At 43.7% G+C, this 243,793-nt stretch overlaps 2 protein-coding genes and 2 long non-coding RNA genes across 7 annotated transcripts; all 4 read right to left on the bottom strand.

Moving 5' to 3' along the window:
- Positions 1-2,310: 2,310 nt before the first annotated feature.
- EXOG (exo/endonuclease G) lies at positions 2,311-21,338 on the bottom strand. Of its 3 annotated transcripts, XM_086866185.1 has the most exons (8): positions 21,164-21,338; positions 19,836-19,985; positions 18,519-18,658; positions 18,359-18,424; positions 17,345-17,371; positions 16,708-16,784; positions 13,574-13,688; positions 2,311-2,892 (listed from the first exon to the last, which is right to left on the bottom strand). In XM_086866185.1, exons 1-8 carry the CDS (start codon positions 21,309-21,311, stop codon positions 2,431-2,433), a joined length of 1,185 nt encoding a protein of 394 aa, XP_086722311.1. In that variant the 5' UTR covers positions 21,312-21,338; the 3' UTR covers positions 2,311-2,430. The 3 variants fall into 3 exon arrangements, with proteins under 3 accessions (XP_086722311.1, XP_086722303.1, XP_023777737.2); XM_086866177.1 differs by lacking the exons at positions 17,345-17,371; positions 18,359-18,424; XM_023921969.2 differs by lacking the exons at positions 17,345-17,371; positions 18,359-18,424; positions 21,164-21,338 and adding an exon at positions 20,570-20,864.
- An 8,814-nt stretch (positions 21,339-30,152) lies between these two features.
- On the bottom strand, positions 30,153-127,193 carry ACVR2B (activin A receptor type 2B). Its single transcript, XM_086866159.1, has 11 exons — positions 126,687-127,193; positions 50,985-51,192; positions 46,915-47,024; positions 45,222-45,373; positions 43,742-43,885; positions 42,510-42,653; positions 41,520-41,668; positions 37,842-37,956; positions 36,260-36,398; positions 33,780-33,910; positions 30,153-32,213 (listed from the first exon to the last, which is right to left on the bottom strand). The coding sequence occupies exons 1-11, from the start codon at positions 126,736-126,738 to the stop codon at positions 32,019-32,021; spliced, it is 1,539 nt and encodes a 512-aa protein (XP_086722285.1). The 5' UTR covers positions 126,739-127,193; the 3' UTR covers positions 30,153-32,018.
- Positions 127,194-141,298: 14,105 nt separating this feature from the next.
- On the bottom strand, positions 141,299-146,211 carry LOC147656017 (uncharacterized). Its single transcript, XR_015279872.1, has 2 exons — positions 145,938-146,211; positions 141,299-144,044 (listed from the first exon to the last, which is right to left on the bottom strand). It is a non-coding gene; the product is annotated as an uncharacterized LOC147656017 (long non-coding RNA).
- Positions 146,212-186,980: 40,769 nt separating this feature from the next.
- On the bottom strand, positions 186,981-197,473 carry LOC147656016 (uncharacterized). 2 transcript variants are annotated; one of them, XR_015280919.1, is made up of 5 exons: positions 197,358-197,473; positions 195,619-195,773; positions 194,263-194,457; positions 193,239-193,325; positions 186,981-187,120 (listed from the first exon to the last, which is right to left on the bottom strand). It is a non-coding gene; the product is annotated as an uncharacterized LOC147656016 (long non-coding RNA). The 2 variants fall into 2 exon arrangements; XR_015280896.1 differs by lacking the exon at positions 186,981-187,120 and having other exon boundaries at positions 193,111-193,325.
- Between the last annotated feature and the right edge of the window lie 46,320 nt (positions 197,474-243,793).

Raw genomic sequence — 243,793 nt, 5'->3', positions numbered from 1 at the left:
GCAGGTGAATGTTCTCTTTGGCACAGAGCAGCTCTGGAAGTGGTTTCACGGTTCAGCACCTGCTGCCGCCCTCTGAGGGGAGCTGAGGAACACCAACCACGCTCAAACGGGGCTGAAAATGATCCAGGGAGCTCAGGCCATGCTGTAAGCCACAAAGCATGGAAATTATGGTAATTGGGGCTCACAGGAATCCAAAGGGGCATGTAAGGCCTGAAGAGGTCCTCTGAGGGAGCAGCTGTCTCCACAGCAGGACTCTGCAGGAGTGCGCTTGGTGCTTCTGCTGCTGTCACAGTGGTGAGCTGTCAGCAGCAAGGGATGGCACCTGGAGCTCCTCATACTCACCTGGAGCTCCTCCACATACACCTGGAGCTCCTCACACACACTTGGAGATCCTCACAACCCCTGGAGCTCCTCATGCACACCTGGAACTCCCCACACACTCCTGGAGCTCCTGACACATACCTGGAGCTCCTCACACACACCTGGAGCTCCTCCACACACACCTGGAGCTCCTCACGCACACCTGGAACTCCTCCCACACTCCTGGAGCTGCTCACACACCCCTGGCACTGTCCCAAGGCAGGTTTTTGCTATGGATGGACACAAATGTCTGTTTCAGCCATCCCTGGGGGTGTCAGCACCGCAGGGGAGATCTGCAACCCCCCAGCTGAAAGGATGAAGAGGAAGGTGGAAGGCTGAATTAAAAACCATAAATAATTCAAAGAATGAGGAAAAAGAGAATGCAAAGGGCAATTGAGGAGGTTTCAAAGGGTGAGAGCATGGCAGTGCCCAAAGGCTGCTTGGACTCCAGTGAAACACTCACTGGACCACCAAGAGGCACATGAAGAATTTGGCATTTTGTTACTCCAGACAACCCCGCTCCACTCCCCTGACACCTTCCATATTCTGCAAAAGGAAATGTGGCTTCTTGATTTGCAATTTACTGCTTTTGTTACATCTGATAGGATTTTCAACCACAATTCTGGGCTAAAATCAAAATGAGCAAACATTTTGTCAGGATCTCACCCAATTTGTCTCTGATTCATGTGAGCAGTAGGTTTTTATGATGTCCTTAGCTAGTGACATTTCTCTGGATTTAAATGTCTGGATTTTGAGTACATGTTCTTGGCAAACACAGAAGTGTCACGGGAACCACGGCTTGCTTTATGAAGTGATCTGCTTTGGGGTACTGCAACTGAGCAGAGAAGGAAACTACAGAGCTCTTAGAAGCCCCAGCTGATGATTCACAGCATCCAAATAATGCTCCTGATTCATCCTTTATGAAAACATCCCCATTCAGCCAAGCACTACATGACCCTTCTTTCATATGAAAACTAACAAAGGTGTTTTTATAGCACAAACTCTAAATGTCTATCAAGTCTCACCAACAAAAAAATGCTAAATATTTCCAGATTTTACTCTTTCTTTCCAGATGGAAGATGTCAGAGGATACAAGTCACAATAAGTTGCACAAATAAAAGTACGAAACTAATGAAAAAAAATTCATTTAATCTTCCAAGTAGATGTAAAACTGATAAACATCAGTTGCTGCTAAAAAGAACTGGAAATGCATTTTCAGTCAATAAACAAGTTTTGTTGCAGAGTTTATAGTCCAAAGGCAGAAAAAAGCCAGTGAGTGACAACAACTAGTGTTCACCTCTGAAATCAAACAATATGCAAGAAAACATGTTTATCTGAACTTAGTGGTGAAAATTAAATATTAATCTTACTTTAATTTGTGAAAACTCAAACTACACTGATAGGCACTTGATTAAACTTTAGTTTTATTGGGGTTTTCTTACCAAAAATTGCAGAATTATACATGGTGGAATAAGTTTGTCACAAATGATAACAACTGTGAGCTCCTGACATGCTGAAGTATCCAAATCATACAAGATCAGGTGAGGTTTTGGTTAATACAACTAAGGGAGGACCATATTATGTCTTACACGTCTCTAATAAAAGAGTGTTAAATGAAATAATTCTTAATTTAATTTTCAAAATATTACAGAAAGTACAATTGCTTCTACAGCACTGCAGTGAGAGACATTTGGGGGTGGAATTCCACGTAAACATGTTCCACTTGTATTCCCAAGGTGTCTACTGTCTCTTTTTGTGCTATTCCTAGAAGGGATTCCACATAAACCCCAAGTCTGACATCCCAGGTGGAAAATAGCACAAAGCCTTTCCTGGAGGCCCAGTGATCTACTCAGGCCAGAAATTGATCACTTAGACATGGGAAGTGTAAGTAGTGCAGCCAACCACATGTTTGCATCATGTTGCACAAGAATGAGCATTATTCCAAACCAATTAGCTTCCAAATATTTCTTTATTGTTTTCACAACTCAAAAAAGGATGAGTCAATGTGCCCTTGTCTTCGTGTTTGCCTTCAGTTCCCCTTTCCAAAAACCCAAACAACTTCCTGAATACTCAGCCAGCTCTCCCCTCTCTAGCTGCTACTGGCTTTTCCTGCAGCAGTTCTTCCTCCTTCTTCTTGTAAAGCTTTAGGAGATACTCATCAGGCTCAATTCCTGCCTCCTGTAACTCTGCCATGGCTTTCTCCAGCCGGCGCAGCGTCCGGGCGCTCTGCACTTTGCGGGCAGTGATGTACAGCGTGAATTCCTTGAAGCCCATCAGTTTGCAGGTATCCACCTCACAGATATTTTTAACATCTTTGGTCTTGTCCACCTGGGGGAAGAAAACTAAACCTGACATTCTTTCCAGTTCTTCAACACTGACTTGGAAGTCAGTGAGCTGGTGGCTGAAGCCTATGGGATGGTTTGGCACCACGAAAGCTCCCAGGACCAGGGGCTCTGAGGACATTCTGCTCCGCCTGGCGAGGATCACCTTGTACAGGTGGGATGGTACAGCCACATCATCCTTTCCAATTACCTGCCAAAAGGAAAAGACTGTTACAGATACAAAATCATGGAATTGTTTTGGTTGGAAAAGACCTTTAAAATTATCAAGTGCAATCATTAATCCAGCACTGCCAAGTCCACCACTAAACCACCACCACATCTTCATGTTCCCTCTCTCTGGAGCCTCTCTCCTTTTTGTAACTACAGTAACTTAATATTATAACATACAATAAAAGTTCTGACATGACAATTCCAAATCGTGGAGGTTTTAAAATACATTTCAAATCAACTCAAAGTTACCATCTGTCACTTATTTTTTTCTCTATTACCCACATCCAGGTAGCATTTAAAAGCTACTTTACCTAAGTAAGCATTTTTTGAGGAAATCTAGATATACAGTACATTCAGTAACTCAGTATCTTCTTGGAAGAGAAGCCTATCCAAAGAAAATGCACCTAGTTCTTCCATAAATTCCCTACAATCCAACTTCAATGCTCATACATGTTGGGTTTCCTCCTGTGTCCCACAGACCAGGATCCAGGGATTTAAGGGGAGCCCCAAGAGTGGAGGATCAGGATTGTTGAAGTCTCACACTCACATGCACATAGCAGACACCTCATCCTGTGCCAGGGATAACTCCAGGGGAATACACCCATTGATGGCAAATGTAATCTTTCCAGGACTTAAAAAATTATGCTCATGCATGCATTAAATTAGGCTTTTCTGTTTCTTTGCTATTGCTGAACTGAATCTGTCATCTTAAGAGACTCTAACAGGCTCACACATGGAAAATCTGAGTTTTGCATAACACTTCTGTAAGTACCCTTCTCAAATCCATGCTTTTATTCTAATTGCAACAGAAGAAAAAGATGCAGATCCCTTACAAAAACTACAAAGGCATTTCATTCTTTATGTAAAATCCAGTAATTTGGTGCTGTTTCCAGGATTTGCAATACCTGCAAAAGCAAAGAATGATTGTTTTCATTTTTTTGACAGCTTTTGTTAGATAGACTTAAAATACCATTTCAGGGAAAGCAGGTATTTATCACATTAATTGTAAGTATTTTACAAACTAATCCAGTGCCAACACTGACAAAAACATAACTTGTCCACTCATATATTGAGTACAACTCAATCACATAATAAACACTTCCTATGTACACTTTTCTCTGAGTATTCAGCCCTTTTGCAAATGAAAATTCATTTTTAAAATTAAATTTTGCCTGTGGCTACCAAACCAAGTTCATGTTGGTCTATTCTAATAGTTAATTAAATTTCAGTTACAAATTCTTTCCGTGATTTGTGTCCTCTACCTCTGTTACCAGTTTTTTTAAATGACTGGTCCTAAAGTCTTACTGGTTAGACCAAAACCAAAGAAAGTACCTTCAGGAGAAAGGGAAAACTGATAATTTCTTTCCATTTTTTGTGCAATAAGGTAGCAGCAGTAGTAACATTACTCCTGTTTCTGGAAAACACATGCTCTTAGATTTATCTGCTGTGTTCCTTCCCTTGCCCTAAGCTAGGCTATTGAATAGTTTTGCTGTAGTTTAAAGTTTTTTCATTGCTTGGGGTTTTTTGGAAGGTGGGGTTTTTTGTGTTTTTTGGTAAGTTTGTTCTTGTTCTGTTTTTTTTGGTTGGTTGGGTTGGGTTTTGGTTTTTTGAGGGTGGGTTGGATTATTTGGTGGTTGTTTTCTTATAAAAATTGTCGTGCTTATGCCACCAACCTTCTCCCAAGTAATACTCTGCCTAGACATCAACCAGCCACTGAAACTGCTTAAGGAATAAATGCCTTATGCCAAGTCACCTTTCCCTTTCAATGATGACAGATGAGCTGATAGGGAAATGAGAGCTCCTGAGTGTCAAAGCACTTTGCATTTAGCATTCTATGTATGTGAAACCAGAGCTACAGCTCCCCAGGACCAACACCATAAATAATCAAAACTGACTGATACACAGGTAATGCTAAAATGCACTAAAACCAATGCAGCAGCACACTGTTGTATCTGGTGAGTTAACACTGAATTACAAAATGAATACTGCTGGGAGTTTTAACCTAGTTGAGATCAATAGCACTTGAGCTGGGGAGTACCTGCAAAATACTGGGGGTGAGATGGAGACAGCCAAGAAAATCCCTGAAGGGGAAATAAGGAGTTGATATTTCCATAGGGGTTCCACTGGGTTCACCCAAGGGCACCCAGTGATGACACAGCCAAAGGCAGGAGGCTGGGGCTCCCCTTCTCCCCAGGAGCAGTGAGCTTGCAGAGCCTGCACTGCAATCCCACCTTCTGCTCATTCCTACAGCAGGGAGGAAGAAGAGGCTGTAGCCTCCTGAGAGAAGGCAGTAGTGGGGCTAAACCCCAGTCCTCAGCATTCTCCTGGGCCAGCAACCTCCTGACCTGCAGCATTTCCATGCAGTATGGCCTTTTCCAGGCCTCTTTGCATACTTTTCCCACTACAAATCCATGGATCTGTACCAGGCCCTCCTTAGCTCAGCTCCCTCCTTCTCCACACCTCCCACACGCATCCACATCCCAGCATCCTCACTCTGGTGCATAAAAGACCAGAGGAAGGGCGAGCACACAGATGGAGCTGCACAAGGATCTCCAATTAGGGAGGTACATGGAATATGTAAAACAAACAGGTGAACGCGTGTGGAGCGAGCTGAGGGAACTGGGGATTGAGGCTGAGGGCTGAGTGGGTGGATAGAGAGGCTGGGGAATGAATAGAGCTGCACACAGAACAGTTAGGTATGAGATGGAAATGTTGAATGCCTCAAGTGGGTGTTAAGGGAAAACAGACCCGGTGCTTATGTAATATTATGCAAATATATATATTCTATGCAAAATAATGCATTTTTATGCATAGTATGGGCACCTAGGAAGAGAGAAGAGATGAAACAGAGAGGATTAGTTCAAAATGAAGGAAGGGCTGGCCTTTTGAGAAATGTAGATTTATATTCAACTCCATGTATGTAATGGTCATATGTAATTTATGCACCATTGCAGTTCCATGTGAACTCTCTTTTGAGAATTTCTCTAAAATTTAAGCAGTGCATAGGCTTCCTACCAATTTCTCTGAACAGCAGCAAACTACTACTGCAATGACTTCACTGAGTGCTAACATTGTTAAAGCAGATAAAACCCTCTTCAGCCTGCCAAACTGCCAGAGTCCACAGGTGTCCCTTCCTTACTCAAAACAGGGTATAAAAATCCTATGCCCAGCTAATTCTGTTGAGAAGAACACCAAAGGTCAGTGCCTGATTTCTCTGACAAGAGTAAATATGCATAACTAAGAGTAAATGTCTTTTTCTGCAGTTTAACACTTTATGTGCACCATGCACAGGATGTATCACCAGTAATTTCTGTAGTGTGACCCAATGATTTCTGTTAAAAAAGGAAATGCAGTTCTGGAGCACAGCCAAGTATTTCCACCATTGCTCCCAGTAATATTCCACACTTTTCTGTTTTATGGGAGTAAACAGAGAAGCTGCAGAGAAATGTTTCCATGGAGTTTCCCCCCACCAGCTCAACTGCCAGAGAAAAAAAGTGTGACCCTGCAAAAGTGAAGTTTGGAATAGAAGAAAGAGGCAGGAAAAACAAACTCCACAATTCCATTTCCTATTGCCACCTAGAGGATTTTCCTCCCAAACTTCAATCACTATCCAGATCTGCACCATCCCATTTATCTCACTGCTTTGCCTGGCAGAGAGCATATGCTCCTATTGTAACAGGATGGAAAATGGCTCAAGATTATCCACGCACAGATGTTGACTTTGATTTGTGCCTGTCTATCCACAGGCAGCAGATGATCTTTCAGAAATCAAGGTCTGAAACAGGCTCTGTCCCAGCTGGAGAAGAGCAGCAGTTTTTTAAGAGTATCTGTGATTCTAAAAGGAATTCTGTGCTCCAATACAAGCAAGAAAACATAGCAATGGCCTTTTGAAATCACTGCTGCCCCACATGCTTTCACACCATGTTGGTAACAGCCCACAAGGCAAATTTTTGTGCAATCTTTTGAAAATTCCCATTTTGTAATTGCTACAAAATTTTGCTTAATCTTCCGAATTTTCAACAGGCTCATAATGTGAAAAAAAAGGCACTCAAGCTAAAAGCTTTCTTTTTATAGCATTAAATATATTTCTTTCCCATCATCATTTGGGAAACCAATGTGAAATTTCAGATGCTTTGCTGTCTATATCAATTCAATGTAAGAATGTGAATTGTCCTAAATTTTTGCAGCTTATTCCTTTCATTTTTGTTTCTTTGACTGAACTAGTATCACCTAATAATGTACCATTATCATAATGTAATTTTCAGAGCAGTGTTTTTATTTTTCTATCATTACAGACATTCTACAAGTGTGTGTGAATTTGCTACTCTTCTCAAAGCCCAATTAAAACATGGACAGCTGTCATGAGGGCAGACCATTAAAATGTGTGCAATTGCTGACATTCAGAGATGTTTACCTATCACTAAAACAACAAACGTGTTGGTAAGCAGTTGTAAAAAACCTAAAAAACTCACAGGGAGAGATAAGGGCAGAACATTTCTTAAACCAGAGAGAATTCAGAGAGCTTTGATAAATTCAGTCTCACAGCCAAGTCACTGGATGAGGACTTGCCTTAAGCTTGGCTCTCTTCCCAATTTTGGCCAAATCCTGTTCTTGACTGCAGGTTTTAAAAACAGATGAAGCAAATTTGATAACACCTGTGGAGTCCTTAAGTATCAAAATAAATAATGAAGACATTTGCTAATGGCATCTAGATTAAGTTTAAGCATCTGGCATGAATTAATGCCACCTTCATGGTGGTAATCAGATAAATGCAAGGCAGTCCCTAAAAATGTTAGTTTGGAGTTTATGAGATAGAAAGCTCCATGAACAAGTGAAAAGGCATATAAGAAATATAATGGCAGAACAGCTGAGATTATATGAGAAGAAAACAGAGAGTTATTATTACTGGAAATTTTAAACACAAACCAATGTTATCAAATTTTCATTTTACACCGGACTTGTTACAGCTTCCCAGATTGTAAAAAAATTATCTTCCTCTGCAAGGGTACAGCTCATTTTTAAAAGAAAGGACTCATGAATCCAAAAGTGGTATTTTGCCACCTAGTGACTAGAAACTGAAAATCCACCATGCACAGATTCAGCAGAAGGGACTAACAAGCCCTTCTTCAGTGAGAGGCAACTCTGGATTGTCAATTATCTGTGTTTCTCTCAGAACCTGGCAAACAGAAATCACACTCAATCATGCCTTAACCACCAGCACACACTGAAGAGTCCTTTCATCAGACGGTACCACCATCAAATACTTTAAAATGTCAGGTCCAGCAATTCCCTTGACACTCCAGTAGCTGTTTCTTCACTCTGAATTTCTAACCTGAGTTTAGAACTGAGCCAGAAATGCAAACAGAACTATCTGAAAAGAAGCACACCCAACTCCCTGTGACAGAGTCCTTCCCCCTCCACCTGGCAGCAGCAAAATTAACACTTCCATCACATTGCTTGGAGGACAGAATTCAAGGAATCATTCCTGTTCCCCAAGCATGATACTGACCATGTCCATCAGATCTTCCACTGTAGATATAACGTCATTCCTGCTGATGTGATGACACATTTGGCAACCCAGAGCTTCATTATCATTTGATACTGAATTCTGCACAGAAACAGACTTTCTGGCAGTACAAAACATTCCATTTACTATCAGTGTCACTTTATTTACTTGATCATTGTGACAGCATTAACTGCCTTCACTCAAGTTCCTTCTGGGTTTGTTAGGCAGCACTGATTCTGCCCAGAGTGTTTTCCCCCAATATTTGAGAGAGCTCTATCAGATGGCACTGAGAAGAACTGAGGGGTGTGAAGGCAGACCTAACAACACACAAACCACAAAACACTACAGACAAAAATCATAGTATCAATCTGCACAGCCAAGCACTCCAAAATGCAAATGCATGTACTTCAGGAAAATTTAATTTGTTATGGTTGGTCTGATTGCTATTGCCAAATCATTTGGCAATCCTAAAAAGGGAAGGAAAAAAAAAAAAGAGATGGTAGAAAAAACAGCTACTCTTTTGAATACAGAGTTATGACATTAAAATACAGATGCCCTAACCCCTTTTTTTTTTTCTTTAATAAAGAGGGAATGTATATATATCACATCTGTAATAAATTGTATTTACATTATGACAGACTACTGCTTGCACAGAATCCACTTAGATTAACTTATAAATGAATCCACCACAGTCCTTAACACCCTATTTCCTATAACTCATATGAAGTTATCTGCTCATATGAAGCATAACCTTCAGAATGGGTACAGTGCTAAATAAAAGCAGATCTGATTAATCTCTCCTGCACCTTCGATGTTTCTTCTCCTCTCACCTTAACCCAGTGTCTATTCCATTCATTTGTACCTCACATCTAAATCCAGGGCTGACAAAGCTCTGATGGCTTCCACCAGTTGATCTAAGATTGAATCCTTTGCATAAAGTTTATGAGAATCTGTAAGGACCTACATGCAGTAGTTATCTCTGTAGCCTTGGAAACACTTGGAGCTGCCAACAAATAAGGGATAGTTCCCAGGTTTATTTCCTCCTTTAACAAGCATTCCTTCTCCTACAGTATCTTGGTAAGAGACAAACCTCTACTAGTTCTGAAAGTTAACTGGGTAAAACCATAAAGTACCATCTTATATTTGAGAGGTGCAATTTGTTTCCCAGTTATTTGCCACAGACAGAGATGACACCTGTGCCTTCTGGAACTGTTATTGTGCCTCTCTGGCCCAGCCTGGTGATTCAATTTAGAAAATTAAATAGCACACACGACTCCAGTATGAACCTCATGTTATCAGTAAAAAGTACATTAGAATGTCTTTTTCAAACAACAAACAAAACGCTATCTAAACTGTATTTTCATTTGCCAGCCACAGCCAATTCTTGAAATAGCATTCACTAGGATGGCCATGGGAACGGGGAGGCTGGAGCACTGAGCATGATGTAGTTAATTATTGCAAAATTTTTATTTCGAACTCCAAATCTGCTGACAGAGGAAAATCACTAAAGTGACAGTCACTGAAGAGCAGTAATGTATGAAACAAGACAATGTCATTTTGATTTGATCTGGACAAAGATGAAAAACCTGCATCTGCCTCTGCAATGACACAGAACAGATTTTTCCTGTTGGCATTCTATTCTACATATATTCTCAAAATACGTTTTTCAGATACCAAGCATGGTCATCAATCTACTCCTTGCAATAAAAATCTCCACTGGAGACAGATGAAATGACAGAACATATCTGAGGATACCACAAGTTCAGCCAATAGACAGAACAATGCTGGCAGCTAAGGAGCTCAAGGTTAATTCCCTTTCTGGAATTAAAGAGCAAATGGTACCAGAGTCCAAGCAGGAACTGGGAACAAAGCCATGCCTCTGTTTCTCCTCTACAGTGATCTAAAAATAACCTTTCTGGATGTCTGATGAGAAAAACACCATGATACGTATTTCACCACTCCTTTAGCCAAAAACAAGGAAACTAAGATTGAAAAGAGGATCTGAAACAAATCAATCCACACAAATTCACTGTTGCACTTCTGTGTTTTCTTTTTTTCCCTTTCACAGCTCTAGTCTGAGAGAACAAAAACATTAGAGAGCAGCTGATCCTTAAGAGTGGCATGGGCAGATTACAGGTTGAGAGTTTCAGCACTCTCATGTGTACTGCAGCACTTCTCCTTGAACAGCACAGTGGAAGGAAAGGACATCTTCTCACATCAGCTTCTCGTGCCCAAACAATGAGGACTAAAACCCCTTTCAGTCTGGTCATTTGTGTGAACTTAGCAGACTTCACTCTGCAAGACAGCTAAGAGATACCTTCCCTTCACAACCCTTGGTGTTCTTCCTTCAGGGGCAGAATCCCACACTACCAAAATCAATGGCAATGACTGCAATTATATCCAAGGTGTTTGTTTGAACTTCTCTCCAGTGCTTTGACATGCTGTGCTTTGTCCTCTAAGTGTATGTTTTGATAAAAGAAAAACAAACAAACCCAACACTCCCCTCTACTCTGAAGTCTCTCTCCTCAAAGCACAGCTGCAATGCAAAGCACAAAAACTTAAGGCATTAAGAAATTTCAAAATATAAGAACCCCATCGGTCTCTGCCTGTATTTATTTAGAGGACTCCAATTAACAATTTAATATTTTAAACAAATAAACAAACCCAAAACCCACTATTTTACTTTTCCCACCTGGAGACAGTATTATCTGTACTCAAATAAAAACCAATTTACATAATGAATCTCATTGTAGGAAGCTGAGCAAAAGGATTTATGGATGTGAACAAGTGGTGACACACGAACAGGAACACCATCACTTCATCATTTTCAGTCCTACACTGAACTTCAGTTCATAGTAAGACCAAAACTGGCAAAACATTCCCAAAAGACCTGTGTTGTCATCAAGCCCAAAGATGATAAAGACAAAAGACAAGAATTGAATGAGATGAGATTCACAATAGCATGGGTATTTTGTGCCAGTATTATTTCACCACTCTACCCAGGTATCAAGTTATTTTGAATAAAGCCAGTAAGATGCAGTATCTGCTCTGATTTTTACCTGTGGAATACTAAAATTTACATTTCAAAACCAAGACTGAGAACGACAGTCATTTCTCAGAAAATGCAATCTTCCTCTTCTAAGTAAACACTTTCTCTAGAGAAGAACGAGAAAAAGATGAGCAAGATTAAAGTGAATCCATTGATAGATGCAGTTGATAGATGATTTAACTTCTTCCTGGAAATGATTTCCACTTATAAAATGTTCAAGGCAGCTCAGGATTTTTAATTCTTTGCTATGCAAGATGAATAGATTTTTTAAGGATGAAAAATAAATGCAGTATCTTGACAGCTACAAGGAAGCAAATCCCAGCAAGCCGTGTGCAAGCCTGGAGAACTCTCTACCATTCTGAGTGACAGGAAGCCAAATGCTCAGTTGAAGATTGTTGAGAGGAAACATCTCCCTCCTGCTCCCAGCTATGTGCTTTTGGACAGATCTCATGCTGTCACTGAGAAGCACTGGACTACTCTGTGTGCTGCCTCAATCTTTCTACAGCAGTACAAAACACACCCAGTAAACCCAGGATGGCTTGTTTGCTATTGCACTGGGTAATCAAGCATTTTGTGGAAGGATCTGGCAGTCATCAGCACTGGCAGACAAAAGAAACTCTGGAATGTGGAAGGAGCAATGGTGAAGCAAGCACCTGTGGGTGGCATAGGATGACAGCCAACCTAAAGTTGGCTTTGCCACTAATCTATCATCTGGCATTGGTCATATCCCTAAAGCATGGCTTATTCATCCACTTGAAAAATGAGCACAGTCTGCACCTCCCTCACAAAGATGTGGTGAGAGCTGAAGTTTGGAACTGCTACCCAACATGAAGAAGGTAACTTATTACTACTGCCCTTTCATATGCCTAACTCCCCCAAAAAATAAGAAACCCAAATCCAAAGCTGTGATTTTGTGACAGTCAAGGTTTGACGTGTGTGGCTGGGGACATAAGGGACAGTTTCTCAAGAAGTAAAATGGTAAAAGCAAATGGGAAAAATCACATTCTATCATGACTGAGCTGCAAGTACAATCAAATGGAAATCACCTTTGTATTTACAAAGGAGAAATAATGCCTAACTCTCACTGCAAAACAAGCCAGTGTTGAAAGATGAACATCTCTCCCTTTTGGGTCTCTCACATCCCTCTGAAATAGGAGGTTGTTTTGGCAAGTTCATTCATTGCTCCTCAGAGAACTAGTTGGAAGATGAATTGCTCATAAGCTGAAGCTGCAGTTGATTCAACTACTTATTTTCAAGGAAAAGTGTTTTTTCAAGAGGTGCAAAATGCAGCATTTATTATTTGCATTATGCCAGCTTTCATCTGCAACTGCAAATAGAAATAAATCTCATTGCAGTGGGGGCAGAAGGCAACTCTCTTGAGTAACTTACTATTCTCAAACCTTACAGATGTCTAAACACAAGCCTACTACGAATAACTCTGGGAGAGCAACAATAAATTCACCTCTCAGCTTCTTAGCCTGTCCCATCTGTCTGTCAGTGATGGTTTCTACAGACTGTGCACGATAAATCTTCAGAGTATTTTAAGCAGGTAATAAAAACAGGGGGCTAAATGAAGGGGAGTATCAGCACCATTGACCAGTGATTACACTGCACTAGGGTGAAGTCTTGCAAGTGACTCTGACATGCTCAGAATCTCAGCTGCAAGGCCTCACCCAAGTGATGCCTGTGGTGTAGCAGCAAACAACTGCTTGTGAAACTTGGAGAGCACTGGCACTCCAATATCCTGAAGAGCTTGGAGAGACCCATACTACCTCTGCATTCCACTGTTTCTAAAGCACATGAAGAAATTGATTGAATAGATGTCTGTGCATTAACAAACCCCACTGACTCTGACTAGATGAACAGTTCTACTGCTGACTGTGGATATGAAATAGATCTCTATAAATAAACAAATTATTTTAAAATTATACTTCTTCATGTATGGGCAAGATGTAACATTTCTGCTAATCTTGTCCCAACAAGTATTGCACATTTTATATATTTTGCCTGTACTAAGATGCCCAACTTTTGTTTTATCAAATTATGATATCAACTTTAAATAAATAATTACTACTGCATTATTATCCCAGCAACATATATACATACCTGGTAAGTAACACTCTTCTTTCCATCACCATTTGTTTGAGGCAAGGTAAGAGGTCCAGAAACAACCCAAACATCTTCAAATCTCTCAGTCAATTCCCGACAGTACATTTCCATTCTGGAACATATTTGTCAGATAGAGAAAAGTCAGCTGGAAAGATTTATTCTTTGAGACACACTGCTATTGGAAGGGTGAACTACTGACAGGGAGCATTTTTCCACATTCATCTGAGTGATTCAAAGAAGTAAAGTCAAAGTCAAAGAAAGTAAAATGTAGGCCCAAGTCCTGCTTCCCATTTGTCCCCTGTAAATAAGGTTCATTTATTTACAGACATGTGTTACTGCACACATCTGAAAATGGTTTCTGCAGCTTTAGCACGTCTAAATAGCTGAGTTCTCTACTTACTCCCACACTTGACACTAGAAATATACTGTTGGTGGTCACTTGGGATTAGAAAAATAGAATTGTTCTAAACAGCAATTTGAAGCATTTTCACTTTGAAAAGTTTTATCATATTATTGGATTTGTGTGTTTCTCCCCAAAGAATCAAAGTCCTGAAACACAGTTCTTCCTGTAGTCCAAAGTACTGAGGAAAGTTTCTGTGTGCCATTTCCACTAACTCTGGTTTTTTTGTTTTTTTTTAATAGATAGAAAACTGTTCAAAAATAAAGCAGTAACTCCAGAAATGCTACCATATTTTTGCTGTTTAAACTGATTCAGTTTACAGCATATATTATTTCTCAAATAAGAAGGTTTCTGGACCACACCTATTTTACAGAAAACAAAAGATTAACAAGGCCAGGTTGGATGGGGCTTTGAGCAATGTGATCTAGGGGAAGGTGTCCCTGTCCATGGCAGGGGGGTTGGAACTAGGTGATATTTAAGGTCCCTTCCAATCCAAGTAATTCTATGATTACAGCATATCTTTGATTTAACACTCCAACTGTTACAGAAATCACATACAGTGAGTAAGCATTGGTCCTCTACAAAGGTAAGAGCTGCCCTTCACACAAATGGATGGAGTAGTGTCAAACAGATTATCTAAACAGCTAATCTGGCTGCCTTTGAAATGGGGAGGTTTCATCACCTTCTCTCTTTCTTGTCACAGCTCCCCTTTGGGCCACTTGAGCATTCTTTATTTGTCAACATCCCTAAATAAAACCAGTATTTTTCTTGGTGCTGGGTACTGAGCACCAAAATAATTTGTTGGGTACTGAGGTGTATTAACAGAAGGAGCCACACAAATGAGAATGAGCAAGAATAAGCCCTTTCTTCATGAAGATACACCAAAGCATTGACTACAAGTGAATTATTTTCCTAGCCACCAGCTTTGCTTCCAAGCAGCCCAGCTCCTCAGGCTGTCTCATGGCAGGGCAATACAAACACCACCTGGAAGAAATGGGAATAAATGCAGCTAGGGAGGAAACTGCTTTTGGTGGCAGGAGGGGCAGAGATTTGCAGTGAACATGAACTCACACTCAAAACAAGACAGAAAAGAGTTAAATAGCAGTTGGAAGAGAATGAAGAATACTAAGGTGGAGTTAGAGCACACCATGGTGCCAGTCCAGCAGTTTGCTATTAACAGCTTGCTGGATGATTATAGTCCTGCCCTTCCTTTTCCTACAGTTCCCCTTGTCTGTCACAGCTGACCACTCCTTAATCCACCTTCCATGCTGGTTCTAGAACTCATCTCATGAGTTGATCCAATTTTCTAATCTGGCTGGCAAATGAAACTGACTCACCAAAGTCAGGCTACTAGCAGAGCTGGAACTGGGAAACCAGCAAAAACACAAAGCAGGAGGGCAAACACCACTTTAGAAAACAACAGACACTTATACTGACTAAACTGCATTGTCTACCTGCACTTCAGATGACAAGTCAAGAAGCAAGGAATTAAAGCAAGAGAAAGGAAGAGAATATTGAATCTAGGAAAGGATTAACACATGAGAAATATGGTATCCCTAAAAATATTTATTATTAAAGAAATGATTGACAAAAAAAGTGGCATCACTGCCTTTTTCATGCCTTTAAAATCTGGGAACAGGGTGCTGGGGTTGGGAAAAAGTGGTAATAATTGCTTAAACTTCAGGGCTGATAGTGCCAGAGGAAATTTTCAAACACTTCCTATGATTTCCTGATTAGGCAGGGATCCTGCTTAAGGGAAACAGAGAGGATTTCCCTGCCTTCAATTGGTACAAATGCCTGGTTTTGGTATAAGGAAAATTTATGCTCAAACACTTGAGTTATTAAAATAAGAAAAAAACCCTCTTAAAATGTTATGGCATTTTATTTGTCTATAAAACCTTACTGAATGGCTCATCTGATTTTACACACATTCTTGTAAAACAGGAAAGCAGTGCGCAAATGAGTGATGATGCAGTTTTGATGGACATTTATTACAACACTGTATATAATTTTGCTGACCTTCCCTTGAGTGAACCTTGAGAAATCTATCATTTTCCCCTCCTGTTTCTGAGCCTTCACATTCTGTAAGTCCTATGCAAGAAGCACCAGATGAATGCTACTTTTACTATATTCTCTGCTCAAAGGAAGGGAAGAATAAAAATCTTACATGAAGCAAGTTTAAATTTAACAACCACTCCACCTCAAAGTCAATCCAGTCAGCACTTGCAAGTGACAGAGATCCTGCCTGACTGCTCTTTGGGAGCCAGGACCTGAAGGAACACCTCAGACCTGAAGTAGTGACAGCTCAGTAGGGAGCGCTCAGTTCTCCGATTCAAAGGGAACCAACATCCACACACAGACCTGGGAATACTCTCACACTGCAAGTGCTTCTTTGAGGAAGATCTAAACCCTCTCCTTGCTTCTGCCAGAACTTCCTTAAGGACAGTTAAGCCTGGTACTTTTACCCCACATCAGACAGAAGACATAATTTTGTCTGTTTTAAATAGAAGTCCTCAATGGTTTGACTGAATAAAGAACTAAAGTAGTTGTTATACTGCTCCTTCACTGAGATGACTTGAGCTGCCCTCCATTTCAGAGAAAGCTCCTATGACCTCTACAGATAAACTGCTCTTAAACACCTGGATGTGAAGAACCATTGAAAGTAAAGTATTTTTGATTTATGCTGCTGCCTGCTATTTTCCACTTAGTTTCCTTACAAGTAATTTCTCACCTGTTCCAAAATCCAGCATTATTTTCATAATTCTGAGGCACAATGTTAGACAGATAAAACGTTTCAGCCATAGCTCTCTGCATAGAGAAAGAAAATAATGACATTTCACTGAAACATTCATGAGCTGAAGACACATTTTAGCAGTTTGTGGATCAGAATCCCATTTCTAGTTTAGTTTAAACATCTGTTAACACAGAAAATTAAATAAAACCTAAATCAGAATACCTACAAAATTATTTTGGATTAAAAGGTGCACAGTTGAGGTGAAACCATGCAAAGTTATCTACTGTTTTTTTCCTGTCATAAACAGCACAAGAATGTCCAATTCTAGAGGCACAGAAATTACTATCACCCAGTGTCAGTTTGGTAATGTCTTTGAAAGCAACTACTCATTTTTCAGTTTGAATGGGAAGGGCACTTTCAAGCATGCTTTTCATTTATTTGACTGCTTAATGGCTAACTTTTTCTTTCCCTTACAAGAAAAAGTTTTATTAGATATACTCATCAATATTTTACACATACATAACGTACAGGCAGTGAAATGATTTATGAGACCATAATGGTCAAACATCCATATATCTGCTTAATTTCATCTTGTAGAAGTGCCATAAACATCTCAGAACAGAAGCTCCCATACCTCCAGAGGTGAAGGACCTGGTTGGTGCTAAAACATTAGACAATATGCAAGGGAAATACAGAGAGAAAAAACACCAAGACCTTAATCCAGATTTTTCACAGATCCTGTAGCTGCCAGTATTTTTTACATACTACTATTGCAAAGTGATGGGACTGACAGAACTCCTTAGGATAATGAGCAAACACTACCTCCACTAATTAGACTGTGAATTCAATTCTTATAATCCTATATTTGAAAGACTGTATCACCTCACTGCATTTCAAGCCAGGTCCCAGGAGCTCACCAGCAAAAAATCCCCAGATGTCGCAAATAAATAATAACAAAGGCACTTCCAATAGAAATAAAACTGATTCTTTCGTTTACCACATGCCACTGTGCTGTCACTCCACCCCACTGAATACTATCTGCCCAGAGAAATACAAATTCAAACTGCTTCTTAATTAACAAATTGCTGCATTAGGCACATTTCACAAGAGGATCCAATAAATTCAAAGCTGCTTTGTAAGTCAGCCAAGGCATTAAGGCATGCTTCTCTTACAGCTTGAATAAATGGCAGGTGAAGACATTTTATAGACTGAAAGAACCATGGCAAAAGGGTCTAATTTACCTCATACATGCTGCAAGAAAAGAAAAAGCTCTTTAAATCATCCAGGCAATCCCCTTGCCAATACAGAACAGTACTTAACAGCATCTTTGCTTAGCCCAATCTAGCCTTAAATATCTCAGCAGCTGTTGGCCACGATGACATCATTGTCCCTGTCTCCCTTTAACTGAGCTTTGAAGACTTTCTGGGGTTTCTTGGTGAAGGTTATCATCTTCATTTTACAGGTAGACAACGTGACATGCAAGAGGCTGAGAAGACTTGCTTAACACCACACTGCTCAAGACATCATCTCTGCCAAACAAGCTGATGTAGGTGTGATTTAATGAAGAAATGTACGTCATCAGAGCGTGCACCTGATTTAGATGCCTGAAGCAGACTGTGAGAGCATTCTACACTGCTCAGTCAGGAACAGACCTTGTAACTCCAAATCCAGCTCTGTGCATCAATAATGACATCATGTTCCACCTCAAAACAGACTGCAAAAGGAACATTGCACATTACTTCTAAGGCTCTTTTGACCCTTTCCAACCGAGAAACACAAATTAAAAAGATGGGAGAAAAAAGTCCTACTGTTGAAAATTTGTTATCTCCTGCTGGTGCCATGTGTCCTCGTGACCATCCACTGCCAAGGTAGTCTTCATTAACAGCACTGAACATCAGAGGGATGTTAGGGTCTGGTCTGAATTTACAATGCCTTCGATCTGCATCACCTGAAGAACAGCACACTAAATGGTCAGATTATCATGAAACCATCATAATCACAAGACAAAAATATCTAATTCTGTCATATCTTGCCAGATGACCCATGCTTAAGGATTCAGTACATTAATCTGAATTTTGTTTATCTCATTTACAGGTAACGCTTATTTCTTTCTGACATGTGTTTTAAATATTTAAGTTCTTATTTACCAATAAAATATATGGGATTTTGCATCCTGACTTTTCAGTCTTCCCCAAACAAGACATGTCTGCCTCAAATCTCAGTTTCAGTAGTTACAGACATAAATCAGAACTGAATGCCTCAAGATGATTAATTTCAGCTTGCAGGTTGGTTTGTAACTGATTATTTGGAAAACATTTTAACAATTCAGCTGTTATGGCCCACTTGAAAGTAACCCTGAAATTACTGTTTTCTTCTCAGAAAGAAGTGGGATCAATGATGCTACTTAGGGGATGGTCATAATGTTTTCAGGATCTTGCTTTTAATTTTGAATGGTAATTTTAAGACAGCGATTAAGACATATTTGAAGGGCTATTGCTTCCATAAAACACTTTACAATTACATGGTTACCTCCGTTACTTATAATCTGCCTTATAAAAACTGAACTAATGCTATAAATTTAATTTACAATGACTGCATACCACTCATATTTCATTCATCACTGACAGCAAAAAATCACTGTGCCTCTGTCTTGCATAAAGAACAGCAGAGTATGAGAACTGTATCAGAGTAAATAATGGCTGCAGTGAGGAGGTAATGTAATATCTAGCTCTGAATAATTGTTGATACCCTCTGCTCAGTTTTTACCTCAGAAATGGGTATTTTCCCACCATTTTGAGCAAATCTCCAAGATCTGTGTATTAAAAGTTCTGGCTACCACTGGCATTGACTCCACTGCCATAAACTGGACCTCAGAACTAACTCCACTAAGGAAGCAGAAGCCATTTTAATGCACTCAAACAACTCTGCAGATCCAAATCAAGTAAGGAAAAGATAATTTTCATTGTTTCATCTTCTTTACATTCATGTTATGAAAAGGCAAGTTGAGCTTCTCTCCCAGAGATCACTATAGGACTTTTCCCCCTGACTGCTCCAGGGTCCACCTTGTGTAAGCAGCAAAGCCTATTCAGAGCATCACAAATGTAAGGAAATAAACACCTACCTACCCAGCATCTTTTGTTTTGAAATGTGTTCAATCACCCATCTAGGCACCCGTTTTGCCTGGTCATAAGACAGTGCATGATTTGTGTAACATCTGGTCTCTGTTCCAGCCTCAGGAAATCCATATCTTTCCAGCAGAGCCTCTTCTATTGGTTCTAAGGAAAAAATAAACAGAAAACCACCCAAAGATGAAATGTGATCATAAACTGAAGAGAAAAAAAAACCAAAAAAAAAAACCCAAAAAACCAAACAAAACTCAGGGAGTGTAAATCTACGGAATTACTTAAGGTTACAGCCACAATTAAGACCTAAAAAATATTAAGATGGTTATCCAGTGAAACTCTCATCTGCCAAAATGGCTGAGGTTCTCATCATGTTTTAACATGAGGATCTCAGCTCTAGGAATAACTCATCTATCTACTCCAATGCCTACAGAAAGCAGAAGAAAAGCTATCAGGTATTTTCTTTCTACCAAAGAAAAGCTCTCAGATGTTTAGGGACAAATCAGGCAACAAGGAGTTACAGACACAGGAGATCAACACACATATTCCACCCTTTGGAGCTGAAAATCAAATTCCTCACAAACTGAGATTTACAAGCTGGGCACAAGCAAGTCTTTCCCTCACTGGGAACACTTATAGTCTGCTGAATGAATGAATGAATGAAAGCTGCACTGAATTTTCATTTTTTTCCCAAGCAATAACTTCTTCTCATTGAGGAATATTTACTCCCATCTTACTGTCTTGTTCATTCTCCAGCCATCTGTCCACCAGCAACTCGTGTTTATAGAGCCATTCTTCCTCCGCTTTCCAACAATTCGGTACTTTTAAAGCCTTCAGGCTGCGGAGAAAACCATTCACTCTCTCAAGCGCCCCAAACATCTCTGCCCACACCTGAATCCCACCAGACCCCAGACTTGATAAACGAGACTCGGCTCGTCCAGGGCAGCAACAGCTGAAATTTAGTTATGGTCTGACTCGAAATGTGTGTTTAAAACTAAATATACATTCTTCCCCTGCCACCAACACTCTGCCATGAGCAGGTGCAAAGGGAAGCGCTTTCAATTACAAGCTACAGCCCAGCATCCCCAAATAACCTCCGCCCCACCTCAGCTCGGCCCAGGTACTAGGGGACCCCCACGATCTCCCGGCAGTATTTGGGCATTCCGGGAATGGGAGAAGGAGGGAAAAGGCTTTTCTGAGGGGGAGGAGAGAGTTTAGGGACAGAAGAGGCTGTGGAGAGCGGGGCTGCTGGACACGGGGCCGCGCTGAGCCGGCCGCTCCCGCATCGCCGGGCCGCCGCTCGCAGCGTCCCCACTACCCGCGGCTCTTACCCTCTGCCCGGGCTCCCCCGGGGCTCGGCTCCGGCTGGCTCTGGCTGCGGAGGAGCCGCCACGTAGCCCAGCAGGATGCAGCGGCCCCGGCCGCGGCCCCGCAGATGAAGCCGCCGAGAAAGCGGCGGTGGCGGGGCAAGGCCGCCATAGCGGCGGGGAGGGAAGGGGAGGGAAGGGAAGGGGAGGGGAGGGAAGGGAAGGGGAAGGGAGGGAGCGGTCCCGGCCCCGGCCCCGGCCCCGCAGCGCCCCCGCTCGGCACAGCCCTGAGGGAGCTATGGCAGCATCGCCTCAGTGCCGGCACACCGCGTGAGGGGATGAGCCCGGCGGGGTTTTACTGATAGCTAAAAATAAAGTGAGCAAAATAAAGAGTGGAAAAATAAAGTGAGTTCCCTCACGGGGACTACAGGGACTGTAGTGGCTAAACTGCCCCTCTTATGCGGTGGGGTGGGTGGTGTGGTGATTGGCTCTGGCAGAAGAGGAATGGATGTAATGTGTGTTAAAATAAGTTTTATTAAGGTTTAAAGTTCTTTTTTACGTTGTTGTAGGTTGGTTTTAGATCCCTTCTTGTTCTCCCTTTAATCCTCTCTCCTCCTATTTGTATCGTTGCCACCCTGCTCGCCGTGTGGAGGGAGGGAGGGAGAGCGCCCCTCGCGCGGGGCAGCCGGGCATGGCGGGAGCCTCGCCGGGGCCTTGGCGTGGGAACACCTCAGCTTCAACCGAGTGCCAAAACTGTCCCCACCGGCGGACGGCAAAGAGTCGTCGCCTTGCAGACTTTGGGTGGGGCAAGGGATATTTAAGAAAAAGTTTGAATATGTATGATCGCTTACGAATATGTATTTGGCTGATGGCCCTGTTAAAATGTTTGCCCTCGTCTTTCTTACAAGTACCGCTTTAGGGACTGGGAGGTCATCAGAAGATCTCACCAGAACCGTATCTTCTCCAGGCCGAACACAAACATTGTGGTATGGGGTTGGCTTTAGTCCCTGTAGGGTGATGTTAGATGGGCTTCTTTTCAGGAAAACCACCAGCCCGATTTTTACTATTTTTCCCTCTCAAGTGCCTGCTTATGTCCATATTTGCTTCATATCCATCCATACTAAGCATTTTCAACCCAGCACCAGGCCAGAGGCAATTTTCTGAAAGAAAGGATCAGTTCAGCATAGGCAAACACCAGAATATAAGGATTTTGTGGCCCCACCATCACTTTACTGCAGGTGGATTTCCTGGAGAGGTCTGGCCATACTTCAGCGTGTGGATGAGGGCATCTTCACACCTCATGTGAGGATTACAGACCTGGGAGTGGTGCTATGAGTACGGGGAACTCAGGCTTTTGTTTTTTTGTTGGTTTTTTTTCATTTTCTTGGTCAAGTTCCCTTGCCTTTGGCTTCTGGCAGTTGCAGCTACGTGGCTGGACTGTCTTGATACAGCCTCACATGCACATATTGCCCTGTGTGAACAGCTCTTTGCTAGAAGTGATAAGCAGCGTTACCACAGTGGTACAAGGGGCAACACACTCAAAAGGGCAATTTAATATTAAGCAGTTTAATAATAATAATAATAATAGTAGGACAGAGGTTGCCCAGACATGTTGTGGCTGTCCCCTCTCTGGAGATGTTCAATGCCAGGCAGGATAGGGCTTGGAGCAACCTGGTTTAGTGGAAGGTGTCTCTTAGCAGGAGAGTTAGAACTGGATGGTCTTTAAAGTCTCTTCCAACCCTAACCATTCTACAATTCTGTGAGTTTGAGATAGCTCCCGCTTCTCTCTGGAACTGTTTGCAAGTGATAGGTAGTAGAGGCAGGCCTCAGCTATGCCTCTGCAGGGACTTTTTAGGGATTTTGAACGGCAGAAATGCCATTGAAACACCAAAAACATTCATCTACAAAGAAGGAAATCCTCCAGCTAGATGTCAAAGACAATAAAATAACAATGAGTTTTAATGTCACACCAACAAGGGAAACAGTTATTTGTAATTTAATGTTTATTTTCATATACAAAAAGATAAACTTGAAATAGTTCTTTCTAGGTTTTTTTCCTCCTATCTGTTGGGGTGTAGCTGCTTCACACAGGGCAAATACTACATTCATACTGGTTTATTCAGACACCCAGTGCAAAGCTGAAGCAGCAAAACTCCAACTTGGCAGATCTAATTTCAAACTTGAGACTCATTTCTAAAATACCACAGTAAAAAGGAACAAAGATCCACTGCAAATTCATGAACTATGATACAATGTTCTTTCCAAAATGTCTTCATTTCATAACTGCAATACAATGGATGTCTGCATTAGGCCATTTTATACATACATTTTATATATGTATACTTCTGCAGAATATATATATATATAAAATGTACATATATAAAAAATCAGCACACTTCAATCCAAAAGGGGTTACAGCAACGAGCTTAACTCTCTATACTTTTTTCTTTAACAGGATACTTTAGTATAACTTTTGTTAACTCAGTAGTACAAGCTATCTCTGTTCTACATTTTTATAGCTACAAGAGTGAAATATAACCTACAACATTTACATTTCACATATCTTGGTATACAAACAGTACTTAGTGAATTTGAGCCAAGGACCAAAAGACTCTTTAAAAATTATTTCACCATCTGATAGAGCTTCCTGTAATTTACACTTAGTTTATTCTGCAATCTTCTAAATCATTTAATCTCATAGTTCGAGTTTAAATCCATTCCAACTGGAAATCCTGGAGAAACAGGTTACTGCAAACTCTTATGTATACTCTATATATACAAGTTAAGTAACACAGCGTAATAAGACTTAGCTATTTATCCTAAAACTGATATACACATATTTCACTACGCTAGACAAGTCTTAGGATTTTTATTTTATTTCTTTAAATAAAGCACAAATTTAGAAGTAGCTGGTAAAACTTACAATAGGATGGTTTTAAAAATGACAAATGGTTAGGGTGAGATTTCTTCCTGCTGGTGCCAAAACATTTTCTTGTGAGTTTTTGTACTATGCTGTGTTGTTTAACTGTATGCATCTAATGTTACATGCAGAAAGCTCTTTCCACAAGAATTGACATCAAACTGTACTTAAGTCAACTTTACAGTACAAAATTTGTCAAACTTAAGGACAAATGTGAAAATATTAACAGGTGAAAGATCAGGCTTTCAACTCTATCATGAGGATCATGCAGATTCATAAGCAGATAGAACAGATTGACAATGGCATTGTGCGGGCTTATGGCATAGAATTGAGGCCAAAAATGTTACTTAGTTTGCAGTAACCACTTCTTTCAATCCTCATCCACTACGAGATTGATGTTTGCATCACAGTTGTTCCATTGGAAGGCCAGCAGTATTGCAAAATACCTCCTTCTGGGAGATTTTAGTACTTTGATTTACCAAAGATAATAATCATCAACCATCAATAGCCATAGAAACATTAGGCAGTCAAGAAAAAAATGGAGAAAGGGAAATATCTTTTTCTCTTCCTTTAATAGTAATAAATTAATTACTATCCATTCATTACCAGTAATTAAATGGATTACTAGTAATAACAAATTAATTAGTATTTAGACAGGAAAGCTACTATGCTGTCCAAGTAAAATACAGACTAATATTGTACCAACTGCATGGATACATTTTTTTAAAAAAACAGACATTTTGGAGGCGAACACATAAAATAAAATGGTAATTTAAAAAACAGTCCAACTTTTATTTTTCTCCCCAAAATATAGCCTGAACATAATTGTCTTTAAGAAGTTGCTGTAGTTGAAGGTCTGATTTTATGTGTTGGTGCTTGGGAGTAGGTATTTGGAAAATGAAAGGGGCAGACAGGTTCTAGCTCTTGCCAACATATTTTTTGTTATCTAAAAAGTTGCTAAGTCCACTTTCCAAAGCTATGAAATGCTCCAATCTCCTCCTCCTCTGTCATGCTTGGATTTTTGGTTTCAATTGTTTTTGGAGTTTATTTTGGTGTCTTAACAGAGGTGGCAATGCAGAGATGCCAGTGACTACTGAATTAGGATTTTAATTGACTACGATGGTTACTGGTTAAATTTCAGTTCCTCAAAACACTGGAAAAATGAATGAAGTATGGCCTTCATTGTCACAAAAACACAAGCTATGAAATTTTCCTAGAACATGTTTGAGTTTTGCAATACCAACCTTATTGGAATGTTATAAACTGAGTTTTCAAGGGTTTTTTAATAACTGGAAAGATTAAGAGGCTTCTGCTTCAAAATGGACCAAAAAATGCAGAAGAGGTGTTTTATTCACATCATCTGCCCCATTAAAATACTGAAATAAAAGGCTAATCAAGGAAGCACTTTGCAGAAAACACTTCTTCATTCTAGATATCCAGCACAATGCCATTATAGAGCTTCAAAAAAGCCCTTTTGGTTTCAATGTTGGAATACAAAATAAGTTTTGCTTTTTTCCTTCAGTCCTTGGGGATCACTTTCCATTTACATATATATATCATATATGTACATGTATGTATGTATATGATACATATATATAAACACCCATATAGAGCAAGGTTCCTGTTTGTGTATGTTAAAATATTGTAGTGTCAAGGAGAATCCAGATAGCAATACTGTTTAACATGAGGTTTGAGGTAATTGGTTCTTGAAATACCTGGATCACAGACTGCATCCAGAAATGACAGCTGGGCAATGAAAAGTGTTTTTTTTCAGACAGAAATTTTAAAAAAAATAGTAAAAGAGAAAGAAAGCTTACAGCAGTTGCTTTTACATGGAAAAATAAAGGCACAACAGAACAGCATTACATTTCAGAACAGCTAGATGGACATAACACAAGTATGATCTCTCTCTGTGGAAGTGTCCTGACAAAAGGCATTGCTGCTTATTCCATAGGCTACTACTTCAGTCAGGGAACTGAGCATCGCCCTAAAACGAGTCATGAAAAAGAAAGTCCCGTGTAAAGAAGGGACCAGGTGTGCTTAGAAAGTGTTCCAGGAACACACACACCCTCTCATGGTCACACAGGATTGAATGGAAACTCTCTCCCTTGTTTCCACAAGGCCAGGACTTCACCAGAACACGGCTGAGGAACTCGGTAATTGCAGGAGCCTGCTTGAATTAGTGAGCACTAATTGCAAAAGGCACACTGTCAAGCCAGCTCCAAGGCAGTGCCCTGAGTTGTTTGGTGTAAAGCTTTCTTCAGGACCTCTCACCCACTGACACTGTGCTATCGCAGCTGAGAGGACTCAAAAGACTGGAGTGAATTTTAAGTCCAATGGAAAATTAAGTAAACCTCCCCCCGTCCCCATTTTTTTTTCTTTAGTACTTTTAGAATACCTTGCATTGTTACACAGGTTTGGAAAGCTCTTTCTCTTAGTAGGACTTTGGACATGACAGTGCTCCTTTTCTTTAGTGCCTCCAACACAGACTATTAAATCTGATTTTGGGAACACAGAGCACATATCTGCGTGTTCTGGTTGAAGCCTGATTAGTTGTGTCACTTCAGAGAGAAGGAATTTCTAGGAATGGGTTTTATCAGGACTCCACTGGCAACAGCTCCTTACAGATCATATTGTCAGTGCAGCAGACACAGCTGCTATGAACGGATACGGCAGCGAGCGACACCAGCCCGGCTGTTTGGCCTCGGTAAACTCTTACCACCCTGACTTCACAACTCACTGCAGCACCACAGCATATGCCAAAAGACACACTGCCCACACATGGACACTCGCATGAACACATGAAAAAACTCCTCCCAGGTTAACTGAAGATGGCCACAGAAAAGCAATAAGCATCTTTTAGCAGAAGGGATGTGACATGCAAGATAACCTAAATATATACTCAGTGCCGTCCTCAAAGCATGTCCAAGTACATCCAAACTTGCTCCTCAAACTGTTTTCAGGCTACACTTGTTCTATCCTCTAGACTCTGATGTAGTGCACACTTAATTTAAACATTATATATATATTTCTTTATTTATTTGCTGTGCATATACAGACCTTTCTCCCTTTTCCCTGCAGAAACATATTAGACATTACAAAAATAATTTGTGGTATAAAAGAATTCTCACACAATGTAGAATTTTTGTTTGTATATGTAACTAAAATATATATATATTTTTCCAAAAGTAAAAAAGTCAAAATGTCCTTATTTTCCTCTATTATATAGTCTATTTTATTTACAATGTTACCAAACAATATCCTGTATGTAAAAGTGACAGAAGTTTGCGGGACACTTCCTGCTTAACAACTTCCCAAGCGGAGTGTGGCTTGAAGAGGACTGCAGCAACAGCACTGTCACACCTTATCACCCAGCACCTTCCTCTGCAGTACCAGTTCCTTCCTTGCTAAGTGAAACCAGACCTTTTCCCTGCAAAACAGGGCAAGCTCTGACAGTCTGCCTAGAAAGTCGTACAAGAGGAACAAAACTCGTGTTCCCCGGTTTTAGTGCTGCGATGTTACAGGGGATCAGGATTCCTAACGCCAGGCCTGACCCAACCTGCAAACATCTGCTTTCACTGAAACCACTGACTTCAAGTGGGAGCAGCAGGGAGTCAGGAGACCCAAGGAAAATGCAGGGGAGCTACTGGGGGGCACTCACAGAGCTTCTCTTCAAAACAAAGACCTGAGCACTTTCATGGGTGTAACTGTCTAGCACATAAAGATATTCTGCAGGAGAATTTCTGCTAAAGAACAAGGCAGAATAAAAAGTGGTTTACTTTTGTCTTAAACAGAGATTTCTTAATGACTGGGACCAGCTAAAATCCTTAACCACAAAGAATAGTCCTGGTACTACTTAACTGATGGTTAGGCTGCATGTATATTTCAATATAAGCCATATACAATTTCCAGCCTTGCTGTATTGTTTCAATTTCATCAGCTCTTCCATCTCAAAAAAACACCCCAGTTTTAGTTCCTGTGGTTCTTCCAGTTTAAAAATGTGAACTCAAATTTTCTGCACTTAGGAAACCAGCCCAGCCAGTGCAATGAATCCACAAAAGGGAGTTCAAACAGAAAGATGGGGAATCCTGGCTCCTAAAATCAAGGAGAACTTTCACTCAGGATATTCAGTGTTAATATTCACCTGAGAACTTCCATATGAGAAAGGGAGGTGACCAATAAAATTCTGCAGTCAAATTTTGAAGAACTGCTTCCTCTAAGTCTGAATGGGAAGTGAAATTTAGCACTTGAGAAGTAACATGAGGTGTTGTCACTGTCATATTCAAGGGAGTGTTAGGAGGAAAAGATCTGCAGTTGCATATGACAGCTACACCTATGGATGTGCCCAATTCCTGCCTTGGAAAAAGGCTCTGCAGTACCAAACAGAACCAAAATCATGTTCTCAATGAGAGTTCAAATGGATTAGAGGTGAGAAAACTACTTGCTTGACAGCTCAGCTGTTGAAAGACCGACAAATTAATCAGAGCTTGTCTTTGTTAATAAAATAAATAAATACAAGTTTAAAAAACAGCTTTACCCAAATTGGTACAAATTAAAAGTTCAGGATTTCTTTCTATGCTGCAATAGCAAGACACACGTACCTACATACATATAAAACTTGTTACCCAGCGCACACCCAATTTGGAAATTCTTTTTCAAATCAGCTTCTGAATCCTACTGACAAGATGATCTATAAGGAACCATTACACCAGGAAGATGTAGCACTTTACAATCAACGTTCGGTCAAGGTTTGTACGGTCGTGCAGTTCCCCGCAGTAAGATAAGCTACATGTGAGAATTTGTGTTTATGCTTTCTCAAAAGAGAAGATTTCAGACACTGTTTAATAGGCTATTAAAATAATATGGCACTTTCAATAAATACTTTAAAGCTTCTTAAAGAAATCAGGATAAAAAAGCAACTGCTGTAATGAGCCTGTTTTAGCTATAATACGTAATGCTGAAGGAAAAAATCCAGAAGAGCAAACAGATATTAACAGTTAAAAGACAGTACAGCTTTTTTTCTTTCTGCAGCAATAGGAACTGGCTCCCATTCCCAGGGAAAAGGGAGCAAGCCCACCTCGAAACAAGTATTCACTCAGTCTTAACTGCTCTACGCTCCACCCCAACCCTTACATCACTTCACTTCTAAAACATAGTCACATTTTCATATAAATCTCAGTGCAGAAATGTATTAAACATGAAAAATACTGATCCTGCAAACATTTACAACCACACTTAACATTAAGTGAGTGCCTAATGTCATGACACCAGAAGAGCTACCTACACCCTCAATGCTAAGCATAGGTATGTTGCAGCATCAGGCCCAAAGGTGCCAACGGCCACCGGGGACACCGGCTGGGTCAAAATGGTATCGTTCTGTCTGGTTTTGTCAAGGTTTTCTCAACAGAAGCACATCAAGAAACAGAAACTTTCAAACCTACACACGGAAACACAGTTACATGTGTGTACACACTAATATGCAATATACATTCAGTAACTTGAAAGAATAGGTTAAGACTTTATTCAGATAGACAAATTAAGGCAATTCTCTTAATGTCTCTTCAAGATAAAGGACCATGTCCTCTTTTGTGACCTCTAGGTTTTAAAGCTATACTTTTCAAGAAATATATTTCAATTATTTTTTTTTTAATATTTTCTCCAATTAGCGGTTTCATTTGCTTAATAAATTGTATCTGTGCAAGGGTGCACACTGAAAATTTGGCAGTGGAGAGAAGTCCAATTAATTTATATATAATATAGACTTTCTACATTTCCATTACAGGGTGATTAGTTTAGGACTGCATTTTGGCTCAACACAAAGGAAAATTTAGAAGATCTGGCCATCCAATGGACATAACTTTGTCAGTCTAGCAAGACACAGAATTCATGTTATATTCAAAGTAAAAAATAAAAATAAAATAAAAAAATTAAAAGAAAAGAAGAAGAAAAAAAAGATGTACTGTCCTTTCACTAAAACAGACCCAAAAAAGAAAAAAAAAAGAACCAACAAAAAACACAAAATGGAAACAGCCTTCACAAATAAGAGTGAATAATGCCCAGGTACCTTATATAGGCAGTTATTCTACAACTGTATACAGTTATTTACAATGGTGCTTTATTAAACAAAACAACAAAAAAATGGTAGCACTTCCTAAAAGATTTTGGAACTTTTTTTCTTTTTTTTCTTTTTTTAAAACTCCCTTGTCATAAAAGCCAACTTACATTAAAATATACTTACTACAAGACAACACAACTAACAAAATATATAATAAAACTCATACAAGTAGAAAATTCTGAGGTATTTCTGGTTTGAGGTGGTCTGTGGTCATGAAGTTTTTAATTTTTTTTTTCAGTTTAAACCTCGGAAGCCACGTAACGTGTGTGTGTATGTTTTGTGTTTGGTTGTTGTTTTTTTTTTTTTTAAGTTTTTTATTTTTTTAAACATTGCATGTTTTGCAAATTAAAAAAATATTTCAATGTTGAATCAGCAGCATTAGGAACATTCACTGACTAGAGCGAGTTTATGGCATAATAAGAGTAACGGTATTTTTGAATATGCACCACTTTAAGACAAAAGAGTTTCATCACAGAGTAAGGAGAAAGCAGCGTCAAAGAAACCAGTGGGAGAGCTGCTGTGGGAATCACTGATGCTGCTGAGCTGCCTCAGCTCCCTGCAGCCAGGCAGCTCCCAGGCTCCTCAGATGCCACAGGAGCCAGCTGCCACCATTCACTCCCCCAATCCCAAATTAATAAAGAAAAAAAAAAATTGATGTAACCAGTTTTCACCCTTTTCCTCTATCCACCATCTGCACCATTAGCTTGGGCTGAGAGATAATCAACTTAAGGCCAGTTTTTCTCAACTGACTCACACTTAAAACGAGATGCAAAAATTTTCTCATCTTTTAGTATTTTACCAAAGTGCTTCTGAAATCACACTTCCCCGACTGTCCCGATGACATTGCTTAAAAGCATCCTTCCTACTACTACCTGGAATAGAAAAATAAAAGTTATAGTCCTGCTTTGTTCTTTTACTACCCAAACCCAGACTCTGGAGGAAGAAACAAGTGCCTGTCTTCCAACCACTGCCTCTTTAACTCCGCTTTCTCCATACGCTGCAGCCGTAAATACTCTGCCCAGAAATGTCCTTCCCCTCCTCTAAAGGTTACCTGAGAAGTAGCTCCATAGCAAATGATGTTTCCCCAAATGCTGCCAAGTCCAACGTCACTCTCCCCACCCCTATTCTACGCTCCCCCCTTCAATTATACCATCAAGAATTAACATTCTCTGCCCAGTTACTTTTTTTTTTTTCCCATGTTACAATGACACCCGTTAGATCCGTAAAAGACACATCTGCTGTTTTTTTCTGAAGCTCACTTCCAAAAAAAAAATTCAAAAAAATAAAAAAGAAACTGAACCCAAAACCAAAATGGGGAAAAAATGCTTTTGAGGAAGGTGTATTCTTTACATAACAGTCTTAAGTTTCCTCCACAGTTTGCAGCATTGCGTTTTCGAAGGTGGTAGGTGGTTTTCCTTTATGTCATGTAAGCTTTATGTCACAGATGCTCCGCTCAGAAGACAGACTGATAAAGAGAAACCCAGGAAACTGAATAAAATAAAAACAACTGAAGTGAGTTTGTTGAGGTTCTGAGGTACCTGCACCTTTTCTGCATTCATTAGTCGGCACCTGAATGCTTGCTGAAATGTCCATTTTTTTTAATACAGTAGAGCAATGTGCTGGTAAAATTGATCCAATCCAAAAAAATAATAATAATAATAATAACAATAATAATAAAAAGTCAAGATAAAATAGCAGCTGCATTCATGGGTTTGTTGAAATTTTTGTGATTTTGTTTTTTTTGTACTTTTTTTTTTTTTTTTTTAACTCTTTTCCTTGTTGTTTTTTTGTTTGTTTTAAATCCGCTGAGTCTGGAAAGACAAAAGTGAACCAGGACCCAGGACTCAGATACTAGACTCTTTGGGTGGCAAGTCCACGTTGGTGACGGACGTCACGATGGAGACGAGGCAGTCCGAGGTAGTGCCGTTGACGGATTTGCGGATCTGCGCGATGCGCTCCTCGACGCAGCCCGCCGAGAGCCGCGCCTCCGCGTCGTGGTCCCAGCACTCTTCGATGGTCACGCAGAGCTGCGCCAGGCCCTGCAGACAGCAACGGGGAGAAAACATCTTCAGCAACGTCACCTGCTCTGGGGGACACCAACACCATCTGTGCTTTTGTATTTCCTGCATGTATATCCATAGCTCTGTAGACTATTGTTGTATAGTTACACAGATCCTAACTAGCTCCAGTATTTTTGCTGCCCTGATAGGCAGAAAGACAAAGCACATTCCAAAGGCTTCTATCCTAACTTGAGTTTTCCTCGAAACCAAGGACGAGCTACCCTCCCAAGACACTTTCTCATAAACAAAGTACAGTTAGTACCAATGGGGGGCTCCAGGAAAGGTTGAACCAAGAGGGGGAATTACCTCAACACCTGTGTCTCTAGCTGGGGATTCTTGTCAATTATGTTAATCTGCTAAACTTATAAAACTCTGTTTGCCACATGTGGGGTGGGCATTTTTCCATATCTGCCCCTAGAGACCTCCAATTAAAGACCAGTTTTCATATTACCTCCTATAGTAATATTGTCTTGAAAGTATACTGCTTTATTTCTATATCTTTAAGGCATCATGGGCACCACCGTGTCAGAGGGCGGAGAGGTCCATTCATTAAAGCCAATGCTCTAAAAAACCTTACAAGTATTTTTCCACAGTATGCCAATTACCATGAGATAAGCCTCAAAAATTACTTTAAATATGTGTTTTCATGGGGTTTTTTAAGCATCTGCTTTCTAAGGTTTGGTCGCATTCAGCCCCAAAAGAACTTTTTTTAATATCAAAATAAATCCCAAGACTCAGCAGCTGAAGCTTTACAAGACAACAAATATTAAGATTCCCATGATGAAACTGTGAGAGCTGGCAGCACTGTATCAGTTGCAATGAAACCATTTGCTTTGTTTGCAATCACTTCTCTTCCATCCCCCAAAAAACTGAATTCAACAGTGCTTGAAGAGCACAGCTCTTATTTGAACCCTCATTTGAAGTGGAACACTCATCTTTTTTTGCAATCCACAGCACTCCCTAACTTCTGGGAAATGAGTTAGTACACCTGAGTCTAGCCAAATCTGTAGCAGTTTGGGCAAAATGGAGGCATTTGACTTCTTATTGAAGTCCAGTGAGATGTCATCATCTCTCATCTTCCTGATCTAAGGAAAATCAGCTCTTTTATTAAAAACGTGAGCCTGAAATGCACTACCTCTGGGAAACCTACACTGCATTTTGCTTCATTGTCTGCTTACTTTCACATCTAATTAATTTTTCCTCCACAAACTGCTCCAAGTCTTGTGTGGTATCTGTCTAGTGAGGAGTGTGTCTCCCATGGTATGGATTGTTTTCTTTTTTCAATGAAAGGACTTTATTTTCCATTCTTTCACCATACTAAAGGAGCCCTGCTAAAGCACCACACGCTCCACATTCAGCACTAGCTGATTATTCAGCTTGTTTAACCTCTAAAAACAAGAGACAAAAGGAAAATGGAGCACAAAGGTGTTGAGCAACCTCTCATTCCCCAGAGCTGACTCTTTCTAACTCTGGGAATGCATAACCACATCCCTCATTCCCACCACACGGGAAAATATTTTCCACTGTTAAGCAGGAGGGACGTACGGGATGTTTTAGCCAGTGATCCTTGAACACGGGGCGCATCTTCTTGTGAACCACCACTTCTTGCAGGTCCTCAAGGGATGGGTGCTGACCTATTTCTTCTTCAAAAGGCAGCATGTATTCATCCACTGGACCTATGGTGCACACAGAGAATCAGGTTAGGGGAGAAATGGCCTTTGCAGAGCCACGGCATCCCCATGCATGAGTGAGCTGCAGCTCCAGAGCAACCTCAACCCACTGCAACAGAGCCTGACGTTCACGTCACTGCAGACAATGTGATTTACATTCCTCCTACACAATGGTCTTTGCTGTCCCTGCTGCTTGTCTGGCCGTGTATTTTCCACCTCGTTGAGTTACAAATCCGAACCCTCAGCCAGGCCTCCAGATCCCATCATTTCCTTGAGGAAGTTTGCCAGGTAAACCATGATTTATTTTAATACACAGAGCAAATCAACCTATCCTCCCCACATTTTAACACAACAATTCAACTCACAATAACCTAGAGAAAGATTTCAACATCAGCATAATTTCATTTTAGCACTGACTAGCAAGGTCAAGCATATAAAACACTTATAATTTCTTGCTTTGTGATCTGGTTTGTTCATAGGTTTGAGTCAGCCCTGACACACTGGAGCAGGAAGCACTTGTCCCAAGTACCAGCTCCTAAGTGTAAAATGATTTCTGAACGCTTTAGTTATACCAGTTATGGCTGTGAACTGCCCAGGGCCATGAGAATGAGACAACAGTTATGGGTATCAGTGCAGATGCTGGATGATAACAATAACTTCTGCTTATTGAAACATCATTTGGCTTTTGGCAACGCTTAGATGCTCTCTCAGAAAGAGCAGCCCAGCTTAACTGATGGGCTTCTCAGGGTGCTCCACGCCATCACTTATGGTTTCTCAGTAGCAACAAATGACCTCTTTCCAGAGCAGAGATACTTTAAGAGGGTCTTTCCAGACTAAAATAAAAGAGCTGACCACTTCATGACACCAACACAATGTTAAGGTACTCTAAATAATGAAATCACTAAAACAGCTTATTGTTATTCTTGTTTACTCAATGGCAGTCACTAAACCAAACTGTGACACTTGCTCCAGTGTATAGCACAGGGTCACTTACAACTTTCCTTTTCCTCCAAGAGGAACCCAGGCTGTGAAGAGCTGCACTGGTGATCTGCAAGCTACATGTGCTGTTTACACAACATCACTTCTGAGCTGGAAGTGCAAGTGAGGCTCAGTGTAACTCCCTGTCGTCTCAAAGGAAGCCTTCCCTCTGACTCAAAGGTGCTGTGTGTGGCACCTGGGGTATCTCAGGTATCCTGAACTGGCAGGAGATCACAAACATGACAGGAAAAATGAAAGTGAACTTTTGGGGTACCTCAACAGAGAAGGGCAATTCCTTCATGGGTGATCTGTGTACCACTGATTTACCCTACTGTGCTCCCAGCTCCCTGCTCCTCCAGCATTTTACCTCGTTAGACTGTACATTTCTGTATTTCTGAGGATGACACCTAATGTTACCACACACTTATGGGAGGCATTTTAATTATAACCATGCTCCTCAGTCCTACTGTAATGATAACAAAAACGTTTCAAGTCTAAGTGAGGTGCTGTTGTTTTATGAACTTGATATTCGGTTCAGAACACCCATATCTATACAAGAAGAAAAAAGTTTGAGGAAACAGCCTTGGAACTATGACAGTGATGTGACTTCTTCCCTGGCCTGCACATGGCAAGGGTCACTAAAGGACAGATGTGCTGACTGGACAAAAAAGATGCCTCACTTTGCAGCACTGTTTTAGGATAAAAAAAACGGAGAATAGAGACACCGTGAAGTTCATACGTTTAGATCCTTCAGGAGAAATTGAGATCCTCCAAAGCTGTAAATGAAACAACAAACCTAGCCCTAACCCTAGGGCTGAGAGAGGGCTTGATCAGCAAAAGTCAAAGATCAATAACTAATGACTTACAATATCAGGGAAATGGGCTTGCTGACCCAGGATCCTTCCAGCCCTGTGATCCTGCTGTTTCACTAAGGTGCTTTCCATTCAGGCTACCCCAGTGCCCTGCAGCAGCGAGGTGACAGCCAAGCTGGCTGTGGGGCTCTTCTCAGGAGCCCAAGACATGCCCTGGCCACAGGCAGGAATGCAGAGAGCAGCACAGAGCAGGCTCAGGAGTAAAGGACACCCATCCTGTAGGCATCACCTTCTCCCTCTGAATTCCCAGCAATTTGCAAGGTAACCAACGTGGATAAAAAACTTTAAGACTTGAGCACTTACAAAGGTTATTATACACAGAGACACCTTATATATAATATATAACACCTTATATTAAAAAATAAATGAAAAACAGGCAAGCTACTTTTAATAAAAATCTGCCATTGATCATTTTTTTTTTAAACAGAGGCAGATCCATTCTCTGGACCACTAAACCACACTGAAACAGAACCTTCCCCAGGGAAGAGAGGATGTGTATTCTTACCATCAACTGCTCTACATCTGGAGACTAGCTCCCACAACACCAGTCCCATTGCATACATGTCTATCCTCAGGAAGGCGTCTCGTTGGAAGTTGATGGCTCCCTCCAACACTTCGGGAGCCATGTACCTCCTTGTTCCCACCTACAGAATGAAAACACAGCTCAAGTTACATTGCATTTGGGCCCCTCAGCCTCTGCTGCTTGGAGGTGAGTGACAGCTGGTTTCATTAGCCTGGAGGCCACTGCTGCTAAAGGTGCACCTCGCTCGAAAAGCAAGCAAAGGGGAGCTGTTTCTTCTGACACCGATTCTCATTAAGATCACTTGAGTCCAGATAAGCTACACAAAGGAGGAAGCCAAAGTGCAAGGCTACATGTGTGATGCTCATTCAGTTCTCGCTGCAGGTCTGCATCCTGCTGCATGCTGCTCCAGCAGCACGCCCTGCATGAGAAAATGCTGTCTTTGGAGACATGCAGAACACCCTGAGGTCAAGTATGACTTGGTTATCCTAATTGTTGAAAGTTTAATCCTCTTTCACTCAAAAAAAAAAGACAACTCAACAAAAAATTACAAACCCAAACACCCCCCACACAAAAAAACCCAAAAAAAACAAAATAAAAAAAAACAAAAACCAAAGAAGAGAAAAAATTATATATTCTGAAGTGGTAGGAAAAGGTGTTGGTTTGACAGCCCTAGATTAAACAAGTCTCCTCCTTCCACAGAAGCAGTAAAGCATGAATCCCAGCTTGCCATGGTTTGGAAAAGACCTCTGCTTGTTTTGAGGGAGTTCAGTCCTCGTTACCATGCCTCCATTGTTATGTTTAGCATAGCTCATAACATAGGAGATTAGACAGCACAGAAAGGGAAAAAGCACCTTTTTTGGGAATTGAAACAATTTCAGTAATTTCCTTTAGGGAAATTCTCATCTCTTCTTGCTGTTAGCTGAGGCATTAGGGACAGAGTGAAGCCATGATACAGAAAGATGTGCAAAATACTGGAAAAGTCAAAAAAGGTGACAAAGATGAGGAAAGCTGAATAAGGCTAACTCAGAACAGTGTCTGTTCCTTCTGAGACAAAGGTAAAAAATAGAGATTAAATTGGAGATAAGAATTCAGAAAGTGCTGGAGGAACAAGGAGGGGATGATGGACTTGCTTTCCAGGCATGATAGCAGAATGAGAGGCTGCTTGCTGCAACACAAAGGCAAAAAATTAAGAAGCCATAAAATTGTAGTATATTGTTTACATACACAGTGCATAGCCAGCTGTGCCAAAGGTCACCCAAGCAGCTAGCCTGGCTGAATTCTTAAAATTAAATCAATAATTTTAGGATTATTAATGTTTGTATTGTGGTATCAGTATTAATATTTAGGAGCTTTAATATTTGTGTTACAGCCTAGAGAAGTGGTATGTGCAGCAGACTCCAAACTCCCCCATATAAAAAAAGCTCCTAGAATTTATTTCTGAGCACAAGTTTTTATACAAAAAATACGTATCTCAAAGAGAATTAAATTAATCTACACAAACCAGCCCCACTCTAGAGAACGTATGGCAAGGCCAACTTTTTAAAAAGTTGAAGGTAATGATTACCTGTCCATGAGTGTCCCCTGGAGGTTTTCCAGGTTCAAACCGTACGGCCAGTCCAAAATCAGCTAGTACAGCTGTCAAGTCGTTCTTGAGCAAGACATTTTTACTCTTGAAGTCCCTATGGACAAGCCAAGAAGTAAGGGAAGGGTTTATCATGGCATGTATCTAAATCACTCTGCAGCACACACATTGTCTGTAGGCTTAGCAGCTCCCAGTAAATCAGTTCTTCCCCACATTCTCAGCATGGTCAGTGCTGTAAGCCTGGCTGCTCCTCACTGCCCTTGTCCCTAAAACATGACCAAGCAGCCCTGAGCTGACCAGCACAGAGTCAGCCAAACTCTACAGTGAATCAATCTCAAAATAAAATCTCTGATCTGAAGGGGCTCTTTTAATTAGAACAAGCTGTATATGAGGCACCATTTCATGCTCCAAATGCTATCTCTGGACCCCCATCTTCTGGGCCCTTCTTACTCCCAAGAACAAAATCAACTAATCTTTATCCTAGTAAGGATGTTTACTCCTATCTACAAAATTAGATCTTTCTGGAAATCAGCAGATGCTGGAGATGCTGGTGAGACTCTCTCCAGCCTGACTACATGCTTCAACAGGCTTTTGCCATAGTCATCTATTAGCCTTCTGTTGTAATTGCTGGATTGATCTTCCCTGGAGAAATCAGAGGGTTGGAAAGCAAGCAGGGAAGGGAGTGAGGCCACACTCAGACACGCTGTCAGGGCTGGAGCAGGCAGCTGACAGGCAGGTGTAAGAATTTACAGTAGAGGTGGTGGGTCTGGGCTTGAAGGGGACATTTGTGTCAGTCCTGTTCTGCAGTGGCATCATTTCAGGGCAGCTCAGGTAAATCTGCAGGGGCTGGGAAGGGTGGGGGTTGGAGGAAGATCACACTGAGATGCCTAACCAGTCGAGCCGTGTTCCCTGGGCTTCCTGCATTTTCATCTGAAAAGGAATGTTTGGCAATCTAATTAAATTACCGACCTTAGACAGCAGATGGCAATTGTCCTGTATGCTCAGCATTATAACTTCCCTATCATCAATTCACTCGGTGACCCTGCTGATTGCAGGACACTGCAGGCCTGCACAAAATAATTAATGAGGGCAGATACGATTGTTCTGCACTAGAGAGACCTGTCAAAATTCTTTGTGAAGAGAGAAACTGCTGGACCATAGAGAAGGGGCTGCTCCCTGCAGTCTCAGATGCCAGAGCATCAGCTCAAAGCACTGCAAGCAAAATTCATCCTGTGCCACCCAGCCCCTGACTCTGAGCTTAAAATATCAGAAGAGAGGATTTATCCTTTCTAAGCTAAACACAGCATGATGGGCATTTCTGGCTTGAGGATTAAGATGGGGGAAGTGGATGTGAAGTTGGAGGGCACTGTGCAGCCAGTGAACCCCAGCAGAAACCAGCCTCCATCACCTCTAGGGGCTCAGTACAGCTTTGCAAAGCCTCCCAAACTTCAGTAGCCCTTCATTACACAGAAAAACTGCATTTCCCACTATCTGTCATCCTACAGACTGTCTGCTTCCATGCTATAGCAGCTTCCCCACAGGCTTAGGAAACAGCCATCATCTAATGCCGTGGATAAACGCCTTTGCTCGTTCAGCTTTAGGGGATTATGCCCTCAGGATGGTACAGATTGTGCACGAGATTTTTGCAGAGCAGTGGCTCGATGAGGACCACACAGAAATTATCAGGCAATCTGCCTGAATGATGTGGTTCCAAGGTGAAACAAGATGCAAACCAGCATTACTGTATGGACAAGTGCTGCTGTTGCTGACCTGCAGTGCCCTTTGGGGATGCAACTGTTAACTCCTACATCGTGATATATGATGCAGGGATTTCCCTTTGCAATTCTACTTTTTCCCCCCATTTCCATACATTTCCCTATTTTTCCATGCTTTCCTTCCTTCTTTTCACAAACCACCTTGAACTGGCAAATCTCAGCTGCAATGCATATGTATCCAGGTCAGGGAGAAGGATTTAATCCAAGCTGTGCCAAGTAGAATTCCCACAATATCAGATGCATTAGACCATTCTAAAACGGTCACTGACAAAGAAAAGTGGCATGAAAAGAAGAAAATATTTTTTTCATATAGCACTTCAAACTAGGGAATACAGAACAAGCAGACTATGAGTAATGGGTGAGTTAATTCAATTGAGACATTGGAGATTTTATTTGCAGCTTCCACGTGGGGGCACTTTTGCACCAACAAGTGATTCCATAACCTTAATCCTCCCTGTAGTGCCGGGGGCCAGAGAGGAGCTGGCTGAACCCCTGCCCAGCAGTGACTGGGGAGTTCCACCTGGCAACCCCAGCATCTCCATCCGTGTGCACTGTGGGAAGCCATTCAAAAACACCCCCACACCCCCCTCCCCAGATTTAAAATGCATTTAGTGTTTTCTTTCAAAAATAAAATTAAAAGGAGTGGGGTAATCCCAGGGAAATCCCTTGTGTCCTGAAATCCCTCCTCCACTAGGTATGCGCTAAATTCACACAAATGCTGCATTCTCCAGCTTTTATCACTTGCTAAATGGACAGGGACACTAATGAGCACGGTCTGCTGCTTTAAAGCCTTTCTATAGCCTTCCTCCATTCCCCACCCTCAGGAATTTTCATCTATAAACCACTGCCTTTATTCTACAGGGACAAATGTCAGGGACACAGGGGTCAGCTCCAGGAGCAGCACAAAGGCAGCTGCAGGTTCTTTCAAAAGCCCCCAGCTCTTCTGAACTTTCAGGTTTGGGGAGGTGGGGTGTTTTGGGGGCAGGGATACCCAGGCAAATACAGGGATTATTGTGCCATAGATGAAGCCAGGCTTGCTAGATCTGGTACAAATTGCTGCAGCTGGAGGTGGGGTTTAAGTCCCTCCTAGATGAAATGCGGTGGGCGGCGGGGGAGTATGGCCACGGATTACAGCCTGTAAATCCCTTCTGGAAATCTCCCCCATCCTACCCTGCCATGAGCAAACCACTCAGAAGAGATGCTTTAGTCTAGGGCAAGCAGTGTGGGGCTCTGGAGAAGGGCTAAAGCGTGAGGATGGTTTAACCCAACTGCTTTCTTGCTGTTCCCTCCACACTGCCACCAAGGTGGGTTGAAGCGTGTGCCAGGAGGTCTCAGGGGCAGGGTGGCATCTGCTGTGGTGTCTCTCATAAGCACCCTGGCACAGTTTGGGCCTTACAAAACTACAGGGAAAAGTAACCAGCAGCCATTTTCTGAGTTTTCAGTTTCTCCATTTTTCACCTAATGATCAAAGGCTCCGTGGGAAGACACACAGTGAAGTTATCAGTCTAAATCAGGGAAAAATAGGGTCCAGCTCCTGGTACAGCCACAGAAATACACTACAGAGTCATAATATGATGATATTATCAAGCCAACTCCTTTCAGAGTGGTTCTACAGCAACCAGAATTCCTTTCCCACCACAAGGGAAGAGCTGATGGAAGAGGGAAGCCCCTACTCTTCAGACATTTCCCATCAGCCGCTACCAACTATGCTGTTCTACAGGCAAGACACTTACTTGCCCCTCACTATTTTATATGTGGTTGAAAAAATTTATTGTCTTAGCACAGGATTTTCTGGGTTAAAAAGCCTTTACTACTCCCTAAAAGCACAACTTCCTCCTCCATTCAACAGCATCATTTCAAAGACAGTCTACAAAAGAGGCTTTACCTGTGTGCTATGGCAGGTTTGTGTCCTTCACCTTTGCACCAGGGGACATCTTCATGAAGGTAAGACAAGCCACGGGCCATTGTTTCTGCAACATGGCAGAGCTCATTCCAGCTGATAATGTTGCCCTTCAGGTAATCTGTCAGAGAACCCTGCAGAACAGGACACTGTCAGTTCTTAACCATAGACCCCTCTGTGTGACAGATGTGCCAACTCATCAGTTTAGAGAATGGTTTAGAGAATGCTTGAAAAATCTGAGCCTTGATTTAACGGGGCGGGGGGAGAGAAAAATCACTAGTGAAAGTAAAAAGAAGAAATAAAAATCAGAAGCATCCATGAGTTTTCAGCCCTTGACTGCACAGACCTCCTGATGTCTACTTATCTGCCAGGGGAGGGGAGGGATGTAAGGAAAGGAAAAAATCATCTTTAACCAGAGCAATTCATCTAACCTCAGCAAGATGAAGCATTGTATCAGCTGGCTGTGGCAATGATTGACTCAAGTAGACCTTGGATTTAACAGGGGGATAACACTGCTGGCTCAACCCCAGATTTGCACGTTTGTTTTAAGTGTTAGTCATGCTTTATAACTAAAGCAATCCATGAAGTGGGAGATGTGCCCCAAGCCTCAAAAGCAAACATGGAGCCCATCTGCAAGGGGCAAGGTGGGTCTGCGAAATCTGTCTCACATAATGCTTATCTATGCACATCAAGGGATGGTGACCACAACAGATGTGAGCTGTGGCCTTTTGTGCCTCTCTCTCTTCCTAAATCCCACTTTTATTAATCCTTTGTTTGTGTAGGAAAGCCTTGAAAACTAAAGGAAGGCTCTTTGAAGCATGGGAGCAGGAGCACTTTGCTGCCACAGAGTCATGGCCCATCAGGAACAGACTGGATAGATTACAGGGATTATAACCCTGCTGTACCACAACTCCCTCTCTGCCTTCCCAAAATGTACATTCATTGATATATAAGTGCAATATAATGATACATTACCTTGTCATGGAAAGCTGTGATCAGCCAGAGCTCTGTCTCCAGGTTTGTCCCCCTTTTCTCTGCTGCGATAAATTGCAAAAGGTTTTCATGCTTCATGCCAGGAGTGTTGAAAATCTCCCTCTCACTCTGCCAAGATTGCTTATCCTGAAGCAGGGAGAAACGCACCATCAAAGATCATGCTTCCCTTTAAAGCAAACAGCTCCTTCAGTTCAGTCAGAGCTGCTCACACTACTCTAAAAATCATGCTCCAGTGTTAGGATGCGATGTATCCCTTCAAAATGAGGTTGTTTTCCCTAAAGAAGAAAGACAACTTGCTGTCCTCAGTCTCCCCTCTCCAAAATTATCCTCAGCTGTTCCTAAAGGACATGTGTGGGGAGCGGAGAGGAAGCCAAACTCAACCTCACTGAGAAATAAGATTTTTCAAGATTTCCTAAGGATACTTGCAAGAAGAAAGCCTGTGCATACAGCACCCAGGATCAACCTTGTACTGTAATTGTTGCAATTGCAAAATCTAATCTAGGCTCTATTGAATATTTACTGGTAGGTCACAGCTGGCTTGGACAGAAGATGTGCAGATCTCCTTTAGCAACACTATGACAACAAATACGAGGTGAAAAACTAAAGGAGACAGTGGAGGAGCACAAAGATGTTTTAGTCATTTTTCTTTCACTTGACTTTTGATTGCTGTACTCTTTTCATCTGCAGTTCCTAGAGAATCAAGTCAGGAGTGTTCAAAGGTTTCCTAGAGCAGAAGACAGGAGCTGACAGAAAGGCTGCAGTGCAATTTGCTTTCACAGCACCAGGGCTGTGCCTTTGGAGGCTGTAAACTGCTCACCAGGTTTGGATCCAGATTTACAACCCAGCCAGGCAGGACACACAAAGCCGAGGCTCTGGCTCTTTGTGTGTGCTCTGGGCACCACAGCTGCACCCTGCCTTGCTGGATTTTAACAACACAGACATTTCCAGGGAAGTTACCATACCCAGTAGATTTCAGAATGTGCTTGTTTTTGCCCTTCTTGCAACAAGTACTACTACAGGAAGCATTTGGTAATGAGATAACACAGGGAGAAGTGTAGGAAGAAAGGGTCCTTGAACTTTTTCCCCCAGCAGAAGAGCCCAAATGCATCTTTGTTATGGTCTCAAAAACCATAATCTCCATAGGCACTTAAAGCATCTCAGCAGTGGTGAGAAAGCCTCTGGCAAGTAAGAGCCCAATGCAGTGCCTCTCTCACCTGAATAGGGAAGATTTTCACTGCTACGTAGTCGTTCATCAGCTGAGCCTTCCACACGCAGCCAAAGCGTCCCCTCGCCTTGATCTCCAGGAGCTGCAGGGGCTTTAGACCAACCAGGGGAGAAGGGGGTGGTGGGCCAGGATCCTACACAAGAGAAAAAAAACACTGTCACCAGCTGAAGCTGGACCATAAAATAAAGGGAGGGGAGGAATTGAGAGACTGCACATGGGAAAAGAAGCATGGAGAAGTGACGTTTATTTAATACTAATTATTCAGGTGTACTGTTTGCAGCAAGAACAGCCTGAAATTCCCTGTTTTGCTTGCTCTGTAAGGTATTGGTATAGAACACATATAAAAATCTACACCTCCTCTGTGACACTACTGCCTGCCATGCTCTGGGAAAGTCCTGAATTCTCCTGTGTTTTCAAAGCAAAAGTTATTTTGGGCTGTAAAGCACTGATGTCCTCAAGGCTACCTCCTGCCAAAAGTGGGAACTTTTTGATCTCTGTGACCAGACAGCCAATCCAAAACCTCCCACTGCTCTTCACTACATTAGCATGTTCCATGTCACCCCAGTCATGGGCAGTGAACAGCTCTGTCAGCATCATACAGATCACATCTGTTTCAACTCTGCATTTGTCCAGCAGAAAAATGCAGCCCTGTAGAGCATGGGGTTGGAGCTCTGTTCTACCTGCTTTCAGATGGGAAAGGTTCACAGTATCACAGAATGGTCTGGGTTGGAAGGAAACCTTAAAGATCATTCAGTCCCAACACCCCTATCATAAGCAGGGACACCTTCCACTAGGACCAGGTTGTTCAGAGCCTCATCCAGCCTTGGATGAACAGGACTTGAACACCTCCAGGGATGGAGCAGTCACAGCTTCCCTGGGCAACCTGTGCCAGGGCCTCACCATCCTGACAGGGAAGAATTTTTTCTTACTATCTAATGTAGACCTGTTATCTTTCACTTTTAACCCATTCCCACTTGTCCTGTCACCACATGCTCTTGTAAAAAGTCCCTCTCTGTCCTTCTTGTGGGTTCCCTTCAGATACTGGAAGGCTGCAATTAGGTCACTCCAAAGCCTCCTGCATCCATTCTCTGAGGGTTCATAAAACCTGAGCTTCATCAGGGAAAGCATCTTCCCTCCTCTCATGAAGCTGGCAGGAACTTTATCATCTCTCAGATCTCTGATGCTCTACAGAGTTGGCTGAAATCAGGCAATGGGTCAGAGCTGGGAGGAAAGGCAGCCACCAAGCAGGGCTGTCTAATTCCCTCCCTCAGCTATCTCAGACATGGTGGTAACCCCACCTAAACCCATCAGTCTGACACTTCCATGGAGGCCAACTGTGCCACCAGCTTCAAAAAGCAGAGAAGATGCGTTAGGCCACCTGAAAAGAGAATCAAAAGTGTCTGTGAACATACACTGAGCAGTCCCCGTGGCTCCTGCAAGGCCCAAACAAAGGGGAGCGAGTCCCTCACCTCAATGATGTCCACGTGGCCGTAGGGAGGCTTGCGGTGCCGGTACATCCAGAATGCCAGCAGGATGGCCATGGACAGCACAGCAATGGGCAGCAGGGAGTACACCAGGATGTTGAGCAGGGAGGGCGTTGGCGGCGGCGGCTCGTATATGACTGTGAGAAAAGAGCAGGGTAAGCGAGGGAAAAGCACTGTCAGCTGCACATCCAGAGGCAACCAAACCTCATCTGTCCCTCCACTCCAAAGCTGGCAATGCTGGCTGGCGTGTCCCATCACACCCAACAGCATTAATAAGGCTCCATGTTTTTCTCCACTCTGTAGAAGTAATGCTAGTGATGGAGTTACAATGGTCCAAACCACACTTTGCAAGCTGAGCCTCCATCTGACCTTTATTTAAGATAGGTATTTCTTGTTGGGATACATAAAAGCAGAATATTTTCTCTTCTTAACCCTTCCAAATGTATTAAGAGAGCACGAAATCCCTTGCAGCGTTGTTTTACCTTTCACAGTGATTGACAAGTTGTCAGTTTTTAGTAAAATGCTGCCGGAGCCACAATCAAGTGCACTATTCCCACAGTAGTGCTTGTTCCAAATTACATCAGTGCAGTTGAGACACAAACAATGGGAATACTAAATGGAGCCATGTTGCTATGTTGGAGACAGGGAAGGAAAAAATAGCAAGACTTGCCAAATTAAACAAAAAACTGTGAGAGAAAGAATATTTGCTACTAGGTTGCTACGGGTACATTAATAATAGGAGATAATATAACCCATGTAAACAATTAGAAACCTATCAGGATAGCCCAGGAAAATCTGATAAAGGTCTATTGGAACAACTCAGTAAATGCAGGTAGTTCAAAACAACCTAAGGAAAGGTTTCACCTGTTTTAATAGTTTTTATTGAATGATACTTTAAAAAGTATGCACCTAAAAGAATCATTGTTTTTCTATTAACCTCTGAAGAAGGCCCTGCTATTACTTTTCTTCCTTGATGTATATCCAGATTCTGAAAGCTGACACACACCCTTTCCCTTTCAATCCCCAGACCAACAAAACAGAATCCAATGCAAAAATCCCAGATGCTGAAGGTATCTGGAGACTCATGACCTATGAATTTAAAGAGGAGGGCATCAAACACCTTTTAAGAGTTTGAGGCTCAATCTGTGCTATATAAATCAGTCTGTCTTCTTCCCCTTGTGTGGGATTTTGTTTAGTAATGTCCCACACTGAGCTGTCCACCATAAAGGAAACCTAACCCTTACTGATGGTATCCAAAGTGTTGGTACAGCTTTGGCCATAGAGTAAAACAGCCTTAAAACACTATTGTTTAAGAACTGTAGCAAAATGATTTCTGACTTCATAAACAAAACATCCAACAACTCAGCGTTGACATGAGCTGCATCAGAGGAGGTTTAGGACAAATATTACGAAAAGGTTCTTCACCCAGAGGGTGTTGGGGACTGGAAGGAGCAGGCTTCCCACTGAAGTGGTGACAGCACCAAGCTCAAGGAACATTTGGACAACACTCCCAGGCTCACTGTCTGAATCTTGAGTGTTTCCTGTGCAGAGCCAGGAGTTGGACTTGATGATCCTTGTGAGTCCCCCCCAGCTCAGGACATTCTATGTTCCTACTGAAGTCCTTGGAAACTGGGTCTCGAGGAAGAGACCCCAACTCCCCGTCCTCCCAGTCACTCACCTTCTGGGCCGGTGACTTCAGGCAGATGGGTGAATTTCTCATTGCAATAGTTGCCCTCGCAGCAGCAGAAAAACACCTGAGGGTTTTCTTCTGTGGCTACACACTCCTGCCTGTGCCAGGGAGAGACAGACATCGAATGAAGGGGAGAGAAAAACATTGTCAGCCAACTCCTGCCTGTCTTTGGGAGCCAACCTGCCCTAAATTGTCTTCTCCACACACCTTTCCCTAGAGCTGTGCTGCACAGAGCAGCAGTCATCACCTACGGAAGACAAGCTGGCACTCAAATACCCCAGTGGATAGCAAAGACCCTTGAAAAGACTGCAAAGGAAACAAATGTTTCCATATGTACTGCGGGCATTAGATGATGAGTAATAAATAACAGCCGCTGCTAACAGAATGAGAAGGAGAAAAATGACAGAGAGACGCCTCAGTCCCTGAGCAGTGACTTCCCCACAGCCCATATGAACGCTGCCAGGGCAGAGAAGTATTTGATCATGCAACTAAAGATTGTGCCATAAAGCACACATGATGAGGACTGAGCTAAAGCTGCTCCCACAGCCTTAAACATCACCAGCTCTGCACGCTTGAAGGGCACCAGAGAGCAGCAGCAACAGCAGGAGGCAGCTGCAGGTCTGAGGACATGCAGTGACAGTTCCAGGTAATGGCTTTAGGCTGAAAAAGATCAGGTTTAGGCTGGATATTAGGTACAAATTCTTTACTGTGAGGGTGGTAAGGCACTGGAACAAGCTGGCCAGAGAAGCTGTGGATGTCTCATCCCTGGAAGTGTTACAAGGCTGGGTTGGATGGGACTTGGATCATCCTTGGTCCTGTGGAATGTATCCCTTCCCATGGCAGGGGGTTGGAACTAGATGATCTTTAAAAGTCCCTTCCAACCCTTACCATTCAAGGGCCCTGTGATTCTAATTTTGTTTCTGGGGCTTTTAAGTTTAATTTTTCAAGTGCCATCTCTTCCATAAAAAGCTTATTTCTGCACAAAAAACCTTTAAGAAAATCAGGTTGCAGCTCTCATTTTCCTTTGCCTCTTATCCTGGTAGTGCTACAGACTTCCCAGCACTGAGATTTCCTTCCACATTGTGCAAGGCCTTAGGGGACTTCCATGGATCAAACCAACTCCACTTCCACACATCCTCCCTCTCCCCACAGATCAATGCCAAAAGAGATGTGCAGTGATTTTTGCAGTACTCTAGCTGTCACTTCTTTCTGTTTCTTAAATGCTGCTTCCCTTCCCTGCCACCTTTTGCTGTGCTATGCTCTGCTTTTAGTTATTAGGCTTGCAGAGCTGCTCTCCACAGAGAACTGTATCAAACTATTTCCTGAAGCCCAGCTAAATTATATGCATAACTTCCTTCCCTCGACCACTTGGAGGAAGTAGCAAAACAATCATATGCATTTGACATTATTACTCATTTCTGAATCCATGCCAAGCTTCCCTTTCTGTGTTATCACTGACATACTGCCACAAGAAGAATGGAAAGGTCTCTCTTCAATCCTAGCACTGGGTAGTTTTCAGTGCTTTATTCCCTTTGGGGGAAAAAAACAAGTTATAGCCAAAGTGTCTCCTCCAAGGTCTCAGCTGGGAAGCACTTGGTTTGTTTTTCAGTCTCTCATTTTTTTCAACTTCAAAGCTAAAAAGGAGCCATTTGACTTATTCAAATGAACAAAGATGTTTCAACAAGTTAAACAACGTTTCCAGATGCTTTTTCGTGAAATCAGATAACAAGTCCTTTGGATTTACCAGCATCAGTGTTGGAGCCTTCAATCGAAAACACATCCTCTGCAAAATCTGTTGGTTAAAAAATCAAGCTAATGAGTGAAAACAGCCAGCTCCACATCTGCAATTCATTATCCCTGTCTCTGAGTGAAGCCATCCAGGTATGCATGACATGTTACACTCAGCAAATACTACAAGTGAGACAGTGGGAGAGAATGACACATTTTTCTGTGGCAGTGAGGGCACGTTTTGGAGCAGTTCACGTGCTCTGCAGGAGAATGTGAACATGACCTCTCCGGCAGGGCTGTGTAAATAAACGAAAGCACACAAGTCGATTTTTAAACACTACCTTTTTCCTATAACCCTAAATGTACATGTGCCACGTTCTTGTTTCCTCAAGATAAAGAACAGAGTAAGGAGACGTCACCCTCAACGTCCCAACCCTTGCTCTCCAAAATTTTTCCACATTCTAGGGACAAAGGGGGCAGCGCTCGGCACATCCCAGCACGCGCTGCCTGTGCTCCGAGAGCAGCAGCCAGCAGAACAGGACCATGCCCTGCATCCAGGGAGACAGAATACAGCTGCATCTGCCAAGGCTGCTCCCAGAAACTCGGCATCCGAAGGTGCCAGGGACACAAAGAGCGTCAGCACAGCGCTGCTGATCGAAAAATCATCTTCTTAGCCATTTTTGCCACCTTGGGATGCAACACTGCCTGCATGGAAGTCTGCCAAGGGCACTCAAGGGAAGAGAAAGAATGAAAAGGACTGCATTTAAAGAGGCTTTATTCCTTTATATAATTAAAGCTAACCTTTATTTTAAATGTTGCTTTTGATACTTGTACTGTTTTTTTAATTCTCAAAAGGTCTTTTAGCTTTGCCCTGGAACTTGTGGCTTTGAAAAGTCAGGCAATGGGATACTGGATGCTCAATTCTAGGGCTGCAAAAGGCTGGCGAGGAGCCCTGGAAACTTTTTACCATTGTAACAGAGCAACACATTATGACAAAGTTTAAGAACCACTACATCCCTGCAGAGACACTCAGTGACAATACAAGTGTCACTGGATATGAGAGCCGGCACTGAAAGGAGAAATCTGTTTACAGTAAACACTTCTGCTTGGAAGTAGGAAACTACAGTGACCTTTTGTTCTCAGAAGAATCGGCATTAAGATGACTAATGGGTCAAGGAGGATTGATTTATTGGGAAAGAATAAAAATTTAACTATATATAGAGGCTGGCTACTCAATTGGCAAGGGAATAGGTGTGGTAGGAAAGTAACTCTGGAGCTAATAATAGAACAAAGATGAGGAACAACTTACAGTGGAGATAAGCCAAGACAACAGGCACAAAAGCAGGGGAGGTATACAGCACCAAAGGGAGAAAACACTGCAGCCATGGGACAAATCTAGTTCCAGCTTAACCCTACAGCTTAGCACCTGATATTCCTAAAACTTTCAGAAAGAAGCTACAAAGATGCACAACTGAGAATTGCACAAAGGTGAGATCGACCTACATCAGTGTTATATCAAGGAAAATCCTTGAATTTTATGTTGTTAATCCTTATTGAAAGGGCTGGGCTTGGCCTGGTTGGTTGGTCATTGGTTTGGGTTTTTTTTAACAAAAACCCTGAGCTTAGAGCTACCAAACATTGTCCTTTTCAACTGCGGAACTTCATAGGGCTGTTTTCTTTAGCTGTAATTCTTTTCTCCTTTGTAGAATTGCATCAAGGGAAGTGAGAAAAGACTAGTTAATTTTCCCAGCTATTTAATGAGGCTGGAGCCTTCACACTACAAAACCTCACTCCTTTTCAGCTTGCTACAGGCAGTGACACAAAAATTCACATTGCTTTTGCTGCCCTACTCTTTTTCCCTGCCCTTCTCTTCACTCAGCCAAAGAACAGTAGAACTTTTTGCAACATCACAAATGCCAGAATATCTCAACCCCTAGCCACCCCCAGATATCTGTGTTTTTCTAGAAATTATACCAAGTTTTCACTATTTTTCTATTTTCTATTACCAAATGCTCCTGGAAGAACATATTGGTCTTCATTTGATGATACAGGAAAGGTTTTTCAATGAATGCCAGAATCATCAAAGCTTTGCTAGGGAAAAAATAAGCAATAAACCCCACAACACCTAAAAGTGACTTTTTGCAACTTCTGCTTAGAAAGTCAAAGTAGGTAAGTGACAATTCTGAGAGCTGCATTAGCAACAGAAGTATTGCAGGGGATGCTTTTACCAGTTAACTTGGCCTTCTTTTCCTCTATGCAAAAAATCACAAGCTTTTACACACAGAGGATCGATTCAGCCTGTGTTTAGATAAAACCAGTTGACCTATTACCTGTCATAGCAGTTGAAGTCATCTAACCAGCAGCCTTTCTTCACCAGCTCGATGGAGCCCGAGTTGTTTCTCCAGGAGGCGTAGCAGTGGAGCCGCTTGTCCTTCTCCCCCTCGCAGCGCTCCACCCCGCTCTGGTTGGTCTTCTCCAGCTCCCAGTTGGCATTGTAGTAGATGCACTCCCTTGTCTCAGCCTCCCCATGGCCTGGTCCTGAAAACAAAAATCAAGCCCCAAGAACATTCAGGTAAAATCAGAAATAGATGCTGGAAATCATATGGCTCTGTTTTAGGTGATGCATGCATTTAATTCCCTGGGAGCTGAGCAGCTCAGCACTGTGAGCTTCAGCACGGTGTGGAGATTATTCTTCTCCTCTGGGGTGAGCTGGGGGATGGAGAGGTCAGGTTTGCCTAAGCTCACACAGGAGCTCATGGTGAAGTCAAGAGCTCTGCTGAGACCTTCCCAGATCTCCTCTGGACAATGCTTCAACCTTAGGACTCTGAAAAAGGGATGCACAAGGCAATGCATACCCAGAAATGTCTGACCACAGAAACCCTGTTTAGCAAAGACAGCCTCCCAGGGCGCTGCTTGATGCTTGCTGGGATGTCATGCAACAGAGTTACTCCCTCTCCACCACTGCTTTGGGAAACACCACATAAAAATACACAGTTTCTTCCATGGATGTAACTGAGAACAAGTAATATTCATCCTGCAGAGGAGGGCCAGACCAGTGGCCATTCCTCACTTAGATCCTGGTCCAGGCTGATTTGGGTAAGACCCCATATGATAAATGCCATATTTTTAGCCACATTTGAAGTAGTTCATGGTGCCTCTCCACCCAAGCAACAAAAAATTCTGTTCCCCAAACAACGCTGGCCACCCCAAATGGATGATTGGCCACCACAAACAAGGGAGTCTCCATGGCCTGTGGGTCTGCCCTCCTTTAGAGCCTCATACCAAAGGAATGTGGAGCTCCTACCTCCCCCAGGGAAACAAATCCCCCATAGCCACCATGTGGCAGAACTGAAATAAAATTGCAGACACATCCATTAAAACCAGAGTCAAATAAGGGAACACTGATATTTGCAGGTGACCTGTTCTGCCCTAAACCTTAGAAATCCTTTCTTCATCTGGAAATACTCTGCTTTGTGGCATTTTGAGGATTAGTTTAAAACAAAATGAAGGATGAAACAAACGCACGTCTTGTAAGCAGACAAACACAAAAGGTACCATGAGCCCTGTACCATGATGATTCTGTAAATTCTGAAATGCCCTGCAGCCATCTCTCCTTGGGATTACCCAGCCTCAGGTAAGGTCAGGCCTGGCCATTATTTTGATGGATTGCAATCATGGAAAATGTAGGTATCGCAATAAAATGTGTTGACAACTGGGTAGAAAGCACAAATAGGTCCCACAAGATGATGAAACAAAAGTGCTGTGCTCCCAGAATAGCCAGGCCTCTGTGAAGCCCAGAACTAAGTTTCTAACTAGAAAACCACAGTTCTGAATAAGCTAGGGGTGATGGGTCCAACCTGCTCCCAGTCCCAACACCTGGACTCACCAATGGGTAATTTTCATGGCATGGACCAAACTCATCACACTAGGAAGATCTCTTTGCAAGGTGCTGTGAGAAAAGACCTCTCACTTTAAAATATCAAAGGTTTATTCAACCTCAACAAACACAAGAAAGGATTGAATAAGGAAGAAGGGCAGGGCTGGGGGCGTGTCTGACTGCCAGAGGCTCATCCACAAAGTGGCTGCTCCGCCTTTTATACCCCTGGGGTTGCATCAGCCAACCCTGGCCCTCCCAAAGTCTGCCAGTTGAGTCTTCTTTGCCATCCATTGCTGGAGATTTTCTTACAACTTGATCAGAGGTGAGGTGTTGTCATGCCAAGCCTCTCCAGCAGCAAGCTTTCCCTTTCCAGCTGCCCCATGCAAGGGCTACATGTGCACGCCCTCCCTCCACCTGTCCCTGACACCCTGACAACCCCTGGCTGTCCGGTGGCAGCAATGCAGAGATGGGAAATGGGATTGTGGAGAGAGCAGAGGGTACCCAAACAACCAACTACAACATAGCCATACCTCAACACACCTTCTCTTAATATACACACAATATTAATCCCTATATTGCGAGAGCCAATCATCATATTACCCATCTATTACACTGCTGAGGTGCTCAATGCTTCAATAACACTTTTTAGGAAGACTGCTTGATCTGCATCGTGGGAGAGACTGCAAGAGAGTAGGGGTATGAGAATGTCATTAAGCTGACTTCTGAAACTGGAAATTATATTCAAAGCACACATGAACAAGAGCTCAGTTTCAATAGCACCTGCAGGTTTTATCAGCCCTTGCAAAGCTCCATCAGAGTTTTCCTCTGACAAGTTGCTTACAATAATGAAAACAACCTACCAATATCCCTTAACACAGAACAATGTCAATATTGACACTCCTTGTTAAAGCCTTGATATTTGTTCTCTTGATACTTACACTGTGCTTTTTTAGGACAGATTAAGCATTTTTGCTAAATACTGGTTAAATCAGAAGGAAAGCATAAGAGCTTTCTCTTGTGCGTGGGGGTGGAGGGCGTTATCTTTTTACTTATAAAGGAAAGAATAAATATCTTAACTGCATAGAATCATAGAATGGTTTGGGTTGGAAAAGATTTCTAAAGGTCATCTAGTCCAATACCCCTGCAATGAGCAGGGACATCTTCAGATAGACCAGGTTGCTCAAAGCCCCATCCAACCTGACCTTGAATACTTCTAGAGCCTCCACCTCAGTGGACAACCTGGGCTAGAGTTTCACCACCCTCATTGTAGTAAATCACGTGGCTTCTAGCTGGTACCTGACGCCTAATCCTCACTTATCATCTTCTGCTCCACTCCTGGAAATACACTTTGTAATATAATTTTTATCATCCCAAATTGAATATCGCTTTTGATGAAAACATAAATTTCCTCTCCCTCCCCAACTCCGTCTCCCAGAAAGCTGGAAGGTTTAATGAACCATTTCACTGGAAAGTAGCCCCAAAATCTAATCTTAGCTCAGCCACCACCATCTGCAACCTCAAGCAATATTGTGTAGCCTGTTTTCTCCACCAGAAACGACAGCCAATGCAATGCACAGAGCTGCGGTGAGATTTGATATTTCCACTGCGCTTTGGAAAGGGAATGTTGAAAAGATGTGAAGCAGGAGCTGTATCAGCTTTGGGACCAGCAAAGCTAGGCTGCTAAATCCTGTGTTGAGCCCAGGCTCCCTTCCCCCAAGACAGTTGTCTTTTCTGGAACAAGTTTCATCTGAAGACTAAGAGCTGCTTGCAAACACGCAAACCCAACTCTGCAAACAGCAACCACGCCAGGAAAAAGGCCTTTTCCAGTTTTCCCCCCCGCTGTCAAAGTTTAGATGATTTGAATAAAAGCATGCATAAAGTTTTAGATGACTAAATAGATGTATGCTTTCTTTATAACAGCTCCTAAGGATGCTTGCATTAAGAAGACACTTTAAAAACCTGCATGTTTGTTACCTGCTTTCAGATCTCTTTAAAAGCCATTTGGTAGGATCCTCGCCCTGCTGGGTGCTCACGACTGCAAGAAACCCTTCTGTTTGTACCCAAGATGGTCTCAGCAGGAAGGGGCACGGCTCCAGGTCTGGGTATTAATTTACCTGCTGCTTTAGCTCATCAAGAAACACTCACACCTTGCTCTGTAATGGATCATGCAGAGACCAAAGTTTGCAGCTAACTGCCTGTTCTGCACTTGCTGCGGTAAAACCCTCACTGAACAGAGAGAGGGGGAGTCAAAACACGGGCTTATCTCTTTAATGGAGAAAGGTGGTGACTAAGACAAGGAAATCTGAGCTTTGCTCATCCATCCCCAGGGAGCTGTGTAGCTTATCCTGCCTCCTCTTCCCCCCTTGGGCAATGGATACCCCCAAAAATGCCACTATAGGTCTGTAAGAAACACTGAGCTGGACCTCGGGTAATGGTTTAAACTAAAAAAAAAAAAAATTTAAGGAAGTATTTTCCTCAGTGAGGGTGGTAATACATTGGAACAGGTCATCCAGGGAGCTGGTAGATGCCTCATCTCTGGAAACATTCATGGTCAGGTTGGGCAGAGCTCTGATGCAGTAGAAGTGATAGCTTGATGTAGCTGAAGCTGTCTCTGCTCACCGCAGGGGAGTTGGACTAGATGCCCTTTAAAGGTCCCTGCTGGCCCAAACTATTCTGTGATTCAGCCAAGTGATAAAGGCATGGGTAACCATGTCCTGCTTCTCATTTCAAGTTGCAGGAAGAATCAGAGGGTGTTGCTCCAAGATATGTGCAGAAGCACAGCTGATGCATCAGCACAAGGATTTGACTGGGCTCCCCTGTGCCCCCAGCAGTACAACCTGGCTTAAGAGAAGTGTTGGACCAAACCTGAGCATCTGACAGGAGTGACATCATTAATTTTGCCCAAAAGGGCCTTTCCTGAAACAAATGTCTTTCAGTGCAGCCACAAACCACAGCTTGAGACAGATGACAGGGATTGTGTCCCCGCAGTCTGGCTCTCCCCCTCCTCACTCTTTGTCATCTCCCTCGCAGCAGCCTTGGTACATAGGGAAGCTCCTGAGCTCCTGCATTTGGTGGCACTGGCTGGTAACATTCTGCTCATGTGGGATGGAAAATAAACACCCCAGAGAACCCCTCAGCTTTTGGCAGAAAATCAATGGCACTGGGGTGCAACGAGATATAAAACCTTTGCTAAGCAAGTGTTTGAAGATTGCTGTGGAACCTGGTCTCATTCATTGGGCCCCAATTCCTCTCCTGCCTAAGCCTATTCCACCAGCCACAATGCAAAATTTGGGGAAAAAAAAGTTGCAAAGCAGAGGCATGGATGTGGAGCAGGAGCATGGACATGGGGAGGGAGCACAGCATCCCCAGCACTGCATCCCACTCTCAGCTGCAGCTCTCTACACAGAAGAGAGCCTCGTGTCAGCAGCCAGGCAAAAACAATCAACTTTTTAATACCACAATCCACAAATAGTCATTTAAGCAATAAAGCCTGAAGTCCTGTTTGAAATCAAAGCCTAAGGAAGAACCAGGCTTAGCAGGAGCAGATGGGTTTCTGGCATCCCACTGCATCCACCCAGTGCTTCAGGGATGACGCAGTGTGGCTTGTCCTCAAACAAAAGCTGCACAGAAATACCTTTACACAAAATACCAAGCCCAAATAACTCCTATACATCACACAGGCAGAGGGAGGCTAGCCATCATCACCCATTTTTGGGGTGGAAATCAACTTTTTGACCTCAGTCCTGAGGAACTGTCATTATGCTGATTCCCCTGGGTCAATTTTCTGCTCCAAATGACTGAAGTATCGCTAGGTTTTTGGCAAGCAAGACCCCCAGCACCCATCTGAGGCACATAATGATGGGAAGAGCAGTCGAAGCACCATGCGACATGGGAAGACCTCTCGCCTCTACTTGGGAGTTGCAAGGCACAGAGGGAGCTCATTAAAAAAAGATCCTCGTGAACTGAAGGACTTCAGCCTGCTGAGACATGGGACCTTGCTGCTGATCTGAGACTAAACCCTGCTCTCCTAATCTGGAGTCGCTGACAGATCACTGAGGCTGTATCATTATCCAACAGCTTCTAAATTACAGCCAAGATCCAGTGTAGCAACTCCAGGTCTAGGTGTTAGCAGTTGCCTGGCTCCTAACTCATAATTAGATACATAGGGAATATCTTCCCCAAGGATGAAGGCTGCTATAAATCTCAGCTCTTTATCTCTGCCTGTCCCCTTTTGAAAACCTAAAATGAAAGAATATACGAAAAGATGGGATGTGTCAAAATAGTCTGCATAAACACTGAGTGATTTACCAGACAGTCTGTTTGCCTGACTGTCAAAACCACCAGGCTTTATATATGAAACAGTGTATGCAACTGAAGTTATTTGCAAACACTTCGTTATGTCCCTATATAGCGATTTGTACATGTAATTTTATAATATAAAACGACAGAGATTGTACACTGAATTGGGGTAATTGCCCTCTAATTTGGAGGGTAATTGCATGTAGCAATTAAGCAACTGCGGATGCAATTCTTGCACGTGTGATTATGGAAGTCGGGCCCTTTGTTTGAGGTTTGGGTTTGCTTTCAAGAGCTCTGCCTCAAACTGTGGCAGGGGTGAGCAGAGCTGGGATCAGGGGCTGCTGGGTGCTCACCTTGCCGTGCAGCATCTGCTGGGATGAGCCACTTCACCCCTTTCCCAGGGATGCTAAAGCAGCTGCCTCCAAAGGCACAGCTGCATCTTGGCACACCCTTCGGTGGGGAACCACAATCTGAGCGTTTGTGGAGCGCTCTCGGAGGCACTGGAGGGGAGGGAAAGGCAGGGAAAGAGAGCTGCTGCCTCCCAGCTCTCCCTCTCCCAGACACCTGCCTAGGAGTCACGTGCAGGACTGCAAATTAAACTATTTCAAATAGTTGCTGCTAGAAATTCAAAATCAAGCCAGATGAAGGCTTGCAACTGGGAATGTTTGGAAAATGTTGCTCTGGAGAGACCACCCAATTGCATCTCTACAAAACAAATGTGAGATTTCTTAGCATTGCTCCAGCACTCATTCCCCAAGTGGGGTGATATCATTCCTGATGTACTTAAATAATAGGGGCTAAATACATTTTTAGGCAAAGCATCAAGCTCATGATGACATCTGCGGTTAAGCACGTAACTGCACACAAAGATTTGGAGACTTGTTGCTTTTATCCCCTGTTCTTTCACAAAAGGCTTTAAACAACAGAGCAGAAACAAGCCCCTGTGACTCTGCAGAGCCTCTTTCTCAAGCCAAAACTTCACCTCGCCTTTGGGGACCTCAATGGCCAGGCAGAGATGCCCCATCCAACCAGTTGGATGCAGAGATGGCTAATTAGAAGCATGTATTACTGCAAAATGTCTTGGTTCTTAAGCCAGATCAGGTAAATCTGGGCTCAGGAAGCACTGAGAAAGCAAAGGTGTAATGCCAAGGGAAGATATTACTTGGAATTTTGTTTTCTGTCAATAGATTTGGCTTATCCCACAGTAAAAAAGCTCCAAGTTTTCGAGTCAATCAATGGCTGTTAATCTATTATCTCAGCATATATTGCCATGGTAACCTGCAATGATGCCATTGACAACCACTCTCAAAAGGACAGGAGGCTTTAAGTCATTTTCTTTTAAAATTAAAAAAGGAACTTTAATATTAAGAAATACATCCTCCCTGCTCACCAGGGATGACAACTCAGGGCTTCTATATTCACACCATGACTCACACTTCACAGCTTCCACGGACATCTGTGTAGCAACCCCCCCTCCCCAATATCTCTTTTTTAACTTGTGTTTAAGTCAGTAAATGATAACAAGAAAATTATTCCAAAGAATTAGATCTTTATTAGAATCTTCCCCCAAACAGACGGCAAAACCTGTTTTGTAAAATGTAAGGGGTGTGTTTTAGGAGTTATTACTACCAGATCACGGAAAGGACACAATAATGGTTTAATTCTTCTGAATAATTTCCCTGGTATTTTAAGTCTCAAACAGGGTGGGTAGGAGAAGGACCTGGAGAAGGACATGGAGCATCCCAGCTCCTCACAAGGCCACAGAACCATGCAGATCCTGCAGAGGGAAGATGGAGCAGAGTGAGATGACAGTGATACTCAGATGAGTGAAATACTGAGTGTCCACGTACACATACATGCACACAGAGATGATGAGATGAATCTCTTGCACAAAGAGGAGGATCTCTCAGGAAAAGGTTTAGTAAATCATTCCTCTGGCCAGGCAGAGTCATCCAAGGAGGTTTGGCCAGGTTGCTGGCTGGCCTGGTGTGCAGCAGGACAGAAACATTGCCAGCAGTTAATCAATTTTTGGAAGCAAAGCATTTTTGACTTGAACTCAGAGGGTCACTTCTATATTTTATTTAAAGAAGAGATCATTTTAGTTATCCATTAGAAAAATCCTATTTTGTATCATTTCAGTTAAGGACAAAGCCAAAAACATAATTACATTTCTCCCTTCAGATCACTAACTGTATCTGTCTCCCCCAAAAAGGTTTTAGTTCTTTAATAAAACCATCAGGGAGATCAATCAAAAGCATTTAATGCCGTGGTGCTTCTGCAGTTCATGTTTAAATGCACTTTGGGTCACAAACGAGGCAATTTGGACAGCAGAGCTCAAACCAGATTAGTAATAACACACAAAAAAGGCCTAATTCCTAATTTCTTTTTTTTTTTTTTTTTTTGCACAGATACATACTCCTCCTCAGCTACACCCAAGAGAATGAAATCAAAATCAAGCCAGCCCTGACAAGCACGAAGTCACAGATCCAAAAAGGGCACTGCTGCCTCCTGCCTGCCTGTGCCTGGTTTGGGGTGGAGGAGAGCACCAGAGCTGCACATCCAGACTCCCAGAGCTGCTGAGCTGCTGCCTGTCTGGGTGTGACCAGCCCCGAGGGTTTCACCTCAGGCAGCAGCTCTGAAATGATGCTCTTCCATCCCCCCAAGTCCTATAAAGACAACTCCAAGCTTCCTTTGCACTGCCACACCAAGAAAATTCTGTGCTCCACAGAGGAATTCCATAAAGGAGAGGTTGTGTTTTCTCCCCCAGACCACGTGTTTCCAGACAGACATATAGTTATAAAGATTTTTATTTTTTTTTCCTTGAATTTGAGGTGTGCATTTATAAGAGCATTAAGCAGGCCATTTATTTGGCTTGTAACAGCAGTGACTACTCTTTGGCATGAAAAATGGCCCCTTGTGGGTTGAGCACTCTGCACACAAGCTACCAAGGAGGTGTCTCAGCAGCCAAACTTTGCAGCCTCTGTAACGGAAAATATTAGAGCTTAATTGCAAGATTAAGGTATTTCCAACAGCACTCCTGAAAATCAAATAGAGGGCAAGTCTTGACCAGATTCCACAAATCACTAAGTAAAATATGCAGCAAGTTCTGAAATGACATTTAGAACACAATCATTTGTTCTCTCCCATTCTCCTCGGGAGCCAGCATGGGGTCTCCAAAGAGCATGGGAGGAGGAAGTGAAATCACGTACATTCATAAATATTTTCCCCACACACAGTGAAGTTTTGAAAAGCTTTCAAAGCAGGCCTGGAAAATGAATTTCTTTCCAGGCAGAGGAACAGGGTATGGGAGCATCTCCTTGTGGAGTGCAGAGGTTTAAGGAACAGCAATAATCATGTGGTGATGCCTTTCCCAGCTTTTTCACGTGCATCTGCTCCATCCCACTGTCCTCATCATCCTGTGACACTGCCACCAGCAAAAATGATTTTCAGAGCTTCTGATTTTTAAGGTCTTCTCCAGGGAGAGAGTGATGTGTGTCCAACACAGCACAGCACACCTGGCAAGCCAGAGAGAGCTTTGGTACCAGAACAGCAGCACCCCAATTCATAATCTACACAGGGTCCTCTGAGATTTATCAGCAGGGACATTTCAAATATGCTTTAAAATGTGCTGAGTCTACTAAGATTGGGCCCCAAGTGCTTTTCTATTGATTCTGCTTGACATTTCCAAATACCACAATTCCAAATTTAATTCACTGGTAATTGGAAAAACTGTAATGCATGTAAATGGACAAGAAGATGTGGGAAGTCCAAAAGGTCAAGCATCAGGAAAACGTGTCCCCAAGAACTAAATGATGCTTGTTTGCGTTCCTGTCACCCTCTTCTACTTGAATAATCAAAGCTTGGAGTTGAGCAGTTTTCTCAGCAGGATGGAGGAAGAAAGGCAATAAAAATCACAACCACTCTAAACCATGGAACCAGTTCAAAAATCGCTGTTTTAAACTCCATCACTGACCAGAATTCAAATACACCATAGAGATGAGTCACTTAATCAGCAGATTACATGAGCAAGTGGGAAACTCAAGGAAGAATTAATTTAAAAATGCTCTCAGGAGAAGATTATCTCTACCTAGAAATCAGGTTTCTAAGATTATGTTTCTGCTACACCACAGCTTTTCCTTGCCAGCCAGTTGAAGAGGCAGCAGTGACAGAGAGAAAATCTATGATGTCCATCATTGTGATGGAGGGCTCTTGGCAGGTCCCAGCTGGGGTCTCTTCTTTATAGACCTGAGAAAACCAAACTTCTGTTTCAGAGGAACCAAGAAATGGTGCAGGACCATGCAGGGGATGCTTGCCCAGCTCCTTGCAAAGAGCCCTGAGCTGCAGCAAAGCTCGAGGGTTCACTGTGTTGATGGGGAACCAAGCCCTTTTGGGCAAAGGCCATTTATACACTGTACAAAATACACTATGACAAAATCCCCATATTTCTTTATGTCCTAGAGAATAAAAAATGCACATTTTGGCTTCCAGTCTGACCTGCAATCTCCCCAGCACATGAGCAATCACCAATGGTCCAACACTCTGGTGCGTTTCTGCTCAAAGGAGAAGAACATGATGGAAGTGCAGTGCACAAAAATCCCCAAGCACAATTTATAGCCAGTCTTATACTGATGGACAAGCATTCATTACCACATCCAAAAATAGGGATTCTTCCATCCAGCCCACAACAGCACACATAAAAATGCTTGATAACTCCTTGGTGCAAGGGACATCTTTTGCATTACACTCTAGACCTTCAAGGTTTGCAGAAGAAAACACTGATTTTTCAAAAGCTCTTTCTCCAGTGTACACTGGTATTTCAAGAGTTAACAAGCCAGCAGAATCTAGCCTTAAAGAGAAGGGAGGCAGGAAAAAAGCAAGTCTCTGGCCCTTGCAATCACAAACTAGCCTTAAGCCCTCCAAAAGGAAGTAAAGGCATTCCTAAAATTCTTTGAGGATGAGAAGCAAGTTGCCAGCCAAATCAGAAGTCCATTTCTCCAGTCTTTATGCTCTTAATGGCAAATCCCACATGAGCGATTTTAAGAGCCTCTTTTACAATGGAATCTTCTCCCAAGTGGCTGCAGCACATTTAGGACTTGTCCTATGTTTACAGAAATGTACCTTTCTCCTTTGGGTCTGCTGAAAAAAGCTGCTGTCAAACGACCTGAGGAAGGAATGTAGCACAACCCAAATACCATCATGCAATTTCCAGTGATTGTTTCTGCTACAATAATGAAAGGCACGGAAGAAACGTCTGGATAACTGCGGGGATTCTCTAAAGACAAGTTATAAAAGAGATGCTGAAGAGATTTTATGTAAAGGGGCATGGGGGGAAATAAAAGTCACCTATTAGCTTTCATTTTGATTACAAGCATTAACCAGCATCCACATCCCACTTTGAAATAAAAATGGTTTTGAGCAGATTTTCCCAGGAAGCTGAAATCCTTCCTGTTTCACAGGTGGGAAACAATAAAATAACTGCGTGCTCTGGGACAGGTCTTTTCCTTCCTGGTTTTCTCACACCATAGGAAGACTAAAACACTTTGGAACACAGTGTGCACGTGGAGTGAAAGAACTTACCCTCCATCCACATCCAAGCATTCTGGATGACCTGAGCTCAGCAGCTCCAGCCCAGAAACTGGGTACATTCCCTTCCAGTTCAACTTTCTATTTGGATACCATTTAGTTCCCATGGTGACCGGGCTCCAATATTATGTAAAAGAGCATAAAATAATATTCTAAGATTCAGCACAGTACTCCCAATTTCCTGACCTTGGGATAGGTGGGGATCTCCACTAGCCCCATCTCTGATGCTGCTCCCACATATTTAGATACTGATGTATGTGGATAAGGAGATGGGGGTGCCCTTGTCTGTGCACTTTTAGAGATACCACAAGTCTTTAGAGGCATTTATCACTGGAAATACAATAAGAATTCAAGACAAGAAAAGACTCCAGGGAGATCTTATTGCAGCCTTTCAGTGTACAAAGGAGGTTTACAAGAAAGGTGAAAGGCTTCTTACCGAGGCCTGTAGTGATAGGACAAGGAGAAAAGGTTTTAAAATGAAAGATATTAAGTATAAATTAGGAAGAAATTCTTTCCTGTGTGGGTGGTGAGGCACTGCAACAGGTTGCCCAGAGAAAATGTAGCTGTGCCATCCCTGCAGATGTTCAAGACCATTTGGAACAGGGTGTGGAATAACTTGGTCAGTGGAAAGTGTCACTGCTCATCACAGGGGGTTGGAAAGAAAGGATTTTTAAAGGTCCCTTCCAACCCAAACATTTCAAATACTCCTTCATAACCTGTAACATGATCAGTTTAGGCTGCAGTGAAACCTTTCTGCCTCAAGAGCTTCATCAGCAAGATGCAATAATCACTTGTTTTGGTCCATGTGCTTGAGTTAGAAGATGGGAGAGGTGCCTGCAGGAACACAGACACAGAGGACTGGCAGCTATAGAGAGATGAGCAAACTACAACCCTGAACACGTCTTTTCACTGCCTCCCCTTGCTCAGATGTACCTGGGGACACAGGCATGCAAACTAGTCCCACCTCTCTAATACAATGTACTTTATGTGATATTACTGTACACTCCTGCTAATCAGCAGGAACAGAAATGGAAGACATGCCACCAGTAAATTCCATTTTTCACTAAAGAAAATAAAAAGTTCCTAGGCAATGTGAAAAGCTTCACATGGTGACAGCAGCCAGTTGAGTAATTAAACCACTAATCTCCCCACTAGGTTGAAACACATGGATCCCAGTGCTCTCCAGCCAATTTCTCTGAACTTTGGTAAGGTGTTGCAGCCATCTGAGAAGAGCAAACAAAGCTTTTGATAACTTTTTGGAGGGCACAGAACCATCTGCTTCCACACCAACAAGCAGGTGAACACACCTGCCCCAGACAAGGCAGCAGCACAGAGGAGAATCCCTCCACCTTTATCTCTTTCTTTGGGAGCAAAGAAAAGACCACAGGAAAGTGTCAGCCCAAGCTGCTTGTACGTATTTTCTGTGGGCATTGTGTCACAGTTCAAGCTTTCCAATATAATACTTTATCAGAGGATTCACTTTCTTTAATACAATAAGCCCAGAAAAACATAACCTTCTGTTCTAGTTATATCCTGGGGGCTCTGGTGAGCACTCAGAGATGCAGTCTTTCTCATTCTGAATGGAAACTGGAGAATAAAACTGCTGAGCAACCTCCTTCATCTCTGCAATGGCCCCCACTTTGCAAAAATGAGGAACTGCTGAAGAATGAATCAAGTGATGAAGGATGAAACAAGTGGTAAACAACAAGTGATGAAGGGAGAACCAATCACAGCTGGTGGGATCAGTCTCAAGGCACGCCTGGAAAAGGCAGTTCTTCACCCAAAGGACAGGTGATGTGGGGAACCCCTTCTCAGAAGATTCCCCATAATGTTTCAAGAAGAACCACGTGCACTTGCTTGTTCTGCTGTTCCAACCTTCTCATCTTTCAGCAAAAGGTGGGGTCAGAACACCAGGCTGGGTGGGCTTTTGTTCTGGCCAAGTCTGGCCATTGTCCAATTCCCATACTAACTGTTGTCAACCTAAAAACATCATTTAAAAATAAATGCAAATATTGCAGCACCTAAGCAGGTACTGACCAACAAAATGCACTATGTCACTAACTCCAGCTTTGTTCTTGGTTTCCATCCCCACCCATCCCCACAGCCTGCATTTCTATTCATGTTGGGAATTGAGGAACCCAATCCCCTGAACAACTGCCCTGAGCCCAGAAGTGCCATTTGGAGCTGACAGCTGTTGAGGGAAGAACACTAAGCCCTCTTCCTGCCAGAGTCCTTCCCTGATGCCCTTGTGACCATTTCCCAATAGACAGAGATTTTGCACAGGCTTTTTTATCTCTTTGCTGGTATTTTCCATCTTAACAAGTTTTTAATGTTTTATGTAGCAAGGATGCCTCTGCAATTTGAAGAGGGAAGCATGCAGTAGTAATTATTCATTAACAACACATCATAAGTGACCTTTACACTGAAGCAGAGGAAGCCACGTGCCTGCCTGGCTGTATTCTGGAAGGGCCAAGAGTTTTAAAGGGAGTAAATATTTTCATGCAGGATAACCAGCCCAAGCTATCTTGAAAAGGCACCTCATTCTTGAGAGAACAAAAACTGTTTAAAACATCTCAGATTAAGTATCCACAAGTCAATATACAGGTTTGAAAAATCTAAGTGGAAAGGAGAAGTCACCGTAGTGCTTGGTCCAAGTTGACGTCTCACAACCCCTTTTCATCTCAGCATAGTGAGAAATTAACATTTTGTTTCTCTTGATATACAAAGTACAATTTCTAGATGGGACAAGTAATGAGGACTAGCTGGCTCACTATGAAATATGAAGAATATTGGTGCTTCTACTGAAAAGCAGTTCTACAGACTGAGTCAAAATCCAAGGCACACCTACAAGCCTTGCAGCAAGAGCTGGAGCCCTTTGTTTGCAGCAGCTGTTTTAGTGGGATATGCAGGTTAATTTTGCTCATATAAGCCACACATCCCTAATGCAGCAAAAATACAAATCCTGGTTTTGCAGAAGGAGGTAATGTAGCTATTTTATTCCTGGAAGAGGACAAGTCCCATCTTGGGGTTGTGTTTCAGGCATACATGGATGAATGTAGGAAGCAGAACACTGTACAAGCAAGTGAGAAGCAGAGCCAACACACACACAGAATCCAGGCACCAGAATCATTTGCAAAGCAAAACTAACGTACATCACTTTATGCATGATTACATTTTCAAAAGCAAGAAGTGTTAGGAAATATTTTTGAAGACAGTCAGAAATGTTTTGCAAGATTCGCTGACTCAAGCCCTTGATCTGGCCGTTCAGCTGATGACTGGAAAACAGCTCCGGCTATGTTTATTCTTTAGACAAAGTCCAGCTAAAAATGCATCCAGGCTTAAATAATCTGTGTAACAATGACCTCAAAACCCCAAATACAACACTGCATTGCATGCAGGTTTCCCAACAGGATAAAGCATTGTCAGGGCTCACACCCAGCTATCCGCTTTTGATGCACAGTCTCCCAACACAGCATTTTCATCTTTAGACCACTCTTGGAAGTAATGCACTATTTAATTTCCATTTGCATTTCAATATGGCCCCAAGGGCTTTACATACATCTGGTCCTCACTGTGTTAAGATTCTTCCCAAACACCATATTGCCTAAAGATGGTGAGACAAAGGATGTGCTGCATTTTGAGCAACCTCAGGCGTCGGCTCTCAGCCAGAACAGTGAGTGGAGCATCCTGCATCCTACCCCGTTTCACTTTGCATGAAGTTTCTCCATGCCAGCACTGCTTTACAAACAGCAGCAAATGTCACCATCTCAGTTATCTCAGGTGGAGAGAGCTGGAGGAGGAGGCACAGCTCCAAGCTCAAGGTTACACATCATGTCAGGAATGAGCCACCAGGAATATTTGACTCATCCATGTCAGAAGATCCCAAACTTTCCGTGTTACCTAAACAACAAAAGCTTAAGGGAAGACACTATGACGGGTCTGCTGAGCACAGCTTGGGAACTACAGATCTCACACACAGGCTGGGAGCTTTTAATCCATCACCTTGCTGTAAGTGCTTCCCTCTCTTCCTCCACACAGCCCAACCCAGCAGCAGTTTTGCTCCCATCATGCATGTCACCTTCAGTGGGAGAGGACTTCATATATTTTTAAGACATTCATACTTTTGTACAGTATTATTATTTAGGACCTGTGAGCTCTTCCAGAGAGTGAAATCCTGCTTCTTTTCCAGACTGAGAAGTATTTTTATTAATGCTTTCGGTGTCTCCCGCCCCAACGCTGGCCCTAATTCCCCTGGCACACCCACCATCCTGGGGCTGAGCACAGGCAGAGATGATAAATGAGACCAAATGCCTCAGACCAGCCATGAAGCTGATTAACCCTGTCCTCTCCTCGGAGAGCTTGGGTTGGACACATCAATTTTGCTTGTGCCATCCAGAGAACTGGCAGTGGGGAGCTGCTCCCTCCTGCCCAGATCAGGGTCAGCATCTGGCTGCTGGTAAGCAGAGAACTGCAGACAGGAGGATCCTCAGACCCATTTTAAAATCATCTTAAAATAGGGCGCTGCCTCTCAGTCGAGCCAGCAGCACAAGCCTTGCCAAGATGCTGAAGCTTTCAGGCGCTCACTCTTCACATCGGTGTTTACTCCTACCCAACCACCCGCACGTCCCAGCCCGTTCCCTGCCTCCACCACCGACTGCTGAGCATCCCTTTGGCACAGGTGTCTCCAGCAAGGGCTCCCTGACGTGGAGCATAACACACTTACCTCTCCATCTGTAAAATAAATATATAATTTTTGAGGCAAGGACACGTACCAAGGAGCACAGGATGCAGCACAGTGACTCATGCAACCAGCAAAGTAGAAACTTGGCTGCATCCATGCCTGCACAGGGCATTCTGCATCTCTTCCTATAATTAGTCCTTCAAACGCTAGAGGGGAAAGGAACAAATTCAAAGAGGTTTCACTTCTCAATTATTCACATATTTCCAAATCAAATGGTTGTCTGTCAGAGAGCAACATGCCATTGCCCTAGGATATCAAAATGCAAACTGAAAAGTCTCTCCAGGAACAGGATTTGCTTTCATTACATTTATATCACCTAATTCATTTTAAGATTATATATAATTAGTCTCTCCCTCCCTTCCCCACCCCAATCCAATATACTCTCCCAAGCAATTTCAGAACATGCCACACATGCCAATGGCACTTCTAAGGCAGCAGTCTCTTGCCTTTCCAACAATACACAGAATTTTAATTTCTTTTTTTAGCATTTTCTTTCTTTGAATTGCCAAATCTTTTAGGTGTGCATCAGTACCAGTCTGCTTCCACAATATTTTTAATTTTTTTCTTTTTGAAGCAAACATCTCTAAGGAACTTTTTATCTTTACTCTTCATTTGCCTTCTGACTGTCTGAGATTTCAGTCTGCCATTCCTAATGTTTCACAGCCATTTTCCATCACCATCAGACTCTGTGTGCTATCTTCATTTGAATGTCTCCATTTTCATTTTAAATCTTCCTGATTCCAGCAGGTAAACCTGCTGTAAGGCTTAATTGAGAGAAAACCAAAGTGCCTGGATCACTTCCACATCAACACATTATTACAGCATTGCTCCCAGCAAGGCTGCAATTTTTTTGAATCATGGAATGGTTTGGGCTGGAAGGGACCTTAAAAATGTTCTCATTCCAATCCCCTGCCATGGGCAGAGACATCTCTCACTAGACAAGTTTGCTCAGAGCCTGGCATTGAATACTTCCAGGGGTGTGAACTAGAAAAAAGTGAGCCCTCTCATCCTGTAAAAACTCCCAGCAAACACATGAGGAAAGTCCTGAGACAGGCAAGGGTATTCTGACCAGCTGTGAATATAAAAGAATTATTTCATTATTGTTAATATTCTAATAGGGAAGGAGAAAAACCTTTCCCCATGAGGTACAGATGGTGTTTGCTGCTGCTTCCTGCTCTGCTCCACCCTTCTGCTGAGATTTCCCTGAATTTACGGGGAAAAAAATCACATCAATCATCAACCACTTTAGCACAGGTGATGTTGGGGCTGGATGAAAAGCATCCCATTTCTACCAGAGGTGAAACAGCACATTATCAAATACAAGGAATCTGCCTGGAGTGTCACTGCTGTCAACCCAAACCACTCACTGGGTTTAACTGAGATGAAATTGAGCATTCCCCTATGGCAAGAAGATGCCACAGGGGTGTGATGAGTCTCGACAGTCCAGGATCCCATAGCATTTTACTGCTTTGCACTTTCAGCTGCAGCCCTGTACCTCTTCTCTTCACTCTTTTGAAACAGTGGATTTTTGATTTCCCAAGCAACAAAACACGGAAATCAGTTTTGACAGCTTCTTCCATTTTGCAAAACCCAATTTATACAAAAACCCAAAAAGCAAAGGGATATTTCACCCAATTTCCACGTGTCCTTCTCACTGGGTGGATGGAATTTGGATCATCTGTTTGGCACCAGGGCTTTGAGCACCTCTAAATGACCAAGAGAAAAATACCAGAGCTCTTATCTCAGTTAACTCACAGCCCTAAAGGTAAGACCAGGGTGAAGTTGAGCTCATTTTATCACAGAATAAAGGTGAAGGCAGCCTCAAAGGAAGGAGCTGCTCTGTGCTGAGATAGGGACCAGCATTAGCAGGCAGGGTTGTCTGGATGTATAAATACCCAAAGCAAAAAAAGCATCACAAGCCCCCATGAGAAGAGAAGGGAAAAAAAAAAAAAAAATTAAAAAAGGAAGAAAAACACACCATTATTTAACTCTGTAAAGGAGATAAATGTGGCATCCTGTACAGCTTCCAAACAGAGAACCCAGGAGCCTAAAATCCTTCCATTCTGCCCGGCAACAACAGTTCTGTGTGACGACACTGGGGAGGACCAACCTGCCCAGGATCATGGGCACAGTGCCAGCTGTAAAGGCAGGGAGAGGATGAGGAGGCAGCCTGGTGTGGAAGCTTCTGCTGCTGTGAAGGCACCCTGAATGCACCTCAACACCTGGGAGCTCCTCTCCCTACCCCAGAATCTGTCCAGAGGAGTCAGGGAGGAGCGTTTCTGGTTTGCCATGTCCACACAAGCAGACAAGCACCAAAGAGGAGGGGGTAATGGAGGGGTGAGGCAGCCTGGCTTAGGCACATGGGAAGGGGAAAGTACAGTGATAACTTTCACCCAACATAGATTTACATGGGTTTTTTAGCCTAAGGAGTTCCCAGAACCACTCTAAAAAATTCCTCACCTCCTCACACGACCCTCAGCGCAAACGAGTCCTGCAGAGCTGGCTAACTCAGAGTGGGCCTCGTGCCAGCACCCCAGAAAATACTGCTTTGCAAGGAATTTTGATTAATCTTGCTGCTTTTAAAACACTGATCAAGATCAGGAGCACCAGCTCCCTTTTCTATTTTTTCACCTGTTTTTACTTCTTATTCTCCAATATTAAAACCACTTGTTCCCCTCACTGCAATTCCCCAGTAAGTCCCAGAATCTTATTTACAGATTTACTCAAGTTTTTTACAAGCTGCACATCTTCAACTGAGAAGCAAAAGTGCTGTTTGTTATCCCTCCCTCCTGGCTGATCCTCAGGTATGACTGACATATCATCTGCAAGGGATTTTCCACATCATGGGCTCCCTCTTACAACTGCAGCAGGCGAGTGCTGCCTGCAATGGGTTTGTGGCTTGTGCACACATGGAGCTGTTCCAGCAGAGCTGCTCGGGCTCCTCTTCCTTCTCAATACCCACAGGCAAGTGTGTTTATCCTGGAATAATACTGCTTTGTTTCAAATTAGCCTCATGGATGTATTGCACTGAAATAAAACACATTAAAAATTAATCTCCACTCCAGATTAGGAATATCTAGATGGATGCAGCCATTTGGGAGCAGCTATTTCACATTAAATCCATATCGTGTTTTAATTTCAGCAGCTCATCTGACCACATCTACAGCAGCCACTTCCTAAAAGCTGCAGTGCTGAAAAGCAGGGAAGCTATTGAGTTCCTGCAGATAGTTTCTCCATTCAGGAGCTGGTAACACTTTAAACCAGGTAGGCAAACACGGGCTGTGCTGAGCCAGAGCATTACAACAGCAGTCCAAAGAGCTCTGCCCAATGCAGCATCCCAGGAGCTGCTGGCAGCAGCACGAGGCAGCTTTGTGTCACTGGAGGAAAGCCTCACGTGGATGTGATTTCACTGGTGATTTCACTGGAAATGTACCTTCCTAAAGACTCAAAGTCACTCAAGAACTCTAAGAGCACAGTTCTCAGGATAGGAACACCTTCTCCACTGCATTTTTTGTTTTAGCACCAAGATTTGCTGGTTGCATCCAAATTCCCATATTCCTGCCCCGTCCCCTTCTGCAGGGCATGGTCTTGCTCAACATCGAGGGGAGTTTGAAAAGCAGAAAGCCACTGCCCTGATTTTATCTGCACTGGAAATGTCTCTGCAGCTCCAGGGATGCCCTCTGTGTCTCCCTGTGCTGAAGCTGCACTGGATCTGGGTCTTCTAACAATGATCATCATGAGGGCAAAACATGCTGAGAGCTGCTGCAGAACAGAAATTAAAAGTCTTCAGGAATGCTGACTATCTGCTCCCCACAAAATCTTTGTTGCAAAAAGCTGCCGACAGAAAGATCAAAGCACATGTGGAAGTCCCCACTGACCTGAGCAACTCCAGGAGGGGTTTCCAAGTGCCTCAGCAGATATTTCCCTTGGATTCTGGAAGCAGGGCTGAGTCAATATCATGTGCTTTTGGGAAATCCCTCCTTGCAAACCATCTGCCAAAGGGGTGGCAAGAGCAGAGCTCATTGCAGCAGTGTTAGAAAGCCAGCAAGCCTTTCCCATGTTTTTTAGCACACAGGGGAGTCCAATGAATCTGCAAGATGTTTTCTGGGGCACAACAGGAATCCCAAACTCGGGGCATCCTCAGTAAGAGATTAAAGAATAACTTTTTTTTTATTTCCCCTTGAGGAATCATCTCCATCAGCCAAATGTGCATTCCTGGTATTTTCTTCAATGCTAAATTGCCTCATCTCACTATCCTAAGATGGAAGATTTCTTCATTATCACAGGATGAAAGATTTCTATCCCCTGATTCATATTTCCATCTTCCACTTAGAGAGTGTTATAAATAAAATCAGCCAAATTTTATCAATAAGGATTTTATTGAAAAAATTGTAACAAATCAGAGAGGAAGGACACAACTTCTCCCTGTGCTATTTTCTCATGCTGGACTAGCAGGAGAGCTCAGGCAGATGGTTTTCAACTCAAACTCCATGACGCATTAGGTCTTTGGTCCCATTCCTTCAGCAGAACTTTCTGCCATATCATGGGCATTCCTTCAGGATTTGGAATGATTTACCCAGTATCATTTTGCTCCCCATCCTTCCTGCTGTTTCCATCTCTACTGACTGCTAAGCAACCTTAAAGGCTTAAGTAGCCTCTTGTCTTGTAATGGATTTTAAGCATCCAGCACAAAAAGGACAGATTGTGGGTATCAGATCAAGCTCCTCTGTCCCTGCTATATAGAAGGTTAAATTAGTGCATCACAGTCCTCTTCAACAACCTTAACACCTACAAAATCCCAAAGCCCATCACACTAAACTTCTGCTAGATGATTCCTTTTGTCATCCCAACTCTTCCCTGAATGGTCAGCCCATGGCTGAGTACCCCACAGCAAGTTCCAAGCCCACAGATACATCATAAATCCTGCTGAAGATAGCATCTCTCCAGCCCTATTTGACCAGGGCAATGGAGTAGGTTTGACTGGTTGCAGTTCAGTTCTGTTTTTTAAATGTGCTTGTTGGAAAGAAAGAGAGAAATACACATCCCGCCCTCCAAAACTGAGATATTTTGGAAAGTAAAGCTCAGGGCTCATTAGAAATGAGCTTCCCTTAATCACAAAGCATTCCTCCCAGCTGGCCTTGTAAAATGTCATGGTTAATCCAGCCTCATTGCAAGTGGATATTTTTTGATAATGCATCAGGTGCAAAGCAGTAATTTCCTCGTGACAAGGCTGAGCTAGGAGGGGCTGCAGCAAAGGCAGCTCCAGCAGAGCAGACCAGGATTTCTCTCCAGTTTATCCCCCTCTGGGGTAGAGGGACACGTGTCACTCATTTCCCACATGGGCATTTCATGGGGTAAAGATCATTCCTTGCCTGTTACACAGGTACAAGCAGACCATGGTCTGCCTCTCTGGAGACTCAGGCAAGGGGGATTTCTCACAGCTGCCTCGTGTGGCACAGACCTGAGCCCACCTCTGCCCTCTCCCCTGGGTAAACCACACCCCACACTCCTGCGTGAAGTAATGGAAATGGGACAGAAATGGAGATGAACAGGTGAGCAATTATATGTATTTTATGTATTATATGTATTTTTCCTCAACCAAAACAAACCACCTCCCTTGTCGCTGGCAGGATGAGTGCATACTTTACATTTCCCATTGAACAATTGCTCTGTTTCAAGAGGATGAGAGATTCAGAAGGTGAAAGAGATATGGTCCTCATGAAAGAGATACTGTCCTTGAAGCAGGGATTGCAATTATGTGTGCCCACCAGAAAATACCTCCCTTAAAAGCAGGATTCCATCTATAATATACAGTATTTTAAGAGTACTTCCATTATAGGGTCAGAGCCCAGCTGAGGGTGAAACCTCTGTAACTAAAGACAGAGATTTTCAAATCAGTTTATGTAGGCAGAATCAAGCCTCTGTTTGAAGGATTGTTCCCCCAAAACCAAAAGATCTACCAGGTTTCTGGATGCCTTTAATTACTGCAGCACCTCTGTTCCAAAGCCAGAATGTTCACCCTTTTACACTAACAAACACATAGAGCTTTTTCTTTTGTTAGCATTAAAACATTCATGCCCATAAGTGTCCATTCTCCATTTCATTTATGGCATAGTTAAATTGAGAGCCACTGGCCAAACAAAATTAGCAGTCTAGTGCTCAAAGCATGGCTAATCTTGTATAGTGTGAGATACAGACAGATCACATGCAGGTTTTTTAAATGCAATCTCCTTCAACTTCCACTATTTTTTTTTTTCCCCCCCAGGGAATTAAATCCCTGTGGCAGGTACTATTAGAAACCACATGTCACATTCAGCAATCAATGGCTGGATGATGCATGCTCACCCTCAGTCACCAACACAGCTGACCAAGTTTTCCCATCCCAGCTGTGGCAGGCACACCTCTGCCAGGGGTCACAAGTGCAGGGTGTCTATCCCACAACATAAATCACAGAACAAAGAGATTCTTCACTGATTTTTTCCTTCCACTGATATTTTTCACCTTTTTTATTGTTTGTTGTTTTCTTTTTAACAGGATGGTGTCAGTGAAAAGCACCAACTCTTTATCAGAAGACGCTGGTTCTGCATTTACAAAGGAACACAGACTAAGTCACAGCTACCATGGGAGGAATTAATGCAATGGCAGTTCTTATATATCCATACTAGCGCCAAAATAAGCCCAAATAGAAGCAGCACGTCTGCTCCCACTATCCTCAGTGTATTTTTCAAACAATGGGAAGAAAAGCCTGGAGAAGCACTGACCCTCACTTCATTCAAAGAGTGCCCCTGCTCAATTCATGAAAGTTTGCCTTTCCTTTTCAAGTGAAAAGGCCAGAAGAATACTTGGGAAACCAAAAGATTGCTTGGGGGAAAAAAAAAAAAATCATTTTAATTGCAGGAGGTTCCAAACCATGAAACCCCATAAACTTGTGTTAAAATATTTAAAGCAAACTAGTATGCTGGATATTTGATTTTTTTTTTCTTTCTGGGTTTTTAAAGAGGAAAGAAAATACAGTTTTTTAATCAATCTTTCCACAAAGAGATTTACAACGCTAATGTGCTGAAGCATAAACTGATACAGTGACAAACCCCCTTTCTCCTTAAATGTGCTAATAAGGTTGATCCTTTCTCCAAAGCTTTGTTCTTGGGAGGTTTCTGCAATGAGTTCACTTCTTTCACCGGCACAGAGCCCTGCTCATGTGGAAATCATCGGGCTGAATACATTCACTGCTTCATCTGGCCCTCAGCATCAGGTCTCAATTGGGATTTGGGGTGGTGGGCAAATGACTGGACAGCAATGCAAAAAAAAATAATAGGAAAAAAGAAAAAAAAAAAGAGATAAAGAAAAGAAAAAAAGAGGGAGGGTTGCTTTTACAATGCAAAGTGAAGCATCATTAAAAATGATCTGTCTGGGAGTGGGAACAGCTATCACAGGGCATGCCAGTGCTGGAGGACAGCTTCCCAGCACTTTTGTGTTAATGAGCAGCAGCATCCACCTGCAGAGCCATCCCAGCTGGCCAGGGAGCCCTATCCCACGCCACCCATTTATCCAGGAAGCAATGACCCCACGCTACGAGTTTAACAACAGAAACACCAAACTGAAATTACCTGAGTGGGTAAAAGGCCCTAAAGCAGAAGGTTAAGCCAAATGTAAGAAATCCCACCCCGTTGAGACACGCACAGGAGCGTGCTTTTCAAGAGCAGTGGACTGATCAAAGGCACACACAGCCAGAGGAAGACAGTCAGTTCTCAGGGTCAATATTCATTTTGCCCATTAACACAGCAAACTGGGAACCTTGCTCGAAGAGGAAATTTTGGTGTCACAGACTGATTCCTGTAAAAAATTAGGCTGAGACCCTTCCCTCGCCCTCCACCTCTGTGCAGCAGCAGATTGTCACACTGAGGAGCAACATCAAAGGTGCTCCATGCTGCAGCTACCAAAGTTCAACTCATCTCAGTAACCTCCAGGTTTTCTGCTTTTGCAGGTAACTGCAAACAAAGCCAACAGCCTCCTCCAACTCATGTTGCAAATAGCTGCCAAGCAGTCCTCCTCCATGGCCAGCAGTGGATGCAAACAAAGGTCAGCAGGGACTTTGGCTCTTCTGACACCCCAGGACAGCATCACTTTGAAGACAGATGAAGTTTAAAAACAAACAAAATCCCCACGACTCACAGCTGCTCTCCCATACTGGGGCTGTGGCCAAGGAAGGATTCCTCCTGCAATATTTTTAGCTGAACACGTGCTACGTTTATTTCTTGAAGACAAGAAATCTCCTCAAGGCTGTTGCAATGAACACAGGTGACAAGGCATTTAACTCTTTCCCACTAAAACCCTGTGAGACAAATGTGAGGGTAAGTGCACTACCAACATGCGACAACAGGGATTTTCTTTAATACCCCAAAAGTTTCAAAACCCTTCTTTCCACCCTGAACCAAGAGGAATCTCCAAACCTCTTTTACTCATCTGAGTGCTCAAGGAGGAAAATGCATATTACACAATACTTTCCAGGGATTTCATAAGTGGGATCACTGCCATATAAGCAGGGCCAATACCTGCTAAAAAATCATCATATGCATGTACCTGTGATTGCTCCCAGCCCAAGGCACCTGAAAATATTTCCTGTGTTGAAAATTAAGATGGAAAACAAAGGCTCTGCACCACTCAGCCCACTGTTATCTCTCAGTTGCTGCAAGGTGCAGGATGTGGTCCTTGGGAAGGGACTAAAGCCCCTTTAAACCCCCCTCCCCAGCCAGACTCCTCTGTCCAAACTGGATACCATGCCCTAGATACCTAGGGGAAGGGACTAAATCCTATTTAAACCCCCCTTCCCAACCATATTCCTCCATCCAAGCTGGCCACTGCATCCTGTGGCACTCTGCTCTTGCTGCTGGCTGCTGGTTAGAGCAGTATTTACGGCACAGGTCTTTCTCCATAAAATAAACATAAACGACTTAGCAGCACAAACACAGGCTGGACACGCAAGACAGAGTATAAATAACCTGCTTACCCTTAAAACCTTTTTCCAGCTCACCTATGCCAAGTGTTTGTGCAGAATCCCTGTCTCAATTTAGAAACCAAATGTATTTTGAACAGGAGCTGACACCGAGCGTTCCCCGCCTCCAGGCGAGCAAACCGGCCACGCCGGCGCCGCTGACAAGCAGGGAGCCAGATCCTTCCAGCTCATGGTTTCACCCTCCCAGCAGGAAAATACTGCAGGGGAAGGGTGAGGAATAAAATAGAGATGAATGAGGAGTCTTCTGTTTGGACATGCCTTCTCCTTCCTTTTAAACGGGGCCTAAGAGCAGCCTGGAAAGGCAAAGCCCAGCCTGAGGCGCTGGGATCCATAGAAGGGGCAATGGCAACCTGCCGGCAGCACTCAGGTGAGCTGGCCAGGAGGGATTTGAGGCTTGGCCCTGGAGCCCATCCTGTGCGTGCCAGCTGCCTCTCAAGCCCATCACAAGTTCAGATGTAGCCAAGGCTCTTAAAGACAAGAGTTCTGCTAATCTGAGCTCATCTCACCCAGTGCCACCCTGCTGAACTCCAGACATTGACACCTTGGCACCACAGTGCCAGACCCACCCTCACCTCTTAGCAGGGGCCTTTCCATCTTTTATTTGATTCCCTTCTTCTCTTTAAAGCTCAAAGCAGCAGTCTCTGTCCAGATGTCACAGAAAGAACAGTTCATGGAGCACAGCTGGAGCCCTGCAGCACCCACCTTCTCCCCACGTGGCTTTTTGGCTGTGAAATGCGGCCCCTGCTCATGTGAGTCAGGAACAGCTCATCCATGAGCTGGCACTGGGCTCCATCACTGCTCTTGGCACAGCCAGCCCAGCTCATCCCCTTCTTGCACCATCCCAGGGCGACAGGGATGTTGCCAGCCAGAGTTGATGGAGGGGCAGCACATCCCAGAACGCCTAATTTTCATCTCTGGTAGCAAAGGTGGAAGGCCAAACTCAAAGTATGAAAGCTGAAGTTGTGTTTACTCATGCAATAAGAGATGAAGGGGGCAAGATTATCACAAGATAATCACTCCCTTGATTTGTTATAAAGCAAAGCCAGCTGCTTCTAATTCCTGCATGGTACCAGCTGCTTCCCAAGGAACCCGCCAGCACGGGAAAAGTTTCATTTGCTTTCCTCCTCAACTGCTCCATTCCAAACTTTAGGAAATCCCTCATCTGACTCCCAAAAGCACTCACTGCTTAAATGGAACGGATTGCTGCTTAAACATGAAAAAAAACACCCAGTCATACAAAAACTACTCATTCAGATTCATCTGCGCTCAATTAAAGAACAGAGGAGCAGCTGATGAAAACATTTACAAGCTATTATTAAATTTTACCAGGTGGGGAAGCCAAGAGGAATCCAGATATTCAAATTTTTGCCAGGATTGATTTTTATTCCACACGCACAAATAAAAAAAGCAGGTTTTTTTTACTGCTTACAAAAGGTTGTTTTACCTTAACAGAATTGGTAAGTGCAGCTATCAATAACCATTGCAATAAATAAAACATTTGCAAGGAATAAAATACCTGCATAATCATAAATTCGATGGAAGTCATCTTTCCTGGTATGGGGTGTGCTAAGCACAGGGTACATGGTCCTGGCACTAATTATTTAAATACCAAAGTACTCTGGGACTCAAAATCCAGAGGGACAAGTAGGAAGAATGTAAAAATTATGAAAACAGGGACACCCCAGATGGGTCCAGCATCATCCCCACCTCCCACAACACGGGCATAAGTGGAGAAATCACTGAACCTGCCGTATTCCTTCTCAGTGAGGGAGAATTGGCAATTCCCCAAGAGTGATCCCAAAGGAGCAAATCCCTGTTTGCCTCATTCCCCAGACCAGTCAGGGACCAGCTGTGATGCTGATGGGTAGCACATCCCCAGAGCACTCATGGGGGTGACTGCATGTCCCCAGCTCTTTGGGGGTTGCCTGCTGGACACCACTGCTGCCCCTCAAGCCTTTGGACAATTCCAGAAGCTTTTTGTGACCATGAATTCATCCAGGAGGCCACATGACACTTGTTTGAAAGGGAACCTGCGCCACAGAGCTGCTGTGGTAGGGATCAGGTGAGAGCCATGCGAGCATCCCTGCTCGTGTTTCCCTGGCAACTCCAGCTCCTGCTTCCCTTTACACATTCCTTTCCTCTCCCCAAAGCAGGCCAAGACTGTCTCCATCATTCAGCCACACAAACCAGAGATTAGGGGAGTTCAGTGAGCCATGTGTCCATTCAATGCAGATATTGATGGAGGATGCATTGGCATTAAATCCTCTCTCTGCACATGCACTCAGCCTCCCCTAGAAACACAGGAGGAGCCCATTTGGAGAAAGGGTATCTCAGCATCCCACCCAAAGCCTCTCAGGACTCAGTAAAAAAACAAGGATGACCAAACTCCAGCACCTGCTGGCAAACTTGGATGTGCCTGGATGTGTCACCTAAACCCAACCATCACACAAGGCCTGCAACATCCTTTAAAAAACAGCTCTAAGGTTCAGACCTGACCAGATATTGAGGTACTTAAGTATTATTTTTTTATGGCTGAGACATACAACATCTTTGCCAAGCTGGAGAACAAAGCACAGCCAAGGTAGGCACCTCAGGTTCCCACCCACCATGCCCTTCCTCTCACTCAACACCAACACTTCACCAGTCAAGCCAGCTCCTGACATTGCTTTTTTGCCTCTCCCTATCATGGAAATGGCACTTGGAGTTCAGGCATGAATGCCCAAACTCAGTTGTGGGCATTAATCAGGCTCCATCCATTCAAAGCTATCCCACAAGAGAGGAATTTGCTTGAAAAGCAGATATTTAATCACCCCCAGCATTGTGGCTGAACCATCCCTGGCTGATGTAGCCACAGCAATAAAAGCTCAAGTACAGGCACAGTGATATCACTGAAAAAAATACCAGATGAGTGGATGGTCTCACCCAAAATACCCCAGTCTGATCAACAAGGGTTATTGCATATAGTTTTGGGAAGAATTTGGTCCTTTACAAAAGCACTGACCTGTTTATTTACTCATGTCACAAGTGTAGCTGAAAAAAGCTGGAGGCTTGTGGCGATATTTTAGGCAAATTCTCAGGGAAAGTGGCAGCTTAGGACTTAATCTCCCCTAGCCAAGGCAGCACATAAGCACATGTTTAAACTGAAACACAAAATGTTCAGTTTTCTAGGCTTTGTGGAAGCAACCTGGTCTTGTGGCCTCTGTCAATGGCAGGGGTGTTGAAAGTGGATGATCTTTTAGATCCCTTCCAACCCAAACCATTCTATGATTCTATGAAGGCACACACTTAAAAAACCCAAAAAAACAACAGCAAAAACAGAGCAAGAAATGCTACAGGGGAGAGGAGGCACCCAGTTTTCCTGTAAGAAAATATATCAGACTGCAGCTAAATCTAAACCCACACCACAGGAACACACCTTCATCCCCAATGAAACCAAGACTAACCTCTAACCCCTTGGATTAAAAGGAAAAAAACACACCCCAAAAGCCCATCTCCCAGCAAATTACTTGATCTCTGGTTGTTGCTCCTGCTTTTATACAGGTGTACAAAGAAGGGATCAAGCTAAATCATTTTGATTGCTTGGCATTAAAAGAAAACCCACTGTGATGCTGGGCCATTCAGTGCTCAGTGCACGTGTGCTTTGCTGACCAAAAAGCCTTGAGATGTGCTTGGCAGTACACACTCAAAACTCACATGTTTTAGGCTAAAAACCACATGAGGCCAGAATAAGAAAGCACTCCTGTGGCAGAGGAGAAGTGGCAATGAGGCATCTTCAAGTGGAGCTTCTCAACTGCACAAAATCCATTACAACCAGACATGAAGTCAAAACACTATCAATAATAAAAAAAAAAAAAAGGTGGGAAAAGGCAGCAGCTGTAGAAGTCTGCAGGGTTTCACCAGCTCTGGCATGTCCTGTCAGCCAGAGGTTTGCTGAACAAGTTGCTGGAGGGCTGACCCATGGGATAATGCTTCCTGCAGCTCCTTGTGGCAGCTGGGTTTTGCACCCCAAAACCCCAGACAGCCCAGATGGGACAAAACATCTGGCCAAGGTGATGGCAGAGCAAAGCTCTCACAAGCCAACAGCAGGAACACATAACCTTCAAAAACTCCATCTATTGAGGTGGCACCGATGTCAAAAGGCTGAGCAGGAAAACAGAGGGGACAGAGATGCAGTGCCAACACCAAACATCTCCTTTATGAAACACTTGGGATAAGAAGAGTTCATGGAAGGAAAGCTCAAGATGCGGCAAAGGACTTAGACAATTATTTTGAAAAATAGCTAAAACCTGGAACATTTCTTTTCATCAGGATATAAAAATGTGGATGACGAGGAGCATGTCACTGCTACATTCCATTTACACACGTCCCCCCCAAAGGCTGCCTCACATCTGGTTAATGTTATTAAAAACAACCAATTCAGAGCATTCAGACCACACTCTTTAGTCCACCTCTTTCAGTAAAAGCCTTATAGAAATTATTACATGCTGGGTCTAAACAAGAATAACAAGATGTGCTCTATTGAACAGGGACCAAAGCTGGGACACAGGATGGCTTCAGTCAAAATTTCATGTTCCTGGAGTGAATTGAGCAGCTTCAACAGCAGAATAAAAGAAAAGAGAGGGAAGCTTTGCTTTAGAAGAATCAACATGCTCAACTCTACCCTGCACCCAGCTGCCTCATGGTGAGGAACTCCACTGCAGACACTCCAACCTGGAGACTGCAACTCCAGCTGGAAGAGATGGCTGGCAAAATGTATTTAAATTGAATTAAAACACCAATGTACCATAACTAGCACTGGCAGTGAATATATGTTTATTTTATATTCATGTATTCTATTTATGTGTGCGTGTGTGTATACGTGATATTTAAAAAATTCTGTAGTAAACCTTTCACTGGCCACAAATCTTTTTTTTTTTCCTTCCACAAAAATGAAGCATAGCCTGGGTTAGCTGGCCACAAATCTCTGCAAATTTTTTATATTTTTCTCCCCCAAGAACGAAGCATGGTGCAGGTTTGGAGATGAGCACCATGGATCCAGCACGGATCCATCACACATGAATCCCCCTCACGCCAGGGAATGCTTTGAATCAACCTTGACAGGTTATATGGGAATATAATTAATCAGGTGACATATCCCACATAAATAACTTATGAGAAGCCTGTCGCTTGGAGGAGAGATGGTAGCCAAAAGGTACCTTAATTCACTCCAAATACAGATTGGGGAGAAAATACAAACACCTGGGTGAAGCATCCATCCTTGCACTGTCAAATATCCTCGGCTAAGGGGAATCTGTGCACCTGCCTGGCAAATATTCTTTTGCTTTTCTTTCTTACCCCCTCAGTCCTTTTAGGGGTGGAGAGTGGTGTTTGCAGCACGTTGTAGTTTTGAGGAAGCATCAAAATGAGTAAAGGCAGAACTTCAGGGCAAGATGGGCTTTGTGTTATCAAACATCCTGCAATGAGTTGTTGCTATCACACACTCTTGTCCACCAAGAGTGACTCTACACCACAGCCAGAATCAGGTGAGATGTCAACTACCAGCCAGGCAAAGGAGAAGAGTTTATGAGGAATTTCCAGGAGCATCAGGTCAGCTATTGAAAGGCAGAATAATCTATAAATTTCTCCCACAAATTAATGGAATGGCTTTTGAGCGCAGTAATCTGACAGATCCCTCAAAACAGATTTTTACACCTTCAAATATTCCCAGTAGTGCATGTTAAACAAATTTGAAGTAATTTAATTTATACTAGAGTTGGCATCAGGGACATCCACTTAGAATCATAGAATTATTAAGACTGGGAAGGACCTCTAAGATCAATCCAACCATGAACCCAGCACTGCCAGGTCCATCCATGAACTGCATCCCCAGGCACCACATCTACACCTTCCCTCCCCATGGAGCCTCTCTCCTTTCCCCTCTGTGCTACAAGTGCACAGCTCCTTCACATGTCCTTCCTTTCCCCTTGAAAATTTCTGCTCTGGAGCTGCCACCACGAAGCTGCTGAAGCTTCCAACCACCTGAGGTCACCCCAGGCCCTGAGTTTTTACTCCCCTCTCCTGCCCTCATAATAAAGCCAACTTCTTGTGTTGCTGTTTGGTGGAGAGGGCAAAGAGAAACCACCTCGAGGTCCAGCAGCACATCACTCCTGCCACCCCTCATGAAGGAGCACAGAGCATTTCAAGAGATTCATTAAATCTTCAGCTATTACATGCAAGCTCCAGATTATTTGGTATTTTATAGCGACAGAGCATGGGACGCCCTGGCATCGCTCCCACTCTTTGAGCGTAACTAACCTCCAAGACTGCTCAGACTGTCAGGAGGCTGATTACATGAAATAAAACACTGCTTTTGACTATTAATTAATATTGACTTCACTGCCTGACCTCCGAACATGTTGAAATTTATAGGATCGCTCTCCAGGTTTATTAGGGCACTATTAATAATCTGAGGAGTATTTGGAGTCAGGCACCTCAAGGAACTCAGAAGAGCTCTTTGGTATGATGCATAGACATCATCTCAGGCTACTTTTGGCTAGGAAAAAGCATTTGGCTAATTTTCAATTTGTCAAGTGAGCCCCTGACAAGTAGGTAACGTGTCACAGAGAGGATCTTCAGGAATCTCCAGCCAGCTTTTTCCCAGCCATGGCTGGCCACAACAGCGTGGCACAGGGATATTACAGCAAGCAAGATAAGAACCAGATGGAGCAGAGCAGTCATCTAGGCTATTTTGGTAGATCCACTGCAGATGAACATGATACAAAAGCCAATTAACTCCAATGTATCTGACTTGTGAAATGGTCTCACACCAAAATTCTGTGTGGTTTTTGTTTTTTTTTTTACTCCTTCCACATTTTTCCTCCAATACTGGGCATTCTTAATATACAACAGTCTGAAAGAAACACAAAATTAGCCTTTTCAAAAAAATCTTCAAAGGAAGCATTCAAGGGTGGAACACTTTTAAGTCCACAGAAAAGTGGAAAGAGTTAACCACTTTTCTTAAAGCTTGGGATTCTACAAAAAAAAACAAACCCTAAACCAACCCACAAATCAAAACCACAACCCACCTCGCTATTTTCAAGCATTTACTTGAAAACTAGAAAGCATCTTAGTTTCTTATGTGCCACATATGAAATTGTTAAGGACTATATTTTTGGGTAGTTTATTCAGTGACAGGGAAGAGATTTATGACAAAGTCTTCAGAAATCTTTCTTCTAAGTTTTACAAAACCCAACATGTTTTTTAGAAAGACCAAATCTGTGAATATGAATCTCTAAACATTCCAAAGGGTAAATTTAGCTGGCATTCTTTCTTCAAAAAAATAAGTAAGCAAAGGATGTGCTGAGAGAAATAGTAGAATCCAGCATTTTATCTTCTAAATCTACTTGTGATTCACGGATGCTTAAAAGCAGTGGTCCAAGGCCTGGGAGCTGTTAAAAGCACTTTAAATCCTTTAGGCTGCTTTGAAAAATCTCCACGTCTTTGCCACATGTGGATATTTTGCACTGCGGAGCCAGGAATCAATGCAAGCATTTAAACTTCCTTTTGTCAGGAAGGACTTAAAGCAGGGAGCACGGAGGCTTGTAAACAAAACTGCTGACACCTCCTGCGATATTGAAAGAGAACCATGATGCAGCATTAATTGAACGTGCACCTTCAATCTGTCAAGTCAAACAACACCCACAGGGGCTGTTCCTGGAAGAGCTGGGGTTGATGCTGCAGCTGTCAGAGCCGTGTCATTAAATCGGGAATTTTTCATGATACCTCAATGAATGTGACAGCACTCGGGTCGTACAGGAAAGATTAAAGGAGCAGCGAGGCTGCTGGGCCTGGGCTTGGTTATCAGTGACTAGCTGGCTCCTGGGAGTCTCACTCCACTTGAAGGCTCCATGCAGGTTGGCTGATTGTCACCTCTCTAGAAGATTGTCACCTCTGATGAGTTTTTAGCTCTAACCCAGGGAAATGGGTTTTCTCCCACCGAAACAGGCCCTGTATCCCAAGAAAGTGGATGTTCTTCTCCACATCCTCACACACACACATTTGTGTCGTTTCCACCATGGAAAGTGGCAGTGGAACAGCTCTGTTTTCTCAGCAGGCACAGAAAGGATCAGGAACTCAACACCTCATCCCAACGCAAAAACCAAACCATTTCTTTCCAGCGTTGCAGTCATCGCAGCCAAGGTGATCAGTTTTGCAGTTTGCTGAGATGACACCAAATAGATACAGCAGAAAGGAGCTTCCAGAAAATAAAAAAATTGCACCATCACAAGGAACATAAAGGCTGATGAAGGTCTGGGCCACCATATCAGCATGACTGCCCCTGCAGAGCTCGTTTCTCTCCAAACCAGGAGGCTACACAGGTCACCAGTAAACTTCATTGGTGCAAATGAACAATGATGCCAAAAATTAAATCTGGTTTATATGGCTGTACTGCTTAAAATCATTTTTACCATGAGCAATCAAGCCTTCCAGTTGCTTCCATGTTAAAGCAGGAGAGAAATAGGAAAGAGTAAGCAGCTGTTCGACTTTTCATCTCCTCAGATTCACTGCTACCTCTGCTCAGAGGAGACACTTGCTTTTAAATGCAGAGTTAGAGAAGGGCATCTCCTCCTTCAGTGGAGAAAACAGAAAAACATGCAACAAACCTAAAGACTACCTAATTTAGAACTAGCAGAGCTCCAAACTGCTAGAAAGAGGTGTGCAAAATAAAGGCAGCTTATTAATGCTAACACCCCACTGACAAAAAAGTGTTTTTACCTTTCCTTTCAAGCCTCATTCTTCTCCATTTCTTTAGACCATGACATTTTGCAGCAGGAGCTTCTTCTTGGCATTAGAATTAATTCTCCCTGCTGGCTCATTTTTGGTAAAAACCTGTTAGTATGAACACTTGAAATTGACAGACATTTGTACTATTCACTCGTGCAACTCAAGGCACAAGACCTCTCGGAACTCTCTCAGAGTAAAATTACTGTTTTTTTCTTAATTACACCAGTGGTTAATGCAACCTCTGACAGAGAAAAGGTTGAACATTTAATTTGGCAAGGTTTAGTGCCAATCTGCATTAGGCCACAATGATTTAACCTCTACCTCTGTGGCACTGTGCCGACATCATTCCCCTAATAGCACATATCCCTGCCCTACATATTTCACTGGGATCCCTATGGCAGCTCTGCCAGAGCTCCCCAGGACCAGCAGCTCCCAGTGAGTCACCAGGGACACTGTGCAGCCCTGTCACAGCAACATGTAATTCTTTCTTACCACCAGTACACTACCTTGGATGTCAAAATCAAGACTTTTGTTAATTAGAGGGCTAATTACACTTATAATTACGCTGTACACACCAATATGCTCCTTTGCACAGAGTTGTGTTTTTGAGATGCAATCTCACACTCCAAAGTTCAAGCAGAGAAAGCATCCAGTGATGCTTTTGCTGCTGAAATAACCCCACAAACCACTCTCCATAATTCCCATGAACAGACTCTTAAGAAAACATAAGAAATACATAACGGTAGCAATAAAGATCTTTTCATTGGGGATGATGCACCTTGTTCTTTGCATACTGAGCTCACTTGAAGTCCTTCAATCCAACCCAAACTCATGCAACCTCATCTCCTAAGACACCTTATACCCATGTAGGATTATCACAGAGGCAATTTATCCTGCATATAAACAGGAGACAACTTCATAAGGCACATGCTGGGTGAGTACATAAATGCTGCTTAAGCTATTAAGTTTATTTTTGTGTTTATTTTTCTTATAATTATTCAGTCATGTTTGTTATTTATTATTAATAAACCATTAACAATTAATTCGTTTTTAATTATTATTTCTATTATTTGAGTACCCTGAAAACACTGATACATCACTTCCAGCCTCCCAGTGCAGCTGGAAAATGTTTTCTGTGCTTACAGGCATGAGGTTGGGGCATTGGAAGACCAAGTAACTTACGGAAGACCCAAGGGAAAATGAGCAAGAGAGCAGGGGATTAACCCAGGCATTTCTACATGTCCAGCATGTCCAGAATGTCTGATGACTGCTTCATCCTTCCTCTCATCAACAGGATGAAGCAAAAGTGGCCATCAAGTATGGCTATAACATCTATAGAGCCAATTTGGGCATAGGGTCTTCTAAGAGGAACAAGTTTATCTTTTCATGCATCTTTTTTTCTGGCTGAGCAGAGGAGTTAAAACAAGAAGTTTTAAGAATTCTTGTTCTGCCTGACATTCAAAGGAGCAATGTGGTTTCAGTCTCTCACCATTGATGCAGCGCCTTCCAAGCTGCACCACGAGATGTGAATCCCTTCTGGAGTGGTGAAACTTGGGTGTGCTGCCCCACCATAAGAAGAAGGTTTTCAGCTCCTAACTAGGAGCATTAGGTGCTTAGAGAAAAAATAAAAACTCTTATGATGCCAAGTTTTAACTTAAAATACCTCAATACAGTTAAAAAAAAAAAAAAAAATCAATGTAAAATATAAAATGCGGTGGCATTGTGAGATAATTAGCAAAAAGGAGGCTTTGTCCCTAGAAACAACAGTAACTTCCTAACACCCTGATGTGGTCCATGAACTGTGCAAGCCAGGAATGAACCAAAGTCCACACAGGAAGGCAATCATTGCCAACAGCCCCCAAAGTGCTTTGGGTGTTTGTTTCTCATGTGGCACCTTCTGCTCTTAACATCTCCTTAGTGGCTATCTCTCGTTTATTAGAGGGCAACACTTCCCTATCAGCCATGGCTCCACAAACAAGCCAAGGCCACTGAGTGGAGGGAGCTCCCAGGGAACAGGCAGCAAAAAACCTCACTTGGCTCAGGCTCCTTAAAGCTGGATGATTTAACTCTTCCAGAACTGTGACTGCAATATGGCTATTTGTCAAAAAAACCCAAACAAAACCAAACCAAAACAAAAACCAACAAACAAATGAAAAACAGCAATAAAACCCCCCACATAAATAGCATTTTATCACAGAGATAACAGTGTCCCTCTGGATAGTAAGCTGTTGTTGCCAGAAGAGGCGAGGAGCCATCGGTGACCTCCGGTTGTGGCTCAGCATGACAGCGATGCTGGGGAGCGGCCGGTCCCTGTGCACCCCCTCATGTCCTCACAGACCTTCCCCCCAGGAAAGGGGAGGAAAGAGACAGAGCCACAAGCTGATGGTATCTGTCTGCTTCAAATCATCAAGGCAAAGGCTTGGAAAAAAGTAACTTTCAGCATTTTAAATGGATTATACCACAACGGAGCTGCTCACCATGGGCAAAACAAAGAGTGGCACTTCATGCTTTACTCCTCTGCTAAGAGAGGGGAGTGAGAAGATAAGCCGGGTGCAGCCCAGTAAAAGCTGGGTTTGAGGAATCACCAACACCCTGGCACTGCCAGGGACATCCAGCCCCCTGTCCCGTTCCTGGGATCCGAGCCACCCCGTTCTCTTGGAGCTGCAAGTCCCCACAGAGTCACATTTGGCCAGGCAGTCATTAATTTCCAGCTGCCAACGCGCTCCCCCCACCCAAACCCTGTGTTTGCACAAGCAAATGCAGCAGCACCTCTGAAATACCTCCCCCACGCCCACAGCCAGCATCAGGGAGAAAACACAGCCCAGGAGAAGGATCAAACCTGGTCGGGAAGGCGGTGTCCCCATGTCCACTGCTTTACAGACTCTCCAAACTGTCCCTTGCAAACTCCCAGCTCAGCCTGACGTTTGATCTCTGACCGGGGTGAGCAAACACCACCGTGCAGAACAAATTGTTCCCTTTTCCAAAGTGGAAAGCCAGCCCTGCACGTCTGGGTTCCATCCGGGAGCAGCCCCGGAGCCTCAAAGAGGACATTGCCCCACCAGGACTTGGGGGTCGCAACCTTCTCTTGAGTTTAAGAAATGGCTCTGGTGACCTCTGCTCAAATTCCCCTAATGGCATTTCCAGCCAGCACCTCCTGCCCTGTTCCATTCCCTCCCAAGGGTCTCACTCTGATCCAGACACCTGAAGAATTTAAGGGGGGGGAAAAGCATCCCTGGGTCTCTGGAGCCATCCTGCATTTTGCAGCATCTTACATTTCACCATGGGGGATCAAAGCAGCCCTGACATCACAACAGCACAAAAGAAACCTTGTGTTTCACATCCTCCTGCTTGGAGCTCTGGTGTCCTGCTCCAAAAGCAGAAATTACAAAATCCCAACCTAAACATCTATAAAAGAAATATCAGCAATTCAAATGAGGCTGATTTTTTTTTGTCCTTTTACTCTAGCCACATAAATCAGATAGTGAAAAATAAGACCATGACACAAAAGACCAATCATAAAAATAGCCCTATTAATTTTCCTCTAAACAGTTCAAATAAATAGAGTGCCATTCCTGCATTTTGAGACTATTCAATTACAGAAGGAAAAGAAAAAATGATCCAGCAATACAATACAGCTGAACAGCTATGAAACCAGAAAGAGGGAGATTGATTTATTTTTCTTTAAATTAATACTGCATTACCTGCATTGCAGAATGGTCATTGCAAATAACAGGAAGCTTCAAACAAAAAAGTGGGGGAGGGTAGTAAGTCCCCAAAACATTTAAGAGAGCAAACCCCATAGTGTATGGCTTTTCTGAGGTGCATTGGGGAAGATATGAGTTTATTCTGGTGACAATAACTGCAAAATCATATCAGGACACAGCACAGGGGACCACAAACATCTGATACTATTGTCCTGCTACACAAGCAATCATTGCCTCATTATCATCACTATTAAAATCCACTGCTGCCATCATCAGCAGATCAGTTGATCCCCAATGTCCTGCTCATTTTTTTGTAGTGCTAATTCATCAGGTTGAAAGTTTTAAGGAAATCTTACCCAGCTGAGTAAATCATTAATTGCATTTCTTAAACATTGTATTGTTTTAGCATAAATGTTTCTCACTGAGTTTGCAAACAAACAATCACAAGGAGAGGGAAAAGTGAAAAATTCCCTAAACTTCTACTATTCTCACCTGGTTTTAGTATTTCATAACTCACTGAAATACTCAAGCTTCAGAATAAAATTTAGTGAATTCAAAAAAGGAAATTTTGTGGTGGTTTTATTGGTTTTAAATCTGAAAGCCAAAGACCCCAAACTCTCCTCATCCTCTTTCCTTTCCACAAACCTGGCAGGCTCTGAGTGCTGGTTCTCCCTAGAAAGCCTTTCAGTGGAGCTGAAAGAACTGGACAGAGGGAACTCAGGTGTTTTTTTCCCCATTCCAATTCAGTCTTTATTGAAAAAGCGTCTCTAAGTGTTCTGATAAAAACTCATTTGATTCAATAGTAACTGCCATTTAATCCATGCTTCTCTATGGCACTTAAAGCGCTTTTTACTTGCTTTTTTAATAAATATATATAAAGAGATAAAAGTCTTCTTAAAAAAAGTCCTTGATTAAAAAGCAGTTATCTATTCACTGAGGGTAAAAATGTATTTCTGAAGCACTGATTTTGAGTGTTTTCTTCTAGGCTGTTTGCACAGCCTCACTTGTACCAGTGTGCTACAGTAATTCAAGAAATCATCACCATCCCTGGGATAGGAAGAGCCTCCGGAGCAGGTTTGGGGCTGTGGGTGCTCTTTGGGGTCCCCAAGCAGCAGCTCAGCCCCAGAGATGATGGGGGAGAAGAGAGCAATGACAGTCCCATCCCTTCTGCTGCTGAGGGATCATTCCCAATTCCTGATCCCACCAGGATCTTGAGCTGCACTGAGAAGCCCTGCAGCTGGGACACCAATCCACGTGTGCAACACCCTACCTCAAATGCAGCGTTTCCAGACCAGAAAGAAAAGGCAGAAGAAACTCGAGTGATGTCAAAAGCAGGTATAAAATCACACCCAAAACCTACCTGACCCCAACCCAGCACCACTTCACCAGAGATCCTCCAGAGCATCCTCACCAAAATGGACCAACGCTGCCCTCAGCATCACCAGCCACCCCAGCCATTCATAAAATCAGAGCCCAACAAAAGACACACACACAGAGACATCCACACACACCTCTAACCAGAGAAAGACCATCTTACTCACTGCTCTCTCCTTCCCACGCTACCTTAAAACACTCATCTGCTGAAGCAATGCGCTGCTTGGCCGGCAGCCAGCTGGAAGCCAAAAGGGGCTTTTCCTTTCCTGCCGCTCAACCTCATTCAGGCACTTCTTGCTTGTACACAACGCTATTTATAGCTGCTGGCGAGCGCCCAGGCGCAACCCAACCGCAGAGCTCCAGCGGTTCCAGAAAAAAAATAATAATAATAATAAAATAAAATAAAATTAGAGAGGGAAAAAAAAAAAGAAGAACCCAGAATGAAAATTTGTAAAAAGATATAATAACAGCAAGAAGGAAATGAAGTCAAGTGGAGCCGGCTCGCCGTCGTGCTCCCGCGGACCTTGAAGCGGCGCGAGGGAGAAGCGCGGATGGGCTGACCCGAGTTAAAAATAACCCGGCCAAAAAAGCCACCGCAGGGAAGTGTGACCTTTACTACTACTACAGGAGGGAAGCACGCTGCACCCTGCTCCTGCCTGCCGAGGGAGAGCTGCTCCCGAAGGCCAGGGTTCCCATGAAAAGTCGGGGTGGGAGCAGAAAGGAAGATGGAGAGAAAAAAAAATATATGTGCCAAGAAAAACAGATACTGAATTTAAAAAAATAAAATAAAAATAAAACAACAAACCACCTTTTTTTTTTTTTTTTTTTCCCCAGAAATAGTCTGTTTTTCTCACCTCCAAAAAGGAAAACTCATTCCTTTGCACACCGCTTTGGAGGAGGGAGTGACTCTGAAATGTGGTTTTGTGAGAGGAGTGACTCTGAAATATGGTTTTGTGATGGGATAGAGGAAGAACCAGCTTGGTTTCTTGTGGATTTTGATAATAATGATGATCATAATATCAATAAAAATAATAATCACAAACACTATATAAAATATATAACATAGATGCAATAATACCATATATTACAATATATCCTTTATTATTGTTATCATTGTGGTTGATGTTGTTATTGCTGTTTTTATTATTATTGTTACTACTATTATTATTGCTACTATTACTATTATAACTATTATTATTGTTTTGGAGGGGAAGGGCAGTGGAGAGGCTGCAGTTGCACTGCCAGGCAGAGCAGCTTCTCCTGGGGTTTTGGTCCTTTCTATTGTGACATCCCTGGAGACAGAACATGCATTGTATAGAGAGCACTCCCAATTTCTTTGATTTTGGGGAAGAATGGCAGGAACTGGCAGTGATGTGTCCTGAGCAAGTGTGTGTACATGAGAACAATTAAACACATTATAAATTGGGCATTTAAAAAACACATCACACCTCAATAAGGGTGGAAAATGGGGGAACAACCCTGCAGGTCAGCAAACATCAGAGACCCCCTCCTACCCTTCCATTTTTTCCTCCCCCTCCAAATGAAAACACTTTGATTTTGCCAAGACAGGTGTTTCAGATACAGCTTGAAAACTAATTAAATCATATCTGCAGCTTGAAAACTAATTAATCCTTTATTCCCTATTATAATAGATAATTACAATGCATGATAGGAAACAACTTGTCAGGTTTTCTGTTCAAAATCCTTGCATTTTATGGAAAATAAAATGGGGGAAGTGGTTAGGGGATCTTCCCACTCTTCTGCAGGCCACCAAGGGAGGCTGCTAAAAGGGTGGAATTTTTTTGGATATGGGATAAACAAAAATTAGTTATTGAAAATAGCTTGGAGAATGAAAGATTTTTGGGGTGATTATTGTTGATTTGAGTGTATGGTCAAGGGGCTACGGTGAGAGTTGAACCTCCATGAAAACAAACAGCAAGATTAAACATCTGTGATTAGAATAACAAGCAGTTCAACATTTGAGATGGGCATTAGAGATGCCTCTTGCCTCCTCTCACACGCCTTTTCCTATTCCAGAGTCACACAAAGCCAATAATCCAATGCTACCTGGAAGGTGAGAAAACACCCACATCCATCAGCAAAGGTCCCCAAAACTCACCTGCCTCCTCCACACCCCCCAGATTTTTACTCCCACAGTGAGGTGAAAAAACTATGATTGTGCTGAAAATTTCTGTAACACCTTTGTAAAAAATTAAATTCCCAGTTTTGCTCTGCCCTTAAAAAAAGAGAACTGAACGAACCAAAATCTACTGGATCCAAATTCTCAAAACCATATTTCAAGGGATGAGAATTTTGAAGGTATTGATGCACAGACTGACTATGAAGGGTCTAAGGTAAATTTATTGATCTATTGCCGATATTATTAAAAATGTTCCCCAAGATCTGTAAATCCTTAGTAAAAATGTGGATGGGCCCACAAAGGATTAAACCAATCAGGTGTTAAAAACCAAAGTAATTCCAAGAGATTAATAAAATGTTATGATGTGATTTGCACTCAACAGAAAACAGCGTGCAACAAAAACGCCACGGATGGCCATTTTCCACCAAAAACTGAACTCATTCCAGTCTTTTTGCCTTCTCTTCCACCTGGTTGCTATCCTACAAAACTCCATGGCCTTGATGCAGCTCCATGTTTTCATACTCCCCCATTTTGGGGAAGCCACAAAGAACCAAGGGCAAGCAATCTTGCTCGTTACTTCTTTTGATTCACATCTTGGGTTTGCTTTTTTAGTTTATTTTAGAAACAGATTTTTCTAAGGAACCCAAAAGACAGATGTACCTTCCAAATTCCCCAGCTCCCCAATAAGTCCACATGGGCTTCCTCTCCAAACTTCTGCCACTCCCTCCAACGCCCCCGAGCAGCACTGAAAGCCAAACTCTGCCACCTAAAACAATCAGAAGTACAGTCAAGGTTGTTTTCTTTCCAAAGAAACTCTCTGTTGCTCAGGAAAACCTCCAGAAGCTTGAGTAGCTGGCAGCAGGGAGAGGGATGACACAAGCAATTAACATCACAGACAAAGATCTTCAGCACGTTCCGGTGCCAAACGCACTTATTGGAGAGTCCCTAAGCAAGACATCCTCGGAACCATCGCCCAGAGATTGATTGAGGCCCCTATTAATGAGGTTAATTAAAACTTGTGTTACCAGCAGGGGGACTAAAGGGTGTGAAAATAACTCAAAAGGGCCATCTCCCCTCTTCCCTTCCCAGGGAATGTGTTATCCAGCCTGGTTTTCCTCTTTCCACATGGGGATGACCAAAGGTCCCATCTCCAACAGCAGTTTTAGACCACACCTCATCCCTGCAAAAAGCATTCCCCACCTCCAAGGTATCCAAACTCCTCCTAAGCAGCCCTCATCCTGCAAGCCACAGCCTCCCAACTCCAAAACATGTCAGAACATCACCCAATTTCACAAGCGGTGGTCTGTCACCAACAGGATGAATAGGTAAAGAAATCTGGGGAGGAGGAAGCAGAAAGAAAAGAGGGGAAATGAGTTTTAAATCAACACAATTAATGTGTTTGGTATTTGTTCATATATTAGATTACTAGTCTTGGAGGCAATTAAGCATCCTTGATATGAGGATGCCCTGTGGCAAAGCTTACCCTGTTCCTCATGCCATTTAAGAGCTTGGGATGAAAGGGAGGGAGGAAATTCCTCTATTTTTTTATTTGCTTTTTATTATTTTGTGCTAGAAGAAGATATTTCCAAAGTTTGCACAACTCATCAAGATACTAATTTCAAACTAATTCTTTGCATTTATCACTCTCCTTTAGAAAATGGAATTTTAAGTAACTAAGAAGAAACTAATGGCTGTGTATGAAAGAAGAATATTAGAGAGAAATTAAACTCTCCACCTTGTTTTGCCTACACTGATTTATTTCCTGTTTTTCACCCCAACCTAAACCAATACTCTTCTAACAATATTTAGTGAAACCTATAATGGAAAGAAGTGTTTCTTCAAGCATTAAATCATCTGAGGACAGTTAAATTGACCTTTCCTATATATTAGAGACTATTAAAAAAAAAAATCTCATCCCTTCACATACTACTGACTTTGTTTTCATCGCTATTGTCACTATCTCATGGACCTTTCTACCCATGTGACAAAAACCCCTTCCAAAGCCACTGAAGCATAGCTTTGGGGATGGATTTGAAATGCAGCCGAGGTTATCTCCTAGCTTTGATCACTCGAGCACAGCTCTCCCTCCAATTTGGTAATGCTTAATCTCCACCACCATCCTAAAGCTGTTTTTCACCCAAACACTCATTTCCTACTCTTTCTGTAATTAAGGTTGTAATGGAGCAGCCTGGCAGCACTTAATGCTGTTTTTATTAATGCTGTAATGACTCGAGTTACACGATATCGAGCCATTTTCATATTTTTGCAAATGAGGACAAGAGTTTCCCCCCACTGCTGCAGGGTTTCTTGTTCCCCATATTCCTATTTTCAATGGATCATTTTGATTCCAGGGCAACACAGGCACTCCTAAGGAAGGCACAGCCCTACAGACTTGCCAACCGAACGATATAGTCTGGGCACAAAGAAAGAATTTTTCAAAACTAATTATATCATAGCCTTCATTTTTTATGGTGTTTAGTTGGGTCCCAATTAAAGGGTCCTGACTTTCCAAGACAGCACCAGCTCTTTATGCACTGAATATAAACCCCTTTAATTCAATACCTCTGTTTTTAGGCCACTGAAGGCACTGACAATATTTGCAAGACACTTGCCCAACATCTTGTTATGCTGAGAGCTACTCAGTGGCATCTCTTTTGGTCAGTAGTAACAATATTTTCTTTAAGGAAACTTTGAAGTGGTTTCAGGCAAGTTACAAGACATATTAAAAATGACACGCCATCTGCTTCCCAATGTGATGTTTTGCATTGTGTAACTAAACCAATTTAAGAACTGAAGTCTATTTGACATCTAATTAGTCTGTTTGGTAGCCTGATCACTTGTAGATGTTCTGGAGGGAAAGAAGCACTCTAACAATCTTGATCTTTTTTTAAAAAAAAAGACAACAATTAAAAATAATTAGTCACAGAACTGCTTTTCCTTCCCAAATATTTTCTTTTTCCCCATTTAGGAATCAAGACATATGTTTCTGCCATGCTACCCTCTATTTCTGGTAGAATGTAAATCTAGCCATCCTTTTTTTGGGCACCACAATCACAGAGCTTAATCAGAGCCCTGGTAAAGGTAGAGGAACATTCCCTGGGTTGCAGAATCAAAGGATCAATCATCAGCACCCAACACCACATGGCGCCATGCCAGGCCAGCCCTTTGCTTGCTCAAGTTAATGGCATTCCCCAGGAAATGCGTGGTCACCTCAGGAGTGATTTATCCTGGCAGGGGAGGACTAGGGGATAGAAGTGGTAGGTGCAATCCAAACAGAAACAAAACAGCTCACACCAGAGCATTTTAAATTCAAAGTCTACACTCCAGCTTTCACACTGCTGCAATTTCCTCACAGGCTAATCCAGCACAAGGGGGAAGACTGCAGATAGTAAAATATAAAAGCAGGCCAAACTCAAAATCAGAACCTGCTGAGATCTGCCCACTACAGATGGGGATGTTCAGATCCACCTATCCATTGGGAAGGCACAGGGAGAGATAATTACAGAGCATTTTACAAGGGACAGCCTGTATGGTGGGCACACCAAGGAGAAACGACAGTTTTTCACACATGAGTGGATGATGGAGAGGGAAGCACACATAGCATCTCCAGAAGTGTGTCAAACATGCCTTGTAAAAATCAAAGAAGACAGTTTCCAGTGCTGCAGACTCACTGCATGATCCAAATGCGGACACATGCCAGAAGACCAGTGAGAAAATTGGATTCCAGCATGAGCCATAGACAGCAGCAGTGCAAAAGCACAGTGCATTGCTCTGCACACCATCCCTCCAGAAAAAAGTCCAGTGGTTTTAACCCATGGCAGTTGTGTCAGGTACGCTCATACCCTGATGGATCAGCTGGGGAAGTTAATGACAACAACTCAGGAGCTGCCATGTCCATCCCACCATTGGAGACAACCCCATCTCCAGCAGTCTTTGCCCAGAACCCACTGGGTTCTGCTGTAAGCCCCAAACCTGCCTGGATCTATTTTGGATAGGGAAGGAAGATAAATGAGGACTACAATTTGGCATGGATAACAGCTAGAGGGAGGGTCAGAGCAGGTCAGTCCCAGAGGATGCTGTCCCTGGAAGCTTGTAACCTTCATCACCTCCTACAATGAAATATGACCACTCTTCTGGCCCTATAAAATACTGTAAAATAGCTCTGGACTAAGAAACTGACTGCCCTTATCAGCACTGTCCCAGTGCCACTTGTTTTCCTGTTCCCTTCCCTTGTATCACTCCAGTTTTTCAGCCATGCCTGGACGGGCATTTGGAAGATGTGATGAGTTCAGTAGCCTGATCTAATTACCGCCTTCCCGAAACGAGTCAGAAAGAAGAAAGAAGGGGGGAAAAAAAGACCATTTCAGCTAGTTAAACATGCTGCTACCCAAAAAAAAAGAGTTGGAAGGAGACAGGGGGAATTTGCTAACTTTCACTCAGCGGCGGAGCAGGGCTGCTTTCAATGTGCCATATTGACTTACCGCTGCTGGAGGCACAATAAAGGCAGCCCTTGGAGTCAATGCGGGCTCCCGCGGCTCTGTGTAAACTCCGCTTAAAATGTATTTCAAGGAACTTGATCTATTGACATGGCAACTGTGAAAACTTGAGGCCATTTGAAATTTAAATAGCATTTCCACCCCTCTGTAAATGCCAGCCGCGGGGTGGGCCCCATGGCCCTTGTGTGGAAAATGCTTTCACTGGAAGACATCTCCCCCAACAGAATGCCTCCAGACACAACTGCTCTCCTCAAAAGCAGCCAGCACAACTGATTGGGACCCTTTTTTGATGCAAATTCATATTATTCTGTTGGGGAACAGCAGGTGTTCAGCCATGCTTTCCTTTAGAAAAATTAGGACCTTCTTGCTCCCCCCTCCTTCTTGCACTTGGCTCCCGGTTAGCTCCGACGGCTCTCACCCTCAGCACACACTTGGGTGCCTCCTGGACTGGGAAGTACAAATCAGCTCTACTGAGGAATGGGACAGTGTGTGCTAATAATCAGTAAACATCACCTTCATTAAACAGGACAAATGCCTGGAGCAGAAGAGCGCTCCAGGTCTTCCTGCTGCAGTGAGCACACCTCCTCTTCCCGATGGCGTGGCCATTGAGACCCAGTGTGACACAATGTGAGGTTAAAATACGAGGGAAGCCCTTCACAACCAATATTTTGTTTGACTTATGGAGCTGGGCTACCAGGGGCCTTACCAGCAATTTATGTCCCATGAGTAACTTACTCCAGCTTCAGGAGGAAAGTCCTTGCTGGGTATCACAATGTCATTGTGGTCCTTACAAAAGACGTGAAATTGCCTGGCCATGCAGGGAGCACAGTGTAGCCCCAGGAAGGTGCCAGGGGATAGTTATGTTATGGAATTAAAGTAGTATCCAAAGGTCTGCAACAGGACAAAGCTCTCAGAGTGGTAGGAACTATCAAAAAATGTGTTGATAGGGTGCTTAGAGACAGGATGGGCCTGGCAATACTGGGTTAATAGTTGGACTCCATGATTTTGAAGGATTTTTCCAGCCTTAATGTTTCTATAATTCCATGAAGGGTTCCTGCCTATCCCCCCTCTCTGCCCTGCTACCATGTCATTTGCAATTTAATTTGAGAAGAAATGATGGAAAGAGAGAGCAATAGAGATAAGAACAGGAACCCACCAGACGCACAGATAATGTGATTTTACACAGGCACCACCTAAAATTCATTGGGTTTGGAAAGATTCTTTACCATCCTGTGGAATTTTATCTCCAGGATTCTCTGAATTATCTGAGTAAATCTAAAGGGTCTTTTTCCTAATGTGTGTGAATACCAACCCTCTTGTAGGATCCTTGGGGTCCTAAGGAACAGTTTGAAGGAAGCATCCTCATGGACCCATTTAAGGAACACATAAAAGAGCTGCTGTGGACACCTACAGCAGGGCCAAATAAATGGATGATCAAAGCCAGAATCATCCAAGTGATGTGACAAACCATCACATTCACCTAAGGACCGGGGATGGAGCTTGAAAGATGAGGAAAAGGAGTTTAAAAACAGATTGTGTGATGCTGGGGATGAAGGACATGTTGGAGGGGAAAAGGAAAGGCTGGGAGATGTTTAAATCAGTGAGGGATGGCTGAAGTGTTGGTGGATGGAGAAGAAAGGCCAAAGGAACAAATACTAGGAGCTTTGTCATCAGAGAGTATATACCATTTGTCCATCACCAAACTTACTTTAAAATCTAAAAATTAAGAAAAACCAACACAAAGGGTAGAAATTTATGCCTGACATCTTCTACTAAAGCTTCAACTCAAACCTGTTATTTGCAGTTGAAGGCACCTATTAAAAAAGTTATACAACCAATATTTCATCTGACCACTTAGAAAATACTGCCACTTCTGTCTGCTTCAATAATAAAGGAGAAGAGTGATAAACCAAAGTGAATTTATTTCAGCTCTTCAAAGTCAAAACAAATCATGGTACCTGTGGGAATATTAGGCTAACCTAAAATTCCTAACTTGAGACCTCTTATTTAAGCGCAGTGTTAAGATAGACATCTGAAGTTATAAAATCACCAGACACCTCCAGCAAATTTGCCCCTTTTTATTGCCAATAATGATCACTGTCTCTATTACAAGCTCCAGTTAGGACTCTATTATGCTGGGCATTTTATAAAATACAATCCACACCATTAAAAACCTACCTGGCTCTCTTACAGCAGTTGGATGATACAAAGAAGAATAGCTAATAAAGATCTGAAAGAAGGTCTGAAAGTCTTCTCTATATTTCTTTTTATGGAATATTTTAATCAAACAGGCCATTACTCAGTGGTTATAGCTGCAATGCTTTTTTTATATTTTTTATATAAGTATATATATATAGACATACACATGCACATATATATATATATATATATATATATTATTTTTTAAAAAATTTTTTCCTTCATTTGTAAAAAGCTCAGGCAGCTCAATGCAAATAGACAAGCAGAGCCCACAGAAGCTGTCCCAGCAGTTTAGCAGAGATGTAGAACGCAGTCTGAGGAATTCATCCACTAAGAGCTGCTCCACAGCACTAACATTGAGGTGGCAATCAAACCATCGGTAGTGAAAGCTGAGATGTTTTTCCTTTCTTCTCAGCCATAGAGTCATAAAGCAAAAGCAGGAACAAGATGATGCAAACTAGTTAGTCTTAAACTATATCAAACTTTTGGCTCTTATTTTCCACCACACAATCAATGTCCACTCCTCCACAGTTCCACTTGAAACTATTCTTATTGCAGCAAGACCATCTCTGTAATGGCACAGCACTTCTCAAATGAGATAAAAAGGCAAAAAAACTAAGTAAAAAAAAATATTTTGTGGTCATAGAAAGGCTTATGCTGCTAATACTCTTCAAGATGAATGGATATACAGCATTTCCAGTAACACCCTGGTCTGCCAGGAGGATGGCTTCTCCTGTGACCAGCGTGCATGGAAAGGATGCAGGAAAAAACCCAGATTGTCAGAGAGAAACCTGGGAAATAAGTACAATGTTGAAAGAAGGGGTTTTACAACAATGAATGCAAAAAAGACGTGGGAAAAATACTTGTGTTCCCATCATTTCATATGCCTGGCTAAATATCCTTTAACAAATTAAAAGAGACGCGCTGAATCAAAGTCAATGTCAAAGCACAATGCCTGACATTTGTTTTTCAAAAATTAGTTATTGGCAGCATCTAAAATGCACTGTCACACCAGAACTACAGCCATATAATTCACTTTTTAGCTGCTCAGAAAGAAGGATAACAAAATGTATTGGCCAGTCACACCATGGTTCATATTAACAACATTCCCGACATCTGAAGTTGCTTCATTCTGCATTTGGCAGAGGTTTGGGGTTTCATTCTTGAAGTTGTATAATAGATACTTTTGATTTGTGACTGAATGGAAGATTATAATCAACCTTGGGACATTCACTCACTCATGGAATAAAGCCACTCATTCCACTATAAATATTTATAATTTTCCCCACATTTGTTAGTATAATTAAAGAGAATGAAATTCAATGCAACAGTTGGGGGAGGGAGGGAAGTAAAACCTGTTATTTACAGTGTCCTCTAAAATTAAATGTATAGACATTAATTGCTTATTACACACACTGTTATTCAACCAGCACCACACAGAGAAAACTGAGCCAAAGAGAAGAGTCTGCTGCTTAGAAACACCCTGCAATAATTTGTCCCAACCGGTCATTCAGACAAGAACAGGCACAGGGCATTTTGTTCACTTCCATCTGTGCCAGCAGCCAATCCAAGATGCCACGGCAGCAGCGCGGTGTCATTTTACACAGCAGCACCCCCGTGAGTGACTGTGCAGTGTCAGGTGCCACCAGCCTGATTTAGGAGTGTTTTATACCTCTGCATCCCAAGATAAATTCAATTGGCCCCGTTATCACTATATATAAACCACCTACGGGCACCTGGCAGAAACACAAGGGCATAGAGGCACACAAGTGAGGGTTGCTCCAGCTTCATCCTTGATGCTGCTCCTCTTGGTGGGGGCGAAAAAAAAAAGAAAATAAACACAAAAAATGCACCCATCACCTGGGTACTGAATTTGTGAAGGTAAACAAGCACCTCGCCACAAGCTCAGAAATTCAAAGTTTACACTGCAGTCCCCAAGGAGAAGCTCCAGTTTTCAAAATGGTCAACTATTTTCACTTAGAGGTTTTTAAAGCTTCTCTTCAGTGAGAAGAAGGGAGATTTTATTCTGGTTCCATTGCCTATTCATTCCTTCTTTAATAATACATGGTTCTGTTAAAAAGGGCAGAGCACTATTTTTAGACTATCCCATAACATATAAGAAAGCATCAGCTAGGGGATTTTTTTTTTTAAGCCTGGTACTGCAAAGGTTTGGGAGTCTGGAAAAATGGGGCACAGGTAGGAGTTGGTCTCAGGTTGCAGGGAAAGATTGGCAGGTTAGGTGAGAAAACACAGAAAATGTGTCTAGCTTTCTTCAACTCTTCTCAAACCTGAGATGTGCCGACAGAAAAGTAGGGAGAGAAAGAAAGAAAACAAAACCACTGAAGTGCTATTGCTTGGAAACCACCTTAATGAAAACCACTGCAGAGTGTAAGACACTGAACATACCCTGACAGGGAAAACAGGCAAAGGAAATCCACACAGCCACTTCTACCTGCCCTCCGCTACAGAAACAGCTGGATAATAACAATTTCACAGCTCAAGATGTCTGCAGGATCCAACACCTCTCCAAATCTAAAGACAGAAGGAAACCCTTCTGGAAGCATCAGCTTTGAGGCAGGAAGATCCTTCTTTACTGCTACTGCAAAGGACAAAGAGCTTTATGGAATTAAGGGATGTCTTAGTCCCTTCTCAATGAAATACTGGTTCTTCTTATTTGCCTTGTTATAAATAGGCTTAGATTTCTTTTCTTTCTCTCTTTTCAACACGGGAACACAGTGCAGAGATAGTTTCTAAAGGATGGTGCCTATGAAGAAAAAAAATGGGGAGAAAGGGGAAGGGGAAAAAGAAGAGATGGGGGGAAAAAAGGCGGGGGAGAGGAAAAAATTAAAAGGGAAAAAAGAAAAAGTATTTTTGCCTTTTAGAAGTGAAAATTAACTTCTGCCTCAAGATGTGATAAGCAAGGCTGAGTTCAACTGATAAAGCCCTGACTCCAGGCACAAATGCAGGGCATTCAGACACCAGGCTCTATAGCAGGATCACATCCAAACCAATACATGTGGAAAAGGTCACTGATCCAACCTTTACTCATTAAATCCCTCCCAGAGCCCAGCATAGTTTGCTTACTGGATATAATGGCATCCCTCAAAAACGTGTGACATCTGAGCCTTAAAGCAGATCTCTGAACCCAAAAAATAAATGCCAGGCCAGAGGCAGCTACATATGTCAAGGGACATTTTGCTCATATAAACCTCAATGCATTTTAAACCTGCTCTGTTGGCTAGCTGTGTCCATCCAGGCCTCCATAGCACTCCAGGATCTATTCTTGTACCATCACACAGAATGTCACTTGTTTCTTGACCACAAAAATAGTGAGAAGTTAAAAAACAGTCACAGAATGGTTTAAGATGGAGATGGTCTCATCTTTAGAAAGCCCAGTGATAAATGGGTAAATCAAACAAAGAGGAAAGAAAAAACCAAAAAAAAACCCAAAAAACAAAATCAACCCAAGCCTAAAACTAGAATTACTGTTCTCTAGCCCCAATGTCTAAAAAAACCACCAACCTATTGTGCACTGTTCATACAGCCAAGCTGTCATAAGATTTGTATCCTAATACCACCTTCATTCTTTTCAGGCCATCATTATTTTTTAAAGAAATCTCAGTTCAGTGGGCCCAAGCTTTATAAAGTATGAGGAGAAGGTTATCACTCACTTCCAGTAAAACCATGAAGAGACCTGACCATGTGCTCCTTCTTTGGCCCAGCAAAGCTTTATGACTGAGCATCCTGCCGTGTCAATTGGAGCATCTGGAGCTGTCAGAGCAGTGCAGTGGCTCTTCCAAGACTCACACACATAATTGCTGAGCCTCCAGCCCAGAAAATCCCTTTTTCATATTGTAACACCAGTATGTACCCCTGCTGCACCCAGCCTAAACTAGGAGTCCAGCTAACCACCTGGACCCCATCAAATTCACCCAGGAGAGCAACAGTCAGGGACAGAGGCTCAGCTTTCTGAATTTTTCCGTATCCCCTGACCCTCCTCTAACACCAGCTGTTGCAGCACGGGGATGGGAATAGCCCCCCATTAATCACTGCCCATTTCAGAGAGAACATATTCTTCTGCCATGAGAAGCTACTCTGTGACCAAGAGGCCACCACTGTGACAGTCTTCACCTGCTGAAGAGCAGGAGGAGATCTGCCCTCTCCACCTTCTCCCAGAGCAGCAAGGTTTCCGTACCACAGATCCGCTTAAGAGCCACCAGTGCTCCTCACCCCCGGGGAGACTTAGAGAGCCTCAGCAGGAATACGTGCAAAATCCTCATCAGCTGATCAAAAGCTTTGCTTGCTACCACCCCTTACATAACCAGCAGCATCCTAATTATCCAGCTAAACGTAATGAATTCAACTGGCCTTGGCTTCACACACTTTCACTAGATACAAATTAAGGAAGCGGGTGACTGACCCCATAGCACTTCAGTGAAACTGGAGGGTGTGGGGAGGTGGAAATGGTGGGTGAAACCATCCAAAGTCTGCAACTGAAATGTTAACCTAGATCAGGACCAGGAAAACCTGAGTATTCCCAGAGGAAAGCCTCATTTACTGCTTGGGGTGGGGTTTTCCAGTGCTTTTTGCTCAGCCAGAGATGGAGAAGCAATAGAACAGCTGCAGCAGAGTAGATGGATTTTTTTATTTTTTTTTGGTCCAGTTCCCTATTGCACTGTAAGTAATCTCTGCTTTCATCAGCAAGAATGCTTGCAATGACTGCAGAATGTAACCCAAATTTTCTATGTTGGGTCCCTTTGCCCTGACTTAACATCTATATTAAGCCTATTTTCTCCCCTCGGTTTTCAGCTTTGGTTGTTGTGTTGGGTTTGTTGGTTTTGTTTTTTTAAATGAAGCTCACTGTACTCCATCTGAGCCTTGCATGTAACGAAGTAAACAGCACCACAATGCATTCCTCAGCACAAGCTGAAGCACTAAATAGCTGCCTGGAGTCTGAGGCCGAAGCAGCTGGGTGTTGGATTACAAACGCAAAACAAATGCCAAGGCATGGCCGTAATATGTGCGATACATTGATGACCTACTGTGCTTAAATAACTCCTTGGAAAGCAGACTGGCCACTCAAAATGGGTTTTTACACCTGAGAGAGAGAAGAGAAAGCAATTTGTGCTGATAATGCAGATTTGAAAAATGTGAGGGAAAATTTTAGCAGGTGTAAACGTTACCCTGGCGAGAGGGGGCAGGGGGAAAATTCATCCCAGCGCGGTCGGCACGCTGGGAGGGACAGCATTTCATGCTTCTGAAACATTTCCAAAGGGTGAAATCCCTCCCCACCGACGCCAAGAGCAAGGCTCTCACTCAACACAGCCAGGCAGAGGATTTCCGAGGTCGATCACAGCAATTTGAGCCCCCTCAGATCCTTGTTTTCCTGCCTAGAGCAGAGCAGTGCTTTCCAAAGCACGTGGAGTCCCCAGCAAAAATCCCCAGCCACAGTGCACATTGAAGCAGGGTATCAGCATACCACAGTCCCAAGTACACCCACATAAAGCTCTCCTGGGACTTTGCTGAGTGCCTTTGGGTTCCAGACAAGGTATGCAGGGTCTCTGACCCCATGTACAGCAGAATGGAATGGGGTGTTTTCATTCAAACTGCAAAATAAACTAAGATAAAGCAGCTAAAGAGTAAAATTACCCCAAAATTTTATTTTTACCACAGGGTAAAAATTGTGTGATAACTCTAACCCTCTGAAATCATCAGAGAGGCAAAGCAGGGGGGTTCTCACCCACAGTTAAGTGAGGTCCTGGGAGGTCACCTAACCACGTCACCACGAACACTGTGAGTGTCTTATCTCCAGCAAACTTCACAGCACAGGAAGGAAGATGCAGTTTCTTGCCTTCCCAGCACAACACGCCTACTTGGATGCTGTCACAGCTCCCCATCACCTGGCCTTCCCCAAAAGGAGAGCATGGCCAAGTTTAAAGCTGTTGTTGAAAGCCACATGTTGTTAGACCACAAGCAACAGCTCAGAACCTTATCTTGATGCTGCAGAGCCAGCTGTGGGGGTCTGCACCACACAGCTGCCACTCTGCCACAAGAAATGAGCTGCCAACACCCCCAGTAGCCCACTTTTGCTAAAGTGCATCAAAAAGGAAGCAAGTCCTTGGCCAAGACTGCAAGGAGCTGTAGCACTTCCAAGGTTTTCTGTGGAGTGACAGAGGGGCTAGCATCCACCTCTTCTTTTGCTTTTAAATGCTATGTTCATGCAGTACAGACAGGAACCTCTCAATCTGCAAAGATATTTCAAAGTTCTAAGGGCTCAGAACTCAGCAGCAGATGGGATGCAGCCATCAGCACTTCCCCAGCTCTGTCACCCTCTTGGTCAGCTGGTTGGAGGAAGTTGCAGACTATTGAACACAACATTTAAAGCATTTGGAGATTTTTCCTTTAAGAGTCTGCAGAAAAGGTCCTCCTGATGTGCAAGTATCATAGAAATCCTAGAATGGTTTGGGTCAGAAGGGACCTTAAAGATCATCTATTTCCAATCCCCCACCATGGGCAGGGACACCAACTAGATCAGGCTGCCCAAATCCCCATCCAACTACTCTGGGCAACTTGTTCCTGTGCCTCATCACCCACACAGTGAAGAATTTATTCCCAATATCCAATCTAAACATATTCTGTTCTTCATTTTGAAACCATCTCCGCTTTCTCCTATCACTACATGTCAAAAGACCCTCTCCAGATTTCTTGCAGGCCACCTTCAGACACTGAAGGTCGTGTCAGAGCCTTCTCCAGGCTGAACAATCCTAAGTCTCTCAGAATTCCCTCAGAGAGAAGGTGTTCCATCCCTTCAATCATCTTTGTGGCCCTATCAAAATAGCTAAATACCCCTGAAAGCACAGCATTAAAGCTGGATTCATTCAGTAGATCACCCCAGCAGTGGTGGCAAGGCTGTGTCTGGACTTTGCTGCTCCTGGGCAGAGCAGCTGCCTCCAGCTGAACTGGGTGGGCACCTGACAGCAGAAAACAAGCAAGTGCAGCAAGAAAACAAGAACAAAATTCCTATCTGTGCGTGCTTGATTGAAAACCTGATGGATTAAGAAGCGACTCAAACTGGGAAGGAGAAATATTTAAGGAGTAAAAAAGGGCATATGCTTCACAAAGAAGAATTTGGCTCTCTCCATTTTTCTTGACGATGATATTCTTCCCAGTGAAAGATGGGAGATGCTGCTGGGAGAGTTTTTGACAAGGTATCTAAGAGAAGAGTAACTCAGAAACCTCTGTGGCTGTGCTGTGCTCAGCCCCCACCCAGCCCACCACGCCTGATGCTCAGGCAGGGAAGGAGGGTGGTGAGCCCTCAGTGCACAGCCACTGCTCTCAATTAAAGGGTTCAGGTATACTCTTGGGGAGGCAGAAAAGAGCCTGAGAGCATCAGACTGAGGCAGATGTGGAGAGACCACTAGGGGAAACAGAGACGTTCACAAGTGCCAAGGTGGATTAGGATCATACCTGTCCCCAATGGACCCCTCCTGCTCCCCACTGGATGTTCTGCTGAGTTATCTCAATTACTGCAAACTTTTTCTCTACTCCCTCTGCTGCTGGGCCACCAGTTGAGTGCAGCAGAGGATGAGCCACCTCATCAGGGGGGTGGAAAAACAAGGAAAACTCTGCTATCAGAGGAAAAGTAGTTCTCTCCACTCTGTCCCTTCACACTTGCCATTGTCTCAGGTCACCAACTGCCTGATGGAGGCACAGGAACCAGCCACCACGAAGAAATCACTGCCCTTTCATAGTGCAGACTTACAGCCCTCTCCTGGTGCTGACACAGCTCAAATTTTAATTAAAAAGTGCAGGATCGTGCTTGTAGCAGAATAAATGGTGGGGGAGAGGAGGAATCACCATGGCAAAATGCTGTTTCTTTTTTTGGGACCCACTATGTGTATGAAACCCTGGATGGTTTTGCCAACAGCTGGTCCACAACCTGCACACTATTTCCAGAAGTGTTTCCAGTCCAATCTACTCAATTTAGCTAGAATAACTCGCTCATTTCATAACGGCAGCTGGAGAGGTTTGAGCACTGTTGCTTTTAAAAAGAAGAAAATGTCTGGATGATTTTTAGGAATGCAAACAAAACCTAAGATAAAAAAAAAAAAAAAAGAAAAAGAAAAATGCAAATCTTGATTCAGCTGTGATTTCACATTAGATGGCACTCTCAAACGTGATTCTGTCAGGACAGCAGCAGCTTTTCCACACAGGGATTTTTACTCAAAGCAGTCATTTCTTAGAAGGAAAATCCTGACTGCCTCTCCCAAATACACACTAGTGCCTGGAAACAAGGGGTACAGGAGAACCACCATGTGCACCCTCCCAGTTCATGCAATCCTTCCTACACTAGGATGACTCCCCTGAGGATCCCCAGATCTCCTTCACCTTCCTGCTGCTCCCCACGTCCCCACACACCTTTGGCTCATCTTGATGTCCCCTGAGGGGGTTGTGTGGATGTCCCTGAGGCCACAGCAATGCTCTGGAGAGCGGCTCCCGTCCCACAGCCTGGCTGGTGGCCCACAGACCACACGGAGCCAATGTCTGGATTACAGTGTGGTTTAAAGGGCACCCAGCAGGGAGTCAGGGAGATGAGTGCTGGGACAAGGAGAATCGGGAATGTTGGATGAGATGCAACTGTAGAAGGGGGTGTGGGCAGAAAGTGTAACAGCAGAGCTCCCTTCCCTCGTGGGACAGGGACCATCAGATCCTTCTTCTGGCTCTTCCCACTCTTTGGCTGTGCCCAGCAGAGAGCACAATGAGAGATGCAACCCCAGCCCAGCACACTGCTGCACCAAGGAGGATACAGATGGGACAGAGGAGCAGCCAGCTCCCCAGGCAGCTGCTGGATTTGGGGAAATGCAACGAACTGAGAAGTTGCTGCCTTTCCTCCTGGAGACACCACACGTGCCAATGGAAACTGAGAAAAACACGATCTTTCAGTAACTTCTGCTCCCAATGGCAGGCATTTCATTGCCTCAAACATCTCTGCACCTGTTCTGCCAGTCCAAGTACCAGGAGCTGGAATAAGGGCAGGGCACGAACAGCTCCCATGCCAAGGTGGGACCGCTCGGATCTGCTGCCTGCTGATGGCACACTCCAAACTCTACAGTCATGGAAAGCTGGATGGCAGGCTCAAAAACCCTCACCCTGGCACAAAGCCAACAGAAAGTATCAGGATGCCTCAAAGCCAACGCTGTTACACAAAAACCAAGCAGAGTAACAGTTGCAGAGTCCTAGCCAGGCTTAAAAATACTAGACCCCATTGAAAAAAAAATATATCTTGCAGTAAGGAGAGGTGCTTTATTTTCTGTAACCTCTGGCTGAATGTTTCCTAGGGAAGGGACTGCTGGAGCACAGGCAGATGCACTGGTATGTCCTTCCTCTTGGAAGCACACTGCAAACTTGCAGCTCCCCCACAATGGAGGGCTAAAAAGGGACCAAGAATCTATTGGTTAAATCTATTACTTACAAGGGAACCATGAAACACCACATCATCCATAAAACCTAAGCAGAGGGACCATTAAGGAGGTTTCTTTTTGACAGAACGGATGCACAAGTTTAAGTACACATCAGCATCCCAACATGCTCCAAGTCATGTGCCAAACATGTCAAGGACCCAAACAAACTTGAGAGATCCATGGAAGAATAATAATAAGTCTTCACCACAGAGTGAAAAAACCCACATTTTACATGGCTGTAATTCAACCTGAAGATTAATATGTTGTAAGGGTCTAAAGCAACTCCGAGCCAGCCCCGCCACTTCCATTTCAAACCTCCTCTTTTCAAACAAGGGAAATGTCAGATGGCATCAGGTCAGCCTCAAATGGGATTTCTCTTCCCCTGCTCTGGCTGCGAGCCGCTTACCTTGAAGGACATGTGGTACAGATCAGCTGAGGTGAAGCCTGGAAGGACACAGGTTACGTTATTCCCTTTGCAGATGGAAGGTTTGCACATACACACAGTGGCCTCTGCATTTTGCAGAAAAGATTATTTTTTTTTACTTGAAAAAATATTTATGTCAGCCACTGCAACCACTTGAGGAGAAGTTGCAATGTGCTCTGGAGAGGCAAAAAACAAGAAACCACTGCTGGGTTTTGGAGCAATATCCTTGTTACAGAAACTGTCCACAACTGGGTTTTGTCTTTTCTTGGCCAATGCAGGGGCCAGATTTCCAAAGTTTGTACTTTTACTGACAAATGCGGGGAATTAGTTCATCAGTCACTTCCAGAAAGTCTATCTCTTGCACCAAAATCTGTTCTGTGTCAGCCTCAGCATCCAGGCCTGGCTAAATGCCACCACAGCTCACAAAAGGGTTGAGCCTTATGCCTTTACAGAGAAGGAAATAGTAAGAAAAAAAAACAGGTAGCTGCATCTCATAAAAAGATATGTCAGCCTGAGACACTTACATAACTTTCAAGCTGCTTTTCCACCCTCTATTTCCTGAGCACTGGGGATTTCCAGGTCTGCTCTGGTACCCACAAATGCCTCATGTATGATCTCAGCTACACATCTGACAAGAAACATCAACACCTCTAGGAGAAAATCAAAGGGGCATCAGTGCTGAGAATGCTCAAGAACACCTCCTTGTTATTTTATAATCATTAATCCACATCCCAGGGAACCTGCAATAACCCCCAGCCCCCAGGCATGTCCACACCCCAGTGCGTGCCACCACCCTCCTGCATCCCCATGTGCCCAAGTGTCCCTTGGCCAGCCCCAAGGGGTGAAAGCCAGCATTTCAACAGGAAGGGTTTAGCAGAAGGATAAACAGATGTGTAGGAGATGCAGACACCATCAAATAATAGAACCATGGAATAGTTCCGGTTGAAAACAACCTTAAAAATCATGTAGTTCCAGCCTCCCTGCCATGGGCAGGGATCCCTTCCACTAAACCAGGTTGTTCTAAATCACATCCAGCCTGGATTTAACACTTCCAGGGATGGAATCCACAGAGAACCACAGCTTCTCTGGGAAACCCATGCCAGGACCTCACCACCTTCATAGTAAAGAATTTATTCCTGGTATCTAACCTAAATTCCCCCTCTTTCAGTTTAAAGCCATTACCCTTTGTCCTATCCCTCCATGCCCTCCCCAAAAGTCCCTCTCCAGCTCTCCTACAGGCCCTTGAGGTACCAATAATGTCACACCAAGGCCTTCTCTTTTCCAGGCTGAACAATCCCAGTTCTCTCAGCCTTTCCCTGTTGGAGAAGTGTTCCATCCCTGCTCCATCCCTCAACGTTAAGTGCTCCATCCATCAGTCACATGATATCAAGATCCGGAGGCAGAAGAGGACAAACAAAAAATAATGGAAGCACTGACAGGTCTCCTTGTCTCTCTTCCTGCAAATCTTCCCGTTACTCCACTCCTTCCTCTCTAAATCGTGCTAATGCTCCGTGTTCCCCTTCCTTCTCTTCCCTGGGAACTGGACCTTCTAAAGCTCCAAAACTGATAACCCAAACAAAACCAACAAAACAAAAACACAAACAAAAACCAACGCTTCCTCCCCCCCAAAATAAATCCCCCAACAAGTAAGCAAAGAAAAACATCCTTCACAAAACTATTCCTTTCATACCTTATCTTTTTAAACAAACTTTGTATGCCACTAAAACGTGGTATTATTTTAAACACTTATTTTCTGGTGCTAGATCAGCTCTGACAAGAGAAAGGAACTGCTGCTTTTCCTGTTCAGGTTCATGTGTGGTAAATAAATACCAGAAAGCCAGTGAAAGAAGCTATGAGGGTTTTCTTGCTTTGTTTTGGGGCTTTTTTTTTAAGTGCCATTGAAGAAGAAACACCTAAACAAAACCATTACATTCATGGTGCTGACCACAATACTTTAAGCCCATGAAACCTCAATAAATATTTTTACAATGAAGCCTGCAAGAAGAGATAATACTTCAGACATTTATAGGACTTTTATTTCTCTATAAATGTATCCTGAAAGTTGAAAACACTGAATTATTATTTCCATTCTAACTTTGAAAAAATTAGGGAAGAAAGGAAAAAAGATGCCAGAACATTTTACTAAGAGGAGACTTTTGTGGAAGACCTCTCTCAGGAGCTCACATCAACTCATTCTTGCTGCTTCTTTGAAGCCACATCAACAATGGTAATTTAATTTACAGTCCAGATAAAAGACATTTCCAAAGATGTGAGGGGAGGGAGAAGGGGGTTAGTAGGGCATTCCCAGTTTAATTCAGTCCAGCTACCTGCTGCCTGTTTGGGATCTAACTCCTGACAGCTCATCCTCCACCAAACAACAGAGCTGCAGCAGGTAACAGTGTCCCAGATACCCAGGGGATGGGGGAGGGATGAGTGTCACAAAGAGGACCCTGCAATGTCTATAAATTGCAGCCAAAATGGATCTAATCACAGCAGGCACTGCAAAAAAAAGTGGCAAGTGTGGTCCTGCTGGGAAGAGGAGATGAGCCCAGGACAGGGGATGCTCCAGCCAAAGGGTTTCATTCAGCTCCCCTCCAGGGCTCTTGGAAGACAAGGAGTGGGAAAAGAAATAAGCAAAAAGTATTGCAAGCATCCACCCACAAACATCTACTTAGGAGACAGATAAATAAAAGCTTTTATTGGACATGGTTTTAAGGAGAATAGACTAATTGTCACCAGAACCTCAATGAGCGAGCCAGAAGATCCCCAGATGGTTTGGGCTGAAAGGAACCTTTTAGGGCATCACATTGCAATCCCCTGCCATGGGCAGGGACACTTTCCACTATCCCAGGTTGTTCCAAGCACTGCCCAGCCTGGCCTCAGACACTCCCAGGGACTGGGCAGCCACAGCTTCTCTGGACAACAGAGAGGATTCCCTCAGTGGGGAAAGAGCAGGGACAGGTTTCTCCAGTTCTAGGTAGGCTCCTCCAGCAAGAGGGGAAGGGAAGAGTTCATTGCAAACACTGAAGGATTGACAGGACCATCACTGCAGGACGATCTCTCTGTGATGGAGATGCTGCAAGAGGGTCCCTGCCCACAGCCCCCATCACTCCTCTCCTCTACTGAACCATGAAGATTGACTTCAGGACATCCTTCCCTGCAAACTGGAGATAAAAATCTCTAAAGATATCTAATCTGTACCAGAGTCTGGCTTTCCTGCCCAGCACTGCTGATGAGCTCAGCAGCAGTGTCCATAAAAATACCCTGGCAAAATCCCTGCACACACGCAAGTGAAAAAATCCACCAGGCTCAGCTGCTTTTGTTCTGGTAAGCGAGGAAACAATTACTGAAGCTGGAATAGACAACTTCTTGTAAAGAGAAAGAAAGGTGGAGAGGACACAAACAAAAAGCAAAACAACCCAAATAATGAGAGAAGTAGGCAAGTTGCACAAGAAGTGATAAAAGAAAAAGGTTAATAAAGACTCACAAACCAAGATCATGTATCACTTGCCATGTTTCCTGTTAGGAGAAACCTCCTGTAAACACTGGATCTGAGCACTGAGCAAACCAGGACAGACATGGGTAAGAAAAGAAGGTGACCAACACGAGATGGGACAAGTCCAACACCTTAAAGGTGGTGCCTGATCCTGCAGCACCAAGAAAGCTGCTGGCAACCGGGTGGCACCAAAAAACAGAACCACTCTATGTTTGAAGAAAGCAATGACAGACAAACACTGCCTCTGTCAGAGCCAACCTGTTCCTACAGATATGGTGGCATCGGTTCTTGCCCTGTTCTTCCTTCCCAGGATCTCTCACTACCCCATGAGGAGCTGGATTTTTGCTGCTACATACCTTAAGATCATTTAGCATATGTAAAACATCGCTTTTCATTTAAAGAAAAATATTTTTCAGCCCTCAAGGAATGGGAAAAGAAATACAGAAATGCACAAAAACATGATTAACGTGCATTCTTGCACCTGAAACCCCAGAAAACATAATCAACCTTGTTGTATTTGTTTCTGTCTGCTTTCAAGTCCCAATGTCTAAAGCCAAGTGTGCAGGTTTTACTGGGAGGGAGGGAGGGAACAGAACAATGAACTCATCACTTCTACCACATTGAAAACAATCAGCTCCTCGGACCTGTCTGTCCAGCGTGGTGATGGAAGGGAAGGAGCAGCAGTATTTCACACTCCCAGATCCATGGCCTACATCCATAATCAGCTCTCCAGTACCTCCACACACTTCAGGAGAAGATCCAAGCAGATTTATAGGAGGCTGATTCTGGATTACTAGTCCCCAAGGAAATTTTCCTCCCAACACCCACAAGTCAAGAGGTTGATTTATACACAACCTATAATAGACTGTATTCCTTAGAGACAACTCCCTGTCTTCAACCCCTCTGCCATTGCTGAAACTTGAGGTTTGGCTTGGTTTTGCAGTTGCAGAGTTTATAAATACCAAAAGCAGCACTCAGTTTAGGCTGGAGACAGTTAAACAACCTTAGACCAACAGGATGCCACACAGTAAGGAACAGTAATGAGATGATGACACATTCATAACCTAAAGATTTCATTAAAAACTCACAGCTCGAGGAAGCTCACCCCTCCAGAGCAGAAACATTCAATTCTAATTACTCAAAGAGCAAATTTTTGCACGAAGGAGGGAGTCCAGGGGAGAACTCCTGAAGAGCACAGGTATCCATTAGGCAGGACCTGGGGAAGCACCAGCCAGGGGGTTGTAAATGAGGTGGTGCACAGCCCATTTCTGATGCCACTCAGCACCTCAGCATGCATCACACAGCAAGCAGCTGCTGGTGCTGGTACCAGCCTGAGGTTGGGAGCCCCTGTAAGCAGATTCAGGGGAAAGCAGAACTCCTGAAAAGAAGTTGCTAGATACCAGTCCCTGGATTTTCTCCATCTGCAAGCACAACAGTCTCTTTTCCAGTTTTCACTTGTTTTTAAAGGCTCAATGAGTTATCTGAGCAGAGCCACAGCACATACACGGACTGACTGCAGAACTGTGCAGTGTTTGTCACATCATCCATCCAAACAGAGGTGATGGAAGCCACCAAATTCTAGACTCTTCAAAATCTTGAGAAGGAAGCTCTGCTGAAGCACAGATCTAACTCTTATGGCTGTGCAAAGTCAGATCTAACTGGGAAAGATTCATTTAGCTATCCAACTAGAAAAATATCTGCTGGTTAAAGAAACAGCAGTTGAACAAAGAAATGGCAAGCGTTGGCTGTGTTTTACAATGCACAAGTCAGAGCCGCAAAAATACGTTCCTGGGAGTGCCAACATCCCAATGAAAACAAATCCCAGAACATAAAAAAAGGGATAAAAGCACAATACAAACCTCTTTCCCCCACAGTTCTGCCCCATGACCATGTGCCACTGAAACAGAAATCTGGCTTGGGTAGAAGGCTTTTTTCCCACCAAAAAAACCAATTAAACCCCTTTTGTTTGGGTTTAAATAAAAAGTAATGCCAACCACTAATAAATTTTGGTTCTGTAGAGTTTTATGGTTTGTTTTTTTTTTATTGTTTAAGAGCAAAAAACCAGACTGAGTGGTTGCTCTTTCCAGAATGTCTCCTCCTACTTCTCAACATGAGATGAGGAGGTTGAACATCCCAGCTCTCATAACCCTCATAACCCTCATCACCCTCATCTCATAACCTTCATCCCAGAAGCTTTCTGGGAAAGAAACATCCCAAAAGAGGAAACCAGCAACTTTTCATCCCACGTCATTTTTCAGACCCTTCTCCTTCATGGGGTTCACAGAGTAGAAAAAGAAAGGGAAGCCATAACACAAATTCAGATACAGAAGTACATTTAAGAAAGCAAAGAACTAAGATTGATTAGAGTGTTCCTCTGCTTTAATAAAGAGCCTAATGATGTCCAAATTATAGCAAAGCTCAATTGTGTAACCAAGGAGCCAAGATTTCATCCTTGATAAGGACATGGATTTCTGTCTCACAGGAGAAGCCTGCAGTTCACTAACAAAGATGACCTTTTATATTATACCCTTCAAGGCCACAATTAGCTGGAGAAAAACTGGACTAACTTGGCAACAAGAGTTTTTATACACTGTGCTAATTTTTAGCAGAACCTTGCCAAGACCATTACTACCAGCTAACAAGACAAAAAAAAACAAAAAATAAAAAAAGCAAACCAAAAAAACCAAAAAACAAACCATGTACAAACCCCACTGCTCTCCAGACCCAAATTACTTTCCATTATTCAATGCAGTTTTAATTAAGATGATTAAATTACAGCAAAAATGATTAAGATGATATCCCACAGCAAACCACTAAAGGTATAACACCTTAATCCAGAAGAACATATACATGATAAAGTATTCATGAAAAGCTAGAATTTTACACATGAACCAATTCTACATCACTCAAACAATACCTTGGGAGATATTTGTCACAAGTAAAAAAACAGTGACATCCATCAACAGAGCACAGTTTTTTCCAAGACTACACAGAAAGAAATCTACACAGAAAAAGATTTGAAAAGGCTACAATTACTTTGACAATGTTTCTACAGCTCAGAGGAATTTGGGGGTTGAAATAAATGGTTTCCTTTGCCTTCACAGGGCTCCCAAAATCAATTTTATATATAATTCTTTTTTTATTTTTTTATCAGAAGTCAGGTAAGAAGTGCAAGTGAAATCAGGTCACTGCAATAATCATGTACATGGTACATTTCCACTATTGCCTATTAACTATGAGGTTTAAATGAATGAGCAAAGTCTCAGATCCATATTTCACCAGTGGAAATTATTAATATAAACATAGCACAGCTCAGGTTTTAACCTTACCATCCAACTGGGCCTACTCTCCTTTGGAGAGGGGTAAATGGTATTAAATGAACAGACAGGGTTCAAAAGACAGCTGCACAGAGGCATGGATTCCATTAAGACCTGGGAAAGGATCCTGTGATAGGAGCCCTGGACATCAAGTAGCTGCTTGTGGTGCATCAGCACTGGAAAAATTCTAGCCTGTGATCTTCAAGGAATGGCAGTTTCAGCATGTCTTTTAAAAAAGCTGTGCCACTGTGATGAAAAGAAGTGACAAACCAGCCATTTGCAGGTGGAATCTTCTGGAAACCCTCCACAGGGGCAGGGGGAGGTGACAGAACAAGGTGGGAGAGTTCTGCAATGAGGAGGCTGTAACCCCAAATTGTGTCAAAAGTTGTGGCTGAGTACATGAGAAGGTACCCACTAAGGAAACTTTGCCTCACTCTGGACCTCTCTGCCCCCAAGACTGACACACACCAAGGGGTTTGGAGAGTTATTTCTGCATCAGAATAAAGTCCCACAAAGTGGAGCCATTCCCAAAACCCAGATCCATTCCCAAAATGCTGCTACACTTTGTATCTGAGACTTCTTTGTGTCTCTTCTCTGAGACAAGAGACCTCCTAGCTCTCACTAAAAAGTAAATCACTAAAAAGTAAAAGGAAAGAAGAAATCTGTGTATTGCGTTGCGTGGCCATACCAGGGAGCTACTAACACCTGAATCACACATTCAGGACACCAAATCCCTGGAAAGATCACAAAGAACAAGTGCTTTAGAGAATCTAAATGACTTTTTTTTTGTTAGTTTGTTTAGTTAATACAGCTCTGAATGGCCCAGTCACCAGACAGCTTCCCCTCAGTTGTAAAGGATCTGATGAGGGGTGAGCCTCAGTCCAGGTGAAAGGTTAACTTCATCATTTTCTTAATCAGATGAAGAAAAGTATAAATTGAAAAAGATAAAATTCCAACATAAATCCTCCACCAAGGCTGCTATGAAATAACTCTTTTGTTTAATTATTATGAGTTGGATCGGCAAACACTGCATCCCGATGGACAGAGAGCAGCTGTTACTATAACAGAAAGACATTCATCTTCCCTTCTCGGGACCCTGAAATTCTATCAACAATGCCTGAAAAATGACTCTCAGCTCCCCCCTCTCCCAGTTTTTGCCCGTCTTTCATATTCAGACCTATTTTTAGCCAACTTTATTTTGTTGCACCACACTTCAAAGCTGTGCATGTTAGCTCGTTTGAAATCATTTCCATGTACAAAAAGCGTTGGGAACATCAACAGGGCGACTCTGGGGTGCAGGAGGAGGGCACGTCCCTTGCTCAGGGTCTCTTCTTTCATCAGGGATTCATTGAGAAGGAGCCTACAGACACAGTTACCCAGACAGATATTCTTGCATCTCGTTTACCTCTGGGGCTCACAGTTACCTTGGAGGGCTTCTTTCAGCTGCTACATAATAAATAGTCGATCCCTACACGATTGCATGGGAGAGGAAATTCTATTACCAATTAAGGAAAAAAAAAACCCAAAACGTTTCTCATGTTTGCTTTTAGCAACACTAACTCTGTCCCATTAGATGATAACAGAAATTGTATTCTAGAGGAAACTTTTCTCCAGCAATAAAAATTAGCTGTAAAAGACTTCCATCGTTATCTAAGGCACAGTAAAAATGTAAAAATACCCTCCAGGAATGGACACATGCAGCCAATCTCTGGCCAGTGTGAACAGGCAGAGTCAGGACATCAGGAGACCAGCCCTGGGGACAGCACATTCAGTGGGTGGGGCTTTTTTTCCCTTTCCTTTTCTTCTTTTTTGCATCCAGCAAAATTCAGGCTGAATGAGCTTCGTGCCACCAAGAGGAAATGCCCAGGGACAGCAAACGTGCTCATCAGAGGGCTCCATCAGGCATTGCTGGTCTTTATCACATACCCAAAGGAGCCTGGAAATTGGGACTGGAGGGCCACTGTGTTCTTGCAAACACTGTAAAAGGTGATTAAAACCTACACAGGAATTTCTTGCTGTTACTGAGCCCTTCCACAGGGCCCAGATCCATGATTGCACTTTACAAAGATGCTCCAGGAGCCTGAGGAAGATCCTATGGCAGTAAACAACAGCAATCACATCAAAAGATTCGTCTCCATGAGTTTGGGGTTGTTGGAGGGAATTTTCTGGCTTTTTCTGAGGTCTGCTTTCTGGGGGGAAGGAAAATGGGTTTTGTGTTTTGGTTTTTGTGCTTGGTTTTTTGTTTTTTTTTAATTATTTGTCTTTGAAATATTCCAAAGGAAGCCCAGGAGCATGGATGTGACAGCTCAATGGCAGCATCCCCACCTGAGGTTACATGCAGAGATGGTGATGCCACAGCTCCAGAATTCTCACCAGACCTGGGCACTCAATTCCACACCACACCTGGCAGCAGCCAGAGCCAACATTCCAGTATGGCAGCACCAAGCATCATAAAACACCACCCTGCTTCAGGTTGTGCTAGGCTTTATCTGCATCCCAGACTCCTTACATAAAAAGGAATTTCACAGCAGGGAACTGTTCCAGGTGTGTCAGCACTGGTGCCATTTGCCCACCACAAAAACTCACTTTTTAGGAGCCACCCAGGTGAGTGTTTTCCAGCACAACTGCAATATTTGGGAAAACTCCTTACCCCAGATGTAAGAAACTTTACCAGAAACTTTCCTGTAAAGCTAAAAGTGCCAGATAATCTGTGGGTGCATGTGAAAGCAAAGGATTATGAGTTCAAACTTTAGTGCACCCAAGAGCTGCCCAATAGCTGCCGCCGGGCTGTAACTGGATACTCTCGCCACAAAAACCCAAGGACAACTGAATTTCTCAGCCTGCAAATATACAGGGGAATTAGCATTCTTAACCCATTAATTACCCTCAGGAACTAAAGTGGCCATACAAATCCCACTGTTCCAGTTGCCATAATGAGGGGAGGAAACCCCAAAACATAAAGACTTGGAGAAAGAAGAGAGCTGGGAGCCTGAAGGTCGCACTGCCATGGCTTGGTTGTCCCAAGAATGAGGACAAGGCTCCCACCAGGACAACCACAGATCTGTGCTTTGCTGAGCAGCTGCATCCCAAGTCAACTGCAGTTTGCCTCTGCTAAGTCCAGGGACTCCTGCAAATCCATGTGGCAGTGCTCAGGTCTGAAGAAAACCCTTTGCCTTCTCACATTTGAGTGCCTACAAAGCTCCCTGGCTCTTCCAAGACCAGTGCCACAGCCTCCTCACAACTTTCCTATTGTAAAGCTCAGCTTGCTGCCTCAGAGAAAGGCCTGGACATCAACTGTGCAAAGCTCAAATGCCCTCTTTTCCCAGAATAAGAAAGTATCAGTAGCAAACACAGCAACTGGAGGGGGGAGTTTGCAGGCAGCTCTGCCAAACTGAGGCAACAGCCACCATCCCTCAGCAGCAATCCAGAGACTGCAAAACATAAGAACAGCATTAAAAAGGCTTGAAAACCCTGCAATATTCTCATTTTCTGAAATACTTTTAAAAAGTCACAAAAAAGGAGATGAGTTTTGATTAAACGTTTCTTCACTTCAGACCTCTGGTTGCATTCCTCCCTCCCCAGAAATTCAAAGCAGTCAGCAGAGGTAAATTATGTATAAGCAAAATATTCCTGAAAGCCAAATTTTAGAAGTTGCACCCATTACACAAGGCATATTTAAATAGCTAAATGTCGAAGAAAAGAACAGTTAGCGACCTAGATTGACCATTTGATAGATCAGGCACAAATGGAGCTAACTTTATCTCTCTCATCCACTCAAAGGCTTATCATCTCACACCTCAGAGAAGTAAATTAGGAAGAAGCATTACATTAGCACTACTGGCACCACACAGAAAATTTAAAGTTCTGCTACCATTAAGAAAACAAGTTCTATAATGGGAAAAAGCTTTAAATAAGACAAATAAATAATTTAAAAGAAAAGGCAGAGGAAGTCACAGCACCTAAGACCCTACGGTGCCAGCTACTATGGAATTTTTAAAATGACAGCCTTTGCTGCTGTGGTTTGGGACTCATTCAGCACAGGTCTGGGATTTGGGGTTGGTTCAGAAAGTGCCAGACACACACTCATTTCCCACAGGTTTTGTTTATTTCTCTACAAAACTGACAGCAATACATTCCATTTCCAGCTTTACTGGAGGAGGATTAACTCGCCCCCTCTGCTCCCTCTGCTCACCTTTTTCTTCTCCCTTTGTCACATAAAGGTACTTATTAGACATAAAGAGTCCAGTTCAAAATCCACATCTAAATTTGCATGAGTATCCACTTCAGTGAAAATTAATGGAGTTCAGATTGTAAAGCACTGCATCTTTTTATGCATGTGCTTAATTCTCTGTATTTAAAGAGGAGGCACTTGTACACTATACATTACTATGAGACTGAGACAGGAGGAAAAAAACCCCAAAATTATACCTCTGGTTTAATAAAATTACCAGAACATTCTATTTTTCCATGCAAATTTAATTCCAGATGCACAAAAAAGGATAATGCAGCAGTCAAAGCACCAACCACGGACCCAAGAGGATGGGGGGCATCCTGCCCTTGCCCTGCCATTGACTTCCAAGATCTCAGAGAAGTCACTCCCACCAGGGAATAACTGATAAATTTATGATATGTTCCCAGATTAAACATCCAGAGATACAAGTTTCACTTCTCTAAAACATTTTCAAAGGTTTATTTCAGCTCCTCAATACACCCCAAACCCATCATGAAGGCAAAAAAGTGTGCTCCAGGCCCAGGCTGCCTCTTGCTCTGCAGCCAGGCCTGTGCAATCCTCTGAGCAGAGCTCCCCCAAAGTCCGAAACCGAATCTGTGGTGAAATGACACACCAAGGTGGAAATTGCGGAATTATTGATGAGAAACGGGTCATTCACATCTTCCTCCAGCCAAGCACAAGCTGCTCCTTCCTCTGCATTTCTTTCTGCACACCTGTATGCATGAGCTGGTCCCTGCTTGCAGGCAGCTCAGCTGAAGAGAAAAGGATCTTTCCAAGACTAAAAATACACCAACCATCTCCAGCACAGTCATCAGAAGAAAAGGAATTCAAAAATCACACAAGGTGGACAGAGCACATTCAGGTTGAAGCCAAATTTTACCCTGTACAGAAACATTCCTTCATGCAGATTATTCTTCTAGTACAGGTACAAAATATTGGTGTGACCTTGGCTGAGCCACTTCCTGATGCAGCAGGGAGCACTTGCAGACAGAATTTTCTCCCTCTTGGCCACTCTGGTCAGGGTTTTTGGGGCAGAAACCTTCTCTCTACACAAACAGCACTTTGAAAAAAGAGGAGCTGTATTTTTCTGAGGCACCTAGACACCAGCAACAGATTTTTTTTCTTAAGTAGCATGATGGACCAATGCCACATGCAATAAACTAATCAGAGTAAAAGACTCAAATACTGGCAAAATAAGAGGCACTTGTGTGCTGGAGGGAAGCATATTATTATTTTACTGTGTACACTGACAATTGCTGCACTTAACTTTTAGTTTGAATTGAAGCTGTACCGTAGTAAAGAAAGAAGATGACAGAGAGAAAAGAATATGAAATTGGTGAAAAAGACCAACAGTTATATTCAAATCTAAGCATAAAATGTGCTGGATCTGCAGAACACAGGCAGAGTGTTTCATCTTTAATTTACTTCTTTGCCCCTCTGACTTCAGTGGCTCCAAGAAGCCTTACAAAGACGACTAGGGGAAAGTGATGTATATTTTTATAATATACCTTAAAGGAACAAATGACTAATGAGATACAAAGTTATTTCAGAATGAAGTAATAATGAAGAGAAGAGATTAGACATTAGTTGATCCTCAATGGTTAATGGAGGGGAAAGGGAATGGGAAGAGAAGAGTTTATACTGGTGAATACTTTGGCCACAAACACCTCTCTTAAACACATCCAATTTCACTGATGTGAAAATCTCCACATGAAGGAACAGGCGAAAAAGAGCTTAAGTGGGAACAGGGTGCAGAATGCCAAGTGCTACACTGAATAATTCAGATACAGGCAGTGCTATTGGCCAGGCAGGAAAATCACACTCCCCTGCTAGTTTTAAAATCAAAGGCCAAGGAGGGATAAAAGAGAAAGACAACACCTCTTTAAAGCAGAGATTGCACTCTGCGGTTCCCATTTCCCAAGTTCCCACAAGGTTTTGTTGCTGGGATCGTGCTGGAGCCCGGGCTCTGCCAAGGCTCAGCGCCTCACGCACACCCCACTGCCCACTGGGGACCCTCAGCCCCTGCCCTGGTGCCACGGCTCCTCCAGCCCAGCAGCAAGAGAATGCCAGCTCTGCAGAGGGCACCGACCAAGCCTGACTTCCCAAGCTGCCTTCGCCAGGCTTGCTCAGTGCACAAGCAGCTCTCCAGCTGCCTGAGGGCAATGCCCCATCAGGGCTTTCACCTGGGTCCTGATCACAGCTGGACCCTCGGCAGATTGTCTCCCCTACCTGCACCCTTCCCAAATTGCAGCCACACCTCTCCAGTGCAGGCTGACAGGGCTGGACACACAGATTTCCAGGCAAGGGCTGGCAGGCACCATAAGGAGACATCAGAGCATCAGGGTCTTTCCTTGCCTGGGCCCTGCAGAGCCAGAAGCAGAGGATTAACAAGTCGCTTTTGCAACTTTCAGACCACTGTCCTGGGTGTGTTTGATAGAAAGGTGCTACATTTCATGGGGCTTGAAAGATCCCCTGCTCCTAAAATCCAGTTTAATTCTGACTGTTCTAGTGCAGCACCACAAGGTCAACTACTTTTAACACTAAATTTTAGAAATGTTTCTAAAAGCAGGTCCTGGAACATGACGGCCAAAACAACTTCTGCTACAAGGTCCCAAACATGGAATAAACTTGACTTCTATTTATTTTATTTTAAGGGTGTCATGGCTTTCTAGGAACAGGCAACTTTGCCTTTGGGCAGAGCACACAAACACACCCTTGCCAGGTGCCCAGCCTCAAAAAATCTCTGCCACCCACCTTCTTCACCCTTGATAAATAAAGATAAGCATGCTTTGGTTCCTTTTACACCTGTAGCACTACTGCAGGAGGACCCACCCCACAAACAGGGACGATGAAAAGCACAGCAGCAGGATTCCCAGGCTGGTCCCATCATCCCATTACCAACATTTCAAAAGGTGCCCTTTTCCAGCTCAACCTGTGCACTGCTCCTGCTACCCAGAACTGGGGAAGGCAGGGAACCCTCCTAGGCTGATCTGCAAAGCAAGGTCTGTGTGCATGGGGAAGCAGGAAAATGGTGGGAGGGAGAGAGGAGAACAAAAACAACAACAAAACAGAAAAGAAAAAAAAGAAAAAAAAGGAGGGGGGGGAGAAGGAAAAAACAGTGAGGCTGGCCTGTTTCTTTCTTCTCTACCATCTATTCAGTGTCAGCAGGGGAGGTCCACAACTGTTGCGTCACATGGAGCACAAAAAAGCCTGACAAGCGTGTTTTAGCTGATGGAGAGCAGAGTGGACAGGAGGCTGGTGACAGCTCGAACGTGGGGCGTGCGAGCCCTCCGCTTTAATTGGCTGCTTCTTCCCATCGCATCCAGCGAGCAGGAGCCTCACAGCCTGCACGGGCTGCTCAAAGGCACCAGCAATGGCAGAAATTACAGCCTGTAAATACTTCAGCTAACTCCCCAGGCCCAGGGTACACCCTCACTCTGGCCCTGGGATATGGGGTTTTTAATGCTGCTTGGTCCACGGGAAGCGAAGGGAAGATGCAGGAGATGCCTCGAAATGGAGAGGGGAGGAGAAGGGGGGAGCTAAACCACAGGTTGTGCAGGACCTGAGAGGTGTTTATAAATAATGCCACTAAAAATAATACACTGATCACTGGCATCTCGAACACGGCATTTTCTTCTCCACAGAACTCTGACAGTGGTTATCTTAGTGGTATAATTATCCAGATTTGATAGCAGATTAAAAAAATATATATCCTAAACACCTGTTCAAGAGTTTTGTGTTTTTAAAGGCCATTGCCATTAACCTTGGGCCACGCACTTCATTGTGTTTAATTAGCAAGCTAATGAAGCCAGTTTTATTCCCTTTCTCAAGCACAAGAGGATAAATACAAGACAGTGAAAGAGGAGACCATATCCATTTGCAGCACAGTTCATTGCTGCATGGCATTACTTAAACTTGTACTGAAATAAAAGTAATGTAATGGCTTGGAAAACATGTTAACAATGCATTCTGCAACAAAAATCCTTTTACACCTTCTGTATTTTCTGAAGCTCATCGATTAAAACATGATTTCTGAACATTTGGGCTGCAGAGAATTTGCAAACAAAGGGCTAAAAATAAGCATAATGTTTTCCTCAATGAATCCTCAGTATTCCAAAAAATGAAGCATAACAGATTTTTTTTTTATTTTTTTTTTTTTTAAAGAACAGCAGCCCGTGCTTGCTTTGTTACAGCCAGCCAAGGTAGAGATGAGAAGCATCAACAATGGAGGTCAAGCGATTTTCGAAAAGCCCACCACTTTCACAGAGCCCTAACATGTACACACACAAAAGACATACTTTGAGCAAAGCCCGGTGCTCTGAATCCCAGCAACACATTCCAACTTTGGGTATCTCAGCTTGTTTTCCTCTTTTTTTTTTCTTTTCTTTTTTTTTTTTTTTACTGAACAGCTTTAGGGAAAACTGGACAATGAAGATCACATTGATAAATACTCATAAATATCACAAGAAAGGCTTTAAAAGAGAGGGAGGGATTTACAGAATGGCTAATGCACTGATTTAGTGATTCAAAAGGACCTTTCCAAATAAACAGAATTATATGCATTTTCTAGGGTTTCTCTATTGTATTTTCAGAAGGGGAGAAAAAATTCAGGTATGCCCTGTCAGATTATCTTTTTCATAACATGATACATTTAAGAAGATTTCAGGGTGCTTTTTTTTTTTTTTTTTTTTTTTAAAGCAATTGCTTTTTTTCCTCCAACTTAGATTTCAGTCACTCTGCGCACAGAGCCATAGGATCAGGTTAAATACCAAAACCAAACCTAACAAAAACCCAACGCCATACCCAAAACAAAACCAAAAAAATCCGGAAGCCATCTCTTTTATTGAATCACCCGAGATAAAAGGATTCCAAGATATATGGAAAGAAAATACATTGACCATAAATCTCCTTTATGCACATAATAGAATTTTCCAGCCAGGAGAGCTGTTGTGATGATAGCAACGCCGAGCACCAGGAATGCTGCTGGCACACACACTACCCCCCTTCCACCCCCCCGCCTTCTCCTTCCAAAATACCTGCTCTCCTCAGCACTGCTATGTAAATACAAACCCGCACAACCCCCTTCCCAACACATGGAAACAAAGCTGCGTACAAGTGTCCCAGCCATCAGATAAAAAAGCGCGAGCTGGCTTCGCTCACTAAGACATTAAGATTTTTTCAATTTTTTTTTTTTTTAATTTTTTAATTTTTTTTTTTTTTTTATTGTCCGCTCCCTTTTTATTGCCACTCGCACGCACTTTCGGTGTGACTTAAAAAATAACGAAGCGCTGGCACCGCCGGTAATGGCAGAGGCAGGCGGTGGCAGCGCATATTTAATGGGCACTCGGAACAAAGGAAGCCCGGCTGCAGGAGCGCCCCGGGGCCGGCTCCGCGCCCCCCGCTCCGCTCCTCGGCCCCGCCGGGCAGCGCCTTCCCCGGGCCGGGGGACACGGCCACGCACACGCGGGGAAACCCCCGGGCCCCCACCCGTGCCCCGGCGGATGGCAAAGCCACCGGCAACTCCCCGGCTGTCCATCGCCGAGCGGGCACGGCTGCAGCATCGCTGCCTGCCCCCGGGAACCCCCGGGCACGAGCAGGCTCCGCTCGGCCCTCCCAGGACCCCCAGCCCCCGGCCGGGAGCTGCGGGAACCTCACAAGTCACTGCCCAGAGCCGGGGCGGGGGGCTGCGGGCTCAGCCCCGCGGGGGTCGTGCTGCCCAGGCGAGAGGGGGGAGGAGGCAAAATTGCTGCAGCACCGATTTCTTCTGAGGAAAATGCAGCGATAATAATAATAATAATAAAAAAAAAAAATAATAGGGAAAATTATGATAATAATGTAAACAATAATTAAAACAAGGAGGGAAAGTGGGGAGCGCGGGGATTTCCAGCGTGCCCGCGTTTTCACTGCTGGGGGCAGCAGAGCGGGTCTGACCCCTCCTGCCCCCCCGAGGGCTGCGGGATGGGGCACCCCATGGAGACCCCTCCCCGCCTCCCCAAGCGCTGCCCGGGTGCCCCCTCCAACTGCCCCGGCTGTGCCCGGCCTTTGAGCGAACTTCCACCCGCGTCCTTCGGCACGACGCGCGCCCCGCAGGTTGGAGATGAAGTTTGGGGGCCAGCCCATGTCCGCAAAATAAACGGGATGAAGAAGATACAAAACAAACACCCTCCTCGGCAGCAGAAGCCTCCTCCGGAGGGATGCTCCCCAGGCAGCCCCCGCCGCACACACCCCCTTTCTCCCAACTTTCTCCCGGCTCCCCGCCAGCCCCAATAGGCTCATTCCGTGCTAACCCCTACGGGACCGCGGGGTCCCGGGGGGCTGTGGGGAACCGGGGGGTCCCTTCGGGGCGGAGGGGGGTCCCCCACATCCCCCCCCCCCGAGTTACACAACCGCAGCCCGGCAGGAGCGGAGCGCTCACATGGGCGCTACCTGCGAGACCCCGCTGCATTCCGGAGCGACCCCAGCTCTGCTCCCGCCGCTCCCAACTCGTCCCCCCGCCGCAACCTCCTCGGCTTCTCCCTCACGCCCCCGCCCAGAAGTAAATGCCCATTTTATCAAAGTTTCCTCGAGATCGCGCCGTGTTTACATTGCCATGAATTCCCACAGGCTGCCTGGAGGGAACAAAAAGCAGCACGGGAAGGCTCGTCCTGCGAGCAAGGAGAAAACAGAGAGGGAGGGCGAGGGAGTGAAAAGAAAAAATATAATAATAATAATAATAATAATAATAATAATAATAATAATAATAATAATAATATTGGCAATGAAGCCGGTGGGGTGATTCCCCAGCGCGGGTGCTGTGCTCTGCTTCGGAGGGTGCTGGAGGGTGGCTGCAAATAATCGCACGGCCCATTCAATTCTGCATTTGGAGACGCGACCGAGAGCCCGAGCGGGAGGTAAACACGCCGAAAGGCTCTTACCTGCACAGAAAGTTCCCCAGAGCACGGCGAAAGTCAGCCACGAAGCAAACATAGTCCTTTACTTTTTTTTTTTTTTCCTCGTGTGTACCTCTACCCCAAGGGAAACAAAAATAAAAATAAAAATAAAAAGATCGAGCGAGTGAAAAGAGGGGGGGAGAAGAGCGTCTCTCCCTTCCCTCTCGCTCTCAAAAAGAAAAAAAGAAGAAAAAAATCCTGGGGGTAGGGGGTGGGAAAAAGAAAGAAAGAAAAAAAAAACAACAACAACAAGAAAATCGGATTTAATTCCTTCGCAGTTGCAAAATTTATCCAGTGGAGACGAACGGAGCCGGACGGTTCGACCTGCTCCTGCCCGGCCGCACCGTTCGCTCCCAGCTTTCCAAGAGTTTCTTTCCCTGGGCTTTTGTGCTGGGAGCGCGGCGTGCACCACACACCGACTCCCCCTCCTCCTCCTCCTCCTCCTCTTCCCCTTCCCCCTCCTCCTCCTTCTCCTCCCAACCCAGCCCCTCCGGCTCCCCCAGCAGCTAGGGGCGAGCGCACACACGCCCCCGCCCCCGCCCTCCCCGCGCGCTTCCCGCGCAATGCCCGCGCAGCCGCGCGCGCTCCCCCCGCTCCCCCGCACACACGCGCGCATCCCCCCCTTCCTCCTCCTCATCCTCCTCATCCTCATCCTCATCCTCCTCATCCCCGCGCAGCCCACGCGCGCTCCCCGCGCCGGCAGCGAGCGGGGCGGCGGCAGGAGCGGGGCCGCGCGCGGTTTTTACGGACCCCGCATCCCGGGAGGCTGCGGAGCGGCAGGCAAGGGCCGGCGGAGGGGGCGCGGGGCGGCCGCGGGGTCCGGAGGAGGAGGAGGAGGAGGAGGAAGAGGAGGAGGAGGAGGAGGCGGCGGGGGGCCGCGGCATCGCGGGGCTGAGCGGGGCGGCGGGCGCGGGGGCGCGGCGGGAGGTGCCATGTGCGGGATGGGGAGGCGGGAGAATAAAATAAAACACAGCGTGGAGGGGGAAGGGAAAGGGAGGTTTGATGGGGCTTGGGGTTTTGTTGTTGTTGTTGTTGTTTTGGGGTTTTCTTTTAATAATTAAAAAAAAAAAAAAAAAAAAAACCTGAACCGCGTCCAAAATGGCTTCTAAAAAAAAAAAGGGAGAAGCCAGCGCGGAGCCAGCGGGGAAACCCGGATGTTGGATACAAAGGGGCTGGAGGGGGCGGTGCGGCGCGGGGGCTCCGCGGGCGCTGAGTGGGGAGCGGCGCTGCCCGTCACGGCCGCGCCCCGCGGGGAGGCCCCGGGGGCGGGCGGAGAGGGGCAGGGGCTGCGGAGGGGTGTGATGACATGGGCAGGTTCAGGGGGCTGCGGAGGGGTGTGCGGACATGGGCAGGGGCTGCGGAGGGGTGTGCGGACATGGGCAGGGGCTGCGGAGGGGTGGCGGACATGGGCAGGTTCAGGGGGCTGCGGAGGGGTGTGCGGACATGGGCAGGGGGCTGTGGAGGGGTGGCGGACATGGGCAGGGGGCTGCGGAGGGGTGTGCGGACATGGGCAGGGGGCTGCGGAGGGCTGTGCGGACATGGACAGGTTCAGGGGGCTGTGGAGGAGAGGTTTGGGGGCAGAGGAGATGAGTGTGGCCATGGGCAGGTTCAGGGGGCTGCGGAGGGGTGTGCGGATATGGGCAGGTTCAGGGGGCTGTGGAGGAGAGGTTTGGGGGCAGAGGAGATGAGTGTGGCCATGGGCAGGTTCAGGGGGCTGTGGAGGGGTGTGCGGATATGGGCAGGTTCAGGGGGCTGCGGAGGAGAGGTTTGGGGGCAGAGGATGAGTGTGGCCATGGGCAGGTTCAGGGGGCTGCGGAGGAGAGGTTTGGGGGCAGAGGAGATGAGTGTGGCCATGGGCAGGTTCAGGGGGCTGTGGAGATGAGTGTGGCCATGGGCAGGTTCAGGGGGCTGCGGAGGAGAGGTTTGGGGGCAGAGGAGATGAGTGTGGCCATGGGCAGGTTCAGGGGCAGGGGGCTGCAGAGCAGAGATTTAGGGGCAGAGGGTAGGAGTACAGATTTAAGGGCATAAGGAGGCAGAGGGGGGTGTGTGGGAAGGGGCAGGGCACTGCTGGGGGGAGGTTTGGGAGAGGATTTAGGAGAAGGAGCTGGAAGGAGAGGTTTAGGGGAAGTGTGTGAAGGGTGTCTGTGGATAGGGGCAGGTTTAGGAACGGAAGGTTGTGGGGAGGTGGAGATTTAGGGCCAGAAGGTGGCAGAGATTGTGTGTTTGGATAGGTGCAGGTTTTAGGGGCATAGGGGTGGCAGGAAGAGACTATGGGGCAGAGGGTGGGGGAAATGCAAATAGGGCAGGGGATAGTGGAACAGGCTGGCAGGAGAAATTTAGGGGCAGAGGGCTTGGGAGCAGAAGATTTAGGGACAGGGCAAGGTGGAGGATATTTGTGGATAGGTTTGGGGACAGGATGCTGCTGGGGGAAGCTTGAGGGGAAGGGGGAGATTTAGAGATAGAACTTGGCAGTGTGGATAGAAGCAGATTTTGGGCAAGGGGCTGCAGGGGGAAGGTTTAGGAGAAGGGGGGAGATTTAGGGGCATGGAGGAGAGGAAGGGAGGTTTAGGGGTAGGGAGGCAGCTTTAGGGGCAGTGTCTAGAGAGGAAGGTTTAGGGGAAGAGCGTGGTGGAAGGTGTGTGTGTGAATGGGGCAGGTTATGGGGCAGGGATGGCTTAGGGGGGTTAGGGGCAGGGGTTGTGGGAAGTGCAAATAGGGCAGGGAATGGTGGAGAGGGCTAGGGGGCGAGGGTTAGGGAAGTGGATCAGGCCAGGGGGTGGCAGAGGGTGTGTGTAGATAGGGACAGGGGACTGTGGTGAGGTCTAGGGGCAGGAGGCTGCAGGGGGCAGGTTTAGGGGCAGGGAGTGGCAGGGCAGAAGGTTTAGGGACTGGGAATGACTGGGGGCATTAGGAGCAGGAATTGGAGAAGGGCAAACAGGGGCAGGGGATGGCAGAGGGGGCTGGCAGGGGGAGGTTTTAAGGGCAGGGGGTGGCTGGGGGGGGATTGGGGTCAGGCAGTGGTGGAGAGCAGGGCTATGGATGGGGCGGAGGGTGGGGGTAGAACAGGGCGAAGCCATTTCATTGTTTTGGAGAAATTCTCTGGCCCCTTGCCTTCCCAGTGGAGAGGGCAGCACAGCCCCCAGCAGGGCTGGGAATAAACCATATCCTTGTAGAAAAAACAATCCTCTTCCAGGCAGTGGGAATGTGTGATCCCTGCTCGTGTCCTGGAGCCCCTGCACCCCAACAGCCCCTTGACCCCAAGATCCAGCAGGAGCAGTGGCTCAATGACATTGTCCAGGGTCCCCAGAGCAGAAGGGACACATCAGCAGAAACCATTTTTAGGGCATTTCAGGGTTAATAAGGTTTTCTCCATTGCCAGGATTACAGGGATTGAGCACTCTCCACAATTTATTTTAACTAAATAATATGGCTAAAGGGAGCACCAAAGGAATCTTAGTGGAAGAGAAAGGGGGAGATGCTGAAGTTGGGTCATTCCAAAGACTGTGGGTCTGTGAGTCACTGGAGAAAGGAACGTGGCACAGATGGATGCTATGCACAGCAGTGAATCGCAGGTCAGCTCCCTCAAATTCGTCCGATGGGGACTAAGGCTGAAAATATTCCTAAACTCATTTTCTTTTTCCTCTGGAGGGAGATAAGAGTAAACATGAATCATTCTTCTAAAAGTTTGAGAAGCATTTTGTTCCAAGAAGACTATGTAATTTTTTTTTCTTCTTCTTCTTCTTACAGTAACAAGTTCACAGAAACCTTCAGGAGGCTTTTACAAAGGCTTGTAAGCACTTTGAAGCTGGAGACTGTTTTTATATACATACAGCACTTGCGTAACAAAGTCTCGACAGTGAATGGGATTCCAGGGTGCAGTTGCAATAAAGTGATTAATAGTATCATTCATGGTATCATACCTTATTCATAGGTTTCCTGTAAGTTAAGAGGAATACATTGGCAGGAAGACAGTGGCCGTGACTTTAAACACGATACTCTTGGGGGGGAAAAGTTACAGCTAACACATGCACTGAAGGGCAATGTAGAAAAGCTGTGCAAAAGGCTCAAGAAAATTGTATTTAGAGCAAAAAGGGTGGAAAAGCAAGCCCACAAAGATGTAGTTGTGATCTAGTTCTGTGGCACACAAAAAGCAAGGTGGATACTGCCACACAGAACAGAAAATAAGATGTGTCTGTCAAAGGGATGGGTCAGGGGTGATCACTGGTTATTCAGGAAAGCACAAGTAGGGTTTGGGTTTGTTGCTTCTTAATCTGCTCACAGTGAGGGCTGATTTTGTCACCAAAATGTTTGCCACCAAAATGTTTGTCACTTGCTTGTGGCAAAAATCACTGAGAAGGCCAGGCAATATGTGAAAGGGAATGCAAAACAGTTGTCAAAGGAGAAATAAATGTCCTGGCTGTGGGCTACAGCAGCTCAGGATGCATCTGGAACCTCAAGAGAAGCGACAAATAATGGGTCAATATTTCCTATAAAGCTGCTTATTTCATTTGAAAGCAAATAATAGGTCAAAATTCCTGCTTATTTCATCTGGGGATTAAGTTGTTAAACAACTACCACGTGGCTGAAGTATGGAGAAATGTGTGGGGTGATAAAATACGACCTAGTGTTTCACTGTACCAGCATCCCCATGATGAGCTAAAACGAAACATTTAGGTCGGTCCAAGAAAACATCAGCCCTGGGGAGCAGGCAGGGTGAGTAACACAGGATCGCTTGGGCTGCGTCCCTGCCCGGGCTCCAAACACTCCCTGGCCAGGGCTATTTTTAATCGCAGCGCTATGAAAAGCCGCGTTTCACAGCACCTGAATCGCAGGCAGGGACTCGGGAGCACGTTTATCACACGGCTGTCATCGCTTTTGAGGAAACAAGCGCAGGGCGTTTGGGATGTTGTCCTAAAGCCACCCGATGAGACGGGCACAGCTCCTGCACCGGGGCAAACCCAGCCACCCCTGAGAGCTTCACCCCAGGGGATTTCTGCCCCTTGGAGTTTCATTTATTAAATTCCCTCCCATCTTGTTTCACAGGGAGGTGTTTACCAGCTCGAAAAGTTAAAATGTTTTCTCTACTTGTGACACAAAAGCCCAGGAGTGAGTGTTGTCACTGGAGATAATGTTACAGCTTTGGCAAGATGACACATAAAAACTTCATCAGCCTTCCAAGAATTTCGGAAATAGTGGTGAATAAAGGCAGCGAGCGCTAAGAGCAGGCAGTGCTCACAAGAGCCCTTCCCAGCAGCGCTTTCAAGAGCTGTTTTCTGTTTTCACTATCATTAGAGCTGAACAGCTCAGACTGCTTTTAAATAATTATACTTAACAGTTAAAAAACTCTCCTGTCCTAAAATAAATTTTAGCTAAGATGGTTTGTGCTCTGCAGCCTCATATGACAGTCTTTCTCGTGTGACTCTTGTAACAAGTCAAATTCATGTATTTTGATACCGCGCACGTGATTAAGATACTTGGATCACTTAAGCCTGCACAAAACTGCAGTGCTCGCATGTCATTTATCTTAAAATCCTATTGTAGCTCTCGTGAAGTGTAATTTCTTCAGTGAATGGAAATTTATACTGACAGAGGTGTTATAAAACATGGAAAATACTGGGAGGAGAGGGCCCAACATTTTCATTATCTCTTTGAGTGTTCACTAATGGGATTTATTTTTCAGCTCAGCTTTGGTTCATTGCAGGTTACAGAGCTCTGGGGCAATTAAAGGGACCTGTTTCCAGACTTCTTAAGCAAAACTCACATTACTTGCAACAGGTGGGAGCTGTGTGCTATGGCCTGGAGGCAGCAAACTGGTTCACAGGCTTCACTTTCCACACTGGTCCCTAAAGCTGCTGGCTGAAAATCACCCAGCCTAAAGAAACTCCTGGGATCCCAGCCTCTGCCTCCCCGTTTCAAAATGCATGGGTAAGAAAAACCAATTTATATTCATAACCTTGAGTAAATAAATTGTCACTTTAACTACACATTTTATTGTAATTAAGCGCTTCCTGGTAATAACCAACCCACACTATGGAGCTGTTTCTTAATATAACGGTAAGGCAAGTTCTCAGCTGTGAGCAGAATTAGGAAGCTTTTAAAAGCACAGACCAGTTGATACATCATGATGATGTTGCACAGTTCTCAACATGTGGACAAAAGGTGGTTTTGACCAAGAGTTTTGTCCTTATTTTCAAGGAATGCTACTGCTGTGTGGTCAACAAAATCAAATCTCACTGGCCGAATTTCCCGATGGGGTTTTTACCCAGAATTAGCCTGGGCAATAACCTCTGCTCCCAGTGGATTTGCCTAACTCCAAAGGGAGCACAACTGAGGCAGATTTAGACCTTCCCCAGCTTTCTAAGGACTCACTGCTATCACCTCTCCATAATGCAGCTACAATTAACTTTGTTGGAATTTCTATATTTGAAGCAGCTTGAAATCAGAGCCTGAACTTCCAGACGTGGATGCAGATAGTCTTTGCTACTGTCTGTATGAGCCCTTGGGCTTCACACTAAAAAAACCCACCCATGTTGACAAATTTGCCCTTTGCAGTCTGTCTTCAATGTGTCTGGCAAAAATAGCAAGTGATACAGCAGACAGAATGGGCCCTAAACTATATTTTTTGATAGCTTTTCTTAGCTCCAGACTAAAGAGCAAGGCATCAGATGTTGACAAATTAGCAGGGAATTTACAGAGCAAAGGGATTTGTTACTAAAATGCCCACAATCCAGCAGTTTTGCTGTCCCCCAGAATTTGAACTTTTCCCTTGGTTTTCAGCTGCATTTTGATTAGAGTGTAAATACCAGCCACTGGCACATGTCAGCTGGCATGAGAGCCACGTGCCAAAGCTTTGTTCAGGTCGGAGCTTTAGTGTCATTTTACACATCCATGGATTTTGTTAGGACTTCTGAGGCATAGGTCATTATTTTTACCACTGTAACCAGCAGTCATTGTATAATTATTCCTCTTTAAATCCAGGAAAACTTGTCTGGCTTTTTGGGTGGGGAACTTAATTGCATGAAGGCTCTAGAGGACGGTTGATGCTGGATAGTAACCGTGCCATTGGCGTGTTACCTGCCCCCAAAAAGGAGAATCCAGGCTCTAATCCATACCCCCAAGTCATGCCAGCTTGCTGGGTACCAAAGCACACCTACACTCAAGTTGGAGACTCCTGTGCTCAGACAAGGAGGATAATGTACACCACACGACTAATTCTGCAATAACAGAATAAATATATTTAATTGGTAAAGGACTGCCTTTTCTATCCCTTTTTAACCCAGCTCACAGTGCTAAAGGACTGACTGCCTGATGTTTGAGGTTCCTTTCAGGTATTTTTGTCATTGAGATGCACTGTATTTAAGGCTCCTGTGGTTGCCAGCTTTGTCTTATGCCCTCGAGCAGTACTGTGCCTTTTAGTGTTGAGAAACCAGCATTCTAATTCCTCTGGAGCACCAGGCTGTGCTGCTTTCTCAGCTCACAGGGGGCCTTCTCTCAACCTCAGGTACAAAAACTATGCCTGCTCCAAAGACAGTGACCAGAAGTCAGGAAAAGCACAGTTTAGAGAGATATATACATATATATATATAAGCAAACTACATTCCTAAATTTAGACATCTCCTGCTTTTGAGCTCTCCTCAGATTCCCTGTAAAATACAAGTAACAGCATTGATGAGGTGTAGCTCATAAAAAAGTAAATATTTCTAACTTCCAAGAGCATGTGTTGCAGCCAGTTGAAGTCAATGCAGGTTAAACTCAGTGGAAGGTATTTCTACCAGCTGATGGTACGTGACCATTCAAACAGTTTACCAAGTGCCACGGCAGCAAAATTCCTCTGTTTAAGACTGGCTGGTTGCCTGGCAGGAAAATGTGTTCCCAAATTGGTGTAGTAACACTGGAATCACTTCTTGGTGACAACCCTATTGACTGACAGCCTCCAGTAATGGCAGTCTATTAATCTCTTGCTCTGTGGCCATAAAGCATTCTGTCCTCCTTCCATTAAAAGCTGAACGTAAATAAATGCAGCTCCCATTTTACTTGCATTCTTGCTGTCTACAAAGCTTCTGAGTGAGAGTGACAAGCAGAAGGGCTAAAGAAAATGTCCCCATCGTTGGCATGAGGCCAGCCAAGATGTGACACTGCAGCCGTGGGGCTCAGGAGCTGCTGATGTGCTCTGGTTGTTCCACCTTGCTGTGCACAACAGCCCACGTTGCTGGCACTGTCAGGGGGAAGGGCGAGGTGTGAAACCTGCTCTGAGCTCGGAGAGTGTCTGGGCCAGGTCAGGGCAGCCTGAAGTGCTGCGTGCCTTTGGGTGGCTGCCAGCAGAACCTCTGGGGTTTTGCAACACCTGAAAAAGAGCCTGGGAATACAACAGCCCTTGACTCTGCAGAGTCACCATCCCCTGTAAAAGAGGACAGGAATTATTTACCCACATTGTGTTCAGGTGTTGGTGTTTTACCTGGAAATGCAATGCAGGTCTTTTAAAGCACATATGGTGGCTACAGCAGCCTAGAGCCAAAGCCTGTCATCTCTCCTGCTCCCTCACCTTCCTCTCTCCCCAGGCATTTAGTTGGCAGAAGAACATCTTTCAAATTCCAGTATTTTATTTAAAAAGCTTAACTCGAGGTTTTTAAACTGGTTACAATTAAGATTTAACAACATGAAAGTTCTTACAGAGGTGCCATGTCCCTTTGAAATGGCTTTGCTGAAGAAAATCATCCATATCCCTGCTGCAGCCAGCTGGACTGCACTGCAGGGTTAATTTTCACTGTTACCTGTGGCCTTGTGCCTCCTGACACACTCAAGGCATGTGTGGAAGGACCAATAAAATATGTCCTGGAGTGTTTGGTGTATTTTTAGAGTTTGTCCCAGATTATTGGCCTTTGTCCCAGATTTCAGTGGTTAGGGTATAAGAATGCCCGGTGGGGCTGAGTGCTTCCTGCCTTGCTCTCAGGAAGGCTTTAATCAGGAAAAATACCCTCTCAGAGAAGGCAAATAATTAAGTTTTTGTGGCAAATCCTCTATCGCCATTAGCAGGAGATGATAAACACTCAAGACCACAGTATAAATAGAGCAAGGCAGATGCACTAGGATTGAAAGTGCAACTTTATTGTGTTGCTTTGTATTGAGTAATGAATTGGACACTATAACAAGGTAGTTTTCCTTTCTTTCTTTATTGGGAGCAGAGTTGGTTTTTACACCATAAAGTGCCTGTCTTGTGGGGAAATGCTGGTGTAACTCTCCTGGACAAAGCTCATCCCACATCCTGCCAGTGTACAAGCAGGGAGCTAATGTTGGAAGAGATCTTCACACACCATCCCATCCATCCTCCTGCCTTTGGCAGTGGTTAATTGACCCATGGTATTCCTGGTAAATGCTCATCCAACCTCTTGCTGCAGTGCTCCAGTCTCCCAGGGTATTAAGAGTTTCACCTGCAGAATTTTTTTCCTCCTGTGTAACCTCAGCCTTTCCTGAAGTAATTTGGTCCTTACTGAGCTCATGGGAAACAATTCCCCCTTTTTTGTCTTCTTCAGCTTTTTCACATGGGAAGATTGTCTCTCTTCACCCTGCCAAAGCCAAGCAATCCAATTCTTTTGTCCCTTCCTTGTATTTCTGGTGGTGCAGCATGACCCTCACTCCATCCCCCGGCTGCTTACCCATATCCCAGGGGCTAAATTTCCTTGCTGAAATCCTGGAATTCCCATGCCAACATCTCTGACATCTACTCCTCAGCTCTGAGCTCTGAATCCGTTCCCCTGGGCTCATCCCTCCCAGATGGATTTCAGGTCATTGGGGTGCCAAAGAGCTTTATGATGGGCTCATTCAAGCCATTTCTGGCTTTTTTGTGCTTCCACCTTGGTCTTGCCTCTTTACCTGCCTATACCAACTATTTCTTGCCAAGCTGTCATAGTGCACCTTCTGCATAGGACATTCCATGTGTCGTAACAAATATGAAGTATAAAAACTATTCTGTTAAGGTTCCAGTAACAGATCCAACACTTTTGTAGGGACCTGAGAGAGACACATTGCCAGTATAGATGCAGAAAAGGTCCTGCTGCACCCAGTCATGCCTATGAGAACTTGCTCCCTTTCCCAGTGCTCCCCAGTATTCAGCTCTTGGACATTTTGGCACATTATCAGTGATAAATGTATTCACAAGTGAGAGCAGACAGCCCTGCAGGTTGTGATGCCAGGGTATTATGGGTTCTTGGCATCAGCAGTGCCTCTCAGTGGATTTCAGACAAATGAAACAGAAATATTTTTATAGCCAGACCCAAGTTTTTATCTATTTGTAGGTGTCTAAGTACTCCTTAAATAGGGATTAGACCCTTTGGAAGGAAGACTGCATTTTATGTCTTGACTTTCCTGGCCCTTTATGCACCCAGGCCTCTCTTGCTCCCAAAGGCCACTGATCTTGTCCTTTATTTTTGCCACTCATTTGTATTGAGAAACAGGTACTGGCAGCTGGGAAATTATCAGCAATACAGAGTGCAAACAATCTGTTTTCTATTCTTGTGGCCTATCCATGCTGTGGGATGGTGCACAGACCCTTAAATTGTTCACTTACATTTGTTCAAATGCTTGCAGGTGCACGTGCTCCTAATACCAGATGAGGAAAGAATTAAAAAAAAAAAAAAATGGAGGGAGAAAGAAGATTTTTTTTAAAAAACCAAGGATAGCTTGAGGCAAGGATGAGAAGAATGAAGGCCATATGGCAGAGGTACTGGTTGGGGTATTCTGGTGTCCTGGTTCCAGCTCAGGATTCTGCAGAATTTCTGATAGGCTTTGCTTTACTTATCTCTTAAGTCCAGATCAGAATGGGAACTACAGACTTTATCCACAGAAGTAATTAAAATGTTGCACTCCCTGGCAGAGGAGTTAAAATCAATTTCTCAGATGCAAGACGAAGAGGAATTGTCCAGGCTTCTGCCATGGGGGAAAAGATGCAGGGCTGTGATGCTTGGGAGTACAGCAGAAACCCAGTGCTGCAAAAATCCAGCAGCTCTCCTGGGATGCCTGTTCTGAGGGGCACATTGCAGAAGGCATGGGACAACCTCTCCAGTCATCTTGGCAATGCTCTTGGCTCAAGGACATTTTCCACACCTCAGGAAACATTTGGCTTAGCTGGGAAAAGTCCAGAGAGGTGCATAAAGAGTGGCTGGAGGTGTAGACCACTCACCATGGAGATAAATCTGAGAGAGAGGAGTGTGTGGCCTGAGGAGGGGACTGAGCTGAGACAAAACAAATTGCCAAATGCGTGCAAGGCCTGCTGCAAAGAGGAATGGCACAGTGTGTCCTTGTACCTTCTGCAAGTAGGGTGAGTAATGGGCTTCAGCTGCAGCAGGAAAAACATAGGTAAAAGACCAGGAAAAACTTTCCAGTGTTTAGGATAGTTCAGCTCAGGGATATTCCCAGAGGCTCTTGTGGATTTGGCACTGCAGGAAGTTGTTAGACAAAGCTCTTGCAGGGATGGTTGAGGTGTTGTTGATTGTACTGGGAGCCTCTTAAAGGGATTTATCCATCTGTTTTTTTCCTATTTCTTCCAGTAGCCACTGAAGTAATTGGAATTCAGTTCTTCAGCGTTTGGGAAGTCCTGTCACAATAGCAATCCCCTGTTTGTAATCAAGAGGATTGCAAGAGCAATCAAATGCATATTGAGCTGATGTGCAGCTCCCAGGATTGTGGGGGCACAGAATCAAGCTGAGAAGTACGTGTGCCATAACTGTAGAAGCTGCTTATTCTGAAGGATTGAAAATCCAGCTTTTCTTTCACAAGGAGATGCTGCACATGAGGAATATCACAGGTTATATTTAGTGTTACGGGGCACTAGGGAAATCTCATTAGAGCCCAACGACAATAATCTGTTATAAAGGGAATAGGAGCAATTTGTAAGCCCTCAGAAAAATATTGTGTCTGTTCTGCCTTGTCCTCACTGTCTGCTGCTGCTGTAGGACACAGCTTTCCTGAGAGGAGGGTCTGTGCCTGCCTGCTCAGTTAGCCCCGATACATCACGTTTTATTTGCTGGGAGACTTGAACAATGAGCAGCAAACACTTCTGCTCCTATTTTAAACACATGGAAACTGCAGAACAGAGAAATAAAATGACCTGCACAGAGTCACAGAGCAATTTCATGGCAGGGCTCAGAACAGAGTCCAGCTCTCTTGCTCCCAAACCCATGTGCCAGCCTTTCTCTTCATTGGCCCTTAATTTTAATCACTGTCCAATAAATTCTCTTGGCCCCTTCCAGTTGACTTCCATGGGAGTAATGTGAGGTATCAAATGAAGTCACCCAGAATATCAATGTAAAAGAAGGCAGTATTAGATGCAAAGCAAGAACTGATGGAAGGGGAAAAACAAATTTTACAAAAAAGAATAAAAAGGAATCCGTTCTAGTGCCAGTTCCATAATATCATTCCCCTTTTAATTTGTGCCTGATCAAAATTTAAAAAAAATTAGATTGCTAATATTAATAAGTGAAATGAATCTTGAATTTTATAATAGTGGAGGAAATGAAAGGACCAAAGTAATATTGTGTTGTTAACTGAGATTTTAATAATGATTCTGTCCTCAGTTGGTGCATTTATTCCACAGAAAGTAAATCATTAATGAAGAGGAGGGGAAAACAGTTTTGTGGTGATGGATTTTTGAAGGAAAAGTTTAATTTTGCTTAACTTGTAGAAACCCTGAAATATGCTTGGAGCAGTAAACCTAAACTACCACCACCTCAAAAACAGTTTGTAGAGGTGGAATTTAGCCAAGGGGCTGACAGTGCCTGGGATAGAAAGGAGAGATGTCCAAGGCTCTATTCCAGGAGAGCTGGGGTGAGTGAACAGGTGGGTTAGAGATGCTGGGGCTCATCCCACATTTCCTGTGGGGTTCTGCAAGATCTGCTCCCACCGTGCCCTCTGCAGTGGGGAGGGTGGACTCAAACCCTTCTCAGTTCTGTGAGTTTATTTGACTTCCCAGGTGAAGGAGAAAGCCCAATCAAGGCTCACGTCCCCACTTCCCACCACGACCTTCAAGCACCTCCAAGCAGTCCCCAGAAAAGGGCTCCCTGGAGCAGCAGCCCACGTCACACCAAGCCCCTGCTTTGATGTGTCAAGCACAGGGAGGTTCATGGTCCCACAAGGGTGGAGAAGAAAAACATCTCTGTAGCTGAGATTTCATGCCTGAGAAAAAGCAAATACAGCACACACTTCCCCCTGTGAAGGAGATAGGGGAAATGGAGAATTCCCCTGATTCCTTAATGAGCACAACACCCCAACAATGAATGTAGAAATTTGCAAGTTAAACCACATTTCTGTATCTAAATTATCAAATCAATAAAGAGATGTAAGCATTAAACAACATTATATGAGAGCCTGGAGTGTCACCACAAAAAATTAAGACTATGTAATTAAAAGTACAATGCAATTTATTTTTATATAGTTCTTCATTCAAATCAACAAATCTTATTACTTACCCAAAAATGTAAAGCAGGCTGCAAACTAATTCAAAAGATGAAGACAAAGTGGTTATTGAAAAACCTATGTTTCTTGTTCCCTTACATCTGGCAACAGTCATGATTTAATATTTTAACTACTGTAATAGGTTATACTGCTGAAGAAAAGTGCATTAATTACTATGGGAAACCTAAAGAAATCTAATTAAGAACAATAAAATCACTCTTATTGACTGGGAAAAATAAAACTATGTAAAGGGAAATGAGGGATGAAAAAACTGACAACACACAAATACTAATAAATGTCTGCACCGGTAGGAAACACTGTGCTGTTACTGGGGGTGTGGATTTGAAGTCTGGCTGGAGATCACAGTTTGGCTAAAGCTCTTCTCTCACCCACTGGAAGCAGCTTCTAATTAGCTGCAGCTCAGGGAGCTGAGTTTGCTCTGAATGCAGCCCAACATGTCCATGCAGAGTCGGTCCCACTGCCTGTGTCTGGAAAAACACACTAATGTAGGAGATTGAGCTGCATTTCTGGGTGTAGTGGGGAGTAATGGAATCATTATCTCAATAGGTGTCATCCTTCCTGCAAAGTCAGAGAGGACAGGTGTGAGAAAGCAGCTCTGTGTCCCAAATGTTCAGCGTGTCCTGCCTGGGGACACCACAGGGAGAAATTGCCACAGGCAAATCAGAATCCGTCTTTAAACCAGCCACAGCCCTTTGAAGCCATGTAAAAGGAACCTTTTTCCATGTGAAATATCCACCACCTTGTTTGCTCAGCCCCAACTAAAGCCATCTGTTGGCTTTACCATAAGGAAGGACTTGCACCCCCATCCGTGCATTCACAGGATCCCCAGGGATGCTTTGGGAGCAGGTGCATCTTGTATTGGCCAGAAACAGCAGCCAAATGTGTTAGGAGGTGTTTGTCTGTATTTTCCAGATGTGAAACTAGATGGGACTGTCTGGTTTTGTGATTGTAGGGATTGGATTCTGGGGCTGTGATTTTGAGATTTCATCCCACATGATCCTGAGCATGCTTGTGATGGAAAAATCTTATTTTCTGCCTACCTTGACTGCCCTCATTCCCACAGATCTCACCATTGTCAAAATGTCTGTGGTTGTTAAAAAGAAGAGAGAGGATGCCATAGGGACAACATCTACACAAAACACTTAAACAAATACATATGTTTTAATTACTTCAGCTGATATGAGTAGTATGACTGCATTTTCAAGCCGGAGGTAACCCTTTGATCACGTATATTTACTTCACACATAAAATAGACAGCAGCAATTTGGCCAGTTCTCTGGTACCAAATCCAGTAGCTTGTGTATCATTAATATCTCCAAATATGATAAATTACTAGTATAAATTTTGCACAGTCCTTCCAGGATTGCAAATCTTCATCAGAGGCCAGAAGAATTGTCTGAGGAATAAGGATTTCTCAATTCAATGAGTGCAGGCTGCGTCAGAGAGGAAGAAACAGAGTGAAATCTTTGCAACAAATGATGCTATTATGGGTGTGTACTTGCACAGAAAGCCAGAAAAAGGGCACTGCAGCACCTCAGCTATATTTTGGAGGTATCACTGACACCCAAAGTTGCACAGCTTTGTGCTCAAAGGTAAGCACGTTCTCCTTTTCCCACCTTCGCCCACAGGAAACAAGGTTGCAAAGCAAAAAGCAAAGGCAGGGCTTGTTTGAAGCAGTTTTGATTGACTGGGGGTTATCTTGCAACACAGAAAACATCCCAGCAGCAATGCCTTTTGATTAGCAACAAATTTTTATGTTGAACCTTGCAAAACACACAAGGATTACCCAGGAAGAGTGTCACATAGACCATGTGCAATTATCCACACAAGGTTTGCAGAAGCAGTCTTTAGATATAAAACAGGAATAAGCAGAGCTTAAATTCACCCTTTGGGAGGAAGATAGAAGGGGGTTTGATGTGGTATCATCTGAAGGCCACTGTTTTAGGACTTGCCATACTGTACATGCTTTGCTAATCCAGGATCCTTAGTCACAGGACTTTGTACAGTCTGTTAGAGCTCTGCACAGCCAGACAGCAGGGCTGCTGCAACCCCAGCTCACACAGTGCTGTGGCTCTGGCTCATGCATGCAACTGGGGGCTTGGAGTCTTAGGGGCTGTAAGCTGTTGCTCAGGGAAGGAATTATCCATCTAGCTGAGTTTGGGGCTGCCTCTCTGCTGTGGCATCCTTCAGTCCAGCTGTAAACCTCTGTGCAGCAGGGAGAGCTGCACCAGCACCACCAAATGCCTGAGGTGCACCAAGAGCACCAGGGCAGGGGAAGGTTGTGAGGGATTAGGGTCAACTCATATCAGGTATTTACAGAGTAGACCTCTAAGTGAGAGCTGTCACGCTGGGCTTTCCAGGCAGCAAGGAGAAATAGGGGGGTTATTATGCCATTCACCTGCTCGGTTTCAAACATCTCCTTCAGGAAGAGATGAACCACTGCCCATCACCAGTATTGACTGGCTCTTCACTGACTCACAGGGGAGCCACAGCTGACCTGCCCAAGAGTAGATTTCTACTTTATTGGGGTGAACCTGCTGAGAGCTTCCTGCCCATGGTGCAGGACTTGGCTGCTCTGAGCAGCTCAGTCTGGGGCATTCCAGTCAATAGCTGCTTCAGCAAGCTCAGTATTTTTGGAGAAATGACACCCCTCAGGAGGAGTTTGCAATGTTAAGTAGATAAAAGAAACAGCAAGTGGGAAACAAAGCTGCCCTGTAGGAAATATGAAGGAATATCCCAGTAGGAAATAAAGTCTGTTCTTCCTGCTCCTGCACCTCATGCCTCAAAACCTGTGTCTCTTTTATAGCAGGTTTTCATATCTTCACGGAGAGATTAGCTCAGGTGTGAACCCATCATACTGATGATTAGTCCATGATGACTGCTGTCATCTCCCTCCAAACTGAAGTGGTCCTGTTGTAGCCATATCTCATTCCCCAGGCTATTGCTGCACCTTATCCTCAGAGCATCAGCTGCTTCTGAGGAAGTCTTGGGCCATCAGGAAATAAACTGTCTGGGTCATCAAGAATGTGTGCGCTTGAAAGAGAGAAAAAAACCCATCAGACTGTAGGAGTAAAAAGCAAAAAACCAGCCTACACGTGTAAGAGTGGCAGCCTCTACAGTGTGGTGTGTGTCCACACGTTGTTTCAGAAGCCATCTCCCTTCGGCTGTGATCACTCTCGACTGTTTGCAGTCTGTGTGCGGTGACGTGCATGGAATATTACTACGAAAATGTGCATTCTTGTTAATAGGTATAGTTTAGGATGATTGTTAGCAGAGCATAAGGCCTTATTGATTGAAAGTGGCATATGGCAAGGATGTATAATGATTCACTTTGGCTGCTAGTTCGAAATCCTATTCATGGGTGAAAAAAAAACCCTGCTCTCCTTTGCAGTCAGGCTTCATTCTTTCTGCAGCATGTTTTTCAAACCGGGCCATTTTACAAGTGATCCCTAGGAGAGATTTCCTGCTCTCCTGGGTGTGTGCTCAAAGCTCTTTTCAGTCTTGCAAGGGCAGGTCACAAGAACAAAAGCTGAAGTTATCATATGCCTCCCTTTGAGCAAAAGGTTGTCTTGCAGTTCTCCCTCTAAAACATTTTTTTCTGGGCATTTTGTGTTTAGGAATGGTGGTGGACTTGAAAATCTGATCACAATAAATACCAGGGATAGGTACAAAGCTGATTCCTAGCAGCATTGCTTGGTGCCTTGTGGGAGAAGGTGTAAATCCTCACCTGCAGAAAGAGCTGTGTGGGAATGGTTTTGATATTTTTTCCAACTGCATTTTTGAAAGACAAAGATGCCAGTGCTCCAGCAAGCTGCAGGAAAAGAGAGCTTTTCTCTGGATCCAGCTTTTCTTCACAGGGAGAAAGGATGCATGTTCCTACAAGGCATTAGCAAATACAGAGTAATTAACCTGAGGTAAAATCCCAGTGAAGGCAAAGCAGACAAAGTATTAATAAAAGTGAACTGACAGAGATAAGCCCTGAGGACCTCATCTATCTTCCCTGTGTGTTAGCAGGTCCAAGTGAAGCTGAAGGTGTCTCACCTGCTTTGCCTTGTAGACTGACAGACCTTGCATTGGGTAAAGGTGGCACCTTGTGAGTCCTGAATTCTCCCACCTCCCATCACTGGTGCTTTTGAGGGATCTGTGGGACCTCAGAACGAGTGTCCTGAAGGATGACAGCTCAGAATGGCACTGCCCTGCTGCTCAAGAGTAAATCTGGCTCCAGCTGTTGGGGTCAATACTGACCCCAGCACCCCCTCACCCACCACTGCCAGGAGAGCAGGGCAGGGCAGGGTTTTGCCAGGTTGGCTGGACATTGGGGGAGAAGGTGGTCCCAGCAACTCAGAGTTATCTGGCAACCTTCCCTGAACAAAGAAAAGCTGCAGTGACTGTTCCTAACCCAAATGGATTGGCTCATACAGAAGATAACTGAGAGGAAAAGTGTATGATCTGTGCCATTCCTATAGGCCTGCAAATCTCCCTGACCTTTATCTGGCTGATGTTCAGTGATATCTGGACACTTTTCTTGGCAACAGCACTGAGAACAATTCAAATGACATTCACTTCACTACTGGAGGCACATCTCTTGTGTTCCCCACCAGCAAATAAAGAACAGAGCCTTTGTATATGTCTTTTCTGGGAACTGATGCTTTCTAGGAATTGCTTGCAAAGAATTAAGTAATCTATTTGATTGTCATCCAGAAGTCCTGGGCTTGCTAAATGATCTTGCACAATTCTTTTTTCCAGGAAGATGCTCCTTCAAGATGGTCTCAAGGATTTGCCTGTAGTAGGCAAAACAGGGCTCCCTTGAATAAACGAACTCTGAACAGGCAAATAAATGGAATGTCTTTCATTATACCTGTCACCAGTTTATTTACTCTGTGTCCTCTTTCTGCCATAAAAGTCTTGAGTGATTTCAGCACAGTAAAACATCTGCACTCATTTTCAGAAAATAACAACAAGTGCCAATGTATGAAATCACTATTTTCTCAGAACGCCTATTGTTCAGCGTCCGGCCCTTATTGTTTCTCATCTCCTTTGAGTGGTTTACAATCAAATCCGCTTTATTTACAGTGGAAAGCAAAATATGTCAGAGCAAGACAATTGACTATAAGCCTTCAGTCAATAACAGCTTATTTTTGTGCATGCTAAAATGTAGTCATTTCTTGCGTTCATTGAAACCAGTGGCAAAATTCCCATTTGGAGGTGTCAGTTCAGTCCTGTGTCAGGTGCTGGGGTCCTGCTAAACCTAAACTGGTACACCTTACCATCCACCTTCTAAACCTGGATCCAGCACACACAGATCATCCTTCCATAGGCCCCATGAGCCATCCTGCAGTGAGCACTCCCAATTAAAGCCTTTTATCAAACAATACTTTAGCATTGTTCAACTGGTTTGGTGATTAGGAATATTTGTAAGATACTGAGCTGTCAGCAGGCAGATCATCTCTATCCCACAGTGGCTCAGTCTTTACTCTTGGTTTGTGGCCAATATCAACTCCCACTGAAGGCCTTTCTTATATAGTTTTCCATGAATGCTTTCCATGGGGTCATCACATCTCAGAGATAAACACTGAAAAGCTGAAGCATGCTATTAAGCTTCTTAAAACATTAGAAAGACAATCATTTTGACAGAAGAGATGTTAATCACACTTCTATAAAAGCTTTTCATCTTCAAAGCATTTAACCAACATTAATTACATGTAATTGGTTTTTCCATGTACATCATGCAAAACACACCTTTCATGTCACTTGTCACTGCTATCTTACCTGGGATCTCTGAGACAAAGCTGTGCCTCTTCAGTGCAGCACAGCTTCCTGAAGCCACCTGAGGCCTCATCTTGCAAATCCCAGAGGGCAACATTTAAAACAGCAGTTGCACAGAGTATAGACACCTCAGCTGAACTGAGAGATCTGGGAAAAAAATAAAGCCATTCCACCCAGGTGCCTGCAAAGCTGCTTCTCCATCTCCCTGACAAAATCATCTGAGGAGACTCCCTGAAGTTTTGCTGCCTTTGCCAGGCCCATCCAGGCCCCACTCCCACACTTGCGTCTGCCCAAAATGTGCAGGATGCCCTAGCCAGAAGCAAGGTGCTCTCTGGACTCCAGCAGCACTGCATTTGACAGGCTAGAGTGAAAAGAGAAGGGAACACATTTCCCATGGATGCCTTGTCCTCAATCACCCAAGAAGTTGAGAACGTGGAACCATTCCTTTCATCTCTCAGGGGATGTCTGAAACCCCCATCTGCCACCACCCTGCCCTGCTTTTCCTGCATGACCTTTTCATTGAAACAACTGCTACATTCACCCACAAACAACTTGAAAAACTTTAGATTTTTATCCAAATTTACAGCGTGAGAGAGAAGAAAAATAAATTCTTGCCCAGTGAACTGTCAGGATTCAACTAGGAAATATAAGTTCTATGTGTCCTTGGAAGAGCTGGCTAGTATTCAAGCTCCCTGTAGCTCAGGGCTGAAAGAAAAAGATTTTGGAAGAATAAGTCACAAAAACATAAATTTCACCAAAAAGGACAAATGAAGAAAATATCCAAGAAAATTAAAAAAAAAAGAAAAAAAAAAGTTTTCAAGAACTAGATTACAGAGAATTTATCCTGCACCTGAGCACTGGTTGGAGGATAAGATTCACAACAGGTGAGAAACCAAGGCTGAGCACTCTCTGGGATCAACAGCACCACTCAGGTCAGGAGGTAGGTGAAGGTCCTGATAAGTGGCCTCCCTCTCTTCGGCTGCTTTCCAGAAGGCACTGTTGAAGGTGATATTAAGCTTGTCTTCATATTGAGTATGGAGCCATTTACAAGCTGATTAGCTCCATCACTGTTTATATATGTAGCTAATAGAGCTAAAAAATGTGCTGTTAGTTCAATGGCTCATAAAGGTATGAAAGCTCCACCTGGCAGCCCGACATTCCTGTTTTGCCTTGAAGCAAATAAGGTTTGCTTAAATTAAAGTTTGGGTGCTTTCCCAAAAGTTCAAGACTTTCCTCACTTTTATTCTTAGCCCTCAACTTTTATTCTTAACCCTAGATGGCTACAAAGCCCAGTGAATGAGTCTCCCATGGAGTTGTTTGGGTCTGGGGTAATAGGTTCTGAGCCTTTCGAAATGTCTCACACATTGGAAGACTCTTCATCCCTCAGGAGCACCTGCCAGAGAAAGGGAAACCTGTGTGGTGTGGTCAGGATGGGCAGAAAAGCAGCTGAGCTGTGCAGTAGGGGATTCAAAGTGCCCAGAGACCTGACCTCAGATCCTAGAGAGGGAGATTTTTAGAAAAGCATTGAAGTGGCAGGTTCCAGTGCAAGGCACAATTATGCCCCTGAATCAACAAGAACCTGTAAAAATCCCACACAACATCAGCTGCTCCCGGTAGCTGAGGGGCTGTTTACATTGCAGACTTCTTCAGCACTTCATTCTCAAGATTATTATTCAGTTATTGGCCACACAGTTCTGTCAGACTACTCCCACCCTGGAAGTTAAGTAAGTGGTTAAGTGTGTTATTGGTTCAGAGCTAGGACACTCTCCACCTTGCTGGACTGAGCCCTGTGATCTATTCCCATTTCCTTCTGCAACTAACCCCAAACAGGCTGGGAACACTAAGTGCAAAGTTGCAGGAGATGACTGTGGCAATTTCTGAATGACAAGAGCATTTAAAAGAAATGTCAAGAGTCTGTGGGCTGCAAGCTTTTATGTTTCAAGGAGAAACAAGAACAAAGGAGGGACAATAAATCAAACGCAACAGCTTAGCATGCTCCATCTCTGAGAGTTAACCTCTTGAAAGCCACATCCCCGACACAGCCAGGGCCACACTCCTTTGATCGGGTCCATTATTTTGTGCAAAGTGATGGAAGCAGCAGGGTGGGCGCCTCCATGCATGCCCAGGGGCCATGTACACTGTGCTTTGCTTGACATGTGCTATGCATTTATGGGTTAACATCAAACATGAGCTGATTTATAATTTTTAATCAAAAAAGGATTATAAGCTAATAAATCCTAATAACGTATTCTGTCTGGAGGTTATGTGTGGTGTAGCCGTGTAATATACTGGTAGCTTTGCTCTCCTGAGCCTGGAAGATGGTGTAAAGTTTTCGATTTGTCAGTAAACTGCTCCTTGAAATGCTTAAATGGATCAAGACCCTCCAAGCACCATGGTGCAAATGATGATCCCCTTGGGTAGAGCCTTTCCTGCTGTCACAGGTTCTGAGCGAGACACACTTGGAAGCTTGCAGCATCCCTGTGCCATGAGTATCTTCTCTCAGACTTTCAGAAGCCAAGTATTTCTGGTTAAGTGCTAATTATTGGCAGTTAGCTAGTTTAACCTAGGCATTAAATATATCAAACACACCACTGATGTTAGTCAGGGCCCTAAGGAGTCCTCCAACCACCGCAGGGTAAGGGCGCATCATTTTTCGAAGTTGAAAAATTATGACCATGCAAAGAGAGACTTAACCCTCGCTACTGGGTTTCCTGGGTTTTGGTTCTCCCACCCAGATAGACAGGTATTATCTTGGGGAATCTTCGAGTAAGCTAGACCTGTCAGTTTTCAGAGGGGATTTCTAAGCCTTCTGTTCCCAAAGAATAATCATGTTCCCTCCCATCCATACTCTCCCTCCCAGCAAAAGGCTGTCCTGGAAGAACATTTACTTCCCAGGAGACCTAATTAACATTACAAGACTAATGGAGACTAAGTGTAAAGAATTTTTTAAAAATTCTTTGACTGCAGAGCCATTTCCAAAGCTGCTCCTCCCTGCTCTTTGTTTGCACACAATAGCTAAACCACCACAGCGGGGATAGGGCAGGGGTCAAGGGGTAAAGGTATTTTCAGTCTAGTTTTAACTATCTTGCTGTTACCTCATGCTCTTCCGCTATGTTTGCACCCATCTGTTGTTTTTTTCAGCCTCCCCCTGAAGCTGCTTTCTAGCCAGGGATGTTCTCTTTGTGTGAGTGCAAGTGCATGTCCTGATAAGGCTCAATGGGTGGTCAGGAGAGAGACCTCGACAGAAACTCTTAGTCTTGCCACATCTCCACCCCTGCTGGAGAATAATGTCACCCAGAGCTTGATCCAAGCCCTAGGAGACTCTAAAGGGCTTTGGAGCTATTCCTTTAATACTGGTTTACTAATTAAGGAAAAATTTCCAAACCAATCAGACAAAGAAATCCATCAGAATCAGCCAAGTCTGTGTCAGTAGAATCGCTCTCACTCAGGTGTCACAGAATCACAGAAACATTTAGGTTGGGAAAAAACTTCTGAGACCATTGAGTGCAACCTTTGACTGACCACTGAGTACCATGTCCAGTCATTCCTTGAACACCCCAGGGATGATGATTCCCACTTCCCTGGGCAGCCCATCCCAATGTTTAATAACCCTTGCCGAGAAGAAATTTCTCCTTACATCCAACCTGAATCTCCCGTGGTGCAGCTTGACGCTATGTCCTCTCACCCTGTAAAAAATGCAGAGAATCTGTCCTGTGCCAAGAGGAGAGGATATCTCTCAGATGTGATCCACTTACAACCTTATGGTTAGGATTATTTTTTCCAGTACAGCTGTGATCTTGCAGATATGTAGCTGGAAAAAGAAACTTTATGAGCTTTTTTTTTCCAATAGGCTACAGTTGGAGTTTCTACTTTCTCCAGGGTTCAGCTATAAACAGCCTGGGCTGACAGTCTTCAATTGCAATCTTTTGTGATACTCAACTAACAGTGCTTCCCAATAGGCCTTGGACATGGAATTCATACACCTTCATCCTAATTTTACCATGGCATCCTAAAATACAGCTCCTGCCACACTCTCTGTGTAAAGAGGGCACAAAAAGAACGTCTTCTCCATCCCTGGCTCAGAGGAGATGGCTGTCTTCAGTTTTTATTGTACTAGCATTGACTGTATTCCTATAATAAAAACATCTGCCTGGTAATTCCAAAGTCTTCTGCTGGGAAATAACAGCTGTGCTTTCACTGTTTCACTGAAATTCAGGATGAGAAATGGGGTGTCTGTCTCCCCACCTAGGCCTAGACAACCCCACCATTTTTTTCCCTGCACTGTTTGAAAACATCCTCTGCCCTGCATTTCTTAGTGGTTCTGGTACAAAAGCAATGAGCACATCTAGCAGGGCTGCTCCTAACAGCCCAGGAACCAGCCAGGCTGCACACAGATGAAGATGTTAGATCCAAGCCCATTTTCTGGGAGAGAGGGATGCCTGTGTGAACAAACAAAAGCTCAGCCAAGTTCTCAAAACAGAAAGTTTTTTCAAGTCTCTGAGTGAGATTTATCCAAAACAGTATCACGAAACTCCAGATTTCCAAGAACAGGACTTGCTGGACCTGACAGAATCCACCCAAAATTCCTCCAATTTAAAGACTGCTGCAATTAGAAATTAAATTTGAAAAAAATTAAAAAAATAGTTTGAAGCAAAGTCCAACTGCAAAGAAAGAAATAAAAAGCAGAGAAGTGTGTTTAATTCAAAGTGCTACAGAGAGTAGCCTCGTTCATTGCAGTCATTCCCCTTCACCAGCCTCTTTCTGGAATGTGAAAACTGGAGTTTGGAGATCAGGTAATTCACAGATCCAACTCAGCTTTTAATTCTGCTTTGCTCTTAGCACATCTTGACCCTAACCCCGGTCCAAAAGGATGGATGTTACTAATGGCTGCATTCAACAGGCAGAGTTCTAATCTCCTCTCCCCTCCAGCCAGTCTCCACCGTATCTGCAGCATCTGACTGTGCCCTTAATAGGCAGCTGCATGAGCCCATCTATTACCACCACAATCTTGCCCAAAGCCCACAGGCTTTCAAGCCTAAAATGGGGATCTGACACATTTTGGATTAAAGGCACCAAAGGCTGTCTTGGTGGAGCTGCAATTGATCTTTTCTCTGAGGGTGAGATAGCGAGGGAGTCCTGCAACACACACCTATGGCTTCTGTCACCCAGCTTCCCAGCCCAGCCTCTCAGAGTCCCTGCACAGCCAGCGTTCTGGGGAGCTGGAGATGCACTCCTAGGGTGCACAACAACTTCTGCATCCCTGCCAGGTGAGACACAGCGAGCTGGGAGTTCGCAGGGAGGTTGGCTCCTTCCTCCTGAATGTCCCTTGGCAAAAGCACCTGCAAGAATTCATGTTGCAGTTTGGTTTTACGATCAAAGTCTGAGACTGTATTGCAGGACTTAAGGAGTTGTTAACATTTTTTATGAAGGCAAAACACCCATTAAGGACTTCTTTAATTGCACATAAGCCCTCATCTTTGTAGCTCCAATTTTATAAAATGTGTTCAGCTCTCATTGCCTTAAACCATCGGAGGTTACAGAATTGTCCCCAGTTTTCTAAAGACCTGATTTTTCACTTGCATTTTAGGGTGTCCTGGGACTGTAATGAAAAACAAGGCTTTAGCCTTGCTAATAAAGTAGTGATAATAATTAGAAAATCTCCTGGCTGGTGCAGGTTTTATAACTCCATAGATACCACGGTATTAACATTCTGTTTGTCCACCTGTTAGAAGAAACAGATCTGAAGAGTCATAACTCTAAAACAGTGGGTGACAATTTAATGAAAAATTGAGCTCTGCATTTAATTTCCTTTTAAGTTCAGCTGAGCATTCTGCGAGATCAAAGGGGCTTTGTGGCTTGCAAATGATCTATGATATCAGAGAAACAGATTATAACCCAGGCACAGTTTGGTATTTAAGTAAGTATCTGCTTTTAATACCGATGCTTAAAGTAGGCTAATGGAACTAAAGCACAAGGATAATTTCCTATGATACAACTCTATAATCCAGTTTAATATATCAGTTGAACACTAAAAGCATATTTTGAATTTATTTCAGTGCTTTGACCCCCCTGTGGAAAGTATCCTGAGACACCATAAAACATTTTTAACAAAACAAAAGGTCCTGCCTTACTTTGTAAGATTTTGGAACAGGGACTGAACTTATGCACTTGTAGAATGCCTGGAGAAATTAATCTCTTGGGTTCAGTGTATGAAGAATAATTAAGCCACAGCAACATTGTATGTCAGTGAGGACTTACTTTTACTGTGGGTTCTGGAGTTCTGCTTAGAAGGTTGTTATCTTCCCCCTTCATATCAACACAAAATAATTGTGGGCAGTGGGCTTGAAAAAAGAGAAAATAAAAAGAAAGCTATTCAAGGTTTAAAGGTGCTTCTGTTTTGTTTTATTTGGGTTCTTTGCTTTTTGCTTTTATTAAACAAGTCCCTACAGCAGCAGATATTCCATATTTTCCTTTTCAGAAATGAAAATTACACTCCAAATTACAACTAGCCAGGGGTTTACCTCCATGACTTAGAGAAGATGCTGCTACAGACTCACTTCTGTTGCTTGAACTCCTCTTCCTCCCTACTACCTTACATTTATAGACAATTAATTCTTGTTTATTCTCCTGATAGTGTTGTCCTTCATACTTACAGGTCTATACCCCCTTAATGTTTACCTTCCTGATAGGCCTATCATTATGTCCATCTGTCTTTCCCAGGCAGAAGGAGTCACATCTGTAATCTGCTCTTGCAGAGCAGTTTGATGGTTCCCTCATCAGTGGTCCTTCTGTCTCCATCAGAATTCATCAGCTTTGAACACCAGGGATGAGAATTGTACACGCTGTTCCAGAGGAGGCTCCACCAGCCACGTGTACAGTGGCATTAATGCAGCTGCAGCTTTGCTAGAAACGTCTCCTGATGCATCACAGACTTGTATGAGCCTGACATGACGTGATGTGATGTTGGTAGCTCAGACATCTCATGATTAACCGATGCATCTGGGTCTGCAATCTCAGCAAACCCACAGAATCTTTGATTATGTCAGGAATTAACACAAAGTGCATTCAGGGTTTAGTTTCACCCCCTTTCTGCTATTTTAGTCTGTGAGGTCATCCAGACATTCCTGTAGGATATCTGAAGCCCCTTCAGGACTGATAATGACTCTCAGCTTGATGTCACCAACACATTTCTTTCCCTCCCTTCTACCTTTGGTGTCTGGATCTATCTGTATCTTGTGTCCCCTAAAGAAGTCACTGTTCAACTCAACTGATTCCTGTCTCCCCAAGCTAATTCCTTGCCCTTCTCATAGTCTACTGCTTATTCTTGTTTTTGCCAACTGATTGTTTTTTATGTGCCATTGCATAAAAACTAGAGGCTTAGGTGGGTGGAGAATGATGATGAAAACTCCAGCCAGTTTGAAGTTACATGCATTAAACTAATGCCCACAAGGACTAGTCTTCTGCTGCACATTTTTAGTCTGGAATATCTGTTGTCTTTTCTGTGAAAACAGCAACAAACTCCCTCATGTTTCCCTGATTAAAGGTATGTTGGAGATTTTGATTTGTCACTGATTTGTAGAGGTGGACATTTTGCCGCTCTTGTGATTAAAGCAGTTCTTTCAGCTGGCTTAGGCAAGGTTATCATGGCTGGTTTGGGATGCTGTTGATGCTGTGTGGTGCTGCTACTTTTGGCCTTGCAAGGAAGACTGGTATTTTCAAACAAATTCAGAGAATATGCTGAAAAATCAACAAGACCTGAAACTGGTTCCTCTGCTTTGAAAGTCTAAATTTACAGCCATAATGCTTTCACATCCCAAGTTCTATTTCTCATATCCCCAAGGAGGAGGCATCTAATAAAGCACAAAAATGCATGATTAGGTTGTTAAAATGGGTATGTGGTAAATGGATGTAGGGATACCCAGGGCACTCGGGGCAAGTCAGTACCATATAAAAACTTGTGCTCCTCTGCAGCAGCAGGTGGGAGAAGTTTGACCATTTCTGATGGCACTGGACAGATATCTCCAGGGAACTGAACATGCTTCTTCTGGCTAACTGAAAGAATTTACTTTGAGGAACATTATTGGACAAATGGATCCAAACCTACTGCAAAACAAAGGCTGAAGTTTTGGAAGAAGCTGAAGAATAAAGATTTGAGGTCTGCAGGCATCCATGCAGAACAATTAGAAGAGATGGGTCCTGAGAGCAGGGCAAGAAGGTGAACAAAGACCCCAGACTGCATCCCAAAGACTTCTTTAACATCATTGACCCTACAGACCCATTTTTAACGGAATTCCCTGTTCTAAAGCTGCACAGACTGATGTCAGCAGCTTTGCTTGGGCAGGAGGAGCAGGAGAAGCACAAAGGAAAGTGTCTCAGGATAAATTAAAATATAGAAGTATCGAAGCTTGGCCATCAGTTGTAGAAGAATAAGATAGGTGCTTCAGTTTTCACCTCATTAATCCAGTTGTTCCACTGGATAAACAACTCTGCCTTGCAGTTAATCTTCAAATAAATATGCTCTTAAAATCCAGTGGGTATTTATCTAATATAGGATAACTGTCTTTCTGAAACTAAATTAAATATTTTTGGATAAACTTAATTTGACCTCCTGCTGAAATGTTTTTCGGAATGAGATGGAGAGGAAATGCTTAACTCTTATTTGGAGTAAGGCTAGTGGCACTCACTGATGGCCAAATACTCTAAACAGTCTGCTCATGTTCACTGTGGCAGAACTGGGTTTTAACTCCTCACAGGAATGGTCAGTCCCTCCTTAAATCTCCTTGATCTCTTGGCCACCACCACCTCTGGTGGAGCTGAGCTCCACAAACCCACCACATTTTCCATGGTGACATCTAATCTTGAATTTCCTGCCTTCTACTCTTTCACTTTGCACTATGGGTTGGGAGACATGAAAAAGCCCCGAACATGAGCTCCCTTCCCTTCAGAGCCCTCATGTCCTCCAGCCTAGCAGGATTTCTGGCTCCTCACTGATCCTCCCAGCTCTCCCATCACCCTGCCTGATGCCTTCCCCAGTGGGTTCAGCAGCCCCTCTGCCCACAGGCTCAGGCATTTTCACACCTCCTGGGTTCCTCTCACCACTCCCCCCCTTTCCCTTGCCACAGGCCTGACAGCACTGGCTTTTATCACAGCCCTTCTATTTAGCTCCCTTCCACCATAAACACCACTTATCTTTTCAATCTCTCTCCATATAAGATTTTTTTCCCCCCCAAGTCTCAAATTATTCTTGTCATCCTTATCTGAACATCCTTTAATTCCCTTGGCAGTGACTTATAGCATTCCAGATGAGAGAAAAGCCTTGGTTTTATACCACACTGAAATTTACTCCATCCCATTTCTTACACATCCTAACCTTTTGTTTGCCTCTTTGACAGAAGCTGCACCCGAGCTGAAAACTTAAGTGAGAAGGGTGAAATAATGATTCCGAGATATTTTCTGTTGGTCAGTGCTGTTACTAAAATAATTCATTGTTTCTAAAGCTTTCTGCAAGGCCATTCCCCCTTTGAGCTCATATTTCCAATGCAATACTCCAGATAGGGAACTGCAAACTACCTCCCACTGCTGCCAGCAGCTCAGGTCCTCCAGGGTGGAGGAGGCACCTGTAATTAGTGGCTGCAGAGATAAACATTCACTAGCCCCCATAGAGGACTGCTGTTGAGACAAAATAAGCTAACACAACTCAGGAATTTTTAAAAAAAATCTTTGTGATTAGTAGAAGTTTTTTATACACCTTTTGAAGTCCCTTTAAATTACCCTGAGATATCCTGCCATCTATCACTGCAGCAGGCTTATGATAGTGCTGCATCTGCAACTGATAAGCAGTCTCATATTCCTTGCTACCCCTTGTATATGGATTATTTTCCATTCAACAGCAATGGTTTAACTGAAGGATAGCAGGGCAAGGTCTCTCACCTTGATGTGGGTTTATGTGGTGCCTAACAAAGTAAGACCTTGATCCATAGCTAAGCCCACAAAATAAGGCTGCTGCTAATACTGACTTGTCAGGTCTCTTCACGCTGTCCACTCGCCTATTTCAGTTATGACCTTCAGAAATTCTTTATAACCTATTGTGGACACAGGAGTGATGTTAGCCATAAATTTTACCACCTTGCCTTTCCATCCTTTTCCTGTATTGCTTTTTCTTCTCTATTAGTTTGTGTCTTCTTGCCTGTCAGTCCTACATTTCAAGTTATTTTGGATTCAAATGTTCCCTTGTTGAATATATGGTCTAACACGCTATGCACTCTTCCAAAAATAAATATAAATTAACAGTGCTTTTGTCACACAAACCAGCCCACTGAAGTTAAGAGAAGTCCTGATGGAAAAGGGCCCAAGGTAAATAACAGCAGTAGAATGTGTCCCTAAGAGTTTGTCTTAATTAAAAGTATAACTACACACATTAAAAATTTACAACTGAAAAGGTTATGAATGTGTAATGTTTAATAACAGTAATGCAAAAAGGTGATATTTAGTTTCCAGCACTCGCATGAATGCTCATCCTCTGAATTTAGAAATAACTGTGGCTGTGTGGTTTGATCTGTAATTAAGATTTAATTAATCCCTAAAGCTCAGTTCAACTTAGATTAGACCTATATTGATTTGAAATTCTTTACAGTTGCACTCCTGGTACAGCACACTCACCTGCTCCTCGTGGTGCTGTTCACAGCGTTAGCAACGCATTTAAGGGGTCTGTCTGACCTTTAGCAAGGGTGTCACCAAGAATCCTATAGAAAACCTGTCCACATCAAGGGGAAATCATCCAGCTCACTTTGTTCTGAATGCCATAACGAGGAATTACTGATGTGATATGAACATCAAACATCACTTCTTCCAGAACTTGCTTCTTACCTCTTGGGGCTGCATGGTAGGAAACACGAACCAATGTTCATCAAAGCCGATGAGGACTCTTTCTCCTTGATCACAAACACACAGCTGTGGGTCTGACCATGAGTTTATCTTCTCACAGAGGAGGCAAAATCCCCACAATGGCACAAGGCTGTCACTACCAATGGTTCCCAGGACTGGAGGAGATAAGGGCACACCTGTATGAAGGTAAGGTCAACTCTTTCCTGTGAGGGTGGTGAGGACCTGGCAGAGGTTTCCCAGAGAAGTTATGTGTGTCCCATAAGTGTTTAGGGCCAAGCTGGACAGGCTCTGAGTGATCTGAGATAGTGGAAGGTGTGCCTGCCCATTCCAGGGAGGCTGGACTTGGTATAAGGTCTCTTCAAACCTAAACCTTTTATGACCCAATGATTTCCCAAGGCAGGAATACACCAAAAATCTTCATGTAACCTCTGTTGAAAATCTCACTGATGGAGGATGCAATTGCCATGGGGACCCCTGACTTGGTCATTGCAATACCAAGAAATCTTGAACCTGGTTTGTGCAAGTCCAACTTTTCTGGCATGAGCAGAACCACAGATGATTGTAACAGCTTTACCCAAAGACCTTGGGAGTCAGTCATTCAGAATAAACATACCAGGCTGCAGATCCTGGCAATGCCAGAAAGAAATAGGGAATCATAAAGGGTTTCTCCTAGACTTTACAGTAGCCATCCCACAATAGTATCAGGGAATCATAGAAAGGGACTTCTAACCCTGACTGAGGACTTGGAGAGCAGCACCCTCCCAAGGCTCTGCAAGAGCCTCTCATCTATCTGTTGGTGGCAGAGTTTTGGCCTGAGTCTCTTCTCCCATGCCTAACCTTGCTGCCTCAGACAGAGATGTGCTGAGCTGGAAGGCCACCTGCACACTCAAAAAATCCTCACACAGATGCTTGCCCTGTGCCTAAGAAGCAGCTCTTCTTATGCAACTTCTGAAAGAAACCATCTGTTAAACAACTCCCCTGATCCACATCAGCTCTACAGGGGCTCTGGAATTACGACTGCAGTGAACCAATGCAGCCAGGCTTAAAATGCATTATTAGGAGGATTCATGGGGACTCCATAATATCCAGAGAAATTCAGATTTCTGGAATTATTCGGTTGAATATTTGTTTTCAGGACCTGCTGGCTACCTATTAGCAGTGCATTACCCTGAAGTGGCACTTCTAAAACAGCAAATTAACCTCCACAGGGCAGACAGCATCCTGCCCACAAGAGGATACCTGGAAAATGAACATTTGTTTTCCGTGTAAGACTGCCTGGTAATGAATGGCAGCCTGTTACAGCCATTACAGACAGAGCAAAAGGGTGTTGGACTCATGTCTGTTGCAGTGTGAGTTTTTTTCCCCTGGGTCCTCTGTGTTTTAAAGAAGGCTTCAGAACAAGGTAGAAAAAGTCAGACTCACTGTTCAGTGATGACAGCTGGTGGGTAGGGATGGTCCAAAGGCAAAATCCTGAGCTCAGTGCCCCAGTGTGTAAGGAGGAGAATTTCAAAGGCACCCACCTGAGAGTGTCCTGACTTTGAAGATGTAGTAGCATTCATCTGTCACTGCAATTGCAGATACAAAACATGGAATAAGAGTCGTGATCCCTCCTGTTTAAATGTGCTGGCATCCCTGCAGGTGGAGGTGATGGCTTCCTTTCAGCTCCTAGAAATGGGAAACACAGTGTAAACAAGACTGGAGGCTGTGTTGGGTAGGTCCTGAGGTCTGAGCTCTTTGTTTCTGTTCCTAAGGAAGGGGCACATCTGCAGAAGTGAAGAACATGAAGACTACAGGAGCTTCTTTAATCCTGCTGGTGATTCACACAGTGGCTCTGCCTAAGGGAGAACAGGAGAGATGGTTCTAGGGAAGTCATAGACAATATGTATTGTCTGAGTTATAAAAGGAAAGTCCTGGTTACTGCAGCCAAATCGAAGTAGTGTAGCTTTATGTCTAATGCAGTGTGCCACGCAGTCTGCTGCTGGAAGTACAAAGGGAAGGTTGCAGGTAGGGCAGGGCTGATCTCACCTTGCACCCAGCACCTTAGCCTGGGCAGGCAGAGATCCCCATCTCCAATAATTGGGCAAAATTATTTTTAGATTTATTTTTTTCCTCACATGATAACCAGAAGACCTGGTTATGGAGGTATCAGCACTCATTGCCTTTCAAACTCCTAATCTCAAAAGCCTGTTTAGTTTGGGAGGGTGATTTAATTGTTCACAGCTCAGGTTATCTGATCTTGTGAGGATCAAAACATCCAAGCCTAAAGAGTTTCAGTTTGGGTTTCCGCTATTCCTGTGCAGTTTGAAAAGGATGCTGTTACAGGGTTTTCAGTTTATGGCTCCTGCTGCTTGAGGGCTCTGTCTGAAACAAGCTGCCCTATCCACAGATATTGCATCCATGGTGGCTTTCCCTTGCTGAAGTGACCTGCAGGGTTGACAATTTCTGCCACTACTCAGGATCAGTGAAACTGGGGTCTGAAAGGGATCATTAGCATGCAGAGAAGAGCAGGCAGTCTAGGCCTCTAGATATCTCCAAATTTCTCTTGAAGACAATTGGCAGGGCTTCCTTAAGGGTCATCAGGATTAAACCTAAATTTTGGTCCATCAGTTTTTGATACTCTTGAGTCTAAGATCCCTTTAGCCACTGGCTCTGGAGGTGGCCTTTGGGCCTGTACCCCTTCCTGCACCATATGATTCCTGAGGATCAGTTTACATATTCTTTAAATCCAGTAGGAACCTTTCCCCTCACCAACAACATTTCCACACCATCAGCAGAACTCCTGGTCCCCTTGACAGTGTGAAAGCAGCTAAAGATCCCAATGGCACATTTTAACAGCACTCCTGAACCCTGTGTACACTCAGCACAGACACACCATCATAGTTACAGACCTGCAGGAACACACACCTGGAAATCTGGGTAACATCCTTCCAGAAAGACCCCAAAACTTCCACATCTTCCCCTTGATCTTTTGCTGTGCAGTCAGTAAGTCCCATTCCCTAGAAAGAGTTTTGCTTATACAGTAGTTCTCTTTGATGACCACAGTGCCCTTTGTCAGATACTCACCTGAGCGATTTCGAGGCCACCTTCCACCACGGAAGAAATCCCAGAACAACCTGGGTGGTAGCTGAATCTCCACCCACAGAGGTTTTCCTTTGAATAGATTGCCCTGACTGGACATAGATATCTGTCCTGTTCTGAGTGTTTTCTTTAATTTTTCATATCAAGTCCCCTGCACTTGCCAGAGCAGTTCAGATCACCAGAGAGGAATTTGCACAGAAGAGAAGGCACAGTGTAATTTGGCAACTAAAACAACATTCACAAAAAGAGTGAGTTCCCAAGCACTTTCATGTGCCACTATCACAAGTATCTATGCTAACCAAAATAGGCTCAGAGGGAACAAAAAAAAAGGGACAACATGGAAGTTCCATTCCCACTTCTCCCTCTGTGCCATTTAAATCATCAAAACTTTCTCAAAAGTGTAATGAAGCTGGAAAAGCAAAGAGATAAAAAGCCATTTCTAGGAAAGGAAGACCAAAAAGCTTCCAAAATGATAAATTCCTCATTTTCTTAATTCATTTAATACACTGAGAATTTGGAGCTGCAGAACATGTACCCATCAATGATGAGAGCAAAGGTAATAAACATTGCCATGTAACCTTGGCTGTTCCCTGCAAACTGCAGTTACCCAGAAGCCCAGCCACCTAACATAAAAGGAAACTATCCACTTTAATTAGCAGAGCAATCAAAAGACTCTTACACAGGAAAGCATTTATCACCAAATAGAAAATGAATGATACTTTAAAATTAGAATATGCAGAATTCATAGCCAAAGGCACTCAGGGGAAAAAGCGCTTTGCACCAAACCAGACGGGGATTTTTTTTTGGCTTCAGTCTAATGAACTTTAACAATAGATATCAAATTCTGTCTGGCAGCACATTTTAGCAATGGATCTGATTTTTCAGAACTACTAAGCAAACCTCACCAGTTACAGGAGGAGACTAGCATTTAGAAAACCCTTATTATCCTGTATTCAAACCTCAAACCCAGATCCTTGGAAATCCAGTTTATAAAAAAAAAGATCTTTGCCTATACTTTCAAAATACAGTACAAATAAACAGCAGGGAAATGTAATTTCAATTTTTCATGTTGATGAAGATTTCTTTGTATATCACGTAAATTCTGTGCAAGAAGGAACCAGGCAATATCACATTTCATTATCAGGAGTTTGGGCAAAGCTTGAATTGGAAGATGACAGGAACCTTCTCTTGTTCTTCCTGTAGTTAACAAAAAAACTGAAATGCCCAAAAATCAGGGAAGAGCTAGATAAAAATACCTTCCTATCATCTAGGAAGCTTACAGGGATATTGAAGTATAGAAGATGAGATATTTTGAAAACAGTAGGAGATGCTGCCACTAAGAGGTCAGTCTTCCTAGAAATCATTAAATAGCAAAATGTGGAGTTTTCCACTGGTTTTACAACTCATCTTGCAAGGGAGATGAAAGCTAAGGGGACTAAGCTTTAGCTCAGCCAAAATGCAGTTCCATACCAATGCAGCTCTATAATTACTGCAAAAAGACAACAGTAAGTCAGCTTGCTAAGGGCTCCCAAGTACAGATGGGATTATTTGATTGCAACATTTCAAAATGCACAAGCTTTGGTTCATATCACCACAATTCACCCAAGTTGCCTTAGGTCTGCAAGGTTAGGATCCCACAAATTGCATCCATCTGGAAAGTTGGTCTAAAAGGTAAGTAAGGTCTTAATGACAGATTTACTCACAATAGCTGTTCAGCCATTTGATGTAAAAGAGCATAAAGGGAATGAGACAGGGTGTGGGTCCTGATAAACAGAAGGGAGACAAATCAGGAAGTCCACCCCTATTCAGCCTATTTGTTTCTGCTTTCTTCAAAGTCCCTTTAAGAAGATCTGTGATTTTTATAGACCCACTGGAGTTTCCATGATCTGCCAACTGTAACTTTTAGAACTGTGATATACCAAAGTTGTTTTTTTCCAGGGAACATAAGTTTGGGTCCCCAGTGTATTGTTGCAGCTGCATATTCCTCAGTTCTGAGAGTGGACAAGGGATATCTATGTTTTTGGTTACTGTTGAACTCCCAATTCTTTTTTTACCAACCTTTATAAGTGGGCCCACATGTGGCTTAGCTGCAACAGATTTGCTGGATCAGAAAGTGCTAATGCAGAACTGTGTAAACAAGAAATTCATGATCCAACAAGAAGGTCCTTGTCTGAACCCAGCCTCACTTCACATCTCCACACAACCACACCACCCTCATTCCATCTACTTCCAGTTGGTACTTGCCTTTGGCTTTTGGTATCCAGGATGTTCTGAGCTTCAAAGACACCATAACCACCAAGATAATTCCTGAAGCTCTACACACTAAAGATATAAATTTGTCTGCAGAGATTTTAGAACCACTTAAAAACCCCTGTACATTACCCTGCTGTTTGTGCAAAAAGCCCTCTTAATGCTTAAGTGCCCTTGGATGCCAAATTAGCATGGCCAGCACAGATATGAACAGGATAATCTAAATCATCCCTCGTTACATCCTGGTGGAACAGTGACTTCCTCATGGCTCAGCAGAAGATTTGAAGAACTTTGTTCAGCCTGCTTGAGAAAAGTGTCCCACCCAGTACCTGGTAGCAGTCATAGGCTATGGAGCAGGGAGGGTGGTGTCTGGGTAGAGTCTTGCAGAGCAGGTCTAGTGCCATCTGCCAGGAATGGCCTCAGAATTACCCAAGATAGCAAATCTATCACCATTTTTTCGTTCATGGTTTCAGTGGAAGTGGAGCTGGAGGCTGCCTTTTGGATGGTCATACCCTATGGCTGATTTTAATGTTTCCAGATCTAGATTGAAATGCCCCAAGAACTAGAGCTGCCACTGGAAATCATTCCACAGTGCAAGAGATTGCCTTGTTATGAAATTACCTTGATTTCTAGGATGGCATTCCTTTGGCCAAGACTTTGGCCCCTTTAAACTGCCTTATGAACACTATAAAATGCACATGTGGAGTGGTGGGAGATGCCAGATCCACTTCTGAATGGTCTGCCTTGACTATGCAGCACCACATCAGTGCCCTGGCTTTAATCAAGCCTCCAGTACCCACAGGAGGGTGGAGATCTGCCCAAGCTCATTAGGCCTCCATCTCAGTTGCAGTCACTGCTCCAGATTTGGTAGAGGCACTCTTTCCAAACTTCTCTGCCCTAACAATGGCTCCAAGATTATCTGTGTAGGGGCAGTACAAAGGACATGTCTTTGCAGCAAAAACATGCAATTGTAGCTGGAATGATTTCTACCTCATTGAAAAGTGTTGTAAGTATCTCCATTGTGAGTCTGCAAGGATTTGATAATGGACTGAAACAAGGACAAGAGACATTCATGAAAGAAATATTGAAAATGTTGTACAGCCAAACACAGCCATGGAAGCAGCAAAACATCAGTCTGACTGTTTACAGCACTAAAGGAAACACTGAGCTTCTGGTGGTGGATTGCAAGCATGGAAAGGAAAAGAGAAAACCCTTTTCAGGGGGGACTGGAGGCAGCTCTGCCCAGTCAAGGCTTTAGCTGTCCCTATACACAGCCAGAACAGCTTCTGTAATTATGTGGAACTGTGCTCTGAGGAACTGGGCACCTTTTGGCAGCACCTACCCCTCAAGATTTTCTATGCAGAAAATGGGATCACCACTTCCAGATAACCTGCATTTACCCTGAGCCCAAAAGTTTCTTACCAGCTTTGGTGAAGGAACTCAACTCTGGAAAAAGGGATTGATACCACAAGGAAATAAATGAGATTTGTGAAGTCACTCCTTCTGCAGGGAGATGCAGTTGGTTGAGAGCAGTGTGGAACATATTGTTCTTTGGCTTTGGCATCTCTAGGACCATTCTGCCCATTTGGTCTCACCTCCCTCATAATACAGACTGCAGACTCTCCCTATGGGAATCACGAATCAGACTCTTGACTTTCAGCTAATTTAGTGTATTTTCTAGGAACACATCCAGACTTGATTTAAAGCTGTCAGATCATGGGGAATTTAGGTAAGTTGTTCCAGGAGCTAAAAATGCCTATGGTTATGTGTGCATGCTCACTTTTAGGTTAAATTTTGAGATATTCAGCTTTCAGCTACTGCATTTCATCATGGATTTGATCGCTTCTGTTGGGGGGAAACAACCCTATCCCAAATACAAGCTGTAAATATATAACACAGAACTAATGCTGCTTGTAGTAATTCTACTCATGAGGAAAATTTACTCCACTTTGAAAGTGAAATGGGCCTCCTTGTACTTACTGAGCCAGGAGAGTTGCTGCACCCTTTACCTCACAGCAACAGCTTCCCCAGGTAGCCTTTAATCTGCAAGATGAAAGAGCTTTCTAATAGTGTATCAGGAAATTTAGCTGCACAGTGTGATTAAGTCTCAAGTAAATTTCTGTTTGCTAAGTTAAATAGAATAAACCTCTTTTCCCCTCCCTCCCCTTTTATGGCTGATGCAGAAGCTATGGGATGTTCTAAACTCCAGAAAACCCTGATTATCTTCTGTCCAAAAGGCATTTAGTTCTTTCTTTCTTATGTCAGAAATTGCTAAAGATGTACATTTTGAGATATGCTGCAGACAGGGATTATTATTTTTTTCTACACTACATAAAATGAGGAGACATGAACAGAATGTCTATTAGGAACACATATAATATGAAAGCATAAACATCTCCTTGTTGTTAAAGACTTTTATAAGATGCTGTAGGATCGCAGGCTATTTACTCTGACATCTCTGCAAAAGTTGCTGAAGCTGCCAACATTAAAAAAAACCCTTAGCAAAAACAGTGTCTTTAGGGATTTCTCCAATGATAGTTCTTTATTTATGACTCCATTTAAAAAATTTAACCCAGCACATTTGTTTACTTATGATGGGATTGGCTTCCCCCCATCCCACATGCCTTTGTAGGGGAACAAAGGAGTGCCAAGAGCTAGCCCTATAGCAAGCAGCCTCTTGGGATGAGTTAGTGCTCTCTCTCCAGCATTTTTCCCTTTATGCCCAGGGCAGGGAGAGAGTCACAGCCTGGCATGTAGGAAGCTAAGAGGAAATGAATCCCTAGGGCTCATCTGGGGGTTCATACCCAGCCCTTGTGCCAAGTGAGACAGCTCAGTGCTCCTGGATGGCTACAAGGTCACCTTCCAGCACTGGAGGTGGCAGGGGGAGTCCAGAGAAAATTTCTACAAGGGAAAAACACAGTCACAACCTGAATCCACAGCAGCCAGCAAACTCTGACCCTAACAGCACCCCATCACCCCCAGGATTAATACCAACTTTTCACCCCACCATGGATGCAAATCCCTACCACAGCCAGAAAGAGAGGGAGGTACCCACCCCTTGCCCCAGTCAGAAAAACCTCAGGTGATCTGGGGGGAAATAGAGCCAAAATTTAGGTGGGAAGGCAAAAATGAGTCAGTATGGGACAGGGAATGACAGGGATGTGCTCAGTCAGAAGGCAGCAGATCACCAAAACCTACATCCACTTGTATTTCTGCAATAGCTCATCAGCACAGAAAAAGCTGACTGCCATCATCATTCTGTGCTTGAAGCAGCCAGAGATGCTCAAGCAGAGACACCCCAAAGCCTGCTGTTAAAACTTCCTGTACCTTAAATACCCTTGCAGTTTGCAGTAGTAAACGAGTGCACATTTTTTACATTAAAAATGGAATGAAAAGGTTTTGAACGCTCTGGATTTCTGCCTGGCTGCAGGACTGGATTTTGTTAGAGAAACTTCACAGAGTTTTAAAAGGGATTGTGTAAGGGCAGCCATGCCCCTCCGAAAAATAAATGTCTCTCTGGCCTGAGTTTTGTTTCCCCATTGTCTCCCTTCAGCAGCCCAGTAATCCCAGTGCTTCGCTGTTTTGCTTTGTCCTATTCAGAAGGAAACCCCTTACACAATGAGACCCCTTTGGCACAGGCAGGACATCAGGGGTGTTGAGCTGTGAAGAGCTGTGTCAGTTGTAAACCCGGTCAGAACCAGCACAGGGTGTTTTTGTCCCCAAAATTTGATTGAAACAGGGAGGATAAAAAGGAAGGAGAAGGGGAAAAAAGAAAAAGAATGTGGGGGCCAGAAGAGTATGTGCAGACCTCTGAAATCTTGATAATAGTAGGAATGTCCCATTTCCAAGTGCCACTTGCAAGAACAGCCACATGGGTGAGCGAGGGGAGCTGGAAATCCCAGTGCTCACTTCCTCAGGCAGGTAGATGTCTCCCAGGCCTGCAAAACCCCTGGCCCCAGGGAGCAGAGGATGCTGAGCCCTGCCTGAGCCTCCCACATCCCTGGACACACCATCAGGGACAGCATCAGCACACAATGCCCTTTTTCCATCCCTCCTCTTTGAGGATGTGTTTTTGCCATGCAAGGGCTGAATGTGAAGCTTGGATGTCTCCTTAGAGCTGTGATGATTGACCATGTTGGAATAAGTCTGTAAAGTGGCTTTTACAGAGCAGCAGGCCACCAGCCAAGGGGCCCTTTTTTTTTGTACATTCTTCTGAATGGCAAAAATTGGCATTCATCTCTCCAGGCAGGTTTCTGAAATGTATACTGTCCTTTAAATGATTCCTTAATATTTAATATCGTGGTAGGATGAAGTCTGATTTTATGGTTAAAAATGTCAATTTTCACAGCTGATTGAACTTGTTTAAATGGCAAGCAGTTTACTTGTATCGAAAACCATATAAACAAATCAACTTATTTACTGACATTAAAAGAAGAGGGTATTTTATACTCCAAAGCCTTTCAGTTTTTGAAACTGAAAATGAGCTCAGATGACTAAGTTCATTTTGCAGTTTCCCCCCCAATGGCAGATTGATTGTAGTTTATAAAACAAGCCCATGTATCTGGCAGCAAAAAGAATTGCTTAAGATGCTAAGCCACCCTTTCAAAAGTCCTCCGTAATTAATTATCAGCTGCTTGCAAGTCCATTCTGCTTTCCCTTTTGTTTGTATTACTTTAATGGTGACTATAACATACATATAATGAGAAAAGCTGTGTCTTATAAACATACAAATAAATCTTAAGACTTTAAGCAGGATTAGGCAAGCTAAAAAACCCAAAACCCACCCTGAAATCCAGATGCGTGGAATCACAGAATCAGATTTGTTAATGCATTCCTAACTCTGAAGCCAATTAAAGCATTCACGGACATGGAGGAACCAGAGTTCATACTGGCACAGATTTCCTCTGCCTCTTCATAAAAATAGCTGGAAGATTCAGTCCGATGTCTATGCTATTAAAAAAAAAAAAAAAAAAAAAGGAAAAGAGAAAAAAAGAAAGGTATTTTATTTTGATTCAAGTGATCAGGGAATATAAAGAGATCTGGATGCGGCTAGCAAGCCTCCTACCTCATTAATTGGTCTAAGGATCTTACCAAAAGTCCTGGTGTATGGAGGAGTTTGAAATCTATCCATTAGAGGGCAATGCACAATCCACAGTGATGTCCTGGAGACAGAGCAGCAGCAGCAGGAGCTTCAGGAGGGGGCAAAGACAAGGGCAGAAGTGATAGTCAAAGAGAAAATGCAAAAAGAGCAAATGCAGGTGAACAGAGGGTAACATGGAGCATCAGACCCCGAACAACATCTGGCTGATGGGACCTACAAGTGTATCCTCAAAGGAAGGTAGCCCAGGAGGAGACTTCTCAGGACAGTTGTCACCAGCAGCTGGGTGATCCTCATGCAGTATCCACAGGCAATGACCAGTGGGAACTTGGGGTTCAACTGATAACTGAGATCAGTCTTTAAAAGGCCTTGGAATTTTAAGCTTGCAACAGGAATCTGTCTTTGAAAGCTGAAAACAGTTGGAAAAATATTCATCCCTACCAAAGTGTTCCCAGGGACATGATGTTTTTAAGGAACTAGTGTCCCTTCCAGTTCCCCCAGGGCAACTACTGAATTTGCTGTCTGAGACAACCATTAAGGATCCCCTTGAGGACATCAATTCCCCATCACCTTCCCACAGTGCTGATGGATCTGTTTCTTTGGAGACTTTCCAGGGAGCAGCCCCAAGATGAGGAAACCATTCCAACCTGCAATGCCTGGAGATGCCCCACATCACCCATCCCAGGCTAGACACAGGTTCACAGCCTGGCTCAAACCCCTTCCAGGAGACTTTGGCATTGTCCCCTTCCTCCCTGGCTGGAGTCTGCAGGGCTGCTCTCAGCAGGCAGCTGGGATAAGGCCTCCTTTTCTTTTCAGAGGAAGAGGATTTGCCCATGTGGATGACAGCGTGGCCGAGCCACATGGCAGGGAGATGGGAGGATGGATGGCAGCCTGCTGCAGTCACTGGTCCAGGCACAGCCTTGGGAAGCACTGGCTGGGACCTAAGGAGCAGCACTGTGAGTCTTGCTCACCGACCACCTTTTTATTGCACAGATCTCTGAATGGTGGGGCAGAAACCGTTCAGTGAAGAGAGAGTGAAGAAGGCACTTGGATACCACTGAGACGGCTGCTTTCAAGAGAAGAGTAATTTGTCTAATATACAATCTGTCACCCTGAATTCGTGCTGGAAAAGCGAGGAGCTGCTGGAAGCTAACCACACATATGGTGACATTGCTCCATCATTAGCTTGGGTAGGAGACAAATCTCCCCGCGTGGCTTTGGCACGCTGCACTGCAAACACTTATCTCTTGAGCTTGTGTTAAAGACTGGCCAAGATGGACCCTTCCTTCCACCTGCCTTCCCTCACAGGCTGTGTTGTCACCACACAGCCTCCATCAGGAAATACATGTTTCTCCTAACTCCAAGCAACTTGTCCCTGGGATAGTTAACTGGTTACACTGGGGAGCTGTATGCCACATATTTGATGAAGCAAAACCTGTTATATATACTTACATATAAATCAGCAATTTTGTCTCCCAGTGTAACTCCTCCCTGAACCAAAAAACACCTCTGGAAGTGGCATCTTCTGCTATATTTCAGGGTGTGTAGAAGTTGCCTTCTGGGTGGTTGTGGATATTTCCTTTGGTTCTTCCTTCACTGCATGTTTTCCTAATAGCTGTCTCCAAATGGAGCTCTTCCCACTTACTGGGATTTCCTCAGGCTTCATTTTGAAGGAGCAAGGAGGTGAGGAGTATTTATTACACTAATAATAATAATTAAATAACTACTAATTCAATTACCATGTCTAATAATAACTGCCTGCAAATTGTTCTTTCAGGCCTCTCCCTACAGCAACAGAAATTTTATGGTGGCTCTCCCAAAGACGCCTGAGGGCTACTTCATAAATATTAATGGGAAGTGGGGGGTCTGGGTCTTCTTGACAGCATTGAGATACTCAACCCCACTGGACAGAGGCTCACACACAGCAGTTTTGAGGTGGTGTAGCTCTAATGTTGGCAGAGTTTTTTCAGATTTACACAGCAGAGCCAGGCTCTGATCATTTAGCAGAGCCTGTAAAACAGCGACTCATCCACCTGGCTTCCCGCGAGCCTCGACACCTCCACGTCAATATTTATTTCCCGACCTTCTCACTTTCCTCTGGCGTTCAGACGTAGGGCCAGCCTCCGCTAAATATTTAATTTACATTGCGTGTGGCTGGAGCAAGTTTAGGTTGGGTGAGGGATGGAGGTGTGTTTGAACACACGCTGTCTACAAGGGTCTTCTGTGCGCGGCGGCGGTGCTGGCTCCGCTCCCCTCCGGCAGCTGCGCTCAGTCCCAGGTGTGCACAAACACCCTCACACGGCGCTCCGGTCCTGTTCATCTGCCAAAGACAGCAGAAAAGCTTTAAAAGGGCTGTGGGATGCTGACCCCACAAGAGAAACCTCCCCCAAAAGGAGATGTTTCAGGAGGGCTAGCTGGCTCCTTTTGCAACCAGCAGATTTTGCTTCTGACTTGGACTTCAGGGAGGTGTAAAGGCATGAAACCACCTTGGAAGCAAAATAAACTTCAGGACTAAATGAATGATGTTTTCTTGGAAAAAAGGACCGGGCACAATGAAGTAAAATAACATAATCTTTCCATGCCACCAGTCTCCCCCAGCCTTACTCCTTTCCCAAACCACAGGACAGCAGGCTGCCTTGCTGTTTGCCTAGGAAAACCAGCTCTCAGGTCATTATTCTGATGCACAAACACACTGCCAGGGCTATGGGCTGGCTCAGCTGCCTGGGTTGTGGATGAAATTTTATTCCAATAACACTGAGGCGGGTTTCTCTTTATGCTAATCCCCCGTGCTTCAGGGTGTCACGGTGCAGGGGAAGCACAAAATCATGCTTTATGAGTGTGATCTGTCTGCAGACTCAGTATCACTTCCCTCCCAATCTTACCTGCCACAGTCAGCCAGAGATCATAAATACACCCCTAATGCCACGATTAGCATACGCTCTTGAAAGAAAATTGTGCTTGTAGCAAGAGTCCCCGAGGGCCAGTATCAACAGAGAGACATTACAGAGAGAAACTGGAGATCAGGGCTGAGCTTTCAAGTCTGTGCTCCCTCGCTAGGCAATGGTCTCTGCAGAGATTATTCCTGCTTTTATCAGGAACAGACATTGCAAAAAGACTGCACATGGTGACTGCTTTGACTTATGGTTAGACCATCTTTTTGGTGGGGCAATAATCAATGCCAGGCCTTCAGATCTGCGCTTCACTAAATCAGGCTGAATAATTATAAAAACCTCAAAACCAACAGCCCTATTATTGAGCTTAATATTCTTGCTCTTTTCCATCGGTTTTATAAGCCGCTCCTGGCAAAGGGAACTAACTCTCTTGCCAGCTCTGACGAGATAGATTGACAGGGTCCCTGCACAAAGCAAGAAGGACGCATGAAGGAGAGGAGAAAGAAAAGGTGAGGAACAAGTCCTGGTCTTTGATTTGGGTGTTTGACATCTCAAAGAGAGGTCCCATTTTGCACACCATTTTTTCTAGGAGTAGAGACACCTGCTTAGGGGTTTGCAGCTGGGCTACAATGCACTGCAAACCCTCCCCAGCAGCCTTGGAGGAGTGTGGGTTTGTCTACCGTCTGCTCTAACAAGCCTTAGATCATCCTGAGACTTCTAATGGGATCCAATTGCAACTGTAATCATAAATAAGTGAAAAATATAAAACAGGTAGCAAAAGCCGAATAAATGTGTTGCCACTTGAAGGTTTCAAATTCCTCCCTTACTCAGCGTGGTGCACTGAAATAAATGGAAACAGCAGACCTGCTGAGGAGGAATAGTGACATTTTGTGGTGCCTGATTTGTGATGCAATGGGGATGCTGGGGGGCGGTAGGGACAAATTTTCACTTTATATTCTGTTCAAATGAGACAAAGATTACAGTTAGGAGTCAAGTACTATCAAATTATTTATTGAATTCTGTTGGGGTGGAGAGGGTATTTGCTCTTTTTTCCAGAAAAAAATATTGATTTTAAGGATGGCTTTGATATCAATTAGGCTCAACATGAGAGACAGGCAGTCACTTTGTATAGGGAATTTAATTAAAAGCTCTGTACTTAGTCAGAAGAGTGTTCTAAGGATAAAATTGTTTTCCCCCTTTGGGTCAATTTTCTGTTATGTTTGTATAATGCAATTAAAGAAGGACCCATGCCAAGCAATACTCATGCCTGGTATAAAACTGTCCATTCATAATGACTGACTTCTTGGACTTCTAGTCCACAATAGATTAACGAGTGTTAGCTGCATTTAAATGTGGTTATCTTTTGTTTTATTGCTACAAGAACACATTCTTACAGGTGCACACCTCTTACAAGGCCCTACAAGGACTGCTTAGGCACAAGTAAGAAAATTATGAGAAGGGTGGAATTCCACAGAACTATTTTCTTTCGAACAGTTAGAAGTAAAAACTTGATCTGAAACAGTTGAAGTTTGCAGATAGTTACTAATGAGGGGCCCATTTCAGAGCTTGTAACGAAGATTAATATTTAATATAAAATAAGGGCACATAAATGGGAAGATTTTTTGGAAGAGAGCTACAAGGGGCACAAATCATGTGTTTGCTGGCCTGGAGCTGAGTCACTAACACTGGGTACATGAAGGTCTTAGAGCTGGTTTTCAGCCCAAGACTTCAGTGGATTTTGGAGCATCTGTTGTCTGGTTTTCCCTGCAAAGGAGCTCGGTAAGGATCACAGCAATCAACTGGCAAAAGGCTGAACCAGAGCTGGGATTGGAGGATCCTGAAGACTGCAAGTGCTGCAGTCCTGTGACTTCTCTGCAGACTCCTCTTGGCACTCTGAATATGAGCAAGGGGATTGTGCCCTTGACTTACACATGTGGAATTTTGGGGCTATGGGTATAGAATCATAGAATCCTAGAATTGTTTGGGTTTGAAGGGACCATAAAGTTCACCCATTTCCAACTCCTGCAGTGGGAAGGGACACTTTCCACTACCCCAAGTTGCTCCAAGGCCCTTCCAACTTGGCCTTGAACACTTCCAGGGATGGGATAGCCACATCTTCTCTGGAAAACCTGTTCCAGCACCTCATCATCCTCACAGGGAAGAATTTCTTCATAATATCAAAGCTAAACCTACCCTCTTTTAGTTTAAATCCATTTCCCCTTGTCCGATCATTCCACACCCTTATCCAAACTCCCTCTCCAGCTCTCTTGGAGCCCCTTTAGGCACTGGAAGGGGCTCTAAGGTCTCTCTGGAGCCTTCTCTTCTCCAGGATGAACAATCCCAGTTTTCTTAGGCTAGCTCTATAGAAGAAGTGAATATCCAGCCCTCTGATAACCCTTGTGGAATCTTTTGGATTAGTTCCAACAGGTCCACGTCTTTCTTGTGTTGAGGGCCCCAGAGCTGAACACAGCACTGCAGGTGGAGTCTCACAAGAGTGGAGCAGAGGAGGAGAAACACCTCCCTCGACCTGCTGGCCACCCTTCTTTTGAGGATACAGTTGGATTTCTGGGCTGCAAGCACACATTGCCTTGATTCTGAATTTATATGGTTTTATATATGTATGTGTGTGTATATATATAAATATACAGGATTCTGATTCCACATCTATATATATGATTCTGAATGCATTTTGAATAGTTTCCTTTCTGCATATGATATTCTTTTCTTAAAAACTATTTCCATCTCCTCTATTTTAGCTCCATATTAGAGATGCAACAACTAACACTTAAGCCTGGACAGCAGGGGAAAGGGTGTCTGAAGCCCTTCTGATTTCCTGGGAAAGTCACAGTCAATTGCCTTTTCTTTGTTGGAGGATACACAGCAGCCCCAGGCTGTTTCTGCTGCAGGATAAGGCAGGATACCCAGGAAAAGTTCAGCCCTGCTCTGAGTCTGCTCCCAGTGAAGCTGGCGGGAGACCCTTCATCTCAGCAGAGTCAGAGCAACACTGCAGGATAACCGAGAATCCCAGCCGTAACTTTAGAGGGAAAGTGCAAAGCCAAACACGCCCAGGAAAGAAGCCAAAAGAAACTGGCATTGTGGAGGATGATTCCTGCCTTGTGTACTGCAGTGATGGGTACTAGGGAAAATAAACACATCAGACAGATATATAAACAGAGAGGAGAATCACTGACAGACACAGGAATACACAGGGCTGATGCCAAACCTGCTGAAGTCAATGAGAACCCAAGGATGGATGTACCAGACGACTTCAGAACAGGTTCAGGTAATGGAAGGGATAAGGGAAAAGACCCTGCTCATCAGAGTGCCTGCTCAGATGACTCAAGCAGACACTGAGCCTTTCAGAGCAACACACAAACATCTCCTTTATCTGCTCGTGCTCTGCCGTAGCACGTGCAGTCCTCACATGTCCTCCTGGAGAGGCAGAAAGCCCACAGGAGCCTCCCCCAGCACTGGAACCCTCCCCATATGGCTTGCAGCATCCTCTGCAGATCCTCCGTGCTGGAGAGGGTTTCTCTCAGATGGAGTTTATTGAGCGTGAAAAGCTGGTGCAATTATCGTTTTACAGCAAGAGGCTGCAAATCACTCAGGAGCCTGGCTTCCCAGCGGTGCCTGGGATTTTGGGGGCAGATAGGCAATGAAACACCTTGGGGGATGCTCATATCTCTTGCCTTCCCCTCTGTCTCTGTCAGGAATTTCCAGCCTGTGCTGCACCAACCCCATTCCCCTGCTGCTACAGCAGCAACAAGTTTCAGGACCCTTTGCACCCGTCAAAGAACGTATGGAGGCTGTGACCCCACAGGAGGCCCCATGTTCCAAGTGATTTCTCACTTGGATGCCATATGGATATGTCAGCACATGCAGCCTTTTTTTTTTCTCTTCCCCTCCAATTTCCATCTGCTAAAACGGAGCTGGACTGTAAGGCTTTGCATGCAGTAGATGAAAATGTTAAAAAACTGAAAAAAAACCCCCACAGTGTTGTTCAGGGGACATAAAAATAATGTTGTTTGTTGGATCTGATTTTTCTGCTGTACACAAGGAAAATGTCTTTCCTTCTCTCCTTGTACCCTGCTCAGCAAATCCTTCAGTCTAGCAGAAGCAGTTGCCTCAGGGACACTCCCAGACACACACAATTCCTTTGATTTTACTGGGGCCCTTCCTTGGCCCTTTTGAGAGCTGAAATGTGGCTGGTTCACTGGCTTCCACTGATTTCCCAGGAACCAAAAGCTAGACTATTTTTCTGGCTACCCAGAACTACAACAACCTCTCAATCATTAATATTCTTATATTTTTGGGGTCCTATAATCATTACTTGAACTCATTTGAGTTATTCCACAAAAAATGTGGGCACCTTGGCATCAGACTTATTATACTTTCCCATCATAACATGGATCCTGAAGCAAACTTAAGCTATGGATTGATGACACACCATTTCTGGCTTTGGGGTCAAAGCTCAGGATCTAAAGGACCATGTGGCATAGAGAATTGGTTTGGTAGGGGCTTATTAGTTGTTCAGAACTATTCAGAGGTTCACCCCATATGAGAAATCATTCTGTTGTTAGTCTTCCCACAATTATCTCTTCCCACTCCTGCAAGTTCATGGAAGATATGTGGCTGCCCAGACTCAGGTCTGTAGATGTGTCTGATCTGGTCTTGCAGAGACCTGACACTAGAGATCATGGAAGAATTATTTCAAATTTGCAGCAGCAGAATTCCCCTTCAAAAGGTGCCCTTCCAGCACCTTAAGTTCCAAATATTTTGTAGAAGGAGAGGTGTAGGAGCAGGGGCAGCACCTGAAGGCATTTTCAGCTGAGTGCACTTAACCAACCTCAGAAATGAAGGAAAGATGAGCAGATTTCTAATGACAGGCAATATGCTGGGTGATAAAAGTGTGATATGATCCACTGCTACCCAGACTGCACTAAAGGAAGATGCTCATTACTCCCCAGAAGGAAGAGACTCATTTACCCAATCATCATATGCAGGTAAAACAGCAAAGGAGGTTGCACAAGACAAAACAGACCAGCACAGAAGCCCTCCCTTGTGGAATGAAGTTCAGCAATACAAATGGAGCACTGCGTACATGCTTTCAGTGCATCTTAGCTGTACCCTCTAATAAGAGATCTGTCTAGAAGGTGAAACCTCTCACTACCAGCAGTCTTGGAGTTAGAAATTCCCCGTGATGGTCACTGAGTGTTTGGATTAGGACTAACTGGTGGGAAGGAGCCCCAACAGCCTCATTAACCACTGGAAGCTGCCCTAGCCTTCCCACTCCTCACTGCTGAGCTCAGCTTTAGCCCTGCTGCATAGAAATGCTCCCTTCCCATCCCATTGAAGGGAGAGCACATCCTTTTTCTATTTAATTGCTACACACACACACAGCTTCACTCAACTCACCCTCTCAGTGTGGGATGTCCCTCACTGGGGATGGAGCTGCTGACACACAGGTGCTTGTAGTGCCCAGGCTGCACCTCTCCATCCATTCCCCCAACACTCAGACCATTTCTGCTCCCTGAGCCTGTATCAGCAAGAACGGATTTACCCTCCTTGGAATAACTGGGAAACCAACACTGAAAAGAAAGCCCTGTCATGCTGTTTTAAAAAGCACATTTCTACCAGGCTCACATGCCAGCCTGCGTACTGCGTTCCCTCTTTCTGCTATCCAGTAAGGAATCCTGCAGAGACAATGATGGCCCCTGTGTCTTCAAGTAGTGCAGCTCCTGCTGGCAGCAGTGCTGCATCCAGCACCCAGCAGAGCCTCCTTCCTGTGCCCTGTACCCACCACCCATGGAGGCACAGCCCCCCAGCCCTGCTGCCACCCCCCTTGGGGTCACACCAGCTCCTCACCCCGACACCAAGCTCTGCGCTCCTCATATGGCTACGGAATTTCTCTGTCCTCCAAGCCTGCAAGGATCGTGTTGGGAAACAACAGCAGGCCCTATCCAAGCCCACGCAAGTCAGTGGGAGTTCTCCCATTAAATTAGGTCCCCAAGGCATATGCCTCAATGGCCAATAACCTTTAAAATGAATTACTTTCCTATGCTGGTTTCAGGAGGCCCAGCTAGTACAGTTATTTCAAAAGACACTGCTACAGGCATGATCTTAACATTTAATTACATAACATTTTAATAAGTGCTCGAGAGCATTTGAATATGTCTCCCACCCTTTCTGATTCTGCCAGGTTTGTTTCTCCTTAAAATAAATTTGAGCAAACTGTGCAAACCAGGGTCTAGTTTTTTCAGCTACTAAGATCTCCTTAAATTTCCCCAATGAGTGCAGACTCTCTGCAATAGACAGATCCTCATTCATTTTGGGAAGAAACTGGGACGGAGAGAGTGAGGGAGAAGAAAAGACAGCGAGGGAAAAAAAGGGGGCTTATGTTTCAAAGATCACTACAGGCCAAATATTCTCAGGCACCCTGGCTTTTACAGAGAAATCCTTAACAGTATAAAAATGGAAACACTTCAAAGATAAAATAAATAATTTAATAATAGTCTGCTTCTCCAAAGGGTTTTGAACAAGTTTTAGATTTGCCAGTGAATGTTTCCCTTAGGCTGTAGGCCAGTGGAAAAAAAGACACAGTGTGCCTCTTCTTTCGTAAAATGTACTTTGTGTTATTTTATTTCTTGATAAGATTCAGAAACAATTCTTTCCCTCTCACTCTGCCTTCACAGAAGAAAAAAAAAAAAGAAAAGTGGTTTTATTTTGGTGGTTTATTTTTTTTTTATTTTAAGAAAAGCCAAGGCTTGTACAGATGCAAATGATCTCTTACATATAACACACACTAAAATAATTGTTGAAATAGATCCAAACCCATCCAGATTGCATATTTTCCTTTCTGGTTGTCTCAGTTACAATCACCCACTGAGAAGAACATCAGATGCTTTAGCCAGGTGTGTTTAAAGGGAAGCCACTTGAAGACCCCAAGAGCCTTTTGTGTAATTAAGAGAGTATTTATAAGCAAGACTCTGCAGTATTTATAGACTTGTAAGGAAAATGCACAAGAGTAAACTGCGGCATTAGTGGTTGTAACATACTGAATAGGTCAAAGAGGCTGCTATTTAAGTAAAAAAACCATCTATTTGGCAATCACATGAACAGTAGGAAGGACTGAGCTGCATTAGTGTCCTCTCCTGACATTACACTACTTGGCCTCTACGTTCTACATTGCTTCATCTCAGTTTAAACACCATTTCTTGCAATTATTTACAAGGTAAAAAAGATGAGAGGCTGCCTTGGTTTTTGTGGCTGGATGTTGTGTTTTTCTTGTCTTCACTGATAAGCCCAGCCTTTAGGAGTCCCAGAACCCTGTATCAAAGTATGGAGCAAGGAGAGTCACCCTCAGTAGAGTAGGATCAGGCTAGGGAACACATGGAATATCTGGAAATACAGAAGTCCCTGGAACCTTGTGGTGTGCACCCAGGAGCACTGAAGGACCTGGCCAAACATCACTCTATTTTATTTTTGGAAGGTCATAGCAACTGGGACTGGTTCCCAAGCACTGGAAGAAAGCAAATGTCACCAAGGTCTTCAACACAGTCCAGTCAGCCCTGCCTTGATCCTTGGGATGATGATGGAGAAAATCTTCATGGAAGCCTTTTCCAAACACTTAAAGAACAAAAAGGCAGTAGATAAATACACAGTGTGGGGTGTGCAGAAGATGGAACCAGATTCTTCTCAGCACTGTCCAGGGACAGGACAAGAGGCAATGCACATACATTGAAATATGTACACCACCATTTAAATTAAATAAAACCTTTTTTACAGTGAGGGTGGTCAAGCATTGAAACAGGCTGCCAGAGACTGTAGGCAGAGATACTAAAGCTCAGCAGGAACAGGTCCTGGGCAACCTGTCCTGTGCTGGGTGGGGGTACACTGTCCCCACCCTCTGCAGAGCACATCCCCACCTCACTGAATGCAGGGAGTCTCTCTCACTAGAAGGGGACCAGCTGCTTCTGTGGTTTTGGGTGTTACAGGCTGTGGTGGAGACTCCAACAATGATGTTAATAAAACCAGCCCTTTCCAATGATTTCACCACCTCTTTATTTTATTCTGTGGCTTTCCCATGTTATCCAAGCACAGATGCCTGTGATATCTTTTCCTGATTCATTACCTTCTCTGTATTAACCTCTTCCTACCCAGTAGTTTTCCTTTATCAAGGTGTGTTTAGACATGTCTGGGAAGTATAAATCTTCAGCCACATTAATATACATATGCCCAAATTCAAGAGTGATAGTGAGGTCCATAATTAGTCCAAAACAGAAGAGACCAAAGGGAAGCGATGAATGATGAACAAAAGGTAAAATATCTCCCTTGCACCATAACCCTTTCTTCACTTTTCCATGGGCTGCAGCCTTGCATTCAGCATTATGCAGATTGCCTTTGAACAGGGTTTTTGCAAATGGGATGCTGACATGGAGCTGGAGGATTTTCCTGCAGATATCCAGTCCCTCAGTGCTGGAGGTGTCAGAGCAGGAGACACAGGCTTGGTAATGGCAGATTTGGGAAGGAAGAGGTTGTATTACGGCGAAATCAAATGAGAGTGCTGGTCTCAGAATTTGGGTAATGGCTTGACCCTCTTGAACTAGCACAAATCAAGGATTATTCTGTTGCCATCCAGTGAGTTATGTGGCTGTAAAACTGGTACAAGTGGAGAAACAAGCTCTACATCTTCCTGACGCTGTGTCAGTAAAAAACATTTTGACTTATTTTGTCTGTGCCACCCTGATATTTACCACCATAACTGCTTCCTTTGACTTTTTTTTATTACTGCTTCACTTTAAGCTGTTCTATATAGATACACAATATTACCTTTAATGTGCAAGATCATCCTTCGGTCAACACATCATTCACCAGCGAGACGACATTTGGGCAAAATGGGGAATTTTCACTTCTCCCTTTCCTGTCTCCTGCTTCCTACCAAGCATGGGATATACATGGAGATAACATACTGGACCTGATCCTTATCCTTGTTGCAGCCTTGGCATCGATCTGGATTTACACAGATGTAGCAGAACAGAACTGAGCTTGCTGTCTGTCTCTTTTTCATGCACACACATCACGATTCAGGATTTTGTTCTGACTTCAAAGCAAATGCAGGATGTAGATTAATATGCTGTACCTCAAAGGAAGTTGTCACCAGGCACACAAAGTGCTTTTTCTTTTATGATAACTCATAATTTATCAAAGAAAATCAAATCAATTTGTTGGTAAAAGAAACATGTTTTTCATGAATTTAGACCACAATGAAGGTTTCAATGACAAAGCAAGAGAAGGCTGAATTAATCAGACTTGGCATCTAACACTTAGTGGGGAAGAGCACAAAGCTCAGCTGGAACATTTATTCTCCTGGGAACCCAGTCCCCAGATGGCAGCTTTGTACCCTGGTGTCACTCGCCCTCTCCTCCCATCTCCCTGCTGCTCTTTGCCCTCTGAAGATCAATAACTGCATGGGGTGGATGTAAAACTCGAGTACATCCTGGTGCAAATAACTGCTTGGGGTACAGGTCACTGGAGATGGAGCCAGGAGCTGATCTATGCGGAACAGTCGATGTTCCTGCGCTTCCAGGGTAGTGTCCCTTGCCACAGGCACAAAAAAGGAAGGCAAATTTCATAACATACCCAGAAGTTGTCCCTCAAAGCTGGGCAGAGTTTTTCTCTCATTTCCCAGTGTTTCAGATTCAGGGTTTCCATTAGTGACCTCTCTATTTAGTTCAGAATCAAGGAACTTTCCACAAACACAAAAACAAACAAAAAAGCTGGAAGAAGAATAGGACAGATGATGCCATCAAATAAAAGGAAGAGCAGAGCAGCATCCTACAGCTTAAACAGAAAGGTGATAGCTAAAATAGTCACGTCTAGTACACATCCAATCCCGGGGCTGGATCCCAAGGGACATTGTGTGCAGACAGACAATACAAAGATTGTTATGAACAAGGATTACTTCACCACCTCCTGCAGCCACTTCAGAAGAGAGTTAAAGGTAAGACTTGAAAAGTGCCTGGAAAAACTGTAGCATGTCTGAGGGCAAAAAGTGTTATATTTATAAACCAACAGAACTGAAAGCGCTGGAGCTGGAAAAAAGATACCGAGTCCCAGTCGCAGGGCAGGTTCAGGTAGAGCTTAACTATTCCTGGTGTTTTTTAACCTGTTTTTTCTTAACCTCTTAACTCTTCAGCAGTGAAAATGCTACAGCTTCCCCAGGACAAATCCAAACAGGGATTGCCAGGAGGCAGCAGGGAGCAGACCCACCTGCTTTGTTGCAGAAGAAGGGTTTATCTGTTCACAAGAAAGCTGGGCTGGGCTACCTGTCCTCAGGGCCCCAGACCATTTAATTTAGTAGCACAGGTATAGCCCTCTTCTACTAAAGCCTTTTTATATCTGCAAGCAAACTCCTCACCTTTTTAGTAACATTTTTTTTGTAGTTATAATGGATATTTCTCTGGCTTGGAGGACCAGAGCTGCACCCTGCACGAAAGATGTGGTCACACCTTTAGATCAGCATGCAATTTTTGGAAAGATTTCATTTTCCTGTTGAGACCACCTGATAAGTAGTTGGCAACACTGGGCAGTATTCTGGAGTCTTGATAAGCTTAAATTCAATAAATGCACACATTCTTGGGATCTTAATAATTGAAAGAGTCTGGTTACAGTAATCTAAGAGAAGAAAGGATGATTTTCCCTGCTGGCATGGTTTTATGTAATTGTATTATTACTTGTTCCTTTTTGAAACTAAGTCAAATGAAATGTGCCCTCTCATGATGCATTTTGAACAAGCTGATATAATTCCTTAAGTACAATATTCATGGCACCAAAATGCTCTTCAGTATTAATTACTGTGACAGTGACACAGACTTTTTTTGTCAAATGCCTTTGCAGATTAGCTGGTCAAGGCTCCTTTTCATCATTCATACTCTGCTCTCTGCACAGTAACTCCTGCTAAGCTTGTGATGCAGTCTGAACTTAGCAGATGGGCCAGGTTACATCATGGAAGAGCAGAAATACAAAACTCTGAAGCTCCAAAGTCTGCTCTGGAGACAGACACGATGTAAGATCCTTGTCAGGGTGAGCATAAACCACATCCTCTCAAATTTGTTCTTATTAATAAGAAGTAACAAGACCAGCTGTAATTTATATGTGCTGGTTGGTCATGATTTTCTTTGTACAAGCAGCCAACATATGCTTTCAGTCTAACATCACCTAGTTCAAAGAAAACAATAAAAAAGGACAAATGTCAAAGGACCATGAACATCAGCTCAGCAAGTGTGTCTTGTCTGTAGCACGCAGTGGCTGTGCCAGGGTTTCAATGACAGCCTCTTGCCACATAGGCAGTGATTTGGAGCTGCAGAGGATTGGTATGTGGAAGACAAGATGCTGTAATTTCAGCCAGAGCCTGGAGCAGTTTCTCTCCCCTTCCATGATGATAATCACTACTGTGCCGTTCTTAAACTTTAGGCAGCAATAATAAGACCAAGATCACTTTTGTGCCAAGATCAGTTTTGTTTGTTTTTAAATGAGAGTTCAAGTCTCCTCACTACTTTCCTTTTGCAAGATCAAGCCTGCTGATTATCTTTCACTTGTCTGGGCCTGGGACTCCAGCCATTCACTTTTTGGTTCCCCAGTGCAAGTTTGTAGTCTGTGATTATTTGTGGCAAGCCTTTCTTCAAAAACATCCACATTTACACATAGTAATAATGTTTGTATTCTTCCACCTCCTCTCTGGGCTTCATTTCAATGCTCAAGTGTTGCTTAAAGCAACAAACAACATGCAGATATGTTAAAAAAATCTTGGGTGTTTTGTTCTCCTCCTTCCTTGTGCTGGTGTTGATTTGCCTCGTGAAAATATTCGCCTCCTGATTTTGTCTTTCAACATGTTTAGCAGTGTCTTCCAAATTGCCCTGTGTGAAGGTGAAAGGCATAATCCCTGTCTTATTAAAGCTCAGATCTCTCAGAGGGGTCTCTTTCCCTCAGCTGAACTAGCTGATGCTTTCAGAGGCAGAAAGTACCCTGGGGCATAGCAGCAATGAGAGAGTGAAATTTCAGCACTGATGTATCTAAGAAGTAAGTAAATAAAGCAGTGCATAAATAAAGTCAGAACTCCATTTTCTTGGGCTTATCTTTGGCTGGACCACTGCAAAGCAGTAGTAACTCTGCAGTACAAATGCCAGGCGGTTCAGGGATTGTTCCCAAGCATTTCCAATGGTACCAAGGCCACCAATGTGAACACAGATTTAGGAAAAAATCTGGGTGTTGCATATGCCCACTATGTCAGGTTCAGAAGTTTCACTGAATTAATCCTTCTGAATGTAGTCAGTCATGCCAAAATGCTTTCCAGACAAAGATGAAGAATCTTTGGATTCAGGAGAAAAAAATTTAAATAAAAACTATAGCATGTGAATCTACTGCTCTTCAATCTCCACCTACTGTGACATACATCCACTTTAATTTTTTTGTTCCTAAAATACTTCAAAATTATGAAAAGTTCCTGTCAATTGCACAATCTGATTCTGTACAAGAAGTCTGTCTGAAAGAAAAAAAAAAAAAAGCAAACCAGGGTAAATATATCAACTTTGCTTACAGCAATGACCCTTACACCCCTTACACCACATGTTCCTTATAGCCCTTTGTGCCATCCACCCTCTCATGAAGACAGAGTAAGGAAGCACATCTGTGACTCAAACTGTAGAAGTCAAAACTCAAAGAGCTTTTTAGCAGTGCACTCCTTTTTCCAGTCTCAAATGCAAGAAGGTCATTTGCAGTCCTCAGGGCTCTGAGATTATTTATGAAGCAACAGCCACTACACTCATTGTACCTCCTGCTCTCAATGGGACTCATCGTTCAGAGCTGTTGAGCAGTTGGGAACAATTACAGAGGATAAACTGAATGAAATATGGGATGCTGTGAATGTGTCAAGATTTCAACCAGTGGAATTTACATACATGAATAAATATCGAATGCTGTTTAGTAATGACATTCCTGCATAGCCTCTGTACTGAGCATCTTGCAATGTAAAAATAATTGCTACCTTTATTATCAGTTACCAGCCCTAACAGCAAGCAAGAAGCAGCTTCAAATCTGTGAGACAAAGCAGGAATTAGGAGATGTATCTCCATTAGCTTGTGCAAATAGTAAAAGCTCCATCTCAGCCTCTTTTTTCAGCAGGGAGAGTAAGTGGACTGTAGTTTTCTCTTTGCCTAAATTTAGACTATGATGAACAGAAACACAAGCATGTTGTGGATTAAGACAAATTTCCCCAAGATGTTGTTGTAGGAGTATTAGGACCAAAAAGAGGGATTCTAAAATTCAACTGAGAAAAGCTGTTATTCACAGAAGACGAGAGATCTCTGGACACACAGTGATTTCACAACCCTGGCTGGGGCCTCAATGTTCAGAGAGGCTCATTTCCACCATGACTCAAGCCCCAAATAACTCTTTTGCTCAGCCAAGCACTTCCTTGGCTTGCTGAACCTGGCTAAGTGTCCATCGGGTACAAACGTAACATCTGAACGGGAATCACCCAGACACGTTCCAGGAAAGGCACCCAAACTTTCCTTTTCCCCAAAAGCACGTGGTTTGCCAAGCAGAAAACCCTGTGGGGTCTCAAAAGCTCATAGCTTTTCAAAGGGTAGAATTTTGCCTACAGCTCCTCATCCAAACTGGAGTGGCAATGGGTTGCTTTTCATTTCAGGCTTGGTCACAAATTTCCCTGACTCCTTCCATCACAAAGAGGGAAGGAAATGTATAACACACACAAATGTGTTCAGTGTCCCAGGCCAGAGTGCTTCCCAGCAGTGTAAGCCTAGCAATAAGGGAAATAAGAGTAACATGTAGAAGAAAAGGACAAAATGAATCAGATTTTATGATCACCGTTCACATGGTCCCAATTCAGGGCAGTGTTGCTGTCCAGGGTGAGCTGGAGAACATTCCTAATATCAAAGCAGCCAGTCAGTAGGGTCCAAGAGAGGATTTAAGCAAAATGCCCAATGGGCTGAAAATGCTTGAAATCAGTTTCTAAAAGAGGTGTGGCCCTTGAAAAGGCAGAGAAATGCATTTGCTGTTTCTGAGTTCTTGGATAGCTCTTGACCATTTTGGAGGGAGCTTTAGCCCAAGTGTAAGGTTAAGCACTCATCTTCGAGTTGTCCTAAATGCAGAGCTGTGCATTTGGTCCAAGGCTCCGCTGTGTGTCTCCTGCACAAAGAACTCCAAGTTCATGAATCCAGCTGGGGAATCAGGGTGCTCTGGCAAAAATGATTCTGCACTTCTCCCATCCCATCCATCCCTGCTCCTTCACCTACTGCAGGTTCTTCAGTGTGAGGTTTGTTTCCTATGATGAGCCTTAGCTCTTCCAGGAGCTCTTTGCCCATGAGCCTTTCCCATTCCTGAGGAGAGGAAGGCAAGATGGGTGGATGGAAACATTTGTTCATTCCTGTTTTTCCTTCCCTTTCACATCCCAGTGTCAGTCATAAGGCTCTGAAAGCCACATCATGTTCTCTTATTCATCTCTTGCTAACTCATTAAGTCATCAATTGCTATTGTTTGGTCCTGCTATTAAATGCAATTAACTGCAAGAGCTGATGAAGCAACACAGTTGGGTTCCCCTCCCTGTGGCTGTGTTGGTGTGTACAGACCTCTCAGGGGCACACCAGCATCAGCCCCTGGGATCCACCAACCTCTGCCGAGGCTTTTCTGCCCTGGCAGCAGCTCTTGTAGCAGCAATAAATGGAAGGATTGCAGGTTTTTCAGCCAAAGGTTGGAGTTTATTGCAAAACTCCCCCAAAAGCTGACATGACATCTCCTGGCCTGTGAACTGCAAGGTGAAAAACACCCATGTTGCTGCTTTGTCCATCAGATGTGTGTTTAAACCTGCAGGCTTAAACATGGAAGTACTGGTTTATCTTACCTCGCCTTCTGTTTCAAGATGACATCCTCATCAAACCTCTAAACAATTTTCCTATGAGCCACTCTACCTCTCTGGTTTAAAAAAAGTAATTTTTGTCCTTTTTCTCCCCCAAATGACCATGGAGGTTAAGGAAATTTCTTTTCTGCTTCCACTGGTAGCTATAATGTATAGATCACATATTTTATAGATGCATACATGTACTTTGCTGTGCAACCTTCAGCTTCAGCAGGAGGGGCTTGGCCTGATTTTTGTCCCAGAGTTACACTATGGATCAGCGAGAAATGATGAGGGTCTGGACAGTTTTAAATCCCCCCACTCTGACAAAGTCAGAATCATCAGGAAAAACACCTATTTGACTCCAGGCTGGGAATACATACAGGTCCCAGGTAATTATTCAAGTTTCTAAAGGTCTTCCTAGCAACCTGGGGGTCAGGGGATTTCTTTCCATTTTAATTAATGTTTGATTGGGTAGAATCCAAAGGCAGTTTACAGAGTGAAACTTCCTACTTGCCACAAGCTGTTGGCATTTTCATGTCCTGTTTATGTCAGTGGGGTACTCAGAAGTATTGTTTAGGTTTTGAGGGAGAGTTGTGTTGTTTTAGAAGCACAGTTTTCGCAGAGGAGTGCTCTGATCTCTGAAAATCACCTCTCTAAGGTGTTTTCATGTGCACACACACAAATAATGGCATCAACCCCACTGAAATCACTGTATTTGTAAATCTTGGCCAAGTCTGTGCTTAGTAAATATTTTAATACTGTTTTATTTTCTTTTTTCCTTTTTCTTTTTTTTTTTTCCCTTCTGTATTCTGATGCATGCAGCCACTATCTATGGTAGACTATAGAGACAAAAGATTTTATGGGCTGCACACAGGATCTTTCACCCCTAACATTTTCTTTCATCCCAGTCTGGTCCAAAACAGGCTTGGAACATATTTGCATGATGGTGTCTCACCCTGCCTGGAGTCTATTCTGTCACTATTCTGGCAACAAGCAGAGTTGTCAATCTGGCACTTTATACCAGCTTGGGGTACACTAAAAAATGTATAAACAACAGCAAGACAGAGAAACTTCCTTCAGCATTTATTTACCAAATAGATAGGGTGGGAGATGTCCTGTTCATTTTAGTGATGCATTTTATGACCTTCTCATGATGCTTTTATGCCTATTATGATCAGTTTGCCTTTTTTATCAAAAAAAAGAAAAGCTAATGTAAAGAGCTAACATTCAAATAACATTTAAAACTGAGATAAAGTGACAAAGCTCTGCTGGGCTGACGTTGTGACTGACATTTCTCCCTTTGTTGGGAGTGGCAAAAGGATAGAACTGCAAGGGAAAAAAGAAAATAATTTTCAACTTTCCATTTAATTATGGGAGCCTCTGTCAATTAGTATCTGAATTCATCATTTTAAGGGTAGGCCCCTAAAGCTGCAATAACAGCTCCTCTCTGAGCATCCCTGTGCTGCTGTTGACAACCTCCAGGTGCTACATGGTGCCTGCAAGGAAGATTTGGGTCCAGAGGCTCCTTCCTCCTGGGTGGAGGAAATGCTTTTTTAATCATAGCACTGTGTTACTCTGCAGTTCTGTAGAGTGAAGGAAGTTAACCCCAGTGTGAAACTTGGTTTTTATCCTTGGCTTCTTGGACAAGTGACTATTCCTGCCTTTAAAATGGGGGTGAGGATCCCTGGCTAAGAAAGGGTGAAATAATGATGACACTAGAGATATTGATAACTCTGGAAAAAGTGATATTGATCCATGCATTTTTACCTCCTCCCCTGCTTTCATAATTGTACAGTTATGAAATAAAGTGTTCTTTCCCCTTTCTGTACTTGGAACATGGTGATTTATCAACATAGACAGTCTGAGGCCCAGCAGATAAAATGCAAAGCGTGAACTGAAGTAAATAACTGAAGTTCACAGCATGAACTAAATCATGTTTTATTACCTTTAATATTTCAATTGCTTCTTAGCATGAGAAGCAGAGACCAGGATGCATTCAGGAGCTCTAAACCTCCCTCTCCTTTGTATGGCTTTAGCCATTCTCCTCCTCCTCCTGGGGAGCCATCCTTCCCTGCAGAGAAAAGCAGGGATGTAAATTCACCCTCCTCAGGAACCAGCTCTGGGATGTGGCAATTTCAGGATTCCTCACAGAGCACATTGTTAGGGAATCCAAGTTGGAAATTTAATCTCCTCAGGCTGCTTCTGTAACAGAGGGAGTCAGAACTCCCCAACAGGGCATCCTGATCTCACACCCCCCAAATTTTTCCTCAGAGGGTGCATTTTTCTCTCTGACATTTATGGAGAGCATCTAAGGCACTTCAGCCATCCTACCAACAAGCTGACATGCTTGGCAAGATCAAAAATCATCTTTTCTCCTGCCATTCTCCCAGTAGTTTATTAACCAATATCAGCTGTGATTTCCATTTTGAATCTGGCTGACCCTGAAGATTCTCTTAGTGTTTCAATACATTCTTTCCTCTCCAGCAGACCATCTCTAATGTGTTCAATCCTCTTCAATAAATCAGTGTCTCCTGCATGGGTCAATTCAGACTGAAGTCTGCAGCTGCATGCAGGCTGGATGGCAGCAGAACTTCTCACCTGGTTCTTCAATAGGAGAAGAGAAGCAAAACACATGGGAACTGAAAGCACACTGGATGAAAAACTGTGGGCTGTTGCTCATTAGTGGAGACCATGACTAAATTACTTGATGCAGGAATTTAAGTGCTGAGCAATTTGCTCACTTTCTACTAATTCTCACTCCTGAATCCTTCATTTTCATGTTCTACCACCATCAAGTCAATTATTAGATCCACAGGTCCACATATAAATAACCACAGTAAATGTTTATTAAACTGATTTTCACATTCCAGCACCTGAAAAAAATCACTGCATTAAACATTGATAAATGATTGCTGAACATTTTAAGCACTTCTACTCCAAAAGTTTCCATTTTTCATGTTTAGAAATTGCTTCAATTCTTATTCCTACAAAAAACCTGTTTTGGACAAACCAATTACTTAAAATTGTTTGACTGACTTTTGCACCAATAGGAAAAATATATTTGGGAAAATCTTCTGTCTCACAAACCAACAACTGCAAACTTTAATTCAACTGCTCTCTCAAAAGGCTTTACAATTTCATACACAAGTTTATTGGCAGAGTCTAGTGAATGAATATGAGGATGATTCTTTTAAAAGAGTTTCCTGGAAAATGCCACCTTTGGTTGATATTTTTCTTTTCCAGGAATTCTGAGAGTTTACACAAAAGATTCAGTGGAGCTATACACACAGAGAAGTGAATGTGTTATTTTCAAACCACTCTGCTGCTACTTTCTCACCATTTTATGCTTTTTACTCAGCCATTCCGATCATCTTTTCATTATCAGACAAATCCTAAAGAATTTCCTCTGGCGACTTATCTGCTGCAACAAGAGAATGTTTTCCTTGAGCAAGGATGAATCAACATTAGGTAAAAGCTTCAGGATTTTACTGAGGCTTTAAAAGGCTGGAAAGTACCAAGCTGAAGCACATGTGTCTTTTGAACCTCATTCTCCTTTCACCTACCAGCTTAATGCAGTCACCCTAGTTTTGCATCCTCTGTTCCAAGAAGAAAAGCTTGTAGGGGTGCCAAGTGTTTGTAAAACCAGCTGAAGTCATTAGACTGAAGGATTTCAGCAATTCTGAAAACTCAGGCTGTGTCTTCCTTCCTTTTGCTTCCCTGATTGCTATAAAGGATCTCTTCTCTCTTGTAACAGCTGCTGCCTCATGCACGTCTCCCAGCTCACAGACTGGGACCTGGGCACTGCTGCCATCCTAAACCAGCTGTGCCTAAAGCCTAAAGCGTGCAATTGTTTGGGGTGCTCTCCCCCATGAACCCTCTGCTTTCATGGGCTTGGACAGCTCATCAACAAAAGCCAGGTCAAAGTTCTCCAGTGCCCTCTGCCAAAAGCAGGTTTCCATGTAGGCTGGTCCCTGGTGCCTGTGTCTCAGGGAGGAGCAAAGGAGCAGCCCTGGAGCTGGGATTGCTCTCCCCAGCAAGGACTGGGGAGAGATGGGTGTCTTCATCTGTCCCCAGCAAGGACTGGGGAGAGATGGGTGTCTCCATCTGTCCCCAGCAAGGACTGGGGAGAGATGGGTGTCTCCATCTGTCCCCAGCAAGGACTGGGGAGAGATGGGTGTCTCCATCTGTCCCCAGCAAGGACTGGGGAGAGATGGGTGTCTCCATCCTCTCCTGCCCACTGAATTGCCAGCAAGAGATGAATTCTTCCCTCAGGCAATTTCTTTCCACTCACAGCAGTGGCACCTTTTTCCCTTCACAAAAATCACTCATTACCCCAATCCTAATGTGCCTTTTCTTCCCCAGCTCACCTTCCTCTAAGGGGAGAATTATTTCAGTGATGAGCAGATTTCCCAAGCAGAGTTTAGCTGAAAAGCAGCACAGAGGCTGAAAAACTGCATTATGCATTAGGCATTATGATATTTTAACAGGGCTCAGTATCATTTTGCTTCCAATCACCCAGAGATCCAGCTATTCTTCTGCACTGGGAGCACCAGTAAATATTTGATCTGTTCAATCTGCAGTCAGCCAACCAAACAAGGACTGACTGTTCCACCAGTCTCCTTATTTTCTTATCCCATGCTCTTTGGAGGGATTCTTAAGTCAACAGACTCTCCCTCACTCCTTCCCTCCTTCTCTCTCAGATAATGCATCTCAGCCCTGATTTCACTGTTAAACTCCACGGCAAGATGGAAAATGCCAGCCACAGATGTTGCCTACACTTCATTATATTGCATGCGCATAACAAATTCCTCACCAAAAATTTTCAGGGTTGCATTATTACTTATTCCATAATGTAGGAGAGGAGTTAAAGCCGGGGGAAGGGCACTAAGGAATTCTCAGACACACAAATATCCCCATGCACAGACCCTCTGAGCTGTTCCTTAGCAGGGAGAAGTGTTTATACCCAAAAGTTGTGGTAGGAGTGGTAATAATTTCTCACAATACAAATTCCCCACAGTACAAATTTAGCAATTCATTCTCCTTTGAGTGGTCAAAAGAAGCTCAGCAACCGTAAGATTTTATAATTAAAGAGCTGGAATAAGGCTTGAGAGAGGTAGGCTGATTTCTCTTCTTCAAACTTGCATATTCTCGAGAAACACTTCACTTCCCCAGACAATGCTGGCTGATGTGACTCGTGATTTTGAATGTTCCTCTTGACATACACAGCTTTTCAGAGCTTGCTAAGCACCTAGAAAGTTAAATCCCTGCCTTGCATCTGCAGGCACCCACTAGGGTAGAAATGAAGAAGTTCAAAGCATCTGGCCATTGGAAATGCCACACCAGCACCACAGCAGCTCTGCCCAGCAAAGGATTAAATGTGAAATTAGGACCAGCAAAGCATCCAGGCTCCATGAATACCCATAAATAAAATCACAGCTTCATGTCCAGGGCAGGCCTGTGGTGACCCACATGGCTGCCCTGTTCCTGGGGGCTTTCTTGGCTCATGCTCTCTGCTCCTGTCCCTGTCAGGGGTTTGTGCACCTGGCCATGGGCAGGAAGCAATTTGGACACTGCCACCCCAAGACTGAAGGAGAAAAGAGGGGAAATTATTTAGCAATGCAGGTATAAAGTGTCACTGCTCCTGGCTGCAGGTGAGGGAGTCCCTTCAGCCAGCTTCAGCCACAGCCACCATCTGTGGGTTTGGGCATGGGCTTCTGGATCCCAGGGAGTCCCACTGGGCATCCAGAGCTGCTGGATCAGGATGTTTTCTTTGGAATGCTCAAGCATGGACAAGCAAAAGGTGGTGTGGTCAGAATGGTCAAGAAAGAGGTGTTGAGGTCAGAAAATACATCTGGGCCCAGATCAAAGATTTTAGGTCTTTACCTCCCTCGAAAGAGACTTTAAAGTTTGTATTTCTGCTGTCTCTCTGTTCCCTCTCTATGAAGGAACAAGCTCCAAAGAAGTAAATAAATACATAAATAAATACATAAATGAAGCCTCTGTTAGATACTTTCCATCACGAGACAAAAAGTTAAAATGCTGGGAGATGTTACATGTACAGACAGCTGGCACATTCTTTTGCTGTCAGTTCTCTCCAGCAATCAATATTATGAAATGTTATGATTATTATCAAATATAATTATGTTAATTTTGAAGCTGTTATGAGCCCCATCTACTGCCGTCATTACACTTTGAATAAATGATCTGAGTTTTAAAAAATAAATAAAAAAAAAATTAAAAAAAAAAAAAGAAGTTGAAGACAAAACTTTCTGCCTAGCTGTTAACTAGCAAGGAAGATTTAGGTAGGCAGACGGATCCGTTCCTTGTGGTGTTCATCTTGATAAATCATGGCTTTCCTCCAAATAGAGGCAGAGTTCAGTATTTCACACCATGACAGGTTCTCTCTGTACTTTGTGGATAAGGTTGCTTGGATCAGAACCAAACTTGCAGCTATTCACAGAAGGTGGTAGAGTTTCTAAAGAGGCATGTCTTTATTGTGGGATGGGGCTGCTTGCTGCAGGCAAGCTGAGCCCCCAGCCCCATAGTGCCAGGCACTGCATAAACACAGGGGAGAGACAAGGCAGAGACAAAAAAAAGCTGTATGGAGAAGCTGGGGAAAGAGTGTAGCTGAGGTCTGGCTGCCCAGTCCTGTGCTCTGTACCCAGTGGACCAGATGTTTCACCAAAAAGCTTCCCAGGCCTCTAGCAGGCAAACATCATAGTCATTGCAGCAGTGGTAAGAACATGCCAGATTTTCTTGTTGGCTACAGTTTTTGAGATCAGGAAAATCTGACCATGAGAATTTGCAGAGGGGAGATTTAGGACATCATCAAGAGCAAAGGCTGTTGTCCCAAAGCTGCACTTCTTCACCCCATGGGATCTGAAGCTTCCTGGTGCTGTTTCTGCTGCTCTCCAGCTCACCTGGATTTCATTTCACACTTGAAGCTCAGCTGTGTTTTGCCAGGATGGTGGTGAATCCCAGGGGCTGCTGATGCTGATTTATGGCTCTGAGGTGCCAAAGCCAGGTGCAGACTTTCCAGGGGGTTCAGGTCTGCTTTCCCCCCCGTCCAGGGCTCCCTGCAGCCAGCTCTCCCCTGGGTATGTGAGGCAGGAATGCCTGCACAGCCTCCTGGGGATCCGTGCTGCATCCTCTCATAAGCTGGATGAATCTCAGTTTCCGGGTATTTGCATGCCAATGCAGGAAAAACACAGAGGGTAAGGCTGAGATTTGCTGCTGAGAGTTTGGGATTTGCAAGAATGCCAGATTCAGAGACGCTCCAAAGGGCAAACAGAGGGTGAAGGCACAAAGGTTAAACAAGAAAAAATAATTGCATTTGCACCGAACCCTGTGAGCAAAAACCACCCGGCTAACTTCAGCTCTGAGGTGAGGTCTTGCTTCCCAGATTAAAAAATATGCACTCCACTATTTGAGACAGAGAATTAAATAAAACCACTCCTGCTCATCTCATCTCACATGCTAACAAAATTAATGGCAGAGGTTTTTTTGAGCCAATCACTCATTAGCCTCCTTTCCCTGCTCCCTAAACCTCCATAAACACAAGCCAAAACCCTCCCTGAGAGAGATCTCGGCTGCAGTCAGGTTTTGCTTCTCTCCGGGCCGGTGTGAGATTATAATGCTTCTCAAGGTGTTCCCTTCCTCATAATGAAGCTCCATCTGTTCTACAGATGGTAAAGATCACAAGAAACAGCACTAAATATCCCTCCCCCACTGAAGAGTTTTTTTACCTTATGGCAATGTTGCTCTTTGTTTTCCCTGCCTTTCCCAGGGGCAGGGGGACACCTCTATTGCCCCAGCCAGGCTCTGTGCTGGTGGCTGCCTCTGCACAAGGAGGGCTTCATCGATTTTGTGCAGGGGAAAGGAAACCTTTTACACTGAATGTTCAGGAAACTGCACAGTGGCTACCCTTAAATACTTTTCATCCCATCTCCTCTCGACTGCTGCTCGCACCAGCCCCAGCTTTGTCCCCAGCAGACACCTCCCTTTCAAGGGCAAGCTGGAATATGTCACAGTAAGGACCTGACAGGTAAGACACAAAGGGAATTCAGGAGGTCACATCCTCAAGGATGGACAAGAAATTTATTGGTGTTAACTGCTAGTCTCTGCCCTACGGATTTCTGTGTGCCTTTGGCACAGGAAAATAATTTATTTTTAATTTTGTTGGGGGGTACTTGCATGAGCATTTGAGCCTGTAGAGAGGCCAGCAGGGCAGAGCTCCTGGATGTGCTGCAAGTTTTCTCCTCTCTGGTGTAGCTTTGCTGAGCACCCAGACATGGAATCAGAGAACATGGAGTTATCCTTGATGATCTTGCCCTCCATACATAATCCAAATAATTAAATTCACTTAGCTAGATAAACAAGTTTTAGTTCTGAAACTACAGTAAGTTACAGGGTAACCACAGTGGATCCTTAGACAATCCTCTAAGGCAGCTGGCAATGGACTAACTTCATTTATGTGGTTTAACATTTGCCTAGCAGAAAATACTACTACTTTTCTCTTCTTGACAGGTAGATAATCCTAAGAGGTTTGACTACCACATTAACATCCAAACCACAAATGATGGGTAATCTGAAAAGCTGGATTTTCTGACACACATGCACCCTTTACATCTGCTTTCTACATCAGAGCCTGAATTAGTTCTAATGTTGTGTTTGTATTAAATATGTGGATTAATAGAGCTCAGCAAGAGTGCTGAATTAGCTCTTCCTGTCTCCAGTGGATTTGGACTGCAGCTCTCCATGCAGAGACAGATGTGATGCTTGTTATATTTTGTGTTTTGTGCTTAGAAAAACTGTGGCTCACTACAAAATCAACAGTTGCCTGTTCAAAAGAAGCCATTCTGGACATCTCTTAGAACTAAGTAAATTTGGAAGTGGCAGGGACAAAGTCCTACAGGGAAACATTTTGAGGCTGTTGGCTCAGAGTGAAGCCCACCAACAGTGCCATTGCTCAGGGAGAACTGACCCCTTTCATGCATAGCTAAAGACCAAAGTCCTGATCCAGGAAGATTTAATGGCACTGGGGAGCCCAAACAATGAAGATATTCTGCTTCAATGTCCTGGCTCTGTCCCAGCTCAGGTAATTATTCCCACTTATCTAAATTTCTTCCTCCATTTTCCCTGCCATTTAGCAATTTTCTTCCCTTCCTGTCCAAAACAGCAGTTGAACAGCCCAGCTGGCTGCTGGATACTCACTCTCCATAGAATCATGGCCACAAGTCTCCTCTGTGCAGTTTGAAAGACACTTTGGGACTTTAGGAATTGGGCAAAAGAGAGAAGCAATGTGCAAGTGCTGAGTTTTGTTTCCTTTCTTATTGGTCTTGCAACTGTGGCACAAGATCTTAGAAGCTGAGAACAGGTAAAGCAGCATTTCCCCAAGCTCAGAACTCTCTGAAAATAAAGGAAAAATCACAATGAAGTTTGCCATAACCAATTTCCCCATGCAAATACCTTGCTGAAATAATAGTGCTAGCAATGTCCCAGAGAGAACACGTGCTCATGACTGAGGTGATGGTGACACTTCTGGCTACCTGGCCGTGGTGTGGAAGTCACCAGAGCTGGGCTTATACATCCCTTGGGTAGGACCTGGAGGTACATCAAGCTCTGAACACACAGATTGGGGCACCACAGGTCTGCAATTGCACTGGGCTGCAGATGTTGATGCCTGAATCAGGGCTGTGGACAAGGTGACAGCACCACCTGGACTGAAGGTCTGGAGCTGTCTGTAGGCACAGGGACTGAGCTGTAAAGTATCTGCAGATGGGGAAAGGGAAAACCTGTCTCCCAAGCCTTCTGCAAAACTGAGCCTGCAGCTCCCCGTTCTACAGGTTGCAGCAAGTCTGAGGTGACAGCCTCTCCTTTTCCTTTTTTTAAATATAGACGAGCGTACAGGATTCACAGGATCAAGCAAGAGGGGCTTTGGCTTTGTAGCCCAGCAGTTGGGAGGGACAGATCTGCATCGGTGTGACTCACTCCCTAAAAATATCTGCGTCTCTCCATTGACTGTGCAGGGAGCCCAGGGTGACCAGCTTGATGTAGATGTGCGCTGCGGAGATGTCTGAAATTAGACGAAGTAAATCCCGTCCCCAAAGCCAGCCTGGTAGGAGGTAGTGTGGGATGGTGTAATGCAAGAGTCTACATGTGAGCTGGAAGTCTGCACTCCCACTGCCGGCTCCGGGGATCTGCTGAACGTGGTCGGTGGAGCCTAGGAAGCGATTTGTCTCACTGTAAAGCAGACTCCTACGTCTGGTCAGTGAATCACTCTCTATCCACCCACATTTCTGCAAGATGGATCCTATCCCTGAAGTTAGGAGAGATGAATCTCACCCCTATGTCTTGTTCCTGTCTTTTTGTGTCTGCTGCTGAGTTTCCAACGTGCTATAGAACTAAATCAGTTGCTCAAGTTAGGTTTTACTTCACTTTTCCTCCATCTCCCACTGAACCACGATAAAAACATTTTGATGTTTATTTTTCAAATTCCATTTCCAAGCTGAAGCTCATAATCTTCCAACCCTTCCTCAGTTTGAGTGAAGCCCTTCAGTATATACACACCTCAGCAGTGCCTCAGGACCTTCTTCCTCCTCCAATTTCTATGTTAAGCTTTTAAAACTCTCAATTTTTACAGAGAGCTCAACCTGGCTAGCCCTTTTGGACTGCAATTGAAGTAACACAAATCTTTTCAGCATTTCTTCTTTCTCATCTGGATACTGTGGAACATTGCAAAGGGAAAGTTTCTCATAGACAATTGTGTGTCAGGTGCACAAATTACAGAACTAATTCAGGCTGTGATTACATTTTCTGTATGGGTTTTCAAGGCATATGATAATGAATATTAATAGAAACTATTTCTCTGGTAAATGATTATTTTCTCAATAGTTGGTGTAAATAAACCCACTTGGATATGAAACAGATTTTTTGATGTCTATATCAAACAAATGCAGTGATGTATTTCCACAAGAAAAGGCACACCTGCCAGTATACAACAGTAGAAATGTAAATATTTGCAACTTTTGTGAAAATTAAATACAATCCTCCCAGGCCCAACTTGCAGCATCTGAAGACAGAATTTAGGTTCATTAGCTAACAAAGAAGGAAGAGGCACAAAAGCAGAGAGAGACTGAAATGAAACTTGAGGAATCAGCCTGAGAAGGCAGAGTCTGCCTTGACAACCTCCAGGTGCTTGTAAGCAGATGTCACAGGTGAGTTGGTCACTCAAGAAATCATTCCCTCACAGTCAGTGGAGACAAACAAGTACCTAAGGCAGGATTCTCTCATCCATTTTAAATACCTAATTATGATGAAATGAATTGTTGTCTCCCTGGACTCCACTGACTACAGAGGGAGCTGAGGGTGACCAGCCAAGATTCAGGCAATCAGTCTGATGTACATTAGAGCCCACCATGCTTTTTAAATTAAATGCAAATTTTGCCAATTTTAAAATAAGGGAAGAGTCATAGCCCCCAGACTTTGCTTATTTATCTATTTGAGGGACTGTATCCCAGTCAACTTCATCTTCCACTCCCTTTCATTGTGCTGTAGTCAGGATATGTGGAGCTGTAGCCTCCTCTGTATTGCTTCACTTGGCAAGTAACTCTTGTGTAAGGTTGGAGTTATAGAATTGGAGAATAATAGAGTGGTTTGGGCTGGAAGGGACCTTAAAGATCACTTGATTTCACTCCTCTGCCATGGGCAGAGACACCTTCCACTAGCCCAGGTTGCTCAAAGTCCCATCCAACCTGGCCTTGACAGGTAATGGGCAACAATATCAACTTTAGGAGAATATCAAGAGAAAAATTCATAAAAGGAAGAGAAAGCAAGGCAGGGCAAGAGAGAAGAAAGGAAGAGAAAGGAAATTTGTGTGTAAATGCCAGTTTCTTTCTGCCAAAGTGGAAGTCTTCTTCAGGAAGCAGATGTTATCCCTAAAGAGCTGTGTTTACTAAAACATTAAAAATAAAAAGGGGTTTTGACAGATTGTTTCTGGCCTCCCACTGTTTAGTTGCAGTCAAATCTGTCAATAAGAAGTGGACAGGGGACTTGAGGGAATATTTACAGACATCTATTCTGAGGACATCAAAGGGAGCTTCACTGATGAATTTGCTGTCCTACTGACTCATTTTTTCAGAATCTCTAGACACATGGAAGGGTGTTAAAAAGATGAAGGGGTAAAAAAATAGAACAACCTACTGCTCCTAAAAAAATTACAAAACTTAATCTATTACATCCTCCAAACCTGGCTCAAATATCTTTTAAAGGGAACAAATATTGAAAGAAATGAAAAAGCTGTAACAGACCTCTTAGCTCTTACACTCTCTATACCTGTAGGTTATGGCCTTTTAAAAGCATCTAATCATCCAACTAAGCTACCATGTGCTTTTCTCATGCTCTCAGTGTGCTTCTTTCCCTTTTCTTCTTTCTCTGCTGCCGTTGCTGCATTGCCTTCTATTAGATCACAATCTCTTCAAGGCAGGAAACTTCTCTTAGCGTTTGTATGAGCAGAAGAGACATCTGTCATGACTGAAGCCCTGAGGTTCTGTCATGAGACACAAGAAGGAGCAGGAGGAAAAGTGGGGTTTAGGAAGAGAAAATAAAAACTGGACAAACCAGGTTCATGAAGGTTTTTGTTTGATTATATTGTTAAAGTGTCAGACGTGCTGCGCTTGGATTCTGCATGGACGCTAATTCTCTATGCCTGATTCCTTTTCCAACTCAAAGAAATATTAGAAAACAAAAAGAAAGTACTCCAGAGTAGGCTTCTGTTTTCTAAATGGATTCAAGAAGCTCAGGTGAACTTTGCATTAAACCAATTTGTCCTCATGAGCAGAGAAGTGGAGCACCCCAGGCTGGTCTAGTACCATGCTAAGACACGTGGTTTGATTTAAGAATGCAAGAAAGATCCTGAATGTAACAGGATTAATCAGAGGTTGTGTATGCTGGCATGTCTTGGTTGATATCACTGCAAAGTGTCACAAAGATAAGCCTTTCTGTGGGAAAACATTTCTATTCTCTGTTAGGTTTCTTTTCCTCAAAGTGAAGAGGAAGAACAATTGCTCTTGACTTTCTCAGACCCTGAAGGGCCTTTCACAGTCATTATTTCTGTTTTAAGAAGTGCAAATGAAGCAAATAAAAGCAAAGACCAGACCCAGAAAAGACATTTTAATATCAGATGCCTGTCCCAGCTCTACTCATGACAACACCTGCTCTGTGCTGGGTATGTGCTGGTTCATAGGTCTGAGTACTCCTAATTCACTTCAACAAGACCCAGATTCTCAAAAATAAGGCAGTTTAGAACTATTTTCCCTCAGTGACAGCAATGGGGTTAAGACCTTTAAGAGGAGCATTCCCTACTTGAGGTGCTGGGATACACAAGTTCATGCCCCAGGTACATGGCTCGAAATTGACCACTTTTTAGGAATATAAGTTCAATAAGCCCTCTAAAAAATCCTTGTTCTGCAGCCTGATTTGGATACTTGGAAAGGGATAAGGTGTTTTGGGGCCCTATCCTGCTTTCTGTTCTGATTACAAAATTGATATTTAACAGTAGTTTTTAAAAATACACAGTGACTCCCTGAATACAAACCCAAGCTTCAGTGACATGATTCTATTTTTCCTGTTGAATAGTGCAAAAGGAGGAAAAGGAGAGGAGAAATATAAAAGTGATTAAGTCAAAAGGAAAATTCAGACCCATTTCTCTGCTGATGTGTGGATTATTTAAGGAATATGTTGCCTTTTTTGGCAGGAGGGGAATTCAGTGAGAGATTAGCCCTGGTGTCAGTGAGACACACACACACAACTCAGTTCTAATGCTGCTTAATTGCCAATACAAAAGATACTATCTCTACTAAAGCATGAACCCAAAGCTCTGATTTTCAGGAAACTGGTAGGCAAAGCTGTGGGAGGATTTAAAAAAAAAATAAAAAAATCCCATCTTGTTTGCTAAATCAGTTGGTGGATGTGGTAACATAGGGACTGAACTCACCGAAAGCCATGCTGGAAATCGTACAGTCACTTTTCCCCAGGCTGAGCTCAAGACTGTGTGGTCTGTCCTGTGAAAAGTAGATGAGAAATCCAAAAATAAAACAGCTGACAGTAAGTTGCGATCAGCAAACCAGACATATGTAAATCGTTGCTGACCCTGAGAAGAGCTGCCTCCGCAATATGATAAGGTCTGAAACCTGATTGAAATTTTTCATAAAGGGCATTATTTTGGAGGTGATCCTTAAACGAGCACAGCAGGCCGATCATCAGCCTCTTTCTTCAACAGGCAAGAAAAAAATAGGTTACTGGCGAGAGGGACTTTGGCCAAATTAATTTCTTTTGAATTCAGATGCTGAATTTTTTTATATCTCAGAGCCCTCTTTAATGACAGAGTAGTTCTGGGGCACAATTATATAATTATTATTGTACTGATATGTACAGGAATTTCCTTGTGTTATTGCCACTGCCATTGCAATCTAGCTGATAAAAGCTTTTCACAATGCAATATTAATAATGCCAGAGTATGCTGGAGGCTGTATGGCATCACTGTCCCTCACTGTGTCCTTTCAGCCTCAGTGAGATGATGGAGCAGAATGACACAACCCACCTCCATGACTATTGCATTTCGGCTATTAGTGTTTTTACTTTTTAATAAAGAAAACTGAAACAACAACAAGACTTAGAGTTTGTTCCCACATTTCTCAGCTACAAGAGGGTATTTTTTTATTTTTTTTTTCAAGAAGTCTGAGGGTTTTATGCTAACTGAAAGCCAAACTGAAAGCTGTTTTGCTGTGAGCAAGCCCAGGAGCTGGAACAGCTTCCTCTCTGCTCCACACGTGAACCATGCTCATGTAGCTTGGAGGAGGAAGAGGAAAGCTGGGGTCTTCAAAGATCTTCTTTTTGTGCTGGTGCCTCCTCACTCTACAATATTCAGATCAGACCCCTCTTCCTAAGATGTCGTTCTCCTACTTCTAATGCTTCAAATCTCAGAGTCAACCACTTCCTTGCTGTTTTCCCAAAAGCTGGCCGTCCCAGAGGCTGCAGATGCTCCAGCAGCAGCATGCTCCCTTGGAAGAAGGATCAGAACATGCCTTGCTGTGGCTATGCCAAGAGCCTCTCAACAGCTGAGGATTTTACCTACCTCCATTCCAGTATACCATACATGCAGTGGGATGGGCCAGTCTGGATGGAAAAGCCTGTCTGAGTCACAAAGGTCAGTCTGTCACCTCTAATAAGCAAGTCTTAATGCATGCACCTCCAGAGTCATCTGGGAAGCCATGGAAAGCCCATTCTTCCCAGCCTTCAGTGTGCCGACCTTTTGCCTCCTTGCCCATCAGCTGGACCTCATCTGCCTTTCTGCCATCCTTACAACTCAGTTCTATTTCATCTCTCATCAGCTGTGCCCCAAACTGCCTAAAGATCCCTCCCAAAGAGCCTCACACCCCTCCCCCTGGCCTGGGGCAGATGCAGAAATTTCATCCCTTTCCACCATCAGCCTCAACCCTTCCCAGTGTTGACTGATTGCTCTGAAGAGAAGGGATATGTTTTTATATATATATATGTGTGTGTGTGTGTGTGTGTGTGTATATATATGTATGTATGTATGTATATATGTGTATATATATATTATTTTTTTTTCCCCTGACCCACCTTAACTATTACCCTCAAAAAACCCCACTGGGAGAGAAGGTGGCAGATGACTGTGAGGGAACTACTCTGGGTGCAGAGAGAGAAGGACATTTCCATGTCCTTGCTCACAGTCCTTCTCTGCAAATGCTCTTTTGTGTGAATTCTCTCTTCCACCCCAGGACAGTGGGTGTTCCTGCACGCTGTCCCTTTGAGTGTTGGTATATTGTGCAAAGTAAGCTGTCTTTCCTAAATTAGCCCTGTAGCTTTTCCCCACCCTGTCTCCAGGTACATCTTCTTCCTTCCCATTTCTTTCTCCCACCTACAAAGAGAGAACATTCCTGATTTAGTAGTCTGTGCTTTTGCCTGTGGGAGTGTGTGTAGGGTTCATAAATGGAAAGGACAACTCCGAGACACAAGTATTCCGCTGTTTTTGGGCCAAAACTGACAGAGGAGAAGGAAGGAGCGTTGCTTTCAGGTTCAGCTGAGGCCAAACAGCTCTCAATTAATCTCCTGTTCACGACAAGGGCTGTAGCATCTGTTGGATACACAGAGCTTCCCTTGGCTTTCCAGAAAAACAGGCTGTCCCAAGTCCCTTCTGTGCTCTGCCTTAGCTCCAAGCAGCCTTGCTTGCCCTCACAAGGCACAGACCAAGAACCAGTGACCTTATAAACCCCAACCACACTTGAAATGGTGGGATGTTCCTAAAAGACTCTCTTCAGCTGTGCCTGGCAAGCAAAGAGAGAGCTGGGGATGCCATGGGTGCTGCATCCAGCCACCTGAGCGACCTCCCCACGCACACCTGCACAGAACTGTGGACCTCTGTTCTCCACCCCAACATCCACAAATTAACTCACACATGCAGATCAGGCTCAGCAGTGTCCGTGACCACACACTGCACTGAACTGTTACCCAGACCTGCTCAATGTTCTGGCTACTATTTAACTTCATTTTTTACAAACTCAACAAAAATGTACATGGGAAGTCAGACTATGCATTGGTTACAGTGCAGAACTTCCCCTGGTAACCCCAGTACCAAGACTTAGCTGGTGCTCCACAGAATCATTTCCAGGCACCTTCAGAGTAAGACCTGTACCTGCCTTCAGACAGGAATTATATTCACAGTCTATGAATTTATACAGGCAATGAAAAGGAAAAACTCTAAAATTACCTGCTCACTGTAAAAAGACTTGAAGAAATTTCCAATGAAAGCATTTCCAGGTGGAACATAGCTTGGAATCAGTTTTTATAACAACTAGCACTGGGGTAGTAGACATTTAACACCCACAAGAATTTAAAGGAGTTGTTTTATCTGCTGAAAGAAAACTGTACTATTCCACTAGTGTGATCTAACAGACTGAAATTTATAGGATGAAGGAAGAAAGCTATTTGAATTGGATCAAAATCACCTAAAAGTTCAAAAGGGCTGTATGTACAAGACATACAGGAACAGGACATGCAAAGACCTGAGTTTTGATGCTTTGTGCCAAGCAGTGTGGGACCAGAATCTTGACATAAGTCCTTTTTTAAATGCCTATAATCCAGTAATGTATTCAAATTATGCTAGTGTAAGAAGGTTTATAAAAAAACACTCAAATACTAAAGCTCCATTGTCACTAGACAAATCTCCAAAATCCTTATCAAATTCAGTGCCTATTATACAGCATATGTAAGAATATTACAGCTTCTTTCACCCTGGCTTCAGGTAACTACCCAGACTTTAAATCTGAGACTCATTTATTTATTACCTCTAGGTAGACATACTAAGCTCATTGCTATTCTCATTAACAAACAGTGGTTTCCCTGTACATTACTTCAACGGCCAGCTATTTTTATAATTAGCTGCAAATTTTAGCTCAAAGTAACACTCTCCTGTCTTAAGCTGTTTTAACAAATTCAGGCCCTTGGTCTTGATCCAAGTGAAAATCCAGTGAAATTGGTGGAAAGGCTTGCATGGACTTCAAGGGGTTTTGGAGCAGCTCCTATGAACATGCCATAATTTGTTCTTAGAAATGTGGTTATTTGTAATCTCATCCATGGATAAGCAATACTGTTTTAACAGAAGCTAATACTGCCTATTACTAATATAAGCCAATGCTTTTCATTAAAATGTTCTGCTTTCCATTTCCTATAACTCTGCAAATTTTTTGGCTGTATAAGAGGAGGTTTTCCACATTGAGTGGTTGCCTCAGGTTGATTTTTTTCAATCTAATCAAAAGCAGTTCAGGATTTTCTAAGAACACTCTTGTGGAAAAAGAGTCCAGCTTACTAATATTAAATATCACTATCTTTTTTTTTTTTTTTTTCTCCCAAAACTTCCCATTACCTTTTTCCTTAGGATGAGAGACTTGATATTTGGGAGAAAGGGTGTCATTTTTCATAACATCTTTTACACCCTGTAATTCACTGTGATTTTTCAATGCCCTATTGTTCCTTGATAAGTTGTTCGAATCTCTGTCTAGAGGAGAGTAGATTTTGGGAGAGAAACAATATTTTTTACTTCTCACTTTGTTCATTCAACTACCACTTTGTATTTTGGTCTAGGTGGATCACTGTGATCCTCATGCCCTGGAGGGGATAGCAGAGGCAAGAAAAGTTGTCTTCCTAAAGAACCTGTGAGTCCTCTTAATCCCCTTCCCTTCCCAGAATGGGCTATTTGTTTTAAGAAGCTCTCACTTTCTTACTTATTTTGCCAAGAGTTTTTTCTACCAAAACCTGAGGCTGTCACTCCTCTGACTGCAGTCATCTGCCAGAAAACAAAATCTCTAGAGCTGGATTTGACATCACTAAATAACGTACCTAAACCCATATTTTAATAACAATTTATTATTCTCTGGACGATACCTTTTTCCATATAGTTTCATGGTAACTTGGCTAGGGTTGCCCTTTCCTGTATCAGATTTTCACAGTAGTAGGCTTGGCCTTGAATATATGTTGTCCTTTGTGTTATGGTGGCTGGACACTGAGAGAAAATTTTGGAAGGCAAGAGCACTCAGAGAAAAGGAGACACCTCCATGTTCACCTGACACGAGCAGGAGGCACAGGGAAAACAAGAAGTGGCCAAAAGATGACATTTCACTTCTTCTTCTGAGTAAAGCAGGGAAAAGCCAGGACCCTGCACAGACACTGTGCCACAGGGCTAAGATGGAGAGGCAGGTATTTATGGGTCTTTGTGGACCCTGGTATCACTCCAGCTAAAATGAATCCAGTATCTGGATGACCTTGCTGGAAATGCAGTTGTGTGATCCTTGTGCCACAGCCTCAGGAGCTGTGTTCAAATGTGAAGGATCACTAAGGAAAATGATCATATCCTTCTGGAAAATGATGACTGCGAATCCTGAAGGAGGAGGGTCTCTCTGAAGCCCTGACCATCACTCCACCTCCATGGGCTCCACATCCACTGGTGAGCCCTTGCTGAGCTGACAGTCCAAGTGGCACATTGCATTGCTGCTACTACACCAATCCATCACTTTGCAAAGCACACAGTGAGTGTACAGCTCTAAGTAAAGCCAAGCTAGTCCCTGCTGTGTGGTGCTGAAAATGTCAAAAGGAAAAAAAAAAAAAAAAAAAAGAAAAGGAAAAAAAAAAGGAAAGGTAAGAGGATAAGAGGATTCCACTACAAGCACAAAAATGTTTACTGTTGTTGCTGTTGCACAGCTCTGCACCCAACATGAGACAATTCCTCTCTCATTAAGTCATGATGAATGATAGACACGGCCAGCGGCTTAGATGGTTCTTAGATCAAGTGTTGTGAGAAATGCCTCTCTACCACCAGGCAGGTGAGATCATTTCTTTTTCCCATTATACCAGTTTCTTCTCTCTGTTCCTGAGTAACACAGCATGATTTGATAGTTTCTGCCTCTAAACTATTGACGTAGATTTGCTTTGAGAGGGGCCTCCTAAAGCGTGAAGAATGGGCCAGAGAGCTCCTAACTACTCACAAAGAGTGTGGCTGTTAGGCTGGAGCCTTTGTAGTACTTAACTCTTTGCCAGGTGTTATAGAATTAGGGGACTCCAACTGGTCTTGTAGGATTTTCTTCAGGAGAAGTGAGAAAGCAGCTTTCCTGTATTCTCATTCCATCAGCCGCAGCCTCTCTTGAGCTCTAGATGTTCTTTATCTGCCTCCACCTCTTCAGAGCTCGTGCTTGCACATTCCCAGGTGAAAAACCACCTGCAGCAGTACTGAAAAGTGTCCTTCAGAAAGGACAGCAACAGCTTCTTCATTGAAGGAGCCACTCAGGAGGGTTTGGTGGACTGATGCTAAGGAGAACAGGATTTTGTTTTAGGTGCTACTCCCAGTTGATTTTGACCATGATCAAACTGTTCCTTCCTTGCACTTCTCTCAGTCAATGCCTTGTTCATCGGGGCCCTGACTCTGCAGATTTCCTCATATATCAGGTTTCTGTGTGTAATATTAAGCAGAGCTATGTATTTTTGGAGGATTGAGGCCTGAAGACTGCAAGAGAATGTCCTTACAACTAACCAGAAGAGGTGTAGGGAGGAAGTCACAGTGCTGGTCCCCTAATCACCAGTGCTTGTCACCTTCCTTGCTGGCGGTGTCCAGTCAGACCTTAAGAGCTACAAGCACTAAGAACCTTAAAGTTTTCAGTCTCAGCTGAAAGCTTAAAAAGGAATAAAAGTTATGCTTGTAAATAAAGTGCACGTAAGATTTGCCTTTTTTTGAGACAAGGAAAGAGACAAAGTTATGCAAATCTGTGTTTGTAAACCTTGGATGCTTGACCTGGACGTGTTTGTATGGATTGCTCGCGAGTGACAAAACAGAGCTGGAGGTGAAAGGACAAATTCAAAACCTCACATTATTTGACCAAAACAACAATTCAATTAAAAAAATACCTTGCAATCCCTTGGAGAGGAATACAAGTTGCAGAAGTTGGGTCTGGATCTCAGGCTCTCCAAGAGTTCCAGGATATTTATTCCTGTCAAGAATTTTGGCTTGGATTGTTGGCGGGAAGAGTCAGCCATGGATTTTGGATCTAACTTCAGACTATACTATCATAAGTTCCAAAGAACTGGATGTTCTCATCTAGGAATTTATTTTTTTTTCTTTAAAAAGTGATTCACTCAGCATGACTAAGGGCATGTGTACATGGATGGACGAACAACTCCTTCCCACTCATCCCACCAGCCAGCTCTTCTCCAAGGGTCATATATGGCCACCTTGGCATGGTGCTGCATGTGGGTTAGTAGAAGTACTATCAAACAGACAGATGCCTCAAGTAAATGCTGTGAAGAGCAGCATTTGCCTCCTTTTAGATCTGACTTTAATATTCAGAAAATAAAGAATTTTCTTTTAGGTATTTAACAAGAAAAAAAATTAATCTGAAAAATATGTGTGTATGCATACATGTTCTCAGATACATACAAAAAATCCTTTTGATATACCCTTTGACTCTCATCCTGTGAAATTCCTGTCCATTTGAATGGAATCTTACATGTAAGTGCTTAGGTGGGTCAGGGCTACTGCCAGAAGAGTGGAAAGTATTTCCTATATTATTCGAATTGCACAGCAAAAGGGATTGTAATGAATACCTGCATTGCATTCTAGCATATTCAACCTGGGATACAAACAAAGCTGTAGAGAAAGTGCCTATATGCTTATTTTTTCAGAGTGTTTTAACTATCAAAAGTTTAGTAAGTCTCTTGTTGACACCAGAAAGGTCAGGTTTCAATGCAGATGGAATATATGCAGAAGACAGCACTGCCCATAATTGGAGCTTCACAGTTTCAGATAGAAACTTCTCAGTTTAAGGGTAGAGGACCCATCACCTAAATAAAAATCGATCTTGTAAAGAAACACATAGCTCTTCATCTCTAATTCCAGTGTTCACAAGGTAGACCAGAGGCATGACTGAGTGTCCTAAAGTAAACAGCGAAAGTCTTTGTGACTGAAATAAAGCCATTGCATTCTCCTAGCCAGACGTTTCAAAAGTATTCCATTTCCCAAAGCAATACTTGTGAATCTTACCCAAAAACCAGATATCAAGGCACAAACATATAAACAATTTGTAGTTATTTACAAAAGGATCTAGGTAGCTGAAATCCTGTTTCAAATGAGACCTAAACACTTGAAATTCGTCAGAAGTCCCAAACAGGCTGTGTACACACCAAGACTCTTTTCCTGGAGCTGTGTAAAGGCACTAAGCCTCAAAGCTTGCTGGCTGCATAGATGTGGTCCCCAACCATCACCAGGCATTCTTGATTGAAAACAGGATGGCTGTCTCTTACTTTGCTAGAGGTACAAAGATGTGATCAGGGCTGCAGCAAAGGCAGTGGTACAGGCTGGTGGATTCTCTCTGCCAGTGTTTGTGGTGCTAATTTTTCTAGCAGTTAAATTCTCATCCTCAGTGGGACATCTTGGATGTTTCCCAAGAACTAGGCAAGGACTGGGGAAAGGAGGGATTGGTGGTCAAGGGAAAAGACCTGTGCTTGTGGTCCCTGCTACAGACCTTTCCACAGCTGCTCCCTTGATGAGTTAAGGAAAACTTAACACGGGATTGCCAGGAAGCTGGGCCTGGAGCCCAGTTGTGATTTCCCCCAGCTCAGAGCCCTTACAGTTAGGCTAAAGTTAGATTTTTCCTTCCCCTCTGGCCAGCCCTGTGAGTCTGCCAGTCCTGGCTATTCTACAGCCCTCGGAGAGCAGTGAAGGCAGAGGTTGTCCCAGCACTGTTGGGTGTTGGGAAGGTAGAATTAGAAAGAAATTATAAATATGATTTTGTAGCCAGAAAGGCTAAGGAAGAAATACAAATGATAGCACGGTTTGAATAATTCAAAGAAACCAACCGGGCTAGTACGCCAGAACACATTCTTTCCTGCAATAAAACCAAGCTGAGACCCCTCATCCCAGCCTTATAAGGAAAGGTCTGAAGGACCCTGAGATAACTAAAAATATGCAAAAATAGCGATTTCTATAGGTTGTACACAAATGTTACTATATTAGTATACTTAGAAAGATTGGTTAGTTGAGGAATAGAATATTCAAAGGTATAGGTTATATAAGTAGTAGTATAGAAGAGCTCGGTCTCTTTTCTCTTCTCTTTTTTTCTCTTGCTTGCTCTTTTTTCCGTCTCTTGCTCTCTCTCTCTACCTCTCTACCCCACGCCCTGAAATAAACTTCTAACACTTAACTCGATTATAGAGGTCTTTGCCGTGTCTCTGACCGTCCACAGAAAGCGTCTCCTACAGTTGGGCACTGGTTGGGGTGGACAAAAGGGTCCGTGCCCCTCCTGCAGAGCAGAACTTAGAGACCAGAGATGTGTTACTCCACCCAGGGCTTAGGTGTCTTAGGTAATACCACCTCCATTCTTCCCCAGGATGAGGCAGCTATGATTCCAATGAAACAACGTAATAAACATCGAGCAGGGAAGCTTGGCCAGTGTCTTTCCACTCTCATGCCAATGCTCATGGGCAGGAGAAGCCCATCTGGTTCATGTGTGCTCTTCATGCAGGAACAGCACAGGGAAGGGATGCGGTGTCAGGGAAGAGATGCACACATCAGGGAAGCTGTCATCCCAGATTAGACTCACCTCTTCTATCACTCCAAATCAGGGAGCAGAGTCCCTGACTCCCAGCTTCTCAGTGCCCCTGAACACCAGAGCAATTTGGTTTTCCCCTTTAATTCCCAAACAGGGCAATAGGGTCTGCCAAGATGCATGAAAGGACCGAAGCTCTCAGAACTCAGCCTAAAACTGGTCAATCTCAAAGGTAATTATGCATCATCAAGCATCTTCACAGTGAGAGAACACAGGTCCTAATGGGATTTTTAGCGAAGAAATTTTATGTGCTAGATTCAGCATGTGGAGTGTCAATTTATTTTGAACTGAAAAATGCCCATGTTCCTTTCCTAAAAGTGAAGTAATGCAAAAAAATTAGCAGAATACCAAGAATCCATTGATGGTGTTATCCCAGACAAAATGAGATTTTTTTTTTTCAGGAAGATAATACTTAGCTGGATATAGCACTAGGATATACCAGGGGTAGGGTAACAATGGGATTTTTAGGTTTTTTTTTCATGAGCTGTTCTAAAGGTTTTCTGGCCTTAAAAATGAATTAAATTTGTTCTCATGTTCCATAGCCATTCAGAGTTCAATGGTTTCATAAAAATCAGGCAAATTTTAATTGATTATGTTTAGCTTTTTGGTGTCTGACAGTGAAAATAAACATTTGAAAACATTGTTCTTACATAGAAGCAAACCTCAGTGCATTCCTTGATTGGAAGGTCATGATTTATGCTGGATGGGCAGGTAATACCTTCTAATATTAATTTCCATTCTAAATTGTACCATAGGCAAATATTTCCACATTTTCTGAAGACCAGTATTTGAAAGTTATTTTTGAGTATTTCATTTAAGAAAATATATTCTGAATTGTTTCAAAACAAAATTGCTATTTATAAATTTATTCGATTCCTTTCACATTATTTCATGACAACTCATTAGTTACCGTGGTTTATACCTGTCATATAATGGGGTCACAGCAGCATTATCAAAGTGTGTATTTTTGTTCTTAGAGCCTGAGAAGCAGTTGTGATTTAATATTGATTGAGGCATCCTATTTAACAGCCCATCCTCTCAGAGTTGTAATGAAATAGCTTTGTGCTTCGAACAAGGAGAAAAGATGAGATTTCTGTGTACTCTCAGAATAACGACAGTTTTCACTTTCTTGGAAGAGATTTCTAAGTATCACAATAAGTGGTACAGAAAAGGCATGTTTTTCTTAACCAATTGAAGTGCAAAAAATTGCACTTCTCTCTTCTAAGTGTTCTGGTGGAGCTGTTCTGTTTTCCCCAATGAATTTGACCAGGACAGTCTAGGCATGGGAGATGACTCACCCCAGTGCAAAGAAAACCAAAAAATACTCAGGATATGCCCCTGTGGGTGCCAAACTCCACACTGTAAGCAAGGCTGGATTTTGGTATGGCTCTGCCCAACAATTTCAGCACTGCAAGCCAAGCCCTGTCTTGACCACTCTGTAGAGAAATCCAGGAAAACACCTATGTGGGGAATTTCTGGACATTCAGATCATTTAGCTGATGGCCATCCTTCAATTACCAGGTCAAATGAAATTCTCATCTCCTCAAATCCTTGCTTTAATTAAAGGTTCATTCCTGTTTCCCATGTTAACTATGACTTTATATTTTCAGGAGGGGCAGAATTCCAGCATTGAACTGAAATCCATAGAAGTCACTTCTCTGGGGCAATCAGTCTGGTTCCTGAAACTGGATCTGATTTGAAACCTGGACAACCATTGACTTGAGTGGGATAGATGAGATGAGATGAGATGAGATGAGATGAGATGAGATGAGATGCAGAATTTGGGCCTGGCCAACATCAGGATGGTTGTTTTGGAGCTGACTACCTCTGTTTAAGTTGAGTCCAGCTCTGATCCTCCCAAAGGAGGATCCTGGACTCCATGATTCTGCTTTGATTCTGCCTTAATTCACATACATGATGTGAACATTGATGAACATTAACTCAAGTAATATCATCACAGTTCCCATACAGGCCATGATCAGAAAGATATTGAATTTGTGAACCCGTATCCTTACCCAGTAGGCTTCCATATTATGCTGTAAGCTGCATGCATAACAATATAAAATGAGAACACTAAAAGTATACTGCTATTGAGAAAATACAGCATTCTTCAGGATTCACTCTTCTCCCTTTCCCATAAAAATTTAAAAAAAACCAAAAAGAAAAAAGAAAAAGAAAAAGAGAAAGAGAAAGAGAAAGAGAAAGAGAAAGAGAAAGAGAAAGAGAAAGAAAAAGAAAAAGAAAAAGAAAAAGAAAAAGAAAAAGAAAAAGAAAAAGAAAAAGAAAAAGAAAAAGAAAAAGAAAAAGAAAAAGAAAAAGAAAAAGAAAAAGAAAAAGAAAAAGAAAAAGAAAAAGAAAAAGAAAAAGAAAAAGAAAAAGAAAAAGAAAAAGAAAAAGAATTGGCAGCAGAATGAAAATCAAGATTAAGTGTTTATCTTCAGAATGCATATGGTTTAGGTAGCTTCAATGTGACCTTCTATTCAGATCTGACCTATGAAGAACACAGCTAAATTATGTATAATGGTTTTGTGATGAAATGCAATGCCAATTATAGGAGTGAGATGAGGCCATAAACATACTGCACATAAAAATCAGAGAAGGAACTTAAATCCCAGTCCCAGAACCAAAAGATTAGTGCTCTAACCACTGACTGTAGTCAAAGCTTCCTTCTGGAAATGAAGGTTACATTTCTTCTTGTATTCCTGCTGTGTGGTCAGGAGAGTAATTTAAATGCTTTCAATAATATGGAGGTTAGAGTTTTCATCCTTTTTCTTTAGGAAGTCTTCTACTTTTAGTGCAATATTTTTCAATCAAAATTCAGGCAATTTACTTGTAAGGCTAAAAATGGATAATGACTTTTCGGTCAATTGCTTTTGACTGTCAATATGAAGCCTGCATTACCATTCCACAATATCATTAAACAATCAATAGCAATTAGTGTCTAGTCAAGCCTGGTGTTTTAATCATTTAAATCAAAATGCCCATAATTGTTATTGTATGTAAATATTTGAAGATGTTTATAGTGGAGATGAATTTTACCCATCTTGCCAAGGGAACTGGATTTAGAGAGAGCAAAGGCAGTCTTTAAGCCTCATTTCTCCTCTTGCTGAAACTGGGACAAAAAGGTTTGGGACCTTTCCATATCTTGGGCCCATCAAGGGTCATATAAGTTTGCTGGTGAGTGACCACTGTGTGCTGGGGCTGTCAGAGCTTTGCTTTGCCTAATTTCACAGAGGCTCAGGAAACCCAGAGACTGCATAGTGCATTCAAACCATGGGTTGAATTTATTCTCTGTGTCACAGATCAGCACAGTCTTTTTGTGCACAGGAGAGCTTCTGGCTCACAGAAACCATTGTGGATTATTTTGGGCTAAAACATCTCCAGGGTACCACACAAGGAATTGGAACTCAGGGCACTGGATCTGGGGTACTCAGTATTTCAGCTTACACAGGGGTATTTTCTGCAATCATTCTGCAGAATGTGTGATAGGATTTCACATTTAGGGACATTTTGCTGATAGTGCTTTGTGCTTGTAGCAGTGATCCTTAAGCAAATGACAGAGCAGCTCTCCTCACTGCTGGCTTTACCCAGAGTTGTCTCAGCTGAGCACAGGGAGTAACATCCAGGGCTGCTCTAAAACTCGCTGAAATCAGGCAGAGAATGAATTTGTGCTACTGAACTGACCAAGAATATTTCCAAGTAACAGCATGTGAATTGCTTTTTAATGGGGTGGACTAAATCCTGGCAAACCACAGTTGCAGGAGTTAGCTATGTGTCCCCTGATGTGCCACATCCATGTTTATAAATCCACATGTACCTGAACACTTCCAGGAATGGTGACTCTGCCACTTCCCTGAGCAGACTGATCTAATGCTTTGTAACCTTGCAGCAAAGAGCTTTTTTCTAATATCCAATTTAAACCTCCTCTGCACAACTTGAGGCTCTTCTCTCTCATCTTATTGCTTGTTCCTTAGGAGAAGAGACTGATTCCCACCTGGCTACAGCCTCCTTCCAGGTAGTTGCAGTGATAAGGTCCCCCCTGACCCTCCTCCAGGCTAAACAACTCCAGCTCCCTCAGCTGCTTCTCATCAGACTTGTGCTCCAGACCCTTCCCCAGCTCCATTGCCCTTCTCTGGACTCACTCCAGTGCCTCTTTGTTGTCATGAGCGGCCCAAAAATATGAGTAACAAGTTCATCCAGCCTGACCCATGGCCCATTCTCCTACAGAGAGCAGCTGCCAGTGATGTAGGAACGATTTTCCATAGTCAGACACCATTCAAGCTCACAGGTCCTGTTTTGGAATCTGTATAGGAAACAACAGCAGGAGAAGGTGTTTGGAGTTGCATCATTAATAGTTGCAGATGATTAAAAAGTCATTAAAAGGGTGTTAACTGGATAAAGAGAAAGATGGAAGAAAGATGCAAGAGTCATAATGCTCATGATTTGGGTGTAACAGGACACATTAACAACTGCAGCACTCGATTAACAGGGTGAGCTCTATTCAAAGGCTTTTAGGAAACACAGAACAGTCTATGAATTCTACTGCAAACTAACATGACCACTGCAATCATTAAAAGGCCAAAGAGATAGGTAAGAAAATCAGGAAACACAACAGAAAACAACACAGCAAAAGCATGGCTCATCCTAGCCTGTTGCTGGAGCTGCCATGCAACCAGGGCTGTTCCAAGAAGGTGAACCAGGCTGCTACCACAGGCAGTAACTTCCTTACCCAGTTAATAAAAGGAATAGATATTAACAAAGTGCTGCAGGAACATTAAAAACAACCCCACGTCATGCACATCAGTTCAGAATATGGAAATACAGAATCTGCTTTCTTTGGATTCAGGTCCCACAAGCCTAAATATTTTAAACCTGCTTCTTGGCATTCTAAGCCACCACTAGCAGTTTATTGTCCTGGTTACTAATCCAGGCTCCAGCCTGGGAAAGGCTTGCATGTATGCTTAACAATAGGCTCAGGTAGCCCCAATTAAGTCCATGTGTTCAGGGGGCAAAGTCCTTGCAGGATCAGGGCCTTAGACCTTCTGGACTTTCTGTCTGTGTCACAGCTCTACCTCAAACAAAGAACAGGAGGTTCTTTGTTCTTACCTGGTAAATTGTAAGGCAAAGCCCAGCAAACAATTTGCACATGTACCCATAACACAAAAGCATTCAGCTCCACAGTGGAGTGGTGGCAGAAGGATACTTTGTGTTTGGCATTTCACTTCAGTGGAGTCTCCATGGCTCAGATGTCCCTAATGTCACATGGGTACTTTCTAGGAGGACTCTCTATTGCAATCTGAGTGTCCCACTGTTTAGACACAGCATTGTTGGGGGTAATCTAGCCCTGGCTGCCTGCAAAACCCAGTTTTGTTCTTCTGGGACATCTGAAAAAATGATTCCCTGTATGGTATGAGTAACCAGTGACTACTTGGAAGCATAAAATTACTGACCAGAAGGGAATCTCTGCACGATTGTAGTTCCCAGTTCTCCCATTACACACAATTCCTCCTGGCTTTGGTAGCTTATGAACAATCAGGTTTTAAATGTTACTTTCTTCAGATTATTTTCTTGTGTAAACCATCAAACTGCAGCCTGAAATAGGTTGAGCAGAACCGATGCAAAATATCAAAGCCAGCCTCCTACACCCTCAAAGTGTTAAGAGCAGAGCCTGCCTTTGGAATCTGAGTCCAATTTCCAAAATACCACACCAAAGGAAGATGCAGCACCAGGATACAATGCCCTCAAACAGAGAGGTTCAGAAAAAAAGGCAGAAAAAGACATTTTACATTTCAATAACAACAGGTTTTGTGTTCAAAACACCTCTCAGAAACTTCACATAAATGCAGTTAGGACCTTTATTCATTGAATATCAGGATTATATTATGTTTAGTGACTAAACTAACAGTAGCATTCATGAGACTCCTGGGCCAAAGATAAAAGAAGACCTTGTTAAAATGCTTCACCTCCCAGTGCTGCTAACACTTTTGCCACTTTATTTTTGCTCCTTCCCTTCCCCATTCCTGTCCTTCTATTTCTCTGCAGCATGTGCAGTATCTCTTCAGCATTTTGGAATCTGGGGGTATCATAAATGAGCCTGAAAGTCTGTTGAATATCTCCCAGAATTAGTTTCCTAATAGATGTTTCAGCTAAATTTTTTCTTCTGGTTCCAGTCAGCATCCAGGTTTTTTAAAAGACAAGCTAGCAATACTGGACAATCAGTTCTCAAAGCTAAAGGCTCTCCAATAACATAGCAACAGAAGAAGAATTTTAATAGAACCCACAGGAATTTAAAGACTACAGTTTTTTGCTTATATCTTTTTCTTTTTTTTTTTTTTTTTTGTGTGTGTGTGTGTGTGTAAGGACAGACAGGTTTTCCCTTGTGGTAAACTCAAGCAACAGGCAATTTCCATTCATCTCTTGAGTTCAGCTATTCTAAAGGCCCAGAAACACATGCATTGTTTGATTTTTCAGTGAAGTCACTGCACAGTTTCAAGGCTGTCCATAGGGTTCCAGCAGTGCTATCACACTAAATTTTGGGACACCCTACCTTAAACCCAGCAGTGCAGCAGGACTGACATGTGCAGCCACAACCAATTTCCTGGGTCACTCCACTGAAGGGCTTTATCATTCTTACAAGTAAACTGCTGCCATGCAGAGTGATGTCAGGACCCCTAAAGGAGCTGCTTCCACAGAAAACAGGGAGGAGGAGGAGACACCAAGATCCCTTAAATCAGAGGGGGAAAAGAAAGATGCAGTGAAAGATTTTCAACAATTTTCTAATATAAAACAGTTCTGCAAAACGAGAAAAGTGGCTGTGGGAAGCAGTCAGAAATCTGCTCTTTATCCCATCTCAGCACTGCTAAATGGTGAGAAACTTGGCAGAGGGCCCACACTTTTACTTATCTTCTAAGTCTAAAATCATGCTGCTTTATTCTCCCTTCTTATTTCTGCGCTAGGCGTTGTGCATAGAAGGGAAAACACTGCTTTAGGCTTGAATTCAGCAGTAGAGACTGTGGCATTTGGGTATTTTATTCCATCAAAATGAGCTTTTCTTCCAAGGTGAAGTGTACAATGTAACATTACTTAATTGCCCACACTGCTTGGTGGATGCTGACATGTATTGTAGAAATGTTAACTGTTTTACATTTCAATGCATTCCCTCTCCCAGCCCTGCTACTCCGCTGCTTTGCTGGGATGAATCTGGCCAGCTGCCAGGTAGGAAGCTTATTTTTCACTGGTGATCATAACTCTGGCTGGTTGTAGCAAATAACGTAGCTGGCGGTGTTAGGAGGTTTATACAGGAAGCCCTGCTGTGCTGCCTTAATTGGGATCACTGTGCTAGCGATGGAGTAAAAAGGCATTAAGTTAAGATAAATGAACTGCTTATTGGAAAGTACGGACGTCTCCCCGCATCAAGTTCGGAGATAGGGAGAGGGAATGAGCTCCTCTCCCGTTCCTGCCCAGCCCCTCCTTCCATTATCGCAGCTCCCCGGCCTCGCATTCCTCTCTTCCAGCCTAGCAATGCTGCTTTACAGCCCCGGCCGAGATTACAGGCATTTGTCTGCCCTAAAGACCGGATGGCATCCTGGGGCTGACTCAATTTTCCCTTGTTCTCCGTGCCCTGCAGCCCTGGCGGAGTCAAACTGAGGGGGCTTTTCTCTGGGCTGGAGTCTCGTACACATCTGGCCCCTGGTTCCTTTGTAGCCCTGCTCTCCCCTCTGCCTCGCATGGGACACGAAACACAAGGCACAGGCAAGCAAACACAAGAAGGCAATAAACATTTACATTGTGTGGCTTTGGGGTGCAATGAGACACAGTGCCAAGCTCGAGGTTCCTGCAGCCAAGACCAAATCTTGTCCCTCTGTTGTGGGGATGCTGACTTCAGAGACATGAAACACACATCCCACAAATCCTTCCTGTTGTCATCCCATTGTCTTCTTAGGTCCAGGCAAATTGAATCCAGGGATCTGTCCAATTTTCAGGGCAAACTTAAAACACACATTTACACAATCCTAGAGACCAAAATTTCACATCAGTGCATTGGTCCAGCAACCAGTGCCCACATGAGATGCTGAGAGCTCTGAGAAGAGCTGAGCTGCTGCACTGTGTAAAGAGGCAGGCTCTACCTGCAGTAATGCAATGACTCAATGTTTCCAAATGGTCAGAATTAGGTTTTAAAAAAAATATAAATTGAAGAATCATCTAGGTGCTGACTTACCCCAGGGTTTAAGCAATAGCCAACAGGTTCCTCTCACCCTTCTGCCAAGCTGATCTAAACCTGCACTTGACAGAATCCTTGCCAACACAGGAGGTGGCATCAGAAACCTTGACTCATCACTCTTGCAGACCATTGTATCCCCCTGGAGTGGGACACAAGGAGATTAGGAAATCCTGCTGACATTATTCTTGTAGCAGCATACTACTTTGTCCTCAGATATGTACCATTAGGACAAAAGGATAGAAGACCTGATTTAGATGATTTGGGCCTAACCAAGTTCCTTAGGCTTCTGTAAACGAAACATTTAAGACAGAGCTTTCTGGTTTTGGTGGTGAACCAAGTTCAAACAATGCAAGGACTCTGTGGGCACTTCTTGCTGGAGCTGAATTCTCTTTCCCTCTTCACTTGGCTAGAATAGATGCCCTGAACTGTTTCAAAATCAAACTTACTCTGAGCTTGCAACTAAAACTGTCTTTTAGGTGCATAAACTAGGCCAGCTAAATCACATCTCAAGCAAGACAGGTGTAAATCCTCCACCCTGTTTCTCATGGGATTTTACTCCCCTCTGTAGGAACATCAGCTCCTAAGAAAGGTGCAGAAGCAGAAGGCTTCCCTACAAGTGACCACACTTCTTTCACTTCCATGGGATGATCAAACACCCTTTGCAGAGCTAGACCTAGGCAGAAGACTCTCTTCCTCAGAGACTCCTGAATCTTCACCCAGTTGAATGCAGGAGAGATCCCAGTGAATTTCCCAGGACCAAGATTTGGGAAGCAGCTAAAGACTCAGCCAATGTTTTTGGAGGACAAACTGTGTGCAGCAGTGTACAAATCACCCACTGCTGTACCAATAGCTTGCTCTGCTAGTCATACTTCAATAGGAAATGAACTCATTCTTCATGCAAGACAAAGGTCTGACATTATCCTTCAGTTTTAAAAATACTTAGAGGGCAGGCAAGGGAGTGGTTTAAATCATGGTGAGTATTCTTTTTCACCTTTTAAGCGTAATATTTTGGTGTGTGCTCTATGTTCAAGGAGGATAACTGAAACCTGGGTGATCCAGCCCCCATCCAGCTCCCTCTGCTTCATTTCCTGGAGACCAGGGCAGAGATCACTCCATTCAAAGCCCCCCACAACCATAAACTTGTGTTTTACTCACACTATTGTACTTTGGGACCTGATGGCAATTCAGCAATAGCTTGTTTACAACCAGACCCACCAGCAATCTGACTGATTTGATGAGTTCTGCTCCTCCTGACATCCTCATATAACACCTACAGCTCACTGCTGCTCCACCTTCCAGAGCTCATCATCCACATTCTCCTTGCTCACAGGATTTGAATGTAACATCAAGTTTGACCCCATCAGAGCCAAGAAGTCTGCCAGGTTTTGTCATGTTGATCCACAAACATTGTGTAGCGCTGCCCATGGGCTCATCCCACCTCAAGCTGTGTCTGAAGACTCTTAAAGGAGGAATTCCCTGCATTTGGCTGTGCTGAGCCAAGGATTTATGCTGGTGAAATGAAGTCTTGAAAAAACAGGGTCTTAAGAAGAGACAAAAAGACAAGCTGCTTACACTTTAGAGCTTTTTAAGTAGATGGGGGTGCCTGTTCATTGTCTCCACTGCATTTAGAGAAGCAGGATTTTGTTGATATTCTTTGGTGAATATATGAAATCATATCAATTTGGTATCTGGCCCACCTCACTGCATCCTCATCCTGAAAAAAAAACAACCTTACAAAGCCCAAATACTGACCTGCCATGAGGGCAGCAGCTGTATTTCCTTCTTTTAACAGGTTTTTGCATTGGACATGATGGCAGAGGATGAGACTGTGAATGAAGACTTTCTTTTTTCTCCTCTTTTTTCACTGAAGAAATCAGCTCAAATATCCACAGTGGGTTTGGGTGGGCTGTCTGTCCTCTAGTACTCACAGTAGGGACCAGACACCCTCCAGTGCCACTGCCCTGGGATTCACACTGCTGTTGGGAATCATGGTGCCATGGCAGGAAAAATCTCCATCCTCCAGCCCAGGAGAGAGACCTGGGGCCCCTGGGAGATGCTCCCAGTCACATCCACCTTCTGCAAAGGGTGATGAAGAGCTGGAAAGAGTCGTGGTGGTGCTGCTGTGAGCAGCAGAGCAGGGAAGAGGCGGGCAGGGAAGAAGACCTGCATGTCACCACCACCTTCTTGCACTCAGATGACATGGTGACAAACTGCACGGTGACAAACTGCACGGTGACATTCCTGTGCACTGTCCTGACAGCCCATCAGCAAGCTGCAAACAGCAAAGTGTGCCATGGTAAGGGGCCTGGCATAAGGGCTTAGGCAAAAGTGCAGGTAGGCTGGAGGAAAGCCAGCAGTTCACATGCAAACATGTCAAGGGTGTTAGGTCCACAAGGCTCAGATATTTCCATTCTGGTCAAAAAAGCAATAATTTTTGCTTTTCAAGGACAGTAATGTCTTAGCAATATTGGTCCAGGATACATCAGCACCCTCAGTGCAATGTCTGTGAGTGAACTTTGACCCATCCACACAAACCCTCAGCCCTCCTCTATTTGCTCCTCACCTCCCTCAGCCCTTTGCAGGGCACAGAACCCTCCTGTGTGTGATCCCATAGATCCCACTATGGTCCACATCCCTCACACACCCCCAAAATCCCACCCACCCATACACCCAACAGTGTAACATCACAGCCCTCCTCCTCCCTGAACCACATACTGCTCCACAAACCTCATCCACCAGGCCTGAACTGGGATTCACCCAGAGAGGGATGCTCAGCTGTTCCCCATGGGTACCTCCAAGCTGCTTCTGCTTGGTCTGATCCTACCACAGCTCCTAATCCCTGCACTCAGCTGGGACCAAGCTGACTGCCCCAGTCATCCCACCCATGACATTTCTTGGAGGCATCATTTTGTAGATTCATGCCACTAGTTTAGGAACCTACTCCCATCAGCAGGGAGATATAATGGTGCTTCAGGGAGGAGATCCTTTGAGTTTATGAGAATCTAGAGACACTGAAACTTCCCCAACAAAGAGAAGTAACAGATAGTGAGGAAGGCTTTGGAAAGAGATTTGTTGCACTGAATCCCATGTACTTCAGACATGGGAATGGAGTACTTGTGGCCTTTCTGCAAGCCACAATTCCATTTCATACAGCTCATGAACACAATGTTTCTTGGCATTAATAGGGACTGACATTCCTTTCTGATCCATCAAACAAGTCTGAAGGACTGATTCAGCCCTTGGAAAAGTCTTCCAATTCATGCTTCAAAACACTGAGTAAAAAGAACCTGCCCTGCCCAAAACACTTCACCCCATGTTGCCAGTAAATCCTTCCAGAGCAGACATCAGCTCCAGCCTGCATCTTTGTGTGATTTTCTCCTCTCTACACAGTACTGCTCCAGAGATGCTTCTGTGGAGCTGCTTTCCTAGTGGCTCTCCATTGAGATTTGATCTGGTTGTTTATCGAGTTTTGTACTGTGTTTGTTATTTAAGGAATTCACAAGACAGAGGTGAACACTTCCAGCCTAGCTGTGCTTTGAGTTACCAGGACAATCATTTAACATGTCCCAGGCTCCATGGGGCTATTTGCCAATTTAAAGGGTTCCAGCAGACTCCTGTTAACCTCCCTGTATATTAAAGTAAAGTAATTTTTATCCTTAGTTCCTAAATTTCCACAGAAGTTCTTCAGTCATGCCCAGAGCTTGGCAACCTGCTGGCTGTGAGCAGTGTCAGAAAGTTAGCTTCTTTTCCTGTTTGTGACTTTGCCACTGATAGATGCTGATCTTTCCCAAATCTGCACCCACTCACACTTAATTAGCTCAGCTGGTTTATACAAACCTATGCTGGCATCAGGATTGCTCACACACTGATCATCACAGCTATGAATAAAAGGATCCTGCCTCATCTGCTCTTCATGCTGTTGGGACCATGCACCTCATCCCATCCTTTAACTGCATAAAATGAGAGTCACAGAATTATAGAATAGTTTAAGTTGGAAGAGCCCTTAAAGATCACTTGGTCTCAACTTCCCTGCCATGGTCTGGGACACCTTCCAGTAGACCAAGTTGCTCAGAGCAATCCAAATCCAAACCCAGCACTGCTGTAATGGCTCCCAAGCCTTCTATATGGTTATTTATTGAGAGCCCCCCTCCCCATCCTCCTTGAATTTCACCTTAAAATTTTATGGTGAAGACATTCCATGGATTGCCAGCCAAACTGGTCTATTTTTGCTGCTGTTGCTTTTCCTTTGGAGTCCCCAGGGATGTGGGATTTCACACAGACCACACCCAGGTATCCCTCAGTCCTATAAAGGGAATTTCTTGCCCATACCTTTATATGACTACTGTGATCCATTAAGGATGGGGAGACACCTAAATTTCACCCATACAGGGGCTCATGTCTGTTCAAATGATGAAGGAAAAAGATCAGGAGGGGAGCACAGGCACTGTTCAGGTCCATCTGGGGCCAACCTCAAAAGCTGGACTCCAGTGGTCTATTCATTTCCTTCTATTTTTTTCAAGTGAGCCAATTTTCCTAGATATTTCTATAGCTTCATTTCTCAATCCATTCTAAGCCATGTCCATGGCAGCAGTGAAGACAGGCTGAGGAAATATCCAACATAGCTGTCACCAAGGTGGCAGTTTCCTCCACGCAGTGAGGAGAGGCAGAAGCAGACCTGCCGGACACAGGTGTGCTCACAGGTGAGGGTTGGCTGCATTTTGGTCACCCTTAGGTGGTTCTCCAGCATTTTTGGGATCTCACATGGTAGAATTCCAGAGTCACCCACACAGTCCACAGCTTTCCCAAAGAATAAGAGCTTATGGGAAAAGGGAAAGGAGAATGAGCTGGCCAAGCTTGCCCATGGGCCACATCACCAGCAACACTGAGCTCTGGAAGAAACAGAAGTCCTAGAGCATCAGTGTTTTTGTGTGAGTGATGGGATGGCAGTCTCATGGATACTTCCAGCCCTGCCTTCTTGCACATCCAGCTGCAATCAGTATGTCACAAGAATCCTTAGACAGTCAAAAAAATTACAAAAACATGGGGTGTGTTTTTTCTCCTTTCTGCAAACCACCTGCTCCCAGTCAATGTGGAGCACAACCCTTTGTGTAGAAAATCCAATAAACAAAACTGTAAAGCATCTGTCCTGCAACTGGATCCCAGCCCATGGCAGAGTGAATCTGAGCCATGGCAAACAGCTGGGAATAGCATTTAATTCTTGCACTGTGCCTCACAGCCTGTACACAGCTTCCAATCCAAATCAGAAAAAGATAGGGGGAAAGAGAAAGGTAAAGGAATTCTGTATCATAAGAGGCTCAGGAAGTAAAAGGGGGAAATGGAGTTTGCCATAGTTTTATAATGATCACATACTAGAGGTGAGCAGCCCAGCTCTTCTCTTATTAAATTAAAATGCAAAATTTCTGAGGGGTTTTATGTGATTAAGAGGAAAAAAAACCATAGGTCAGCCTCACCTACATGATAAAGCATCATCCTCAGCAGACAGAAAGCCTTGACTTAGTCTTTCAGTCAGAAGAGTTCTGAGTCCTGGTAGGCCAGGAGCTAAGCTTACAGCATTCAGGGCTAGATTTAGGGAGTTGCCATGTCAACACACCTCCACCGTTAGCAGGAACACCTCAGAGACTGGGATGTGAACTAGAAGCCCTATTTTTAAGTCTCCATATTCAAATTGAGCACAACACAAATCTCGGACTAAATTTCTCCTGTAACTGGAGAAATGCTGTCCGCTTCACCCAAGGTGAAATTTGTTCCACAGCTGCAGGACCACTTTGGGCCAATAAAGTAAAAAAAATGTCCTTTCTGCTGAGCAGTGGCTGGAACATCCTTCTTCCTTAGAAGAATATCAGCCCACAGAAAAGTAAATTCACTCAGATATAACATTTCCAAGGGGGTGATTCTTCTCTCTCACTCTCAAAATGGGGGAAAGCTCTTTGCCAGTATGTAATTTCTTTCCTAATCACATTGCAGTGTCACATACCAGTGAGCTAAGGGCTCCCACAGCAGCGTTATTCTCCAGCATATGTGACTTTGTATAACATGTGCTTCACTCGGCAGTCATCAGCAACAGAGAGCAGGAGCATACTTCTTCCTCTATGACATTATTAGGCATTGAGAGCACTACATAGCAGTGCATTTCAGCTTCTTTATTTTCTCCCAGTAAAAGCAGCTTGGCCACCTGGTGTGCTGCACACACGGTTAAATTCCAAATGTAATGTATTTTGCAGCGAAAGAGATTAGAAAACTGCTGTAATGAATCTCATTACCAGTGTCTTTATATCCTCATCTAGTTGGAAGCAGAGATCATCCGGACCTAGGTACTGTACATATTTAAAATAATATCATCTACCCCTCAACCCTGTCATTACAAGACAAATTGTTTCCTTTGGCCTGATGTTCCAGCCATGTTTTTCTCAGTCTTAAAATATGTTAGCAGCCAGATTTTCTAGACAACTGAAGGCCATATTTCTAAGTGCTCAGCACCCACAACTGGACTAGATTGTTTTACAAGTGTTTGATTCCCATTTAGACACCCAAAATAAGAGCCAGATTTTCAGATATGCTCAAAAGCCTCCAAGATCTTCCAAAAATCTGGACCTAGATTTACTCCAGTAACCTGCCAAATTAGTGGAAATTAAAGTAGACAGCAGCTCATCATGTTACTCTCTGCAGTGATAAACAAGCAAATTTACTGTTGTATCCATTTCAAAGCCCCATCCCCCCTTTTAAAGGCAGTTATTTGCTGGTCTTGTTCAAATGCAGGACAACATTTACAACTGTGATTTCTGTGTTAAAAAAAGTCCAGATTTTCATATCACTCTTCATATGTTCTCAGAAGAAGAGAAAAATATAATTTAAGCTATATTTGATCAACATTTCCAAGGCAGTTCATGTACATACAGAGGGATATGGCCAGGAAACTTCAACCCAGAAAATGAATATTGAGAACATAACTTCAGCTGGTGGGTTAGAGGGCAGAATCCTTCGGGTCTTTAGAAGCTGAATGCACACATCCTCCCCTGGACCACACCTGAGTTATGGTAGACAGGCCTCTCTCTTCCTGACTTTCAACTATATGACTGCTCAAATATATGTAATTATATCACTTTTTCAAGCTGCAAGTGCTTCATAGGACTGCAACTGAAATGCAAAGACCACCCCTCCCTTTCCATCCCATCCCTGTGCTCTTCCCTGACCTTGCACTTCAAGAATAGATGTGGGCCAAAACCGATTATCCTCTCTCAGAAATGTTTCCAGAATTCCAAGAATTTTCATATGAGCCGGACAGAAAGCCTCCAGACTGAAAATTATGGAGAGATTCAATCACCAAGGAGCAGTTGTGCAGAATTCTTCAACTAGGTCCAGCCAGAGTGGGGATTGCTCTGAGCTAAGCCTCAGATTCTGCCAGAGCTGCTCCTCTTCTGCACAAGTAACTTCATGTTTATTAGTCAAGCAAATAAGATTTACTAGCTATCATCTGGGTGGTTGTAATAAACAGAACATTTCAGTTTCAGTGAGACACATTCCCTTCTACTCCTTCCTTGGATGAACCTTCACATTTGCTGATTTATAAGCATTGAGATTTTAGATCAGCCAACTTCTGACTCGTGCTTCTATTTATCTATTTATTTACATAAACTTGTCTGATATGACTGTTCTTGCATGTGCTGTACCGCATCTCAGTGCAGATTAACTCTTTCATCTATTCCAAACACTTCAGTGCAAATACACAAATTACAGAAGAGCATTTGAACTTATCCACAGTGGATCTTCTGACTGGATGGGAACACATAGCAAATATCCTTTGTAAGCAAGTTCTGCCCGTTCTAGAGGTAAGTAATATATTTCAGTGTGAAAATATAGCAGATTGGGATGATAAAACTTGTCCTATAATCAAAACTCTGAAAAAAGACCTGGTTTTAGTTCCTTGATCTGATGATACAGATTTTCTGTATGACCTTGGGCAAATTATTTAATGTTAGCTCCTCTGATGAAGATAAAGTCACCTCTTTTCTCCCACTCTGTCTGACGGTATGGTGTGGTCTCTTCTTATTTGTTACAACGCCAAAAAATTAAATTTAGGACTTCAGCTCCACAGTATTTAACAGCAAAAATTATTTTAAGGAGAGCAGAGAAAAGGAGCCAGCCAAATGTGCATGTACCATTAAGAAAATCTCAGTCATTTCAGGTGACAGATTCAGTGCCAAACAGTAACAATACTCACATACATATTCTAAAGAGAGCTTCCACGTTTCCTCAACAGCCTGTTTTACCAAGGCTGGCTTTGGAGCACCACCCTGCAAACCCTGAGGGCAAAGATATGCTTTGCAGATTGTTTAGAGACTAGGGAAGAGGGAGGAGATCTGCTGGAAGATGCAAGGAGAAAGCCAGGCGAGTAAAAATGCCATAATTTACAGATAAATACAGAGCACATTTTATTTCTGAATCCATGAGATTTGGTTGGCAACATAAGTTCTATCCTTTATCTCTTGCTCCAGTCTATCAGCATTGTAAGTCAGCGTATCTGGGTGTGAAGCACTCCCCATCTGAATGGGCAATTCATCTTCTGACACGGGCAGAGCATGTGAAATGTCGAGAGATTACACACTGCCAGAGTGAGAGATTCCTTGATGCAATTAAAGCGTGGAGAACACATAAATCCCGGATTTAAATGACTCCATCCAAAGAGCCGCCACACAAGGCCCCTCCACCAATAGGGTGGGCTCAGCACCCCCGAAACCAGCCCCGAATCCGATGGAGAAGATGCTGCTTGAACCATGGAGATGGAGGTTTCCAGGGTGCAGCCTTTCCTAACGGGCTGTGGTTGAGGAGACAGTGATGGGCTGTTCTGACAGGTGAGGCAGACCTGGTGAAACGGCCCAGGGAAGCAGAGTGAGGAGCAGAGACGAGATGAAACAGCAGTATCTGAATAAAACTGATGTCAGGGAGGCGGTCATGCTGATATAATATCAGCAATGAGAGGGAGAATGTAAGAAAAAGTACATGGTAAATTAAGCACCAAGGCTGTTAAAGGTCCAGTTATTTTCCAGCCAGTTGCCTTCTGATTGTTCGTTAAAGTACAATATCTAGCCCTGAAAACAGCCAGTGAAAGTTCACTCATTTTTCCTGTTGGCAAGTGGTCACAGGATCTGAAGACAACCTGCCTCCCCAGATCTTGACTCACTGCAGTGGTGCCTTGGCCATTAATATTCATATAAAAGCTAATGGTGCAGAATTGGGTGTTTGCATTTGTCCTTCCTGGTGTTTCCTACACTTTTGTGTGGGCAGTACTCCCATTTTTCATGGGACACGCACATAACTTGGTACTGTGCTCGAGCCCTCCCAGAGACAAGATGACAACTCCTATTTTCCATTAAAAAACAAACCAAATAAAATCATACATTCCTCAGAGCTGAGGACTGAAGCATGACCTCTACATCAAAAACACTAGAGGACAAGGGAGAAGAATTGATTTCTGTTTGGTAGAAATCTTATGATTTTTAAGGCAGACTCCTGATCGTGGCAGTGCCGAGCGTGATGTTTTTAGCAATTTCTGAGTCATCAATCCTGGCTCTCCCGGCAGGAGAGGAAAGGAGATGCACAAGCAGCAGTGTCCTAAAACATCATGTTTTCAGAAAAATGCAAGAAAAAAGAGGGTCTGTGGTGGCTTAGGGGAATGGTCATAAAAGCAGCCATCTCTTTTTCAGTGCTTAACCCCCTCAGTGCCCGTGGAGGCAGCCTTGGCTGCAGCCCCAGGATTAGCAGGGCACTGAGTGCCAGTGCTCCCCCTGCCCTGGGCCTGCAGGCAGGGGGATGCCGGGCTCAGCAGGGCACTGCTGAGTCCCTCCTGCTGCCCACATCTGGCTCCGGGGACCGCCACCCAAAACCCTGCCAGGCTGAGTGCGACCGGGGCCTTACAGGGACGGATAAAATCTCTGATTCCGCTCCCAACCCCACCATCCCTAAACTTGAGACCACAGCAAAGCTGTCTTTCCCGAACACTCTGAACTCCTGCCTTGCTCAGTAGGAGCTGTCAGTGGCTATAGCCGATGTGCAAAAGGTGCAGAGGTTTCACGGCCGCATGGCCAGAGAGGTGCAGAGGGTGCAGGATGCTCCCCATGCAGGAGGGGAGCATCATCACCTCCATCAGCACCCACAGCTGGGCTCCCTCCTGGAAGGGACCTGCGGTGGCTGCAGACATAAGCCCGGCCCTTTTCGTGCCACCACGGAAGGGCTGTGACATGGAGCCCTGCTCCCTGCCACGGGAATGAGGAGGAGGAAGCGGCGAGGAAGGAAGGAATGAGCGCTGGCCCCAAACACCCGCATCCCGCCGCGTGGGCACAGCCAGACGAGCCCGCCGCCTCCCAGAGCGTCTGCACTTCCCTCTCCCCGCCGATATCGCTCCATCTCCGAGGACGGGGAGAAACAAACAGCTAGAGACGCAGGCAGGCTGAAGGTAGGCTGCCAGTGCCCCGTGCTAGCCTTGAAATGCGGGGCAGCGCCGTCCTCGTTGGTGCCTGGCAGCGACTCTGCGCCGCGTTTTGCCCCGCTCGTCGCTCCGGGGCTCTCGGGGCAGGGAGCTGCTCCCGGGTTGGCGTTGATTCATCTGCCGAGCAGCGCTGCGGGGCTGCCCTAGCTGGCAGGAAAGCTCCCACACTGATTTTTGTCAAGAGCGCCGGGCAATAATGGAACGACACCTCGCCATGTTTGCAAACAAACACTGCCTCCTTTCCTGTTTAACACCATCTGCCACCCAACCCAATTTCCCTGCCCCCATCCCTTCCCAAAAATGACAGCCAGAGACGACTCCAAAAAGCAGCTGCTCAGCCAAAGCGTGCTCTTTTGTGCTCGGATTTGAGAGGTGCTGGCAAGGAGGCTGCGGTCCCACGCACAGCACACACCTCTGCACGCTCACGGCTGAGCAGCCGACTGCCAAGGGGCTTTCTTTATTTCTTTGCTGCAGGCACAAACTAGTTCAATGTGGGCTTGCTTTTGGGCTCTTCCACTGCATGGCCTTCCTGAGCTCTCTGCTCTGTGTTAGGTGGACTTGGGGATGGAAGGAAGAAGAGGCTACGCTTCCCGTGTCCATCAGCAGGTCAGCTTTTCCCTTCACGGGTCCTTGTATCCTTCTTCAGGAGCACTTGTAGGCTCCAAACCTGGGCTGATCGGGTTCAGGCACGTATCTGGCACCCACACAATCGCAAACACTTCCCCAGGGCTGCTGCACAGACTGATGTGCCTCCAGGGAGCAGATAAAAGTCTTCCAGACTAGCCCAGCTTTTCTCATATGCTCTCCTTGAAACAAAGAAAAGGAAGTAAAAGGAAATAACTTCATATAGCTGAGGAGCATGTTTACTCAAAAAGGATCAAGCTCCTCAAGGCTTCAACCAAGGTGGGGGGAAAAAAATGATTCCTTGAGCAAAGAGACTGGTTGAAGAAAACCAAACACTGCTCACAGCACTGCAGGTGGGAACCTGCTGCCTTATTTATCACAGAGCTGCAGAAAAGAGGCAATGAGGGTGTCTTGCGTTCCATAGTGCCCTGGTTAATATATTAACACTTCTGTGACACCTATCCCCATGTTGTATTAAGCACCAAGATGGTTAACTAGAGTTCCTATGCACTGCATTAAAAATCAGAGGCTCTTTCATGTCACTTATTTCCTACCTGTTCCCCATGGCACCTCCTTGACATGGCAGAGATGTGGCAGTGGAGGCCTTTGAGGTCACCATGAACATCCTTGTTCTGTGGGTGTATATGTCCTGCAGTACAAATTTTTAAATCACAAGAGATCAATCCTACATCCCTTGAGCATGCCAGTGATGCTGGAGAGGGGAAGAAGGAGAGGGTTCCTTGCAAGAAGATACCCTGGTGGACTTCTCATGTCCTCATCACTTTTGAAAATATTTTAGACAAAAAATAGTCAATGCATTTGCTATAATTCTTGGTCTCTGAGTATAAAACAGTGTGCACTGTGCACAGAACATGTGTTGTGTCCAAGCTACCCATTCCAATCTTCCAAGGACATTCCTTCTCTTTTTGGAGTGACTCCATCTCTGCAATACCAGTAATTGGTGGAGGGAGGATGTCTACATTATACTTCACCTTACAGACTATTTCCTTTTTGGGTGCACTGCCCAACCTGTCCTTTTTCCATGGAAGAATCCTTTCGGTAGGCTATGACATGCCAGAAAAATAAAGTACTTCCCATCTAGACAGTGATGAAGATGTTTTATTCACAGCACAACAACTTAGCTTTCCTTTATCAGCTAATTTAGTCTTTTCTGCCCTAGTCACTGACCTGAGGATGAAGCCATCTGTCCACTCTTCAGTAGCCTTCATGTTATGTACCAAAATGTCACAGGATGTGGCACTGATGATCTTTAAGACGTTCCAAATGGAAAGCACTTGCCATGACCTCATGGCTTTTTAGATTTCTCACAATCCTCTCTGGCTTTTTCTCCTGGTACCAAGTCACCTCAGCTTTTTATGTGATGACTCTAAAGGAGTTTATGTATTTGAGAGCATCTATCATAAAAGGTTTTCTAACTGTGTCTCATAAGCTGGTTGCCTCTGAGGTGGCCAGCCTATTTAAAGGCCACAAGTGAACAGCTGTAAGGTAAATCCTCTCCCTGCCCACCAGGTACTCCAAATACTACCCTTTGGGTCTTACAACACTTCTAGTTTTACAAGAGAACAGATACTTGGTTATAAAGTCGTGCTGCCCCCAGTTTCTGAAATAACTTCTCTTGGACTTGAGGCCACCACTACTCTTGCTGTAAAATACAGGCTCCCTTTCAGTGAGGTTTCATTTGCTCTTTGATGCTTTCTGAGACTTCTGACTGTCTATTTTGTTCTTCTGGTAATCAGATCCTCACTGTTCATCTATCCCTGTCTGCAGAGATAGCTGCTGTGCACCCACTCCACTAAACTTTCCAGCCCCTTGCCCTGCCCTGACAGCCTGTGTCTGAGGGACAGGATGCTCTTTTCCTCCAGAGACTTGATTCCATGTGTCTTTGTGCTCAGCTGCTGCAGAGGAAATATTTTTTTTTCCCTGGTTCAAATACAGGAACTCACAGTACAATCCAGGCAGATAAGAGCAGCTGTGAATGGTGCCCTCCTTCACCACCCCTCCTCGATCCTCCCTCCAAGGGCATGGGGAGCTCACCCTACAGCAGCTATTTCAGCATGAGCCCATCCTCTCCATGAATCCCTGTTATTCTCCTTTCTAGAAGTCCTAACACTTTACATGCACCTGCATGTATTTTCACAGAGAAATACTCTATCTACGAGGTCTATTTGATATTTCCCTTTTAATTCTTTTAAATAATTTCTATGTGACAGGTTTGGGGTTTGACCTAGGTATTTAGGACAAATCCATATTTTATCTCTGCATTTGTGTTTTAGAGAAACAGACCATGAGTCTGTCACCAGAAGGAGTCCTTCAAAGCAAGCCCACATATCAGGGTGGCACTCAGCAGTGGGTTCACCTCTTTTGCCTTTTGGGATATAAATTCATTGATGGGTGTTGGATGTGCTTCTGTGGAAAGCGACAGGCAGTTCAACTCTACATTTATGCCATAAAGTCCATCACTGCCTTTTAGAAAGCAGATATTTCTTGCATCTTCCTCCTTCTCAAAATAAAACCCTCCCCCTGCTCCCTTCCTTTACCTCTGGATGAAAAAATGGATTTCAGAGACTGTTTTTGAAAGCTGCCATTGCTTTTTTTGTCTGCACATCCCATCTTGAAGCATAAATGACTCTGGGCTAGCTCACATGCAAATTTTGCTATAAAATGAGCTGCTCTTTCATTGAGTTTTTCCATTTTATGGTTGGCCAGCTCAGTTGATTCGGGTATTTATAAATACCCATCTTTTCAGCCTTTCAGTTTCCTCCACTGCTGCTGCCGACAGTGCTGCTCTGGGCCAGGTGAAGTTCTCCACCAGCAATCAGTGATGGTTTATGGCACTCGTAATGATGAAATTCCATCTGTCTCACAGCAGATCCCTCAGGAGGCTGCTAATCAAACAACATTCAATTAGCCCCTCCAGCTCTGCCACATATTCAGCTACATCATCTCCTCATCCCATGAAACTCAAAGGAGACAACCAAATTGTTTGGCTATGGTGCACAATGCTCTGTTACACCTTCAGCAGCTTTCCCAAGCATTTATCTCCTCTTTTCTGAGGTTGTAACAAACTCCTCAAAGGTGAGTAGGTTTAATTGCTACAGAAATCAATTTTGCTTGGTGCTTGTTGGTTCTTATCTATAATCTGTTCTGAAAGAAAATAGCAGCCCTACCATCCACTGTATTGCTTGCATTCCTTGTTCTCTTCCTTAAGGACTTCCACTTGTCCAAGAAGTTTTCAGTTCCAGGCTTTTTTTTTTTTTTTTTTAACAGAGGTCTTCTCAGGCCACAGCAAACACTTTACTCCAACTGGGAACCTGTTGCTTTGCTTAACCTGTTGCTTTGTTTTGTTTAACTGCTTTATGAACTTCTGCTCACAAAACTGGGGGAAATAGGGCTGGATACCAAAAGCACCAAGCAGCTCTGCTTAAACCCTTTTATCTTCATTAACATAACCTTCAGTGTTGTCTCCAGAGATCTATCACAGTGATTTTAGTAAGGAGACTCGGAAATGTGTGGAGGTAGAATTGAGTCCTTTAGCAGCACTGGGGCAGAGGGACATCGATTTTGGGGAGCTGCAGCCATCTGCCTGAGTAATGGACAGACGACATGTCTTATTTAGGATGTCAATTGAATGTCTTCTAGGGTCATTTGGTTTGAATTAGCAAAAAAGACATTTGTCTGAATTGTGGTAATTGATGAGGACTGAAAAGCCACGATGAGATCTGGACTTAAAGGATATAACCTAGGCTCTTCCCCACAGCTGTGCTGGGTTTTAACAGGACTTTTTCAAGCTCTAAGTGAACACAATGGAGCAAACACACTGGAGAGAGGTCCTTCCCACATATCCAGAAAAACCCTACAAAAAATTGGCTAACAACAAACTTTGAATGGAAACTTTTGAATGGACTTTTTCCAGGCCTGGACAAAAAGGTCAGAACATCCCCAGACACTTGGGGCTATCTTTTATGTGACACAAACCTGTTCACCCATCACTGGTCTCAGGGAACGACCTTCCATAACCTACATGCTGGGTTTGGTTTGGAAGCAATGTCCCTTGAAAGGAGCTTTACAAGCATCTTTCCTGTCTTGCATGAAGTAGCTGCAATGGTGTGGCTCTGGCTGGCAGCAGGGGGTGGGCAAATTGGATTGCATGTCACAAAAAACACTTGATCTTCAGCAGGGGCTTATCTTGTGTTGCACATCGTTATCAATAAGAGGAAATATCAGGAAATATTTAGGACTATGTGCCTTGTCTAGACAGTACAGAGCACAGACTGCTCTTAAAGGTTTGAAGGGTAGAGTTTGGTGTTGGAGTTCCTTTTTTGGTACAGCCTCTGTTTTTAATGGCAGGCAAGGATGGACAGATCTAATGAAGTGTGGAAGTGGGATCAGGCAGAGCAGGGTCCATCCCACTCCCATGATAAGGGTTTTTGTGCTCTTGATCAGTGATATATTTTCTCTGTGGCCCAGGCTGCCATGGAAAACACAGACATGATATTCCCCTCCTCTCATGCCTTCCTTTCATGTTCAGCTTAAAGTAATCAGGCAATGGTCTACTTCTTACTTTGTTTTTGCTGTGCTGCCATCATTGCAGAGCCTTGTCTCACTTCAGCTGTCTAGACATGACCACAGTGCAAATATTAAGCTGCACTGACAGCTGAAACCCTGCTTCCATCTTATTTCCTTAGATGTCAGCAAATAATGTCATGGCATCAAGGATGATACACCACACCCTGACAAAACAGAAGTGACACAACATGCTGAAACCAAGGCATGACAAAAATTTCAGGCATGCACATACCCACTCCTGAACTTCTTTGCAGCTGGCAGACAGGAGAGACAGGAGTAGATCCTGCAAAGGATGTACACTTTGCAGGAGTTTCACAGCTTCCAAAAGATGAACCTGCATCTTGGCCAGGTTTTGCCTTTGTTGTCAAGCTGCTCTGAGGAGGAGAGCAGCACTAGACATCAGGTTGTTAGACAGAAGGAGATATGAAGCTTTATTTCTAAGTCATAATTTCCAGCTGAATCTCGTGTAGCTCACAAGGTAGGTAAGATCCATTGTCACTTGACTTCCATTGTGAATTAACAACAGTAGACTTTGCCACCACCAGAGAGAAAGGCTTGATGGCTGAGGGGGAATGGCAGGGCAGGACTGGCAGACCCTGGTGCATCCATACTGAGGTGCTGACAGCTAATCTGCTCTCCGTGATACCAAGAGCTATACAAAAACAGACTCAGAGCTCAGTAATTCCTGTTTCAAATCTGTCTTGCCCTTGGCCAGGTCCTCTCTGGCGTGTGTGCATCCACAGGGGTGAGGAGCCAGGTTCTCAGCATCCCCACCTCCTCCCAGGCAGGCTGTGCTGCTGCCAGCAATGCTATCCCCCCTGCTGCTGAGGCTATTTTTCTTCTGCAGATCAATAGAGAACTTCAGCTCTGTCTCATCCCAACTGCACTAAACAAGTGGCACTTCAATACCACAATGACAGCTTCCTAAAATACTCCAAGACAGATAGTCAGGGAAAGCTCCATGGGTTAGACTGGAGCGGGGCAGAGGAATGACACTTAGCCAAAACACTAAACTTTCCTCAAGGCTGACCTGCCCCTGCCCCAGCCCCAGCCCCAGAAATGAGGAGTTTTCCTCTGCCAGAGGGTTGTATTTGCCATGTGCAAGGTGCAAGCAAGCAGTCAAGGCAGAATTTGGTTTCTTGTCACCTCAATCAGCACCTCAAAAGCTGAAGGTAAGTGCTTGTGCATGCAGCAGGCAGGAAAGAAGTCTTTCAGACAGCCTTGCATCTGGGAACCCTCTGCCAAACACAGACTTTCTGTCACAGAGAGCTCCTCCTTGAAAAGAAATGTGCCCATGACCATTTTGGAGCAATCTGACCTTTTTCATGGAGATATATGCCTCCCTGTCAATGGCTCATAAATGGATGAACAGCTCAGCTCTTTTTAATAGAGTTAGGCACAGGGTAATAATAGACTTGTGCAGCTCCCTCTCTTTGCTTAATTCATCTTTCTACAAATCATTAACACTGTTGGAATAACTGCTATCATTAGCTTGGATTCCTCCTCGCAGCAGCCGGCGGCGGCATTGCGGTGAGCAGCTCGTGGGAAATGGGGCTTCCCGCTCCTGTTTGCACAACAGACACTCGGGGCAGGGCCTTTCATTCTCCTGTCGAAGGAGGAGAGGTGCTGAATAAAGCAGGCTGAACTCCTTTCCTCCTCCACCAAAGAGCAGATCGCAGGGATAAAGGAGACAGGGCGTGGGCTTCAGCTCAGGCTCTCAGCACAAAGGCTGTAGCCCAAACCCAGCACAAGTAAAAGCCGTACAAGCCTCTCCTACACCTTCTAACCCATGTAAATTATCCTGTGGTCTCCACACACAAGCAGATGATGCCTTCCTGCTGCCACAGTTCCTGTGAGGACGATTATCAACAAGCAATTATGGTAAAATTTTTTCACTTGCTCTTTATTTTCAGAATTTCTGAGCCGAGACCCAAGTGCCTACAGGCTTCAGGCTACAGAATGGCCACGACAGTGATGTCCCTGTACAGCATCTATCAGGTTTAATGCCAGGCTGATATTCCCTCTGAAGTGTTGGCAGCTGCTGGAAGCTGAACAGAGCCTTGCTGCTGTGTGGCCTGGTGAATCCAGAGCAGGTCTGAGCTAAATTCACAGCGGGCATAGCCTGGTGCTGCATCAAAGCAGCCTGTTCCTGGCACTGCTCTGGGCAACCTGCCTGCCTGAATGGTGGAGGGAGCTCTGCTTGTTGCTGCTGCCAGCCACAGGGACATCATGGAGAGGGAAGAAAAACCTCTGGGTGCATTTCTTGGCATGTGCTTCGGCTCATCAACAAAACAACCCAAAGCCCAATCCTGTGGTTCATCAGTCCCCAAATTATTAAACAAGTCCTCAGCAGTGGATGTGTCTCAGCCCTCAAGAGCTCTGGGCCTGATCCCGTGGTTGGAATCTGCACATGTATCTGATTAGCATTGTGGGATCATCCTTTAATTAAATTTACTGTGTTTGGTTTATGAGCACAGCGGTCTGGACTTGATGACAGCAGTACACAGGATGGGGTCCGTGGCTATTTATGCATCTTGGGGCGCCATGCATGCTCTCTTTTCATGTGCACAGCCCTCAGTGATATCCCGGGGATTGCACATGTGCAAGCAAGAACAGCAATTGGCCTGGGCTCGGCAGCATTGTGTGACCCTTCCAGTAATCTGAAATGGTCATTTCCTAGCAGTCTGTTTGTTTCTGTGTCAAGGGAAATAATCTAATTTGAGGGCTGTAAAATTTACAATTATTGTGCAACTATTTTAACGAGGTGGAGTGGAGGGGGAGGGCATATCAGGAGAACATTGGGGTAAATTGATGCGGTGTGAAGGTGAAAGCAAGGCAAAGCTTCTCCCCAGAAACCAAAATCTACCACTCCCTTAACAGTGCTGCCATCTGCAATTAATGAAGGCTCAAGAATGAGCCCAGTCCTCCCATATACCAGGAGCAGTTATGCAGAGATGAGAGACCTGTAAAGCATGTGGTTTAAAGGCATCCACATCCTCACAAAGCAAGCTGAGCTGGAGTTTGCTGCTCTGACACAACTTTTTCCAGTAAAGTGTCTGGGCCAGATGACGTGTACTATCAAACCTGCTCAGACCACTGGGAGTCAAAGTGTCCTGGGCCAGGTTTGTGCACATTATGTTCTCTCTCAAAAGATCTCTGTCTCTCCTGCATTTAGCCCATTCCAGTATTATAAATTTCATTATAAAATTTATAATAACTCCAGTGGTCCAGTTTGGCGATGGTGCAGAATTAAGGTTGTGTTCAGGTCTTTATTGGGATTGACCCAGAGAGCAAAACCCCCTCAGCCATTAGCACCAACTGGTGCAAGGCATAGTCCTTGAACAGCAGATTGTAGGGGCTTCCCTGGTAGCAGTGTAAATGAATATCCTCCAGATATTGCTTGCAGGGAAGCATCCAAGGACCTAGACAAGATTTTGACTCTGTGGTCATAAAGTTCTACTCTGCTCATTTCTTCATGTGCAGAAAGCCAGAAAGTCCTATTGTATTTAATTGAAGAAGAGAAACTGCTGTGGAGGTGGTAGCACTGCCCAAAAGGTCTGCTGTGCTCCTTTGGGGTGGAAAGCCAACCTGCAGATCCCTCTGGTATGGGGTAACACAGCAGACAACAGTGAATATTCACAATAGTGAATAGTCCTTGTGACAGGCAGCTGGGATGAGAAGAAAATGAACTCCTGTGTCCTCAGCAAGATGGGAAAACTTTGGTGTCAGGGGACTTGACTGGTTCTTCTCGCTGCTGCTGTGTCCACTGAAAGGGCTGCAGAGGGGGTGACTTGCACCAGCACCTCCCAGAGTTTTGAGGGAGCAAATATACTGTGGCACTTGGTCTTATTTTCCTCTGAGAAGTTTTACTGGCTGTGCTTCCAAAAAGAGAAGAGCTCTACATTCTTTTTCATCATTAAACCACAGTTCACATGTGCCACATGGGCAAAGACCATGAGTAGCAGCCAAGAGACCCCAGGGGAAGTTCTCCGGGTTTCATTGCTCTTGGCAGGATGGTGAAGGAGAGATTGAGGTTGCCTGTACAAGGTTTTGAATGGTTCTGTTCATTTTTCCACCAGAACACTGTGTTCATACTCCTGGGAAGAGTCTTCTCTCTGTTCTGACATGGCTCATATCTTGCAAATAACTTGACTAAGTGCATCTTTCTCTAATCACGCAATTCAATCCCTCTTCACTGCCTGGGCTGTTTTCATGGTGGCTATTATCTGATTCCTCCTGTCCCCTTCTGGTGTCAGACAAAAGGGGAACCACATCTCAACCACCACTGGGGTTTGTGTCTTGTTTGAAGCACTCCCCAAGAGGACACTTCATGTTTCTGTCTGAGCCACTTTATTTCCATCACAAAAGCTGCACTCCAGCTAATGCACAGTGAGCTCTAGAGGGAAGTTCTTCAGGAGGAGGTAAGAGCCAATAAGCAGAGTGGTTAATGAGCTTGTCACAGGTAGCAGTGTGTAGGTTACCACTACCAGAAGTGGCTAGGGTCAAGCAAACAGTCCTCTTCTCCAGCACCTTCAAGCCTCTCTCTGCCCCAGGGCCAGGAACACTGAGAGCAGGCAGGACCAAAGGGAAAATCACATCTCATAAGCCAGAGGCAAGCTAGATCATTGAAATAAGTGTCCCTAATGCTCAGGGGCAGAAGTAGGAGAAAAACCCCAGGACATGTTACACTTTCCTCTGCAAGGTCAAACCTTGCACCTTGGTGCTAGTATGGTCTCTTCCAAAGCATCTGGAATGAAGAAAACAAGCCCCAAAGAACAGAGAAATGGGGGTGTAAAAGATAAAAATCAGCTTTTGGAGTAGGTGGAGAATCAGGAACAGCTCTTCCATTCCTCTTTTGAGCACTCTAGGTTAAGGTAACACTATTCCCTTAATAGTAGCAGGTTGGCAAGGACTGTACAACTTTTAACAGATATTACATAGCTCACAGGATAAATTCAGAATTCTGCAGGAGAATGATACTTGTCACCATGTGTAACTCAGCAGTGGCATGCTGCACCAAGGAAACGATGGCATCTTGACCAAGGCTGAGAGCTCAGAAGGATGCACAAAAGGGAAAGGCCATTTAAAAAGACCTCAGACTACCCAGATGTGTCACAGACTTAATTAAGGCACAGAATTTGGAATTGAGTGCAGCAGAAGGGGAGGATAAACCTGTCAGGGTGCTTGGCAATGTCTAAACAGGGAAATTGAGCTGTGAGCATGTTAGGGGAAAAGTCATCTTCTGGCTACCACAGGGCTCTTCAGCTGTCCCCTCCAATAGCTGGTGGTGGCCACTGGCTGCTGTCCTAGGCTGATAGAGCCTCTTTTCACCATCATCACTCATTTCCCCACGGGGGTCAGTGCATGATAAACCCTGATGATAAGACAGAAGACAGTGCTGTTGGGTGTGGGCACAGGAGGCCACGAGCCAGAGGCCAAGTATCACTTTTAAGAAGCCTGGAAAGAAGATCTGGTCTATGGGTTCATGTTTTCATAACACTGTAGTGTTACAATGAATTATCTGTCAGCCCAAGAAGTGCATGATGTTGAGATGAAATTGATACAGGAACAGGAGGCTCTTGACATTTGCAATATGCATTTCCACAAAGCAAACAAACACAAAAAGAAAGGAGAATGCAAAATACAAAGCAATCATCTCACCAGCTCCAAGTACTGGGAGAAATTGAAAGGGAAAATTTCTACCCAAGCTACTTAGAGTGATAAAAATGCAAAATTCACACATGGGTCTTTTTCCTCACTTCAAAACCCACAGGGTCTCTTGACCCAGGTCAGCATTTCTTCTGCCTTACACACTCAACCTGATCATTCACCTGGTGGTTACAGCCCTGGGATGAACTGTGAGAGCTTCTGTTGCAGCAGTAAGTATAGATACACCATGTACCTTCATCTTTCCTCATTTGCTTCCCTTCATAAGTAAATATAGCCCAGGAAATAGTCACTGCTCAAGAGGTGTGAGGGGATAGATCTTGACCTTTTAATGTCTCTAAAGTACGAGACTAAATCCAGAACCCCATGAACACCACGCTGATTTCAACACATTATTCTTTTTAGGCCTTCAATCTACTTCCCCACAGAAAGGATAAGTCATGGAAACTCGTAAGAGATGGACTTGAGGCAAGGAACAAGGACAGGACAAATCACACTAATTTAATTTACTTGCTTAATTACATTTCATATCTCACTTATTTGAGATATACAGATGAGCAAAATTCATATGGACACAGATATTGAAAAGCCAAAAATAAAGCCACGAGCAGTTTCATCTTTGAGTTGTGCAGAAAATGAAAGTGAGAAAAAGAGAGAGAGAATGTGTTAGCTAGCAGATGCTGCAAGGGGACAGAGAATATACAGCTTGTTCTTTCTGTGATGTCTCTGACCTCATCTTTCCCTTCTCCACACTATTCCATAGGTATTTTTGTCTTCTTGCTTCTATCACTGCATTTTCCCATTCTTGTTTTCGTTTTGCTCCAGAATCCAACCTTCTTTTAGAGGATGTTTCCTGGGCCACATTCCTCTGGTATTCATTGAAATACTTCTAGTGGATGACCAAAGGGGGTTATATATGACTTTGAATTGCTCCATCTACAACTCAAATCTACCAGAAGTAGAGCTTCTCTGACTTACACATGTGATCCTAAGAAACAGTTCCAACAAGCAGGATTTCCTAATTTTAATTCCTGAAGTGAATGGTATAAAAACCCCCAGGGATCTGCCAGTTCTGTGCCACCCAGAGCTTCAAATCCTAATTTTATTGCTGTGTTGTATTTCAAGAGCATCTGGGAACAGTTGAGAATCTGGGCCTCTATCTTCACACATCCAAATCTGTCTTTAAATCTCACTTCTTCAAACAATCTCTTCTTACTTTTTTCAGCGCTGACAAGTTCCAGGTGCCCCCATACTCTTCTCCAATGTCTGCTTATCATCTTAGGTCTTGTTCTTACTTTGGAAATGGATTAATCCACATTTACAGCCACACAGAGCAATAAATATGACCATAAAATTATCCTCAAACTATCAGCCAGTGGACAGATGTGAAGCTTCACAGATGTAGATTAGCACATTATTTCAGCTCCATGAAGTCCTGCATTCTTGCAGAACCACAAAATTGTCACCTGGAGGAGTCTCCAGTGCTTGTGACTGTTGAGAAAGGCTTGGATAAAGCAGTGGCAGGTTCACTCAGGGTTGTAATCCTGGACAAGCAGGAAACATCATGCCTAAAACCTTGTAAGGCCTTCTGTCCCTTCTCTGTCACCAGTGATGCAAAGCCTCACCTGTTTGACAAGAGAGGTACAGCCTTCCTGCCTTCCATTACCTCCTCCTGACTTTCACAGATCACATCTCTATGTTTTCTTCATCCCCAAATAGGAATTAAATGATCAGCATCCGCATCTGATCTACCAAAAAAAAAAATAAAAAAATCTTTAGATTATTTAAGTCTGGGGCACTTTTTAGTCTAATTATGAATGTAAGAGAGTTCAGACGCATGGAGGTGAGCTGTGAGATGCCAGTGGCTCTAGCACCAGAGCACAGGCCTTGGCCTATTTTATTTATAAGCAGAGATGTAAGCATTATGACTTTAGTCATCATATTTTTTCCTTCTCTGTGTCTCAACCAATCCCATCCAAAATTCCTCATCCACACAGTGTCCCAGCTCTCAGGAATGCCTTACACAGAGGTAAGTCACACTTGATGCTGCCACAAAATTCAGGAAGCAAAAGCAGTGCATTATTACCAAGTTACGGAAGAACAGATGGCAACAAATGAAAGAATTAACTCACAGGAATCATCTCAGATCAGTATGTGATCGCAGTTCTCACAGAAGTAAATCATCATCTTTGGCCTGGGCTAACACTGCTCCAGTGACCACTTAACATCCCCCTGAGAGATCCATGTCCAAAGTCTGGAGGGAGAGATTCAGCTGACCCAGTGCTTGCACTGAACAGCTCTGTGCAGAGAAGCAGACACTTGTGTTGTGCAGTTCAGCTCGTCCTAAACCACACAGCTCTAGGGTCAGATAGTCACACCCATTTTCTCTGCGTTGGCTATAAAAGAAGCCATTTGTGGCCCCTTCAGTGCCCACCTCAGTCTCTGCTCTGACCATCATGCCAACACTCAGGCCAGGCAAATTCCCTGAAATATGGGGCTGCTGCCTTCAAGCACACTCTGTAACAAACACCCCAGTATTTATCTTCAGGTAGGACTGTGTTGGGAAATTATTTGGCATTTCCCCAGTAGGCTCTTGAACACACAGAATTCACAGATGTATCAAATTTACCTTTTTCCTGTCCAGGTCTAGCACCATTAAACACACTGAGAAGACTTTCAGTACCCTCCAAAAGGAAACCATATCCTTAAAAATGGTCCTCACACAGTTTAATCTGAATCAGACACATGCTGGACTGTATAAATATCATCATTATGCCTCATTCCTATAAAAACAATAAGTATTGAGAGCTTTGTTGTTCGCCTAAAAGGCAAAGCTGGTGCCAGGCAGTGCAAGGCAGGCTGCCAGGCAGGAGGTGGACATGGTTACAGAAACACTCTTTTCTAGATCTGGCCTCTGAAAATGGTGAAAAAGGCTTCTGTGAGTGAAGGAGTTTTTCACACAGGTTACACATGAAAAGCAGGCAGATGCAAAGGAAGGCTGTATGCTGCATCGATCTCACAGCTTGGGTGAGCTGCAGGGGCAAACTCAATGACTCTTTGGTTAAAATGAGGGGAATCACATTAATTTTCAACTCTGATTATGCCTTCCTATCCTCACTTATGGAAGAGTTTTGATTTTTCAACAGAAATTTAGATATTCCACAAATGCTTCAGAAATTTGTCATTTTTGATCTAGAAGCGCTGCAGCGTTTCCTGAAACTGTTGTTGTTCATTTATTCCATGCTCCTGTTGCTATCTTCATTACCTACAGACCAGCTGGATTACATCCTGTGTGACAAATGTGAGCTATCTTTTGGGAAACCTTGTTTGCAGCACAAAAGGACAGCACAACAGGGACTTGGGCTTTAGAGGGCAGTGGATGAAGTCGATTGTAATTTCCACAGGTTTCTCTGGCTTTTACTCCTCTGACATTGTCTTTTTTTGTGTTTGGCTATTAGAGAGAAAGAGGCACTTGTAATATTAAGCTATAAAATTTTTGGGAGACCTCTAAAATGGTCTTTGATCCCACCTCATCCCTTGCACCCATCAGGAAACCCTGAGCTGCTGTGTCTCTGAACATCTGCATCCTTACATTCCTTGGTGAAAGGATGGTTAGAGCTGTTGCTGCTTCCTGGGTAAAGCTCACAGTCAGGCACAGGAGTCCTCAACCCCACTTTACAGACATTTAGAAACAGGTCTTTTATTTTATAGAAATTTAGACTACAAATGATCAGGTCATACTTGCCAGTAAGTGCTTAGGAACTATAATCTTGTGCTCTGGAAGAACAGTAAAGCCAACCAAGCTACTTTTAGAGTATTTCCTTCCTAACATACATATTTCAGCCACAGTAAAAAAAAAAAGGTCATCAAAACACAGCCATGTTGTAAAATCTGACCATCTGCAGGGTGGTTGATGGAAAACCATTTTTACTCTGCCTTGAGAGGCATTTTTCCAAAGCTGTCTTACAGCTACCACCAAAGACCACTAGATTATTTACTAGTTCAACATCTGTCAAGAAATAATTAGGTTGTTAAAGGGAGATTGTTAGTTACTGGCATTAGGTGTCCATTAACATTAATTGAACTCCTCAGAATTATTTAGGAGCAAAGTCTGGCCCCATTGAAGTTAATGGGAGCCTTTCAATTAACTCTTGACTGTCTTGATGGATGGCAGATAGAAAAGTGATGGGTTTCTTTTCAAGCCATAGATCCATGAATGACAACATCTGCTACAGGGACATTGTCTCAGAGAGGCTACACACTGAGGGAGTATTTGAAACAACCCATCCACTTTGGGGCACTCACTAAAATCTCATCCACCCCAGAAAAAGTGCTCACCTGTCATATTTCTTCTCTTCTTGAACTGGAAATACACATTGGGGCATGGTGGTGCTTGTTTCTAAGTCAGTCTACACATCCCCCACACTCATATCAGCACAGGGATCCACACAGTGTTTTAAAGATTTAGTTTTTAAATCCATCAGCCTGAATCCAGGACAGTCCTTGGGGAATATGTATCATAGCATTTGGAGGATGCTTCAAGGTGTAAGTCAGAGCAGTCTGCAAGGTGTCTTATGCCACCCTGGCCTTCATCAGGTTGTTCTCTAATTTGAGCTGATGTGATTCTGGTCTAGCAAAATTTTCTGGTCTGCTAACCAAAGTTTCTGTGGTGATTTTGGGATACCAGGATTGACCCCACTACAACAGCAGGGCAGGTGGAAAGGTGGCTGTCACACAGCTGAACTTCAGCCCATCACCCACAGTCCTAAAGCTGAGAACGAGCACGCCTTCACAGCCACACATGTCTGAAACAGAGCAATGAAATCAATCGTGGGTAATTAGCATTGCTGATATTTATACCATTAAGGATCCAGGGAGAAGTGAAACAAGGGTGTGCCATGTATTTACTGATTGGAGATGATTATGTTTCTGCTGATATTTCAGTGTAATAATTTGCCCTCACCATGTAGTCCACAGGGACGGGTTTGATTTGATCTTCTGGTTGAGAAGTGAGGGTCTAACCTCAATGTCACTTGCAGCATGGAACAATAGACTTTCCAAATGGAGAAGGTTAGTTTTGCACTAATACATGAATACAGATTTCTGGACTTCACTGCTAGGTTAGGAGTTAAACTTTTAGTTATAAGATCCCTAGTGTGATATAAACTATCATTATGAGATACATTTTCTTTCCATTATGCTGTAATAAAACCCTCCTGCTTATAATATAAATATATACATTTCCTCTGAGGCATCCTATTTGCTAGAGAACATCATGGAAATCTAATCTCCTTTTAATCAATAAAACACCAAATGATGTTTCTATTTAATGCAAACTTTGCTTCTTACCATGTAATGAACCTGTTTCTATTAAGAACACAGCCATTAATGGAATAAGTAATGCATTACTACTATTCCACTGCTACAGTCAGGTTTCTCTTAGTATTTCCATTATAAACTCAACTATTTAAGAGTCTGCAATTTTCTGAGCTGGTTTGCCTATAAAATCCTCTTATACTGCTTGAGGGCTTGGGGCTTAGGGGCTTGGCTGGTTATTGTCATGTGCAGGGTCTCTATATGACCCCAGCCAAGTCATTTAACCTTTTAGAACTTTAGTCAGTCCAAATGGAAAAGTGTCTAAAAAAGAGAGATGCCTCAGAGGCAAGAGAGATCCAAGTTTAACTATGTTTGAAAGAATGACCCTAGGGAATGATAATGGACTGGAGAGACTTTTGCTTTTGGGACATGAGTGCAATTTATTGTAAGCCAGTAATGAAAAGAAAATGGAAGCATGGCATTTTGCCAAGAATAAAAACTATGGGTGACTGCTCAAACCATTTCTGAGGGATGCCTATAAGAAGAGATAAACAGCTGTAATTTGGGCCAGAAAATACTTATGACCCAATCTATGCTTTTGCAAAGGTATTCTTTATTCCTGCATTTGTCAAGCTATTGCTGAAGGAAGTTCAAGAC

Source organism: Cyanistes caeruleus, chromosome 1, assembly GCF_971803275.1.
Source record: "Cyanistes caeruleus chromosome 1, bCyaCae1.hap1.1, whole genome shotgun sequence".
NCBI lineage: Eukaryota > Metazoa > Chordata > Aves > Passeriformes > Paridae > Cyanistes > Cyanistes caeruleus.
Note: the sequence above shows the minus strand (reverse complement) of the source record. Positions and strands in the feature narration are given on the sequence as shown.

Coding starts and splice junctions, on each gene's coding strand:
- EXOG (XM_086866185.1), bottom strand. CDS start 21,311: ATGGCGGCCTTGCCCCGCCACCGCCGCTTTCTCGGCGGCTTCATCTGC. Junction 18,659..19,835: donor TTCAAAACAAAAGATGCTGG/GTAGGTAGGTGT, acceptor GCTGTTCTTCAG/GTGATGCAGATCGAAGGCAT. Junction 13,689..16,707: donor AATGCTGGATTTTGGAACAG/GTGAGAAATTAC, acceptor AATATGTTCCAG/AATGGAAATGTACTGTCGGG.
- ACVR2B (XM_086866159.1), bottom strand. CDS start 126,738: ATGTTTGCTTCGTGGCTGACTTTCGCCGTGCTCTGGGGAACTTTCTGT. Junction 42,654..43,741: donor TGAAAATCTTCCCTATTCAG/GTGAGAGAGGCA, acceptor TCCCTGCTTCAG/GATAAGCAATCTTGGCAGAG. Junction 36,399..37,841: donor CAGGGGACACTCATGGACAG/GTAATCATTACC, acceptor TTCATTCTGTAG/GTGGGAACAAGGAGGTACAT.